This window comes from Orcinus orca, chromosome 6 (assembly GCF_937001465.1).
Source record: "Orcinus orca chromosome 6, mOrcOrc1.1, whole genome shotgun sequence".
In the NCBI taxonomy this organism is placed as follows: Eukaryota; Metazoa; Chordata; class Mammalia; order Artiodactyla; family Delphinidae; genus Orcinus; species Orcinus orca.
Window position 1 is genome coordinate 114,784,638 of NC_064564.1, and position 254,384 is coordinate 115,039,021.

At 54.5% G+C, this 254,384-nt stretch overlaps 2 protein-coding genes across 9 annotated transcripts; both read left to right on the top strand.

Annotated features, from left to right (window-relative positions):
- The first annotated feature begins 12,808 nt into the window (after positions 1-12,808).
- Positions 12,809-164,416, top strand: HMCN2 (hemicentin 2). The gene is made up of 98 exons (XM_012532841.3): positions 12,809-13,181; positions 33,539-33,609; positions 34,815-34,973; positions 35,801-35,923; positions 41,843-42,014; positions 42,670-42,776; positions 43,624-43,744; positions 45,756-46,019; positions 48,461-48,605; positions 49,101-49,222; positions 51,091-51,363; positions 52,468-52,609; positions 53,086-53,213; positions 53,931-54,044; positions 56,269-56,418; positions 63,724-63,912; positions 66,079-66,174; positions 66,481-66,608; positions 68,232-68,376; positions 71,904-72,016; positions 72,141-72,300; positions 73,330-73,495; positions 82,691-82,818; positions 85,249-85,503; positions 86,153-86,239; positions 89,518-89,712; positions 90,610-90,740; positions 91,077-91,224; positions 91,647-91,773; positions 92,600-92,754; positions 93,721-93,999; positions 95,486-95,767; positions 96,127-96,235; positions 96,466-96,635; positions 97,501-97,655; positions 98,096-98,192; positions 98,667-98,762; positions 100,299-100,475; positions 102,088-102,245; positions 103,077-103,200; positions 103,626-103,801; positions 104,837-104,933; positions 105,129-105,248; positions 107,640-107,801; positions 108,637-108,918; positions 109,954-110,121; positions 111,278-111,391; positions 111,824-111,910; positions 112,615-112,806; positions 113,631-113,804; positions 113,929-114,042; positions 114,479-114,621; positions 114,980-115,130; positions 115,943-116,161; positions 117,801-117,914; positions 118,317-118,504; positions 119,133-119,229; positions 119,999-120,160; positions 120,334-120,447; positions 121,421-121,623; positions 122,334-122,415; positions 123,998-124,129; positions 126,842-126,985; positions 127,074-127,233; positions 127,322-127,446; positions 127,906-128,089; positions 130,660-130,757; positions 131,302-131,568; positions 132,304-132,494; positions 132,959-133,040; positions 133,136-133,272; positions 133,893-134,034; positions 134,122-134,266; positions 135,137-135,264; positions 136,121-136,277; positions 137,075-137,196; positions 138,049-138,213; positions 139,483-139,590; positions 139,825-139,959; positions 140,273-140,407; positions 140,953-141,143; positions 142,611-142,824; positions 144,059-144,193; positions 145,203-145,393; positions 146,950-147,031; positions 152,225-152,494; positions 154,835-154,984; positions 156,421-156,558; positions 156,659-156,780; positions 157,111-157,348; positions 157,493-157,555; positions 157,666-157,788; positions 158,495-158,629; positions 159,728-159,856; positions 160,418-160,735; positions 161,486-161,605; positions 162,443-162,569; positions 163,581-164,416. The coding sequence occupies exons 1-98, from the start codon at positions 12,932-12,934 to the stop codon at positions 163,924-163,926; spliced, it is 15,219 nt and encodes a 5,072-aa protein (XP_012388295.2). The 5' UTR covers positions 12,809-12,931; the 3' UTR covers positions 163,927-164,416.
- Positions 164,417-174,336: 9,920 nt separating this feature from the next.
- On the top strand, positions 174,337-225,244 carry ASS1 (argininosuccinate synthase 1). Of its 8 annotated transcripts, XR_007478079.1 has the most exons (16): positions 181,703-181,856; positions 183,770-183,838; positions 185,487-185,675; positions 191,526-191,582; positions 193,551-193,625; positions 196,877-196,947; positions 197,521-197,551; positions 202,637-202,727; positions 205,553-205,637; positions 206,174-206,238; positions 214,330-214,461; positions 219,678-219,834; positions 221,344-221,417; positions 222,060-222,176; positions 223,696-223,761; positions 224,957-225,244. XR_007478079.1 is itself a non-coding variant. In XM_004269092.3 (15 exons), exons 2-15 carry the CDS (start codon positions 181,752-181,754, stop codon positions 225,000-225,002), a joined length of 1,239 nt encoding a protein of 412 aa, XP_004269140.1. In that variant the 5' UTR covers positions 174,337-174,525; positions 181,747-181,751; the 3' UTR covers positions 225,003-225,244. The 8 variants fall into 8 exon arrangements, 6 of the variants coding, with proteins under 6 accessions (XP_004269140.1, XP_033282843.1, XP_033282845.1 ...); XM_004269092.3 differs by lacking the exons at positions 221,344-221,417; positions 222,060-222,176 and adding an exon at positions 174,337-174,525 and having other exon boundaries at positions 181,747-181,856; XM_033426952.2 differs by lacking the exons at positions 221,344-221,417; positions 222,060-222,176 and adding an exon at positions 175,578-175,596 and having other exon boundaries at positions 181,747-181,856.
- The last annotated feature ends 29,140 nt before the right edge of the window (positions 225,245-254,384 follow it).

Here is a 254,384-nt window from a genome sequence, read left to right on the forward strand (position 1 = left end):
GGGGGAGGGTGTTCAGTCTCTCAGCAATAAGTCTGATGTTAGCTGTGTGTTTTAGTTTTTGTTTTGTAGTTGCCATTTATCAGGGTGAGTCAGTTCACTTCTATTCCTGTGGCTGAGAATTTTTTCAAGAATGGATATTGCATTTTGTCAAAGTCTTTCTCTGAATTGATTGATAGGATCATGTGGTTTATCTCCTTTTTTTTAACATCTTTATTGGGGCATAATTGCTTTACAATGGTGTGTTAGTTTCTGCTTTATAACAAAGTGAATCAGCTATACATATACATATATCCCCATAACTCCTCTCTCTTGCGTCTCCCTCCACCCTCCCTATCCCACCCCTCTAGGTGGTCACAAAGCACGGAGCTGAGGGGCTTCCCTGGTGGCGCAGTGGTTAAGAATCCGCCTCCAATGCAAGGGACATGGGTTCGAGCCCTGGCTCAGGAAGATCCCACATGCTGTGGAGCAACTAAGCCCGTGCACCACAACTACTGAGCCTGAACTCAAGAGCCCACAAGCCACAACTATTGAGCCCACATGCCACAACTACTGAAACCTGCATGCCTAGAGCCCGTGCTCCACAACAAGAATTAACCCCCGCTCACCGCAACTAGAGAAAGCCCGTGCACAGCAACAAAGACCCAACACAACCAAAAATAAATAAATAAATAAAACACAAAAAAACAAACAAAGCACAGAGCTGATCTCCCTGTGTTATGCGGCTGCTTCCTACTAGCTATCTATTTTATATTTGGTAGTAAGACAACCCTCAGAATGCGAGAAAATATTTGCAAATGAAGCAACTGACAAAGGATTAATCTCCAAAATTTACAAGCAGCTCATGCAGCTCAATATCAAAGAAACAAACAACCCAATCCAAAAATGGGCAGAACACCTAAATAGACATTTCTCCAAAGAAGATATACAGACTGCCAACAAACACATGAAAGAATGCTCAACATCACTAATCATTAGAGAAATGCAAATCAAAACTACAATGAGGTTTTTCTTCTTTAGGCTGACCATATGGTGGGTTACACTGACTGCTTTTGAACAGTGAACTAGTCTTAAATTCCTGGGATAAACCAACTTGGTCTTGGTGTATTATTCTTCTTATCTATTTCTGAATTTCGTTTGTTGATGGTTTGTTGATGAGTTTTGCATCTTTGCTCATGAGAAATATTGGTCTGTAGTTTTCTTTGATTGTTTGTCTTTATCTGGTTTTGATATCAGGTTGTGTCATAAAATGAGTTACAAAGTGTTTCCTTCCCTTTTATTGGGTAGGATTTTCTCCTCTCTTTAAATATTTGGTACAATTCACCAGTAAGTTATTCAGGCAAGAAATCTTCCTTTTTGGAAGGCTTTTAAACTATAAATTCAATTTCTTTATGAGTTATAGGATGAGTCAGGTTATCTATTTCACCTTGGGTGAGTTTTGGTACTTTGTTGTTTCGGAAGAATTTCGCCATTTCATCTGAATTTTTGAGCTTATGTGCACAGAATTGTTCTATTCCTTGCTATTCTTTTCATGTCTTGTGCCTGTAGTGACCTCTTTTCTTTCATTCCTGATGTTGATAATTTTTTTGTTTTCCTTTGTCAGTTTGTTGGCAGTTTATCCATTTTATTGATCTTTTCAAAGAACAAGCTTTTGGTTTCACTGATTTTCCCTATCATTTTCCTGATTTCAACTTCACTGATTTCAGCTCTTATCTATTTCCTTCCTTATGCTTTGAATTTATTTTAAGCCTCTTTTTCTAGTTTCTTAAAATGGAAGCCTCGATGATTGATTTGAGACCTTTCTTTTCTAATATGAACATTTAATGCTATAAACTTTCCCCTAAACACTGCTTTACCTGCATCCCAAATATTTTGATACATTGTCTTTTTCATTTTTCTTATTGATTTCTAGTTTAATTCCACTATGGTCAGAGAACATACTTTGTATATTTTAATTCTTTTAAATTTGTTAAGTTTGTTATGACCCAGGATCTGGTCTATCTTGGTCTCCTAGTTGCAATCAAAAAGAATGTGAATTCTGAAATTGTTGGGTGAAGTGTTCTATAATATGGCACAAATGAACCTAACTACAAAACAGAAATAGACTCATAGAGAACAGACTTGTGGTTGCCAAGGGCGAGGGAGAGGAAAAGGGATGGACTGGGAGTTTGGGGTTGGTGGATACAAATTCTTACATTTAGAATGGATAAACAACAAGGTCCTAATATATAGCACAGGAAACTATATTCAATACCCTGTGATAAACTGTAATGGAAAAGAATATAAAAAAAGAATGTATATATGTGTATAACTGAGTCACCTTGCTGTACAGCAGAGACTGGCACAACATTGTGAATCAAATATACTTCAATTAAAAAAATGAAACGAACAAAAAAAAGAGTTTGAAATGTCAGTTAGATACAGGTGGTTGATGGTGGTGCTCAGTTATTCTGTATCATTGCTGGTTCTATCAATTACTAAGAGAAGCTGAGTCACCACACGTAGCAGTTGCTCAAGTAGGGGTCAAAATGGCACTTTTGAAGGACAAGATGCCTGAGTCCTCACGGCTGCACTGGGTTGTTCATTGCACCATCTTGGGAGGCAGACACACATGGGTTTGAATCTCCACAGTCCCCCTGCTTCCTAAGGGAGAATTCACGGTTAACAGCTGAGTTTCAGATATCACCTATGTACATCCAAACACACATATGCCTAGAACTAACTTTTCATTTCTTATGACATTGTTGAGGAGGGAAGTTTGATGGAGTCTGGGTATTCACTGCCTTTCCCCCTCCCTGACCTCCTAATAAACGTTTTGTTGTTTTCTCTGAGACTTTGTGGGCTGATAAGGAGTAATGGTTAGAGAAGTTGGGATAAGTCGAAAGGGGCTAAGTTAAGTTGCATTTTAAAAAGAGCTCATTGCTATGAAGGAGAAAATACTTGATTTGGAAGGGAGTGAAGAGGAGAAATTTAGAGGTGCAGCTGTGAGGATGAGAGGGCTTCAGGGGAGACGTGTTGAAGGGGGACTTTTAGGGAGCTGAGCAAAATATCATGAGGTGTAATTCCCCCTCTGCCAATACTCCAAGAGTCTTCGGTAAAGACTGACTTGACTCTTTGATGCCTTTGAGCTGCACTTGTGTTTCTTCGGGCTATGACGTCTTGCCGAGTTGGGCCTGAAGGTCAGACAGAGGCCAAGCTGTCATTCAACGCATTAATTTGTGGGACACCCTAAAGGAGCTTGGGGGAGTAGGGTTTCTTTCTTTCCAGGCACAGGAGGCACGGAACTATGCTCCCTACGCCAGCAGGGGAGAATTGGCCAGAAGTTTACACGTTGGAATTCAGTGAACTCCTTAATTTTGAAAGAACTGTATTTAAAGTGGATCACTTCCTCCAAGAGCAGGTCATCAACTCCCTCTGAGCACAGTGGTCTGGTTACTTCAAAAAATATATTTTTCCCTTTGTCAAGTTCACAGAACTAGGAGGAACTACTTGGTGGTGGTGGTAGTGGTGGTGGGGCTTTAATTAGAAATGTTTGGGGGAAAGAAAGGGGAAACAACCCATCCCAGATGTTGAACCCGCTCCCTCCAGTCACTTGCCCCCAACTCTCTGAGTGTTAAATGGGAAGGAGATAATTAGAACCAATGATAATAATAGCTTGTTGTACCCAGCAATTATTGAGTGCTTGCTGGATGCCAGATCATTTCACATGCTGTGAAAGTGCCTAGGCCAGGACCTGACATTAGGAAGATGCTCAAAAAGTATTTGCTGACTGACTAATATTGGCCTATTCTGCCAATGATGTTTCAGTGCTCAGGGATTTTGTTCCTTTTAACTGTAAGTCAGCCGCTATCTCAAAGAGAAAGACAGGCCCATGAAGCCATCTCCTGAATAAAGCAACACTTCTCCACCTTCAATATTTCAGACTTTTGTTATAAATGGCAGAAACACAACCCAAAAAAGCCTAAACAAAAAAAGGGAACTTATCAATTCATATGATCACACCACAGAAAGTAGGGGGTGGGGAGCAGGGACTTCTCTCTCTTCCTCCTTCTGCTTCTTGTCTGTGCTGACTTCATTCTCTCCTAATGCAGATGGTCTCCCCCCTGGGGGTGGGGAACATGGCTGCTGGCGTCTCCCCAACTCACAGCCTCTGAGTCTTGTTAGCCTGGAAACACGAAAGATTCTTCCCAGTAGAAATATCCCAGGGAAGGATGTTGATTGGCTCCACTTGGGTCATGTGCCCATCTCTAGACCAATCCTAGGGAAGTATTTTGGCTGGCTCTACTTGGGTCACATGCCCATCTCTAGACCAATCACTGTAGCTGGAGAGATGGGACAGTATGATTAGGGTCACGTGACCCTCTTTGCTGGGGGAAGTCTGTTGGTATCCATTACCTGAAGGAACGGAGCAGCGTTCTTAATTGTAGGCAACAGAAGCTAACTTTTGCCAATTTAAGCAGTGCAACTGGGTGCTCACACGTGAGCTAGGGATTCATGCTTGGTGCTAACCAGGTGGAAACCAGCCCCCAAAGCCATCGCAGCCCCAGTCTGATAACTATAGGCTGTGGCTAGCACCACTGCCCCACCACGCCGGGAACGTGATCTTGTTGTCACTGCCACCAAGGGGCCAGCAGCTTCTTTGTCTGGCTCTGGACCCAAAGGCCAGCATGAGTGTATATGATGGGTGCAGCCCATGGCACCCATGCTTCAGCTGCAAGGAGGATAGGAAGTCAAGTAGCTGTATTTTAGTATTGTGGGTGGCCAAAACTCAAAACAAACGCACACCACAGGGTATATATTGTACATTTGTGCGTGGCCGCTAACCACTTTGTTCCGGGGGATTTTGTTCCTCCAATGTAGACCTGTTTCTACTAAATGTCAAATGAGAGGTAACCAGATCTCCTTTTGCAGTGGAGTCCCCACCGCATTAAATCTTGGCACTTGCAAGCGGCTCCTCTTCATGCTAAGAAGGTCACGACTTGATGTCCGGGCTGGCGAGCATCATTTCTCTCTTTCAGATTTTCCAAACGGGCTTTCTTGGGAAGCAGCTCCAGGCATCATTCATTTAAACATCTTTAATCTGATTGCTTTTGCAATTCTCTGCCTTAATCAGAGGTCAGCTGTCACAGCTCAGTTGTTAAGATGGGTCAGTTTCCTTGATGGACATCATTTCCGTGACACCTTGGATCCTCTGCTGGAGGTTTCCTGAGGGCAAACTGAATTGGCAGGAAGTGAAAGGAGACACGGGGGCAGGGGTCCAGGGTGGTGGGAGAACTCATTATCCTCACTGCAGCGGCTGAGCTCAGCTTCACTCAGAGGCAGAGGGAGGCCCTGGCTGCCCTCCCCAGATCTCCTGGTCACTGGGAACGCCTTACTCTGCTTTTCCATCCACCCTCCTCAGGCAGCCAGGCCCTGCCTTAAGAAAAAATCTTTTTATTGTGGTGAAATACACATACCGTAAAGGTCGCCATTTAAATTACTTAAAAACATACAGTTCGGTGACAATTTGTACATTTACAATGTCGTGCAACACCACTACTGTCCAGTTGCAGAACATTTTCATCACCCCAAAAGGAAACCCCATACCCATGAAGCAGGGGCTCCCCCCTCCCCTCCCCCAAGCTCTGGGCAACCACAGATCTGCTTTCTGTCCCCATGGGTTTGCCTATTGTACTTTCTGGATATTTCCAGATTTGATGCATGTGATTCCACATACGTGGACTCACACATACGTGGCCTTTTGTGTCTAGCTTCTTCCGTAATGTTTTTGAGGTTCATTCACATTGTAGCAGGAGTCAGTACTCCATTCCTTCTTCTTATTGAATCATATGACATATTTTGTTTATCCATTTATCTGTGATGGACATTTGGGTTGTTTCCACCTTTTGGCTAGTGCGAATAATGCTGCTGTGTTGGTGTACAAGGTTTTGTTTGAACACCTGTTTTCTATTCTTTGGAGTATACACCTAAGAGTGGAATTGCTGAACCATCTGGGAATTCCGTGTTTAATTTTTTGAGGACCTGCCAAGCTGTTTTCACCGTGGCTGCCCCATCTTACATTCCCATTGCCCTGCTCTTCTTGACCTGGCGTCTTTAGATGCTTTGCAGTGACTTTTCTTGGCTGTCACGCTCCCCTTCCATTACCCTGGAGACAGGCTTTCAGAATCTTCTGGTTGACAAGAGCCAGTCTGCTGAACAGTCCAAGCTAATGTACTGGGAGAGGGTTAGGGATGTCTTGTCTGAGCCAAGTGCTGCATCACGGGGTCTTCTGGAGTGAATCCCTTCATCTGTGCCACTTAACACAGAGGAACTGGAGCTGATAGTGGGCATTTAGTCCTGGTAGGAGGGGAACTGTGGCTGTGACAGGAGTGGGGGGGGGTCCCGATTTGGGGGCAGGTGGGGTTTTATAGAATCGCTGGCTTTAATGACCCTGTCCCCAGTACAAAGACTGTCCAATTCTGACCTTGTTCTACAACCATCTGGGGGAAATTATTCAAATAATGGGAGAGTATAAATTAAGGGGAATTACTAAAGAAACCTGGATACAGCTCATGGTGTTTTAAATGTACTGATTAAGCTCGTGAGTTTATCAAACAATGAATGAAAGGGCTTGGACTCTTCTTGTTCTATCCATCCATTCACACGACACTTATTTATTGAGCTCCTACTATATGCCCGTGTGTGCTAGGGCTTGGGGACATGAGTCAAATGTGGTCCTAGTCCTTTGGGGGACACTTTCTCATGGGTCACTTTCTACAGTGGACAGTCACAGCTCTTTCCTCAGGACGCCTCAGCACCTCCTCCAGGGGCTGGATTCCAAAGGCAAAACGTAAGAAGTCTAGGTATAGAAAAATTGTTTGTTGATTCCTTTAACTACTCATGAAGATCACTGTACATGGGTTTTTTGTGTGCTGCTTGAGTAGAAGTAGTTGGGTAAAGCTGTGCACCATATGAGGGGAAACAGAAGGACAGGCACGTCACAGTGAGAATGCTTTTGGCTGCAAGTAACAGAGAATACAATGCAATTGGCTTAACTCTGAAGGAAAATGCGTCATCACACGTGACAAGAAAGGCATACATAGGGCAGCTCCAAAGTTCTCTTCTCTTTGCTCTTTTCTTCTCCCCAGGCTGGCTTTCCTCATGGTTTCAGGCTGCAAAGTTCCTATGGGGTCCTATGCAGACACGACATCACTGAGTGGAAGAAGAGGTGCTCTTTCTTCCTTGTGCCTCTTTTTCTAGAAGCTTTATAGCTTAGCTTTTACACTTTAGCCTATGAGTCATCTCAACTTAATTTTAGTGTATGGTGTGCGGTTGGGATCCAGGTTCATTTTTTTCCGTACAGATATCCAACACCATTAGCTCAAAACGACTTCCCTTTCCCATTGGCACCTCTGTCAAAACTCAATTGCCCAGGGATGTGCAGATCTATTTCAGGACTCTTCTCTGTTCTATTGGCTGGTTCATCTTTCTTTTTGCCTGTATTGCTCTGTCTTAATTACTGCTGCTTTAGAGGAAGCCTTCAAATCAGGCAGTGTAAGGCCTCTGACTTTGTGCTCTTGCGTCTCTTCTGGAGACATGCTAGCAGGGTTCCTTCATGTCCCGTTGGCCCGGACAGCCTCAAATGCCCATTCCCAGCTCAACCACTGGCCAAGGGACTGGGACCACATGGGTGACCTAGCCCATCAGAATTTCCCTTGGAGAGGGGAAATTCTTCTTCAAATCATGTGGAAGGATAGTAGACACCTGAACCCGAAAGTCAGGGGGGAAAGCCAGGCTTTCCAGGGAGAAGTGGGGAAAACTTTAGGGTAAGAAGCCAACAGTGCCTGCCAAAATGCACAAAGCGGTTCAGTGGAATTTTTAATTATAGGAGAGAGAGAGAGAGAGAGAGAGAGAGAGAGAGAGAGGGAGGGAGGGAGGGAGGGAGGGAGAGAGAGAGGGAGGGAGAGAGAGAGGGAGAGAGAGGGAACAAAAGAATAAAAGGGACATACAGTAAACCTCAACTCAGTCTGGGTGTTCTTCCCAGCCACTGACGACAATGACAAAGGTGACATCATGGCCATAAGTGACAACAAGGCTTAGCATACAGCACAGTGAGCAACGACCCCTGCCAACGAGGCCAACGAGGCGGGCTCCTTCTCCCCCGACGACAGAATCAGGGGCTTGGCGATACGTGAGCTCCATCCCGGGGATGACAGGCCAGGTCTGGGTGGTGGAGAGCGAGTCTTTGAGCTCTTGGCTCTGCCTTAGCTCTTGTCATTGTTCGTTCTTTTTTTTTTTTTTTTTTTTTTTGCGGTACGCGGGCCTCTCAATGCTGTGGCCTCTCCCGTTGCGGAGCACAGGCTCCGGACGCGCAGGCTCAGCGGCCATGGCTCACGGGCCCAGCCGCTCCGCGGCATGTGGGATCTTCCCGGACCGGGACACGAACCTATGTCCCCTGCATCGGCAGGCAGACTCTCGACCACTGCGCCACCAGGGAAGCCCTCATTGTTCGTTCTTGAAGGCATGGGGATGAGTAACAGCTCCTGTGACTCTGGAGCTACTCCAATATCTCTTGGGACCATCTCAAACCATTCCTTATGGTACATGGAGGGTGGTCCCGCGGAGGGATGGCTTCAGCAGTCAGTCACTCAAGTGCCTGCACACAGTTATGCCGAGTCCCCCCTCCTTATCCTCAGTAGCTCCATCTTCCCAACTTATTTGTCAGCTCCTTCGACTCGTCGCTAGTCCTGTCCCCCGGGGCCCTCATTTAATTCTTCAATTCCTTCCAGAAGAGAGAAACAAGGCTTTGAGGCTGTTCCTACTTCTCAGGCCCTGGGCGTGTGACCACAGAAGGACGGGCAGACTTAGCTACACCATTGCTTCTCTCTCTCCTTTCATTTTCCCCAGGCACTTTGGTGAGACATGGTAGGATACGACTTTACGGCATTTCAAAGGAGCTGAGGGTCTGAAACTTGAGTCCAAGTCCAGCCCGAGGAGCTGCCCAGCCAGGTCCACGTTAGCTCTAGAACTGCTGCTTGCTGGGAATCCTGTACAAATCATCCCCCCATGTTTCTGAGGCAGCTGATCATGGGTCCTGTAGAAAGGCAGGCGTGGATGCCAAGTCCAGCCTGGACACAGGACTTCACCTCTCTGAGCCTCAGTTTCCCCACCTGTCCCACGAAGGGTAAATACTGACCTCAGCAGAGATCTAAGGGGGTGTTTGGCAGAGTGTTTGGCGCTCGATAAGCATCTGGCAGCCGCTATCCATCATTAGTCTTCTTACTCTTTCAGAGGAATAAAGCAGTTTCCTTCAGGGAGAGGGCTAGGGTGGGATGAGGTGAGAGGTGGGTGTTAGAATCACAGAGGCTCTGATATGACCGAGAATAGGACGCCTTTAGGGAGTGGGACGTGAGGAAGTGAAAGGCCCGTTGGTTGGGAGGGGCCGCTTTTCTGGGACCAGCCAAGTATCTAGAGCCCTGGGTTCTGATCCAGACGCCCAGCTGGTCTTGGATCCCAGTGTAGACACAGTAGACAGGCCTGGATTTCCAAGCCAAGGCTGAGAGCAGGTGACGGGTGGGGGAAGCCATAACAATGCATGCCTCCTTTAAGCTGATGGGCCAGACCCACGGTGCTCTCCATAGCAAACACGTGGTATGCTAGGAAACAACTCCACTGAGACTACTCCTTCTGGAAACAGGCGGAAAATGTGGATGATCTCGAGTTCAAAAATGTGGGCTCCCAGGAGGTCTGTAAAGTCGAGGTGGTGGGATGGAAGTTGGTCGATGAGGTTCGGTTGTGTTTTCTCTGGCCTCCTGTGCTCAGGCTCGGCACTGTGGGCCTTGTCACTTGGGTGACCATGTTTACGTTCTTGGGAGCATTGAGCGCCGGGAAAGGCTCAGCTAGGCCATCCTGGACGACAGGTGCCTGCCCAAGGCTCCCTTCCACGGCAACTGGGGGAGGCTTTGCTACCATGAGCTCAGACGTTCCCTTGCATCCTTCTTGTGTCTCCAAGGGACCCCGGAGATGGTTCTAGAGTGGGGGAGTTGCAAGAACCACTGGAGGCCATCTTGTCAGCCCCCCTCCATCTCCCAGATTCTACAAATGAGGAACCAAGACAAAGAGGGCGAGGACCTCGCTCAAGGTCACAAGGCTATTTGGGGACACAAATCCATGGTCCAGCTTGTTCTTGTGATCAGCCTGAGGAGAAGCATCTTGCTTTCCCTGGGACCAGTTCTGCCCTCAGCTCCTCAGGAAGAAGGTTTATGGCTTCGTGGCATCTACAGGTTGGACCCTCTGAACTTCGACCTTTTCTGAAATGCAAATTGGGACAGGTTGCTTCCTGAGGGACGGTCTTCAGTAGCTCCGCAGGGCCTCTGCAGAAACCCCAGGCCCTCTGTAAGACCCGCGGGGCCCCTCAAGATCTGGCCTCTGTCCTCTTGTCTGCCGTCAGCCTCCAGTCGCACGGGCTAGCAGTGGGTCTCTCGTGTCCTCCTGCCTTTGCACATCCTGTTCCCTCTCCTCGAATGCCCTTCCCCTCTTGTTCTTGAAGGCTTCTCAGGCTCACTGTGGCCTCTTCTGGCTCCTGGGCTCGGCCACTCCTTCCTCTGAGCTCCCAGAGCTCTTGGTAATTCCTCTATTAGCACTTAGCTCATTGACTTAGAATTATTTGTTTACATGTCTCTTCTCCCCTGGGTAGGAAGCATGTCTTACACATCTGTATGTCCCCCCTCCCCCAGCAGGGCCTAGCAGAGTGCTGGACACCCAGCTTAGGCCCAGCCAATGTATGTATGCAGAGTGAATGACCGAAGGACTCATTTGTCCTCAGAGGTCCCCTGCACGCTGCCTGAAATGTCACCGTCTGTCAGCCCTGCCTGGCTCCTGGCTCCTGTTCGCCTTTGCCTTCTCACAGCTGGGGCCTCTTTTCTGTCTCCAACAGCTGGCCCAGCCCTGCCCAGATTCTGGGGCCAGCTACAGCCTTAGCACAGGAAGATTTAAAGAGCCAGTGTTCAGAAGTGCAGGTGACTCAAACTCCCACGAGCTGCACCGTGAGTTCTACTGTCACCTGGGTCTAGGCACTTGGTTCCTACCATATCCCATGAGACAGGCAGCTCCCCGGAGACCATTTTCCCTGGACCCTAATCCTTCTTATCAAAGGTCCTTGCCCTGGTCTAGAACTGGGTCCCTGAGGATGTGTGTCACTTCTTCCCCATGGCCAGCGCCCAGACATTGGGCCTCTCTGATACCCGCTGACCCATTTAGGTGGCAAACCTTCATTGGGCGCCTACCATGTGCAGGTACTGGGTCTCTGCTGCCCCAGAGCTCAGAGTCAGGGTGGGAGGGGCAGAGAAGACACTGGTGATCAGACAAGGGGCTGTGGGGTCACAGGGCAAGGTGCCAAAGTGACCTCAGAGGCGGGGTCTGAGCTGAGATGGAGGGGGAAGGAGAAGTTATGGGCAGGAGGTGGGTGGGTGGGGGGCGCTTCCTCCTGGTGAGGGCTCTGGAAGGGAGGGGCTGGAGAAATCCACCCGCCCCCGCCCCCCATACAGACCCAGAACTTTCAGCCATGTCCGTGGGGCTGCCTGTCCCTGTCCGGGGAGGATGATCTTCTCGGGGGAGGGACTGAAAAGTGAGAGGACCAAGCTGGGCTCCCTCCCGTGTTCTCAAAACCAGGCAGGCCCGCAAAAGCTGTCTCTTCTTTATTTATTCAGTCAATATTGAGTGAGTCCCCACCACGTGCCAGGGACTGGGCTGGGGAACTGGAGGCTGACTGGGGGAAACAAGATGCAGCCCTGCCCTCAAGGGGCTCCTAGGCTGGTAGGGAGAGAGACGCAGAAATAAGCTATGAGAGCACAGGCTGGGCTGAGCAGTGGTGGGGTGCCCGACCCTCTCCAGGTGGTGGGAGGGAGCAATGTCTGGGAGGGGACGGCTATAGGCACCCAGGCAGCACCACTAGCACCTCACATGTGTCCCAGAACCCTCACATGGGATCCAGGGGACCTAGCGAGGCAGGTGGGCAGAGGGGCATCCCCCATCCTCTGGAGTCATCAGATGACCTTAGACAATGTCTGATAACACTTCGAAGAGGCAGCAGAGCCCAGGGGCTTCGGAAACTTTCTAGAGCTGGCTTCTCATCGACTCTCTACTACTTGAGAGCTGAGTGACTTTGGGCTAATGACAGCTTCAGTCTGCTCATCTGTAAAATGGGTTTAGCGTTAGTGCCTCCCTCTAGGGTTGCAGCGAGCACTCGAGGAAATAATAACTATGTGAAAGCGCTTAGCCCATAGTAGCTGCTCAACTTCCATTGCTTGATTATAATAACAGTAATAGACAATAACCGGGAAGCACAGACTCCTGAGAAAAGAAAGGGAGTTACTGTGTGTGTGTGTGTGTGTGTGTGTGTGTGTGTGTGTGTGTGTGTGTGTGTATTGGGGGGTCGGTTTTTAGGGGGCTGGGTGGAGGGAGCCACAAAAGCCAGGGCCCGTGGGCAGCCCTCCAGGGCAGGGGCAGCGTCTTTCCCCCTCCCTCTCCAGCCCCCGCAGCGAGGCGCGCGGTCGGCGGGAGGCGCAGGTGTCCAGGGCCTCCCGTGCGTCCCCATCCCTTGCGGCTTTGGCCGAGGGCCCAGCTCCCTTCTGCCGTCTGCCTCGCGTCCTCCCCTAACCTCGGGTCTGGACTGGCGAGCAGCGGGGCCGGGAAAGTTTGAGTCACAGTGAGGGGAGCGGAGGAGGCGGGCCCGTGACCCTGAACGGGGTGGGCTCTAAGACCGCCTCGGTCTCCCGGCAGGGGGACCACGCCGCAAACCCACGTCCCGCGCGCACCGGCCGCGGTCCGACGGAGCGAGGCGCCGCGCTGCAGCCGTGCGTCGGGTGGCCGCTGGGTGCACCAGGGCGGTCGCGCTCTCAAGGCCCCGCGAGCCTCCACCGCGGCAGCCGCAGCCCCTCGGCCGCGCTCAGCAAAGATGCCCCGGGCGCCGCTCCTGCGGCTGCTGCTGGCGGTCTCGGCAGCAGCGGCGGTGGCCGGCGAGCCCGGGACGGCGCTGCCCCCTACCACGGGGGATGCCACCCTGGCCATCGTCTTAGACGTTACCGGCTCCATGTGGGACGACCTGATGCAGGTGATGCACGGCGCCTCGCGCATTCTGGAGCACAGCCTGAGCCGTGGCAGCCAGGTCATCGGCAACTACGCGCTGGTGCCCTTCCGTGATCCAGGTAGCGACCCCCCGAGCCCCCGGCGTCCGCCGCGCCCCTGGCCCGGTGCCCTGGCGCGGTGCGCTCACCCGCCCGCATGGCGCCCCGGGCGCACTGCACGCCTGCAGGCTGCACCGCGGCCCGGTGGGGGCGCCTTCTCGACGCCTTCACTCTGCCCGAGGCCGGCACCTGGGGCAGGCCTTGCAGCCGCCGGGTCCTTTCCCTGGGAACCTGCTCTCCCCTTCTCCCGCGTCTCCCAGCTTGCGTCGTCAGGCCAGTGACGGAGAGGCGGGGGCACTGCGTTCAAATGCCCCGCAGCCACCTCCTGGCTCTGCGACTTCAGCAAGTGACCTCACCTTCCGGAGCCGCACCTTCCCCCTTTAGGAAACGGGGCGAGAACTGCCTCCCAAACTTGCTGAGATGTTGAAATGGGTCCTTCGGGTCCAGGGCCTGGCGCGCGTGAGCCTCCGCAAGGTTTGCGGATTTGCCTTTGTTCATTCTTCAAATTCGCTCCCGTCGTGGGCTTCGGGGGCCGGAAGAGCCACCCAGGCGGGAGAGCTTCGCGTCTTGCCCCTCACCTGTTCTCGCGAGAAAAACAGCAGCCGCGTCGCCTCTACCCGCAGTATCCTCACTGCCAGGTCCCCCCACCTAACACCTTCTACCCTGCAGACGGCACCTCCTGGCCTGCAGCCCCCTATCTTTCAGCTAGGTGTTAGGGGCATGTCCTTGAAAAGATCCCTGGGAGACCCCACTGTGGGGAGTTTCAGGGAAAACAGCTGTGGAGCGTGCTTGGACTTCCAACTCTCTGAGTGGCAGGACTGCTTTTTCTCCAACATTTTTAATGAAAAACTTCAGTCTTACAGCAAAATGGGGGTGGGTGGGAAATACATAAACACCTGTCTGCCCACCACCCAGATCCTGTGATTAATTTTACTCTGTTTTATCACGTTTCTATTAGTCACCCATCTAGTAGGATAGCTTTATAAAGCCAAAAAATAAAATAAAAAGGGCAGATTCCTTGCAGAATTGCTCTGCAAAGTGTTCTTGTGCTGAAAAAATACACAATGGCCCAAGGCTGTATGAGCTAGTAAGCCCTTTTAGAAGAATTTTTCTTTATTAATCACAGCATCATTACAGAAATTTGAAAAATGGGCCGCAGTCGGTGTACATAATCCCATGCAGCCCTTAGGCTGAGTGTGGAGTCCCTCTGCTTCCAGGAGTTCTGGGCTCTGTAGGGCTCTGCAGCTCAAAGCACAGAAGTCAGGGGTCTAGAAAAAGTTTCCTGGGAACATCAGAAGGACAGCTCCCATCTGGGGGTCAGGGGGCAGCAAGGCTGGTGGACTTCTGAAGACGTGGGGTGTGAGGTGTGTCCTGGGGGTTTCAGCTCTGACGCAGTTCACCCTCTACCCCCCTAACTTTCTCACTCCCTTTCTGGGTCATTCTTGGGCTTCCAAAGGTACTGCATTGAGAGAGCTTGGGATCATTTAATCCAACGCTTCTCTTACAATTGGAGAAACTGAGGCTCAGGACATGGATGGGACTTATGCAAGGCCACCTGCCAGGCTGATGTAATTTCTGATTCATAACCCATATTTGTCTCTAAAATGCTTGGCTGCAGTTGTAGGGCAGGAGAGCAGCCTGTTGGAACCAGACATAGTGTCCCGGGACCCATAGTGTCCTCACTGCCCCCTCTCTGGCCATCGTCTTCATGAAGCCCTCGTGCCATCCCCAACCTCTCCTCTCTGGGCGCCGAGCGCGTGCATGACTCTCCAGCCTTCACTCCATCTTCTATGAAACAAAAAAATCCCATCCTTCTCCCCGCCCCTGCTCCCCAAACCATACTCCCTACAGACACCCCAGGTCCAGTGGAGGGGGACCTCAGCGTTTATTGAGCCTCTGCTGTGTGCACGATCTTGTGAGGCTTCCAGTGTGAAGGGGGCAGGGTTCACACCCAGGAGCCGGCAGTCTGCTGGCGACAAGCCAGGCAGAGGGTGGAAGGTGTCACTCCTGACGGCTCCTGACTATCGGCTCGCAAGGGAAAGGACCCACCAGAGGCTCTCTGAGGAAGCATCGCTGGAGCAGGACTTGAAGAAGATGAAGGGAAACTTAGCAGCTTTGGACCATTTGTCAATGCCAGGTGCCAGGGATGCAGTGGGACAGAGGTCTCCCTGGGCACATGGAACTCGCTGGGTGGTGGCTGACATGTAGGGGCAGATGTGTGTGAGTGTGGAGCCAGGGCGTAGGAGGGGTGAAATGGGAACGCGGGGAGAGGCGAGATTGGTCCCGGCCGTGACTGTGGAACTGAGAACGGAGCACTTAGATTTCCTTCTATGGGCTGCGAGCAGCCACTGAGGGCTTCTGAGCAGGGATTGGATCTGTGGTTTAGGTTAGGCTATGTCTTTTGAATCAACCCATGGAATTCCCTTTGGTGGAAGAGGAGCTGAGAGTCAGGGGTTTTAGCTGACAGTTCAGGCCCCCCCAGGGCTGCGTCCTGGGAGGGCCTTTTTAAAGGAACCCCCTACCTTCAACCCCAAAGACCACGCTTTGCAGGGCAAGTTTCAGTGGTTCTGGACTGCACATGCTTGGAGATAAACCAGAACCTGTGCTTTGGAAATATTTTTAAAAGTTTTTAAATGAAAAAAAAGTGGGATGGTCCCAAACTGCAAAGTTAGACTTTTGCTAATCGTTTTATTTTGGCTGAAATTTAGGTTGTTTTCAGTTTTTCTCTATTAAAATGTTGCAAAAAGCACTCTGGTGTGTAAATCTTTGTCTGCATCTTTGATTGGTTTTTTCATTGGATTAAGATTTTGGAAGTGGAATTCCTAGGTCATTACAAACACACTGAGTGGGTAGGCAGACCTTCAAATTGTTTTCCAATGTTTTGGGAGTTTAAACTTCTGTCAGAGGCATTTGAGGGGACTGTTTCAGAGCAGCTGCCCCCAACCCTAGGGATTAGGATAACATTATTTTTCCTAATTCAAAAGATGGAAAATGATATCTTCTTATTTTCATTGCTAGTGAGGTTCAGTAAGTTCTCAAGTGTTTACTAGATGTTTCTGTGTGCGAATTTCTTCTTTTGTAAATTGTCAGTTCCTTTACTCATTTTTCCATTCGGGGTTTTTAGTGGTTTTCTTATCAGTCGGTATGGGGACTTTATATTGATGATATTAGTTGTTTTTTGTTATGTGGTTAGCATTTCCTAGTCGTTTGTCTTTTAATATTTGTGATTCGTGATGTTCTGAAGTTTTAAATGTTTATGTAGCAAAATCTATTGCCTTTTTCCCTTTGTAATTTCTTCACTTTCATTCTCAGATTTTTTTCTATCACAAAATCAGTGAGGTACATGTTCTAGGTTTTTTCATTCGTTTTCTTTTTTTTCTCTTCATATTTAATTTTTTAACCTGGAATTAAAAAACAATTGGCACTGGTATTAAAAACAATTTGATGTAGTTCTTCCAGAACAGGATAATTGATGGTACGGTTACATTTTATCAAATAATCCTTTCTTTTTCATTCATTTAGATCCTGCCTTTATCCAAAATTACTTTATATCTATTAATTTACCTGGGCTTTCCATTCTGTCCCATTGTATGACAGTTCTTGTTCCAGCAGCACATTGTTAATTATTAATTAACATTAACATTAATTAACATTAATTAATTAACATTAATTAACATTAATTAATTAACATTAATTATTTGGCTTTATAATAGGGTAAATCCTTCCTCCTGTTCTTAAAAAAATAATTTACCCCCAGCCTTATTGAAATATAATTGACACATAATATTGGGTTAGTTTAAGATGTCCAATGTATTGATATGATACATTTATATATTGCAAAATGATTACCACCATAGCAGTTAGCTAACGCCGCCATCATGTCACATAATTACCATTTCTTTTTTTGTGGTGAGAACATTTAGGATCTACTTTCTTGGCAATATTCAAGTACATAATACAGTATTATTAGTGATAATTACTATGCTGTACATTCGATTCCCAGAACTTAGTCGTCTGATAACTGTAAGTTTGAACCCTGTGACTAACACCTCCCCATGTCTCCCACTCCCTTATTCCTGGAAACCACCACTCTACTCTGTTTCTCTGAGTTTCACTTTTTTTTTTTTTTTTTTTTAGATTCCACATATAAATGAGACCATACAGTATTTGTCTTTCTCTGTCTGACTCATTTCACTTAGCATAATGCCCTCAAGGTCCATCCAAGTTGTCCCAAGCAGCAGGATTTCCTTCTTTCTCGTGGCTGAATAGTATTCCATTGTGTATATAAGCTGTATCTTCTTTATCTTTTCATTGGCTGACAGCTTTAAAATTTTAATAAACTTTTAATGAGAACAGGTTTTTTTTTTATAATATATTTATCTTTGGCTGCGTTGGGTCTTCACTGCTGTGCGCAGGCTTTCTCTAGTTGCAGCGAGCAGGGGCTGCTCTTGTTGCGGAGCACGGGCTCTAGGCACACAGGCTTCAGTAGTTGTGGCACGTGGGCTTCAGTAGCTGTGGCTCGCGGGCTCCAGAGCGCAGGCTCAGTAGTTGTGGCGCGCGGGCTTAGTTGCTCCGCGGCATGTGGGATCTTCTCAGACCAGGGCTCGAACCCGTGTCCCCTGCATTGGCAGGCGGATTCTCAACCACTGCGCCACGAAGGAAGCCCTAAAACAGTTTTAAATTTACAGAATTATTGCAAAGAAGTTCCCGTATACCCAAAACCCAGTTTTCCCTTTTATTAACATCTTATATTACAATGGTACATTTATCACAATTAACAAACCGGTACTGATATGTTGGGGGTTTTTTTAAGATTTTTTTTTGATATGGACCAATTTTAAAGTCTTTATTGAATTTGTTACAATATTGCTTCTGTTTTATGTTTTGGTTTTTTGGCCTCGAGGCATGTGGGATCTTAGGGATCCCGACCAGGGATCGAATCCGCACCCCCGGCATCGGAAGGTGAAGTCTTAACCACTGGACTGCCAGGGAAGTCCCCATGGGTTATTATTAACTAAAGTCCATTACTGTTTTTTTTTTTTTTTTTTTTTGGGTGCATTGGGTCTTCGCTGCTGCGCGTGGGCATTGTCTCTGGTTGTGGCGAGCTGGGTCTACTCTTCGTTGTGGTGCGCGAGCTTCTCATTGCGGTGGCTGCTCTTGTTGCAGAGCACGGGCTCTAGGCGCGCAGGCTCAGTAGTTGTGGCTCACGGGCTCTAGAGTGCAGGCTCAGTAGTTGTGGTAGACGGGCTTAGTTGCTCCGCGGCATGTGGGATCTTCCCAGACAAGGGCTTGAACCCGTGTCCCCTGCATTGGCAGGTGGATTCTTTTTTTTTTTTTCGGTACGCGGGCCTCTCACCGCTGCGGCCTCTCCCGCCGCGGAGCACAGGCTCCGGACGCGCAGGCCCAGCGGCCATGGCCCACGGGCCCAGCCACTCTGTGGCACGTGGGATCCCCCCGGACCGGGGCACGAACCCGCACCCCCCCGCACCGGCAGGCGGACTCCCAACCACTGCGCCACCAGGGAAGCCTGGCAGGTGGATTCTTAACCACTGCGCCACCAGCGAAGTCCTAAAGTCCATGCTTTATTCAGACTTCCTCAATTTTCCCCTAACATTTGTTCCAGGAGCCCATTCAGGATCCCATTTAGTTGTCATGTCCCTTAAGGCTTCTTTTGGTTGTGATGGTTCTTCAGACTTTGTTTTAGATGACCTTGACAGTTCTGACGAGTATTGCCCAGATGTTTTGTCCCTCAGTCATGATTTGCCGGTTGCTTTTCTCCGGTTAGACTGGGTAATGGGAGGAAGACCACAGAGGAACAATGCCATTCTCATCATATCATGTCCAGGGTACATGCCCTCATCATGACTTATCACTGCTGACGCTGACCTTGATCACCTGACTGAGGTTGTCAGGTGTCTTCACTGTAAGCGTCCTCTTTTCTTTCTCCTTTTCTGTACTGTCCTCTTTGGAAGAAAGTCACTTACACGCAGCCCACACTTAAGAAGTAGGGAGTTGTGATCCACCTCCTTGAACATGGGGTATTTACATAAATTGTTTGGAAATCTTCTGCATGAGAGAGTTGATTCTTTTCCATTTATTTGTTTATTCAATCATTTATATATATATCAGCATGGTCTCATAGTTTTATACCTTGGGTTATAATCCAATACTACTTTATTTTGTTGCTCAAAATTTTCCAACTTCAGTCATTGGGAGCTCTTGGGCACACACAGTCTGTGTGCCTTTGACATACCCCTACTGTGAATTTTTTTAAAGCACTTTCTTACTTTCTGGCACTACAGGATATTTCAGACTCATCTTATGTATTTCCTTCCCAGTCCTAGAATTAGTAATTTCTCCAAGGAGCCCTGGTTCCGTTGATTGAAAAATGGTATTAGACACCAGCATCTGAATGCTAGGTGTGCTTGTTGCTACTGGGGTGTCACCGCTTCTGCATCTTTAGCTGACAGAGCAAGGAGATACATGTTGTATATGTAACCTTTGTGTATACCCATATCTATAAATATTTCTCTGTTTAACTGTCTGTATCTGTATTAAGCTGAACATGAGTTCATTCTGATGTCTCCAACTCTCATTGATCCTTCCAGCCTCCTATTCTTGCTTATCTATAACCTCCCACTCTGACAGTGACTAACCTGGCCCTCACCCTTCCCCACTCACTCGTCATTTACTTAATTTTCAGTTCTAGTCCACATTTATAGTGGTTTGAGCATTGCTAACTTGCACCCCGTGGAAAACAACTTTGTTCACTAGAGTACAGTTCTTTTGCCTTTAGTCTTATAGACGCAACTCATTTCCAGAGTTACTTAGCCCTGAAGCTTCTTCATGTTCTTTTTATTCTTCTTCATTTTCAAAATATTCTTGAACATGTTTTCTTTTCAGGTGAAAAGCAGAAAACGTAGTCAACTTCCAAAAAAGAAATTCCTACTGTGAATTTGCTCAGAATTGTGTTAAATCTTGATTTGGGGAAGAATTATCATTTTAAAAAATTTCATTATTTTCCTCTAGGAGACCACTTCCTTTTTTTTTTTTTTTTACATATTTATTTCCTTTTGTAAAAAACTTATAGGTTTTTTTTTTTTCCTTATAGTTTCTACCCATTTCTTTTTAAGAACATTTCTAAATATTTTGGGTTTTGTATGACTATTTTGACCAGGAATTTTTTTCATTACCTTTTTTGCAAAGGAGTATTGCTAGTATGTTGGAAAGTAATTTATTTTCATATATTTATTTTGTTTCCAACTTTCTTCCTGAAGACTTTGTAAAGAAACTAGTTCTAATTTTTTGGGGGGTAATGTCTGGAGTTTTCTAGGTTGACAATCACAGCCTGTCCAAATTGTAATATTGTCTCCTCTTTTCCAATCAATTTTTTTGCTTGTTTGGAATGTTTTGTGGTATTTAGCACAGTGTTAAGTAATGGTGGTAGCTGAAGTCGGTCTTGTCTTGCTTCTGATTGTATATCATTGTATGATACTGGTTCTTGGTTTGAGGTTTTCTTCATCAGGTGAAGGAAGATACTTTCATTCTTAATTTTCTAAAGGTAGAAAAAACCACCCCCAAAACAAAAATCCCAAATGGGAATGGTGCTGAATTTTAGCCAGTGACTTTCTGGCTTTGTTGAGATATTTGTAAGATCTTTCTCCTGTTGACCTCTGGATGTGATTCCTTCATTTTAAACCATTTCCACATTCCTTGCATAAGCCCTACTCAGTCATTGTGGATTATTCTTTTTTTTCTTTGTTTTGCAGTACGCGGGCCTCTCACTGTTGTGGCCTCTCCTGTTGCGGAGCACAGGCTCCGGAAGCGCAGGCTCATCGGCCATGGCTCACGGGCCCAGCCGCTCCGCGGCATGTGGGATCTTCCCGGACCGGGGCACAAACCCGTGTCCCCTGCATCGGCAGGTGGACTCTCAACCACTGCGCCACCAGGGAAGCCCCGGATTATTCTTTAATATACAGCTGGATTCTGTTTGCCAGTGTCTCCTTTAGGAGTTTTCCATTTATTTCAATATGTATGATCAGTAAATGATATTCTTCCTTTGTGCTCTTTGTCAAATTTGGCACCAGGGCTTAGCTCTTTCAGTGAATAACTGAAATTATTAAGTTTCCTCAAAAAATTATAAATTTAATACATGCTTGTTAAATGTTCTAATAACACGACTCTCAAGAGATGCAAACACTTTTAATCATTTTGTGTGCTTCCAGACCGTGTGTGCGTGTCATTCACTTGTATACATATATACACTTAGTTTTTTTATTATATAAAAGACGGGATTATACTATGCAAACTGTTTTGCAACTTGTTTTTTCTCCCCCACATGCTATATCATGGATCTCTTTTTTATGTTAGGAAATATCGATCCCCTGCATTGTTTTAATGACTACAGAAGGTGTTACAGGAGGGATCTTAATTTATCTTACCTCGATTTATCCAGCCACTCCCACATTATGAAAAATAGTTTGCTTTCAGTTTCCTTACAATATACACACACATTTGCAAAAACGTATCTATAGGAACGGGACTTCCCTGGTGTTCCCAGTGGGTAAGACTCTGTGCTCCCAATGCAGGGGGCCCGGGCTCGATCCCTGGTCGAGGAATTAGATCCTGCATGCATGCCGCAACTAAGAGTTCGCATGCCGCAACTAAAGATCCCGCATGCCGCAACAAAGACCCGGTGCAGCCAAAATAAATAAATATTAAAAAACCACAACATAGCTATAGGATAGATTCTCAGAATTGCAACTGGTTCATTGTTAAAGCATATGAACATTTAAAAAATTTTAATTGGTATCAGCAAACCGTCCTCCAGAAATGCTGTACCATCTAACCCTCCTACCAAGAGAGTGTGAGGCTGCTTTTTTCCCAAACACTTGCTGGCATATGGGGACGTCACTCTTCCCTTTTTTGCTAATTTGATAGGTAAGAAATGGTAACCTGTTTTAATTTGCGTATGTCTGATAGAGAGTGAGTTTGAGCATCTTCTCTGGGTCGCCAGGTGTGCTGTCAACTTTCCCCAGGGAAGAGGTGGTTTTAGGGACTTTCCTAGTGGCGCAGTGGTTACGAATCTGCCTGCCAATGCAGGGGACACGGGTTCGAGCCCTGGTCCGGGAAGTTCCCACATGTTGCGGAGCAACTAAACCCATGCTCCACAACTACTGAGCCTGTTCTCTAGAGCCTGCGAGCCACAACTACTGAGCCCGTGCTCTGCAGCAAGAGAAGCCACTGAAGTGAGAAGCCTGCGCACCGCAATGAAGAATAGCCCCCGCTCGCTGCAGCTTGAGAGATAAAGCCCGCGCAGCAACAAAGACCCAAAGCAGCCCAAAATAAAAATAAATAAATAAATTAAAAAAATAATAAAGTATGTTCTGCTGTAAAAAAAAATGTTTATTAAAAAAAAAAAGAAAAGAAACGGGAGGACTGAGTCCCGGAGAGGGGACACAATTTGCCCACAATGGTGGCAGATGGTGAGACCCTGCTTGGGGCCCCTGCAGCGGGAGGAGGGGGTATGTGCACACCCAGAGTGGCCCCAGGGTTCAAGCCCTGCTTTCAAGGAGGTGGGAAAGGCAGGTTCGGGGAAGAGTCCTGGACGTGAGGTCTTTCTGAGACTGGCTCTCTGGCGCCTGGCTGTGACTGTGACCACTGGGACACACAGACTGGGGGACGGAATGGAGGATCACCCACGTGAAGGGCCGGGTGGTTCTTCCTGTGCGTGACCCTCATACGTCCTAGAGGCTCCACCCCCTCGTCTTATCAAGTGGAAAATATTTCCCTATGGAGAGGTGGTTCTGGGCCAGGCTTCTGGGGCTCATATGCTCAAGGGCAGCACAAGTGGAGACAAGGTCATGGGTTTAATCATCCCTGCACCTGGCAAGCCCTGCTCAGAGGGAACCCACGCCGCATCTGTCCAGCTGTTAGGCAGGTGCCCACCTTCAGTCACGAACCTCCCGCCCCCTCCAGGAACAGGGACGAGGGGCTGGGGAACAAGGGCCATATGTCTGCAGCTTCCTGCATGGTTGAGAGCTTGGATCTGGGGTCAGACGGACCCAGGTTTGAATCCTGTCTCTGATGCTTCCTCATTGTAAGACCTTGGGCAGTTTGCTCTACCTCGCTAGCCCTCAAATTCTCACCTATAAAATGGAGATGGTAAATAGGAGACTTCATAGGTTTCTGTAACGTTTTTCTCAGTGAATGTATGTCAAGTGCATAGAACAGAATCTGGTGCTTAATAAATATTAAAACGGGGCTTTCCTGGTGGCACAGTGGTTGAGAGTCCGCCTGCCGATGCAGGGGACACGGGTTCGTGCCCTGGTCCGGGAAGATCCCACATGCCGCGGAGAGGCTGGGCCCGTGAGCCACGGCCGCTGAGCCTGCGCGTCCGGAGCCTGTGCTCCGCAACGGGAGAGGCCACAACAGTGAGAGGCCCGCGTAACGCAAAAAAAAAAAAAAAAAATTAAAACAATGATAGCTGTCATCATCATCATCACCCTCATTTTTGGAGGCAGTATAGCCAGTGGCAAATAGAACAGGCTTTGGAGCCAAATATGTGGACTTGGACATTATTCTAGATTGAACAGTGTCGTCACAGAATTCCTGTCCTTCCGAGAGCTTCAGAATGTGACCCTTTTTGGAAATAGGGTAATTGAAGATGTAATTAGTTAAGATGAGGTCATACTGAAGTGGAGTGAGTCCTTAATCCAATGTGACTGGTGTCCTTATAAGGAGAGAAGAGGCACAGGGAGAAGGATTGGAGTGATGGTGTCTTTACAAGTCAAGGACTGCTAGTATCACGAGAAGTGAAGAGGAAGGAGGCATGGAGCAGATTCTCCCCAAGAGCCTTCAGAGAAAGCATGGGCTGCTGACACCTTGATTTTGGACTTCTAGCCTCCAGGACTCTGAGAGAATGTTTTTCCATTGTTTAAAGCCACGGGGTTTATGATATTTTATTACGGTGACCACAGGAAACTAGTACAGTTATTGACTACCACTTGCTAGCTGTATATGACCTTCAGCAAGGTCTTGGCATCCTCAGTTCTAACAGGGAGCTGTTAATAGGACTGAGCTAAACACTGTAGAATAGTAAGTACTCGATGCATTGAAGCTGCTGTTAGCATCATCACCCACGTCTACCTCCACCGCCACCATCATCATCATCACCATCAGCATCATCATCATCATCACCATCATCAGCATCAGCATCAGCATCACCATCATCAGCATCATCATCACCATCATCAGCATCAGCATCAGCATCAGCATCACCATCACCATCAGCAGCAGCAGCAGCATCACCATCACCATCACCATCACCATCACCATCAGCATCAGCAGCATCGTCACCATCATCATCCACATCAACATCATGCTAAGAAGGGCTTTTTATCCAGATCCAGTCCTTCCTGGACCGGGTGAAGGAGGGAGATGGACAGCGGCTCAAGGAAACCCTCTCAGTGGGCAAACTCACATGGGGACATGTCAGGTGTCCTGCCCTGTCCTGGTACCTCACTCTGTCCTGCCGGAAGACAGGTCTTGAAATGGTTACCCTGCTGAAAACACCCTGTCCTGGGGAGCTTTGGCATGATGAGTGATGATGGTGCGGTAGGTCCCAGGAATGACAAATGAAGCCGTGGACCAGCATTAATTAACGACAAGAAGGCATCTATCTCTGTCTCACTGCCTGGAGCTGTAGATGGATGGGTGGGCAGGTGGACAGTCGGGCAGCAAGGAAGACAGATGGAGAGAAGACCTCCGTGCTCCCAGCCCCGTCTGGGCATCTTGAAAGCTGGTCCAGCCCTGGAATGATGGGACGGGTCAGTAGCAACCAGCACCCAGAGCTGGTTTGGGGATTATCTGTTCAGTAAAAGGAAGAAATCAGACTAGTTTTTGCACATCAGTGCATCTGTGTATGTAAGTGTGCTCTCCCCTGAGAGCCTTCTTTGTTCAGAGCTTGGGGCAGAGCTTTTAAAATGCCCTGCCCTGTAACTCAAGAGGAATCACAAACACTTTTGTCCATCTGGCCAGGTCTCCCTTAATACGGCCAACCCCTCTGCATGCCCCAAATAACCACATTTGGTTTTCTGCCTCATTTTGGATCTGTTTCTCTGAGTGATGGGCAGTAGCGTGCTGTGGTGGGAGCGCCTGGGGATCAGGCAGGCTTGGCATTCAGGAATATTTGCTGGGTGTTGATTGTATGCCTGCCATTGTGCTAGGCACAGGATATAAAGATAAATGCTCCTGGACTTACCTGGTGGCACAGTGGTTAAGAATCCTCCTGCCAATGCAGGGGACACGGGTTCGAGCCCCGGTCCAGGAAGATCCCACGTGCTGCGGAGCAGCTAAGCCTGTGTGCCACAACTAGTGAAGTCCACGCACCTAGAGCCCATGCTCCGCAACAAGAGAAGCCACCGCAATGAGGGGCCCTTGCACCGCAACGAAGAGCAGCCCCGCTCACCACAACTAGAGAAAGCCTGCGTGCAGCAACAAAAGACCCCATGCAGCCAAAAATAAATAAATAAAAATTAAAAAAAAAAAAGATAAAGGGTCCTGACTTGGAGCTGCTCAAACAGTATACTCAAACAGTATTTGTTATGAGTAAATAAATGTTATTCATTTACTCATTTGAACAGTATTTATTAAGCACTTACCATGTGCCAGACGCTGAGGTGGGCAGGAGTTCTGTGACGATGAACAAGAGAAGGGGTCACTGTTGGTGTGATGTAGCCAATCAACTCTACTGCCAGATCTTCCCATCTGACCTTGAAGGACTCTCTTCCCCTCTCTGGCCTCAGTTTCCCCATCTTTTTAAAGGTGGGGCTCTTCGGATCTCTTCATTCTCAACATTGTTATGTTTGGCACATAGGTTTGTAGTCAAATCATTTTTTTCCCCAAGCGCATTGCTTTTTTTTTTTTTTTTACTTTTTATTTTATATTGGAGTACAGTTGATTAACAATGTTGTGTTAGTTTCAGGTGTACAACAAAGTGATTCAGTTATACACATACATGTATCTATTCTTTTTCAAATTCTTTTCCCAATTAGGTTGTTACAGAATATTGAGCAGAGTTTACTGTGCTATAAAGTAGGTCCTTGTTGGTTATCCATTTAAAATATAACAGCGTGTACATGTCAATCCCAATCTCCCTAACTATCCCTACGTCCACCCTTCCCCCCTGGAAACCATAAGTTTGCTCTCTAAGTCTGTGAGTCTGTTTCTGTTTTGTAAATAAGCTCATTTGTATCATTTTTTTTTTGGATTCCGTGTATAAGCGAGATCATACGATATTTCTCTTTCTCTGTCTGACTTACTTCACTTAGTATGACAATGTCTAGGTCCATCCCGGTCAATTAATCTACGACAAAGGAGGCAAGACTATACGATGGGGGAAAGACAGCCTCTTCAATAAATGGTGCTGGGAAAACTGGACAGCTACATGTAAAAAAAAATGAAATTAGAACATTCTTTAACTCCATACACACAAAAAACTCAAAATGGATTAAAGACCTAAATGTGAGACTGGACAGTATAAAACTCTTAGAGGAAAACATAGGCAGAATACTCTCTGATATAATAAATCACAGCAATATCTTTTTTGATCTGTCTCCCAGAGTAATGGAAATAAAAACGAAAATGAACAAATGGGACTTAATTAAACTCAAAAGCTTTTGCACAGTAAAGGAAACCATAAACAAAACAAAAAGACAACCCACAGAATGGGAGAAAATATTTTCAAATGATGTGACTGACAAGGGACTAGTCTCCAAAATTTATAAACAACTCATGCAGCTTAATATCAAAACAAACAACCCAATCACAAAATGGGCAGAAGACGTAAATAGACATTTCTCCAAAGAAGACATACAGGTGGCTAAGAGGCACATGAAAAGATGCCCATTCTTTTTTTAAAAATTTATTTTATTGAAGTATGGTTGATTTATGATGTTGTGTTAATTTCTTTGATACAGCAAGTGATTCGTGTGTGTGTGTGTGTGTGTGTGTGTATAGGACCTTGTGTTTTATCCATTCTGTATATAATAGTTGGCATCTGCTAATCCCAACTCCCAATCCTTCCCTCCCCCTGCCCCCTGCAACCACAAGTCTGTTCTCTATGTCTGTGCATCTGTTTCCGTTTCACGGATAAGTTCATTTGTGTTGTATTTTAGATTTCAGATATAAGTATAGCATATGGTATTTCTCTTTCTGACTTACTTCACTTAGTATGATAATCTCTAGGTCCATCCATGTTACTGCAAATGGCATTATTTCATTCTTTTTTATGGCTGAGTAGTATTCCATTGTATATATGCACCACATCTTTATCCATTCCTCTGTCGATGGACATTTAGGTTGTTTCCATGTCTTGGCTATTGTGAATAGTGCTGCTATGAACATAGGGGTCTAAGCCCATTCTTGAAGGAGACAGGATGGTGGAGGCTATGATAGGCAGGAAAATGCCCCCCTGCCCCCGCAGATGTCCAGAGAACCTGTAAATCTCATACTTGACATGGCAGAAAGGACTTCGCAGAAGTGATTAAGTTAGGAATCTTGAGATGGAGAGATGATCCTGGATTGTCTACTTGGGCCCATTGTGATCACAAGTGTCCTTTTAAGAGGGAGGCAGGAGGGTCAGAATTAGAGAAGGAGATGTGATGACAGAGGCAGAGGGAGAGGGAGATATTTAAAGATGCTACATTACTGGCTTTGAAGATGGAGGAAAAGGACCATGATCGAGGAATGAAGGAAGCTTCCAAAAGCTGGAAAAGACAAAGAAATGGATTCTCCGCTCGAGCCTCTGGAAGGAACACAGCCCTGCCGAGACCTTTATTTTAGGGCTTCTGACCTCCAGAAATGAATGTGTGTTGTTTTAAGACACTGAGTCTGGGGACTTCCCTGGTGGCGCAGTGGTTAAGAATCCGCCTGCCAATGCAGGGGACATGGGTTCAAGCCCTGGTCCGGGAAGATCCCACATGCCGCGGAGCAAATAAGCCCGTGCGCCACAACTACTGAGCCTGTGCTCTAGAGCCTGCGAGCCACAACTACTGAGCCCTCATGCCACAACTACTGAAGCCCGTGCGCCTAGAGCCCGTGCTCCACAACAAGAGAAGCCACTGCAATGAGAAGAACGCACACTGCAACGAAGAGTAGCCTCCGCTTGCCGCAGCTAGAGAAAGCCTGTGTGCAGCAACAAAGACCCAACACAGCCAAAAATAAATAAATTTATTTAAAAAAAAAATGACACTGAGTCTGTAGTAATCTGTCACAGCAGTAATAGGAAACTAAGACAGAGTTCTTAAAGTCCTTTCCAGGGACCTCCAGCCCAGGGGCTTCTCCAGGGCTTCTGGAATTTCCTGCGTCCTGTGTTTGCATACAATCCCTAGTCCTCAGCATGTGCTGACCCAGTGCTTGGGGTCCCAGGAGGTTGCATGAGGCGGTAACTGTTGAGGAGCATTGCTGAGAGGTGTGCGGGAGTTGGAATTGGGCAATTTCCCAGAAGAATCTTCGTCCCTCTCAAAGCACAGAATATGTCAGAACGGCTTTGGCAATGGAAGGTCAGACCTTAGATGCTACGTCTGGCATTCTCCCCACCTTCCACCACAGGGCTGCTCATTTTGGGTTTCTCAACCCAATAGAGTCATTTTTTTTAAAAGCTAAAAGAAAAGAAAAGGAGGGTTGCAAAATGCCCAGAGGGAGCTGACATAGGTGACTGACATTTTAACACCGTACACAAAAATTGTAACACCATACACATAACATTTTAACTTGTGAAGCCCGCTCTTCACAACTAGAGAAAGCCCGTAGAACCATGAAGAGGATCAACTCCCTCTGGCTGTTACTGTTCTGAGTGATCATCAGCTCCCCAAGCAGGAAGCAGATGCACTGAAGAATAAAGGGAGGTCCTTCCAATTGGAGCACATTTAATTTATGATAACCCACTTTACCAACTTAATTTTTCTCATGTTGCTGTGAATGGGAGAGAATGTGGTCAGCCCAGCGCTGGTCCAGCCTTGGGAACGGTTGGGTAGTCTGACACCTGTGATAGATTGTGATGGGAGAGGGCAGGGCCATCCAGATTCAGAACTGGGTACCGCAGAGGCTTCTCTCAGTTTCCAGGCAAGGAGAAGTTGCTGTCGATTTTTGAGCAGGGGTGATGTGGGCAAAACTGGCCCCAAGGGCGGCTTCTCTGGCAACGACAGGTAGATGGGTCAGAGGCAGGAACGTCTGGGGATGAGGACAGTAATGAGGTTACTGAATTTGCATCCAAAGTCTTTACAAATGCCCTTACCTTCGGCCCAGCAATTCTGCTTATGGGCGTGTATCCCAAGGAAACAATGGAACTAGTGCTTGAATGTAGCGGATATAAAGATGTTCTTAATAACGTTGATCATTATAAAAATTGGAAACAAAACACTATGGTCAAGACCACTATTGGACATTTATACAAAGGAAATACTTTGTAGCCATTAAAAATTATTTGAACTGAGTATTTGACCTTCTGGAAGGACGCTTACAATGTGTTGTTCAGTGAAAAGAGTCAAATTAAAAATAGTATGTTATTTATACTTAAATAGAAATTCTGCTTCAAATAGTGTGCACTTATATAAGATTTACAAATATGCATGAAAGTTTTGAAGGTTATATATAAAAATAAGAGTATTTCTGGTTGGTAGAATTCCCTTCTTTTTCTGCATGTGAGGAATTTCTATGTACAGTTCACAGAGAGCAGTTGTCAAGAGCTCAGATTCTGGGACTTCCCTGGTGGCTCAGTGGTTAAGAATCCACCCGCCAGTGCAGGGGACGCAGGTTCAAGCCCTGGTCCGGGAAGATCCCCCATGCCGCGGAACAACTAAGCCCGTGCACCACAACTACTGAGCCTGCGTGCCACAGTTACTGAGGCCTGTGTGCCTAGAGCCCGTGCTCCACAACAAGAGAAGCCACAACAATGAGAAGCCCGCTTTTTGCAACTAGAGAAAGCCCGCGCGCAGCAACAAAGACCCAATGCAGCCAAAATTAATTAATTAAAAAAAGAAAAAGAAGAGCTCAGATTCTGGAGTTGTACAGACCTAAGCTAATATTCTAGCTCTGCTGCTTACTGACTGTGTGTCTTTGGGCAAGTTACCTAGCCTCTCTGGGCTTTCATTTCTCCTCTGTAATATGTGGGTAAGAGTTGGACTTAACAGGTGGGAGGGAGGATTCAGTGAGCTAATACACAGGAAGCATCTCAGCACATAGGCTGGTACATAGTAAGTGCTTAGGAAATGTCAGAATCATTAATGTTATATATTTTTTAATGAATGTATATTATTATGTAATAAAGAAATAACCAATGTTGAGTAAAATTATTACTCTCCTCAGTCAAACTAGAATTTGAGGACCTCATTGGAGCAAAAGACTGTCTTTGCCTGTCTGCCTTGTGTGAGATTGCCCAGCAATTGTGTGTTCAACCGGCCAGAATGGCCATCATTAAAGTCTACAAATAACAAATGCTGGAGGGGGTGTGAAGAAAGGGGAACCCTCCTACACTGTTAGTGGGAATGTAAATTGGTGCAGCCATTATGGAAAACAGTATGGAGGTTCCTCAAAAAACTAAAAATAGAACTACCATATGATCCAGCAATCCCACTCCTGGGCATATACCGGGACAAAACTATAATTCAAAAAGATACACGCACCCCTATGTTCATAGCAGCACTATTCATAATAGCCAAGATATGGAAACAACCTAAATGTCCATCAACAGACGAATGGATAAAGAAGATGTGATATATATTTATATATACAATGGAATACTACTCGGCCATAAAATAGAATGAAATAATACCATGTGTAGCAGCATGATGGACCTAGAGATTATCATACTAAGTGAAGTAAGTCAGAAAGAGAAAGACAAATACCATGTAATACCACTTATATGTGGAATCTAAAATATGACACAAATGAACCTATCTACGAAACAGAAACAGACTCACAGACATAGAGAACAGACTTGTGGTTGCCAAAGGGGAGGAGGGATGAGAGAGGGAAGGACTGGGAGTTTGGGATTAGCCGGTGCAAACTAGTATATATAAGATGGATAAACAAGAAGGACCTACTGTATAGCCCAGGGAACGCTATTCAATATCCTGTGATAAACCATAATGGAAAAGAATATATATATGTTTAACTGAATCACTTTGCTGTAAAGCAGAAATTAATACAACATTGTAAATCAACTATACTTCAATAAAATTTAAAAAAAGAAAAGGAAAAAAAAAAAAAGCATTGTACGTTCAGATCAGCAGGGCCAGCTCCTGCTTGCTGAGCCTTTGCTCTAACCCAAGCGAGGTGTTTCCTTCCCTGAGTTAATGGATTCTCACAATGGTGGTTCTCAGCTAGGAGAAATGCATCATTTTACAGATGGGGAAACTGAGGCTTGGGACGGTGAAGAAAGCTCTGAGAAGCCGCACGACTGGTGGAGGGTGGAGCCAGGATTCCAGTCAGCTCTGCCTGACGTCAAAGGTGAGGGTTTGGCTGAATTAGTCACTGCAGAGTTCAGGAGGAAGCCAGTGGAGAAGGCTTGGTAAAGGCCAGAGCAGGTGCGGAAGGGGCCGTTGGATGTGGGAATAAATACAGAGCAAAGAGTCAGGGTCCTCCAGGTGGTGATTCTGAAAGTATACAGCAGAGGAGCTGGTGTCCAGACCCTCCCTTGGTAATGGTGGATGAATGCCGGATAATTCCATGTGCTTCCTTTTCTAAGAAGGACTAGGTCTGTTGACGAGTTGCCAAGTATGGGAATTTTTCTTAGGGTGACTGGAATATAGAATTTTTGAACTAAAAATAGTCCATTACTAGAGTTCACCAAGGACTCAAATGAAATATTTCCTGAAGAAATCCGATGTCCACATCATCTTGCAAAACCCGCACTGTGCACATGTCCACATGGCGAGTTGGAATTCTGGCTGTGTTCTCAGTGCACTGGTAGCCTTGTCGTATGTTAGCTGTGGCTTTCAATGACACTCTTGAATAAAAAACTATTTATTCGGGAAAATTTCAAGCATATACAAAGTAAGCAGAATAGTATAATGAATTCTTATATCCCCCTCGCCCAGCATCACCAAATCTTCAAAAAAATCTGCCATTCTTGTTTCATCTGTATCTCCTCCCACCCTCCACTCCCCCACTCAACGATGATCATTTTTTACGTTTCTTTTTCTGTGAGGTAAAATTAACATACGTTGAAATGGGCAAATCTTTGCTTTACACTTTTGACAAACGGATACACCCGCGGAACCCACATTCCCATCACAATATAGAGCGTTTCTGCCTTCCCAGACAGTTCCTTGGATCTCCCTATCCCACAGACAACCTCCGTTCTGATTTTTTTCACCTTTGATTAATTCTGCCAGTTCCAGAGCTTTCTGTAAATGGAACCGTATAGTAGGCACCCTTCTGTGTCTGGCTTCTTTCGTGCAGGATGATGTCTGCGAGATTCATCCATCTGGTTGCCTGTATTGGTAGCTCGTTCCGTTTTCTGGCTGAGTGGTATTTGATTATACGAATGTACCTCAGTTTGTTTATTCATTCACCAGTTATGGACATCTGGCTTGTTTCCAGTTCTGGGCTATTGTGAAAACAGCTGCTATGAACATTGGAGTACAAGTCTTGGTGTGGACGTATGTTTTCATTTGTCTTGGGTAAATACCTAGGAGTGGAAAGACTGGATCCTGTGGCAGGTGCACGTTTAACTTTGTAGAAACTTCCGTTTGTTTCCAAAGCGGCTGAACCATTTTTGCATTCCCACCGGCAGTGCATGAAAGTTTCAGTTACTCCACATCCTTGCCAACATTTGGGATCACAGCCCTTGTAATTAATCCCGCTCTTTTCAAGTGAGCTAATATATGGATGCAGTTTCTGGAAGGTTTAGCTTCTGTGGGTCAGTCTGCTGTTGGCCAGTTGCTCTGTGGTCCAAAACTTTATTTTCTCAATTCTCTGTTTCTTTGTCTTCCCAGAATTCCCTTCCCACTGATGCGGGGGCTGGGTGGGCTGGTAGAGGGGAGGTTTCTAGGGGAGTCATAGTCACAAAAGATCGGGAACTGTGGGTCTGGGGGCGGGACTGGAGGTTTGCCCCCTGCTCCATCTCTCTGCTCCCCTGGAGCTCTGGGTCCAGTTTGGAGCGGGCAGAGGGCCAAGTGGCCTGACCTCCCTTCCAGATCTGACCCTGGCAGCCCTGGGAGCTGCTCCCCTACCACTTCCCCATTTGTGGAGGTCTCTGAGGTCCAGGCGTCAGCTCCTCTCCCCTCTGATGGTGACGCAGTTGCTGACCCAGACCACGGGGGCTATGCTTCTGGGGGTCCAAACTCACCTGGTCCTCTCTCTCTTCCCTGCAGATATTGGCCCGGTGACCCTCACGGCCGACCCAGCGGTGTTTCAGAGGGAGCTGAGAGAACTCTACGTGCAGGTAGGCCGCCCCGCCCCTGGCTGCTGGCCCTCTGTGTCCTTCTGCCCCGTCCCTGCCAGAGGCCAAGGTCTTTGCCCCACCTGGGGGCCAAGGTGGTGCTTCCTGCAACCGCTATGACGTGCCTCCCAGCTCTGCCTGGGGCTCCCCCCCCCCAGCTTGGGGGTCCTGCAGATTTTGTACTTTGGGGGGTTCCTTCCTTTATTCAGTGAACCAAGTACCTACAGGAGTCCCTGAGCCTGGCATGTAGAAGGTAGTCATTATTTACTGCATGGATGCAGGCTTGGAAGGAGGGGGTATGTGGCAGCTGAGGGAGGATTCAAGAGGGGTCAATTCAGACCCCCCAAACCTGGCCCGAGACTGGGTCAGATGTCCCGTGGCCCCCTCGGCTTTTGGGCCACACTGAGCACCCTGGTTCCGCATACGTCTCCCCCACCCAGCTTCCTGCAGGCAGGGGTCCCACGGATCGGTCTAGCTCACCGCCAAGTCCCCCAGGGCCCAGAACAGGGCCCGGCACACGGAAGGGATGAGTGAACCAAAGAGAGAAGCGTTTCCTGAAGTTACCACGTGCACACCCTGCTTCCAGTGCTGGGTGTGCGAACCTGGGGGGCAGAGAGCTCCTGGCCGGTGGGCGGGGAGGGGAGGGCTGTGTGTTTATGTGGAATCGGTTCCAGGGCGGGTCACAGCGAGGATCTGAGGAGGCGGCTTTGAATGTTTTCCTCTGCCCACCCCTCACCTCTCCTTCTCCTGGCGACCCCTCTACCCCTGTATCCTCCAAGCCTTGGCTAACATGTGGCTTCTTTGGCGTATCTCTTCGATGTCCTGGTGGCTCCCATCCCTCCTATCGCACTGGTAGCACTCCTCACAATGGTAACTAAATGCTTGTGCTGTGCTTGTTACTGTCAGGTCTGCCTCCCATCCAGACTCTGTGGGAGGGACCGTGTCGCTCGGGCATGGGTGAGTGAATGAGTGAATGAAGGAGTGAATGAAGGAATGAGTGAGTGAATGAAGGAATGAATGAATGAGTGAATGAATGAGAGATGAAGCGGATTGGATGCTACACTGTGTCTCAGGGAAGGGAGTGGCTGGGGCCCTGGCATGACCCTGGATGGGCAGGACAGAGGCCACTGGAGGGGGACCCCCACCTCCCTGGGTGGTGCCCACGGCGAGGAGGTGGGCGGCAGCCGCTGACCCGCCCTGTCCTGCAGGGAGGCGGGGACTGCCCAGAGATGAGCATGGGGGCCATCAAGGCTGCCGTGGAGGTCGCTAACCCCGGCTCCTTCATCTACGTTTTCTCGGACGCCCGCGCCAAGGACTACCACAAGAAGGATGAGGTGCTGCAGCTGCTGCAGCTTAAACAGTCACGGGTGAGCCACCACGAGGGGGTGCTGGGGAAGCTGGGGTCTCCGAGGGCTGCCCCAAGCCCCCCTCCCTCCCTCCACCCCCCACCCCCCCAACCCCCCGCTGGAGAGCTGAGCTGCTGCTTCTCTGTGTCCAGCCTCCGCCAGGAGTGCCGACCAGCCCACTGACTGAGCTGGGCTGTGAAGTCCAAGTGTGTTCTCATGCTCCTGCCCCGTCTGCCAGGCCGCAGGCCTCCCTGGCGAGACCCATTTTTGATAAAGACCACACCGCCCTGCTCCCTTCACACCCCGTCAGAGCCCGGGCAATCCGTCTTCCTCCTGGCGTCGCCTCTGCATTGTCTAAGGGTCTGGAAGACGTGCTGGGGTTTTTGCTTCTTGCTTTCACAGAGAGGGGTTGGGAAGGAGATGTGTGCAGGGAAGGAAGGAGGGCCCGCCCACTGGAATCCTTGGGAAAGACCTCAGGGGCTGGGATGCCTCTCTGCTCTCCCCTCTGGAACAAACTCGGGTTCTCCAAGGTTCTTCTAGCTCTGCGGCCTCCAGGGGCCACTTGGAGCAGAGTCGGTTTCCATTCCCTTCCTCGTAGATTTGATAACGGCTCCCATTTATTGAGCACCTACTGTATTCCTGGCCCTGTGGTGAACACGTGACCTGCATCAGTCCTGACCCCCACGGGGCGGGAACTCCTATCATTCCCATTTTACAGATGCATCGCCTGAGCCCAGAGAGAGGAAGGGGCTTTCTCCAGGTCACTCCTCCCTGGTTCTGGCCTTGCTACTCATACCTGTAGAAGGTGGCAGAGGAGCCATGAGCCAGGCTGCCTGTCTCTCTTCTAGGTGGTCTTTGTGCTGACGGGGGACTGTGGTGACCGTACTCATCCTGGCTACCTGGCCTACGAGGAGATTGCTGCCACCAGCTCCGGGCAGGTGTTCCACCTGGACAGGCAGCAGGTGACCGAGGTGAGCCGGCCCTGACGTGCTGCATCTCTGGGCGGCTCGGCCCATGGGTTGGTTGCCGTCATGGATGAGTGGTGCCGGGCGCTCACACCACAGCAGGAAGCGCAGGAAGCCCGGTGCTCAGGGATTTTGGGCATCATCTGGCCAAACCCTCTCGCTCGCCCCCAAAGCAGGTGCTGCGGGTTTCTCAGTTTTGCCCGTAAAAAGATTGGGGCTTGAAGGAGCACCCCGGGTTTTAGCCCGGGTCCCCCAGGAGGTCCAGGCTGGTAGGATAGATCTAACAAAGGCTGGCAGAGCGGGGGGAGCTTCTCCCCAGAGTCGAGGAGCCCAGGAGTGGGTGGAGGAGCATGGGGGCGGCCATCAGGTTTGGGCTGTGTTGCTGGGACAGGAAGTCGAGCTTGGGGACTTGGCAGGGAGAGGATTGCTCGGCCCTGAAGCCTGATGTGCAGGGCTGCTGACGCCCCAGCGCTGACCAGGTGTCTGCGTCCTCATCTCGGTCTTGGACCAGGTGCCTGCCCTTCTTCCCCTCCAGGCTCCATCAGTTGCTCAGCTCTCTCCCCGCTTTCCCTCTGCCCAGCACATCCATTCCTCCCCAGGAGCCAGAGGGATCCTTCCAGTGGCATGTTGGTAAATGTTTCACAACCATCTCTCTCTGGAAGGAACAAGAATGCCCGCTTCCATGGTGTAAATACTCCTACTTTGGCTGGTTTCAAGCTGCCGTCATGAAGTCACAGAGCATGGGAAGTGATGCTCATAATTGGCCTTCTTGAGCCTGTATGAGCTGGTCCTGCATCCCACTGGACCCTCTAAAACAAATCGGACCAACAGGTCCCGCCCCATTGTCCCCTGGAACAGGTCCAGACCCTTATCTGAGCTCTGCCTCTCGGAGCCTATCGCCTGTGTTCTCCCCCTTGCCCGCTGCTGCCGCCCTGCTGGCCTCTCTGCTCTTTCTTCAGTGCCCCGTGTCTTTCCTCCCCCAGGGCCTTTGCTCGTGTGGCTTGTTTTTCCAGCTTCTCCTCCCCTGGCCCCTCCTCTTCCCAGTCTTAGCTGAAATACACCTTCCTCGATTTCCCATCAAATTAAGTCTCCTATCATACCCTCTCCCAGCTCTCTGTACTGCTTTATAGAATCATAGTTTTGCAGCTGTGCGATTATTTAATGCCATTAGGCTGTGAGCTCCCTGAGGGCAGGGCCCTTAAGTTCCTGTCTGCTACGGTATCTCCAGCACCTGGTACAGCCAGCAGCAGGGAGCAGGTGTTTGGTAAGTAGCTGGTGAATGGATGACATGGAGTCCCTTGTGCGCGAGGAAGAGGAAGATGAGAGGAACAGCGACTCTGAGGCCACCGCGGCCTCGGGCCAGCCCTGCTCTTGCCTCCGGGAGAGGGTATGGTATGTTGTATGTTTATGATCTCCAGGGCCGTGTTTAGGTTAGCGCCTTCGCTCCCTGTTGAAAGATGGCGTTTATGGTTCTCTGCTACACATTAGGATTTATTTCTTTTGGCGTGTCAGCGTGCTCTGGTACTAAGCCACCCAAGCAAGGGTGGGAGGCATTTCAGATTGGAATGACGGCTTGGTCCCTGTTTTGGCGGTGTCCTATCTGGGCAGTTGCTCGGGAACTGGGTTCCTGCTGGGGCAAATCAGACGTCAGGCGTCTGGGTGGGTCGGTGGAGGACCGCTTGCTCAGGTGTGGGGCTGGACTCTCCTAGCCTCTCCCTCGAGCCATGGCACCTGGGGCAAGCCCCTGGCTCCTGGCCGTGGTGCCAGCCTTCTGCCATGGCAGCCTGGCCGGGCAGGACACGTCTGACGTGGTAGGACATCCGATGGCCAGGATTGGCTGCCCCTGGCTGGGGACCTGGATCCCGCTCCTCCCTGAATAGAGCTCTGTCATTCGTTAGCTTCATGCCTTGTACCTGGCCCCTTCCAGATGTCCCCAGACATTTGGCAAGCCTGGGAAGGTAGCCGGGGCAGCCAGGGTCGTGGTCATCCCCCCAGGAGAGGGAACAGTGTCTTTGCCCAAGCCAAGGGGGCTCCGGCTAGAAGAAGTTGCAAAAGTCCCCCAAACCCCGCCTGTGTAGTCAGTTCTTTGACCATTTCAAAGTGTGTCCAGTATGGCAGGAACGACACATAGAGTGCGTTCCCTCTTCCCTTCATTTATCGAGCACGTACTCTGCGCTGGTGCAGCTTTAGGTGCTGGGCGCCGAGAGATTATCCATCAATCTTAGGTCTCTGTGCTTTCTGGCGTTTAGCTTTTTCCACCTTTGAGATTCCAGCGTAACTAAAGGAGGGTGAAGATCCTCTCGCCCTGGGAGGGGTAACCTGTAGCTTTTGCCATCCTTCAGCGGACAGGGGAAGCAGGCAGCGTGACCCCTTGGGCCTGTCCCAGAGGTGTGCATTTTTAATTAGGACTTAGCTAGGTCCAAGAACCTCCTTGCCCCAGCACATCTTTCCCACAGGCTTCCCCCCAGCTCAGACCCAGCTCAACGTCCTGTCCCCAGGTCCAACAGAACGGTCAGAATTTCTGGGAGAGCCCATCATCCTGAAGCCCTCTGGGGTCCTGGGAAGTCCCACTCTGGGGGCTCAGACCCTTTCCCTGTCCAGCACCAGCAGGTACAAATATGACAAATTGCTCAGAATCTGGGCATTAACCAGGGGAAAGGTGAACTGCCTTCTAAGACAGTAAGGGGGAGGGGGAGGGGAGGTCAGATTAACCCGTGGTTTGGATTAACAGATCAGGAGACACAGGCCCTGGAGATGACCTCATCCTGGACCCTTCCCAGAGGAGGTGGGGTGGTAGGGGGTTAAGGTCACATGCTGTCTTCAGACCCCAGCTCTGCCACCTGTCTGCTGTGTGACCTTGAGCACAGCACTTAACGTCTCTGGGCCTTTGTTTCCTCAGCTGCGCCGTTGGGTTATGAGGGCTACTGCCTGGAGAGATGGTGACAAGGGTAGGAGGAAGACCTCTGCATGAGGCCAGGCACCAGGGAGCCCTGGGGGAGGGTTAGTGGTGGCCGTACCTCCAGCGCCTGCGCTTCTGTGTGGAGCGCAGAACACACACACCGCAGCTCTAGCGAAGCCCCCTCAGGGGTAAGAGCTTTCTCTGGAAAAGGTTCTCAGGAAGGTAGAGGCTGGGCCCAGTGCCCCGTGGTGCCCAGTTGTCAAGGGCCCTCAGTTTTCTGATCTGTGGTTCTCGAGGCCCATTTGACGCCCCCGGTCCCAGCTTCCCCGCTCGGTTTCCTCACCCCGACTGTCAGATGCTTTGGGAGGAGACTCAGGGGATGATTTATCTGCTGTGAACCGCTGAGCGGCAACCATCTGGCCAGGGTTGCAGCGCCAGATTCTCTCATTCTTTCCCCATCAGCAACAGAGATGAGCCCCAGTGCATTGCTGGCTCCCAGGCCCCCCTGTCCTGCTAACATCTGGAAGCCATTACCTTCGCAAATAAACATTGCTCGATGAAGGCTGTCTGCTCAGAAGTTTCCCTCGATTCCTCTCTGAGTCCCCGGGCCATCGCCAGGCCCAGAAGCCTTTGCCCCCAGGCCTGGGCCTGCAGCCGCCTGGCCTTGCTGTGGGCAAGAGGGTCAGCTCCCCCAGCTCTGGAGTGGTGATGTGCTTACAGGGCAGCCCTCGTGGGCGGGCTGCCTCCTGATGGGGTCGCTGGCCTCCTGTCCCGTCTCAGCCCTCTCCGTGCAGTAGCCTGAGCTCTTGGGCATCTTCTCTCCATCAAAAAATCCTAGAAAGAGCTTGTAATGACAGTTGCAACACAGTAGCGGGTGTGACCCATCTGGGTAATTGTCAACGAGTGCTGCCACCCCCTCCTGGCAGCTTTGCTCATTTCTGATTTCCTCCTGACCCCTGAGAAGGCCTGGCCCGGGGGGAGAAGGACAGTGGTCACAGAGCTGTTGCTTTGCTGTCCCCCGACAGCCTCACTTACCTCACCAGCTTCTGTCTGCCTTTCTAGCTGGGAGCCTTAGCCGCTGCTTCTGATCGACCTCCACACGGACGAAGAGCCTTGCCTTCATTTCTTAACCAAAATAGGTGGGATCTTTTCAAGAGAAACATCCCTTAGAAAGTTAGGCAGAAACAGAAGAATGGAGTAGCTCCAAATAAAAAAACAGAGGAGTTTTCAGAACACAGAATTCTCGTCCAGTGATAACTGAAATCTAGCTGTAAAATCTAGGCGCACATGTTCCAGCTCAGTCTGACCAAAACATATTCATTTTCCAAATCTCGAGCAATTCTTCCAATTCCCTTCTGTACCCTTTCCCTTCCACGGAAGATCACATGGTAGGCAGAGCTGGAGGACTGTCATTGAGAGCAAGGATGGCCAATGTGTAGCATGCCAGACACCACATTCTAATTCCAGATCCACGGCAGACTTGCTGCTCGATCACAGACCTTTTTCTAATTGCGGCTGAACGTGGCTTCACATTTCTCAAAACAGTATTCCAGGAAGTCACTTCCTGTTGATTAGAACTGGTAAACGACAGGATACCCCTATGGTGGCTCAGGTATATTCTAAAGTCATGCTTGTAAAGACGTACTTGTTCCTTTCAATTGATTTTTGCTTAAACATTTTCTGTGAGAAGTGTCAAAGATATAGAAAAGTAAAAACGGGGACTTCCCTGGTGGCGCAGTGGTTAAGAATCCGCCTGCCGATGCAGGGGACACGGGTTCGGGCCCTGGTCCGGGAAGATCCCACAAGCCGCAGAGCAACTAAGCCCATGGGCCACAACTACTGAGCCTGCGCTCTAGAGCCCGTGAGCCACAACTACTGAACCCAAGTGCCACAACTACCGAAGCCCACTCGCCTAGAGCCCGTGCTCCGCAACAAGAGAAGCCACCGCGATGGGAAGCCCTTATGCTGCAGCGAAGAGTAGCCCCTGCTCGCCGTGACTAGAGACAAAGCCCGCACGCAGCAACGAAGACCCAATGCAGCCAAAAATAAGTTAAAAAAAAAAAAAGACTCCAGCGTAACCCACGACATCACCTGATAAAATGACTAGTACTTTGCTAGTATCAGCTGATGCCAAGCCCATATTCAACTTTCCCTACTTGTCCTCAAAATGTCAAATCAGGATTTAATCAAGGGCTGTGCATTTCATTGGGTTCTTATGTCTGTTAAGTTTCCTTAAATCTGAGGTAGTCCACCATTTTTTCATGCCGCTAACTTGTTGGAGAGGTATTGCTTATACAGTGTCCCGTGCTGCGGATTCATCTGATTGTTTCCTTATTCAGGAAAATAAGTGGGATGGTATTTTGGAGAGAGAGTTACCTGTTACCTGATTTTCAACGGGACCTGTCTGAAAGAGGAAGATTTTAGAATGAATAAAAGCAGTTGTGGAAACAAAGGACATAAGATTTCTCAGTGTTGTGACAAGGGTCAGGAAGGGGCTGTCTTTGCTGTCTGCTTAGAGACATGGTCCTGCTTAGAGAGCATGGTGTCCAGGTGAGGGTGTGGTCTGAGGCCCCTTGGGCAGGGGATGGTGAACCACATGGCTCTGGGAGAGATTCCGGATCTCCAGAGTTCATCAGTGTGTAGGAGGCATCAGGAGGGCTTCCTGGAGGAAGTGATGGGTGTCACAGAAGTTGGCCATGTGAGGAAGGAGGGAAGTCTTCCCAGCAGAGGGCACCCTTTGCTCCTTCTGGCCCAGCTGAGTCCTCTGGATGCCTTCATTCAGGTGTCACAGTTCTGAGCCCACAGGCCAAGAGGGTAGTGATGTGTGAATCGGGCCTAGTATAGGGCAGTGGGGAGTGGGGTGGCCTCAGGTGACCTGGAAAGCCTGTATGCTGCCTAAAAGCCACTGGGGGACCGGATTTTGCACACAACTGGCAGCGTGTTAGGGACCCACCTCCTGTGGGCCAGGCACAAGCAAGACATCACGGGCACCTGCTAAGTGTCAGCTTCTCACACCTGCCTTCCAGGTGCTGAAGTGGGTGGAGTCAGCAATCCAGACCTCCAAGGTGCACCTGCTGTCCACGGACCACGAGGAAGACGGCAAGCACACGTGGAAGATCCCCCTTGACCCCAGCCTGAAGGAGGTCACCATCTCCCTGAGTGGCCCGGGGCCCGAGATAGAAGTCCAAGACCCGCTGGGTACGTGCGCCCCAGGGCTGGCCTCCACCTTGGCCCTGAGACTGAGCTGGGAGTCCAGAATGGGACAGAGAGAGAGGCCCTGGGGTGATAGGGGGTTTGGACATAAGGAGCAAGGAGGGTAGGGGGAATGCCAAGTGAAGGGCAGGGAGGGTACCCGTGGTAGGTGAGGAAGCAGGAAGGCCGTTAGCAGCCCGGCTAAGGGGAATTAAAATGATGACAGTCCCTGGGCTTCAAGGATCACATGGCATGTTCCCCGTGTTCCCTCAGTGGAGCTCTTCGGTGGCCTGGAGAGTCAGTGGGGACAAGAATTAGTGGCACATCGTAGAGATGGGAAGCTGGGGCTCCGGGAGGTGGAGTGACTTGTCGGGTCGCCCAGGGTCAGTGTGATTTGGACCCGGTCTCTGGGCCCCATGGTGCTCTGCAGATGTCCTGAGTATTCAGGTCCAGAGGCCAGGGGTACAGCCGGCACCTGGGGAGGGATGAGGATGGAGATCAGGGTAAGATAGAGGCCCGGGTACCACCGAAGGCCTCTTGTCAGTTCCTCTAGGAAGCCCGAGGCTGGTGTTTGGAGCGCTGTGGGTTCCAGGGGACAGGGTGGGCCGCTGTCACTCCCAGAAAGTGGCTGGGGACTAAGCGGTCCTTGGGGCTTCCACAGGGAGGATCCTGCAGAGGGACGAGGGCCTCGACGTGCTCCTCAACATCCCTGACTCGGCCAAGGTTGTGGCCTTTAAGCCTGAGCATCCTGGGCTGTGGTCCGTCAAGGTAGGGGGCCTGGGGTTCCTGGGGTTGGGGAGACCAGCTTCACCAACCCGAGATACCACCTCCCTCTCGCCGGGCGCTGCGAAGCTGAGAGCTGGAGCGTGGATAGCGATGTGGGCATATCAGTAGAAGTAAAGGGTCAAGAACAGAGGAGGAGTATTCCGCCTTGCATCAGTGAGAGGAAGTGGAGCGCTTTGGGGTTAGTTAGGGAGCTTCTAAGAAAGGCTTACAGAAACCACTTGAGTGTCCAGGTGGGTGACTGAGCTGTCCTGTGAAGAGTGCACAGAAGCAGCAAGGGTGACCTTGGGCTCAGAGGGACAGGACTGGCAGGGGGAGCAGGGTCTGCTGTAATCGGCAAGGTGCTGGGGGCAGGCTGGGCTCCTGACAGAGTGTCCTGGGAGGGGCAGGCTGCTGCTTCAGGAGGATAGGACTCTTGCCAATCAGGCAAATGTACGGAGCCCCTGCTGGGCGCCAGGCACAGTGCTGTGTGCTGCAGGCACCGCTATCCTTCAAACTCTGAGCATCTTTGAGCCAAGAGCTCTCATGCCAAGGCAGGGGTTAGACGTGCAGGGGGACAGACCAGACCCGCAGGAGTTGGGGGCGGTGGTCGTGGGAAAGGCAGGGCAGCTTCGAGAGTGCTACTCAGGACAGTGCCCTAGCTGGGTTTCTTCCACTTCATTTGGGGAGCATCGTGCTGGGCCCCCAGGGAGCGGGTAAGTTGCCCACCTGTATGCAACGGCGGGAGAATTCCAGCTGCCGACTCCAGGCCGGGTCGGGTCGCCCGCCTCCTGCCTGGAGCTGGGGTGCTGGGTTCGGATGCCCCGGTGACGTGGGCCTGGGCCTGTGCTAGGTCTATAGCAGCGGCCGCCATTCAGTCAGGATCACGGGCATCAGCAACGTCGACTTCCGAGCTGGCTTCTCCACTCAGCCCTCCCTGGACCTCAGCCACACCATCGAGTGGCCCCTGCAAGGTACCGTGCTCCTGGCCCCAGGGCGATGCAGGGCTGCCTTCTGCGGAGGTGGGGCTCGCCTTTGGGAAGTGGGGGGAGCTCTGGGGGGAGCCATGACTGTGTGACTATGGAACGGGCCTGCAGAGGCTGGGTCCAGCCTCTCTGTCACATCACCGTGAACTGCGCCCAGGGCCAGCACTCCCTCTGTCGGCTCCAGCCCAGGTGACCCTGGGACCGTTTACCTTTAGAACTTCCTCCCTGCCCCCCAAGGCCTCCAGGACCTCACGCAGTCCCGCTTACTACTCCTTCCCCTTGCTCTTTGTCGAGACCTGTCTGTCCAGAGCCCCACTTCTTCCGGTGAACATCAGGCTAGTCCAATACATTCCAAGGTGCTTCAGTGGACACCTTCCCCGAAAGGGGGACCAGTGTCTCACTCCAAGGGAACGAGCGTCCTGATGGACATTTAGATGCCCCTGGAGGCTGATAGCCTGGGGGGACGTTGGAGGCATAGGATCAGTTGTCCAATGAGAAGCCGCGCACTGGGTTCCGAGGTTGCCTACATACCCCATCATGACTCCACCTGGAGGAAGCTGGGCCCCCGAGCAGGCAGAGACTTCTAGCTCAGGGTGCCAGAGCTTCTTGCCAGAAAATGCCACCTGGTAGCCAGACCAGGGTCCCCATTTATAGTTTGGAAAATATGGTGTCTTGCCACGGGTCCATCCGGAGGATTTTGCGAGGACCAACTGAGCAGAGATGGGGGCGACTAGACCGGGTCAGGCTAACTTTGGACCACAGAATAGCGACCCCTAAATGGTGTGTGCTGGATCCTTAGGGCTTTCTTTCTAGTCTGTATCTCCTCTAATGTCTGTCATTCTTGTCAGCCCTTGTAGGTTTCCCTGCCAGGACCAGCAGTAATATCTTCAAAGTGAAAAAGGGGTCTGCGTGCTCATGTCGTGTTTGTTTCTGCCAGTGGGAGGGAGGGCCCGAGGCAGAGAAACTTAGCTCCTATTCTAAAGCCAAGAGAGAAAAGAAATCCTACATGAAGTGCTACAGTGGGGATTGAAAACTGGCCAGTCTCCAGTGGAAGAGGGTGAAGGGCGTGACCCTCTTTGGTTTCTGCTTCTGATAAAGACGTGGGTCCCAGACATCCAAAAGAGACAGAGAAACAGCAGGGCAATTGCAAATGATAAATAGCGATTGGTCTCAGTGCCAGGGGCACCAGGGAGTGGGCGAGGCTGTGGCTAACTGGACAGTGGGGGTCTGGGCCACAGCTGCTGCACGCCGTTGGCTGCTTCTTGCAATGCGGGAATGGCGCCCAGCGCTGACACATTGATTTTTCAAAGGAATCTGGACTTCTAGATTTGTATGTGCCCCTTCCAGGTTGTTTGATACTTTTTCAAAAATGTGAAGGCACTTCCTGGACCACATCCTCTGGTCCCTGGTTTATGATCAGTGAGAGGAAAAAAACAATGAAAAGCCACCTGCCAAGGGAGCGACCTGACTGTTCCCACATCAGCTTAGGAGACTATAAAACCCAAGTCCAGTTCTGTCTGTCCTGGGATAGCGTGGAAAGTACATTTCAACAAGATAGAAAAGGAAACCAGAGGAAAGATGAGCATGGGGAAAGGATGGGCAGGAGTCAGCCTTCCCAAACCGGGGCGTGTGTCTCACCTCGGCCGGTCCCAGAGCCTGCCTGACGACAGCCAGCAGTTAGTGGTGGGGCAGGGGTGGGGGTACCCCTTCCCAGTTCTGCTCAGTGAGCGCCCCAGTCTGCACAGTAGAGGGGATGTAGCCATGGGAAGCCGTGGGTTGAAGGGACACTGGTGTTTCAGGACCACGGACAGTAGCAAGCCCCCCGCTTCTCTCCTTATCCCACCCAGCATTAGTTAGCCCAGGGAAGAGAAGGTGAGGGAGCGGGTGAAGGTCAGTCAAGCAGGCTGCTCTCTGACTGTGGTCCTAGAGCCCCTGCTTGGGGAGGATCGTGGAGCCCAGCACAGATGGCAGCATCTCCTTCCTCGCCCTTCCTCTGCAGGGGTGCCCATCTCCCTGGTGATCAACTCCACAGGCCTGCAGCCACCCGGCCACCTGGACTCAATGGAACTCTCACACAGCTCAGGGCGGTCCCTCCTGACTTTGCCCATGAGGCTCCTCTCCAACGGATCCACCCATCAGCTGTGGGGTGGGCCGTCCTTCCGCACCCCCCAGGAGCGCTTCTACCTCAAGGTGAAAGGCAAGGACCATGAGGGAAACGCCCTCCTCCGCGTCTCTGGAGTTTCCTACCGTGGGGTGGCCCCAGGTGAGTGATTGGCTCTTACCACCCCCAGCTCCCTGGTTCCCTTGGAGGCTTATTTCTTTCCGGAAGGCTTTTCTGATTAGATTAGATTCAATTAGATTAGATTAGGAAATATTTGTTCATTAAACTTCTCTGGGCAGCAGGCTCTGTAAGGCATTATGCTAAATACTGAGATCTTCAGATGTAGCTTTCAGCTGCAGGATTTGCTGCACAGTCATCCACCCATCCACGCATCCGTCCATGCATCCATCCATCTATCTGTCTATCCATCCACCTGTGCATTCACCATTCGTTTTGTGTCGGTCATGGTACTCGGCACTGTAGACACAGCAGTGGGCAGGACAGTGGGTATGGGTATGCCCTTCCCTAGTCATAATTGCTATCATAGTCAAAATCATGGTAATACTCATCTAGTCACCATTTTGAACACTTTCCGTGGGACAGTCCTGGGCCAAGAGCTTGCCATGCATTAGCTCATTGAATGCTTACACAAGTTCTGAGATGTGTCCCCATTTTATAGCTGGGGAAGCCGAGGTCACCCATTTTATAGGGTTGCTCGAAGGGTTCTGTAAGCTAACGCACATAACAAGACGGCTCTTGGGTATTCAAGAGGCTGCACACAGGACGTGGGAACCGTGGACCGGGACCCTCCACACAGCTGCTGTTACTGTGACGTCATTGTAGGTCACGTTGTGTTGGTTCCCGTGTGTGTGGCTTTTGCTGGTTTCCCGTGTGTCCCTGAGGTCTCACCGTCCGGGCTGGAAGCTCCCAGAGGGCAGGGCAAAGTCTTTGGCTTTCCAGATCTGCCTCTGGTCCTGGGGTGGGGTGGGGTCTGAGTTCACTGGCCATCGGCCTCCTTATTGGGCTTCGTTCCCTCTTCCAGGCCACTCCCCCCTCCCCTGGCAGTGACCGGGGAGGAGTTCAGAGGTGGATGACACTGGCACTCCATCATCAGCTTTGCTGGGGGTCATCCCACTTCATTTAAGGATGCAGGGAGGGTGCCAATGTGCCGGTGGCGACGTGGAGGACCTGGCGGACCCGAGTCGGGCAGGGTGGGGTCGGGGGCTTGGGACCCCTTCTTTCCGTCTCCTGGCCTCCACTCCCCTGCTGTGGCCCCTGGGCTTCTCCTCCCTTGGCCTTTTTTTACAGCTTTGAGGAGGAATTTTCAGGAAGCAATTTCAGCAGCCTCTGTTTCTCTCTCCTGTTCTTTCAGATGGCTCCCAGAGTTTTGAGTTTAGAGCTGGCTTTTGGTCTCCATGTCAGCTGTAGATTAAAGTGTGGAGGCGGGGTTGGGGGCGGGATGTGCCTCCCCTACTTTCCGGGTCTGGGAGGCTGGGAGTTTGACTGAGAGAAGGAGGCTCTGGGTTTGGAGACATGGGGGTGGGGAGGGCGGGACCTCAGGTCCCTGGGCTCTTCGAGCTCAAGGAAGAGGGAGCCGGAGTTGGCCCGGCAGAGGCTTCCAGTGCGTGGGGGTGAGTGGTGGCTGCTGGGCACGCAGCTGAGGACATGGCTGGATGGGCCAACGCCCCTCTCCCCTGGGATGTGGCAGGGAGCCTGTAGCATGATGTCACCAGCCTCCCACCTCCAGCTCTATGCTCAGAGGAGGTCTGGCACATTGCCTCAGCCTCGGAGCATTTCTGGTGGGGATGGGGGAGAGGGCAGCACGAGGGTTCAGCACACGTCCGTGATTGCCCAGTGAGGCACGACAGTCCAAGACTGACCCTGGGGGACAGTTCTCAAGCTTTTCCACTGAAGTAATTCCAAGAGCCAGGGAGAGAATATGTATCACCCCAAGGCCAGGGTCAGGCGAGGGGGGCAGTGGCATCTGATGGGGTTCCCAAGAGGCTCATCCCAAGCTGTGGGATTTCGCGGAAATCTCTTATTTTATCTCAAAAATGCGTGTGAATTTTGTATTCACAGCCACGCTCCAAGTATGCTTACTTTTCAATAAAAAAAGGTTTCCCTCCCACAACTTTGGGTAAAACTGACCCTCCAGGCAGACGAGCAGCCTCACAGCCCTACCCACACCCCCGGGGAGTCCTGTCTGGGGAGCATTTCGTCAGATTTCAGGGCTGGTTTGACTTCTCTGCCCCACAGACTTGCTAAAATGGTGGCACAGGCTGGTCTGTCCTGGCCAGGCTTCTCACAAACCATAAAAACCCCATGAGTTTTCATTGACGGAGCCGGTCCTGCCACATGCATGTGCCAGGTGCTTTCCACGCCCCATCTCTCACCAGCTCCTCACAGCAACACGGTGAGGTCAGTCACCCAATTAACCCCATTTTACAGAGGTGGAAACTGAGGCTTCAGCAGGCGACGTGACCTGCCCTTGGCGACCACTGGCTGGTGGTGCCAGAGATTGTATCCCGGCCTTCTTTCCTCGGCTCATCCCTGTGGGTCTCTGTGTCACTGGAGGGATCCTGAGTGCTGGTCCTTGCCCACAGGTGCCCCCCTGGTCAGCATGCCCCCCAGGATCCATGGCTACCTGCATCAGCCCCTGGTGGTCTCCTGCTCTGTGCACAGCGCCCTCCCCTTCTGGCTACAGCTGCGGCGGGATGGAGCCAGGCTGGGCGAGGAGAGGCACTTTCAGTGAGTGGCTCAGGGCTGTCCGTTGTTCCCAGCCCCAGGGCTCCTGGGGGCCTGATGCCCTGGAGGGATCTAAGGGGAGTGGGTGGCAGGAGTGGGACCTTGGTCTCAGTCATATTGTCCTCCTGGGCACCTCCCAGCTTGGCCAGGGTTGGGGGAGGGTGGTTCCCTGAGGCTCCCACTGCTGCTGGAAGAGCCATGGGCCTTCCTCAGCTTCTGAAAACTCAACCCATGCAGGCCCAGCTCTGTGCTGGTCAGGGCAAGAAGGACCCTCTTGAGAACCTCCCCGCTATGGTTGGAAGTCCAGGGCTCAGAGAGGGGAAGGCACTTAGAGTCACATAGCATAGCATGGGATTTGCATGTCCTTGGCCGTCTGCCTCTTCTTACCGAGTCTCCAGGAGGATTTGCGACCTCCCTTCTGGGCAAGATTCAGGGGACCAAGCCCCCCAGTGTCTGGACGAGGCTGGGGGACCGTCTCCAGCTCTTCTTTGTCCACAGGGGGTCAGGGAACAGCAGCTGGGAGATCCCGCGGGCCTCCAAGGCTGAGGAAGGCACATATGAATGCACGGCGGTCAGCGGGGCTGGGACCGGACGAGCAAAGGCCCAGATTGTCGTCACAGGTGTGTCTCTTTGGGCCTGTCCGCGTATCCCCTCCCCACTCCCTTCCTGATTTTTCCCTCTAGGATTTCCTCCCAGGGTTTCTCCATCTATGGGCAAGCATGCCAGCCAACTGCTGGGGCCTGTCCGTCATCCAGAGTCTGATGCCCACACGGCACCTGCTTGCTGGCTCCCCGCCCCCCCTCCCCGTTTGGGCTGTTTCACCCATGAATGGCCTGTGAGTCTCAGCTGCAGCTTGGACTGTGTCCGCCGCCACCAGCCTCAATCCCACCCCTGACCTCTTGGCCAGGCCCTCACAGGGGCCGCCGTCCATCCCGTCGTTCCCAACCCTTAATGCTTCCAGGTCCCGCCGCCGTGGCACCATTGAGCTCAGGGAGGCTGGCAATGCCACAGACCCTCCTAAAATGAATGGGCTTTATTTTTAAAATAATGAACCTAAGCTGTCTTGAAGAGGAGAAAAGGGGCCCAGGGAGAGATCAGCCGCTCTAAGTGGTCCTAAACTCACACAAAATCACGCATGCTCCCTGTAGGAAGACTGGAAACTATAAACCAGCAGAAAAGATCGGAATGACCTGTGATCGCTCTGTTCTAGAGATGACCTTGATAGCATTTTGATTTACTTTCTTTCAGACCTTTATCTATGTGTGCATTTTAACAAAAATGGGATAATATTACACGTTCTTAAAACAACCTGATTTGTTGTTCATCTAACACTGTAGCGGGTCAGCAAATATTTTACTATAAATGGTAAGTACAGAAAAGTAGAACAGTATAAGGAAATTTGCACGTGCATTTATTAGACTTAATGATTGCTAATCTTTTGCCATACTTGCCTTTTCATTTTATGGCCAAACCATTTTCTTTTAAATTTTAATTTTATTGGAGTGTAGTAGATTTACAACGTTGAGTTAATTTCAGGTGTACGGCAAAGCGATTCAGTTATACATCTAACTGAATACATTCTTTATCTACATATAACTGAATATATGTATATTCAGTTATACATACATTCATTCTTTTTTTAGATTCTTTTCTCTTGTAGGTTATCACAGATATGGCTAAACTCTTTTAAACTAAATTGTAGGCATCCTGACATTTCAGTATGTATCTCTTTTAAAAACATAGATTTTCCCATATAATAGATTCTATGATTACACCTAATACAATGAATAATAAGTAATGCCTTAATACTACTTAATTTTGTCTGGAGTCAAATTTCCCCATTAGTATCCTTGCGCATCATGGTTATTGACATGTGGATGCAGCTTTTTTCCTGCAGGTCCTGCAGACTGTCCCTGGATAGACGGTCTCTGACCTGTCACTTCTTACGACCTTTTCTTGTTGAGAGGGAGGGTTTCTTAGCTCTTTCCTCCTTTGGGGCAGTGGCCTTCCTTAGTTCCACATTTGGCTGCTACTTGTACAGAGAATCGCTCTGTACGTGTTACTCTTTCCCTCTTGAGGGTGATTTCCGAGGCTTTATCCCCCAGGGCAGAATTATTGGTTCAAAGGGTGTGAAGAGTGGTGTAGCTCTTGCTAAATATTGCAGTTGGGTGTTGTGTGGAAGGTAGGCGCGCACACGTGCGTGCACATGTGCGTGCGCGCGTGCGAGCGCACGCACACACGCACGCGCACGCACGATGCACGCACGCACGCACGCACGCACGCATGCACGCAGCCTCTTCGACTGGTGTGTGATGGTCGTGTGGTGGCGCCGTCCGGGCATGGTGAACAGATGCTGGTGAACTGCTCTGCTGGCTGATGTGTCCTCAGGAATGCGGTGGGCTCCGGGGTCTGGACACCACCAAGGCATGCAGGATGGCCCCCTCCCTGTGTCAACCCCTCAGTGCCTCCTGTACTCCTGTTCCTGCAGACCCCCCGCCGCAGGTGGTCCCTGTCCCCAACGTGACCGTGTCCTCTGGAGAGACCGCCATCCTGTCCTGCCGGGTCCTGGGCGAGGCCCCCTACAACCTGACGTGGGTCCGGGACTGGCGAGTCCTGTCGGCCTCGACGGGCAGAGTCACCCAGTTGGCCAACCTGTCCCTGGAGGTCAGGGACATCACCCCCAGTGACGGCGGGCGGTACCAGTGCATGGCCAGCAACTCCAACGGGGTCACGAGGGCGTCCGTCTGGCTCCTGGTGCGAGGTGAGGCTGCTGTCCTCCCAATTCAACACAATACCTAGCATTTCCCTCCAAAGTCCATCAATCCATCCCTCTGCCCAGACATCACCTCTGGCAGGCAATGTCAGCCCTCTCAGTGTTTTCTCAACCTTCAGAGGAAGAGGATTCTGTAGCCTTCCAGCCTAAGTGTAGTGGTTCTCACTGTTGGGAAGTTCATCCTCATATCTGACCTAAATTTCTACTGCTGTCGACCAAGCCAATTTCCTTGAGTCCTGTCCTCTTCGCCTGCCATTGAACACCTCCATTACCTACCCCTCTCAATATGCAGGACAGAGAGATGGAACAGTGGAAACTTCCGAAAGCCCAGAGATCAGACATGCTCAGCAGGGGTTGGGTAGCGCCGCCCAGATGGGGGTGGAGGAGGCAGTGGGAAGAACCCACGTCGGGAGTGCTGGTGCCTGGATTAGATACGAACCTAGGATTTAGGTCCACCCAGGATTTAGACAGATCCTCCTCCCTGGGGTGCTATCTCCCCAAGTGTAAAAGTGAGTGTGTTGGAACAAGTTTTCTCCCTTATGCTAGTGACTTTTGATTGGCTGCCTAGAGTGTGTTGAGAAGGATTCTGAGGCCGTATCTAGGCCACTGGTATGGGAGGGGCGTGTTTGCCATGTCTAGATGAGATGGCCCACGACGTCTGTTTGAGCCTGATGAGTCTGCTGCGCTGTGAGCTTTCCGAGGGCCAGGATAGAACCTACGTTTGCAGCCAATACTTGGGCAGACCTTGAGGTCCACTCAGGTCTCCAGCTCTGGCATCTCGACAACTCCCTAAGCCTCTTCAAAGTGCTCAGCTCACAGCAGAAATCCAGGGAGCTCAGGGCTCCCACTGGGGGGGGTACTGGGAATTCAGGTCCCCGTGTGGCCTGCAGATGTGCCTGGGAGGCTGCCTGGCAACACTCCCCAGTTCCCCAGCAAGCCCCTCCCAAGGATGCAGGCCCCTTGGGACCTCTACTTCCTTTGTCTACACTGGCTGTGGCTGCCGGGAGGGGCCGGGGGCCCAGGGCTGGGTGCCTGGGACAGCACAACTGCTCTGACAAACTCCTCCCCACCTGTCCACTCTCTGAACTGCAGAGGCCCCACAGGTCAGCATCCACGCCAGGTCACAGCGCTTTTCCCAGGGCATGGAGATGAGGGTCCGCTGCTCGGCCTCTGGGTACCCTGCACCCCACATTTCCTGGAGCCATGAGGGTCATGCTCTGCAAGAGGACAGCAGGTGAGGGCTCAGGGCTTGGAGGTCTGGGACTGGGAACAGGTGGACTCCCAGGGGAGCTCTCTGAGCCTCAGTCTTCTTAACTATTAATATAAATGGGGGAGTAGCATTTGCCCTGCATTCTTCCTGGGCTGATTTGAGGCTGAGGAGACACATCACTTGGGAAACGTAACAGTGTGGGCTCAGGGGTCAGGAGCTACAGCTGCAGAATCCAACAGACCTGTACTTGAATTCTGCCTCTGCCATTCAGGCTGTGTGACCTTGGGCAAGTCACCATACTTTTCTGAGCCCCACGAATGAAAAAAGAACATACGTAAAGTGCTGAACACACAGCCTGGCACAGAGCAAGCGGTCAGTGTAGAACGGTGTCACCAGTGATGTCGTTAGTTAATTTGTTATTAATAAGGACTGGGGCAACCCCATGTGACCCGACCTAACCAGCCTCTTGCTGTTGAACACGTTTCATGGCACGACTCCAGAGTCCGCGTGGATGCCCAGGGAACCCTGATCATTCAGGGAGTGGCCCCAGAGGATGCTGGGAATTACAGCTGCCAGGCTGCTAATGACATTGGCACAGACGAGAAGACGGTCACCCTCTACTATGCAGGTACTCAGGTCAAGGGTATCTGCAGGAGAAGGATCTCCAGCCCATCCTCCCTCACTCCCTCCCATCCCCAGATACTTACTGAGCATCTACTTTGTGGCAGGCACTGGGGCTACAGCAGTGAACACAGGGTCTCCATCCAGGTGGAGCTTATATTCTAATGGGGAGGCACAAAGCAAACATGCAAACACGTAAATAAGGTACTTTCAGATGGTGAAGATACTAGAACGAGCGCAGAGCAGGGTGGTGTGATGGAGTGACGTGCCCCTGGGCAGAGAGGGGAACGGCTGGTACACACAGGACCAGACCCTTGCCGCAGATGGGAATGGGAACAGCGTTCCAAGCAGAGGGATCGGGTGGGGCAAAAGCCTGGAGGTGGGAATGAGTCTTGGCTGCCCGAGGGGCTGCAAGGAGGCTGGCTGGAGTGAGGGGGCGGGGGAGGGGCAGGCAGCCCCTGTAGGGCCTTTAAGAACCTTGTAGGATTTCGGCTTTTATCTCAAGATCAATGAGGAACAAAAGGGGGGTTGGTCCCGGTAGTAACTGGCTTTGTAGAAACCAGCGGAGGCTACATCTTTCTGGGGTGACTGTCCTGGTTGGTGGGGGTTGGGGAGGAGGCAGGTGCTCAGCCCCACCTTGTCCCCGCCGCCCCTCCCCCAGCTGCATTCTCTCTCCAGGGAGTCTGTGGGTTGGTCCCCAATTCCCCGTCTGCTCCCCACACAGACCCACCGTCCGTCTCGGCCACGAATGCTGTGGTGCTGGCCGCCGTCGGGGAGGAGGCTGTGCTGGCGTGTGAGGCGTCCGGGGTGCCTCCGCCCCGGGTCATCTGGTATCGAGGTACACTGGGTGGGGCGAGCGGCCTGTGGGCGATCCCACTGGGGCCCTGGAGGGTCAGCTTTCCAGGACGGTCGTGGGGGGCACTCCGAATGGGGTGTCTGGAGAGAGAGGACCGTTTCTGGCAGCCCCACTCCCATCCCCAGGCCAGTGTCCACGCAGCTAATGCAGGTTGGCTCCGTGGTTAGGAGAAGGATCTAGAATAGACCTCGCCTTGAATTCTGGCTCCCCTGGGTGACCTCAGACAAGTGACTTGGTATCTCTGAGCCTGCTTCCTTAGCTGGAAAGTCAAAGATAGGTGGTTGGATGAGGATTAAATGAGTCCACATGTACAAATTGTTTACCAGGAGCCTGGCGCACGGGCGGGGCTCAGTGCTCTTAATGATGGTGAAGATGGCGATGTGGTTATCTGAGAGCTAGCAGTAACGTTAAGAGGGCTGTTCTGAGGCCCTCCTGCGTTAACGAGTGTAGAGGGTTTTGTCTGCGCCAGACGTTGAGCCGGAGTTTGAACAGGAGCTGCTCTTGCGCCCACACCAGTGGACCTGGGTCCTGGGGCTCCTGCCTCAGACTTTCCAGGGGCAGAACACTGGGCTCCTTCTCACGCACAGGCACCTCCCACCTGGATGCACTCCAGCCTTTGCAGCACCTGTCTGTGATCTTGTCAGAGCCTCACCTTGACACTGACAGGCAGAGTTAGCTCAGAGTTTGAGCATTTTGTCCACGGTCACCAGCTAGCGGTGGCAGAGGCCTCAGGACTCCTCACTCTGTGCTCAGGTCACTGCCTGTGGTGGCTGACAGCTCTACCAGCCCAGCCTGGGAGCCCCTTTATAAAGGGGGGATCTCTCAATGGAATGGTGCTCAGCCTTAAAAAGGAATGAAATTCAAGCCGTACAATGATGAGAATACAGTTACCGCTTAAAAATGGTCACGATAATACATTTTATGAGTTTTATTTAAAATTAAATTAAGGTTTTTAATTTGACTCCTATGGCAAAGAAAAAAAAAGAATGAAAAAAAACAAAAACAAAAGGAAAAAAAATCAGGCTCATAGCAGCTGCTATGTAGAAATTTCCCCCTACTTCTAATTTGCTGAATGGAGAAAATAATCTTTTATTTATGATATTTTCAGAGACATTTGCTCTAGTATGGTGTATTTAAGTAGTAAAAAAGTAAAAGAAAAAAATTTTTTCTTAATTTGGAAAAAAGCAATGACGTTTTGACACAACACAGATGAACCTAGAAAACATTATGCTAAGTGAAATAAACCAGACACAGAAGGACAAGTATTAAATGATTCCAGTTATTTGAGTGGAATCTCATCTATGAGATGCCTAGAATATGCAAATTTATAGAGACCGAAAGGAGAATGGTGGTTGCCAGGGGCTGGGGGACGGGGAAATGGGGAGTTAGTGTTTAATAAGTAGGGTTTCAGTTTAAGAAGATGAAAAAGTTTTGTGGATGGGTGGTGGGAATGGTTGCATGACAATGCGAATGTACTTAATGCCACTGAATGGGACACTCAGAATGCTTTAAATGGTAACATTTTGTGTTATGTATATGTATGTAGCACAATTCTAAGTGTAAAATATTAAGTTGTAAAAACAGTTCAGACTCAGCGTGGTCCCTCAGGCCTCAGGAGGGGGAGGCCTGGAGTTGGGGTGGGGGAACAGTGCACGAGGGAAATGAGAATAAGGCCTCAAAGAGGCGGAACTGGGGGGGCGACTGGTCATCTCCGTGACCCTGGGCTCCTCCCAGAGCTGATCCGAGCCTCCGTCTGCACCTGAGCAGAGGGTGGGGATCCAGGAGGGAGGCCAGGCAAGGAGTTCTTGGGTGGTGAGCCTGTCGCATTCAGGGGAACAGGCTGAGACTCACTTGTGGTCAACAAAGGGGCTCAGGGAGCTGGACCCAAGGGTGCTGACTTTAAAATTGTGATAAAATTCGCCTAACGTAACATTTACCGTCTTAGCCACTTTTAGGTCTACAGTTCAGTAGCATTAAGTATATTTACATTGTTGTACAGCCGTCACCACCATCCAAAACTAAAAATCTGTACTCATTAAACAATAGTGGTCCTGATTCTGGGGGGAAATCCTTCCGTCACCCACACCCCTCCGAGGTCCCTGCTTTGTGGAGTTGCAGGAACCCAGGGTCAGGAAGGCAGCCTGATCCCCTGGCCTCCTGTGGTAACCATGGGTACCTGCCTGATGTTTTCTCATCTTTGGTCCAGAGGGTCTTGAAATGATTCTGGCCTCTGAGGCCTCCAGCTCTGGGATGCTGCGAATCCCGGTGGCTCGGGAGAGGGACGCTGGCGTCTATACCTGCCGAGCTGTCAATGAGTTGGGCGATGCCTCTGCAGAAATCCGGCTGGAGGTTGGACGTGAGTGTACACCTTGTCCCCACTTGCCCTGCCCCTCCTGCCTTCCCCCTTCCCCGTCCCCCCCCACCTGCCCTATTTCTGAGCAGGGAGGAGAGGGTGGTACCACGTAGCCTGCCAGTGGGGAGTTTGCATCGTTTGGATCCAGAGCGCGTGGGATGGGGATTTTAGAGGGAGATGGTGTATGTGTTACCTCTTGCTGTGTAACGAATTGCCTTAAAATTTTGTGGCTTAAAACAATCAGCATCTATTGTCTCATGGTTCTGTGATTCTGGGAGTGGCTTTGCTGGGTGGTTCTAGCTCCAGGTCTCTCATGGGATGGCAGGTAATACCTTGGCCGGGGATGTGGTCATCTGAAGGCTTGACTGGGGCTGGAGAATCTACGCTAAGTTCACTCATGTGGCTGTTGGCAGGAGGCCTCTGTTCCTTACCCAGATAGGCTTCTCCAGAAGGCTTCTTGTGACATGCGTTTTCCCAGAGAAAGTGAGTCAAGAGGGATAGAGATAGAGAGAACGTCCAAGGTGGAAGCTGCAGTCTTTATAACCAGTCGCAGTCTTGGAAGTGACATACCATCACTTCTGCTATATTCTGTTGGTCACCCAGACCAACACTGGTATGTGGTGAGTGGGAGGGACCACTCAAGTGTGAGAATCCCAAGAGGCAGGGGTCACTGCCCATCACAGAGATAGTTTGGTTCCAGCATGGGTGTCGTCATCCCTGAGACCTGAGTTCCAGTCTCATCTTCATCACTTACCATCTATGTGCTTTGGTCAAATCATTGACCCTCAGTTTCCCCATCTGTAAAATGGAGCTGACCACACTACTTCCTTTGTTGGGTGGCTGTGAGGCTTCAGTGATGCTTAGCACAGGGTTTGGCCCATTGTGAGTGCTTAATGAAGGGAGAAGCTATTATCCCCTTTTTACAGATGGGAGGTTTGAATCCTTCTGTGGCTGGTACATGGCCTTGGCTGTGATTGTCATGATGTCTAAGTTCCAGGCCTGGATCCTGGGCACTGGGAATTGCTCGGAAGTTGTGGGCACAGCTCCTTGGTGCGCTGAGCTGGGGCGGATTGTACTCTGAGGGTTGACTGTGGCCATGACGGGAAAGACAGGTACTGGGAGTTCTAGGGAAGTGCAGTGAGGCTCAGTCGGGAGGGTCTGGCCCTGGGGGAGATGGTGCCAACTCAGGCTTGGGGATCCTCCCCATCTGTTCCATCATCTGTTCCTCCAACATGTGGTCACCTTGTAGCCAGGCCCTGTGCCCCAGACCCTGTGTTGGGGCTACAATGGCATCTGCCTTTGTGTTGTTCTCGGTGTCCAGAAGAGAGATGGTAAACAGACCATTAGAATACTCAGTGTACTGAGAATTTGGAAGTGGCATCCTTGGGTCCTGTGCCCAGAGAAGGGGGCTAAGCCAACAGTGGAGGCCGGGAAGGCTTCTTGGAGGAGGTGATGTCTAAGCTGAACCCAGAAACAGTCAGGTGACAAGCTGGGGAACAGTGTTCCAGGCAGAGGGAACAGCATGTGCCGATCTCCCCATGGCAAGAGGAGTAAGGCAGCGAGTGAGGCATAGAGAGGGTGGGGAGGGGATGCTGGGGCAGCTGCCCAGTTGTGGGTCACTCCCGGCCTTGGGCTAGGGAGCCTGGTGGAGTCTGGGCTTTGTTCTGTGGAGGCGGTAAGAGGTTTCTAAGGAGGAGACTGATGTGCTGAGACTTCCCCTATCTAGAGTGCACCGTGTGGCTGAGCTCTTGGGTGGGGTGGGTATGGAAAGCCACAGGCCTAGAGCCTGATAATAAAAATAGAATAAGTCTTCCGTGAAATCTGCCACGTGCCGGGCCAGCTCTAAGTACATTTCATGTCTAGCATAGAATCCTCATAACAACCTTTTGAGATGGGCTCTACATTATCCCTTTTATAGATGGAGAAAACGAGGCACAGAGAGGTTAAGTGCCTTGCCCAAAGTCACACAGCTGGTGAGTGGCAGAGCTGAGATCTGAACCCAGGGTCCGGGCCTTTAGCCCCTGCACTTGATCCTGATGCTCCCAGCAAGGAGGGCTTGGATGTTGCTTCCCCACTGTGAGCCTTGGGCTCCTCACCTGCAAGATATTTCTGGATGTTGTGTGAGTGAGAGATAAGAAAGGCCTCGGACACAATGGGCTCTGAAAAATGTCACTGTCACTGTGATTAGTCAGTAGGTTCTGGGTGAGCAGAGAGGGTGCTCCAGGGAGGGCTGCCCTTGGCATTGTTACAAGCAGTCATCCTTTGCTCTGTGTCTAATTTCTGTCCAGCAAAACCTTATGTCTTTGGGGCCCAGGCTGACATGCCTGTTCCTTCACCTGTTAGCCATTGGTCTTGGGGCCATTTCCCCAGGTGAGAGGTGGCGGGGCGGGGGATGGCTGGCATCCCAGAGGCAGGCTTCTGGGGCACGGGGCCACTGGTGGCCTCTGGCCTTGAGGTCAGGGACGGCATGGACAGTGGCCCAACACCTGTGTGTCTGGGGCGAGCTGGCCTGGCAGCAGTGGTGGGAAATTCAATTTCCTGCCCATCTGGGTGGCAGCTGTGTTGCAGCCTTCCTGGCCAGGCTGGCAGAGCCTGCCAGGGCTGAGAACGCGTGGGCGCTGTGCCCACTTCCTGCTGTTCAGCTGGGAACTGGCTTCCTGGTGGTATTTGGGGCACAGGGAGGACGGCAGCCTCCTCCTGTACTGCCAGCAGGTGCCTTATTTGTGGACCGAGCCTGCGAGGTGATTTTGCATCCCCTCTGGACCTGGCATGTGGCTGATAAGAGCCCTGAATCAATGTCCTGGTCTTGCTGCTTGTCTGGCCAAGTTATTTACCTTTCTGAGCCTCACTTTCATCATCTGTAAAATGGGGATGATACTGATAGAGGCTGTTCACAAGGTCCTTGAGAGATTTAATGAGATAATGTGCTTCCCTCAGGGCTTGAATAGAATACCTAATCAATACACGGCCTGTGGGCTGGACCAGGCTGACAAGGGCCTGGCGAGGCAGAGTGAGGCGGAGTGATTATCACACGGCTGGTGACTGGGCTCCACGGTCGGCACCCGCTCCTGGAGCTCAGTGCTCTATTACTTTTTTTTTTTTTTGGCCACGCCACTCGGCGTTCGGGATCTTAGTTCCCTGACCAGGGATCGAACCCATGCCCCCTTCAGTGGAAGTACAGACTGAGTCTTAACCACTGGACTGCCAGGGAAGTCCCACTCTTTCTATTACTTTAAAACTGCCCTGAGCTAAGTTCCCTTTGCCCTGCTGGATTTCTCTCTCAATGGGTGTTCACTCAACCCTCTTTCTATCCTCTCATTTTAGTCTCTGCTTCTTATTCCCAACTCGGAAGCCCCTGATTGCTGGGTGAGTGAGCAGGGGAGCTGGGGGTGTGCTTTTGTGGGAGCAACGACCCTCTGGCTAGCCTGGGGGAGCAGGAGAGAAGCAGAGCTGGGCTCTGTGGCCAGTGCGGTCAGTATCTGGGTGGCTTCTCTATCAGGCACAACAGGCAAGGGCCCAGAGCCCGTGATACTTTTAGGGCTGCTGGGCAGGGCTCTGATTTTATTGCCATCAGAAGAAAAAAGTGAAGAATAATAAATAGATTAAAAACAAATCCGGATTGTGTTTGTCTTTATAAACAGTCATAAAATATCATTTAAGGGCTTCCCTGGTGGCGCAGTGGTTGAGAGTCCGCCTGCCAATGCAGGGGACACGGGTTTGTGCCCCGGTCTGGGAGGATCCCACATGCCGCGGAGCGGCTGGGCCCGTGAGCCATGGCCGCTGAGCCTGCCCGTCCGGAGCCTGTGCTCTGCAACGGGAGAGGCCCGCGTACCGCAAAAAAAAAAAAAATATATCATTTAAAATATTCTTTTGGGGGCTTCCCTGGTGGCGCGGTGGTTGAGAGTCCACCTGTCGATGCAGGGGACGCGGGTTCATGCCCCGGTCCGGGACGATCCCACATGCCGCGGAGCCGCTGAGCCTGCGCGTCTGGAGCCTGTGCTCCGCAACGGGAGAGGCCACAACAGTGAGAGGCCCGCGTACCGCAAAAAAAAAAAAAAAAAAAAAAAAAAAAAAATATATATATATATATATATATATATATATTTTTTTTTTTTTAGGGAGGAAAGTCATCCTGCAGCCCTGGCCAATGGGGCTATGGCTCCAGGCTCGACTGAACGATCTTTCTATGGGGAAAGGAGTCTTCCCGGGAGGTGGATGCGGAGGCCATCCCCAGCATTGTCTCATTCACAGATACCCTGGAATTCCCTCTAAATGCAGGGCAGGGCCTGAGGCCAGCCTCTCCCGTGGCCACCCTGCCCGTCTACACAGACTTTGGGCCTGAGACGCCGTCCCTCTTCTGACCGAACTGAGTCAGGACTGATGGGAGCTCTCCTTCCTGAGCTGGTGCATCCCCTCCAGCTCTGCCCCAGGGCTCTGAGCCACAGGAACTGGGGGGATGGTGGAGGAGGCTGGGGGGCTACAGCGTCTCCAGACAATGATAAAGAGTCCTGGAACTTTAAGATACTGGAATCAGGGTAAAAACGGTTACCTCTTTCTGGATGGGGAACTGAGGCTCAGAATGGTGAAGGGGTTCATCCGCGGGTGTCCAGTGGGGCAGGGGCAGCAGGGGGGCCCTGCCCAGGCTTCAGGCTTTCAGGCTGGCGTCCCTTGCCCTAGGGCCCAAGTAAGAGGAAGGGACGGCCTCACCTCTGTCAATTTCACTTTGCTGGAAATCCCTGGGGTGGAGGGAGTGGCCCAGCAGTGCTGTTAAACGAAGTCTCAGCTTTGGTCACACCCTCCTGTCCTGCCCCATCCCAGCCTGGTGGCTGGCATCCTTGGTGGGGCTTTTCTGTCTTCTGTGGTGTTCCCGGTTCCCCCGCACAGAGCTGCGTCCCCGCAAAAGCGCTGCAGCTATCAGGTGATGAGACCTGTGCCTCTCCAGGGAGCGCGGCAGCTGCTGTGATGTCTGGCTGTCTCTGGGCACTCGCAGCTCCTGACCCGGAAACCTGCCCAAGGTCAAGGCAGAAAGGGCTGTGCACGGGGAAATCCGGTGGCTGTGAGGCCAGCTCACAATCCCTCCCTGCGGAAGGTCACCTGAGTCTGTGAGGAGGGGTCTTCGAGCCTGAAAGCAGAGGCGGCTGAGCCTCGCGATGGGACCCTGGAAAGGGCGTGGGGCTGGGAACCCGTCCCCACAGGATCAGGGTGGGCCCCGCCCCCGCCCCCGCCCCCGCCCCGCCCCGCCCCCGCCCCGCCCTTCCCTCGGGCTTCATTCTCCCAATCTGCACAATGAGGAGACCAGAGGACCTTCAGCTCTGGTGTACAGGGTTCTGAGGTCCCGCCTTATTTGGGGGACTTCAATGAGGAGCAGGGGGATGGCTGCACAGGAGACGGAGTCACAGTTTTCTGGGCAGGATGTGAGTCGGGATTCACCTCTGAAAGAAGATGGAAGAGATGCCAGGTTACCCCTGAGTACTAGGGGGTACGGGGGTGCGGTGGCTGAGAGCCTGGGTCTTAGCAGCAGCCAGACCTGGGCTCTGATCCCAGCTCTGCCACTGACTTTGAGCTGCACCTGGGGCAGGTTCCTTAATCTCTCTGATCCTCAGTTTCCCCATCTGTAAAATGGGGTTGTGAAAATACCCACTTCATGAGTTTATTGAGGCCATGAATGAACTCTAAAAGCACCATCACCATGCCTGTCACTTAGTAGGTTTTCCAAATGCTACCCTTTGTACATGTTATTTGCTTACCATTATAAGTCAGCTGTCCTCTCTCAGGGGAGGAATTCAGGACGAGGCCTGCCTGGAGGAGGGAGGTTTGAGCTGTGCCCTGCCGTGGGCTGGGCAGAGCCGGGGAGGCAGGCTCTGGGGGTACCTGGCCCTGGAGCTGAGCCACGGCTCTGCTCAGGATGGGAAGAGGGGAATAGCAAAGCTCTGCCCCCAGGGCCAAGGCTCTGCAGGACCAGTGACGCCATCTGAGGCACCTGGATGGAAGGCTTTCTTGGATTCTGAGCTGAGGCAGCTGCCAGGCCCCAAATGAGGAAGAAAAGCAACTCGCGGGTGGTGTCTGAGGTTGGGTCCAAGACTGTCTTCCTCCTTGCAGTGATTTTCCAAGTTGTGCTTCTATCTCCCTGGAACTTCCCTACTCCCTGAGGCCAAGAGGGAAATTTGATGTCATGATTTGGACGGATGGGGGAGATTTTTGGGGAGAGACAGCAAGAACAAAAGAGGTGGAGGTTTTTCCACAATGCTGGACGCAATGGGTTCAAAACAGGCCAGGGACCTTCCTGGTTGCAGGTCTGGGGACAGGGACCTGAGGACAGTGCCCAGAAGCCACAGGGAACAGGGCCTGGACCTGTCTGGCATTGGACCTGCTTCTGGCCAGCAGAAAGGTGGAAAGGATCGTGAGCTTCTGTTTTGGGAAATAACCTATTTCCATGCCCGCCCCCCCCATCATAAAAGTAAGAAAACACTTAGAAAAAAAGTTTGGAAGAAACACTACAAACCATTAACAGTGGTTACCTTGTGGAAGGTCACGGGATTTAGAGTGTGTGGAGCAAAAGTTAAGGAAATAAATCCTCGTGTGTTGCTTGGATTTTTTTTTTCTTTTTTTTGCTTGGATGTTTTATAACTCAGGTGAGCAGGGCTGCCCTTGTTTGCATCTGTTATCCTGGTGTAATTATTAATATGGCTCTTTTCACTCTTAAGTGTCCCATTTGGACCATAAAGTATAAGATCAAGTTCTTTATAGGCTTCTTTTGATGTTGTAGTAGAGATTTATGTGCTTCTTACAACACGTTCAACAGCAGAGAAGGATGAAGCATGGTAAAGATGAGCTAGAACCTCCCCACGAAGTTGGCTCTTTGGGAAATGGTTGCCGGAGTCTAGGAGACCCGTGAAAGGAAGCCCCCGTGGCCCAGGAAGAGGGCAAGGGAGGTGACGCGCAGAGCTGGTGGGGCTCCTGTGGCGGAGGGTGACTTGCAGCCCCTCTGAGGTGGGCTTCCCAGGAGGTGCAAAGAGCAGAAGCAGGAATGTTGCTCCCCCGTATGGCTGGGCAAAGTGGGGTCCCTGAGACCCCACGTAGGGTGTGAGGACTTCACCCTGCCAAAGGGCACTTGCTCTCCTCCTCATCCTCAGGAGCTTTCAGGGTGGACCTGCCAAACTTAAGTTGGCCCCGGGAGCCCTGGGTATGAGTCAGGTTCATGAGGGCGCGGCTGGAAGAGGGAAACGCCCCCAGCGACCGGAGGGGAGGCAGAGGCCTCTGAACAGTGCCCTGGGGGCTGGGTGAGGCTGACCGCTCACCTCCCTGCAGATGCGCCCCAGCTGACAGAGCTGCCCCAGGATGTCACCGTGGAACTGGGGAGGAGCGCCCTCCTGGCGTGCCGGGCCACGGGCCGCCCATCCCCTATGGTCACCTGGCGCCGTGGAGATGGCCAGCCACTGGGGCCCGGGCGGGGCAGCACGACTGGGCGGCCCGATTCAGGAGTGCTGTTCTTTGAAAGTAAGAGATTGGGGCTGAGGGAGGGTGGGCTGGGAAGACAGAATGGCTTCCGACACCCTCAGCCCCCAGACTGGGTGGCCGGGAGCAGGGCCCTGACCCCCAGTGCTGACCATAGGTCAGGCTGTTGCAGGGTCATATTTCAGTTGGGTGACTCTGGTCACGTCATCCCACTACTCTGCACTGGTCACAATAGTGATAATGACAATACGTACCACCTGGGTTTAATAACAGGCCACCTTAAGGAGCTATTGCGTGAATAATACACGTAAATCCCTTAGCACAGTTCCTGACACATAGTGTCATATGTGGTAACCATCATCCTCACCATCCTCACCATCACCACCATCCTCATCACCACCATCCTCACCATCACCACCATCACCATCACCATCCTCACCATCCTCACCATCACCACCATCCTCACCATCACCACCATCACCACCATCATCATCACCACCATCCTCACCATCACCATCACCACCATCACCATCACCATCCTCACCATCCTCACCATCACCACCATCCTCACCATCACCACCATCATCACCATCACCATCATCACCATCACCACCACCATCACCATCCTCACCATCACCACCACCATCACCATCATCACCATCATCCTCACTGTCCTCACCACCATCACCATCACCATCCTCACCATCACCACCATCCTCACCATCACCACCATCACCACCATCCTCACCATCCTCACCATCACCACCACCATCACCACCATCACCATCCTCACCATCACCACCATCCTCACCATCCTCACCATCATCCTCACTGTCCTCACCACCATCACCATCACCATCCTCACCATCACCACCATCCTCACCATCACCACCATCACCACCATCCTCACCATCCTCACCATCCTCACCATCACCACCATCCTCACCATCATCACCATCATCCTCACCGTCCTCACCATCCTCACCATCACCATCACCATCCTCACCATCACCACCATCCTCACCATCACCACCATCATCGTCACCACCATCCTCACCATCACCGCCATCACCATCATTACCATCACCACCATCACCACCATCACCACCATCAATCACCACCATCCTCACCATCACCACCATCATCACCATCATCACCATCACCACCACCATCACCATCCTCACCATCACCACCACCATCACCACCATCACCATCACCACCACCATCACCACCATCACCATCCTCACCATCACCACCATCCTCACCATCCTCACCATCATCCTCACTGTCCTCACCACCATCACCATCACCATCCTCACCATCACCATCATCCTCACCATCACCACCATCCTCACCATCCTCACCATCACCCTCACTGTCCTCACCATCCTCACCATCACCATCACCACCACCATCACCATCCTCACCATCACCACCATCCTCACCATCACCACCGTCATCACCACCACCATCCTCACCATCACCACCACCACCACCATCCTCACCATCACCACCATCACCATCCTCACCATCCTCACCATCACCACCGTCATCACCATCACCATCATCACCATCACCACCACCATCACCATCACCATCCTCACCATCACCACCATCACCATCCTCACCATCACCACCATCCTCACCGTCCTCACCATCATCCTCACCGTCCTCACCATCCTCACCATCACCATCACCACCATCCTCACCATCACCATCATTACCATCACCATCCTCACCATCACCACCATCCTCACCATCACCATCATCCTCACCGTCCTCACCATCACCATCATCCTCACCGTCCTCACCATCCTCACCATCACCATCACCACCATCCTCACCATCACCACCATCGTCCTCACCACCGTCATCAGCGTCACTGCTACAGCTCCTACTTACTGTGTGCCAGGCCGGTGCTGAGCACTGTATTTGCATTATCTGTTGACCCCTCCCACTCACACTACAGCGTGCAGTTATTGATAAGTTATCCCCGTGCTACCCATGGACAAGCCGAGGCCTTCTCACCCTTCCAAGGACTGGCTGTATCCCCCAGCCCTCTCCTCCCTGCCATCCCAGCCCTCCTACCTAACCCCCGCAGGGCCAGACTGTGACAAGGGCGAGTCTGCACCTGGGGAGCTGGAGCCTGTGGGGGCTGGAGCCGTGATGTGCTCTGACAGTCAGGCCTGCCTCTTTCCTGCCCCTCAGGTGTGATTCCTGAAGACCAGGCCCCGTATGTCTGTGAAGCTCAAAATGTCTTCGGGAAGGTCCAGGCAGAGGCCCACCTCCTTGTGACTGGCCATGGTTCGCTGGTGGATCTGGAGAGGAGGGTTTGGGGGGGACACCAGGCACCCTCAGAGACACCCCCCCCATGACCGCCCATCCTTTGGGGCAGGTGTGTCCACAGCCAGGTTCTCCAGGAGGAGCATCTGGACCCCTACTTCCTGGGCAGTGTGCCCCAAGAAGTGTGTCCTTTGACCCTTTGGGGTCCCCAATCCTGATGCTTCCACTGGTTCCCTGGGGAGGAGACAGTGGGGAGTGGGGGCCTCTGTCCCCCGGATGCCCACCCACAGGAGTCTCGTGTACCCACACTGTCTCCTCTCCCGATAGCACCTCCACAGATCGCCAGCAGTGCCTCCACCGTCCGGGTGCTGGAGGGGCAGCCCGTGTCCCTGCCCTGCATCATCCTGGCTGGGAGGCCCCGCCCCGAGAGGCGCTGGCTCAAGGCCGGCCAGCCCGTGAGTGCAGGGCCCCTCTGGGTGCAGGGGAGGAGGGCGCTGTCACGTTCACACCTCGGTCTCTGCTTTGCGGTTCCCCTGTTTTGGAATGTCCTCTTCCTTCCTGCTTCTTTCCAGAACCTTCTCTGATAACACACTGATAGCATCCTTCCCCCTCTAGAGTCCTTGGCCAGAGGAGCTTGTGCATCGTTAGTGCTGTGGGCGGGGGCACAGACGCAATGCATTCGTCCCCCCCGTTCGGATGACTCCAGGCAGAGACGTGACCCGAGCGGCTGAGCATCTGCCCGGCTCCCTGGCACACTGCTGGCTGCACAGGGGCTGCTTCGCCCATTCCCATCCGTTTGGTTTTCTTTATTTCCCTCTATTTCCTTTCTGCCATTCACTCCTTCGCCTCTCCCTTTTCCTCCATCCTTCTGGCCTATCCTCAGACATCCCGCGGTCCTTGTGTCCTGGAAGCTATAAAAGAGGTGCCCTTGTCCCAGCAGACGGCAGACGCTGGACACGCAGAGAGGCAGTGACTATGTGACCCGGTGGCTGCCCTGGTCCCGGGCCTGTTGTTCCGGTCCCTGATGCGGTGCAGACAGGGTCCAGCTCCCGGAGCAGGGAGGCTTGGCTGAGCCTTCCGCAGCCTGTGTGATTAGATGTGACCCCGAGGAGGACTGTGCCTGGGCACGTAGGCTGGGGCAGTGAGGAGTCTTCCTCAGTAGACTCCGATGGGCACGTGGGGAGGGGTGGCCCTGGGCCTTGTCCACACCAGGACAGGAAGTGGCTGGAGACGCAGAGCTCGTTTAGTTCAGTGGGGATACCGGGTGGACCTGCGCCTGCCCAGCTGCCGAGTGCGAGGAGCAGAGCCCCCCTCGAGCTCACTCAGCCTGGAAGGGCCTGGTACCGAGACAGCCCAGGAGCCTCTCCCGGAACCAGAGTGCAGAATGTGCGGTTGGGTTCGTGGAACAGGGACAGGGAGGCTTAAAGCGGGCTCAGGCCTGGTGGAAAGGTTTTGGGGCCCCTCACCAAGGATGGACTGGCTGGACATCTTTATAGAGGTTGCCCCAGGCCCCATTCTGGACCAGCGCCACCTGCCCCACCCCGGTCCTGATGGGGACAGATGTGGGCACCCATCAGGAGTGGCTTTCTCTGCTTCTCTCTCTGGGACCACATCCGATGCGGCCACACCCTGCTCCGCTCTGCATGGCTCTGTTCTCTCCCCACAGACGGGTTGTCCTTCCTCTCCGTGGCCTCAGCGTGCAAGGGCCTTGGAGCTTCAGCCCCGACTTAGTAAAGGCTCTGGCTCCAACCCTGCACTCCTGGGAGAGGCTCCCATCAGTCCCCTCGGGTCAGGTGTCTTGCCCTGGCCCAGTTGGCCCTGGGAGAGTGGGGTCAGCGGGGGGCCAGGGGTCGGGCCCACCTGGCCCTGAGGGTCTGTGGGGGGGTGGATGAATATCAGGGAAGGGGTAGGAGCATCACCGCCCCCCCCAGATTCCCCCACCCTCTCCAAACCCCTGGCCTCTTGGTCCAGTCTGCTCCCTGCTGGCCTGGTGGGCGGTGAGGTTTCTGGGGTGCTCTCTCTCAGCTGGCTCTGAGTGGGGCCCTCGGCCCAAGCTGGTGCTTCCTCACCCTCACCAGCTCCCACCGGGCAGCCAGCATTCCGTCCGAGCAGATGGCAGTCTCCACCTTGACCAGGCACTGTTGGAGGATGCAGGGAGGTACACCTGTTTGGTCAGCAACATGGCCGGCTCTCAGCACAGGGACGTGCAACTGGTTGTCCAGGGTGAGTCCCGGGGTGGTGGGGGCAGGATGCGATGGGGGAGGGCACCCAGGGGGAGCTTGACCTTGAACATCTCTGTTTAAACAAATTGCACAAATAATACATATTCACTGTAGGAAATTTAGAGATTGGACAACCCCCCGCCTCCAAAAAAAAAAAAAACCCAAAACAAAACCAACCAAACAAAAAGCAACCTCCCTTAATACCAGCAGCTAAGAAGAACCAGAATAATTTTACGTTTTGGTGTGTATCTTTCATACTTTATACACACATGAGTTTGCACATGTACGTATACACACACTGTATATATTTATATAATATATACATTATATATACTCTTTAGATATGTTGTATATAAATTATTTTTGCATGATATATATTCTTTATATAAATTAGGTATAAATCCTTTGTGTACACATACATAGAAATAGTTAGAAACCAACTGGAACCAGGTAATATTACTGTCTTGCAACCTGAGTGTTTCTTGTGACAATATTTTATGACTCTTTTCTGTCAGTAGTACTCAGAAGCTGTGGTTCAAGGCTGCATGTCCCCTGTTTGGATGAGCCAGGAGTGTCTAACCTGTCCCCTAGTGTCCTGTTTCTCACCAGCATGAACACCCGGGGATAAACATCCTCATGCTTGGGCTTCCCTGGTGGCGCAGTGGTTGAGAGTCCGCCTGCCGATGCAGGGGATGCGGGTTCGTGCCCCGGTCCGGGAAGATCCCACGTGCCGCGGAGCGGCTGGGCCCGTGAGCCATGGCCGCTGAGCCTGCGCGTCCGGCAACAAAAAAATCTTCATGCTCCACCTGTGCCCACGTGACCAATTCTTTCCCTAGGATAAACTATGGTTGTGGAATTGAGTTTTGACTCACAGAGATCGCACATTTTTAGGGCTTTTCGTGTATTTTGTCCAGTTACTTTCCCACCCACAGCGTTGGAGAGTCCCTGTTTCCCTTCACGCACCCAACCAGGTACCACCGTTCTTTTTAACGTAAAACAAGAAGTTTAAACTAAGTCTGGTTATGTTTCGTCATTTGCCGCATATGTTAATATCCTCTTTTTGTTTGTTTGTTTCACTTGTTTTATTAAAACCCCGAGGGATGAGCGGGAAGAACCCATCATTCCCCGTTTTGTAGAGGAAAACTGAGGTGCAGAAGAGGCTGGGTTTAGAACCCAGCTGTCCTGTCTCCTCGTAATTCCAATTAATAAGAGCGATCAAAGGTTGGGCATGTGTCATGTGCCAGACCTCTGAGAGGTTGTGTGCAGGTTTCACTTAATTTCCCTAACTGCTCCAAGAGGTGGGTTTAAAAGACCCCACGCTTCTTTGACGTTAAGGAAGCTGAGGCTCCGGGATGGAGGTAACTCACCAAGTCACGGGATCAGCGGAGGCTGCCTCTGTAGAAAGCCTCACGCCCTAACTTCCCACCCTGCCGCACAGCCTCCTCTGTGCAGTGGCGATCGAGCCCGTCTCTCTTGGCTAATTTCATTTCCGTTCAACAAACGCTAATCGACTTGCTGGCTTTTGCCACCTGGGAAAATCCAGAAGGGCATTTCCCACCCTAAAGGAACTGAGTGTTACCGTCAGAGCCCTTGGCCTCTGGCTTTCCCTCCCGGTTCTGGTTTTTCCATGCCCGTTTCCCCCTCCCCTGCTCCTCTTGGAGACATCCCTCACTCCCGCCCTGTTCTAATGCCTGCAGCTCTGGATGGCGCCCAGGACAGATTTTGCACTTGTTTTCAAGTTCACTGTGTCCTGTGAACACTATTTTCTGCCGTTTCTCATACGTCCATCCCCAGAGAGTGAGCAGGGAATTAGGGTTAATTTAGCTTTTTAGCTGACCAAGGAATACGGGTACCAAAAGATTAAGTGGTTTATCCAAAGTCCCACAGTTAAGAAACGGCACAGCTGGTTCCTAAGCACAGGCTGCCCTATGTCTGGGGCATGAATTTACAGCAGTGGTGGCTGTCTTCTTCTGTTAAAATTGTTTTTTTTTTTTTTTTAAATCATGATAAAATAGGGACTTCCCTGGCAGTCCAGTGGTTAAGACTCTGTGCTTCCACTGCAGGGGGCACGGGTTCGATCCCTGGTCGGGGGACTGAGATCCCACATGCCACATGGCACGGCCAAAAAATAAAAAAATTTTAACAATCATGATAAAATATACATAATATAAAACTTGCCATTTTAACCATTTTAAAGCCTACAGTTTAGTGGCATAAATTAAGTGGCATAAGTGGCATTCACATTGTTGTGCCACCAGGTTCGTTTGCTCAATGCACAGCAAGCCAAAGGGCTGAGACACTGAGGTTTGCAGCGGAGAAAGGATGTGTTCACAAGGCAGCCAAGCGAGGAGACAGGAGAGCAAGCCTCAGGTCCACCTCCCCAAAGGCCGGGGGCTTGGGGTATTTATGGGATAAGGAAGCAGGGTGGTCTTAGGCGTGGGGAAAGGTGATTGCAGGTAGGGCAAAGGTGAGGTAATTAGTGTTCTGTGCAGGCGTATCTGGGTTACTTGCTCCTTCCTGGGATGCATGTTCAAAAATGGAGGCGCCTAGCATGATCTGACGGTGGGGTCTTTGGCCCTCTGATGTCAAAAGGTCATTCACCAGATACCTGTGCAGGCCCAGTTTTAGGGTCTGTGGTCCCAACCAGTCTTAGCTGGCTTGAGCTCGAACTAGACACCAAGTTCCTGGAAAACAACTCAGACAAACATCTTATTATTTAGGCTACATGAAGCTTGGAGGGTCTGCAATTTGCAACAAAACAATTAAGCGAACTTGCTAAGTGAAGGTGGGGCTCAAGCAGAGGGGTTTTTAGCAAGCTGTAAGGCAAGCCAGGAATTTCTGTTAACCCCATGGGGCACAGTTTCAGGATGGGTTTTTTTGTTTGTTTGTTTGTTTTTTTGCGGTACGCGGGCCTCTCACTGCTGTGGCCTCTCCCGTTGCGGAGCACAGGCTCCGGACGCGCAGGCTCAGCGGCCATGGCTCACGGGCCCAGCCGCTCCGCGGCACGTGGGATCTTCCCGGACCGGGGCACGAACCCGCGTCCCCCGCATCGGCAGGCGGACTCTCAACCACGGCGCCACCAGGGAAGCCCCAGGATGGGTTTTTTGAACCCTGTAGGGCACGGTTTCACAACCATCACCACCGTCCATCTCCAGAACTTTTTCACCTTCCCAAACTGAAACTCTGTACCCGCCAATTCCCCATTTCCCCCTCGCCTAGCCACTGGCCGCCACCCCTTTGCTTCCTGGCTCTGTGAACCTGCCTGTTCTAAGCATCCTGTGTAAGTGGAATCACACCGCATTTGTCCTTCTGTGTCTGGCTTATTTCGCTTAGGGTAACATTTTCAAGGTTCCTGCACGTTGTAACGTGTATCAGATGCTTGTTCATTTTTAAGGCTGAATAATATCCCACATGGACACACCACATTCTGTTTATCCATCCCCTCTGTTAGGATTGTTTCCGCCTTTGGGCTGTTGTGAGTAATGCTGCTATGAACTTTGGTTTATGAAATTGGTTTGTTTTTAAAAGTGCCACCTAGAATCCAGCCCACGGCCACCCACCATATCACCAATGAAGGCGTTCCAGCCTCTCTCCCCTGTGTAGCCTCAGGAGTGCCCACCCCTACCGTCACCTGGACCAAGGTAGGTGAAGCCTGTTGCCACAAAGGTAACCAGAGAGGTAGGCCCAGTGCATCATGGGGAGAGGAATGATGCAAATCGCCGTGGGGTGGGGGCTCTGCTGATGTCACCTGTGACTCCACCACAGGAAACCAATGCCCTGGCCTCCAGGGATCCCCACTACAATGTGAGCAAGGACGGTACCCTGGTCATCGCCTGGCCATCTGCCCAGGATGCAGGGGCCTATGTCTGCACAGCCACCAACGCCGTGGGCTTCTCCAGCCAGGAGATGCAGCTTTCTGTCAACAGTGAGTGAGGGCCACCCCTGTCCTGGGAGAGGGGCTTGGCAGGTACTGAGGCAGGGGCATGGACAGTCTGACCTCACCTGCATCCTCCTTGCATCTCGTCAACCCTGCCCCTAAATTCCTCACGTCTGAAGGGCATGTAGACCAAAGCTGTCCTTCAGAGCACTGTCCCCTTTAGTGTGGGCATGCTCTAAGAGTGGTTCCAACTCAGCCCTTTGCCACCGGATGGGGGGAAAGTGTCACATGAACAAGGCTGGAAAGACCCAAGGCCCTACACTGGACCCCCTCCCATCTTGGTAGCCCCCTTCGCCCACCTTTCTCCCCAGCTCTTTGTGCCCAGACCCTTTGGCCTCCTTTCAGTTTCTTAAATGATCCGTCCTGCCTCAGGGCCTTTGCATGTGCAGTTCCTTCTGTTGGAATGCCCTTCCCTTCCCTGGTCCAGCCTACTTCTCCCGTCAGTCAGATCTCAGTTCTCTCTGATCTCTGAGGCTGTGTCAAATCCCCTTGCTGTGAACTCTCTTGAATGTCCCTTTCTTAGTGCCCATCACACCTGTGATTAAATAATTACCTGTGTGTTGAACTGCTTGGAACCAGTGTTTCCCTGGGGCCCTTGGCACAAAGGGAGACTGGGCATCATCTGATGGTTAATCCCGTTTATTCCTGAGAATAAGGGAGAGAGAGGAGAGGGAGGACAGAACCTGCCAGAAGGTCCCCAGGGAAGGGAAGCAGGATGGAGAGAAGCAAGAGGGGGACACTGGGGCAGGAGGGACCATGTCAGGGTCATCAAAGCAAGATGAGCTTCCAGCGGGAGGATGGGGTAGACACGTGGGGTGGGGTATGACTAGGGGAAACCATTGGATCCGAGCCCACCCTGAAACCTACACTCTGCCGTTATAATGGAGCCCACCGCCTTCTGCATCTCTGGGGTGGCAGTGCCACCTCGGCTTCCTGGGGGAGCCGTGCTGGTCCCCTCTGGGCCGCGACCCCTGACTCCCTGCTCCGTTCACACCCGCTGCATGATTCTACCTACAGCCAAGCCCAGGATCCTTGTGAACGGGTCATGTGACGCAGACAAGCTGCTGAGTGTCACAGCCAAGGCCAGTGACGAGGTGACCCTGGACTGCGAAGCCCAGGGCTCTCCACCCCCGCTGGTCACCTGGGCCAAGGACTCCCTCCCTGTGCCACCCGTCACCGACAGGTAACCCCGGTTGCGGGGCCTTGGGTCTGGGGATGGACAGAGCTTGGGGTTTGAGGAAACTGACCTCCAGGGGACCAGTGACCCGGCCAGTGTATGGGACCCCGTGGACACCCCCAGGGGCATGCCATCCGATTACACACACGGCACTTTTGGCCGTTGACCTTTAAGGGAGCACGGGTGCCCTTCAGAGGGGGAAGGCCTCTGAAATAACACGCACGCAGCGCTTCACGCACGGCCGAGGGGCGCACGCGCAGGATCGCCTGCCGTCTGCTCAGCGGAGCAGAACTGAGCGGAACTGAGGCTCAGCGAGGTGGGGTGACCTGCGTGTGGTCACTCAGCTAGGAAAGCGTGACGCCACGGTTGAGACAGCCTCCTGAACGAGACGCGTGCGCCGTCCTTGCCTGCTCCGCGGACCAGGTGTCTGGCAGCGGGGCTTTCAGGGATCCTGAGAGTGGGCAGAAAGGGAGGAGGTGCTTGGGCATCCTTCAAAGCCTGGCTGCACCTCCCCAGGCAGGGGTGTCAGGTGGGGTGGTTCCAGACAGGAAGGCCTCAGACTCCTGGGACCCTTGACCCTCGAGGAGTGGGGCTGTGGCGAGGGGGCAGCTCTGGCCGGTGACCTCAGCCCTGGCGGGGCCTTTGAGAAGTTCCAGATGGAGGAGGTCTCAGAGCAGCCTGCTGTGCAAGACCCACTCCTGACACCCACACGTGGGTCTCTACCTCTCAGAACACCTGTTTGGTGCGCCCTCCCGTCCTCGAAGCCTGCACGCCTGCGCGCGGCTGGGGTCCTGGGGCTGGGCTGGCGCTGTGCTGCCCCCATCCGTGCACCCTTTGGTGTCTCTGCAGCCCAGGTCGTAGGTGTGGGAGGGAGTGGTCGTCTGGGGAGCCTGCATCTCTCCGCAGAAAGCCTGGTCCTGGCTCCTCGGCTGGCAGCCGCCTGGCGGGTGCTTGTTTGTTTATGGTTTGTTCCTGAAATGGCACACCGCATTTCCCATTTGTTCACCCCTCCTTGCTGTGATGCGTTAATAGATCAGCCGGGAGCCGTAAATCTGTGAGAGCTGCTTCTGCCATCCTGAGTTTTGCTCTGTCCCTTCTCCCCTGGCCCCCTCCACTTCGTGCTGGCTTACGGCTTTCTCTTGAGATTTCTGAGATTCCAGGAGTTCACCTACGTGAGGTGGGAAAGTATGCCTGGAGCGTGGGGCTGGGGGGAAGGGCTCAGAGCCTGGAGTTCGTCAGACCCGAGTGTGGATCCCGGCTGGTTCTGTATTAGTCGTGTGGCCTCAGGTGGCCGCTGGTTCCTCTTGGACCGCTTCTCCATCTGTGAAGTGGACAAGGTTGAAACCCTGTTCTCAAGATACAGTGACGGATGTGCGATGCTTAGTACATTGTCAGTGGTGGAAAATCGCTTTGACGGCATTTTCCTGTTGCTGCTATAAACTAAAGCATCATTTCCAGCTTTCAAAAATTATCATCATCCTATGTGTTATTTAATTCCCACCAACTCTTTTCAATGGAAAAGCCTTATTGAGATATAAATGGCATGCTTTCCAATTCTGTGTTTTTAAGTAAACTCTGAGTTGTGCAACCATCACCACGATTAACTTTAGAACATCTCCAGCACCTCCTGCACAAAAGCAATCCCCACACTCATTGGCAGCCGCTTGCCATCCCTGCGCAACCCCAGCCCAGCCCCCGGCAACCACTCATCTGCTCTGTCTTTGGATTGATCCGTTCGGGACGTCTCCCGTAGATGGAATCGTGCGCTCTGGGGCTTTCTGTGTCCGGCTGCTTTCACTTAGCATCGTGTTTTTGAGGCGCCTGCATGTTGGAGCAGGGGTCAGGGCTTTGGTCCTCTTTGTGGCTGAATAGTGTTCCGTTGCCTGGATAGAGCACCTTTTGTCGATGTAGTCACCAGTTGACGGACCCTTGGGCTGTTTCCACTTGCTGGCGATTGTGAATAACCTCACAGACCTTTGATTGTATTGACACTTCATTTGCGGGCTCTGGGTCCCCGCGGTTCCTTGGGCCTCTCCCTGTGGTATCTGATAGCTTCCCCACGCAGAACAAAGCTCCCTTTTCTGCCGGACACACAGTTCCCCTTAGTCCCACAGCCGTTCAGACAGAAGATGCAGGTTTTTAAAAACCCATGGGAAACACACAGGGAGCAGTGGTGGTGCGGGGGTAGCTTTGCTGTCTGTCTGCTCCCCTTCCCCTCTACCTCCTCTGTCTCTTCCTCTTCCTTCTCCGAGGGACCCCCAGGGCTCAGCTTCAAAGCTGCCGTTCTGGAAGCTTGAGAACTTCTTCTGATGAGTCGTGGGTGTTCGTCTACCTCCAGGTTCTGTGCTCCTTCTGCCTGGCTGAGCTGCCCCCTCTTCTGTGGTGGCCCCCTTCTCTGTCCTTGGCTGGGGGAAGGCCTGAACCTATTTGGGGTGCCCGGGACCTCTCTCTCCCGAACCTGTGCCAACCTTGGCCAAGGGCTGCGGTCAGGGTCACCAACAGACCTCCAGTGCTGGTGCTTCTTCAGAGCTCCTCGGTAACTCTGGTGCAGTCAGGGTTGAGAACCACAGCGTGGCCGAGCCTCTGAGGCCTCCTGCATCTCTGTTCGGGTTGGGGGTGGCCCTCTTCTCCTGTTGGCCATCCTGGAGGTGGGTGTGTTGAGCGGCACCATGCCTAGTGCCTTGAGGGGGAAACAGAAGCCATGGGGTGTGGGGAACTGGGATCCTGACCTCGCTTCCCGGGCTGGGCCCTAACGTGCACACCCACACACCCACAGACACACATAGACATGCACAGACATAGACAGACATGCACGGACACATATAGACATGAATACACATGGACAGGCGCACAGACAGACACAGACACACGGCCACGCACACTGACACAAACACAGATACACACACATGTGGACATGCACACAGACACAGCAGAGATGCAGACATGAGAACACGTGGACACACACATATCGGGCTTCTGGGCCAAGGTCGGGCAGGCCACTGCTCTTTCTGGAGATTCTAGAGGATATTCTGAACTCAGGGAGCCTTGACCTCCTGAGTCAGAAAGTCCTAATGCAAAGAAAACATGGTAGGAGCTTGAGTACCCATGAAACTCTAAGCCACCCACCTGTGTCCACGACCCCTTCCAGGGTGTTCTTGTAGATGCTGCTAGAGAATTAAATTGAGTGCCTCTTCCATTCTGCCCTTATCATTGATATTTTTCCACATTTACCCATTTTCTAGATTCATCCTGGCCCACGTCATTGCTTTCCATTTAAAGGGCAAGATAACATTCCAGGGCGTTCAGCCCTCATCGTTGCTAAGCTTTCTCTGTTTGGGGCAGATGCTCCGTTGCCAGTTTTGGGCGGTAATAAATGGGGCTGTTGGAACATTTTTGCACAAATGCTTCTCTTTATCTCCTGGGTCATTTCCTTGGGGTATAGCCCTGAAAGCCAATGGCTGAGTCCAAGACTGGGAACGGTTATCGGGTGCCTCTTACCCTGTGGGACTGCTGTTTGTGAAAGGACCATTTGAGTTGTGAATTCAGAATTGAAGTCCGCAGGATTTATTGAGCATCTCCTGTGCCCAGGACTGTGCCGAAACTGTCTAGGAGACAGAAGACATGGGCTCCGGCTGTGTGTGACATCAGGTAGCAAAAGACCTAGGGTCCCATCCCAGCCTTGCCCCCAACTCTCTGAATGAACCCGAGCAAGACCCTTCCCCTCTCTGGGCCTCAGTCTTCCCGCCTGAGAAGTGAAAGGGTTGGACAGGCGATGGTGGCCAGAGAGTGCCTAGTGGCTCTGGTCCCATGATTCAGCCCAGGGATGCTGGGGCGAGGTGGTGTTGCTAGGCAACAATGTTTGTTTCTGGTTCTGATGTGTATCTGGGACAGCTGCGAGTACTCCTGGCTTCAGCACTGGCTCCCGGGGGCAGCCGGCCAGGGTCCTGCACAGGGCCAAACCAGCCGCATCCGGGGGAGGGGAGGGGACAGGGAGAGGATAGAGCACCCCGAGGATGCTGCAGGGCCGTCGGCACACCCCCTCCCTCTCATGGCCCAGTGGAGAGGTGGGGGGCTGCAGCTGGGTTCTGACGATGCAGGAGAAAAGCTGCTTCCTCCTTAGAAGCGAGAGGCATGGCACGGACTGCCCAGGGGCCCCTCGTGGGGTCTTTACCTTGGGGGATCTTAATAGCTCATCTGATTCCTGGCCTGGTGGCTGGGTGACCATGGACAGCGGGACTTCATCTCTCTGGGTCTCTGCAAAAGGGGTGATGATAGTAGGATCTGCGGTTTGGCTGTTGAGGGTTTCAAGTGACAGTGTGCACGGAAGTGCTTAGCTGTGCGGTGGCGCATAGGAAGCGCTCGAGTGTAGACAGCTGTCACCTGTTAGCACCTCTGGGTTTATGTTGCACGGGCTCAGAGGATGTGTATTCTCCCCCTCGCTCACATATTGTGCTTGGCCCTTTCCTTGATATCGGGCCCCTCTTCCTAAACTGCTCCAGCTTGGGGTTTCCGTTTGGGGCTTCCTTATAAGGGTCTATGGTGTGGGTCAGGGTCAGAGCGGCCACTGGTGGTTGAAGGTGCTGTCCAGGCTGACTGGTGCTGGGGGCAGGGGGGACGGGCAATCCCTGCTGCAGCCTCAGATCCCACCCCGGCCCAGCGGACAAGCGCCCGGCATGTATCTGCACGTGGCGGACGTCTGTTGAGCGCTGTTGCTCTGCCTGCTGTGGTCGAGGATCAGCTTCTGGTGGGCTTGGTTCTGCAGGGGGTGCTGTTCATTCACTTGACAGCCTCCGCCCAGAAGGCTCTGCTCACACAGTGAGGTTGGACGGGCCCTTTAGAAACGGGGGCAGCAGGGGGAGCATGGGACACAGCAAGAGGGCCTGGGCGCAGGCCAACCACTCAGATTCTGAGCAGCCAGAGGACGGGGTGCATTTCTTTCACCCCCGTGGCCCACCTGGAACCCAGTGGCTCTTTGTCATATGAGTGAATGAATGAACGTACAAGAAACTGGCAGAACTCGGCTCCATGGAACTCAAAGCAGGGAAGGGTCACCTGCCTGCACTCGTCAGGGAAGGGTTCGTGGAGGAGCTAGAGGCTGTGCTGCCTTGAACGGGGTCTGGGGGCAGGAGAGCAGCCTTGAGACAGGGTGGGGTGTGGGAAACAGTGTGAGCGAAGGTGGGAAGGGGTGCGTGTGTGGACAGGGACAGCTGGGATTTGCCATCAAATATTTATCAAGGACCTGTTGTGGGCCAGCACCTGTGCTAAGCGCTGGGAACATGGCAGGAACCACCTGGGCAACCTGGCCGCTCCCTTCACGAGCCATCAGACAGCGACAGGTGATTACAGGTGTGTTAAATGCCGTAAAGCCTCCAGGAGTGTGTAAGTGAGAGAAGGGGTCTGGCTGGGGCAGCTTCCCTGAGCCACAGAGGAGCTGGAGAGGGGACCCCAAGCTGGGTTGCAGCGAAGGTGTGGCCTGGGATTTGCACTTTCTATCAGATGCCCTTTGGTCTCTCCAGGCAGATACATCCCCCTTGGAGCTCGTAGGACCAGGGGGACACGGCAGGGAAGGTGGGTCTCCCTCCCCGTCCCGCATCATCTGCGTGGCTGTGTGACACTCACAGCCAACAGTGAAGCCTCCAGTGCAGCGGAGGTCATAAACAGGAAATTCCCCTCGAACCTCTCCATGTTTTCATCTTGGCGCCACACGGAGCCATCTGGCTGCTCTCGCCTCAGCGGGGAGGCTGCTGCTAATTACACCACAGGCACGGGGCACACGGCAGCGCTCTCCCCGCTTCCTCCCCCCTCCCCCCTGCCCCTGACACCCCTCCCGGGGCTGCAGCCCCCCAACCCCAAGGAGCCTTGGGAATGTGGAGAGAGAGCGCCCGGGGCGTGGGGCGGGGGCGGTGCAGAAGGGCTGCCCCGCAACCCCTAGACCTCTAGGTCCTGTTTGGTCTGCCCCAGGCCCCATACCTTTTTCCTATATCTGGTCCGAGTGGGGTTTGCTCTGTGCCAGGTCTGGGCTAGGTTCTGGGGATACAAAGGCAAATAAGATGGCTGGGGATGTGTCCTCTTAGGGCCCGCAGGTGACAGGTGGTCACAGGCTGGTGCGGTGAGGGTTGTGATGGGGAGGGCTCTGCAGGCCTCAGCTTGACCATTTATAAGATGGACTTTCCATTCGTTCCGTTTCCTCCTTTGTGGTATAGCGAGCAGCCTTCCCTCTCTAGGAAATGACCTGGGGGTCATCATGAGAAAGACAAGATGCCTACATCTATTGTTGAGAATTGTTTCCACTTTTGGAAGTTTCTTTCATTATTTTTTTTTAATCCCAGAAGCTCCCACTTCCTATCCTTTTAAGGGCTTGGTGAGGGAGGAAGCAACTTCTCTAAAGTTCTTAGAAGAACTAGAAGGCAACCTCTGAGATAAAGGAATTCCAGAGCAACCTTTTCAAGTATGAAGAAATTGGGGTTCAGAGACGTTGTCTGCCCTGCCTGGGCTGGCTCAGCACGTCTGTAGCAGAATTGGACCTCAGATCCAGAACCCTGGTGCTCAGCCTGGACCTCTTTTTGCTGACCCATGCGTCCCTGCTTGGCTAGTCGAGGTTTGCAGCAAAGTCCCCTGAGGGAACCGTGTCCCTGCACCAAGTGTGACTCAGTGTGTATGTTTCAGCCTCAAACTGATTTGGCTCGTGTTTGGTGGGTGTCAACATTATTTAACTTAAAAAAAAAATTGTGGATGAGAAAAGCCAAGCCAGGGGAGGGGAGCCACACAGGGGAAATGTTTCCTTGTCACTGAGACAAGAAAGCATCTGTGTTGTTTTTTCCTTTTTTCTTCCACTTTGGAAGATTAAGGGACCTACTTAGGGCTGCCCAGCTGATTGGGGGCTGGGGGGCGAAACACAGACATGTTGAGGGGGGCGTGGTTTTTACTAGCAGCAGGGCTGTTTATCGAGCACTTACTATGTCCCAGGGACCATGGGCTTTGTGTGCACCATGTCACTCCATACGTGCCGTCTCCTGTGATCCCAGGTGAGGGCACCGGGGCTCAGGGAGACGGAGTCCTTGGCCCAGGGTCAGCCTTCAAGAGGCCGAATGGCGGTGGATGCGGGGGTCACTTGCTGTCAAAGCCCTGTTCCCATCTGCTCCGCCGGGCTGCTTCTCAGGGCAGGGGCACTTCCCTGTGTCCTGGGGCAGTACTCCCAAGGAGTGGTCCCCCTGAGGACCTTGGTAAGACCCCGATTCCAGCCTCCCCCCACAGATCAGAGTCTCTGGACGGGGCCTGGGAATCTGTATGTTTCACATATAGCTGGAGGATTCTGATAAGAAGCCCTGCTCTACAAGGGGGAATGATGGACTCTACCTGTGAGAGCTGATGGTGTGTGAGCCTGTGGCGCCGGAGTCCTGCTCCTGTGCGTGGGGACACATACATCAGTGTGCAGAGGACTCTGGTGGTGAAAGAAAGAAAGAACGAAGGAAGGAAAGAAGAGAGGGAGGGAGGAAAGGAAAACCTGAATGTTTAAATGCCCACCAAAAGGAGAACAAATTAATCCAATTGTGGTACGATCACACAACAGACTACTATACAGCAGTGAAGAGTGAATGAATTAGACCCACGCACATACATGTGGTACCATTTCTATAAGAGTTTTAAACGATGCAAAACTGCATTGCGTGTCGTTATGGATACACTGTCGTCACCATGATAACAGCTGACCTTTGCTGAGTACGTCTGTTCCAGGCACTGTGCTGTGAATTAGGTCTTTCCGTTCTCCGGACAGCCCTATGAGGGCTAAGTACCACTGTTGTCTCTTTTTTCCAAAAGGAGACAACCGAGGCACAGAAAGGTTAAGTGACTTGCCCAGTGTCACACAGCAAGCACGTGGCAGAACAGGGTCGGACCTAGTTGTCCCAGCCCAGTGCCTGGGCTCTAGAGACGACTGCCTGGTATACCACTCACAACTGTCCTCAGAGAACTTGCCCCAGGTGCCTGCTGGAAGCTCAGGGCAAACTGGACGAAGGGTTTGCTGGGTAGGGGGATTACAAGCCCACTTTACATATGGGGAGACGGAAAACCAGCAGAGCACAGCTAGTCCCCCGTGGTTGTCCAGAGAGTGAATTGCCAGCAATGTTGACCGGTTTAATAAGTGCACGTCCAGCACTTGGCCTGCACCTGCTTGGGAGATGGGGGCTCTTGTCATCCCCGTTTTGCAGAGGAGGAATCTGAGACTAAGCAGAGCGGGGAGTGGAGACCGGGACTGGAGCCCAGCTGTACCCTGATGAGCATAGGCGGGGGAGGGGCTGGCCCTCGGAGGTTACCACCCCCACTCCCCGCCCCCGTGCCAGCTGCTTGCCCTTGGGGCCCTGCTGTGGCCAGTGGCCGCAGCTGCCAACTCAGTTCTACGGGGGCAGGGACTGCACGGAGCCAGCACATGTGGGCCGGTGACATCATATCTGCAGAGGCCCCCTCGGGTCCAGCCCAGCTGCAGGAGCCTGGCTGGGGGTCCCAGATCCCTGTGGGATGGGGGCCGGGTGACTTCAGCAAGGTGGGCCAGGTTGGGGAGCGCAGCGATGGGGGACCTCTACAACTTCCTCCTGAGGGCCCAATACAACGCCGGACAACAGGACACTGAAAAGCCCTGGGTTCAGAGCATGGCCAGACCTGGCACTTAGACGCAGAGGGTCTCTGGGCTGCAGCTTCTCCCTGGAAGCCGTCGAGGGGGCCTCCAAATGAGGCCTCATCCCCACTCTCAGGGCAGGGTCGAGGAACGGTAGGCATGTGCATTAGAGGAGGAAGAGTTACTGGCGACTAGGTACCAGGCCCTGGGCTGAGCCCACGTGGAATCTGTTCACCAGCCTCGGCCACAGAACTTCTTAATACGCCCATTTTACAGATGAGGAAATGGAGGCTCCAAGAGGTGAAGGGACTTGCTTCACCCAGCTGGGAAGGGTTCAAAGTTAAACCCAGCCAGCGGACTCCTAGCCTAGTGCTCTTTGTCTGTTACGCAAGTTGGAGGGGACGTGGCCTTGGCCTGGTGGTTTGGGGGAAGTGGAGGCAGGGCAGGGGGAGGAGTGAAGGGTGGGTGGCGGACACTGCCTCAGTCCTGGCAGGCTGCCTGGAGGAGGCACCTGGTTCAAGTTGGGTCTTGGGCCTTTCCGGCAGAGGTGGGGTCGGTTGGGGTCTTACCAGTGCCCCTCACTCCCACAGGCATTGCCTCCTCCCATCAGGCTCCCTGCATCTGGCCCAGGCCCAGTTGAGTGACAGCGGCCTCTACGAATGCACAGCCAGTAACCCTGCGGGGTCCGCTGCTCGGTACTACATCCTCAGGGTGCAAGGTAAGGTCCTGGCTGGCAGCCTCTGTCTCACACCGTTCCCCCCAACCCCCATCTTCCTTAGGCCTCTCGTGCCCCTCCCCCATCTCCACGCCAGGCTCTGTCACCTCTTCATGGTCCTCCAGTGTTTCTTCCATCAACTCTATTTCCTGTCTTTTTCAAGCCTTCTCTCTCCTCCTCACCCCCCTTCTTCCCCTCTCCTGAACCCCTTGGTTGAGCCCGGAGAGTCTGTTCAGAGGCCCCCTGAGAGCAAAGGGCAGGGCCCCGTGGCGTTGGAGACTTGGGCGTTGGGAGGGGGACCCACGGAGGGGGTTCTGGTTCCTGGCTCAGGTGGGGGCCCAGGAGTGCATGTTCACCTGGGTGTCCAGGTTCCATTCACAGAAGCCACCCAGTGGAGTCACTCCACCAAAGAGGCGGGGACCTTGTCATCTCCAGGAGCACGGGGATGAGTTGTCTGAGACAGGGGTCCTCTGACTGCAGCCCTCAGCCACTACTGACCTACATGCCGTTTTCATGTGGCCCACGAGTGAAGAATGATGTCTACGTTTTTAAACGATTGGGGGAAAAAAGGCAAATAACGTGACATATGAAAATGATATGGAGTTCAGGTTTCAGTGTCCATAAATACAAGCTCTACTGGAGTGCCACCACACACGTTCGGTTACGTAGCGTCCGTGGCTGCTTTCACGCCGTAATGGCAGAGTTGGGTAGTTGAGACAGAGACCATCTGGTCTGCAAAAGCTTTTCAGAAAAAGCCCTTTCCAGAAAAAGCCAACCCCTGATCTAAGCTGACTCCCCATTTTACAGGTGGACAGGCTGAGGTTCAGAGAGGGAGGGGCTCAAAGCTTCTCTATGAGTTTGCGTGAGCATGGGAGAGAAACAGAGAAGCAGGAAGCAGGGTGATGAGCAGGGCCTCAGAGTCGGCAGAGCTGGGTTCGAATGCTGACTCTGTCACGGACTGGCTGTGTGACCTTAGGCCAGCTGCTTGGCTTCTCTGAGCCTTGGATTCTTCTTCTATAAAGTGGAGGTAATAATGCCTGTCCCATAGTTGTCAGAAAGGGTATTGATGACATCAGGCACTCAGCACGGTGGAAACTGCTGTTGTTTTCAGCAAGTGTTTTTAGGGGGGTAGTGGGCAGGGCATGTACACCCTCGTGCTCCTAGACAGTGAGGCTCTGGGCTCCAGGTGGGGGAGCTGATCTCTGCCCAGGGGCCAGCTTCCATAGATGGTCTTATCTTTGGGCTCCTACTCTGAAGCTGGGAAGGGAATGGGTGTCCTCAGCTTCCCCCGAGGGCCCAGGACACTTGTCCTCGTCTTTGATAATTCTCCCAGGCTCATCCAGTCTGGCCCCATGGAAGCCATCTGGATTCCTGGTCACACAGACCCAGCCTTGGGGCCGGTCCAGCTCCTATGAGCCGACGCAGTGGGTGACTCTGGTCGAGTCACACAACCTTTCTGAGCCTCAGTTTCTTCATCTGCAAAATGGACATAGCATCACCCACCCCATAGGAGGGACCAACTGGGATGGAGGATGGGAAAGTTGCTTGAAAAACACAAATGCAGAAGAAACAATACCCACTATCCTCCCCAAGCCAGGCAAGGGGAAGAGCGAGCTGGGAACCCTGAGAGTGAGTCTAGCCGCAGTGTTTTAGGCGCCGCTGTGGAGCAGGCTCCCTGCTGGCTGCTCTAGTCCTGCATCTCATTCCATCCCAGGGCTTCTTTGTGAGGAGGGGAAACCGAGGCTCCAGCCAGTGCGGGGTCCTGTGGCCGAGAGGGACAGGGCTGGGATTTGAGCCTCCCCTTCTGTACATGCTGCCCCCTGGGCTGAGTCAGTCCCGCCGCCCCCTGGGCCTCGATGTCCCCATCCAGCACTGAGCTGGTGTTTCCCAGCTGGTGGTTCTCAAATGGTGCTGGGTGCAAGCCTGGGGGTAGGGATGGGGGTGGGGGCTGGGGGGAGAGTAAGCTGAGCACGGAGGAGCGATTTTTTTTTTTTTTTGCGGTATGTGGGCCTCTCACTGTTGTGGCCTCTCCCGTTGTGGAGCACAGGCTCCGGACGCGCAGGCTCAGTGGCCATAGCTCATGGGCCCAGCCGCTCCGCGGCATGTGGGATCCTCCCGGACCGGGGCACGAACCCGTGTCCCCTGCATCAGCAGGCGGACTCTCAACCACTGCGCCACCAGGGAAGCCCGAGGAGCGATTTTTTGATGGCAACACGTGTGTTCAAGGGAAAGGCTGATTCTACTTTTGCGGGGGTGGTCCACACGGGATGTCCTACTGTCAATCGCCCCCCACAATGACGATTTCTGCTGGTTGGCAATGGCCAGGGGTGTGGGGAGCCCTGCAGCAGGCCGGGCCCTCTCTGTAAGTCTGGGCTCTGTGACTCCCCCCACCCGGGGCCCCTGCCTTGACAGCCCTCCCCGTGGCCCTGTCAGTGCCCCCCCAGGTGCAGCCGGGCCCGCGGCTCCTGAAGGCACTGGTGGGGGAGGCTCTGGACCTGAACTGCGTGGCCGAGGGCAACCCGGAGCCCCAGCTGACCTGGTCCAAGGATGGGGTGGCCCTGCGGGGCGGGGGGCCCAATGGCTCCGTCCACTTCGTGGCCATCCGAACCTCGGATGCTGGGACGTACCGCTGTGAGGCCTCCAGCAGCGCTGGGGTGGATGCCTGGGAGCTGGAGCTCAGGGTGCTGGGTGAGTCTCCCCTGAACCCCAGAGCTTACCTCCCCACTCCTTCCCCAGCAGCAGCTTGGGCTTCTGAGCTGCTGGACCCCTTCCTTCCTCCCAGCCCCCAAAGCCGTGTCAGGCCGCTTTTGCCAGCCCAGGGGGGGCTCCGTCCTCGGGGTGGGGTGCAGGCGCCGTGAGGTGGTGATTGAAGAGCAACGGGCCAGCTCCTCCCACTTTCCCGCTGGACAACCATCGGCCAGTCATTTACACTCTCTGACCCTGTAACATGGGTCCAGTAACATGTGAGGGGTCAGTGAGAGAATGCGTGTGAAGTGCCCGGTGCATAGAAAGTTCTGGATCCCTGGTGCTAGCATTTTCACTATGATGAATTTGAAACACACTCAGAGAAGGCAGGGCAGGACGATCCTGAGCTCAGCCCCCCGAGCCCGCGGGGTCGTGCGTGGCACTGTTCCATGGGCCACCCCGCAGGGGGTGAGCTGGTGCCACGGCCCTGACTCTCCCCGAGGCTGCGGGCTGGAACGCGGGGCTTGTACCCCCTTATTCCAGCTGGGGTTCTGGATGGGAATGCCCCCTCCACCAGCCCTGGGCTCCTGGTCGGGGGAGCACCAGGCCTTGGGTTTGGGTGTGTGACTGTGGCCGCGTTACCTTCCACCAGAGCCGCCGTACTGGGGGGCCGATGAGACCAGTGGCCTGCTGGAGAGGGTAGCAGGAGAGAACGCCAGCTTGCCGTGCCCTGCCAGAGGTGAGGCTGGGCCCTGGGCCCTGGGCTGGGAGGGGGAGAAGACCCACCCATGTTTCAGCGCCCTCGGTCACTGTGGGCAGTGCGCGTGGGTGTGGAGGCTTGTGGGGTCCCCACTCCTGTCCAGGACCATGCCAGGGACTTCATCCCATCAGCAGCCCTATAGGATGGGTATTAGCATTAGCTCTTTTTTTTTTATTAGGGGCAATTTAGGCCCAGAGCGGTTAAGAGGGTTGCCTGAGGTCACAGCCAGAAGGTGACTCAGGGAGTATAATCTGCTTTAACCCCAGCCCCGAGTGCCCGTTAAACCCTGGGCCCCTCTGCGCCTGGGGATTGTAACAGCTGGGGCTGAGGAAGGCCCCAGGGTCCTAGGATCGGTGCTTGGTGGCCCCTGCCTCTCCCCAAGCCCCAGGCTTTCTCACAGGGCATGGATTCACGCAGTCCTGGGCAAACCAGTCCTTTGGGACCCCCTTTGGGCTACAGCACAGTGTGGGATTGAGATAGCCACCCTGGGTCAATTGCCTGGTGCCGGGCAGTTCACACCTCCTTTCTGAGCCTCAGTTTTCTCAGCTGTCCAGTGGGGTCACACCTGTCCCTCCACACAGGCCCAGTGGGCCCAGTGGACGGCAGGAAGTTTAGGTCCCAGCACCGTGCCTGGCACATAGTAGGAGCTTGCGGAAATGTGTTGAATGGATTCTACTGTCCTGTGAAATCTCCCTGCGGCACCCGGTGGATCCCACCGGCTGCCAGAGTCGCTTCTGGCTTTGGGTCAAAATGGCCAAAATGTCTCCCCTGTGCATAGATGATGCTTTCTAGAAGGGCAGGTGTCTGGGTGTCTAAGAAGCAAGTGGTAGCTTACAAAAAGCCTGGCAGGAGCCAGGAGAGCTGGCTGTAGTCTGCACTGCACCTCCTCACGCCACGGGATCCAGGGAAGTCCTTGGAATGGGACAGAGCTAGGGCCAGGTAGGAGGCAGGTGGGAGCAGACCACCTGGAGGGGCCATTGTCCCGCTCTTGACCAGGGCGCCACCTTGTGTCAGTATCTGGTAACAGCAAGGAACCTGTAGGGCCCTCGCGGGACGTGGGAGGTAGGAGGTGGGACCACCAGCCCCGGCCTCCTGCCCTGATACCCCACAGTCACTCACAACCCCAGCATCAACCCTGGTCAGCCAGGGGCCTGTCCTCTGAGCCTGACTTCAGCCAAGTCAGCATAAGCCAGGTCCCCTCCATCAAAACTGCCTGTCCCCGCCCCGCGTCCCACCCCACCCCCCTCGGCCTTCTCTCTTTCAAGCAGGTGGCTGCCCGGTGGGCAGTGTTGGGCGCTGGTATTCACCAGCCATGTGACCTTGGGCTCGGAGGGCTCTGAGGGAGAAAGGAGAAAGCCTGGAGCACAGAGGGCTTGACCCATGGGAGCCCTGGTACCTGCAGTGGGTGGCACTACCCGCCTCCTCCTCGTGGGGTGGGACAGAGGCCAGGATTTTGGACATTGCTTCTCTCTTGGTCTCTGTAAAATGGGAGTGGAGGCAAGATGAGGGGTTTTTCAGCAACAGCCCTGAGTCCCTGGAGTCTTCCCGTCACAGAGCAGTGGTGCAGTTCTGTGTGGTTAGAGCTCATTTAGGGGTTAGATGTTTGCATTAAAAAAAAAAAAAAAAAAAAGCTTCCAGGGTTCAAAACTCAATACCCCTCAGGGCTGGCAGTTCTGAAGTCCTGGTCTCTGGGTGGCGGGAGCACGGGCTGGGGCCTTTGGGAAAAGATGAGGAACTGGGAGGGGCATGTGTGTGTCTGTGGGCTGTATGTGTGTATGTTGTATGTGTTCACACATGTGTCTCCGTGCTGGGGAGCAGCTGGGACACTCCAGCAGGCATCCTGGGCAGACACAGAGGAAACGGCAGAGGGTTCTATGAGAAAACAGACACAGGGGACTAAGTAGCCCAAAGATCGCAGAGCATGGGTGGCCCTCCTTTTCCCTCAGGGCCAGCGGGCAGAGTCCCTCCTTTTCCCTCAGGGCCAGTGGGCAGAGCCCCCGGCACTTAAGCAGGAGCAGTCAGTACAGGGTGGGGGGGGGCAGGGGCCCTCCCGAACGAGACGACACCCAGGATGCCCCGGATGTGCCGCATCTTGATCGCAGCCCCATTCCCCCCAGATGGGGTGTCTCACCCCTCCCACCGAAGGCGAGGATAAAAGAGCAAGTGAGGCAGAGAGAATGTGCTTACAAAGAGCCCCGAGCTGCCAGGGAAGTCAGCAGATCAAGTGGGGGTGTGGTGCGTGATAACTGGTATTTAGCAGCGATTATGACCCCGATGAGGAGGGATGGAAGGGCAGCAGGCTGCCTGCCCTGCAGGCAGGGCAGTGGGTAAGGGCTGCCCTTGTCCTGAGATCACTCAGCAAGTCTGCAGAGTTGGGGCTCACGTGACCCAGGCCCCGCTGCGACCACTGGGCGCCATGCCTCATGGGCACGTGTGCTGCTTGGAATGCTGGGTCATTCCTTCAACACCGATCTGAGGACCTACTGTGTGCCCTGGCCCAGTGGGGCAGCTGTTCATCCCGCACCCACCGTGCGCCGGGCCGTGTGAGCCGACAGCCTGGTGGCAGAGCCAGACGCTGCACAGTCCGACGTGAGGAGTGTCGGAGAAGGGCCTCCAGGGGGACTGCGGTGCTCACGGTGGGGCTAGGGGTGTGTGGCCAGCGGTGTCCGCCTCATGCCTGCGAGGGGAAGCACAGGCCCGGTCCACCTGGGGCCTCCACCGTTTATGCGCGGATCCGATGGGACAATATGGGTACTGAGCACGGCGGGCTCATTCATTCAGGTAGCACCTGCTGTGTGCCAGGCGCTGGGCTTGCAGCTGGGGGTGCAGCAGGGAACAAAGCAAAGACTTTGGACCTTGTGGGGGGAGACAGACAATAGGCCAAAAAAAAAAAAGCCTAAAGAAGTACATCTAAGGTACATTAGAAAGTTGGAGATGGCAGGCAAAAGAGAAAACACAGGGCAGGTGAGGGGGTTGGGAGTGCAGATGAGGTGGGGCCTCTGCGAGGGGAACCAGAAAAGGCTCTGGCCCCTGTGCCTGTGGCCCTCGGGCCGCTGGGAGGCCACGTGGACACACAGCACTGGGTGGGGAGGTGGCAGGTGTGTGAGCACCTGCTGCTCCTCTAGCCTGGGGGGCAAGGAGGTACCTGAGACCTCCCCCCCCTGAGGGTCAGCATCACTTGCACGGGGGTGGGGGCAGTGTGGGTGTGGACAGGGAAGGGGACAGGCTTTCGTGCTGATGACTCTGTGCCCTGCCAGGGACGCCCAAGCCGCAGATCACGTGGCGGAAGGGCCCGTCCTCAGAGCCCCTGCGTGGCCGGCCAGGCCTGGCAGTGCTGGATGAAGGCTCTCTGTTTCTGGCCTCGGTCTCTCCCACCGACGGTGGAGACTACGAGTGTCAGGCCACCAACGAGGCGGGCTCCGCATCCAGGAGAGCCAGGCTGGTCGTCCATGGTGAGCAGGGACCCCAGAGCTGGGGAACGGCTTGTACACACCTCCCAGTGGTACGCATGGATGCCTGGGTGGGGCAGCGCCAGCTCCCCAGCCTGAGAGCTCACCGCAGGGGAGGCCGCAGGTCCCCGCCCTCCTCCCCCACCCCATGCTTGTTGGGGAGGGCTTGAGGGTGTTAGGAAAGTGGCAGGTTGCATGGGCGTCCCCTTCCCCAGAGAGACCCCCACGGATACAGTGTAAGGAGAAGAACCTGGAACTCCATAAATGGCTCTGAAATGGTCTAGTGAATTTATTTTAGAAGGCTCACTGAGGGCAGATGAGAGTCCCAGAGCCCACCTCCCACTGAAGCTGCTGAAACTACCCAAGGTTCCTCTTCTTCCCTGCAGCAGGAAGAGCTCCCCACAGCTCCCGCCCCTGGTGCTGTGTGCAGGGGAGGGGAGCCCTTCTCCTCAACACGGGCTCATGGAGCGGGTGGAAGAAGCAGTTTTATGGTTCCCGGGAAGTTCGTTTCAAAGACATACCTAGGCCCCATCTTCAGAGATTCTGACTCGGGGCGGGGGAGGGTACCCCCCTAGGTGACCATGACAGCAGTTTGGGTGTACAGCCAGATGGATCCCGGGGGTCCCGCATCTTACAAAGCTGGATGTCAGAGCCCGTAGACAGCTCGGGGGCACGACCAGCGCGAGGTCCCAGGGCGAGGCCGCTGTGGCCATTCCCAGGTCCACGTGGCTCCTGATGGCCACATCAGGGGCTGGGGCGGGCATCCTGGAACCCCAGAATCTGGAGAAGGGCGGGAGTTGGGGCTGCCCGTCCAGGTGGGGAAGAATGCCCCAGGAGGGGTCCGGGTGGCCGTGGCTGTCCTGGGAGGGGGCAGCTCCTCTGCTTTTCCTTGCTCCCAAGTGCCCCCCAGCATCCGGGAGAACGGGCACAGGGCCAACGTGTCAGGCATGGCCGGGCAGTCCCTGACGCTGGAGTGTGATGCAAATGGCTTTCCGGCCCCCGAGGTCACGTGGCTCAAGGATGGGCAGCAGGTGGGTGTCCCCTGGGGTGGATGGGCTGTGGGTGGGATTTGGATAGGGTACAGACCTTCTGGATGGGTTCCTGCATGTGCCAGGTGTGGCGGGGAGGTGTGACAAGTGGCAGGTGTCTTTGGGGATGCACTGGGACTCAGGGCCATGGAAGACCGTGGGCCCACGATGAAGCCTGAGGGGCTGCCTGGTGGAGAGGGCACGGCACCGTTATGGGAATCAGAAACCCTGGGTTCCGGTCACCAACCAGCTCCCTGGGCCTCAGGTTCCTCATTGCTGATGGGGGATGCGGGGTGGCCAGACCCCGCTCACGAGCTCCCTCTGCCCTCTTCTGCCCAGATCCCCGAGGTGGGCAGCCACCGCCTCCTGGACGGGGCCCGGGCCCTCTACTTTCCCAGGATCCAGGAGGGCGATTCTGGCCTCTACTCCTGCAGGGCCGAGAACCAGGCTGGGACTGCGCAGAGGGACTTCGATCTCCTTGTGCTCAGTGAGTGAGGCTGAGCCCTCCCAGCTCCCAAGTGTGTCTGGCCCTGCAACCCCTCGCCTTTTAGGTGGGGCGGGGGAGGGAAACTACCGGCTGGGAGCCGGGGGCATAGAGGGGCGCATGGCAGACCTGGTCCCTGTCTTCACATAACTATGGGGGCAGACATTAGACAATCACATCATTAGCCTTGTAATGACATTATGCATCATGTATGTGCATTACGTGCTATGAAAGAGCGGTGCCAGCAGCTGAGGACGCACAGAGCAGGGGCCGATCCAGCCAGGGGTTTGGGGAGCTTCCCATGAGGGCCGGGTAGGAGAAGGGAAGGGTGACCAGGCAGGGGTCCTGCACGTGCAAAGGCCCTGCAGCAGGCGGGGCTTGTAGGGGTTGAGGATTTTTCTCCCCCCACCCTTTCTCGCCCCCAGTCCCACCTTCCGTGCTTGGAGCCGAGGCCCCTCAGGAGGTGCTGGGCCTGGCTGGTGTAGGGGTGGAGCTGGAGTGCCAGACCTCGGGGGTCCCCACGCCCCAGATGGAATGGACCAAGGATGGGCAGTGAGTGACCCCCGACGGGTAGTGTTGGGGTGGAGCCTCGACCTGGGCTGGTGGAGAGGGCCTCTGGGGAGAGGGAACTCTGCAGGGTTAGAGCTCGACAGGCATTGCACGAGCCAGCCAGGGCCCAGGCAGAGGGCGGTGTGGGGCACATCCACCCCCCAGCCTGAGATCGCCCAGGTGAGACCCTGCTTTCAAATGGCAGGGTTTGCTCCTCACTTAGCCAGCCTTCCTTTCATTTCTAAAACTTTTTCAAAGGCGTTTTTTAAGGTATTTTAAATTTTAAGGAATCAATATGATGTTTACCATTCCAAAGTGCACAATTCAGTACGCTGTGTTCAGTACTAAACACGAGTACATGCACAGTGTTGCACATCCGTCGCCTCTATCTGGTTCTAGAACATTTCATCACCGCCACAGGAGGCCCTATACCCATTAGCACTCACTGCTCTGCTCCTCCCCCGCCCCAGCCCCTGGCAACCACCAACCTCCGTCTCTGTGAATTTCCCTGTATTTCATATGGATTTCATGCAGTCATACGTAGGTCGCCTTTCGTGTCTGGCTTCTTTGACCTAGCGCACAGTGTTCAAGGTTTTTTCATGTTGTAGCAGGTTTCAGTACTTCATCCCTTTTCATGGCTGAATAATATTCCATTGTAGGGATGAACCACTTTTTGTTTATCTGTTTATCCATTGATGGGCCCTTGGGTTGTTGGTACCTGTCAGCGACTGTGAATCTTCCAGGCTTCCGTTTCCCAAGCAGCAGGCTCCCCTCTGTGTAGCCTGCCCCTGCCAGCTGGCCTTACTGACAATCTTGACCATCTTTCCAGACCTGTCCTTCCGGGGGACCCTCGAATCCAGCTGCAGGAGGACGGCCAGGTTCTCAGAATCACCACCAGTCACCTGGGGGATGAAGGGTGGTACCAGTGCGTGGCCTTCAGCCCAGCCGGCCAGCAGGCCAAGGACTTTCAGCTCAGAATCCACTGTGAGCCCAGCCCCTTCCCGGCCCCCACCACGGGCTGCCCACTGCATGGAGGGAAGACGAGGGCACAAACGGGGGCCTATGAGGAGCGAGCACTGGGGGGGCGGCGGGGTGGGGTGGACTGGGAAGAACAGAGGGAATCCGGCCCAATGTTTCCCAGATCCCACTGTCCCCATCTGAGCTTCACAAGTTTTCCTATTCCTGATACCACTCAGGATGATTGTTTAAATCAAGTCCCTTTTCTTTACACCGAAACTCATTTATGTAAAAGGATGCGTAACACATCAAAGGGAAGTAGGAACCAGGGCTGCTTGGCCTTCGTGGGAGGAAGCTGTGAAAGCAAATGCAACCAAAGAGGGATTTTGGAAACCCTTAGGCGTGAGCTGCCTGCATGTGGTAAAAAGGGCAGAGTAGAAAGTTCTAGAAAGGTTATGAACATAGTCGCACCAAACGCACCAAACAACCTTTTCGTTTGTCGTAATCAGGCAGGAAGGAGATTTGGGGAGGGTGTAGCTGTTCTGTTACGAGATGCATGCCCACATGCCCTGAGGGTCAGCTTAGGTACCACCCATGGTGTGTGACCTGCCCCGTAGGAACCCCGGATCCAGTTCGGCCCCTCGTGTTACAGATGGGGGCACTGAGCCCCAGCGAGGGGAAGTGACCTATGCGGGTCATACAGCGAGTCAGAGGCCAAGTGGGGTCCGGAGCCTGACCTGTGGCCCCTCCCCCGCTTTCTGCGCCCCTTGTGATGGCCGGGCCTCCCCCCCACGTCAGCGTGTCCCTGGCTGGTATCTCCTGTCTGTCCCCAGAGCCCCCCGCCCCTCCTCCCACCCCTGCAGTAGAAGCCTGTGACATGTGCGGTGCTTGTGGCCCACAGACAGGTGCATGGGGCTGCAAGGGATGGGACACCAGCCACCTCGGTGCTGGGCAGGCTCCCTGTGATTGCCCCCCGCCCCCCATTGTCCTCAGCACCTCCCACCATCTGGGGCTCCAACGAGACAAGTGAGTTGGCCGTCATGGAGGGCCACCCCATGTGGCTCCTGTGTGAAGCCCGAGGAGTGCCCACGCCTGACATCATCTGGTTCAAGGATGGGGACCCCCTGCTTCCAAGTGCCGGGGCCGTCTACACCAGGGGCGGCCGACAGCTGCATCTGGAGAGGACCCAGGGCTCGGACACTGGCATCTACACCTGCAGGGCCAGCAACCCCGTGGGGGTCATGGAGAAGGCCACCCGGCTGGAGGTTTTCGGTGAGCGGCCCGGGGTCACAGCAGGAGCAGTGGTCAGCTGGGGCGAGTGGTGGGAGGGAGTCTGGGCCGGGATGGCCTCCATCTGGCTCTAAAGGTGGGTGAAGGGAGCAGACAGAGGCCCAGGAAAATGCGAATGAGGGGTTACCCAGGGAGAAGGGTCATCTCAGCTCGTCCAGCCTTCCTCAGGCGGGTGAGGAAACCGATGCCAGGGGAAGGGCCTGTCTCGGGGCCCCAGCGGAGCCGAGTGGAGAATCCAGGTCTCCCCCTCGTGGTTTAGGGCTTCTCAGGAAATTGCGCCCACACCCCCACGACCACAGCTAATAACTAACTGCTCTTAATTAGCCAGGCACTGTGGTCCAGACCCCCTGGGGCTCGTCACAGCACTAGCTAATTTAATCACGGCACAGGGACTAGGGCCCTGGTCCCCCCACTCATGGGTGAGCGTGGTGGGCTCTGGGGCTGGCTCAGGTCACCCCGCTGGGAGGTGAGAGGACCCAGTTCCTACCTCGAGGGTCTGACTTGTGCTCTGTTAACCTCAGCGTTGGCCTGCCTGGAGGGGCTTGGCTCTGAGGACATGTGAAGGACTCAGAGGACAGGGTGTGTGTAGGAGGGCAGGGATGGGTCTGAGCAGATGAAGTTTAGAAGGCAGAGTGCAGCCTGGTGGGGTCATTCTGGTCCCTCTCGAGGAATCAGCTCCGGAGCGCTGGTCCCCAAAGATACAAAGGGCTTGGATGCTGGAGTCCTGGGGACCCCAAAGGGAAGTTGAGGTGTGTGGGGTCTACGGGCAGCAGCCAACTCCGGGATTCTTATTCAGGGATCTGAGAACCTCCTGGAAATGGATGGAAAATGCACGTGTGTGTTTTCATTATATTTTCAGTGGGGCTAGTGACCCAGGCAATGTTGAGAAGCCCATCCCGTTCCCTCATCGCCCCATGTCTCCTGGCAATGACTCTGTGGGCTTAGCAACCTGGGGGCCCTCCCCAAGGGGAAGAGAGAAGCCCCCCCTCTGGCTACCCCCTTGGCCATCACTAGCTGAGTTAGGAGCCCCCAGAGGCCGGGCCGTCTGGGCTAGGGTCTGCTCGCCTCCTCAGGCCAGGGAGGGGACCAGTAGTAGGAGTAGAGGCTCTGGTCTTGGGCTCTGGGGAACCCATCCCTTTGGGTTCAGCAGATCTTGAGACCTACCGTGTGCAGATACTGCAGACGCACAGAGACAAGTGTCGTCCTGCTCAGGCTGAGCTCACGGGGGTCGCAGGGTGTGGAGAGATGATGCAGGCAGTGTGTGTGGGGGGATGGGAATGACACCAAGGGGCAGAGGAGGGAGAGAGTGCTTCCAGCCAGGGCGCCGGGGGAGGCGCCCCGGAGGAGGTGATGTCTGAACAGGGGTTCCAGCTAGTGGAGGGGAGGAGAAGGCATTTCACACGGGTTGGGGTCTGTGAGGGACTTAACCAGGCTGCTGGTCCCTGAGCACCCCCTGCCTCTTCCCTAGTCCCGCCCACCATCGAGGGCGCTGGCGGAGGGCCCCGTGTGGTGAAGGCCGTGGCCGGGAGGCCCTTGGCACTGGAGTGTGTGGCCAGAGGCCACCCACCCCCCACCCTCTCCTGGCACCACGAGGGGCTACCCGTGGCGGAGAGCAATGGGACGTGGCTGGAGGCGGGCGGCGGCATGCTGAGCCTGGAGAGCCTGGGGGAGGCGTCTGGAGGCCTGTACAGCTGCGTGGCCAGCAGCCCCGCCGGGGAGGCCGTGCTGCAGTACTCCGTGGAGGTGCAGGGTGAGCCCAGGCCTGCCCCACCCGAGTCACCTGGGCCGTGGACCCCTCCTCCCACGCCTAGCCTGCTTCTTCCATTTCACGGACACTTCACAGCCATTAACCCTGGATAAGGCAGGGAACAGGGAGACGGGACTCCTGAGCCCTGGGTCTGGTGGGAAGACATTGAATAAACAGACCGATCCTGTGGGGAGGCTGAACTTGGGTCGTCCTAGAAGGCCTTCTGGACGAGGGGCTGTTTATGGGAGTGCTTGAAGGGTGAGGGGAAGCTTGGCCCTGGCTCTGGTGGCACTGGGACTTGGGAGGGCTGTAGGCCGGGATTTCCTCAGCTCCAGACACCCAATGGTGGCCCCTGCCCACAGTGCCCCCGCAGCTCCTGTTGGCTGAAGGCTTGGGCCGGGTGACCACCCTCGTAGGACAGCCCCTGGACCTTCCCTGCCAGGCCTCAGGCTCCCCAGTGCCCGCGATCCAGTGCGTATGGGGTGGTGGAGGCCAGAACTGGGGGGCTGGGGGACAGGCAGAGAGCATGCTTTGGGGGTGGGTGGGGACGGGAGATGCTTCCCCTCCCAGGAGCATGAAGGAGGCCATGGAGCCCGGGACGTGAAGACAGGAGAGAGATGCTGCCTGGCCTCTTGGCCTGCCCTGTTGCCCCTACCTTCTCTAGCCTCAGGCTGACCCGTTCCCCTCCCCACACACCTTAGCTGGCTGCAGAATGGCCGCCCAGCCGAGGAGCTGGCCGGGGTGCAGCTGACCTCGCAGGGGACCACACTGCGCATCGACCACGTGGAGCTGGACCATGCGGGCCTCTTCGCCTGCCAGGCCACCAATGAAGCGGGCACTGCAGGGGCTGAAGTGGAGTTGTCTGTGCACGGTGAGGGCGGCCTGGCGTTCTGGGGCAATGACAGCCCGAGATGCCAGGGTGGGTGAAGCCAGCCTGACAGACATGGGAAGGGCATGGAGCTGGTCTTCTCTGGACAGCATTCCTGGTCTGGACTTGCCAGCTCCCCAAAGAGACACAGGTGTGAGAGGGTGGTCTCAGCTGCTCACCACACTTGTCTACAGGCCTTCGATCCCCTCCCTAGCCTCCCCCTGACCCCAGCTCACTCTCTGTGCTGACCACGCTGAACTTCATTCAACTGTTTAAATACGTTGGCTTTCTTACCTCCAGTCCTGCAAATGCTGTTCCCTCTGCCTGGAACATTCTTCCTCTTTGCCTGATTAGCTCCTCCCTATCTTTCAGGTCTGTCCTAAAAAACACCCCTTCCTCCAGGAAGCCCTCCTTGATTCCACCATGGTTATAATCTGCACTGCCCAGCCTCTCGTGGCCATAACCCCCCACCTACTGTATTGGGATTTCTCGTTTGGCTGTTCATCTCCACTGCCCAGCTTGGGAGCTCTGAGGGCAGCACAGAACTTTCTCTGCTGTGTCCCTGTGCATAGTGCAGTGTGGGACACAGAGTAGATGCTCAGTGCACATACGGATGGATAATGGATGGATGGATGATGGATGGATGGATGATGGATGGGAGAATTTGAAAGGGAAAGACTAGCTCTGCCGGCTCTCAGTCTGGTGCTCTTTACCCTAAGGCCAGGTATCTGGAGGGTTGAGTGGAGGGAAGCTAGAGGCCAGCCCTGCAAGGCCACTCCCTCCCTCCCCAGGCATTGAAGAGGTTTCTGGGTGCCCACAGCACCCCTCCTGACCCTGACTGGGCCTCCCTGCCTCTCCCTCTGCCCAGAGCTCCCGTCGGTGGTCATAGTTGGGGGTGAGAACATCACAGCCCCTTTCCTGCAGCCTGTGACCCTCCAATGTGCAGGGACTGGGGTACCTACCCCAAGCCTCCGCTGGTGGAAGGATGGTGTGGCCCTGGCAGCCTCGGGGGGGAACCTGCAGGTACGTGCAAGGGCCCCAGGGCTGGCAGGCCAACCTTGCACAGGGGGAGGGGCTGCTTTTTAGCGGCCCCGGGGAGCCCAAGCGGAGCTCTGGCAGCCTGGGGGCAGGACAAACAGAGTCCACTCATCCTAGAAATGCTCAGTGGACCTTGGGGTGCTGGGTCTGAAAAAGGAAGGGAGCCCTAAGCCTAGTTGAGGTCCCCGGAGTTTGAGCTCCCAGAGGGGGAAAATGGGGGGAGGAGAGTATCCCCAAGACCAGAGGGATCCCCTGGAATCTGAATGTGTGGCTCAGAACTCCAGCCGGAACCACGCTTGTGCCCCTGCCTCACTTCTCCTGCGCTGGGGTCAGCAACAGCCTGGCCACTTGCCACGTCCGTGTTGCTCTGACCCCAGGCCCCACCCACATCCTGGCACACACCTGCCTTTCCTCCTCTCCACCAGATCGAGAAGGTGGACCTGAGGGACGAAGGCATCTACACTTGTGCTGCCACTAACCTGGCTGGGGAGAGCAGGAGAGACGTGGCGCTCAAGGTGTTGGGTGAGGATGTGGGTGGAGGCGGAGCCTGGACCTGGGGTGGTGGGTGATTGAGGGCCCGCAGGGCTGCCGTGGGGGGTTGGGGACGGCTGGGGGGTTCTAAAATTAATGTCACGTACTTAACTTTAGAAGTAGAAAATCATTTGCTCCGTGGTCGCTTTTGGTTGTTTTCTGCCGGATTTTCAGTGGACAGCCTTGTTCTCATTCATATTTATCTTTGCTTGTTCTCTTCATCTGGGGGCTCATTTAGGTCCTTGTGTATATGGGCAAATCCTTGCCCTTGTCGCTCCTCATGACTGTCTGGGGTCCACCTCCCCGGTGTGTCTGATGCTGGCTGTTCCCGGGGGGTCAGGTGCCTGGGTTGTCCTTGTTGCCCAGCCCACCTTGGGAAGGCTGGGGAAGGGCACTGGGGAGGCTGAGATGAGCCACCCAGAGCCTGTACCCCCTCCAAGCCGGGGCTCTCCTCGTCTCCCCTAGTGCCCCCCAATATCGAGCCAGGCCTGGTCAAAAAGGCAGTGCTGGAAAATGCCTCCGTAAACTTGGAGTGTCTGGCTTCAGGCGTACCCCCTCCTGGTAAGTAAGACCCCTCCTGTTGGCTGAAAGCCACCTCCAGCCAACCCCAGTTCCCATCCAAAGAGGCGGGGCAGTGCCACAGGCACCACTCTGGCTGTGGACAAAGCAGGATGAGATCAGCAGGCCTTCCCCTTCCCTCCCCAGCGTTCCCCTCTTCCTTGTCAACAGCTGTTTATGCAATGCCCATTACATGCCAGTCACTGCCAGGGCCCAGAGCCTTTGCACTGGTGTCTGAAACAAACCTGCCGGGTTTCTGCTGAGTTTGTGGCTTCACGGGGCCGCCCCGGGGCTGGCGGTGAGAAACAGGACCTGGAGGGCCTGGGCCTCTTCTCTAGACCAGCAGTTGAGCAAAGGTCTGGGAGCTACGGCTAGGTGTGGGTGCCCGGCAGACAGGATGGGCCCAGGAAGGGGGTCCGTTTCCTGTCCCCCATCTGAGCCAGCTCAACCCTGCTTTGCCTGGGGTGGTGAGCCCTGGAGGTATTTGCCCTCTGCCATGGGGAAACGCTCTTCTGGGCTGGACCCTGGCAGGAGGTAAGGAAGTTGAAGATACAATCGGTCGTTACTAATTTATTTATTATCTCTTTATTAACTTTATTTTTTAAATTTATTTTTAAATTGAAGTATAGTTGGTTTACAATGTTGTGTTAATTTCTGCTGTACAGCAAAGTGATTCAGTTATACATATATATATATACATTCTTTTTTTATATGCTTTTCCATTATGGTTTATCATAGGATATTGAATATAATTCTCTGTGTTATACAGTAGAACTTTGTTGTTTATCCATTCTACATATGATAGCTTATGTATGCTGACCCCAACCTCCCACTCCGTCCCTCCCCAACCCCCTTTCCCGTGGCAACCACCAGTCTGTTCTCTGTGTCCACGAGTCTGTTTTGTAGATAGGTTCATTTGTGTCATATTTTAGATTCCACATATAAGTGATATCATATGGCATTTGTCTTTCTCTTTCTTACCTCACTTAGTATGCTAATCTCTGGTTCCATCCATGTTGCTGCAAATGGCATTCTTTTGTTCTTTTTTATGGCTGAGTAGTATTCCATTGTGAATATGCACCACATCTTCTTTATCCATTCCTCTGTCGATGGACATTTACGTTGTTTCCATGTCTTGGCTATTGTGAATAGTGCTGCTATGGACATGGGGGCGCATGTAGCTGTTTATAATTGGTCCATATTTATGAGGCTGCTGTTTTGGGGTATACCGTGTTCTCCTCTAAAGATCTCCCTCATGGGTGGTCTCCTGGCAGGGGGAGGACGTGAGGGGCTGGGCTGACTTTGACTCTCCTTGCTCCTGGCTGCCCCAGCCTGCATCCCTCTCTGCCTTCGGTTCCATCTCAGACAACGCCGCCCTGTTCTGCCCCGCCCCCCTTCCTGGAGAACACTGGCTTTCTCCAGTGCCTGAAATAAAGGCACACCATGTGGCCACCCAGGAAACCTCTCCTGGATGCCCATGACACAGGGCACAGTCTGAAGGGCTGGCAGGTACCCTTTCATCTCTCTTCTCTTCACCAGATATCTCCTGGTTCAAGGGCCGCCAGCCTGTCTCTGCCCAGAAGGGAGTGACGGTGTCAGCTGATGGGAGAGTTCTCCTCATTGAGCGAGCCCAGTCTTCTGACGCTGGGAGCTACCGCTGTGTGGCATCCAATGTGGCAGGCAGCACAGAGCTGCAGTATGGCCTACGGGTCAATGGTGAGCTGCCCTGAGACTAAAGGGATCCTTGTCCCCAAAGTTGTCTTCCATCCATTTGTCCCTCAGTCTGTTCATCTATCTGTCGTCCATCCATCCATCCTTCCTTTCATTCATCTTTCCTTCCTTCCATCCATTGATAATTTACCCATCCATTCTTCTATCCATGCATGGAAACACTCAACTGTTCTTCCACTGATCCAACCACCCATCCAGTCCTCTGCCTATCCACCCATCCATCCATCTAACCATCCATTTATTCAAACACCAATTCCTCCATCTATTGAGGACAGGCGTACCTCAGAGATACTGCAGGTTCATTCAGTTCCAGGCCACCACAATAAAGCGAATATCAAAATAAAGCAAGTCACATGAATGTTGTGGTTTCCCATTGCATAGAAAAGTTCTGTCTACACTATACTGTAGTAACTGTGCAGTAGCATTATGTCTAAAGAAAGTACAGACTTTAATTAAAAAGTATTTTATTGCTAAAAAAGGCTGACCATCATCTGAGCCTTTGGTGAGTCGTAGTAGCAACCTCAAAGGTCACTATAACAAATAGAACAGTAAGGGAAAAGTTTGAAATATGGCGAGAATTACCAAAATGTGACGCAGAGACCAGAAGTGAGCCAATGCTGTTGGAAAAATAGCACCGATAGACTTGCGCAAGGCAGGGTTGCCACAAACCTTCCGTTTGTAAAAAAACACAACATCTGCAAAGTGCAGTGAGGCGAAGCACAGTAAAACGAGGTGTGCCTGTACGTGCTCTGGGCAGACCCTGGGGCTGCAGCCCTGAACAAGACGGACCCGGGAGCTTTCAGTCTAGTGGAGGATACAGTAACTGGATACTTACCCAGAGTACTGTTTCATGACGATTGTGATAAGAGCTAGAAAAAGTGAGGTACAACTGAATGCCTGGAACTGGGGCGCTGACCTGGCCTGGGGGGTCCCAGGAGGCATCTTGGAGAGCTGGATGCCTAAACGGAGACCATGTGCCACATGCTAAGGCTATAGAGAATTGGAGAAACTGAAAGGAGGCTGGGGGCTTGGAGCTTACAGAACAGTGAGAGGAGGGGCCAGGGTGGTGCTGGGGACCAGATGGAGGCTGGAGAGATTGGGTCTTTATCCTGACAGCAGTGGGTAGGGAGCTGGACAGGAGGCTGGGACCCTGGGTGTCATGGCTCATGCCTCCCAGATACAGCTGAATCTTCTGACCATTTTCTGCCCACGAGGGGCTGTCTGGAGGCTGATACCTCTGAGTTGGAAAGCAAAACCTGCTCAGGGATTCTCAACCCTGGTTACCCCTACACCATCCCCCTGATAATGACCTCGTGCTGACCAGAAGGCCCAAGTTGAGGTGCTGCTTCTGCCAGTTCCTAGCTGGTCAGCCCTGGGCAGGTGACTTCCCTCTCTGAGCCTCAGTTTCCCATCTGTGGAAGCCTCATGATGGAGTTGGAAGGGTGAGATGAGCAACCTCAAGGACTGTGGAGCGCTGCGCCCATGTTGGGAGTGGCTGTCCCTAAGCTTTTGTTTGTGTGGGTACCCAGCCAGGGGCCCTGCCTGCTTCACCCCCAGCGGGGCTCAGCCTGTGCCCTGTGCCGCCCTCACCCTGCAGTGCCTCCGCGCATCACTCTGCCACCCAGCCTGCCGGGCCCCGTGATGCTCCACAGCCCAGTTCGGCTGACCTGTAACGCCACGGGAGCCCCCAGCCCCATGCTGATGTGGCTGAAGGATGGAAACCCTGTGTCCACTGCAGGGACCTCTGGCCTCCAGGTCAGTAGGGGTGGGTGGCCCTGACTCGCCTCCCGGGTGCCTCAGTAGGTGCTGGGAGCAGAGGTCAGGGCCTGGGAGTGCCGCGGGGAGAGGGAAACAGTGATGGCCCAGGATGGTCGACTGGAGGGAGGAAGGGGAGATGCTGAACGGAGTCTAGAGCCAGGTGGTCTCCAGAAACGTAATGCACACCACCAAGGTGAACCGAATATGTAATTTTAAAATGTCTAGTAGCTGCATTAGGAGGAATAAAAAGAAACAGGTGAAACCAATTTTAATAATGCATTTTAAGGAATTCCCTGGTGGTCCAGTGGTTAGGACTCCTTGCTTCCACTGCAGGGGGCACGGGTTCGATCCCTGGTCGGGGAACTAAGATCCCAAAAGCCCCACAGTGTGGCATACATAAATAAATAAATAAAAGTGTCCTTTGGCTACTTTATTTATTTATAAATAAATAAAAAGTGAATATTAAAAAAAAACTGCTGTATAAAAAATACATTTTAGTTCACCCAGTATATCCAAAAAGTATCATTGGATCACGTGATCAGTATAAGAAATCATTAACCAGACATTTTTGTACAAGCTCTTTGAAATCAGTCGTGCATCTTACACTTGGGAACCAGCCCTATCTCAAGGGCTCCCGAGCCATAGCCCCACTCCAGGGGACTCTTTCCCGGGACAGATGTTATTCCCCACCAGCCAGCAGAGGTCCTGGGGTCTGGGTAGAGCTCAGGGTTCCTCTGCATTGTGGCGGGCCCCGGGGGTCTGGGACAAGCTGCCCGCTGTGCCTGCTAGCAGGGCCGGACCTCACGTGGACTTCCTTCTGGGCCACAGGTCTTCCCTGGGGGCCGGGTCCTCACGCTGGCCAGTGCCCGGGCTTCCGACTCCGGCAGCTACTCCTGCGTCGCCGTGAATGCGGTGGGCGAGGACCGCCGGGACATCATCCTACATGTCCACGGTGAGTGTCAGGCCCTGGACTTTGCCGGGTGCAGGCCGGCGGCTCAAGAAGGTGGGGCTGGGGCATCCCCGGGGGTTGGATGTGGGAGGTCTGGCCTGGGACTGTGTCTGCCTTCATGTAGGGGTCAGTTGGACCCCCAGAGCCCCTCCTAGAGTGTGAACTCCCCTGTTGTGGACAGGTGGGCGGGTGGGCCCTTTCCTCAGTGGTAACATCTGGTACAACTAAAGTACAAAATCATATTCAGACTATTGACGTTGTTATAATGCACCATCCTCTTCAGGTTTGGGGGCCTCCTCTGAAGGTCATCAAGGGGAGGACGAGAGGGCTGCAGCTCAGGGGGTGGGCCCTCGTCCTAACGGTGACTTCCCATCCCTGGTGGTTGCTCCCGGCTGCTGAGACAGCCCCTGCCCCTCCCCCTCCCGCAGTGCCCCCAAGCATCCTTGGAGAAGAGCTGAATGTGTCCGTCGTGGCCAACGAGTCAGTGGCCCTGGAGTGCCAGAGCCACGCTGTGCCCCCTCCCGTGCTGAGCTGGCGGAAGGACGGCCGCCCCCTGGAGCCCCGGCCTGGCATCCGCCTCTCCGCAGACAAGGCCTTGCTGGAGGTGTGCGGCCTCCCAGGCCACCAAGGGGGCCCCCACTGTGAGCAGAGCTGAGCCCTGAACAGGGCGGGCTGAGGTGCCCCCGTGAGCATCAGTTCAGCTCACTGTGACCTGCAGGCCCCTCCAGTCCCAGGACCCATCAGAGCTGCTTCCAGCCGAACAGGGATGGAGAGCGAAGCCCCAGGACTGAGCCCTCAGTGGCGGGCGGGGGGGCACTTTCCTCAGGACCCCCACGAGTTTTTCACTCCTTGTTCGAAAGCCTCCTTGCCTTTGGGCATTTAAGGCCCTTCATCTGACCCGGCAAGGCAGGGGTTAACTAGGGTCAGGGCCTCTGGAGTCACAGCCTGGATTTAAAGTTTAGCTCCACGTCTCCGGACTACTGCCCCGTTGGGCGGTCGTGTTCTCACCACCCTGGCCTCTGCTCTCTCACCTGTGAGCACCTGTTGCCTTTCTTCTGGGGTGGCTGGGAGAGTCCTAGAGAACGCCTGTGAGGCCCCACCTGCCCCAGAGCACAGCTCGTCCATGTCAGCGGCGGGAGGGACGTACCTCTCCAAGGCGCGGGGAGAACCCTCCACTCCAGCCTGTTCCTCTTTCTCCCACCCCTCTACATCTTGTGATGTGATCATCCCCAACTCTGAGCCCCTTTCTTTGGTTTCCTCTGCCTGGAATACTGCCCCCTCCTTCCCTTCATTCTGCAAAGCCAAAGCCTAGCTCCCTCACCCCCCTAGGTCAGGATCTGACCCCTGAGGACAGGGTCCCCTCCGCCTCCTCCTTGGAACAGCACTGGGCTGTGGATGTGAAGTGGGGTGAGGCTGGCAGGGCCACCATTTGTGCCCGGTCCATTTCAGGCCACCAAGGCCCTGGCTTCCAGAAACTTCCCGGTACAAGAGGTGCAGCAGGTGCTACCACTGCTCCGTGGTTCCGGGTGGGAGGGGGGACTCAGCAACGTAAAGTGACATGCCCAAGGTCACACAGTCTGTCCGGGCGTAATCCCATCTGTGCCGCCCCCGCTGATGGGTTGTTTTTGCTCTCGGCCAGGTGGACAGAGCCGGGGTGGCGGACGCAGGCCGCTATACCTGCGAGGCGCGGAACCAGGCAGGCTGCTCGGAGAAACACTACAACCTAAATGTCTGGGGTGAGGTTCTCCTGGGCTGGGCTGGGGTCCCTCCCCCTGCCCCTGTGAGGGCTGGCTCTCAAGCCCTGGGGTTGGGGCTGCCTTGAGTGGGCTCTAGGATACAGCCCTCCTCCACCCCACCCTCTCCCCCACGGGGCCCCTTTCTTACCCCAGCCCACAACTTCCTGCCCACCTCACCTCCTCTGTTTCACTCAGTCCCTCCAGTGTTCCCCTCACCAGAGCCTCGCACCCTGACTGTGACCGAGGGGCACCCCGCCAGGCTGTCCTGCGAATGTTGGGGCGCCCCCTTCCCCAAGATCTCCTGGAGGAAGGACGGTAGGATGGCTGACCTCGCCCAGCCCTACCCTCGTTGCCCCACCCAAGGAGGCTGCTCCCTGCCCTCGCTGGGTGCCCCCATTCTAGCTGAGTTGGAGGTGGGTGGGCTTACAGCCCTAGGGGGTGTGGGTGCTGGTGACAGAAGGCCCTGCAGCCCCTCCTCAGCCAATGAGAGCTGGATTGATCCTCAGGCCTCACTTCAGATGTCTCTTCTTCCAGGAAGCCCTCCCTGACCTCCACCCCAGTCTAGGCTTCCTTGACGCCACCCCTGTATGTTAGCTCATCATATTACCCACCTTAGTCCTTCAATGTCTGCTTCTCCGTGAGCCCGTGAGCCCTGGGAGGCACTGTCTGGGAATTCAGCAGTGGCTAAGACAGTGCCCGGTACAAAACAGGTGCTCAATAAATATTTGGAATTCATTTATTTAATCAGTATTTGTTGAGAGCCTCTCGTACCAGGCCCCATTCTAGGTGCTGGACGTATGGCAGTGGATTGAGGCAGTCAGATAATAAATGAGAAGTTAATATAGGCCTACCTCGTTTTATTGTACTTTGCTTTACTGAGTTTCGCAGATGTCATGTTTTTTATAAATTGAAGGTTTATGGCAACCCTGCCTCCAGCAAGTCTATTGGTACTATTTTCCCAACATTTTCCAGCATTTGCTCACTTTGGGTCTCTGTCCCATTTTGATAATTCTCCCAATATTTATAACTTTTTCATTATTATATTTATGTTTGTTATGGTGGTCTGTGATTAGTGATCTTTGATATTACTATTGAAGAAAGATTATGGCTTGCTGAAGGCTCAGATGATGGTTAGCATTTTAAAGTATTTTTCATTAAGTTATGTACGTTGTGTTTTTAAACATAATAGTGCACACTTAATAGACTAAACATAATTTTTGTATGCACTGGGAAACCAAAAAATCACGTGACTCACTTTATTTCGATATATGCTTTTTGCATTTGTCTGGAACTGAACCTATGATATCTCCGAGGTATGCCTGTAAATGACTTAATACCTGACATGATAAGTGCTATGGAGAAAAATAAAAGCCAGGAAAGGGGAGAAGTCGTGAGGGGGGAGGGAGGTGGGATTTGCAATTTTAAGTTGGGTGGCCAGGGACATTTGACCAAGCAGATGTGGAGAAGGTGAGGGATGGGCATGAGGATATTGTAGGGAAAAGCATTCCAGGCAGAGGTGATGGCAGGTGCAAAGGCCCTGGGGCAGGGATGAACCAAGCATGTTTGAAGAACAGCTAAGAGGCCAGTGGGGCTGGAGCAGATTCAGCAAGGGGACGGTACCAGGCGATGGTCACCTGTGCGATGGGGGTGGATCAAAGGCTGTAAGGATCTCAGCTTTTACCTTTAGTGACATGGGGCTTCTGGAGGGGTCTGGTTTGTGCTCTAGATGGTTCCTACCAGCATGATGAGAATAGAGCATTGGGAGCAAGGGTGGGAGCAGAATGGCCAGTAAGGGGGCTCCTGCAGGGACTCTGGGCAAGAGATGCTGGCACGTGGACTAGGTGGGTATCCATGAGGTGTTGGGAGGGGGCCGTAGTCTCGATGCATTTCAAAGGTGGTGCTGGCCGGATTTTCTGACGGCTGGGATAGGGGGCTAAGAAGAAGGAGGGGTCGGGGATGACTTCTGGCCTGGTAGTCAGGAGAGTGATTCTGCCATCACCCAGATGGAGAGGCTGCAAGGGCAGGTCTGGGAAGAGAGGTCTGGACTAAGAATAAATCCCAAAGTGACAAGACAAGTCGAGATCACCAGGGGAGAGAGCGCGGACAGAGAATAGTATGTAAGAGCGAGGAAGGATGTCATGTGGCCACCTAGTCTCCTCCCACTGCAGGGACACATGCTGATGGATGGCCAGAGCCCAGAGGGCCGCTCTGCTGTGAACAGGTGCAGGATGTTGGAAGTTAGTGTTTAATCCAGTGCCCCTTGGTTTACAAAATCCTTCCCTGCATCGGGGTCTCCTTGCTGCCAGGTGTGCCAGCTGCTTGGTCTCCCTCCCCCACCTGTGTAGCTAGATGGATGGGTCATTCATTCGATAGCCTTCACTGAGCGCTATTATATGCCAGGCCCCAGAGAACCTCTAAGGATCCCAGGGGGAAAGTGAGGCAGGGTCTGCCGTCCAGGACAGCCCACGCCAGGGCAGGATTCGGACGTGCCACCTGCAGGCTTATCTGTGTTGGGGAGAGGCTCAGTGTTATGGGAGCTCAGAGTGGGTTCCGGGATCAGATTTGGTGCTCAGGGAAGGCTTCCTGGTGGAGGTGACATCTAAGTGGGCACCTGACGCATGAGCAGGAGCTGGCCAGGATGGATGGGAGGACAAGTACTCGAGATGGAAGGACCAAGGACCAGGGGCTTCTTTCTCATGCATCCAGGTCAGCCTCTGCCCATGGACGGGGCCGGCCTTGGGCAGGTGTCAGCTGTGGGGCGGCTGCTGTATCTAGCACAGGCCCAGCCGGCCCAGGAGGGAACGTACACCTGTGAGTGCAGCAACGTGGCCGGGAATAGCAGCCGGGACCAGCAACTGGAGGTGCTTGGTGAGTCAGGCTGGGACGACCTGAACCAGGCGGAAGGGGCCAGATGGGGCCCAAAGGGCGGGCAGCCAGGTGCCCTGGCAGGGCAGACCTCACCCCAAAACAGGGCTGATGAGAGCACTGTCCTGTTACCCCTTAGCTCTCTGGCCTTTCAACTGCCCCCTACCCCCAGCCAGCTTCTTACAGCTCCTGACCTCAGCGTGAGAGAGGGGGCAGCGTGATCCCAAGAAGCCCCCAATGGTCCAGAGGGGGAAAAAAACACAGCTTGGAACAGTTGGAAACTAAAGAAATGTAAAATTGATATGAAGCTCCTATATGTGATGGAAACGTAAGTCTCCATCTACGTGTCCTGCCGGGATGAAATTACATATCTCAACCTTGTAAAAATCATTCTAGAAAATAAAACCAAAAAAATGCTGTTCAGCATCTTGGGGAGAACCCCACCTGTGGAATAATCCCTCACCCTCGGCCAGTCCTAACAGCTGTTTAAGTTCCGGGAAGCCTCTGGTTTCTAAGGAAGAAAGCCCCTCACAAATCTTCAGGGCTGTTCTGTGAGCTCGTTATCCGAACGGCGGGCCTTCCTGTGATTCACAGGGTGTGGGAGAGGGGGCCATGGGGTACTTTTCTGACCCCATTATACAGATGCAAAGTGGAGGCCCAGAGAGGCGAGGTCACCTGGCTGAGGTCACCTGGCTGAGGTCACCTGGCTAAGGTCACACAGCCAGCGAAGGACATGGAAGAACACAGGCCAAATGGAGGCGAGCCCAGAGCCTGGCATGTGGCGCGTGTTTGGTGCCCGGCGGCCCACTTTCCCTGACGTGCTTTCTCCCCATGCCAGTTCCCCCTCAGATCGCGGGCCCCCGGGAGCCCCACACACAGGTGTCCGTGGTCCAGGACGAGGAGGCCACTCTGGAATGCAACGCCACAGGGAAACCCCCGCCCAGGGTGACATGGGAGCGGGACGGCGAGCCAGTGGGGGCCGAGCCTGGCCTGCGGCTGCAGAGCCAGGGTCAGAGGCTGCACGTGGAGCGGGCTCGGGCTGTCCACGCCGGGCGCTACAGCTGCATGGCTGAGAACGTGGCCGGGAGGGCCGAGAGGAGGTTTTCGCTCTCTGTGCTGGGTGAGGACCTGCGACCTGCTGGAGGAGGGCAGGAAGGGAACCAGACTGGAGAAGGCTGCTTCCGTCCCCAAGCTGTGCTCCTGGGGCCACCCCCTTGTTCTGCCAGGAGTCGGACCCCTCTGGGTAGGGCTCCTGTTGGAAGAAGCTGCAAACACTGCTTTCAAAATCAGGACTGGTTCCAAATGGCCCTCATTTCCCTCCTCCCTGTCTCCCGTGTTTGCTGTTCCCCTCCTCTGTTCCGGGCATTCTTTATCCTGCATGACTCGTATGTGAGGGGGGAATTCAGGGGTCCCCGAGAGATCAGGAAGATCCTGACCACTGTCCTGGGAAGTCAGGGCAGCTTCCTGTAGGAGGTGACCTTTTAGCTGAAATGCAAAGGCTGAGTAGGGGTTCGTCGGGAGCCGGGGTGAGAGGAAGAGTGCCAGGCATAGGGAACAGACTCTGCAGAGGGCTGGGGCACGTTCACGGGGGCTAGAAGAGCCTTGTGCTTCCAATCTCTTACTGAGCTCCTACTGCATGCCTCAGGGTGGAGGCAGGGAGTGGAGAGAGACAAGGAGGGAGAGGTGGGCAGGGGTCCTTTAGGGAGGACCCTCTCATGTCTCCATCATTGCTGGGATCCCCAGCCTCGCCCACCTATCCCTGCCTGATAGGGTGTGGCTTCCTTTCTGAATGGAACTCTGCTCTGTGGATTTAGGGACCCATCTGGTGTTCCCCTTTGCTCTAACTCCCGTCTCGTTTGCTCAGTCTTTGCTCCGTGCCAGGCCGTGTGCTGAGCACTCTACACATGTCCTTGTCGGATTCTCCTGGCATTCCAACGAGGGGTCGGGGAAACTGGGGCCCAAGCCTGTTACCAAAGCCCAGCCCGTGGCCATCACTCACGCCCTTCAGCGGGAGCAGCTCTGATCTTGTCGCTTCTGCTCCTCAGGCTTCCCTGACTGGGGGGCGGGGGTCCTCGGCGAGGGCATTGGTGGGGAGACAAGCAGGAGCGTACAGCCCCCGTCTGCATCCTGAATGTGGCTTCTTCTCTGTGTCTAGTGCCCCCAGAGCTCACTGGGGACTTGGACCCACTGACCAATGTCACGGCTGTGTTGCACAGCCCCTTGACGCTGCTCTGTCAAGCCACAGGCATCCCGCCTCCAGGGGTCCTCTGGTTCCGAGGGGAGGAACCCATCAGCCCTGGGCAGGACACCTACCTCTTGGCAGGTAAGGTGCCGGTCAGGGGAGTATCTGGTTATCGGGTCTGGCCCTCTGCCTCTGTCCATCACATGCCTGTGACCTCTGATCCTGCACTGCCAGGCTTGGTTGGGATAACCGTTTTAGCTGTTGGGCCCCCGAGAGTGCACCCAAAAACACTGGTCAGGTGAGGTGCTCCAGGGAAAAAAAATCAGATTTAAATAAGTTTGGAAAAGGCTTCCTGTTCTGCTCTCCTGGAGACTCACAGTGACCATCTGTATAGTCAAGGTTCTGATAAGTCCTGCGGAAAAAAATTCTCACGGCACCTATGAAACATAGCATGGAACGGTAACAAACTTTGGGAAATGCTGATCTAAGCACTTTCTCCTTTGAATATTCATCTTCCTCACACAGTTGGTTTGTGATGGTTCTTGCTGGAATACAAATGGGGAAACTGAGGCCCAAGAGGCAATATCCCATCAGAATCTTTCAGGGACTTCCAGGCCCCCTGAAGCTCAGCCTCAATGACCCGTCAGTTGTTCCATGCAGCCAAAGCTGGGATGGTATATAAGTTTCCCCTTGTGCCCCACTTCTAAGCACTTGGTGGGGGCCGCCAGATTCAGTGTGATGATATGAATTCAGAGACTGCATCTGGGCCCAGCAGAAAGGAGAGTGGCGATCAATTAGTGATGTCTGCCCTGGGTGCAAGAATAGCAGTGATGATGTGTATCTACCTCCTTGGGCTGGTCTTAGGAGATCCTTGCATTCCTCTGAGAGGAGCTGGTTCACCTCTGAGAGGTCCTTGGGAGAAGGTGGCCTTTTACCAGGTCCATCAGAGTCGAATGAGGATTCTGATCTGAGCCAGGACTACATAAACCATTGCTGTCCTTTTAGCCCCAGCCAACCCACAGAAGAGAGGGTAGCCAGGTGACAGATCCTTCTTACTAGAACAGGGTCCTCAAGTCTACCCTGGTGTAGGTCTAATGTCCAGGGGGCTCCATCTATCTGTTTAACCCTCCTGGGCCTCAGTTTACCCGTCTGAGGAATGGAACATTGTGGGAGGCAGATACCTATACCTCTAAACATAATGCCTGGCGTGCTCCTCTTCCTGGCGGGCAGCCTGGGCTCAGCTTGGGACAGAAGGCTGCTCATAGCTGTGCGTGGAGCCCACTCCCCCCCTCCCCAGGTGGCTGGATGCTGAAGATGACCCGGGCCCAGGAGCGAGACAGAGGCCTCTACTCGTGCCTGGCAAGCAATGAGGCTGGGGAGGTGCGGAGGAACTTCAGCGTGGAGGTCCTGGGTATGTCACCGCCCCATTCTCGTGGGCACCCACCAATCCTTTCCCTCCGGCCTGGGAGCTTCTGGAGGTGGGGTCTGGCACCAGCAGGAGGGAGAAGCCAAGCCTTGTTTTCTTTGCCTCATCAGCAACCTCTTCTCTGAGGCTGCCATAGAACTTTCCAGAAACAGCTGGAACTAACCCCAGATGAAAGGGGGAAAAGATTTTCAATACCACCCAACTGCCTTCCTCTGATCAGGGCCTTCTCCCAGAGGCACTGGTACTTCCCTCAGCCAGCTGCTGAGGGTTAGGGTTGGGGCTTATTAAACTCACAGCCCCATGGAGGCAGGCGTGAGGGGATGGGGAAATGGAAGAGAGGTACCATGGGCTCTTAGATTCCTGCTCCGTGGTTGTTCAGCGTGGTCAGTTAGTGTCTGTCTTCCCTGCTTCTCCCAGTTCCTCCCAGTATCGAGAACGAGGACCTGGAGGAGGCAATCAAGGTTCCCGAGGGGCAGACGGCTCGCCTGACGTGCAATGTCACGGGTAAGGGACACACGCAGTGAACTGGAAGAAGGGTGAGAGGCAGCTCTGAGAAAGAGGGGGACCCCGGAGATCTGGGCTGCCTGCCCCCAGCCCTACTGCTCCCCACGGAGGGTCTCTCACCATCTTGGCCTTTGCACTCTCTGTGCCTCTGCCCCAAACACTCTTCCCTACTCATCTGACTGCAGAGCTCAGCTTCCAGGACCCTCCACAAGGAGTCCTTGGCCGACCCTCTGGGCCCATGGGCTCCTACAAGTCCCAGTACTCCCCTATCCCAGCACTGACCACACTGGACCATAGTGGCCTTGTGATACCTGTGTACCCCAGCCAAGCTCTGAGCTCCCTGAGGACCAAGGGCTGCCTTGTCACCATGGTTCCCCCAGTGCCCAGCAGAGTAGGCTCCCATTAATGCTTGTGGGCTGGGAGAGATGGATGCATGGATGGATGGGTGGATGGATGGAAGGGATAACTTGCCTTTCTGTCCTGCCTGCCTGTACCAAGCCACTCCTGCCCACAACCTGGGTAAGGAAAAGGCAATCAAACCACGTAGGAAAGGGCCCAGGCCAGGCCTGGTGGCTGCTTCTGTGTCTTGCCCTGTTACATGGGCCTCTGGACTAAGGTGGAGAATGGATGTCCCCTAACCCATCTTGGAGCAGCCTCTGACCTCTTGTTTGGAGCATTTCACTTGCCTCTCCCTCTGCATACAGGCCACCCACAGCCCAAGGTCACATGGTTCAAAGATGGCAGGCCCCTGGCTGGCGGAGATGCCCACCGCATCTCTCCAGATGGAGCCCTCCTGCAGGTCCTCCAGGCCAACCTGTCTAGTGCAGGCCACTACTCCTGTATCGCGGCCAACGTCATAGGAGAGAAGACCAAACATTTCCAGCTTAGCGTCCTGGGTAAGTGCTAAGCATCTTCTGGCCGCCATCGGTGCCGGCAGGCTGGTACCAAGGTGACCAGCTCCTTACAGACAGCTTCCCACAAAGCACTTTACTATTTTTTCTTCCACGTCAACAACAACAACAATAATAATAACAGCCCTATAGGCTGAACCTCTGCCATGGGCCAGGCATTTGCACAGGCCTGATTAGCTGAATCTTTTCAACAACCCTGGGAGGTGGGAGATGTGCTTGTCCCCATGTCAACAATGAAGCCCTGAGGCTTAGAGAGGTGACAAGACTCCAGGCCCCAGGGTCGGGGCTCACACCCAGGCAGGCAGTCTCCCAAGGGCCGTCAGCATGAACTGTCTCGTTAGGAGAAACAGGGGTCTAGAAGTTAAGAGGAGCACAGATCTGTTTCTTAAAATGCTGTTGGTAAAAGGGAGGGTCCCCAGCGAGAGCTGAGAGAGAAAATGTGGAGACCAATGAAAGCAGAGCCATCCCTACCTCTGCTCAGAGAGTGGTAACAATTGGAACCACAAACAGAATTGAGAAGGCTCTGGTTAAATGAGTAGATTCTGGACGTTAAGAGACTATTGGGGAAACTGAGGCACAACTGACCAGCTTCCCCTATGGTGTTGCTTAGTGATGGGGAGCCTGGGCTCTGGGTCACCCAGGCCTGAATTCAAGCGTGGCCACACGGTGCGTGGCTCCTCTGAGCCTCAGTTTCCCCTCTGTGCGATGCAAGTAGCAAAAGCCAAGCACCAGGGTCTGAGGCTCTTCTGGGTCCTTGGGCCCAGGGTGGGGGATCTCCGTTCACGAGCACACTCCCTGCCCCACCGCAGTGGTTCCCACCATCCTGGGAGTGAGCGAGGACGGTGCTGACGAGGAGGTGACCGTGACCATCAACAACCCCGTCTCCCTGATCTGCGAGGCGCTGGCCTTTCCCTCCCCCACCATCACCTGGATGAAGGATGGGGCCCCGTTTGAGGGCTTGAACAACGTCCAGCTGCTCCCAGGTGATGCCCTCGGGGTGGAGAGGAGGGAGACAGGGGGCAGGTGACGCGTCATCGGGCTGGGTCAGAGGAAGGGAGCCTAAGTGAATGCCTGGGGGTGGCCCGCTGCCCCCCGCCCCCCAAGCAGGCACCCACGGGCTGCAGATCCTGAACGCCCAGAAGGAAGACGCAGGCCAGTACACCTGCGTGGTCACCAACGAGCTTGGCGAGGCCATGAAGAGCTACCGCGTGGAAGTCCTCAGTGAGTCAGGGACCCTCCAGGGCACCAGTCGGGTGCCCTCTGATGGTCACTGGCCAGCCAGGGCCGGCTCAGTCATTTTAGGGCCGAGGACCTAGGAGGAGGGAACCAGTGAGCTAGGACTTGGGCCACGTGGACGCCCAGAGCCACACCAGTCCTGGCTTCCTTCTGCCACTCACACTGTGGTACAACCAGAGACCCCACAACTTGAGACCTGGTACCCCCAAGAGAGCTCCCAGAGGTCACCCCAGGAATCCCCCCACCTCAGACCTGACCTGTCCTGTAACCATCTCTCCCCAGGAGCGGGTGGGTTTCCAGAGTCCCTCCACTCTCAGAGAGCCAACACCCCGTTTCTGGGACAGACCCGGGGCCAGGGGGAGCGCAGGGTCTCAGCACCTCTTCTGCGGGCCTGCTCCTCAGACTGCTTTGTGGTTTTCAGTTCCCCCTTCCATCTCCAAAGATGACCCCTCCGGGGAGGTCGTCGTGAAGGAAGTGAAGTCCAAGGTCAATAGTACCTTGACCCTGGAGTGCGAGTGCTGGGCCACGCCCCCACCCACCATCAACTGGTACAAAGACGGACGGGTGAGCCCGGGACACCCTGGCGGCCTCAGGCTCTCAGTCTGGTCCCCCTCGTCTGCTTGGAAGCTTCCAGAAAAGGCAGTCAAGGCATCAGGCCCCAGAGCTGGCCTGGGCCCCACCCCACCCTTTGTATTTTAATAAGAAATTCAACTCTTTATAGGAAACAAGTCTCACGAACATTAAACCCTCACTGAATTCTCTTCTAATTTTTAAGTTGTGTGGATTTGGTGTTACAAAATTGTCGGCGTGTTCTTATCACTTTATGTTGTATTCCAAAAATTGTGTGAAAATAGAAGTACACTCGTCTGGGGGCTTTCTGCCCCTCATTTCTGATGTCTGTTTCCCCTCTTTCCACCCTCAGCCCGTGACCCCCAACCAGCGTGTCCACATCCTTGGTGAAGGACAGCTACTCCAGATCCAGCCCACGGAGGTCTCGGATTCTGGGCGATACGTGTGCATGGCCACCAATGTGGTTGGCGAGGATGACCAGGACTTCAACGTGCTCATCCAGGGTGTGTAGGGCCACAGGGAGGGGTGGGGCGTGGGCCAGTAGGACTGGGAGGCCGCATGGCTGGGGGTGGGGAGTGTCAGTGCTGCTGGGGTGGCCTGGTGGGAGGGCTCTGTTCTTACCGCTGTCTGTATGTGTGGCCCCCAAGCCCCTGGCCTGGGCTCTTTCATGAACTGACCTTGTGACAAGGACATTGTTGCCCCCCAGGCCTTGGTTTTACCTTTGTAAAATGTGGGTGATCAAATCAGGTGACCTTGAGGGCTCCCCCAGTTCAAAAAGCCAGTGATGAGGGGCCTCTGTGCTCCAAGGCACACACTCTGGCTAACGCTTAGAATCTGGCATTCTCCTCTGAGAAATACCAGCGTGTCACAAGACTGAGTCCACTAGACACGAGCTCCAGAGAGAGGAAACTTATCCTAGTGCCCAGCATAGTAGTTGCTCAGTAAACACTGGTTGAAGCAGTGAGTGAATTTAAAAACTGCCTTGGGGCTTCCCTGGTGGCACAGTGGTTGAGAGTCTGCCTGCCGATGCAGGGGACACTGGTTCTTGCCCCGGTCCAGGAAGATCCCACTTGCCGCGGAGCGGCTGGGCCTGTGAGCCATGGCCGCTGAGCCTGCGCGTCTGGAGCCCGCGTACCGCAAACAAACAAACAAACAAACAAAACAAACAAACAAACAAAAACTGCCTTGACTGAAGGATTTGGCTCAAAAGGTGGCATTTCTGTGCCTGGGGAGGGGCTGGGACGGGAATCTCTTTGAGCGGTTCATCCCCGTCCCTCAGCTGTGGGTCCTAATGGCTTTGTCCCCCACTCCCCAGTACCCCCCATGTTCCAGAAGGTGGGAGATGCCGGTGCAGCCTTTGAGACCCTGTCCCGAGAGGAAGAGGCCCGGGGTGGGGTGACAGAATACCGGGAGATCGTGGAGAACAACCCCGCCTACCTGTACTGTGACACCAACGCGGTCCCACCCCCGGAGCTCACCTGGTACAGGGAAGACCAGCCCCTCTCGGCCACAGATGGGGTGTCTGTTCTGCAAGGTAGGCCAGGGCTGCAGAGAGAAGCAGGGCATTTGCAGGCAGGCACCAGGGTCACACCCACATCAGAGCTGGTCTCCTCTGCCTTTCTGTAAGTCCTTGAGCTCTCCTGTGTGCTGCTTGCTGTGTGACCCCGGGCAGGGCACGTGACCACTCTGGACCTTAGCTGCCTTTTGTAAACCGGGGCTAGAAGTTCTTTACCAGTTTGAAGGCTAGAATGGGGTCCCTTTCTGCCTCTGGTTTTTAGAACAGAGGTTCTCATCTCGGCCGTGCCCACCTCTGGGCTTCAACATCTGTAATGTCCTGGCCCCTTTCTCTGGAGGTGTGGCCGGTTCCTTTATTAAGACCTTGTGACCCCAAATGCTGAAGACTCTCTCCCTGGGCTCTGATGACCACCCAGAGTCCAAGCTCATGGCTTATGTGACCTTTTAAATTTCTTCTTACAACTTTAAATATTTCTTTAAGGTTATTTAATTTTTGTAAACAACTGCTTTATTTCAGAATAGTTTTTTGTGGATGACTTTGAATTAAAAGGCTCCGGGGATGGGACTTAGAAATGCCTGGCTTCCCTAGGGTGGCCCACAACTGGGAGGTATTCGAGACACAGAGCCCGGATGGGGTCCTGCCGGGTCCTGCCAGGTCCTGCCTGGTCCTGCCAGGCTTGGGCCAGTTGTGGCGCTGTCCAGCAGAGGGGGATGATGTGGGCTGCAGGATGAACAGGGTCATTCCAGGGTTTGTACTTTGGTACTTGCAGAAGAAGGTTGCCCCTTGGAGATCTGGGAGAGGCAATGCTTACGGAAAGCTCGATTGACCTTTAACCTGGCACTGCCCTCTGACCTAGGGATGCAGTGAGCTCAGTCACATGCTGATTGGCCTCTGACCCTGGCCACTGACCCCTAATCCTGAGTACACAGTGGTCACAGTCACAGCTGACTTTAATTCTGGCCCTGATCACAGATTAACCTCATGTATTGAGTGACCCCTCCCCCAGCCGTGGCCGCTGCCTCCCCAAATCCCGGGTACTGTCTCCTGGCTCTGCACATAGTGAGCCCCTGGTTCTAACCCTGCTCACAGCCCACCACATCCTGGGTCAGAGATCCCCCAACCCAGAGTCCTGAGCACACAGCAACCCTAGCCCAGCTTCCACTAGAGACCAGCTCCAGTCCCACAGATGCCAGGCTCTGGCCCTGGCTGGCTCTTGTGCACAGAGGGTCCCAGGGGATGCACCCCAACTGCCCCCACGCCCAACCACTGCCGCCTCCTGAGAGCCTCTGCCGACATTTGCAAGCTCTCTGCCCCTTCCCTCTGCCTTCAGTGAGGAGCTGGGCTCAGCACTGCTGGGCACTCTTTTTGGGGAGCCTCAGTTTTTCCATCTGTAAGATGGGAGTAGTGACAGCACACGGAGTCAGAGGCCAGGGAAATGCTCGGCCCAGGGCCTAGCACAGAGTACGCTGCCACTGCGCTTTATTTGATCCCCTTGGCCCGTGACCTGAGCAGAGCAGGCGATTCTCTGCGTTTCACAGATGAGGTGGGGGAGCGGGAGTGGCCGGGGGGGGGGGAAGTGATGTGTCCCAGGTCCCCTCCAGGGGGAAGAGCGGGTTTCCTCGCCCTGGCTCAGGCCTCTGTCCCCATGTCCCCGCAGGAGGCCGGGTCCTGCAGATCCCCCTGGTACGTGCGGAAGATGCCGGGAGGTACTCTTGCAAGGCCTCCAATGAGGTGGGCGCGGACTGGCTGCACTACCAGCTGCTGGTGCTGAGTGAGTGGCCCGGCCTGGGGGCGGGCGGGCGCGGCGTGCTCTCATGGCTACAGGTCCCATGAGGGGCCCCCTCCCAGAGGGGGTCCAAGTGGAGAGCATGTTCAGTCCTACTGTACTCGGAGGTTGGTAAGGTAGGGGTTACGAGCTTGGGCTCTGAAACCAGACAGGACTGGATTCAAATGTGAGCTGCTTCCTAGCTGTGTGACCTTGAGCAAATCACAGCCCTCTCTGTGCCCCAGATTCCTTAGCTGCGGCAGGGCCTGGGAGCGCTTGGTGGGCAGGGTTCAAGGAGACCCCGCCAGTGCCCGGCACCAAGCAGTGTTCTTGCCTCGACGCCCGCCCCCCCAGGGACCTTTCCCAGGGAGGCTGCCCGCTCTTCACCCTCTTCTCCCCCCGACCCAGCCCCACCTGTGATCCCGGGTGCCACAGAGGAGCTGGTGGAGGAGGTGACTGCCAACGCCAGCAGCACCGTCAGCCTACAGTGCCCGGCCCTGGGCAACCCTGTGCCCACCATCTCGTGGCTCCAGAACGGGCTGCCTTTCTCCCCAAGCCCGTGGCTGCAGGTCCTGGAGGACGGGCAAGTGTTGCAGGTCAGGGCGACCCCCGGCTTGGGCTGAAGGCAGCGGCTGCTGCGACGCAGCGCTGCTTGTCTGAGGACCGATGAGCTGACCCCTCTCTGGGCCAAACGAGGCTCTTTGCCTGAAACCACGTTGGAGCCCCTGGGATTTAATTCAGCCCACCAGATAACCGTATGTGAGCAGCCTTGCTGGGCTACGCATGGCACCTGAAAAGGACGCACAGGCGTGCCACACTTGGAGCCCAGCACGGCACAGGGCAGCCTTCCTCGGGAATGCCATTGGACGCTTACAGAGCTGTGCCCAGCACCTAGGACCTCGGGCAGCTCCTCGGCCACCCAGTGTCCAGACACAGCCCCACGGCACCCCTGGAGTCCAACACAGCACACAGCACCCTCCTCGGGGCTGGGGGAGGGGACTGTTGTCACCATCTAGTTTGCTACGGGGACTCATCCGTCTGCTTCGCATGCCCCCAGGTGTCACAGAAAGCCCTAGATGGCTGTGGGGTGAGCCCCTAAGCATTGCTCCGTGTAGGCAAAGGTGGTCTTCCTGGTCCCTGCCGTGCCTGGAATGGGTGGGAGGAACCCTCACACTAGTTCCCGGTGGGACCCAGAGCCATCCGGCCGGTGGCATGTGCCCACAGGTGTCCACGGCAGAGGTGGCTGACGCTGCCAGCTACATGTGTGTGGCCGAGAACCCGGCGGGCTCCGCGGAGAAGCTCTTCACCCTCAGGGTGCAAGGTGAGCTGGGCTGAGCAGGAAAGCCCCTGGGTTCCCCAGCTGAGGAGGGGCTGGTGCTCTGGGTCTGCCCCACGCGCTCCGAGGACTCACCGTGCGGGCAGACACGGCGCCTCGGTCCTTCCAGTGTCCTGGGCTCTGGGCCAGTGCCAGCCGTACCCCAGGAGCGCATGTGGGGGACCCTGATCGCTAGATAATTTTAAGCAGCTTCGGGGGCTGCCAGAAGAATGGATCTTCTGAGGCCTTAGAGCACCATGATTGCGCATTTGCTGTGTACCTGGCGTGGGGCTGAGTACTTTCCCCGGACTCATAGCTGAGATGTTAGCCCAATCTTAGGGCTGTGGAAACAGACTCAGAGATGTCACCCAGTGGGGGTCTCCCCGCCCTGGAGTCGGTCGGCCCTCTCCACCTCTGCATTCTTATGACGCATATACGTCTCAGTGGCCATGAGCTCTGCCTCCAGACGTGGGGCAGCTGTGGCCTCGGGGCGGAGGGATGATGGTATTACTCAAGGTCTAGGACTCAAACCTGAACTGATATTCTGGCTCTGCCACTGAGCAGCTGAGTGACCTCGGAAAAGTGACTCTTCCTCTCTGATCTCTAAGCCCCCGTGTTCGCATCTGTAAGATGGTTATGACAGATAGGAGCTGCTGCACAGTGAGGTTTGAAGCTCCAGGAGCTAGTGAAGGCCCTGTGTCTCACTCTGGCTGTCCGCTCCCTGCCGGTATGCGTCGTCATGTGTCTTTCTTTATCCTGGTGGCCGCGGGGACAGTCCCACCACGAATCGCGGGTCTGAACTCGGAGCAGGTCACCGCCATCCTCAACAGCAGCGTCTCCTTCCCATGCGAGGTCCACGCTCACCCGAGCCCTGAAGTCACGTGGTACAAGGACAGCCGGGCCCTCTCCATGGGAGAAGAAGTCTTCCTCCTGCCTGGTGAGTAAACTGAGGCTGGGGACCCAGCTCTGAGGCTCTGTGGGAAAGCAGAGCTGCCTCCCCAAACCTGGGACGGGACTGGATGTCGGGGAGGGCTTTAGGACTGTGGGCGTGGGGGCTGGGGGCTGGGGCCTGTTCGCTGGTACCAGGGCTATCTCCCCCACCCCTGGCAGGCACCCACACGCTGCAGCTGGCTCGGGCACAGCCGTCGGACTCCGGAATGTACATGTGTGAGGCCCTCAATGCCGCCGGCCGGGACCAAAAGCTGGTGCAGCTTAGCGTGCTGGGTATGTCCTGTCTGTCCCCCCACCTGCACTGTCCCCCACTCCTTCAATCAGCCCTCACACCCTCAGACAGCACAGCCAGGAGAGGGGCAGCCGGCCCTGGGGGAGCCTGGGATGCCCTGTGCCCTCTGCTGCAGTGGTATCAGGGGGGCGTGGTGGTTAAGATCCTAGTTTTTAGCGTTTGGACATGCTTGGGTTTGAAACTCAGCTGTCCACTTATTTGCTCTGTGACCTTGGGCAAGTCACTTCCCCTCCCTGAGCCTTGGGTCTCTCAGCTGTAAGGTGATGGTTGGTATAAGGGTAAGATGATGGTATGTGAGCCCTTAGCCCAGTGCCTGGTGCCCCGTGAGCTGTGAAGCTGAGGAGGGGACAGCAGGATAACAGCCAGAGCTGGCCCAGGAAGGGCCCTTCCCAAGCCTGATGGATCACGAAGTTCTCCGCATGGAACCTTCTGGGGGGCTTCTGGTCTTCTGAATCCTCTTGGGGAAAAGCTGGCCCAAGATGTCATGAGCCAGCACTCCCTGGAGGGTTCTTTCGAGCCCTGGGGCAGGTTCATTCATTTGTGCCTGTTCACCTACTGTGCGCCCGGCACCGTGCCAGGTCTTGTGGGCTCACAGCTGGGGTGGGAGCTTCTGCACTGGTTTGCTGGAGGGACATGGGCCTGTGGACCCGCATGGAGGGCCCTAACCTAGCTGGGGCCTGCCCTGTGTAGGAAAGAGCCTAGGAGGGTTGTCATAGCATCTCCCCCGACTGGGAGGCTGAACCCAGAGAGGGCAAGAGGCTTTTCCCAGGTCACCCAGCGGGCCCTTGGCATGCTGGCCTGGCTTCTCTTCTTCCAGCTCCCTGGGTCTGTGCCATCCCCTGCGGCGGGGTCCACTGCGTGACCTTGTCTCTCCATAGGCTGTTAGCCTGCGGCTGGGGCCAGGGAGGACACGGGGAAGGCCGCGCCCCTCACTCAGCTCATCTCCTTCCCCAGTTCCCCCAACCTTCAGGCAGGCTTCCAGTGGCCCCCAGGGTGTGGTCCTGGTGAAGGCGGGGGACAAGGCCGTCCTGAGCTGCGAGGCAGACTCACTTCCCGAGCCAACTGTGACCTGGCACAAGGACGGGCAGCCCCTGGTCCTGGCACAGAGGACCCAAGCTCTGCTGGGTGGGCAGAGGCTGGAGATCCAGGACACCCAGGTGAGATGTCTGGTGGTGCGGGCAGCCGCGGGAAGCCCTGGGAATGTCACCTCCTGGTCCTGGGGAGCCGAGGGTGGGCATGGGGAGCAGCTGGATGGCAAAATGGGGGGGCTGCTGCCTCCTTGGCCTGCAGGATCCCAATCCAAGATGATTAGCAGCGTCCGGGGTGGGAGACGTGGGAAGAGCACGGGGCCCCAGATCGGGCTCCACACTGACTTACAGAATCACTTGGAGCAGATCCGCCTGCCTGTTGCCCCAGAATCCAGAAGCCTTTGCAGGCCCCTCTGGTTGTGACTCCCTGGGAGTCTGTTCCACCTGCCCACGCCCCTCCCTGGGATGGATTAGACACTCACAAGTGTTCTTTGGATGAACATTTGCTGCTCCTCTCGGATTGCACCTGGGTTCCGTCTCCTGACTCAGCGCCATCCCCACAGTGAGGGAACCTTCTCCTCCAGGCTCCACAGACAGACGTGCAGCCCCAGGGAAGGGTGGGGTCTGGATCCTGTGCACTCACCTTCCATCGGCCCTCCTGCATCTCAAGGCTCTTGGGAAAGGCCAGAGGGTCCCATCTCCCCTTTGGCTTCCCAGGCAGGACCAGCATATTTGGGTAGTCCCTGCTGTGGAAGGTTCTGGGACCTGGATGTTTTGGGGGAGCCGTAGGTATCCCCACTGCAGCCGCACACTGTCTTCATGTGCTCTCTCTGTCCCAGGTGTCGGATAAAGGTTTATACAGCTGTAGAGTCAACAATACAGCCGGGGAGGCCGTGCGGACCTTCATCCTCACGGTCCAGGGTAAGCCGGGCACCAGGCTGCCAGCGTCGCTGCGGTACCCCTAGCAGCACAGGGAGTTGCCAAGGATGGGAAGGGCCACAGCTGGAAAGGGAAGGTGTGGCTGAGTGTTTAGGGCACAAGATCTGGAATTGAAAAGACCAGGATCCGAATAGGACTCTGCCAATGACTTGCTCTGTGGGACTCAGTAGAGTGACTTTACCCCTTTAAACCTCAGCTTTATCTTCAGTGAAAGGAGCTAAACGTGGTACCTGCCTGTGTGGCACCCAGGAAGTGCTCCATCTGTGGTCTGCCATGACTGTGTCTAGAAAGTGCTGGGCCCGGGGCCCGGCGTGGAAGCACTGGGGCAGGAGCCCTAAGAGATCAGACCCTCGGAGTGCAGGGGCCATGTCACCCCCGCCTGAGCCCTGAGGTGCCTGCCCCGGCAGCCCAAGAATGGAACAGAGATGGCATTTCATTGGGGGTAGCTCAAGCTGGGGATGAGGGAGAGCCTGTTGGAGCTGCCTAGGGAAGCAAGGGATGAAGGCTTGGCCAGATTTCCTCAGGATCAGCTATTGTGTCGGTTAGGGAATAGGCTCAGCTGGGTAACAAAAAGACCCCAAAATACAGTGCATCAGGTAAGAGAGACGTTTACCTCTGTCATCCAGAAGCCCAGAGGTGAGTGTCTAGGCTGGAGGGGAGATCTGTGCCTACCAAGAGGTAATTTAGGGACCAGGATCCTTCCATCCTGTTGATCTCCCATCCCCTGGGGGTTGTCCCTGTCCATGTCGCATCCTGTCCCAGCCCACGAAGCAGAAATGAGCAGACGTAGAGGGCAAGCATTTTTATTTTAAGTGGGTGATGCAGAAGTTGCATCTGTCCCCTGTGCTTGTATCCCATGAGTGAGAACTTTGACAGCTGGCCACAGCAGGCTGCAGGGGAGACTGGGAAATGTAGTTTCTACCTGAGTGACCCCGTGCAAGATGGGATGGACAGCTTGTGGGGACACCAGCTGTCTGCTGCACATGCCAAACCCGGTAGCCTCTCCAAAAGGGGGACAGTGGACGGATTCAACCCTGAGCCATATTGAGTACCAGTGTTGAAAATTATTGACACCAGGTCTGCTGCTCAAAGCTCATAGCTTCTTCTCCTGGTGGCCACCTTAATGAACAGTGGGAAGGGAGGAATGTCTGGTCCTTGAGGGAGAAGATGTTTCATCCCGAGCACAGCTATCTCTTTTCCACTGGTACTGGCTACCTGGGATGCACGACTTCATCCTGGCTGAGCAGGGGAGAGTGTTGGGATCAATTAGTGATGTCTGCCCTGGCATAGTCTAAGGTCTGCAGGTGCAATAGCCATGAAATTTACCATCCTTGGGCTAAGTGGTCCCCGCCTGGGCTCTGCTTTGTAAATGTTTTGAAATAGCCAGCTGCTGGTTGTATTTACATTTGCGAATAAAACAACTCATATCATCACCAATGGCAAGGCATAAAATGTCAACTCCTAACCACAGGGAAGGGCTTCTCGGGCATCCCTGATCTGCCTGAGAGGAGGGAAGCAGGAGGCAGGGTCTTAGGATTCTGGGAATCTGGCTTCTCTCCTGCAGTGCCCCCAACGTTTGAGAACCCCAAGACGGAGACCGTGAGTCAGGTGGCCGGAAGCCCCCTGGTCCTGAGCTGTGACGTGACTGCAGTCCCTGCACCTAGTGTTACTTGGCTGAAAGACAGAATGCCTGTTGGTGAGTGCATTAGTCCTTATCTTGTTGGCGCCAAGTAGTCCTTTATTTAATGAAATGGCAGTGAAAACAGAAGGGGTAGTTGGTTGTTAACGGTTCTTACTTGGCAAAATCAAAAGCTGGCGGTGCCCTGTTGGTCCCATCCCCCCCGATTTGTCTTTCGACCCTGTTGGCCTTGAAATCCCAACACTGAGGACCCTCTGAGTGGGGGCTCAGTGGCTTCTTGTGTTTGTGTCCATAGTCAGCTCCCACGGGACAGAAATGCAGAGTGGGTGCTGCGGGTCTAGCTGGCCCGACCGTGGGCCTGGCGTTGGCCCCGAAGCTGCTCCTTCTCCAGTAACTCAGCTCCATTCGGCCCAGCGGTTGGTCACCCCATCCAGGCCTTCAACCTTGCCCCGCTCTCTTCCTCTCCCCCGACCCACCCACCCATCGGTCAGTAGACACCTCGTCTTGTCAACATAAATGCCTCTGGTGCCAGCACTGCTCTCCATCCATAGCCTTTCCCGTTCCAGCCACCACTGTCCACACCCCTGGGTGAGGGCAGCAGCCCCTACACTGGTCTCTCGGGTCTCCTCCATGCCTCCAATGCAGGCTCCACCGGGGCAGAAGGGATCACAAAGTGCAGCTCTGAGTGGGTCAGTTGTCTGTTGAAACTGAAAATCCTTTCGTGCCTGGAGTCCTCAGAACCACAGCCCAGGAGGCCCTTCGGGGCTGGGGCCAGCCCCCCTCTCCCTGCCCTGCTGCGTGCTCCAGACAGACCCAGCTGCTCTTGACTCCTTGCATATGCCTATGTCTGTCTGTCTGTCTCTGTCTTTCTCTCTCTCAATAACAGCCTTATTGAGATGTAATTCACATACTCTACAATTTACCCAATGAAAGCATCTAGATCAATTCTTTTTTGTATGATCACAGACCATCCCCGCAATCAACTTTGGAACATTTTTTTTCCAACTGTATATTTTCTTTTTTAAAAAATTGAAGTATAGTTGATTTACAGTGTTGTGTAAATTCTGCTGTATAGCAAAGTGATTCAGCTTTACATATATTCGTTCTTTTTATAGTCTTTTCCATAATGGTTTATCATAGGATATTGAATATAGTTCCCTGTGCTATACAGTAGAACCTTGTTGTTTATCATTTTGGAACATCTTTATCACCCCAAGGGAAATCCCTTACCCATCGCCTTCACTCCCAGCCGCCCCGGCCTTAGGCAGCCACTAACCTACTTTCTGTCTCTATAGACTTACCTGTTCTGGACAATTCATATAACACGTGGAATCATACAACACGTGACCTCTTGTGACTGGCTCCTTCCACTTAGCATAGTGTCTTCAAGGTTCATCCGTGTTGTAGTATGTGTCAGTTCTTCATTCCTTTTTTAAGTTAATTTTTTTCTTTCTTTTTTGTGGCTGAATGTTCCACTGTGTAGATATATCATGTTCTGTTTATCCGTCCACCAGCTGATGGACATTTGTGTTGTATCCACCTTTTGGCTATGGTGGATAGAGTGCTGTGAACGTTTGTGTACAAGTGTTTGTGTGGCGTTTGCTGTCCTTCCTCTTTGATATATACCTGGGAGTGGAATTGCTGTGGACCCTGTTCTCTCTCGGCTCCAGCTCTTGGCACGCGCTGTTTCCTCCCTGAAATGCTCATCCCAGGCTCCCCGGACCACCTCCACTTTCACCTGGCTGATTCAGACTCACCTTCAGGTCTCAGCTGAGACTCACCTCCTCCAGAAGCCTGGCCTGGTCTCTCCATGCTCCGTCAGGGTTTCACAGGGCTGGGCACACAGGATTGTACCTGTGTCGCTGTCTCTGATGTATTTTGAACTCCTTGAGGACAGGGACCACGTTTCACTCATCTTTGATTCCCGAGCTCTCTCGCTGTTGGACACGTAGTAGTTGCTCAATACATTTTGTGTTGAAAGACTGGCTGGACAGATGAGGATCTGGGGGAGGGCAGACCAGTCTGGACTGGTGCAGTTAGAGAAGGCTTTGGGGCAGAGGTGCTGCTGGACAACACGAGGGGGAGAGATTCTAGGCTGGGGGAGGGGTGCAGCTTGAGCAGAGGCCCAGGGGAAGCCCCACACTGGACTTACGTTGGAGTCAGTGAGTGGCTGGTTCACCTTGATCAGTGCGGGGAGGGAAAGGTTGGAAGGAGGGTGGGAGATGAGGGCTGGGCCTGAGCGTCCACAGGAAGAGGAGCAAGTCCTGGACTCTAAAGGGGGCGGTGGGGGGGCACTTCCCTGACTGTCCAGTGGTTAAGATGCCGAGCTCCCAATGCAGGAGGCGCGGGTTCGATCCCTGGTCGGGGAACTAGGATCCTGCCTGCCACATGGCATGGCCAGAAAAATAAATAAAAATTAAAAAATAAAGGGAGTGGGGTCCCTTGGGAAGAAATGTGCCCAGTGAGGGAAGTAGGGAGGGGTTGGTTGTAAGGACCAGAGCAATCAAAGGAGTCCAGGCTGGGGAAGGCCGTGACGTAAATGGCTAGAGGCCCTGCCCACATCTGGGCCCACGTCTGGGCCTCAGTTTCCCTATGAGCATAAGAAAGGGGTGGGTGATTCAAGGTTCCCAGGGTCTTTCCAGCCTTGTGAGTGTGGGGGTCAGGCGCCCCCTGAGGGAGTCACGAGACTTCTCTGTCTGGGCCCAGTGGTGGCAGCTGGGGCGGTGGGTCTGAGCAGGTGAGGTCCTGCCACACCCCTCCGTCCCACAGAAAGCAGTGTGGCACGTGGTGTGGTCTCCCGGGGGGGCCGCCTCCAGCTGAGTCACTTGCAGCCAGACCAGGCTGGCACCTACACGTGTGTGGCCGAGAATGCCCTGGCGGAGGCCCGCAAGGACTTCGTGGTGGCCGTGCTGGGTACGTCTGCACCCTGCGCCCCCCGTGTCCCACCCCCATGCCAGCCCCAGCCACTGCCCCGGGCCTCACCACACCCACTCTGCCACAGTGGCCCCCCGGATCCGGAGCTCGGGCGCCACGCAGGAGCACAGCGTCCTGGAGGGGCAGGGGCTGCGGCTGGACTGCGAGGCTGACGGGCAGCCACCACCCGACGTGGCCTGGTTGAAGGACGGTGGCCCGCTGGGCCAGGGCGCCGGCCCCCACCTCCGGTAAGACCCAGCCTGTGACCTCCCCGCCCCGGGAGGCAAGCCTGCAGGCCCTCACGCACCTGCTCCCGGCTCTCCCTCCCCGGGGCAGGTTCTACCTGGAGGGCAGCTCCCTGGTGCTAAAGGGCCTGAAGGCCTCGGACTCGGGGGCCTACACCTGCGTGGCCCACAACGCGGCCGGTGAGGACGCCAGGCTGCACACCATGAACGTGCTGGGTGAGCAGCTGAGGGGCGAGGAGAGCCGGGCCGCCCCACCGTCCCAGGGCGGCAGCAGCCTGGCCGCCGTGGGGCCTCCACTGGGGCACCTGGAGGGCGGTGCCAGGGCCCGGATACGGGAGCCCTGGTGAAGCCCCAGCCGTGCCCACTCTGTGAGCCAGGCCAGCCTGACCTGTCCGGGCCTCTGCCCCATCCTCAGACTAGGGGCACAACTGCGACAGCCCAGGGGCGCAGTGGGGGAGTCGGGATAAAGGAGAGACCCACACCCCCAGGCAGTGGGCTTCATCATCACCTGGGTGGGGCGCGGGCCTGAGACCCACGTGATGATTGCCACACGATGGCTGCACGTGGCAGAAGTCGAGGTATCGGCGCCACCTCCTGGGACTTCCCTGAGAGGAGCCTGCCTCCCCGCCCAGGCCCCCTCACTGCCCCCGTTTTTCCTCTCTGCCCACCCACCAGTGCCTCCCACCATCGAGCAGGGCGCAGAGGGCGCAGGGACCCTGGTGAGCAGGCCTGGGGAGCTGGTGACCATGGCGTGCCCTGTCCGGGGCTCCCCGCGCATCCACGTGAACTGGCTCAAGGATGGCCTGCCCCTCGCGCTCTCCCAGCGCACCCACCTCCACGGCTCGGGCCGCACCCTCAGGTAAGGGAGCGGCTCCCCTGCTCAAGGATGGCCTGCCCCTCGCGCTCTCCCAGCGCACCCACCTCCACGGCTCGGGCCGCACCCTCAGGTAAGGGAGTGGCTCCCCTGCCCGCCAGCCAGCGGACGGCAGGCCCCAGATACACTCTTCAGGCAGCTTGGGCTTAAAAGCACGTCTGAATGGTTTTTAGACTAAAAATAACATAAACATACAGAGGTTTTTGATGGCGAGAGTAGGAGATGAAAGGGGCCTCTGCCCTCAGGCTTTCACAGCCCAGTGGGGGAGGTACAGATCCGGGTGATGACATCTGGTGGCATCTAAGTCAGCCTGGCCCCAGGTAGAAGAAATCTGGGAAGGCTTCCTGGAAGAAAGTGCCTGAGCAACGTCTTCATGCATTCAGCAGCACTTAACGGGGTGCTTGCTGTTCCAGGTGCAGTTCCAGGTACTGGGCTGGAGCAGTGAGCAAGATGGAGCCTTTGCTCCTGCAGCTTTGGGGAGGGAGGGGAATGGAAAAGAAAGAGATATAAAAGTGACATGTCACAAGGGATGTGTGCTCAGAAGAATAAAGTAGGGTGAGGGGATGGGAGGTGGCAGTGGAGGGTGCTATTTTAGGGTGGCCAGCAGTAGGCACTCAGATGAGGTGACACTTGAGCAGAGATGGAAGGCGATGAGAAGGGGAGGTGAGTGGATTCCATGGCAGAAAGAATTCCATTCCTTCCAGGCAGGAAGAGCAGGTTCAAAGGCCCTGCGGTGGGCGTGTGGCTGTGTGTTCTCGAAACAGAGTTGGAGGGTCGGTTATGAAGGGGGATGTCAGGTGACACAGGGCCTCGTAAGTCCTTCAAAAGACTTGGGCTTTCCTAAGGAGAGAAGGGAAGCCCTGAGAGGGTTTTCAACAGAGAAGTCACATCATGACGTGACTTAAATTTTGTGTATGTGGTAAAATACACATAATAGAAAATTTACCATTTTAGCCATTTTTAAGTGTACTGTTCAGGGGCATTAAGTACATTCACATCGTTGTGCAACCTTCACCATCTCCAGACCTTTTCATCTCCCCAAACGGAAACTCTGCCCCATCGAACACTAATTCCCCACCCTGCTCCCCAGCCCCTGGCACCCAGCACTGTACTTTCTGTCTGTGAACCTGCCTTATTCTGAGTACCTCAGGTAAGTGGAATCATGCAATCGTTGTCCTTCTGTGACTGGTTTATTTCACGCAGCATCATGATTTCATCCATGTTGTACCATGTGTCAAATTTTCCGTCCTAATTTTTAAGGCTGAATAATATCGCCTGGTATGTGTAGAACACGTTATCCTTTCACCCATCGAGGACACTTGGTTTGCTTCCACATTTTAGCAGCTGTGAATAATGCTGCTGTGAACATGGGTGTTGGCTTATCTGTTTGAGCTTCTACTTTCATTTCTTTGCGGTTGTGACTTAGGTTTTTAGACGATCCTTCTGGCTGCAGTGTGGACAGCAGACTGTAGGGCCAAGGGCAGAGTGGGAGGGCATTTTAGGGCTGCGGCCACAAGCCAGGTGAGACGTGGTGGGGCCTGGATCAGAGCCACGTGGTGGAAGTGCGGAGAGACGGGGAGGGGTTGAGCAGGGCTCTGGGGTCTCTATCTGGGAACCCGGAAGGCTGAAGTCTGTTTTCTGAGATGGGTCCACAGTGGGAGGGGCAAGTTGAGGGGTGAGACCGGTGTTCTGTTCCAACCTGTTGGTTGGAGAGGTTCTTGGACATACAGGGAAGATGGAAACCAGGCATTTGATACTCCTGTCAGGAGTTTAGGAGGTAGATGTTTGGAGATTGTCAGTGAACAGGTGGTGTTGGAAGCCAGGATGGGCTGCGGGCCCCAGGAAGTGAGTGTGGACTGAGCCTGGGCTGCCAGCATTAGGGTGGTTATAACAGACATTTCAGGGTCACTGGGGACGTTGACAAGGGCGGCTCAGGAGGAGTGGTCGGGGCAAAAGGGGGTTTGAGAGACAGTGAGGGTTCAGGCAGTGGAGACAGTGAGTAGAGACGAGTCTGGCGAGTCCTGAAAACTGAGAGGAATTGTCTAGAAGAAGGGGGTGGGAGTACAGGCTGTCCGGGGGTGGGCCAGTGGAGCTTCCAGAATTTGGGAAGCAGGAAGTCTGGCTGCAGAGTGAGGTGGGCAGAGAAGGCAGCAGGGGTAGGGGGTGAGGTGGGGACTCTCCCTCTCTCCCCTTCTCTCTGCTTCTCTCTCTCTCCCTCTCTCTCCTTCTCTCTCTCTCTCTCTCTCTCTCCCTCTCTCTCCCTCTCTCTCCTTCTCTCTCCCTCTCTCTCCTTCTCTCTCCCTCTCTCCCCTTCTCTCTCCCTCTCTCTCTCTCCCTGTCTCTCTCTCCCTGTCTCTCTCCCTCTCCCCCCCTCCCTCTCCTCCCTCTCCCCCTCTCCCTCTCCCCCCTCTCCCCCCTCCCCCTCTCCCCTCCCCCCTCTCCCCTCCCCCCTCTCCCCCCCTCTTCCCCCCTCTCCCTCCCCTCTCTCTTTCTTCCTGTCTCTCTCTCTCTCACTCTCTCTCTCTCATCCCCCACCCTTTGCTCTCGGGCTTCAGGATTTCCCAGGTGCAGCTGGCAGATTCCGGCATCTTCACCTGTGTGGCTTCGAGCCCAGCGGGCGTGGCTGACAGGAACTTTACCTTGCAGGTGCACGGTAAGGAGCAGGGGAGTGGGTTAGCGGGTCCTTCGGCCTTAGGGGCGAGAATCAAGGCTCTCGTCCCCTCCCCTCTGCCCATCTGGGTGAAACCAAGGGTTGGCCCTCAGGGATGTCAGGGCAGGGCAAATACTCAGTCTCTGATTCATTCGGTCACTCATTCATTGATCTCACAAGTAGTTGTTGGACACTAGTGTGCCAGGGCCTTGCCAGGCACTGGAATATGGCAGTGAGCAGAGGTAGCCCTGACACCAGGAAGTCGGTGAGGGAAACAGCTCTGTAAAATTAAAATTCCACGCAACTAGTGATACCAGGGTAAGGACAGGGTGCCACAGGAGCACAGAGGAGGGCACCTCACCTGGCCTCGGGCATTCAGGGAAGGCTTCCTGGAGGAGGTGAGGTCTAAGCTGAGGACTGAAGATGAGAAGGAATAGTCCAGGAGAAGGGCATTCTGGCCCATAGTTACAGTCTGTGCAAAGTCCAGAGACGAGGGCCACCTGGCATTGGATAAGTTGGCTCGTGCCCACTCTTTTGCCCTGTGCAGTGCCCCCTGTCCTGGAGCCGGTCGAGTTCCAGAATGACGTGGCGGTGGTCCGTGGCTCCCCGGTGGTCCTCCCCTGTGAAGCCCGGGGCAGCCCCCCGCCCCTCGTTTTGTGGATGAAGGATGGGGAACCCTTTTTGCCCCGGAGCCTGGAACAGGGGCCTGGCCTACAGCTGGAGACAGCGGGAGTTGGCGACTCAGGGATCTACTCCTGCGTGGCCGTGAGCGAGGCAGGGGAAGCGAGGAGGCATTTCCGGCTGACGGTGATGGGTGGGTCACCTGCCCCCAGCGCCAGCTTCTCTGGGCCAGGGACGGGACGGGGGCCCTCGGGGGCGATGGAGGCGGTGAGAGAGGTGAGCACCCTGGAGGCTTGGGGCTTAGGGAGCAGGCCTCGCCGACCTGGCTGCAGGGGCTGGGGGCCAGGACGCTTCCTTCTCCTGGGGCTGTGCCCCTCTGTCTTGTCCTTGGAAGCTTGTAAAGCAGGAACAAAGCCATCGAAATCTTGGGGCTCTAAGTCTGAAGCACAAGATTTTGCAAGTGTGCCCTACTGGAAAGATGCGTTTCCCTCCATACTGTATCCTTGTTGTTTTTTTTGTTTTGTTTTTTGTTTTTTGCGGTACGCGGGCCTCTCACTGTTGTGGCCTCTCCCGTTGCGGAGCACAGGCTCCGGATGCACAGGCTCAGCGGCCATGGCTCACGGGCCCAGCCGCTCCGCGGCATGTGGGATCCTTCCGGACCGGGGCATGAACCCGTGTCCCCTGCATCGGCAGGCGACTCTCAACCACTGCACCACCAGGGAAGCCCTCCTTGTTGGTTTTTAAGCGCAAATCATTGTCCCAGGCAGATGGGCCCAACGTGTTTAGGACCCTCCAACACAATCACCAGCCTGCTGTTTGCAGGCCCATGTACTGTCAGCATTTGGATGGTGGGGGAGGGGAATGAACCCCACATCCTAGTGTTCTGGGCATGGCCCCCATGGCTGACCCAGGGCGGGGTGTCTTGCAGATCCCCCCCACATCGAGGACTCAGGCCAGCCTGCAGAGCTGTTGCTGACCCCCGGCACCCCCTTGGAGCTCCTCTGCGATGCCCGGGGCACCCCCCAACCCAGCATCACGTGGCACAAGGATGGGCAGGCCCTGAACAGGCCGAAGGACAGCAAGAGGGCCGGGCGGGGGCTCCGGGTGGAGGGTGTGCAGGTGCTGCTGCCCCGCCTGCTGTGGCATGAAGCTGGGGAGAGGAGGGGAGGGACCCAGTGGCACTTGGCAGGGTTTGCCCAAGCTCCACTTTTATTTGGGGTATGAGGATGTGAAGAGGACCCCCCACCCCGGCCCCGGGCCATGCCCTTGGGAGCTCCCAGTCAGGTCAGACCCAAGGCTGATGCAGAAACCAGATAAATCCCTAACCCCACCAGAAAAGAACTGGTATAGTCAAGGGGGACTCCCTGGAGGAGGCAGACTCTGCCCTAGCCCTAAAGCAAGGGTGAGCCAGTAATAGGGAAGAAACATCCCAGAGAGGAGAAGGGGTTGGTGGGAAAGGCAGGATGGCTGACTCAGCAGGCCTGAGGCTAAATCCTGGGTCCTCAGCTGTGTAGGAGGGAAACCAGATCAGGAGGTGGGCAGGGTGGGGCCGGAGGTAGCTGCTCACCCTGCCCCATCCCCAGGTGGGTGACGCTGGGCTGTACACTTGCCTGGCCCACAGCCCTGCTGGTGAAATCGAGAAGAGCTTCCGGGTCAGAGTTCAAGGTAGGGGGCTACCAGAGTGGGGGCAGGAGAGGGAGGCAGGATGGGACCTGCAGGGGTGGGTCCCTCTCTCATGTCCTCCCTACCCACCTCACCAGCCCCCCCAAATGTCATTGGGCCCCAAGGCCCCCGCGGTGTGGTTGGCCTGGCCCCGGGACAGCTGGTTCTAGAGTGCTCTGTGGAGGCAGATCCCGCACCGGAGATCGAGTGGCACCGTGATGGCATCCTGCTGCAGGTGGGTGCCAGGCTGGGGACCCAGGGGCACCGCTTTCTGTTCCTCTCAGGCCCCAGACCCTGACCAGACTCGATCCCAGGTGCCGAGGGCCTATTCTGGGCCGGCCCTTTGCATACCTGCTCTCCTGACGTTTTCCACCCCTGTTACTATTGTCACCCCCATACTGTGGATGGGGACACCGAGGCAAGGCTAAGATTTGCACCCCAGGGCTTCTGATGCACATCTGTGCTGTACCTTTGAGCTGTGCTTAGTGGCTGTGTGGCTTGGGGCCAGTTACTGCGGTTCTGTGCGCTCACCCCTGAAATGGGGCCAATTTGCTGCTTTGGACCCAAGGATTGTAGATCTGGTGGAAGCTCCAGCTCCTAGTGTGAGCATGGGTCCCCCCTGCAACATGCCCGACAGGCAGAGCTCCAGGGAAGATGCTCTTTCCCTCCCAAAGGAGCCTATTTCCCCAGAAAGTCCTCAGCTGGGCATCAGTTCAGGGGCTGCAGGCCGGCCCAGAATGAATGGGGCAGAGACCACTGTCAAGCCCCGCTGGTTCCTTGGTCTTGGTGCGTGGGGGGCTGGCCTGGCCCAGCCCAGCGCTGATGAGGGTCTCTCCACCCTGGGGGTCTCTACAGGCAGATGCCCACACCCAGTTCCCAGAGCAGGGCAGGTTCCTCCAGCTGCAGGCCCTGAGCACGGCCGACAGTGGCAACTACAGCTGCACAGCCCGCAATGCTGCAGGCAGCACCAGTGTGGCCTTCCACGTGGAGGTCCACAGTGAGTGGCCCCACCCCACCCGCCCTGCCCCCCCTCCCTGAGAGCGACAGGGTCCCAGCACCCGCCCCCTCTGTGCCTCTCCTCCAGCGGTGCCCACCATCCGGCCGGGACCACCTGCAGTGAACGCCTCCGTGAACCAGACGGCTCTGCTGTCCTGCCAGGCAGACGGTGCCCCCCCGCCCCTTGTGAACTGGCGGAAGGACGGCATCCCTCTGGATCCTGAGAGCCCCAGGTGGGAGCTGGTAGGGGAGGGCATCAGGGAGGGGCTCAGGTACCTCTTTATGGGTTGTAAACGGAAGCCCACCTGGGCAGTTGGAGCAGAAAGGACATGGGCCTTCTCAGAACCCAAGGACATACATGCCCATTCGTTAAGGGCGTGAGAACCCCTGGTGGCTGTCTGTCTGTCTGTCTGTCTAGTTTTGACTCTTGGTGGCTAGTCTGTTTCTGTGTGTGAGGGCTTCATGCCTCTCTCTCTCTCAGACCAATTTTCTACACCTTCTTTCTCTAAGAACGTGGCAGAACGGCTCCCCACACACACCTCCCCCCGCCCCCCCCCACCCCCAGCCGAGTTATAGCTGCTGTGTTCACACAACCTGCAGACCCTGGTGAGCTGTCTGTGAATCCCAGTTCCAAATTCCCAGGGCAGAGAATTCCATTGGCTCAGCCTGCATGATGTGTCCATCCCCCGTCCAACCGGCTGTGGCCAGGGGTGGGGTCACACAGTACAGACATGGCCCCTGGGAAAGGGCAGTTTTCCGACCTAATTGAGGGGCTGTTCTCAGAAAGGGTTGGGGTACCACTGCCCTCTGGCGCTTGGGGGGAGGCTGGGCCCAGGTGGGAGCATGGGAGGCCCGAAGCAGCCCCTCTCACCCTTTCTGATGCTGGGTTGTGGCGCAGGTTACTGCCCAAGGCTGTGGCCCCACGCCCCACCCCCCCACCGACCTTGGCTTCACAGATGCAGGACTCCTGAGTCAGCATCCTCTCGCTCAGAAAGCCAGGGACCAAGGGGAGGGTCTCGCTGGAGACACTACTAGGGGTCCAGCTCCTCCCCAGGGACTTGCTGGTCTGCCGGTATCCATGGCAACCCCTCCCTGTGTTCCAGGTTTCAGGTTCTGCCTGAGGGTTCCCTGAGGATCCAGCCAGTCCTCGCCCAGGATGCCGGCCACTACCTCTGCCTGGCGTCCAACGCCGCAGGTTCCGATCGGCAGGGCCGCGACCTCCGGGTCTTCGGTAGGTAGAGGAGGGAAGGTGTGTTTCTTTTGCCTTCAGCATCCACCCCCTGTCTGGACCGGGTCCTGCTTAGTTTCTGGTTCATCTTAGCTGTCAGGAGCCAGGAGCAACGATCTCCAAATATTTTTGACCATGAATCCTATTAATAAAAAGTTTTGAGCGTGTACACTCAAAGATGCATATTGGGGCTTCCCTGGTGGCGCAGTGGTTGAGGGTCCGCCTGCCGATGCAGGGGACACAGGTTCGTGCCCCTGTCTGGGAGGATCCCACATGCCGCGGAGCGGCTGGGCCCGTGAGCCATGGCCGCTGAGCCTGCGCGTCCGGAGCCTGTGCTCCACAACGGGAGAGGCCACAACAGTGAGAGGCCCGCGTACCGCAAAAAAAAAAAAAAAAAAAAAAAAAAAAGATGCATATTTATCTTTATGCATACCTTATATACACTTACTACTATGCTATTCTACTGCATGAGAAAACATGCACGAGCTGTAGAACACTCAGAATCACTGAGCCAGGTGCTCTGATCTGCTCTTCCATCCCATTGATCACCTCGGTGGAGGCTGTGCTGCTGGGCCCTGGCCTCGGGTGGGGCTGCCGGGGAGTTGCGCCCTGGAGGCCCCATTCAAGGAGGTGTAGTTAGGGGGATGCCAGCCTCAGGGGTGGTCAAAGGCCCCATCGCCCCAGCTTTGGGAACCCGTTGGAAGATCCGCTCGGGGAGTTTCTCCTGCCTCCTCGCTCCTGCTTCCTCGGGGATGGGCTGAAGGTGGTTGGAGTATCTCCTGCTCCTGGGCTTTACCTTAGAGACCCCCGCCCTGCCCCCACCCCACACCCCGTCTCCTGATCACTGTTCTCTCCCCAGAGCCTCCAGCCATCACCCCCGGCCCCTCCAACCTGACCCTGACTGCTGACACCGCCGCCTCACTGCCCTGTGAGGCCAGAGGCTCTCCCAAGCCCCTTGTGGTCTGGTGGAAGGATGGACAGAAGCTGGACTTCCGCCTGCAGCAGGGAGCCTACCGGTACTGAGCTGGTCCTTCTGGGAGCGTCATGAGATGCCTGGGGTGGGGAAGGGCGTGCCTGTCTCAGAGAAGGGGAGCCAGGCCAGAACTGAGGCAGGGGCGCTCTCGGGTCTCACCAAAGCCAGCACCAGAACTTGTGTCCTGACTTCAAGGGGCCAGGAGGGTCTTTACACTAAGATACGTGGTCGGAGGTGGGGACATTTGGGACATACAGCGAAATGGAAAATATATGGCCTTTGCAACCACTTTAGTCACTATTTAAGAACCCACGTAGAAGCCCAAGTTCATGCCGGTTGAGCCTGGACCCATGGCTCCTGCAGGAGCCTCGGTCTCCCCGTTTCTCAAATGCAGCTGACCCTGAAATGACCCCTGGGAGTATTAAGAGGTCAGTTCACCAATTAATTCACCAGATATGTGTTGTGTTAGGTGCCAGCTCATCGTGGAGCTTTGTGACTAAGCAGGTGTTCAGTGAACACGAGCAGTTCTGATCAGGGCTTTGGATGTGGTTACTACTGCAGAAGTTATCATAGGTGGTGACTGTAGGACATTTTTAGGATTATGGAGAAACCCAGAGGCAAACATTAAAATTGCCCACAAACTGAACAGGTAGACCTTGGGAGGTAGAAAATTCTAGGAGAAACTTCTAGAGTCGAGGCTGAGGGCCGGTTACAGGAAGGGAAAATAGTCATGAAACACATCCCTCGCCTCCAAATTCCCCGGGTAGGGAGGCCACGCTGGCTGGTTTCAGGTCAGCCTGGCCAGTCACTTAGCAGACAACCGTCCGTCTGTCTGTCCAGGCTCCTGCCCTCCAACGCCTTGCTCCTCACAGCCCCCAGCCCTCAGGATTCAGCCCAGTTTGAGTGTGTGGCGAGCAATGAACTGGGCGAGGCCCACAGGCTCTACTGGGTGACGGTTCACGGTGAGTTCACACTCAGGAGTGACTGTTCACAGCGAGGGCAGATGAGGAGGCCGGGATGGGGACAGTGCCTCCCTCTCCTGGGCGCTCTCTCTGCCTCCAGGGACCTGCACGGCTTCCCTCTGAGCCTTTCTGTGCTTCCCGGGTCACCGCCTCCAGGAAGCCCTCTCTGATCCTGCCCTCCCACACTGACATAACCCAACTCCAGCACAGTTCCTGGCCTGTGGGAGCTCGTAGGCGAGGCCTCTCCCAAGTCCAGAATGTACTGAACCCAAATCTGACCTTGTCATCACCCCAGTTAAAATCCCTCCCACCATGGCTGCCCACCACCCTCAGGATAGAATGCATGGTGTCACCTGGGCCCAGAAGGTCAGCCCTGCTGACCCCCCAGGTTCAGCTCACCCCATGGCCTGCCTCACTCTGGGTTGCATTCATGCCTCTCAACTTTTTGTTCCTTACCTCGGGGCCTTTGCACATGCTGTTCCCTCTGCTGAACACTTTTCCCTTCACCCAAGCAATATCTGCTCTTCCTTCAAATCTCAGGTTAAATGCCGCACACCCCAGAGAACTTCTCTGGCCTCCCTCACTCTGTACCCCCACCAAGCCCACTTGTCTTGTGAAACGCTCCCTGAGATACCTGGCTGGTATCTATAGAAAGCAGTTCATAACTATCCCACACGCCCAGCAGAACACATCCGAGTGAGGAAATGTGGCTGCCGCACCTCCCTCCCCGGAGCTTCGTCACTGATGTCACCTTGTGTCGTAGTCTGTTTATCCTCCTCGTCCACCTGGCCCCGTGGCTGTGTGTTCCCCAGGGGACCTCAGCAGGGCCTCAAGCCTTGCCTTGCGTTTCAGTGCCTCCCACCATTGCCGACGACCAGACAGACTTCACCGTGACCATGATGGCGTCTGTGGTCCTCACGTGCCACAGCACAGGGGTGCCAGCCCCAGTTGTGTCCTGGAGCAAAGCAGGCACCCAGCTGGGGTTGCGGGGGAACGGCTACCGTGTGTCACCTTCGGGTAAGTAAGGGTGAGCCACGTGGACCTGCTGCTGAGGGGACACTAAGGGGCGTCGGGCGGAGGCTGTGAAAGCAGCCCGCTGGGGCCTGGTGGTTGAGAAGATGGAAAGTTCTGGCCTGGCTCTGCCATTCGCTCACTGTGTGACCTGGGAGAACCCCCTCGCGCCCCACCCCCCAGGCCTCAGTGTCCCCGTCCACGCACTAGAGTATTGATATCCATCAGTCAGTCCCTGATGCTAGTTGGTAAGTTGGTGCTCCTTATGGCAGAATGAGAAAAATAATAGCGACGTGAGAGTTTTCATAAAGCTAGTTTTAGCTCATTAGAAGGATTGGCCTTTATTCTGAAATAATGCTTTTCTTAATAATTTGGTGTTGAGAGAGCCTTTCTTTTATGAGATTAAGGTGATAGTACATGGTAATTTTTTAAGTGTCTTTGCTTGTTAAAATAAAAAGCTGGCAACTTTATGGGGATTCTCTAAATTAAATGTATTTTTTAGTTGGTTGGTTAGTGAAATCCTAAAGTCTGTGAACCACTGGCCGGATCTGTGGTTTTCAAACTCTTCCAAAGCAATAGAACACTTCCTCTGACAAGTGGTTATGGGAAAGCCCAACACGTGAGAGAAGCTAGGTTCTGGTTCCATCTGAGGCTGGGATGGGGGCTGTGGGGTGGTCCAGAGTCAGGTGGGCCTCGCTCCCTTTGCCCCCTCAGCAGGCCCTCAGGGGTCCACGGGGGATGGTTTAGAAACCACCTTACCTGACTTGCAGCCTGTGGTCTGGGAAGGTTAAAATGGTATTCATTGAGCAGCCAAGGCTGAGGGAGAGAAGGCAAAGGGAGGACAGAGGAGGCAGCAATCCGGGGAGGCTTCCTGGAAGAGGCAAGTTTTGAGCAGAGTGCAGCAAGGATAGCAGGGTGAGGGCCCGTGGAACCACGCGCGGGCAGTCCAGGGATTCCAGGCCGGGTAGTGGCAGATCCTGGCACATCACAGCCAGAAAGGTCTAGAGAGCATCCTGTCTGATTCCTCATTGTACACCTGGCCCAGAGACTAGAAGTACCAGAGAGCAGAAGGGACTTGCCTACGGTAATGGTCTGAGCAGGGAGCAGAGGCAGGCCCAGGTTCCCCCGTGCTGCTTACAAATGGGCAGGGAGGCAGATTGAGTGGCCTGTAACAGAGACACCAGGGTTGGGTGTGTAAGAGCCCTGCCGGCTCCACCCCTGGGACATCTGTCCCAGGCCCCCTCACCCCTCTCTGTGCCCTGTTCCCGTCCACAGGTGCCCTGGAGATCAGGCAGGCCCTCCCCATCCATGCCAGCAGATACACCTGCACGGCCCGCAGCTCCGCCGGCGTGGCCCACAAGCACGTGGTCCTCACCGTGCAAGGTAAGCGTCCCCGAGGGCAGACAGCCATGGCTCTTGGGGCAGGGAAGCTGGCAGAGGGCTAGAGGATTCTTTGGGAGAAAAGAAATAGCCCACCTGTGCCCTCCTTTCCGACGTTTCTGGAACCCCTTGTTCCCTGTAGCAGCCTCTCTCTCTGGTGCTCAGACGGCCCCTGGTTGGAGAGGCCTGGGTGTTAACGGTGTCCCCAGGGACCTCTGCAGCCCTGTTCCTTTGCAGCCTCCCCCGTGGTAAAGCCACTACCCAGTGTGGTCTGGGCGGTGGCAGAGGAGGAGGTGCTGCTGCCCTGCGAGGCCTCGGGCATCCCCCGGCCGAGCATCACCTGGCAGAAGGAGGGGCTCACCGTCCCTGCAGGTGAGTCTCCTTGGCAGCCAGCGTGGGTGGGAGGATGACGGTATGAACCTGCGGTCCTCCTTCCCGCCCCCGCTTCACCTCCTGCCCTCCCGTCTCCCCTCACCACCCCAGAGCCCTTGATTCTGCCTGAGCACTCGGTGGCTGGGCTGGGAGTTTGGGTCCGGCTCCCGTGCTCGCTCTGCCCCCTCGTCACCCTGTGGCCACAGCAGGTCACTTGGCCGGTCAGACAGGACAGCCCAAGCAGCCTTCCTGCCCTCCTCGGGGGTCCTGTCGCCCCAGCGACCAGCCCCCGATTCCTTCCCGCCAAACCCAGGGGTGAGGACCCAGGTCCTAACCAGTGGACAGCTGCGGATCATCCATGTCAGCCCAGAGGATGCTGGGAACTATTTCTGCGTCGCCCAGAACAGCGCAGGCAGTGCCCTGGGGAAGACTCGGCTGGTGGTGCAAGGTGGGCCCCGGGGGTGTGGGTGGGTCTGAAGTGGACCCCAGCGAGCTAGGGGCTTTGAGGCTCCTGAGAGCCCCTCCCTTCTCTGCCCAGCCCTGGTCCCGGGCGGGGCATGTCCCCACGTCCACCCCTACTCCAGCACGGCTTGTGGTTCTAGAAGGAATTCAAGAAAAAAACGGCTCCCATTTTGCACCCAAGGTCTGGCTTCAGACGGTAACTCCAGGGTCCCCTCTGCCTCCTCTGGCCCCTCCTGGGAAACTAGTCTGGTCATTCTTCGTTCATTTTGGCTTTCCAGTAGCAACAGCCATTTCCGTCCCTTTAGTCACTGTGTGTGCATGTGGGTGAATGGGTCACTCTGTCACAGCTTCTTCACCAAGCTCCAGAGAGTCCCCAGGTTATCCAGACCACGGGGCCGGTGGGGGCAGCAGACAGGGATGGAGGAAGGGGCTGAGGGTGTGTCAAGTGCCAAGGGCACTGGGGCAGGGATGGCCCACCCCAGCCCACCCCAGCCCGGCCCAGTCACCGAGGGGACCTCCCTATCCCCACAGTCCCGCCTGTGATCGAGGCTGGCCTTCCCGACCTGTCCGCCACTGAAGGCTCCCACGCCCTCTTGCCCTGCACGGCCAGCGGCAGTCCTGAGCCCGACATCACCTGGGAAAAGGACGGCCAGCCTGTGTCTGGAGCTGAGGGGAAGTTCACCATCCAGCCTTCCGGGGAGCTGCTGGTGAAGAACTCAGAGGTGAGGGCCTGGCCCCAGGGAGCAGAGGGGAATAATAGTAACAGCAGGAGCGGCAAACACCTGCTGAGCACCCCCTGTGTGCCATGCTCTGTGCTGAGCACCCGCTGTGTGTCATGCTCTGTGCTGAGCACACGCTGTGTGTCATGCTCTGTGCTGAGCACACGCTGTGTGTCATGCTCTGTGCTGAATGCTGTGCAGCTTCTTAACCCTGGAACCTGGGGAAGTAGGTGTTATCACCTTAGCTACAGATGAGGAAACCGAGGTTCAGAGTGTACCCAGGTTTTGAAGACATGCTATTGCCAAGAGGCAGAATCAAGATTTGAATCAGGACCTCTATGGCTAGTCCCTGGGAGAGGGAAGGAGCCCTGGAAGAGAGGGAGGGGGGAGCGTGGCGATGACTTTGTGTCCCCAAACTGCCTCAAATGTTCTTAACCTGAGCTACAGGCATGGGTGGGACCCCGGCTCCCTTCCCCCATCAGTACTCATCATGTTCTGTAATTACAAAAGAAGTCGCTGTCCAGATGGATGGGTGGCTGCTGGGTGGGCACATCTCGAGGGGGCCATGGGGGTGGGGATCCTGCCCCACGGGGAGCCAGATGTGCAGTGGTGAGTGCACCAGCCCTGCTGGGATGCACCACAGAACTTCTCCTCTCGGAGAAGGCACCGAAAGCAGGGCCCCCCTCGGGGATGATGGATGAGGTGAGCACAGGTGAGCGGAGTGCAGGTTCCGCTGAGCACATAGGAGGTGCTTAGTAATTGGTGACTCTTACAAACGTGTGGTCAGGCTTAGATTATGAAGGCTGAAAATTCAATTAACAGTCAAATTAAGAAGGAAAAAAGGAATTTTTTGGAGCCAAGCTGAGGATTATAACCGGGGAGACCTGTTAGAAATAAAGGCATGGTCACATACATTTTCAAGACGAAGAATCATACATCAAAATGACATACTCGTCTTTCACATAAAGTTCACCAAAGACACACAGTCCGGGTAAGCAGGTACAAAGTGAACAGCGAGTCACCATGACCCCATACAGAGCTGGGAAGGAACGCTATTCTTTTAGGAAGTTACATTGCTAGCGTCAGAGGAAAGGAAAGAAAAAAAGATCTTTACAGCTGAGCAGGCACACCGTCCTTGAGGAGCTCTGGTTAATGTGTAATGCAGATACACACCGCACGTTAGGGATGGAAGGAGGAGGCCCAGAAAGACAGAGAATTTCATGTTTAGTTTTTCTTGTCCTGCCTTAAAATATAAATTGTATTTCATCAAAGCGCATAGCCATAGGAAGGCTGCAGGGAGGTGCAGTGGTGAAGCCGAGCTGTTTGCTAGCTGTGTGACCTTGGGCAAGTCACTTTGCCTCTCTGGGCTGGATGGTCCATGGGAACCTGCCAGGGAGCAGGTCCGCGGGGGCATTCTGGCCCATGTTGGGGTGGGGCGGTTATCAGGCTGACCCCTCCCTTTGCCCACAGAGCCAGGACGCTGGCACCTACACCTGCACTGCCGAGAATGCCGTGGGCCGCGCCCGCCGCCGCATGCACCTCGCCATCTTGGCACCGCCTGTCTTCACCAGCCTGCCTGGGGACCGCAGCCTGAACCTCGGGGACAGGCTGTGGCTTCACTGTGCGGCCCGTGGCAGCCCTACGCCCCGAATAGGCTGGACTGTCAACAACCACCCGGTCACAGGTCTGGGCCTGCTGGGGGCGGGTGGGACAGAGACCCAGGACGCTGGGAGGTTGAAGAGGGTGGGCGGGGTGGGGTGACCCAACCCGGTGAAGAGGAAGACGGTACCAGTCAGCCTGTGGGTTCTGGGTCTCCAGACTTGGCCCTGCGTTGGGGCACAGGGCAAACACACATGTGGCCCTATGTGACCAGTCACACGTCAGACCCAGCAAGAAGCCACCTGCGAAAAAGACTCAACCCTGGAGACCTCAGGGCCGGGAGAGGGGCCTGTGCTCCAGCCTAGCGCTGCTGCTCCCATTGTGGGCCCCTCAACACACTCCATTCATGGGGGGCTCTCTCCTCTCACCTGGGTCCCCAGTGACGTTTAGGGAGGTCCAAGGCCTGCACAGGCCCTGTGGTACTCAATAAACGTCTGCCGAATGGATGAGTTGCTAAGTCTCCTCCGCTGCAAAGTGATGTTTTCACATCCTCCTGTACCCAAGTCCAGGTGCTGGGAAACAAGTGCTCCACCTTTGCACACCTGTGCAGAAGGCTTTGCCTCAACCTCACTGCTTCCTGGGCGGAGAGATCAGGAGAGAGATTCAGCCTCTCTGAGCCCAGCTCTTCATCTTGAAATAGAGATAACAGGGGTCCTGAGGGTGGAACGATTTAATGTAGGAGGCTCGCCTGGCAAGGCCTCGCCCAAGTAAATGCCCCGTCGGTGTAGCACGTGTCCTTATTCCTGGTGGAGGGGCACTGTCTAAGGATTACAGGGAAAACAAAGGCTGTTAAGAGCATCTATCTCGGGACTTCCCTGGAGGTCCAGTGGTTAAGAGTCTGCGCTTCCACTGCAGGGGGCACGGGTTCAATTCCTGGTCAGGGAAATAAGATCCCTCATGCAGTGTGGTACAGCCCCCCTAAAAATTAATTAAAAAATATAGCATCCATCTATATGTAACGCATGACAATATCTCTATAAGTGCCACATGTTAATAGGCCCCCGAAGACCTACTCTTGGCCACTCACCATACTCGCGGTGTGGACTTGAAAATGAGAAAAGGCAGGTCTTCAACCTCACCCTCATCACCTGATCCTGTGCCTGCCACGATAGCATCCCACTTGCTTAGGCTTCCAGCAGGGAGGGGACGCTTTGTGCCTTTATGAAGCACCTGCTGGATACCGAGGCCTGAGTTAAGTGTTCAGGGCAGGAGGTCCCTGGCACCCAGAGCCCCCTGGGGCATCTCTTTCTCTGCCACAGAGGGAGTGACCGAGCAGAACGGGGGCAGCACACTGCAGCGGATGGCAGTCACCAGAGAGGACAGCGGGACCTACGTGTGCTGGGCCGAGAACAGAGTGGACCGAGTGCAGGCGGTCAGCTTCGTCCACGTGAAGGGTAGGGAGTGACCCTGTGGTCTTTCTCCAGACCTCTGCTGACCCAACCTAGTGGTTTTTCTAAGAAACTGGCCTCCTAATCTCTGAACTAGTACCTCTCCACCCTGGCTGGGCAGTAGGATCTCCTGGGGGGCTTTATAAAATACCGAGGCCCAGGTTCTACCCCCAACTCAGTAAAGGTGAGGCCTCGACATCAGTATTTTTTACCCTCCCCAGATGACCAGCTGTAGGGAGAACTGAGATCTGACTCATCAGCCTGAAGCACTGCCCTCAGCTGGATGGTGTCCATGTGGGAGGGGGACGGGGGCCAAGGTACCCTGGCACACAATGCGTGAATCTCGCCAGCCTGCCGGTTGCTCCCCACAGCCCTGCCCCCCACAGCCCTGCACAGTAACCCTCATGTCACTGTGACTTGTATGTCCAACTTTAGGATGGGAGGGTGGGACTCGATGGAGGGGAATGAGCTGCCCAAGGCACCAGGATTCAACTGTACTGTTGGTAGATTCAACCTCAGGAAACCGGCAGGGATGAAAACCAGCACAGGGCATCCAAGAGTGGTTTAAGAGTTGCATGAAATGAGAATCAGGGATGTCTTAGTGTTGCTGTGTCCAACAGAGGTGTCCTAATGATCGTGTAGTCCTTGTTTTCCGAAGTACCCTGCCGCTGGGCTAATCCGTCTCTGAGCGCGAGTGTATGACACTCATACACTTTCTCCCTTCCTGTGCCTGTCTCAGGCATCACTAATCAATCATAGCACTATCCCCACTCAACTTCAAATCCTTCTCAGCACAGTGTTCCTGGCAGCCACTGCCAGTCTAGTTCACTTGACCTGCGACATGGAAGCTGTATGCCATCCCAGATGTATTGACTCCACACAGCCGTGCTGAGCCAGCAGGAACCTCCATAGGTTCCTGGGGTCTGTCTGGCAGGCTTTGGGGGATGAATTTATGGGAATTTTAGCCTGAAGGAAACCTCCTTTCTCACTCCTTGTCCACTGTCACCTTGTGCAGAGGCTCCTGTCCTACAAGGGGAGGCTTTTTCCTACCTGGTGGAACCCGTTGGGGGCAGCGTCCGGCTGGACTGTGTGGTCCGTGGAGAGCCAGCACCCGACATCCACTGGATCAAAGATGGCCTTCTGCTGCAGGGAAGCCGGCTCCGGCACAGGCTGCAGAATGGCTCGTTGACCATCCGTAGGACCGAGGCAAGGCGGGGCCTGGGCTGGGGCCACCTGGGACAGCCCTCCACTTTGTCTGATTATCCAAGACGGTTCTTTAGGTTGGCACCAACCTCTACAGTCTACAAAGCATTTTCCTGCCTGTACCCAGAGATCCTCGCCTGACTACCTAGGGTGACCTCCAGCCAGTGGCTTAACTTCTCTGTGCCTCCATTACCTCATCCATTCAATGGGGCTAATAATTGTTCTACCTCATAGATTTATAGTGAGAAATCAGTGAGATGACCCACACCAGGTGCTTAAGAGTGATTGGCCCCTCAGTAAGGCCAATATATGTTACTAATAACAACCCCATGGAGCAGAGTAAGCGGATAAGAGTGCCTCATTTTACAGATGAAGACACTGAGGGTCAGAGAGGCCCACAGCCCGTAAGCACCTGAGGCAGGACCCCAGCCCAGGTCTCCTGATTCCTACTCCACGCCATTTCCAAAGCCTTGAGCTCGGGGGCAGCCCCTGCTTCCCTTCCCTTCTGTGTCCCAAGTCCCAGTGGTCCTGCAGAATTCCACAGTGCGATGATGTCAAGGACTCATCTTAGGGGTCCTTGATCTTGCCCATCTTGGAGCCTGTCTCAGACTGGTAAAGGCAGCAGCAGCAGCAGCAGCAGCAGTAAGGGTTGCCGTGACCTGAGTATTTGCTGTGGACCAGGCACCGTGCCTCACAGTTAGGGAGCATGATTTCATTTGATGCTCACAACAATCTTATCGGTTATTATCCCCATTTTAGAGATGGGGAAACTGAGGCTCCAGAGACATGGTGAACAGTGGAGCCCGGATTCGGTCCCATCTCAGACTGATGCCCAAATCTATACTCTTAATTGCATGCCGTGCTGCCCGCTGACAGTCCCTTGGGCGTGGCCTCCGGGATATTATCTTCTGGGCGTGGACAGTGGCCTCAGGCTGCCCCAGCTCCATCTCATGGTGGTGCTGCCACTGGAAGCGAATCTGAGCCAGCATTCTTCCTGAGTTGCATCACTGCCATGGTCGTGGATATCCTGGGAAGAAACTTCCCTATCACCAAGGCCAGGAAGTGCTGCAAACCCTCCCCCTCTGGAAGACTCAAAGTGTGCACTCGCACAATAAAAGCCCCAGGGAGCCTGCAGTGCTGAAACCTGTTCTTGTCTAACTCAGTGTTTCGCAAACTTGCTCCAACACAAAACCCGTTTTCTAAGGAATTCCTAATAATGTGCCGTGGAGTCATAATACTTTAACGTACACAGTTTGGAAGAGGTGCATCTAAATCATGCTTCTGCAGCGTATAGCTCCCCTTAGAGCAATGAGTTGTCACCACCCCAAGTTCCAGGGGTGAAAGGGGCTGGATTCTCTTTGGATTCTATTGACAGGCAGCCATGGAAGCCCCTCTGGTGGAATCTGCGGGCCCCTGGCTGGTTTATGCTCTAAGCTCCTCCTGGTTAGATGGGTCTTGCTCCAGGTGCCCCTGTCTGTGCCCAGCTGTCCCCAGATGCTCCCCGCCCCCTCGTCCTCCTCTCCTGAATGCCACGCCCCCGCTCCCATGCCCACCCACAGAAGGACGACGCGGGACGATACCAGTGCCTGGCGGAGAATGAGCTGGGCGCGGTGGAGAAAGTGGTGGTCCTTGTGCTGCAGAGTGAGTCTCAGCCCCACCTTTCCTGGGCCCTGGGTGGGGACCAGGTGAGGTGGGCACCCAGTGAGGTGGGCGCCCAGGGGGCAGCTGTGCCGAGGCTGTGGCTGCCGCCGCCCAGGCTGTGTGATGGGAATAGAGGGCCATTCTGAATCTTTGTTCAGAACACACAGTTGAAGTCCCATGAACTGTCTCCCCAATGTGGAATGGAAATTAGGGGCTGGTGAGTACTGGGGACCCAGCAGCCAGGCCTGGGGGGCCTGTTTATTCAGAACTCAAAACTGTCATTGAGATCATAGAGACAACTCCTGTGTTTGCCAAGCAGGTTATAGCTAACAATAAGTTTAAATAGGGATTTTAAAAAAATTTATTGGGGTATCATTGATTTACAATGTTGTTAGTTTCTGCCGTACAGCAAAGTGAATCAGTTATACATATATATATATATATATATACCTCCACTCTTTTTTAGATTCTATTCCCATATAGGTCATTACAGAGTATTGAGTTCCCTGTGCTACACAGTAGGTCCTTATTAGTTATCTATTTTATATATAGTAGTGCGTATTGTATATGTTAGTCCCAGTCTCCCAATTTATCCCTCCCCCACCAGAATGAAATAATGCCATTTGCAGCAACATGGATGAACCCAGAGACTGTCACACTGAGTGAAGTAAGTTAGACAGAGAAAGACAAATATCATATATCGCTTATATGTGGAATCTAAAAAAACGATACAAATGAACTTATTTACAAAACAGGAATAAAGAAGGATTTTTAATGAAACTTTTCATTGAACATTCACACACAGGAGGAGGGTACATGTCACAAGAGTACAGCTCAATGAATTTTCATAACATGAACCCACCCAGGTAACCTGCACCCGGATCCGAAAATAGAACAGTAACAGTTCCCAGACCCGCCCCCCCCATCATGCCGCCTTCCAGTCTCTACCCCCTCTCGAGGGAATCACCGTCCAGAATTTTGCCTTTTTAAAAAATAGCTTTAGGGCTTCCCTGGTGGCGCAGTGGTTGAGAGTCCGCCTGCCGATGCAGGGGACGCGGGTTCGTGCCCCGGTCCGGGAAGATCCCACATACCGCGGAGCGTCTGGGCCCGTGAGCCATGGCCAATGAGCCTGCGCGTCCGGAGCCTGTGCTCCGCAGCGGGGGAGGCCACGACAGTGAGAGGCCCACGTACCGCAAAAAAAATTAAAAAAAAAAATTTTTTTTAAAAAAAGCTTTATTGAGACATAATTTATATACCATAAAATTCACCCATTCGTATTATTCACCCTTAAAAAAGAAGGAAACTCTGTCACATGCTACAACATGGATGAGCCTTGAGGACATCATGTTAAGTGAAATTAGCCGGTCACAAAAAGACAAATACTGTATAATTCTAATTGTATGAGGTCCCTAGAGCAGTCAAGTTCTCAGAGACGGGCAGCAGAATGCTGGTTGCCAGGGGCTGGGGGGAGGGGAATGGGAATTAGTGTTTAATGGATATAGGTTCAGTTTGGCAAGATGAAAAAGTTCTGGGGATGGATGGTGGTATTGGTTGCACAACAATGCGAATACAGTTAACACTGCTGAACTGTACACTTAAAAACGAGGAAGATGGTAAATTTTATATGTTTTTTACCACAATTTTTAAGTGAGAAAATCCACCCATTATAAGTATACAGTTTGGTGATTCTTAGTAAATGTATAGCATTGTACAACCCATTTTTAGAATATTTCCAAGTTCCCTCCGCCCATTCGTAGTCAATCTCCGTTCCCACCTCCAGCCCCAGGCAACTGCTGATCTGCCTTCTGTCCCTATAGATGTACCTTTTCTGGTAATTTCACATACATGGAATCATACGCAGTTTTTGGTTCCAACTTCCTTCACTTACCGATGTTTTGGGGGTTCATCCATGTTATAGCGTATGTCAGTACATCATTCCCTTTTATTGCTCAGTAGTATTCCATTGTCTGGATTGACCACATTATGTTTATCCATTCCCCAGTCACTGTTTCTAGTTTTTGGCTCTTGTGGATAATGCTGCTGTGAACATCTGTGTATACGTCTTTGTGTGGATATATGTTCTTTCTCTTGAGATTCCTGGGAGTCTAATTGCTGGGTGACCTGATCACTGTATAGGTCACTTTTTAAGAAATCACCAAACTAGCTGTACAGTTTTACTTTCCTTCCAGTAGTGTATGAGGTTTTGGTTTCTCCACATCCTTGGCAACACTTGGTAATGTCAGTCTTTTAAATTTTAGCCGTCCTTGTGGTTACAAAGTAGTATCTCACTGTGGTTTTAATTTGCATTTCCCTAATAAGTAATGATATTGAGCATCTTTTCATGTGTTTATTACTCTTTCATATGACTTCTTTGGCTAAGTGCCTATTTAGGTCTTTTGCTCGTTTTTAAATTGGATTGTCTTATTAATATGTTCTAAAAGTCGTTTACATAGTCTGGATACAAGTCCTTTATCAGATAGATGATTTGCAAATATTTTCTCCCAGTCTGTGGCCTGGATTTGCATTTCCTGTATTTTGCCTTTGAAGAGCAAAAGTGTTAAAATTTGGTGAAGTCCAATAGTATTTTATGGATCGTGTTATACTTTTAAAATCGTTGTTTAACCTAAGGTCACATTGTCTTCTGTAATTTTTACAGTTTTTGTTCTTATATTTAGGCCAAATCCATTTGAGTTAATGTTTGTGTGAGATAAGGATCTAAATTCCTCTTTTTTTTTTTTTTGGCATATGGATATCCAGTTGTTCTATACCATTTATTTAGATCTTTTCCATTTCTCTCAGTGATATTTTGTAGTTTTCGGGGTACAAGTCTTGCACTTTTGTTAAATTGATTACTAAGTATTGCCTGATTTTTGACGCTATTGTAAGGGGAATTCTTCTCTTAGTTTGATTTTTTGGGTTTTTCATTGCTAATACATAGAAATACAATTGATTTTTGTTGTCTCGATCTTAAATCCTGCAACCTTGCTAAATTAGTATTTAGTTCTAGTAATTTTTTGGCAGATTCCTTGGGATTTTCCACATGTCTTCTATGAGTAGAGCGGTTTTACCTCTTCCTTTCCCTTCTGGATACCTTTAATTTCTCTATGTTGCCTGTGGCATTGATTAGACCCTCTGACACAAGGTTGAATAGGAGTGGCCAGAGCAGGCAGCCTTGCCTTGTCTCCAGCTTAGGGAGGAGAGCATTCAGTCTTACACTACTGAGTATGATGTCAGCTATGGGTTTTTATGGATGCCCTTTACCAGGTTGAGGAAGTTCCCTTTTATACCTAGTTTGTTGAGAGTTTTTGTCGTGGTTGGGGGTGAGGGAGGGAGGTTTCTGGTTCCAGGCAAGATGGAATTAGAGGCACTTCTGCTTATGTCTCTTGCTAAGGACAGCTTAAAAACTCTAGACTTTATATAGAAAACAAACACTGAAAGACTCTGAAAGGTAGAGAAAAGAAGGGTGGGCCAAGGATCTTGGGACCTATGGGATGACATGGCAGCAAAATCCCTAGTTTTTCCTTTTGCCTCATATATCCTGGGCAGGATGCTTCAGAAGCCAGCAACCTGGAAATACCAATGGGCTCAGACAAAAAAAAAAAAAAAAAAATGAGGCCCCCCCCCCAAAGTCTGCTCTCTCTTGCTAAAGGACCAGAAAAAGGACAGCATATCAAGCTAGAAAACTTAGGTAATGACACCCTGTTCCAGCCAAACACCCATCTACAAAGACCAAGTGGGAAACCTACACTTCTGCCTTTTCCTTGCTGTCCCAAGGCACCCCTCTCCCCACACTGCGGGGTGGGCAGGGGGTCATGGTGTCAGATGAGGCCAAGTGGGGGCAATCACCCTCCCAGCCAGGTCTGATATCTGTGGAGGCCTAGTGTGAACTCTGAACTGTGTGCCTGCCCAGCGATGGTAAAGCACCCCTTCTTGTTCTGGGGTGTCAGTGGAGGCCAGCTGGGGAAGCGGGGTTTCTACCTTCACCTGGAAATAATGAGGCTACACCTCCTTCCCGTGGCAGCGTCAGAGGCAGCCTGTTAAAACAAAAGAACTAGAGTCTTTCAACTCAGACTGTTCAGTATACACTTGAAACTCATTCATCATACCAAGAACAAGGAAAATCTCAACTCAACAAGGACTTGAAAGTGGCCGTGAGCAGGTGTGAACATGCTTAAACGTGAAAAAGTAGAAGAGCTCAGCAAGGAAACTGATATAAAGAAGAACCAAATTAGCACTAAATTTATAATAAACAAAATTAGAAACTCAGTGGATGGGTGTAATTGTACAAAGAGGACAGAGGAAAGAATTAGCAAATTTGAAGATATAACAGTAGAATTTAACTAGTCTGAACAACAGAAAATAGACTGGGGAAAAAAATGAACAGGGCCTCAGTGATCTGTGGGACTACCCCCAAACGATCTCACATTCATTCATTAGAGCCTCAGAAGGAAAGGAGAAAGACAGGTGAGAAGTAATCAAAGAAACAAGAGCTGAAATTCCCCAAAATTTCACCAGATACATAAACCTACAAATTCAAGGAGCTGAGGAAAACTCAAACAGGATAAACCCAAAGATGTCTGCACTGAGACACATTGCTATCAAACTTCTAAAAATTAAAGGCAAACTTCTGAAAATTAAAATAAAACTCCCATCTTCCATCAATGAAGCGGAGCATGGTTGTGGAGTAATTCAAAGTTCAGGCAATTTTGGGGGGTGATCAGGAAAGACGTCTTTTTATTTATTTATTTTTTGCGGTATGCGGGCCTCTCACCGCCGTGGCCCCTCCCGTTGCGGAGCACAGGCTCCGGACGCGCAGGCTCAGCTGCCATGGCTCACGGACCCAGCCGCTCCGCGGCACGTGGGATCCTCCCGGACCGGGGCACGAACCCGCGTCCCCTGCATCGGCAGGCGGACTCCCAACCACTGCGCCACCAGGGAAGCCCCGCAATCAGTTATTTTTAAATTAAGATATATAGGTTGTAGTTTTAGACATAATGCTATTGCACACGTAATAGACTACAGTATAAACATACTTTTTATATGCTCTAGGAAACCAAAAAATTCATGTGATTCACTTTATTGTGATATTTGCTCTATTGCGGAGGTCTGGAACTGAACGCACAGTATCTCCAACGTGTGCCTGTATACAAAAATAATAAGATGTTTCTAAAAGCTGCCCTGGACCTCCCACAGGTGCCCCGGTGTTCCAGGTGAAGCCCCAAGACGTGACAGTGAGATCTGGGGATGCCGTGGCCCTGCGGTGCCAGGCCTCTGGAGAGCCGGTGCCCACGGTGGAGTGGCTGCGAGCGGGCCAGCCCTTGCGGACCAGCCGGCGGCTCAGGACCCTAACGGACGGGAGCCTGTGGCTGGAGCGAGTGGAGGCTGGGGATGCGGGCGCATATGAGTGCGTTGCTCACAACCTCCTGGGCTCTGCCACAGCCCGGGCCTTCCTGGCCGTGAGAGGTATGGAACCTCCCTGCCCAGACCTTTGTGGACGGGGGTGGGATTCCCTGCCCAGCGGGGCCTAAAACAACAGAAGTATAGGATCTTGTAGTTCTGGAGGGTGAAAATCTAAGATCCAGGTGCCAGCAGGGTTGGTTGCTTCTGAGATATATGATAGAGAATCTATTGCAGGCCTCTCCCCTAGCTTCTGGGAGTTTGCTGGAGTTCCTTGATTGAAGAAGCGTCACCCCTCTCTCTGCCTTCATGATCACGTGGCATCCTCCCTGTGCTCGTGTCTGTCTCTAAATTTCCTCTTTATATGAGGACACCAGTCATATTAGGTTAGGGCCCACCCTCACGACCTCATGTTAACATGGGTACCTCTGTACACAGACCCTACATTCAAATAAGGTCACGTGCTCGGGTACCGAGGGTTAGGACTTCAGCACATCCTTTTAGGAGGACACAGTTCAACCCATAACAGCATCCTTACTTTTTTAATGGAAACAACTAATTTGTACCTTGTGTATGTTAATTGTAGAAAGGCCAGATAATGTTTTTAAATGTGTGAAGATAAAAGTAATGATCAGTTAGCTCCCATAATTCATTTAGAAATAGCTCAGGTAATTATCTGGGGTATATATTTCTACACTTTTTCTCTGAATGTAAAGAGATACAATTCTTTCTTTTTACAAATGAGGTCAAGTGTACAAGTTGTGTTTACAACATGCCATATTTTCTTACTCTATCATGGACAGTAGCCTAGTTCACACCTTCTGTAATGATTTCATACCATTCCATAGGAACATGTTTTTTGTTGTTGTTGTTTTGTTTTTTGCGGTACGCGGGCCTCTCACTGTTGTGGCCTCTCCCGTTGCGGAGCACGGGCTCCGGACGCGCAGGCTCAGCGGCCATGGCTCATGGGCCCAGCCGCTCCGCGGCATGTGGGATCTTCCCGGACCGGGGCACGAACCCGTGTCCCCTATATCGGCAGGCGGACTCTCAACCACTGTGCCACCAGGGAAGCCCCATAGGAACATGTTTTAAACTTAATTGCTGTTGGCTTCATTAAATAAACAACAGGTTTGTGGGTTGTTTTTTTTTTCCAGTTTCCCCTCCAAACACCGTCCTGTGGTGCACATCTTTGTGTGCTGGACTGAATATTTCTATAGGATAAATTCCTTCAAGGGACATTGCTATATAAAAGATATTCAAAGGCGTTGAGGCCCCCTAACTCTCTCCCTCCTTTCCCATAAGTCTGGGGAGGGGCATCCTGGCCTTGTGGGGGACAAGAGGCTGCTGAGTCACCTCATGTCTGAGAAGGTTGCCAGTGGCTTGTCATTCCTGGCCTCCAATTTCCTGTCCCCTTCTAAAACTGCCAGGGTCATGCTGCTGCCTTCTTGTCTGCTGCTCCCGACACCTCCTTACCCCGTTATTACAAGGCCAGGGGAAGGTTCATGGCCTTTTCCTGTCCCCCCCATAAATCCCAGAGCTGCAGGTATTGACGAGAGACATCCCAGATGGGCATCAAATCTCATCCAACCCCAGCAAAGGGCTGCAGGAAATGGCGTTGCTTCCTGGAATCCAGAATTAACCAGCCCCCGATCTACCCACTTAGGATCTTGGCAGTGGAGTGTTTTATGTTAGTTTTTTGACAGATCATTGGCAATTCGTTGTCAATTTCCCCTGAGGGCTGGTGAGTGGAGAGTCAGGCTAGCTTCTGTCTCTTGCCGTCTGTCCAAACGAGGCAGCTGGCCCATTAGCCAGAGGAAGCATCCCCCTGTGCCTGTATAATCCATTTGATTAGTGCTGAAGAGCGTCTGCTAGCAGACTGCCTGGCGGCTGCTAGGAATTCAGCCCACCCCAGCTGGGCCAGCTGCAGGGCAGCTGGAGCAAGGGCCACTGATGGAATGGGAAGCGTTCAGGTGGCAGCATTCATTTCCTGGCCCGGTGCCCTGCCTCCTCCAGTGTGCCAGGCCCCCCGCCCCCATCACTTGGCATTTTAGAACCCAACAGGTCTTTGGTGCATCTGTGGTCCCACCTCCTCATTTTATAGATAAGCCAACTGAGGTGTGACTTGGGGGCCAGACGTGCCCAGGTTTTCAAGAAGGTGATGGCACAGCCAGAATTAGAAGCTGGTACCGTCCCTGTGTGGGGCTCCTCTTAAATGTCTCCCTTCTGTCTAGAAGCCAGGATCCCCTGAGTGTTGAGTTCATCGCCCATTAGCTGTGTGTCCTTGGGCAAGTTACTGCCCCTCTCTGAGCCTCCGTTTACTCCTTCATGAAATGGAAAACAGTACCTGCATATCCCTGAGGGCACAGCGGTGGATAGTGTCACTCTTGTTCTCTTCCTTCCTCACAGGGGAGCCCCGGGGGAGCCGGGGCAGCATGGTTGGGGTGATCAATGGGCAGAAATTTGGTACGGCTGTTCTCAACACCAGCGTGCAGCAGGAGGCACATTCTGGGGTCACCACCATCTGCAGCAGCATCAGCCACATCCCTGCGAGTGTGGGTAAGTGGGGGCCAGAGCACCTCCTGCGTCTGGGGACCCTCCGACCTGAGCTGAGTCTGAGTCAAAGTGGATCGAGGTGCAGGCCACCTCCTCTCCACCCCACAGCCCCCAACCAACCAAAATAACTGCATTTAAGATCAGCCCGAGAGTGCGAAATTACCAGTATTATGTGAATGCAGGGTCAGACTGTGACTTTTGAAACCACTGATTGCTATGTGAGGTTTTCTTCCCACTGTTAAGGCAGGAGCTGCTACCGAAGGGAAGGGGTCACTAGCAAGGAGTAAGGGATGTGGGCTGCGGGGGACAGAAAAGGGGAAACGTGGAGAGTAAAATAAGCTAGAAGGCCCAGAGAACCAAGACATGTCCACTTTCAAACAGATTCATAAAATAGTGTGTCCTAAGCAGATGGAATGTTCTGGAGAGACGTTACAGACGCTGCTGTAATGGACTCTGCCGTCTCACCCTGCCCAGGGGGTCCTGCATCCCCTCATGGGGGTCCAGAGCAGGGAGAGGGCTGTGTTGACAGGGGCTTTGCTAAGAGCAGCCCCTCCAGAGCTGCCCTTGACCACAGACTGTGTGAGCAGTGGGGGGTCAGGGGACTCTGGCTTGCGGGTGGGGGGGTCACTCCGGGCTGGCTGTCGGCAGAGAGGGAGTGAAGTGAGACGCTGCCCAGGTGTAGCTGCTTCTTCCAGCTTCAGGAGCAGGAACCACGGAGAAGCATCTGGCTCCAGGCCGGGCGTGCCTGGCTCTGTTTAGTGGAAGCAGAGGCACAGAGAGGCCGAGACGTTTCTGCTCCCGGGCACAGGGGCCCAGCTGGCTCCTGTGAACGTCAGCCCTCTTGTACCTCTTCTGAGCCAGCAGTGTGGCTGAGAAGCTGGACCGTCCCTGGCCCCAAGCAAACAGCCTTGCCCCTTCCCCAGTCCCAGACCCCCCCTGGCCAGAGAGGAGGGCTGGGCATTGCGGGAAAAGGTCTGAGAATCCGTGTCCAGGGCACTTCTGGGCTCTTTCTTCCAAGTCAGTGGTTTAGAACCATCCTCCCTCTTCCAGGCTCTTCTGGAAGGTGTCTGCAAGTTAGGAGACAGTTGATTTTCTGCTTGGTCCAGCGTGTATGTAGTGATGGTCGATGCAGTCCCATGCTCTGTGGGGACCCGGTAGCCCTCAATATTTATTGAATTCAGTTGAATATTAAAGGCACTTTTTTGTATAAATATATTTTGCTAATTTTCACAACTACTCCACGAAGTAGTTTTTGTCTTCACCGCTTCCCACCTTCTGACCTAATTGCCGGCCCAGGCAATCACGGGCTAGGCCTGGGTCGGGAGGCAAAGGGCTGAGCTCTCCTGGGGGCAGTAGGGAGCTGCAGAGAGATCTTGGGCAGGAGAGCGGCTGCCCTCGGGGTCTGGCTCTAACCCAGCCTCTGTGTCCACCCCGTCCAGGGCCTCTGATGCGGGTGCTTGTGGTCGCCATCGCCCCCATCTACTGGGCTCTGGCCAGAGAGAGTGGAGATGCCCTGAACGGCCACTCCCTGACGGGCGGCCGCTTCCAGCAGGAGTCGCATGTGGAGTTTGCCACAGGTGAGCGGGGGTCTCCCCGAGGTGGGCCAGGTGGGGCTGGGGTCTGAGCCCAGGGCCTCTCCCCCGAGGTGACTCCAGGCTGGGTGGGGATGGATTGCAGGGGAGCTGCTCACAATGACCCAGGTGGCCCGGGGCCTGGATCCCGATGGCTTCCTACTCCTCGACGTGGTGGTCAATGGCATCGTCCCCGAGAGCCTGGCGGACGCAGATCTGCAAGTGCAGGTGGGGGGAGAGCCCTGGGGTGTGCAGATGGGGCGCGCGAGAGAGAGTGGCATGTCCTGCCCCAGCCCTCCCCGAACAGCCGGGCCCACTTTCCTTCCTGACTCCCCAGCAGGGTCTGGGGCGTGGCCTGGCTGGGCCCAGGGGAGGAATAACCCCACGGCAGGAGGGCGCTCTGACCCAGCTTCACAGACAGCTCGAGGGTGCCCAGCTGGTTGGAAGAAGAGCTGAAAGGCCCACCAGCCCCACACCCCAGCATCCCCACTGGGGGCGGAGGGTCCCTCGCCCCTTGGAAGTCGACGTCGTGATGTCCTCCCCGCCGGCCTCTTGCAGGACTTCCAGGAGCAGTACGTGCAGACGGGGCCCGGCCGGCTCTTTGTGGGCTCCACGCAGAGCTTCCTGCAGGACGGCCTCCTGTTGTTCCTGCGCGGCAACCACAGCATCCGGTACGACGCGGCCCAGGGCCCCCAGCCCCAGCTGGTGCAGCACCTGCGGGCCTCCGCTGTCAGCTCGGCCTTCGACCCCGAGGCCAAGGCCCTGCGCTTCCAGCTCTCCACGGCCCTGCAAGCTGGTGAGGACCCCGTGCCCTCTCCACCCCCCCACTGCCCCAGCCAGATCCTGCCAGGGCCCCCACAAGGGCCTGGGCTCTCTATCCCCGGGCGCCTTGGGCACTGGGGCCCTCGTGTCCTCAGGGTCTGTCCCCTTTGCCTAGCAGAAGAGAATGAAGTCGGCTGCCCAGAGGGCTTTGAGCTGGACACCCAGGGAGAGTTTTGCGTGGGTGAGCACGCCTCCCCACCCCGGCAGGGACGAGGGAGGCCTCAGCCTGGGAGGGACGGAGGGCTGGAGGGCCCGTGAGCACAGACCACCGGACCACTCCCCACCCCGCAGACAGGGACGAGTGCTCGCGCAGTCCCAGCCCCTGCGCCCACTCCTGCCGCAATGTGCCCGGCCGCTTCTCTTGCTCCTGCCCAGCTGGCTTCACCCTGGCCGGGGACGAAAGGACCTGCAGAGGTGAGTGGGCCCCAGGTGGAGAGGCTCGTCTTGGACCCGGCCCAGGTGTGCTCAGGGAGATTCCGGGGCTGGGACCCTGGCCAGGGCGCACATCCCTCAGGGCACGTGAACCTAGGGGTTCCCATGCCCTGTTCCCACTGAGAACTTCTCATTTTGAGGGCCACAGAGGGGAGAGGCTCAAGTACCGGGGGCGATGGGGATCTCTAAAGACACGCACGTGGCCGCCACGTGCTCGCGGCGCGCACACCCGCTGAGCCTGGACGCGGCCTCAGCAGCTTTCCCAGCCCTCAGCGGGCATTTCCAGTCCACCGGGCTTGGAAGTGAGCTGATACCCGTCTGGCCTGCTTGCCCTGCTTGCCCCCGTAATGAAGCTGCTGGACGATGAATCTGACCCTGGGACGCTGTCTGGACTCTGATCCCACACCTGTGTCCCTCCATCCCACCCGCGGGGCCTGGTGTGGCCAAGTCTCTTCGGGGCACCCAAAGGGCATTATCGCAGCCTCACGTCAGATGCTCCAGGCCAGGGCCTCCGGGCCCCTCAGAGGAGACTCTGTGTGTCTGGGGGTGCCGAGATGATGGACAGAGCTAGCAGGAGGGGTGGGGACCTTCCTGCCAGGGGCTTCTGGGCCTAAGGACCAAGGCTGTGTGGGTAGGCTGGGCCTGGGGACAAGTGTTCCTGCAGCCCCTGCCCCCGTCCCCCCCACAGATGTGGACGAGTGCGCTTGGGAGCCCGACCCTTGCCGAGAGGGACAGCGCTGTGTGAACCTGCTGGGGTCCTACCGCTGCCTCCCTAACTGCGGGCCCGGCTTCCGGGCGGCCACTGATGGAGCCGGCTGTGAAGGTGACAGGGGCAGGGTGCCGGGCTGTCCCGACTCCCGGGGACCCAGTGGTTGCCAGGGTTCAGCAGAGGGCATGCTGTGTGTCACTGGGGCGCTGGGCCTTTAGGGAAACTGGAACTCTCTCGGCAGAAGGAGTCGAGTGAGGCCAGGGAGAAAGCCTGAGCTGGGCTCAGGAGGTCTGAGTCCTGACCCAGCCTGGCTGCTGGTGACTTGAGTCCCTTTGGCAAGTGTCTTTTCCTTTCTGGGTCTCAGGCTTCTCATCTGTCTGATGAAGGGGGATCAGGTCAGGGATGGCACACGTGTGCTACAGCTACTGCCACTTCCCCTCTTTCCCCTCGTGGGTCACGGTCCAGCCCACAGACAGCCTCTGAATCCTTCTTAACACAGCTTCTCCAGCTACAGTGGCTACTAGGAATCAGTGGCAGTGGGCCTTTGAGACAAAACCTAGATGCCACCCCTGGATGGGTGACCTCTAGGGTCCTTCCTGTTCTAGAATTCTAGGCTTTCATGACTGTGGGTCCTCCTGGTTTCCCCAAGAGAGGCCGTCAGTGGAGGGGGAGAGTGAGGTAAACTTGGACTCAGAAGAGGCAGTCATCCCACTATTTCATCCCATTTCATCCCATTTCTAGGGCTGCTCCTGCCTTCCTCCCGCCCTCCCTTCCTTTCTTCTCACCAGTTTTTGAGCCTGGCCCATAGACCAGGGTCCTAAGCCCTTCAGGTGCATATGATCCAGTTTTCTCCCCATGATCCCATGAAGGAGTCCTATCGTGACCCCTTTTTACAGATGCGGAAACTGAGGCTCAGAGAGGGACAGTTACTGGCTCAAGGATCAAGAGACATGGCAGAGCTGAGTCCAAACCCAGGACTCTGCCTCCAAAGCCCACCTTTTAAGCCCCTTCCTTCTTTGGGACCCAGAACCTTCTTACCCTCCAAAGCTGGTATAAGTAGGAAGGGTGGTGGCAAACGCTGGCATTCCTCCTGGTGGCACTGAAGTTGGAGATGGGGACGCAGATGAGGCCCAGATGCGGAGACGCGTGGTATGTCCTAGGGGAAGGGACTGTGGGCTCAGCACCCCCCCGCCCTTGCCCCTGCCTTTCCAGATGTGGACGAGTGTCTGGAGCAGATGGACGAGTGTCACTACAGCCAGATCTGTGAGAACACCCCAGGCGGGCACCGCTGCGGCTGCCCCAGGGGGTACCGGGCCCAGGGCTCCGGCCTGCCCTGCCTAGGTATGGGGAGAGCCACGCCCTCCCTGGGACCCTGGTCAGCACCCACAGCTCACGGGCAGGGATCGGTTATGACGGGTGACACTGAGTCCTGTGAATAGAACAGCAGCCGACACCGACTGTGTGCCCAGCATGTGACTGATCTGTGCTTTGCCTGCTGTTTCCACCAAAACCTCACCCCCTGCCCGGCCAGGTCGCCTTCCCTGGGAGCCCAGGAGGAGGAGGCGGGTGGAGAGAAGCGGGTGGGTCTCAGAGAGGCTTTGCAGGTGGAATGGACCTCACCAGGAGGCTGAAGGGAGGGGTGCTGAGGGACACTGGGGTCCGGAGCCCAGAGCTGGGGGCGGTGGGGGGGTCCCCTCTGAGCAGTAGAGGCTGGAGCGGGAGAGGAGGCTGAGGGTGGTCCAGGAGAGGGAGGGCTTGGGGGCAGGCAGGCCTGTGTGCACGGGTGAGGCAACTGGATTCTGGGGAGGGCCGGAGAGCAGCAGAGGCGGCTGGAGCCCGGTGGAGCGGCTGCCGCGCGCCCTGAGCCACCTTGGCACCCTGCCTGGCTCTGCTCCTCTCCAGATATCAACGAGTGCCGGCAGCTGCCCCGGAGCTGTGCCTACCAGTGCCTCAACCTCCAGGGCAGCTACCGCTGCCTGTGCCCGCCAGGCCAGACCCTCCTCCGAGATGGCAAGACTTGCGCCCCGCTGGAGCGCAGTGGACCAAACGTGACCACCGTCAGCCACTGGGACCCCTTGGTGGCCTGGCTGCGTCCCCGCGCCCCCGTCCCCGCTGGGTCCTACCACGCCTGGGTCTCCCTCCAACCGGGCCCCAGGGCCCTGAGCACGGGCCGGGCCTGGTGCCCTCCTGGCTTCATCCGGCAGAACGGCGTCTGCACGGGTAAGACCGAGCCCCCAGCCGTGCCCACCGGGGACACACCCTGCTATGTTGTCTCAGGCTCCTGGGCTGGGCGTGTGGGTACCACACCCGTGTTCAGAAACCCAGGGTTCACAGGCAAGCGGGGTAGGCGGTGCAGGCAGATGGAAGCCTCCTTGCTACAAGGTTTCTTGGAGTCCTGGCTGTGCTTATCGGCGAGGGGCTTCCACAGTGGATGGAGTCCTTTCCAAACCATTTGACTTCAGAACACTTTACCCAGAGGGAGGGCAGATGTTCCCAGGAACCCACTTTGAGAACATTCCTCTTGGTGTGCAGAGGTGAAGTAGTCAGGCAGGGAAGGAGTATGTTCCAGGTTGACATGAGAACGTGAACAGGGACCGGGGGTTGCTACAGGGGCAGGGGGTGTCGAGGAGAGTCCCTGGGCCCTGCGGAGACTGGCGCCGGGCTGCAGAGGTGCGAAGGGGGAGGGTAGCCTGGAGGGCAGATGTGCTTCAGCGTTGCCACCTGGGCAGAGGGTGTCCTGGAAGCGCTGTCTCCACCCCCCATGCCTTGGTGCGCAGCAAGCCCAGGGAGTCTCCTAACCTCGCAATCCAGGGTTGGGTGGGGCAGGGCAGGGAGAAGGTCGGGTGCCTAAGGCAGGGACTTCCCTGGCTTGTCCCGAGCCCTGCGGTTAGTCGTGTGGCCACCTGGGCGTCTGTGACTCAGTGTTTCTCTGTCCCCATCCCCCCACCCCGCCCCCATGCCCTGGGCCAGACCTGGACGAGTGCCGGGTGAGGAACCTGTGCCAGCACGCCTGCCGCAACACCGAGGGCAGCTACCAGTGCCTCTGCCCCGCTGGCTACCGCCTCCTCCCCAGCGGGAAGAACTGCCAGGGTGAGCAGGAAGGGGCTTCTCTCACCCGGTCTGCTCTCTCCAGCCCCTTCCCAACCATCTCATGTGAGGGAGGGGCAGGGAGGGGGTAAATGCCACCCCCAGGTGGCCAGAGCCAGGCCGGGACCCACACTCCAAGCAGGAGCTAAGAAACTGCATGGGCAGCTCTGACAACAGCCCTGGGGGTCGGCTGCTGCTCTGCTGTGTGTCACTGGGCAACTCACTTCACCTCTCTGTGCCTCAGTCTCCTGGTGAGATGGGGCTAACAGAGCCCTCCCCTAAATGTTGGGGAGAGAAGTGTGGAGGGCGGGCACAGAGCCGGTGCTCGCAGCAAGGCAGCTGCTGCTGGGAGTAGCAGGGAAGTCCTCCAACTCCCAGGCCAGTGCATTTTCCCTAACTAAGGTGCTCTGGGGTCCGGCCAGCCATGCTGCTTCTTCCCTGTAAAGCGGGAATCATGTCTGCCTTGCCAGTCTCCATCCCCCCCTCTCTGTCACGGGGGTCAGTGAATGTCCTCTGAGAGAGTGGGGCTCCTCCGGGGGGCAGAGGAGGATCATGGGCAGTGGTTCCTCTGGGTCCGAGGGCAGCCCTCATCTCCCCCAGCCTCTCCACCCCAGCTGTAGCCTTAGGAGGTCCCCAGAGTGCCCACCTGGGGAAATGGGGAGGTGCTAGGAGACTGCCACCTGGGCTATCATGGGTCAGGCTGGCTGGGGACCGGGGAAGGGGCCGTGCACCTCGCTGCCACTTAACCCTCCCCCCACGCCTTCCCTGGCTCCTTCTTGGGCCCCTCCCCCTTTGCTCCATCTTTTTACCCCACATCTCTTCACCTACTTCCCTGCCCAGACATCGACGAGTGTCAGGAGGACGGCATCGAGTGCGGGCCCAGCCAGATATGCTTCAACACCCGCGGCAGCTACCAGTGTGTGAACACGCCGTGTCCTGCCACCTTCCGGCAGGGCTCCAGCCCTGGGTAAGGGCTGAGTTGGCAAGGGGGTGAATGGGGAGGATTCCCTGCCAGGATCTGGGCAGCCGACACTCTGGCTCCTGTATAGCCAGGAGGAGGAAGGAGGGCCTCCAGGAAGGCCCTGTCTCGGGCAGAGACCCTCTTAGGGTCAGTGGGTCAACCCTGCCAGGACTCCTGGGTGGGGCCCCTGAGCTCACGGGGCAGTGTGCCCTCAAGCACTTTCCTGCAGCCACTTGGGGTGTGAGCTCACCTGGACAGTATCATTCCCTGCACAGTGATGCTTGGGCCATGCATGGAGCACAGGGGGCTGGGAGACGCCAGAGTCGGGAGAGAACTGGAAGGAGGGGTGCTGGGAGATGGACACACAGGGACACATGGGAACACATACATACATTCAGGAAACTCTGGACACAGGAACACACGTGCAGGTGCATAAACCCCACCCAGAATCCCCCACAAAACCCCAGGGCTCAGACATGCGCAGCTACACAAACACAAAACACATTTCTCTCACTATGGCTACAGACACTCCCAAACGCGCACAGACGTGGGGACGGGCCTTGGCTAGCGCCAACGGGCTGCAGCTGTTAGGGGAAGGAACCTGGGGTGGCGACTTGCCCCGGACTCTACTAACCAGGAAGCCTAGGCTGAGGTGGGGGGAAAGAGGGAGTGGGCACCCTTGGCAAGGCTGAGCACGAGTCTTTGAGCACAACCCCACCCCCCCAAATCCAGACCCCGTGACAGCTCTGGGGCTCCGGGGGACATGGAGGGCTGTAAATTTTATCACCGATGGGGGGGACCTGCTCAGATGGGAAAGGGCACGTCTCTGGCTTCCTGGGGCCTCAGTTTGCCGCTCTCTAAAATGGGCTAACAGTGGCGCTTGTAGAGAGGCACAGGGCGCGTGGGGTGGGGGGTCGGCGCATGGTTGAACTGCGGAGGTCGGGGGTGAGATCCGCTTTATGCGACCGGGCACGCTCAGATGGCAACCCAGAGTCCGTCGGTCTGCCCCGCCCGCAGGACGTGCTTCCGGCGCTGCTCGCAGGACTGCAGCGCGGGCGGCCCCTCCACGCTGCAGTACAAGTTGCTGCCGCTGCCCCTGGGCGTGCGCGCCCTCCAAGAAGTGGCCCGCCTGGCCGCCCTCTCCGAGGCCGGCGTCCCCGCCAACAGCACGGAGCTCAGCGTGCTCGAGTCCGACCCGCGCAGCCCCTTCGCCCTGCGTCCGCTGCGCGCCGGCCGCGGCGCGGTCTACACCCGCCGCGCGCTCACCCGCGCGGGCCTCTACCGGCTCACCGTGCGCGCCGCGGCGCCGCGCCACCAAAGCGTCTTCGTCTTGCTCATCGCCGTGTCCCCCTACCCCTACTGAGGGTCGCGGTCGTGGGCAGCGGCTCTGGGGCCAGCGACCTCCGGGGATGGGGTGTGGAGAGGCCCCGGCCGCACCGCCCAGGTGGCCCTTGCCCACGCCACCTGCTGTGGCAAGCGACGTCATCTTCTCCCGTCCCGTGCGTCAGCGAGACCTGCAGCAAACACGACCCTGCGCGCAGCCTTGACCCTGGGACAGCGAGAACCAGAGCTCCCCCTAGTCCCCCGCCCCCCCCCATGGGGGTGGAGCCCGGCAGGCAGGTGACAAAGGCTGCCCTTAGGTGGCAAAGGGCAAAGGGTTGGGGTGAAGCCTGACCAGCTTCTCCAGGCTTGCCCCAAGCCCCAGGGGAACCTGGCCCGGGACACAGGGCACCAAGACACCCGAGGGGAGGGGCAGACTCTACCCTGTGGGGACGGCGGCAGTTGTCACCCGCCCATACCTGGCACTGTCATCCTGACCCGGTGTGTGTATGTATACTATAAAAACGTTTGCTTTTACCAATTCGATTTCTTGATCCAGTTATCTTGCTTTGGTAAGGAGGGGCTTTGGCTGGGAGGGAGACCACACCCTTCTGGTCCAGGAGCACCAGAGGAGGAGTCCAGGAGCCTCTGCTCTTCATTCGTAGGGCGGCTCAGGCACCTTTTTGGGCTCAGTTTACTCATCCAAAAATATGGAAATACGACAGTGTCCCCACCCCCAGGGCTGTGGGGAGAATTAAATGAGAAGGAAATTTATCACACAGACAGCAGCTATCCATGGTGGCAAAAAATAATGCTTAATTAAGAATAATTCCTAATTATATTTAATGAATTAATTAAATTTCATCATTCCGTCATCCACCAAAGATTCATTAGGTCCTGCTTATGTGCCAGGCAGTGAACGTAAAAATCCCTGTGCTTGTGAATTTACGTTCTCCGAGGCGAAGGGTTTATAAACAGCGAGGAAATGAAGAGTGAAATGTGTACTCGTCCGTCAGCGAGGGTGCTGGGGAGAAAACCTAAGTTGGGAAGTGCGGGTTAGGGGGCAGTTTTTAATAGGCCGTCAGCACGGGCCTCACTGAGAAGGCAGCATCGGAGCAGAGACCTGAGGAAGGTGAGGGAGACAGGCGTGCAGACATCTGCGGGAAGGGTGTTTTGGCAGAGGGAACAGCAAATACCAGGGCCTTCTGGCAGGAGGATGCTCTGGGGTGGTGGTCTGGCAAGGAGGTGTTGGGGGGCGGGTAGCTGGAGCTGGGTGTCGGTGGGGGGAAGGAAGAGGGAGGTGTGATTAGAAAGGTAAGTGGGGTGGGGCAGACCCTGGGAGCCTCTGGGCCTGTGTAGGGCTCTTGGCTTTGACAGGGGGAGCTGGGAGGGACACGATTAGAATGTCTATTTATGTATTGACCTGTCTCCAGTGTGCTGGGACAGGACTCCTGAGAAGCCCAGCGCTGCTTTTCCTCCCACTCCCCGCCGACCCTGTCCCTGCCCTCCTGCCTGGGCTGCCTGCAGCCCCTGCCAGCTGTCCCTCAACACAGTCTCTGGCAGAAGGAGGCTGTCTGTCTTGCACGTGGTTCTGGAGAGGAGGGATCCTTTCTTCCGGCTGTCTTTGGTCAGTGTGACTCTGTCACCTACCCCTTAGCATCCCCATCTCTCATCTGGGCAACAAGGAAAGCTGAGTTATTTCCCACTAAGGTATGAATGACCATCAGACTTCATAAACGGAGCCTTCCAGCAATGCTGGGGTGAACAGAGAAGGAATCTCTGTGTGCATTTTACAGATGGAGAAAAGGACGCCCAGAGGGAACATGGCCCAGTCACTTGCTTGATAGGTGACCGGTTAATGGTTAGACGGGAACTCCTGACTCCCACCAACAGCCCCAACTGAATCTTCCCCAGGGCACTCCCACTTTCAAAGTTGGTTTCTTTTGAATCAGAGGTCTGCAAACATCTTCTGTAAAGGGCCAGATAGTGAATCTTTTTGGCTTTGGGGAACGTATTAAACTACTCCCCTGGCCGTTGCAGGGCAAAAGTGGCCGCAGCCAACACACAAAGGCGGAGTGTGGCTGAGTTCCAGTAACACTTTGTTTGCGGGCTCTAACTTCGAATTCATGTCATTTTCATGTATCGTGGAAGTCTTTTTTTGATTTTTTTTCAACCATTTACAAATGCAAAAACCATTCTTAGCTTGCAAGCTTTACAAAACCAGTTAGGGACCATAGTTTGCCAATCCCTGGTTTAAAGCACAGAAGTTACCAATGGTGAAATTTCAGGCTGGGTGGGGAGAGATTCCAGGAAGGAGGGAAGCAGGGAGGGAGGGAGGGGCTTCCCAGTTCCCCCTCATACGCCATTTGTCCAGGGCCCAACCTGTAGAGACTTTACTTGGACTGAACTACCCTCTTTGTGCAGCCCTAGGGGCCATGGGTCACAACTTGACCCCTGCCGTTTGCTGGGCTGTTAATATTTTATGGAGCCAGGGACGTTGCAGCCCATGCAAGTGTCAGCCCTGGGGCCGTGGCATCGAAGCGCTGAGAACTGCTGCTCTCTCCTGCCTCGTGCTCCCCAGACTCACCCTGGCCCTTCATGTTTGTCAAAATACCATTTGTAGACTGTTCAATGCCCTATAGACCTGAGTTTATTTAATTCTCCCAGGAACTCCAGAGGCAAAGAATATTATGTCCATTTCACAGATGAGCGATGGGGGCTCAGAGAAGGTGAGCCACTTGTCCAAACTCACACAGCATGGAGGGGAGGGGAAGAGAAGGACTCGATGCAGGCCCATCTGACTCTGCAGCCCAGGCCTCCAGCCTCCAGGCTCCCCTGCCTCCATTCTCCGAGGAGGGAAGATGGGGAGAGAGGAAGGTCCAGGCGCAGAGGCTGAAAAGGAGGGACATCGGCAACTCAAGCCCGGAGGAGCTGCCCAGGGAGTGTGCGTTCCATCGGCCTCCTTTCTCTCCCACCTTCTCTTAAATTTCCCATTCGAGGCTCTGAAACAGGGGCAAGTGAGAAGGAGCGATTGCTCAAAGTCCTACAGCAAGCCAGGGGCAGAGTTGGCCTGGAATCCAGGCTGTGATTCCGAGTCTCGTGCTCCCCACTCCCCCCACATCCACAGGATGGTTGCCGAGGAGAGGAGGTGCCTCCCAAGGGAGCTGAGCTCCAAAGGGGTGTTTTCCACTCTGCTTTTCCAGCTGCCGCCACCATTGGCCAGGGCCCCATCCAGCTGCCCGGCCTCTGAGGCTTCTCTGAACCATCAGGGCTGGAAAACAGTCCTGCAGGTCACTCATTAAACTCCCTGATGCAGCTTTTCTAAGAACCCACACTGGACTTTATGTTCCCTCTGGGCAGGGACTGGTAACCTGGGGTCCAGCCCAGAGGACACTCTTTGTTTCTGGGGCCAGTGCCCAGGCCTGGACAGCAGCAAAGTGGCTTCTGGTATCAACCATGAGATGGTTGCTGGGCGAGGTGCTTGGGGTCCCTACACACCCTGGGCCCTCCACGACCTGCGAGTGCAGAGCCCTTGAGTGGCAGAGGAGAGACGGAGGATAAGAGGGACCTACTCCACGGTTAGGTCCACAGGCTGCATCTATGTTTTTAGGTTGCCAGGGGACTTAACAAGGTCACATCCATTGAGTGTGCCCTTCAGTTCAGACAAGTTGACCCCACAGTCAGAGCTGACCCTTGGAAAATGCACCCTGGCTGCAGTGTGGAGGGTGCATTAGAGCGGACAGGAAGACAGGTGAGGTGTCTCCTGCAGAGGTACGGGTGAGAGGTGATGGTGATCTAAGACCACAGCAGTGAGGGGAATTCCCTGGTGGTCCAGTGGTTAGGACTTGACACTTTCACTGTCGTAGGCCCAGGTTCCATCCCTGGTTGGGGAACTAGGATCCCGCAGTCTGCATGGCACAGCCAAAAATAAATTAATTAATTAATTAAATAAAAAGGGAAAAAAAAAAGAAAGACCACAGCAGTGGGGAGAGGGGGAGGGGACCAGAGCCCTCATTTTCCTCTCTTTTGTTGCTGGAGATTTCAGGCAACTCTTGTGTGCCAGCATGAGAGACAGCATATGACAAGGGACCAATGTGGTGGGAGGAGGGGAAGGGGTCAGAGAAGCAACCCCAAGGAATAGTATGTGCAAAGACCGTAAGACAAGGAAGAGGTTGGCACATTGAAGAAATTGCAAGCAGGCCAGTGCAGCTGGAGTGCAGTGGGTGAGGGCAGAAGAGGAAGTACAGGGTTCTAGATTTTATCCTAAGAATGATGGGGGACCATCAAAGTCTTCATAGAAATCATTTCAACTCATTAATATTTCAGAATTCATTATCTCTAGACTTTAAAGAATATTTTTAAAAAAGATATCTACAATACCATTATCATACTTTAAAAAATCAACAATAACTCCTTGCTATCAAGCATCCTGTCAGTGTTCAAACTTCCAATTGCTCATAAAGACGGTATTTCTTTTTTGCTTAAAAAAAAAACCCCAGGATCCAAATAAAGGCTACATGTTATGATTGATTACATCCTCTGTGTGTCTTTTAACTCAAAGTTCCCCTGTCTCTCTCTTTTTTTTTTTCTTAAAAACAAACTTTATTGAGATAGAATTAGTCTGGGAATGCAGGGTTGGTTCAACACCTGAAAATCAAGCAATGTAATTTACCACATTTACAGAATAAAGAGAAAATTGTATCGTCTCAATAGATGCAGAAAAAAACATTTGACAAAGTTCAGTCCCTACTCATGACAAAAACATAAAAGTGAACTTTTTCACCTGTGAAAAACATCTAATAAAAACCTACAACTAACATCGTACTTAATGGTGAAAGACTGAATGAATGATCCTCTAAGATCATGAACAAGCCAAGGATATCCACTCCCACCAATTCTATTCAACATTGTACTGGGGTCCTCACCATTGGAATAAGACAAGAAAAAAGGCACAAAGATAATACAGGGAAAGAGGAAAACTGTCTCTACTCACAGTCAACATTATTTTCTGTATAGAAAACCCTAAGGTATTTACAAAACTCTACTAGAATTAATCAGCAAATTTAGCAAGTGCAGAAGACAAGGCCAGTAAACAAAAATCAGTTGTGTTTCTATATATTAACAACAACTGATTGGAAAATAAAATTTTAAATACTATTTACAAGAGTATCAAAAAACTTAAAAGACTTAGAAATAAATTTAATGAAAGATAAGCAAGACCTGTACACCGAAAACTATAAAACATTGCTTAGACACCTGAGTCAAGATGGAGCTTTCGGCACTCCTATTGAAAATGAGGACATTTGTACCACCCATCAGAGGTGCCCCACATGCCAGGTCTTCGTCTTCTCTAAACAAAAGGCTTGGGCATTTGCCTGAGAATAGGCTTCCACCTGGCAAGTCATCCAAGGTGTCCAATAAAATATCCATCTCAAAGCCGGGCTCTGGAGCAGCCATACCTCTGACCCCAAGAAGCCCTATCTCTTCTAGCGCAAGAGGGGACCTGTTCACACTGATGCCACAGATGCCAGCCCTTTCCCATAATAGCCACACGTTCTTTCCCAAATGGAGGATGTCTACTCTCGCCTGGTCCATTTACAACCCCTGATCACCAGCAGGGACCTTTTTTTTTTTTAAATTAATTTTTATTGGAGTATAGTTGCTTTACAATGTTGTGTTAGTTTCTGCTGTGCAGCAAAGTGAATCAGCCATATGTATACATACATCCACTCATTTTTAGATTTCTTTCCCATTTAGGTCACCACAGAGCATTAAGTAGAGTTCCCCATGCCATTCAGTAGGTTTTCATTAGTTATCTATTTTATACATAGTAGTGTATATATGTCAATCCCAATCTCCCAATTCATCCCACCTCTCCTTCCCCCTTTGGTAACCATAAGTTTCTTTCTCTACATCTGTGACTCTATTTCTGCTTTGCAAATAAGTTCATCTGTACCATTTTTCTAGATTCCACTTATAAGCGATATTATATGATATTTGTTTTTCTCTTTCTGTCTTACTTCACTCTGTATGACAATCTCTAGGTCCATCCACGTCTCTACAAATGCCACTATTCCATTCCTTTTTATGGTTGAGTAAGATTCCATTGTATATATGTACCACATCTTTATCCATTCCTCTGTCAATAGACATTTAGGTTGCTTCCATGTCCTGGCTATTGTAAATAGTGCTGCAACGAACATCGGGGTGCATGCATCCTTTCGAATTCTGGTTTTCTCCAGATATATGCCTAGGAGTGGAATTGCTGGGTCATATGGTAGCTCTGTTTTTAGTTTTTTTAAGGACCCTCCATTGTGTTCTCCGTAGTGGCTGTACCAATTTACATTCCCGACAACAGTGTAGGAGGGTTCCCTTTTCTCCACACCTTCTCCAGCATTTATTGTTTGTAGGGTTTTTGATGATGGCCATTCAGACCGGTGTGAGGTGATACTTCATTGTAGTTTTGATTTACAGAAATGTAGATCAATGGAACAGGATAGAAAGTCCAGAGATAAACCCACGCACCTATGGCCAGCTAATCTATGACCAAGGAGGCAAGAATATACAATGGAGAAAAGACAGTCTCTTCAATAAGTGGTGCTGGGAAAACTGGATAGCCACATGTAAAAGAATGAAGTTAGAACACTCCCTGACACCATACACAAAAATAAACTCAAAATGGATTAAAGACCTAAATGTAAGACCAGACACTATAAAACTCTTAGAGGAAAACATAGGAAGAACACTCTTTGACATAAATCACAACAAGATCTTTTTTGATCCACCACTAGAGTAATGAAAATAAAAACAAAAATAAACAAATGGGACCTAATTAAACTTAAAAGCTTTTGCACAGCAAAGGAAACCATAAACAAAAGGAAAAGACAACCCTCAGACCGGGAGAAAATATTTACAAATGAAGCAACTGACAAGGGACTAATTTCCAAAATATACAAACAGCTCATGCAGCTCAATATCAAAACAACAAACAACCTAATCAAAAAAAGGGGTGGAAGACCTAAATAGACATTTTTCCCAAGAAGACATACAGATGGCCAACAAACACATGAAAAGATGATAAGCAGGGACCTTTTGTTTGTTTTTTTTATATATTTATTTTTACTTTTGGCTGCATTGGGTCTTTGTTGCTGCTCACAGGCTCTTCTGTAGTTGCGGTGAGCAGGGCCACTCTTCGTTGCGGTGCACGGGCTTCTCATTGGGTGGCTTCTCTTGTTGCAGAACATGAGCTCTAGGTGCGCGGGCTTCAGTAGTTGTGGCACTTGGGCTCAGTAGTTGTGACTTGCGGGCTCTAGAGCACAGGCTCAGTAGTTGTGGAGCACAGGCTTAGTTGCTCTGCGGCATGTGGGATCTTCTCAGACCAGGGCTCGAACCCGTGTCCCCTGCATTGGCAGGCGGATTCTTAACCACTGTGCCACCAGGGAAGCCCTCAGCAGGGACCTTTGAAACTCTAGCTCTTGTAGCTCTGGGTCCTGCTGGTCTATATCCTTAAAAAAGCCTCACCTGAGATTTCATGTCAAATAAGGAGCTGTTTTGTGACACCTGCTATATTTCAACATTATCTCAGAGATACACTTCTGATCTAAAGCACATATTGAATTCACCACAAATGAAGACCATCTCAAGATGTAGACTGACCTGAGTTTCTTTCTCATTGCTCATATAAACAGCAATTAATCCTTTTGAATAAACAGTTTTAAGTTTTGGTATTTTTTAATGTTGGGAAATTTATGAAGATGTAAATTAATGGAGAGATATACCACGATCATGGATTGAAAAACTCAATATTGTTAAGATGTCCATTCTCCCTTAGCTGATATATAGATTTATTGCAATCCCCAATCAAAATCTCAGCAGGTTTTTTATATAAACAGACAAGCTCTTCCTACTATGTCTATGGAAATGCAAAGGACCTGGAATGGCTAAAATAATTTTGAAACAGAACAAAGTTGGAAGATCTATACTATCTGACTTCGAACCTCACGGTAAAGCTATAGCAATCAAGATGGTGTGGTATTGGCATTAGGATAAATAAATAATGGAACAGAAGAGGGAATCCAGAAATCAACCAACACTTACATGGTCAATTAATTTTCAACAAAGGTGCCAACACAGTTCAATGGGGAGAGAAAAGTCTCCAACTAATGTTGCTAGAACAATGGGGAACCGATATGGGAAAAAAATGAACCATCTGAGTTCAGTCTCTTCTCACCTTGATCTGTGCCCCTGGGCAACTATCCACCCTGGTCCCCAGTGGGCACCTGTTTTCCTCTCAGGAGAGCTGTGACCTCACTGCTCCTCACGTAACCAGTGCCTATGCTTCAGGAAGGGACAGTCCTCTGGGCTGGAGCCATTTCTGCAGCAGGGAGTAAAGGTCCCCACAGCCTGTGGCCCTGGGACTGAGGCTCTGGCTCCTCCACCAATTCAATTTAAGCCTGAGCTAGAGTAGAGGGTTTGGGCTAGAGCTCCAGACCCTGGGTTCTCATCCCGCTCTGCCACTTACATGCTGTGTGGCCTTGGGGAAGATACACCCTCTCTCTGAGCTGCAGGGTCCTGTCGGTAAATTGGGGATGACAATGATAGCGACTTCATACAGGGTAGTCGTGAAAATCAAATGAACGTAAGCATAAAAGAGTGTTCAGTGATAACCATGAGGGTTGTGGTTATTATGGCCCAGATCCAACCAGACATCCTAGGGAATGCTGACTTATCTCTTCTTCCACCCCATGCCCCCCACCCATCCATCCTCGACTGGAGGGGCTCAGCCCTCACCCCACCCTCTTCCTAAGGTCTGGGTAACAGGGATTCTCTCTGGGGCCACCATGACTTTGGGGAGCTTGGGAGAACATTAGGTCTTCCTGCCCCAGGTTCCCTCTCCACTTCCTCTGTAATAAGTCCAAGGAGGTGGCTCCGCTCCATCCATGCCTTCCCCAACTTTCTCGAAGGGCAGTGACATCTTAGAGGAAGAAACAAGGACAGAGCACAAAGCCAGGGGATGAAGGCTTAAAGACAGGGCAGAGGGGATTCCCTGGTGGTCCAGTGGTTAGGACTCTGGGCTTCCACTGCAGGGGGCATGGGTTCGATCCCTGGTCAGGGACCCTTGAGGGAGTGTTGTTTTGTGGCTGCCCCTCACTCGCCCGCTGCTAGTGTGGAAGGCCAGGGGCGGCTCTGCATGGCCCCAAGGTGGCCCAGTGAGTGGGCTAAGGGGGTTCATCCACCATCCCAACCTCCTGCGGAAAGGTGACTCAAGTCACCACAGTCACCCAGCCCCACTGGGCTCACAGGGGCCCCCTTGCCATCACGGCCACTTCTGGGGCTTGGGTGCCAGAGGTTGGGGGGCTCACAAGAAGCTGCGGCTTTGCTTTCAAGTTGGTTTGATGCTTTCCCCCTCCTGAAGGACTCACAGCTACTCATCTGGCCGAGGTGCTTGAGTGACTGGACGGGAGTGTGCGGCAGGGGGACAGGGGACTGGGCAGCAGAAGGACTAAGAGTGACTAGACCAGCAGCCTTCACCCCTCTCTGCAGAGGCTCCCTTTCTCTGGCTGCTTCTTGGTTGCAGGAAGGGGCCTGGGACAGGGCTGCCTCCTTACCATGACCTACACTCCTGCGTCTTTTCCATGATGGCTGGATGGCTAACCTGGCAGGGCTGCCTCAGGGCTCCCACCTCCAGGGCGGGTTCGGGGCTTGGAGGATTTGGGAAGCCGCCCTCTGGGGGTCAGTCCTAACCGAGGTGTTGTCTTGGACAGGTTGGGACCAGCTGTTTTACTGGGTTGCGGTTGCAGTAACTGGTGCTTTGGGGCCTATAAACCAGGCTGGAAAACTTCTGACACAGAACCTTCTGGAGGCCAGACTGGGGACACAACTCCCTGTTTATTTTGTGAACCTCAATTTTCCCTGCTGTTCAACGGGTTAGCAGTGGGCCAGTCTTCTATTCACTATTTACTGGGTGCCCTCGGGAGTTTGGTCAGGTGCCAGGCTCTGGGGAGACAGCCAGGAACCAGCCCTGGACTGAGGGATGAAACCCCGACCTTCTAGGGCCACCTCCACCTCAGTTTTCTCACCAATACAATGGGCTCCGGCTCACGGGGACTGGGGTGGGGGAGGGAGGGGCTTTGAGGTCTGTAGAAAGGCCACCACGACACAAAAATGGGCATGAAACTCACGAGCTTAAGGGGCTTTTATTCCACTCCCACGGCGAAGCGCTTGAGCGTTCCCCACGGGCCAGGCGGCAAGTGTGGCAGGAGGGCTTGTCACCCTGTCAGTCGCGAGGATTCCAGCCACTACCGCGCCCAGGGGAGCCGCCAGCCCGCGGGCCGGGGCCGCCAGAGCCCGCGGCCAGGGCGGGGGCCCGGCCGGGAGGGTGTGTCGGCAGCCGGGTGGGCAGGAGGGAAGGAGGGAAAGGGGAGGGGCGAGGAGGCGGGGCAAGGCCTGGCCCCGACCCCCGCCGGCGGCCGCGAACGCGGAGCCGCTCCGCGAGGGGGCCGGGCCCGGGGGCGGGGTCTGTGGCTCTCTTCCTCCGACTTGTCCCCGGCCCCCGGCCCTGCCCTCTGCCCCGTGCTTATAACCCGGGATGCGCGCCGCAACCAGCCCTGCTCCGCCGCCTGCCGCCTTCGCCTGCGTCCCGGTAAGGAGTCCCCTTCCCACTCCCCAGCCTAGGTCGCCCTCTGCCCGGACCCCACCGAGAACGAGCCGAGGAGGCGGAGGGGACCGCGCGCCCCGGGCTCGGACCTGGACGGGCGGGCAGGGGGCCGACGCCCGGACTCCTGTTGCTCAAACGCTTGGCGGCCGGATTCCTGGCTCCCTTAGGCCGCGGAGACGGGGCCGGGGCGCGAGTCCGGGGGTCTGAGGGGCAGGTCGGGTTACTTGTCGCCTTTGCGGGCCGAGGTCCTTTCTGGATTTTCCTTCTCCGATCCAATTTCCCTTATGCCGCGAGCCCCACAAGTGGAGACCTTGGGAACCCGGAGGGTGTGAGGATTCCCGATTCTCTCGGCCCCTCTCTGGCCCTGGTCTCTTGTCTCCGCCTCTTGTTCTCTGCCCGCAACCAGAGGTCCAGCCTCACCGCTGCGCCTCGCGCGCCCCCGGGGCTTGGGCATCTCGGCCCCTCCCACAGCCCCAGCCTCAGTTTCCCCCGGGCGGGTCGCTCCGGGCTCCGGGTGGCCCACCCCGGTGCCTTGGGTGTGGCTGTGCTCCCTCCCCTGCAGGGGGCGTCAGTCGCGCGGCTCTGCCTTCTGAAAGGGCTCTGCGTTCTCTGGCCGGTGGGGCGGGGGCCTCGCCTCGCCGCGGTGCCCGGTTTCCGGCTGGCACTGGCCTGTGGGAGGGACAGCTCGTCAGGAAATGTCAGCCGTCCTGATGCCTGTTGCCTTTGGCCCCTGGGGCGGCCTCGCCCTCCGGGGAAGGAGAGTCTCTGTGAAATGCAGGAAGCTCCTCTCCCATCCTGCCAGGGCTCTTCCCGAGGAGGCCCCGTGACCTGGCCGCCTCAGTGCTCCTCTCTGCAAAGTGGGGCGTCTCCTCCCGCGAGCAGCGCCGTCTGGCTGCACATCCCGGGCAGGAGCAAACCTGTCCTTTCCCCAGGGATGGATCAAATCGGCCCTGGGCTTTGATCCCTCCCCGCCACACCCAGGCTGGTGACAGAGGAAGGCAGGTTCTGGAGGCCCGCAGACCCCAGCCCGGAAGGCAGGCACAACTCCACAACTGGGTGAGCCTTCGGGTCAGCCTCCCAGAGTCCTAAGCCTCAGTTTCTCCATTCGTCATGGCCGGCACAGGCTCAGGGTTCAGGAAACAGTAAGGGGATGTATACTGTTGAGAAGGGTGCCTGGGTCCGTTCACTCCCTGTGTCTGGGGAGTGACTCACCGGGTGCTACCACGCTGGGCGTTCAGAACAGGAGACAGGGTCCCTGCCCTCCTGTCTTAGGTTCTGGTGGGGGGGGGAGACAGTAGAGGCAGAAACAGCCACAAAGGGCATGGGAACTGGATAGGAACTGGAGGAGCCTCCGTTCCACACTCCCTCCCCCCGCCCATCCCCGTCTCAGAGCCAGGGCAGGGGGTCCCGTCCCGGTGGAGCCACCTGTGCGTTAGGCTGAGAAGTAATTCTGGCTCTGCTGAGCGCTGGTGAATGAGTGGTGAATGCTTCCGGCTGAGCGCCTAGCTCCCAGGCCAGGCACAGGATGGGGTGGAGGGAGGCCCCCACTCAGCACAGTCTGAGCTCCCCTGAGTACCCACAGGTGCCCCCGTCAGGTGCCTGCCTCCCCTGGGCATGTGTGGTCAGTTGGCTCTGATGGTAACCGTTTCCCTGGCCCAGGGCCCCAGGAGCCTGACTTGCGGGGGGGCCAGGCCCAGACTCACCGGCTGGGCAAGCACTTTCCCATGCCCCATCTCGCCCTCGTCCTGTGGGTCCTGGGAGGCAAAAGCCAAGACAGCCAGATGCCTTCATCCAGAAGCTGAGCGCACAGCCTCTGAAGCGAGCGCCTTGCCTGTGGGCATCCGTGCCGAGAGAGATAACCTCTGGAATTCAAGGTCCACGGCTCTGATTTCTGCTGAAACACTTTGGGCAAAGTTGATCTACCAGGCCTTCGCTCCTTCCTGTGGGACAGACGCCCTCCCCAGACTTGGGGTAGGCCAGGCACCCGTAGGCATTTCAATATAGTAAACAGATGAATGAACTCATGCTTTCTTCCATAACCAAATGCTCTGAAAAGGGTTTAAGTGCCTGTCACTGGGGCCTGGTGAGGTCCACTTAGTCTTCCTACCTCCTCCTACCTCAGGACGTTCTCGTCGAAACCGGAGACCCAATCTTCCTAAGGCAGGGCACTCCCAAAGGACCCCCCGCACCGTGGGCAGAGGAGGTTCGCTGGAGCGCTGGTGTCCCGAAGACAGCCTGGCATTCCTGATTTGAATCTCAGGCCCCAGGAACTTGCAGCTGAGAGCCAGCTCAGTACGTAGCCTAGAGCACCCCTACTGCCCTCAGCTTTCTCATCAGACACAGAAATCCTTCCTCTGTGTTTCACCAAATATGCAGATGAAATGAGCTGAGTGTGTCAGGCAAATGTTCAGGCTGAATCCTGACACTTTGACCTGGTCAAAGTGTGGAATTGCCCCCTAGCTCTATCAGACACGAATGAGGGCAGCAAGAGGATGAGAGTTGCAGTCCTAAAATGAGCAAACCCCTAAGTCAGGGAGAATTATATGGCCTTGGTGGAGCTAGGCTTTTTAGAAACTATAATGAACTCAGCTCGACTGAGTTAGAATGGGAGCGGAGGGGTTCCAGGGGAACATTCGTGTTGCCGCAGCACAGAGAAATAGAATACTGACTGGTGATGGTGCGTTGAGGATTTTGTCTTCTGGCAGACAAGTAACGGGAGGGGGAGACAGTCTGTGGTCTCCTAGAGACCAGAGAGTGTAGGGCAGAGAGCAGTAAAGAGCAGGTGGTCTGCAGTCAGCCTGGGTTTCTATCCCAGCACTGCCATCCGCTAGCTTGAGACCTGGGCAAGTCACTAACTTTTCTGAGCCTCGGGTTCATCATCTGTAAATAGGTGGTAATAACAGTCCCCGCCTTGAAATGATGCACGTGTGGCACTACACATAGTAACTGCTCTAGTCATCCTTCTAGCTTTGACGTTTTAGAGCCGCACGAATTTTCTTAGTGCCGAGCAACTGCCCAGGCTGGCCTGGCACATTCACTGGGAGCTGGCGGGGTGTCTGTGGTGAGGGCACTGGAGAATACCCGCTGCCTTGCCAACTAAGGCCAGGCTGGCAGGCATCTTGGCATGAGGCTCTCTTCTTCCCTTCCCAGGTGTCCCTCTTCTGGAGCAGGATGTCTGGGCTGGCCCCGGGAGCTGGGGGCATGAATGTTCTTGGCAGTGGACATGTGCCTGGGAGCTGGGGCACCTGCCCTGCGCCCTTCGTGGAGGGTGGGGTGGCGGCAAAGCTGGGGCCGCGGGAGGCCGAAACTCAGGAGCCCCAGAGCCCCAGGAGTCCAGCCCCCCTGGGCTGGGGGAGGCCGAATCCTCAGGCAGGAAGCCCGGTGTCCTGGGGTGTCAGAACCAGAAGGGCTTTCAGGCTTGCAGGTTGTTGAGCAGGTGGTGATATTGACGCCTAGAGAGTGAGGGGCTTGCCCAAGGTCAGCCAGGACCCAGTGGTAAGGAGAGCTTGGTGGGCACAGGTGTGGTACCCAGCTCTGGGCTCCTCCTGGAATCTCACGGAATCCACGGTCGCCTGTGGAGGGATGGGCTGTTCTTGACCCCGTTTTGCAGGTGAGCAGCTTAAGCTGCTTGAACCCAGGTCTGGAGGACCCAGCCACTGTGCTCTGCCCCTCGTCTCTTCCACTCTCCCTCCCCCACATTGAGGCCTCAGCTTCCTTTAGTTTCTGCCCCACTAGTCTGCCGGGACCTCACTGACTGAGGGAGGCGGGAGCTTCGCCAGGAAGGGCGGAGCAATGCCAGTGTCAGATTATATCATTGTCCCAGCCCACCTGCCCAGCTAATCTCTGGACGTGCACACGCAGACTCAAACGCCACACACACACACACACACACGCGCGCGCGCGCGTGTGTGTGCAGACACAGGTGCATACAGGTGCATGCATGCAGTCTCAGGTACATTCTCTCCAAGAAATTCAGGCACACATATGCACGCGCACACACGCACACACACACACACACACACACACACACACACACACCCCTGCACTCAGGCACACACCCCTGCACGCACCCATTCCATCACTTGTCTCAGACCCAGAGGCTGAGGCCCTCTAGCCGTGCATGCACGTGGCCTGGCAGGCAGGAGGGGCTCACAAGTTTCCGGATGAGAACGTGCATGGAATTCCAAACTTGGAGGGGATTGTAACCCTCTCTTTTTTTTGCGGTACGTGGGCCTCTCACTGCCGTGGCCTCTCCCATTGCGGAGCACAGGCTCTGGACGCGCAGGCTCAGCAGCCGTGGCTCACGGGCCCAGCCGCTCCGCGGCATGTGGGATCTTCCCGGACCGGGGCACGAACCCGCGTCCCCTGCATCGGCAGGCGGACTCTCGACCACTGCACCACCAGGGAAGCCCTAACCCTCTCTTTTTATAGGTGAGGAACTGACCTCCAGGCCGCAGAATCAGCAGCCTTTCTCTGAGTGCCTGCCATGTGCCAGGCGCTGAGAGGTGGTCCCTGTCCGCACAGAGCTCACAGTGGGCAGCGGGGGCAGTGAGAATACACTGTGACTGTGCTGTGATGGGCCATGCATCAGGCACAGGGGCATCGCTGAGGCAGAACAGGACAGGCCCAGGAGGTCTGTTCCATGGAGCTGCCCCTCCCCCGCCCGGTGCCCATCCTCTGGCCCCAGGGCCTTTGGGAGGTGGCACAGCAGGGGTGACTCTCGGGCCCACATCATCCCTCCCTGTCACTCCAGGGTGTCTGAGCCACCTGTGGCTTCCCAGACCACACCTTGTCCCAGGGATCCCCTTCCTTGCACCTCCCAGAGAGGGGACCTTGTACTTATGAGTCTAGCTGATCTGGGTGTGAATCCGGGCTCTACCACTCACCAGCCAAGCAAGGCCTTGAGCAGGTTCCTTAACCTGAGCCTCAGTTTCCCTGTCTCTAAACTGGAGATAACACAAATGGAGGACTCAGCTTATAATGGACACCTTCATTATCTTGACTGTGGTGATGACTTCCTGGCTGTAGATACGTGCCCAAACTCACTAAATTGTACGCTTTAGATATATGCGGTTGATTGCATGTCAATTATATCTCAATAGAGCTTCACAAATACGCAACATTACACCCCCCACCCGACCACACCACCAGCCCCTTCGCACACGAACACAGGGCTGGGAGCACGCACACTGCAGCAGGGCGCTGGACGGGGCTCTGGGGCTCCTGAGTCTCCCCACTCAGCGAGGCTGCCCAAAGGGGAGTCCAGGGGCTGGGTAGGCTGGGTTCATGGCCTCTGGTGTCACCCAGCTGCCTGCATTTGCAGGGTGGTTCGCTGAGCCATCAAGACAGATTCTGGAAGCCCGCAACCCACACCTTCAGCCCCAGGTACTTCCTGCCATGAGTCCTTCCTGCCTCCCTCCCACCTCCTCCCCTCCATCCTGGATGGCCTGTTGCCTGGCTGCGGTTGCCGTGGGCATGTCTGCTGGCCCCAGCTGGCCTGGGACAGCCTGGCAGGTGGCTGAATGCCCACTGAAGGGGGGAATTGTGGACACCCAGCCATCAGAACTGCCCCCAACCTCACTGTTCCATGAAGTGTTTCCCCTTCCAAGTCCAAAAGGCAGTAGAGACATGTGAACCCTGGGACTGGCTGGAAGGTGGCCTGGTGAGATGCCGGGGACAGCACATAGGATGTGTTCTTGTCCCTCGGCTGGGCTGGGTTCTACTGCAAAGGGCTGGGTGACCACTTTGCCGCTAAGCCTCCAGGCACACGAGAAGCCTTCAGTATACAGGAGCCTGCATCCCTGGGGAGAGGCCCTTCTGGATGAGGCCACATGGATCTGTGCAGTGATGTCCACACCTTTCCCAATAGATTCTGTTAAGGACCCTGACTTTGGTCGGTCTCCAGTGCAAATGCTCCCACCAGACACAAGCACACACCCAGGAAATGCAGGATGCTGGGGCCATGTCCATGGAGGCTGGAGACAGATGGACTGGATCCAAATCTGGCCCTGCCCGCTGCTGACCACAGGACCTCAAGCAAGTGACCTCACCTCTGACCCTCGGTCCTCTTCAGCAAAGTGGGCACATAACAGCATCTACTCTCAGGGCCATGTGGAGAGTGGGGGGAAGGCAGGGCCTGATGCAGCCCTAGGGCTCAGGGAGAGCCTTCTGGGTAGAAGGAACAGTGGCTGCAAAGGCAAAAGGAGTGAGGAGGCCCTGGTGCTTTCTGGAAGCTTCAGTGTAGCTGAAGAGAGGGAGGGATAGCGTGGGGCACATCTGTCCTGCTGCAGAAGAACAGATCTACCATCTGTACGTCCTGGTTACCTTCCTCCTCTGGGCCTCAGTTTCCCCCTCTGCACATGGGGAAGTTGGTCTCTGAGCTCCTCCCAACTAATCATTTTGGAGCTGGGTTCATTGAGGTGTTTGGGGTCTCTTGTGTTTCCCCTCTCAGAGGTACTTGCTTTTAAAAAGAGCCTAGAGTCCCATTGTGTGAAGGTTCACCGGGGCCCAGGTGGGAGAGGTCCAGGGGGGCATCCTATTCCCTGTAGAGCTGGGAGGCAGCCCTGCATGCTGGGAAGAACCCAGGTTCTGGAGCCAGACACAGACACGTGCTCTGTGACCTCGAGCTGGCCACTGACCTCTCTGAGCCCCAGTCTCTGCTGCCCCGACATGCATGACAGCTCCTACCTCATGCGGTCATAGTCCGGGTGCAGGGTGATCTATACGAGTCCCCCAGGGCCGTGCCTCACTCGCACTGGCCCAGCCTAGCAAGGAGCAGTTCTGACTAGAGATGTGTGGGCTGCCCGGGCCTCAGGGCCACGGCCTCTCCCAAGTCTCCTGACGCTGTGCACCCCTTTGCGTCTTGACCTTGACCCCGTCGTCTTCTCTAGCTGGTGGGGAACTGGCTCTAAGACATGCCTCCACCTGCCAGGCCCCAGTGTGGTGTGTGTGGGTCCCCTGAGAGGGTGTCGGGGGTGGAAGGCGTGAGGCTGCAGGAAGGAGCAGCTCCTCAGCTGGTCCTGATGTCAGACGAACATCCTGTTTCACACCTAATGGTGGCGGCCTGTCCAGGGGATAAGACTGCCCAAGGCCGAGGTCAGGGCTGGGGGACAGGCCAGAAGGGAGCTGTCGGGAGGGGCTGGCAGACGAGGAGGGGGCGGGGCTGGCTCTGGGTCACTCACATTCTTCCTCATGTCCTCCCTCCAGACGCGATGTCCGGCAAAGGCTCCGTGGTTCTGGCCTACAGCGGGGGCCTGGACACCTCCTGCATCCTCGTGTGGCTGAAGGAGCAGGGCTATGACGTCATCGCCTACCTGGTGAGGGGGCGCCTGGCATGTGTGTCTTTCTACTGTCGGCCCTGCTGTCCATCCAGCTTGCCCACCTGCCCATTGTCACTCATCCAAACCCAGCTCCCCATCTCTAAGCCTGTCCTGAACCGTAGGAAAATGCTTCTCGTTTACTGCCTCTTTCTCTTCATCTATCGAGTGAACACCTTGGAAGTCCCCCAGGTCTGAGATGCCCCCCAGATCACGGAGGAGGCTGAGTCTCCACGCAAGTAACTGGACAGGGGGCACAGGAGTGAGCGTGGCAGAGCTGCTGGGCCCGCCTGCCTGGAGAGGGACCAAGGGCTTGGATCTGGTGAAGGCCCCGAGAAGGCATACAACCTTCCCCTTTCCCAAAGCCCTCAATAATTCAGCAAAGAGTGTAGGATGCTACGCTGGCTAAACTAGACGAGCCCTTGGAGATGATCTAATTCTGGCATAGCGAATAGGTCACGGGCCATAGGTTATGTATGATGCCATCCCCCATCCAGGGTCCATAGCAGACATCCCTAATTAAACCAGCTCAACTTCTGAGAAACCTGGACGTAACCTCTGAATCTTTCTCCATATGACTGTGCAAATTCTAGAAACCCAGCTTAAGCCAAACAAAACCAAAAATAAAAAAGAAAACCAAAATAATACAGTTCTTCATGTAACTGAGAAGGCCAGGGGTAGAATGGCTTCAGGCAAGGCTGGATCCAGGTGCTCATCCAGATCTGCCTCCATCTCTGCTTGGCTTCATTTTTGGCCTCTCCACGGGGCAGGCAAGGCCCACATCATCATACCCAAGTTTTCCCCCGAGCAAGGAGAGCTTCCTGCAGAGGCTCTGACAGAAGGGCCAGGGGGGACTCCCATTGACTGGCCTGAGTCCCTGCCCACCATGCATTCGTCAGTATGGCTGTGTCCCTACAGTGAGCAGGTGACGTGATGTGCTCTCACCCATCCCTGTGGAAAGAGGTCCCAGGAGAGAAGGTTCTCTTTGCAGAGGAAGTGAGGGTGGCACCCTGGACAAGAAAAGTCCAGCTGTTGTCAAGAACCGTTTGTTTGCAGTTGAAGTCAATCTACCATCCGTAACAGTGCTGACCCCGTGTCCCTCAGGTGGGGCAGGGGAAGCGCCTGGCTCGCTGCTGAGAGAGAGCCAGGGCTTTGAGCGGATGCAGAGAGCCTGGGGTGTGCGCACCCTGTCCTCAGCAGCAGTAGTGGGCCGTCCAGATCCCGGGCTCCCCCCCGGGCAGATTTAAAAGCTGAGTGACCTCAGAAAAGTACCTGCAGCTGGACTCTGGGAAGATTCCAGAGTCTGTTGAGCAGAAGCCAGGGCCAGCGTCTAGGCAGGAGGCCAGAGTGCAGCCAGCAAAAAAAAAATGCCCGTGTCTAGATGGGGATGTCGGAACCAGAGGCTGCGCTCCAGCAGGGGGACAGCTGGGTGCCCGTAGCCCAGGCCTCAGCCTCGAGCCGGCTCAGGCGCCCTGGGACAGTCACGTTGCTGCACTTGGCTGGGGAAGTGAGCTGAGTCGGGCAGCTGCTGACTCTCCAACCTTTGTACTGACTTCGGGGGAATTGGGGGAAGAGTTAGACGGGTTCAAGGGAAGCCTTAGACCTTCAAGGCAGTGACAGCAAATGTTGCAACCTAGCAGCCTGGGTGCACGGGGCCAGGCTCGGTCCGTCCTTCAACCAAGTATTAGCTCTGGAGAGTGTTACAGCTTCTCCAGACCCTGGTTTGCGCCCTTTCTCCTTCCTACTTTGACCTCAGCGATCCAGTCGAAACCACCGCCATCTGAGGGCTGTTGTGTGTGAAACACACTTGCCCACGGCTCACCCCAGGGTAGGGGAGGGGCTGGGGGGGACATTCTTCTCAGCTCTTCTTTCTTCCCCTGGGTTAATGGGTCCTCTCTGCTTCTGCTCATCAGGCCAACGTAGGCCAGAAGGAAGACTTTGAGGAAGCCCGGAAGAAGGCGCTGAAGCTTGGGGCTAGAAAGGTACCACGCGGGAGGCAGGGTTTGGGGCTGGAAACGAGATTTGACCTGGTGGGGGCAGCTGTGGGGGGTCCTGTCCCAAAGCTCCTTGTCTCCCTCACGCCTTCCAACTGGTCCTCTTGCTTCCAGGAGTATAAGGTCAATTCCTTCTGCTTTTGGTGTGCAAAGGGCATCATCTTCTGGTCTCCCCCGGCCACTCCTCTACCCAGTCACCTCCCCAGCCCACCTCCCCATCCATCTGTCTTTTCCTCATCCATCCATCCACCTGCCCATCCCTCTTTTATCTTGCTGTCCATTCACACATCCACTCACTCATCCATCTACCTGTCCATCCCTCCTAGCTCTCTGTCCATCCACCCATCCTTCCATCCATTCAACAGAATCAGTGCATTGATTGAGCATCTAATTATGTGGTGAGCAGGCCCATAAGGTGAACGTGGCCAGCGTGGTCCCTGCTCACATAGGCTAACAGTGCAAAAGAAACGCAATATCTGCCAAGCACACTAAAACGCAATAAAACTCACATCAGAAGTATTAGGAAGCTGTCAAGTTCACGGTGTCAGATACAAGTTTTCCATAATTCTAACTCTTACTGGAAAGCTTGGCAACAAATTCAGTTTTCCTTGAAGTGATAGGGTCACTTCATTCTTATGAAAATGTTGGCCAAAAACCCAAGTCTGCACTGACCCTGTTTTGTCCGTCGGTCCTTTGTTCAAGAACGATGTTCTATGAGAGAAGGGGCTACTTGAGCTAACTCGCTTGTGAATGCAGCAGATATGCTTCGTGTATATTTCACATTTTGTACTCGAGTCGAGATATAACAAAAGTTAATCATTGTTTACTGCATTTTCAAGACCACTCTTAAGAGAAATCTGCACTGTGAGAGCAAGGCGTGAGGAGCACCATGTCTGAGGAGTGTGGTGCCTCTGCCCTGATTTGTGCTAAGGTGCCAGCCCCTTCCCCCATCATCACTTCTGCATATTCAATGTGAATGTCAACAGAGTGAAAAATGCAAATATCAACTGAGTATCATAAAAAATGTTTTCAGTCTCCCTGAAAGGGTCTGGGGAACTCTAGGGGGTTTACATTTTGAGAATAATTCCTCTAGATCAGGGTTTCTCAACCTCGACACTATTGACATGTGCCTGGCTGTCCTGTGCATTGTAGGATGTTTAGCAACATCACTGGCCTTTACCCACTAGAGGCCAGAATGACCCCCACAACCCATCAGTTATGACAACCAAAAATATCTCCAGATATTGCCAGCTGCCACCCGTGGGACAAAATAATCCCTGGCTTTTGTGGATTACATCTAGATTTAGATCTTAGATTTAGATCTTGTTTCATCTCAGGCCCAGAATGCTATGTTGGGAGGGATTTAAGGACCACATCCAGTTTTGCCTGGATGGTGTATCAGGATCGATTAGTAATGTCTGCCATGAGTGCAGGAGGGAGAGTATCCACACTGTATGCTGGATTGATTTATGATGTCTACTACAGATGCAGAAGGAAAAGTGGAGGTACAGCTTGCCCGGGGATCCATTAACAGCGTCTGCCTTAGATGCAGGCCACTTGAGGCCCCTGGGACTCTGCTTTCTGACTGCATCCTGTCCCTGCCAAGGCTCGCTCTCATGGGCTCCTCTCCCCATAGGTGTTCATCGAGGACGTCAGCAAGGAGTTTGTGGAGGAGTTCGTCTGGCCCGCCATCCAGTCCAGCGCGCTGTATGAGGACCGCTACCTCCTGGGTACCTCTCTTGCCAGGCCCTGCATTGCCCGCAAACAGGTGGAGATCGCCCAGAAGGAGGGAGCCAAGTACGTGTCACACGGCGCCACAGGAAAGGTGAGACCAGGATGGACGGCTGGGGACGGAGAAGGAGGCAGGGGGCCTGCGAGGGGCACACAGGCAGCCAGGCAACGGACAGTCCTCAAGCAGTTGTAGGTTCTCCCCCAGCACAGTCAGGTATGCAGAGGACAGACTGGCCCATCCAGTCTGAATAAGAGGAATGTTTTTAGTAGCGAGTTAGGGACGGCTCTGCCCTGTACCCCGAGTGTGTGAGTCCCGTGTGCCTGTTCCACATGTGGTTTGAGCAGTGTCACCCCGTTTTGCAAATTTGCTGCTGAGGTTCAGGGACCAAGGTCACTGTGGGAGTCTCCGTTTAACGCAGTGGGCAGGGTCAGAGACCACGAGGTAGCAAAGGGCTTGAATCCCAGCTGTGTGGCCTTGGGCGAGGCCCTTGCCCTTCCTGAGCCTCAGCTTCTTCACTTGCAGTATGGGGATGAGGCCTTGTCTTAGTTTCCCGGGGCAACAGCACCACAGACTGGGCGGCGTAAACACCAGGAACGGATCCTCTCACGGTTCTGGAGGTTTCAGAAGTCCAAAATCAAGGTGTTGGCTGCCATGCTCCCCCAGAGGTGCTAGGGAAGGGCCGCTTCCGGGCTCTCCCCTGGCTTCGGGTAGCTCAGGTGTCCTTGGCTTGTGGGTGCCTCACTCCAGGCCTACATCTTCATGTGGCCGTCTCCTCGGGGCATCTTCACATCGCCTGCCCTCAGCACGTGTCTGGTTGTATGTCCAAATTTCTCCTTTTTATCAGGACACTGGTCATACTGGATTAGGGCCTGCCCTAATGACCTCATCTTAACTTGATTACTTCCGTAAAGGCTCTATCTCCAAATAAGGTCACATTCTGAAGTATTGCAGGGGTTAGAGCTTCAACTTATCTTTTGTGGGAGACACAGTTCAACTGATAACACACCCGCTACTTCTGGCCCTTGTGTGCAGGAGTGCAGACTGAAGGACGACCCTGGGAATAGAAGGCAGGAAAGCCCTCAGCCCCTGTCCCGCAGGTGGCAGGACTCAAGAAACAAGATTCCTAACGATGTAGGTGACTGTAGGCAGTGTTACTCTGGAGTCATGAGCTTGCAGTTAGCGGACACGCCGCCAACAGCTTGCTCCAGGTTGGGGGGCAGGGGGCCTACCTCTCAGCACGCATGTACTGACCTGACCCAGGCCCGCCCCCCGCAAGGCTGGTGGAGGCAGTCGGGAGTGGGGGAGCAGGCCCTGGCTCAGTGTGATGTAGGGACGCTCACGGCTCAGACTGTGACGGAGGAGGTGTGATTTGGGGGTGGCCTTGCAAACAGTCGCCCCACCAGGCGGTAGTGGTGTCTTTGGAAGCTCACTCATTTGCTTGGCGCTCGGTCAGCCAGCTTGTACTGGCGTCTGTACAGTGCTGAGTGCGTGCTGGACACCGGAACAGTGTTGAACTTCGCGGGCCCTTTTTCCTGCCCTCAGGGGACCTGTGTCCTAGCGAGGGAGAGAATAGATGCAGGAGAGGGTGGCGGTAGGGTCAGTGCCAGGGGAGCCAAGGGGAGCCGAGGGGGCAGCAGGCAGAGGCCGAGGGAAGGCTGTCGTGCAGAGCACGGCCCTGAGGGAGGAGGAATGGGTACAGGAAGAGAGTGCCAGGCGGAGGGAACAGCCTGAGGAAAAGCCTGGAGACGAGGGTCCTGAACACGTGGTGGGAGCTGTAGCCTTGGGGGAAGCAGCAGGGCCAGGGCTGGGCCGGGGCCACGCTGCGGGGTTTGGCTTCAAACCCCCAGGTTGGACAGGGGTGGCCAGTGGCCCTCCCCCCCCCCCATGGTATGTAAGGGAGTGTTCTGGACGGAAACTATGGGCTCCTGTAAAAGGAGCGGACTGGTGAGCGTGGCCCTAGTTTTCACTAACACCCTAGTCGTGAGCACATTTTGAGCAGGGTGGTGGGAATCATAGGCGGAGCAGTGGGTGGACCGGGCCTTTTGGGCAGAGACCTGCATACCGCCTTCCACTCAGGCGGTAGGAGAGAGTACAGAGGAACCCAGAGGTTCAGGACTTGGGACTCTGGGGCCAGTACAGCTGGGTTCAGATCCTGGCTCCCCTGCTTTCACACTGTGTGACTTCACCCCATTAGTCTCAGTTTCCTTATCTATAAAATGGGGATAAAATAGAACCCGCTCATGGGGCAGTGGGGAGCTGTGAGTAGGAAGTAGGATCGTGCCAATAAAGCACTCAGCAGAGACCTGACACATCGTAAACACTCAGAGAGGGAAGTGCTCTGCTCGCACCATCATCAGACCTGTGCTGGGGCTTTGAGAACAAGCATCAGTGCAGAATGAACCTCTGAGACATCTCACCTGTCTGTGCTGAAATCAGCCGGGCAGTGAGCTCCCTGTTCCAGGAGGTATTCAAGCTGAGGCCAGGAAGTGAGGATTATGGAAGGGCTCCTGCCTGGAGAAGTTCCCCCCAGAAGTACCATCAGAGGAGGGGTGGCTTTCAGGGCTAGTGGAGTGAATGTGTGTGTGGTGGGTCTGCCCCTGGCCTGGGAGGCTCTTGGGGTCCAGGGAGAGACCGCCCCCCCACCCCCCCGCACCCCCCGCCACCCCTCCGCACCCCCACCCCCCCCACCTCGCACTAGACTAGCTCACATGCAGCTGGGAATAGCTGCCAGCGGCTGTGTGCGCTGCTCCGTTTGGCCACAAGAGGGCACCAGAGGTTTGGGTTTGAGGCCTCCCGAGGCTGACCCCGCAGGGAAACGGCTGGAGGAGGCCCTGGCCACCCAGGGTCCCATTTCCCACTCTGGTTCTGTGGGGCTTCGGTTCTAAGAAGAACACCCTCTGCGGCAGTTCCGTAGCCTCTTGAGATTCGGGGACGTCCCTGCAGTTCATGCTCAGTGTCCGCAAGAGGGACAGTCCGACTTGAAACAGCACTGGGGGGCCTCCAAGACCAGCAGCGGGAAGGCCACAGGGGATGGTGGGGCCCAGTGCCCCCCACCCCGAAATCTCCCATCTCTTCTGTGGGTCGATGGGCAAGGCGTACTCCTGTGCCTCAGTTTCCCCTTATTTAATAGGACCTGGGGAAGCCCCCAACAGCCTCTGCAGACAGTTTCCTAGAAGAGGCGGGTGTGAGTGAGGAGAAACTAGAGGGCCTGGACTGGGGTCCGGAGGGATGCCAGGCTCGAGGCAGGGGGTGGTGGGGAGGGAGGCGCCAGCTACCTGCAGGGGCCGGTGGTCTGCTTGGCTCGGGGGGAGGGGGCTGGGGGGGCGCATCAGTGACTTTACACGTCAGGAGATGGGTGTCCAGAGTGAGTGAGTGTGGCCTGCAGGAGGCTGGCACCCAGAGGCAGATCTGGGTAGGACACTCGGCCAAACTTTCTGCAAGGGGTTCGCAGTGAAGAGAAAGAGCTGGGTGTAAGCAGACTGCAGGGGGGCTTCCCCAGATGGGGAGATTCTAGCAGGGACCGTCCTGAGCCCCCGGCCTCTCCCAGCTTCTGGCTCCCGAGTCGGGCGATGGAGAGACCCAGGGCCTCCAGGGCCTTGTTCCAGCCCCACCGATGTCGCCTTCATGCGTTGGCTCACTGAACGCCCCACTGAATACCTACCCATCCCTGGCTGTCCTCCACACACTGGGACACCCATACAGGGGACTTGGGAGCCCTGAGCCAGCAGGGGGTGACGGTGATGCTGAGACAGGAGGAAGGGCATCCCAGGCCGCAGGAGCAGCTTGTGCAAAGGCCTGGAGGCCAGAGGCAGCTTCTCACCCAGGGCCCAGCCCAGGCGGCACCTGGTGCAGAGAGAGTGGGGGTCCACCCCTTCACACCCCTCGGGGACCCTGAATCCTCCCCACCAGAGAGCTGCCCAGAAGCTGGGATGGTCCTTCGAGGGCCCCCTTCCTCCCCCCAGTTTTGGAAGACGGGCCTGGAAACAGGAGCCTGAGGCTCGGGAAGGGGTGTGGCGGCAGGGGTTTGGAAATGACGCCATCTGTATGGTGAGGCCAGGAGCAGATGGGAGCCCCGTGCAGTCCCCAAGGGCGCGGCACCCGCACTCACACGTGTATATCAGCACGTGGGACCTGCTGCACCTCCTCCCCGGCCCCCGGGGAGCCTGCCAGGGCCACCCTGGAGCTGGGGCTCCTGGGGTCAGGGAGGGAAGGACTGGACAGGCCTCGGCTCTTGTCTGGGACAGAGTTTGAACCTGGGGAGCCTGTTTGGCTTCTGCGAGGGTCTCTGGCTCGGGAACAGATGGGTGTCCCCATGGCGATCCTGATGGGCAGACCCCAGCCCGGCATGCCCGTCCAAGGAGGCACAGGCTGCCATTGTGCTAGGGGAAACTTGAAGCCCTGGAGAAAAAAAATCACCAGGATATGCAACACTAGACCATATGCTTTACGAATCTAAAATAAGTCTGCTTTGTATTGTAGACACCATTGCTCCAGGAACTGTGCTGGTCACTGGCCCTCGGGCAAGTCTTACAGCCTGTGCCTCGGTTTCACCATCCGTGAGATGGGGATAATAATAGAACCCACCTCAGGGGCTGCCGTAAGGGTTCAATGAGTTATGCGTGGAGCTCAGACCCGTTACCTGACTGTGAGCTATAGGATGGGAGTGGTGCCTGCTGGCTGTGTTTCCCTGGGCAAGTGACTCCACCTCTCTGAGGCTGAATTGCCTCATCTGTAAAATAGGGTTAAAAATCCCGCTGGTGCCAGGTGGCTCTCCCGTGTGGCAGCCAGGGCATGGTAGGCGCTCACTGAAGGGATGGGATGGAGGGTGAGTGGGGTGGCTCGTCCCGCACAGCCTGTGGCCCCGGGAGATACCAAGAGAGGAGCGGCCTTGGCCCCTTAGCCCCTGGCTCCGAGCAGAGGGGCTGAAACCTGTATTTCCGCGTCGCCTGACAAGGCTCTGGAAAATAACATGTTATTCCCGCCGCTGCCTCGCTGCGCCCGTGCAGTTTTCACAGTAGGCGAGAGGTCCCTCTGATATTTCCACAGTGCTTAAGCCTCCCTCCAGGCTGCCGAGCTGATGGGAAGCGGGCGGGCGGCTGGCAGCCATTGTCTCTGAGGACAGGACGCGGGCACAGGGAGGCAGGGCCGCCTGCCCAAGGCTGGTGGGGGCCGTGGGGGCCCAGTGCCCGGGCTTGGGGCAGGCTCTGTGCCCTTGGACTTGTCCCTTCCACCTCTGGGCCTGTTTCCCTCTCTGTGCAGAGGAGCCCTTGGTGGTCACCTGGATCTACCCCTACCCCAGCCAGACACTGTGTAGACAGGGAAACTGAGGCTCCCAGAGGAGACAGGACTCCCGGTTTTCTGGACAAAGCACCGTGGAACCGTGGGAGTGGGGCAGGCGGGGCCAGGCAGGTGGGAGGCCCTTGGGAAGAGGCTGCCGTGTGGGCAGCTCGGGGGCTGCCTGGAGTCTCGGCGGGGACAGGCCTCCAGCCCTGCATGTGTGTGCATCCCCTGAAGTGCAGACACACGTGATGACCCTTGTGCACGCCCCCTCACACACCAGTGCACACAAGGTCACGACCATCACAGCTCAGCACACAACGGGCACGTGGGCATCTTGCGGACACATAGACACACGTCCTGCACACCTGAGTGCCCGCACAGCTCAGCTCTGTACTTGGGGAACCCTGGGTTCAAGTCCAGAGCAGAAAGCCCTCTCCAGGAAAGCCCAGTCTTCATCTTTCAAACAGGCTCGTAGGACCCACCTCAGAAGGTTGTGAGGTTGGAGGTGAGCACATGCGGAGAAGGGAGCCACCCAGGGGGTCCGCCCTGAGTGGCTCTCGGGTGCATCGTTGAAGGTCATGCGGCATTGCCCCCGCCCCCGGCCCCGCCCCCCGCAACTGGTCCCTGTTCTGTGGCTCCTGACCGTCCCGTTCCACGTTTCAGGGGAACGACCAGATCCGGTTTGAGCTCACCTGCTACTCACTGGCCCCCGAGATTAAGGTAAGATGTTGCTCCTCCCCCTAGAGGGTGGGCGCTGGGGGCTGAGGCCCCTGGGGGTGTGGAGCATGGGGTTCTGGGAGGTTCTCCAGACAGGGACCTTGTGGTGGGTGGCGCCCTTCTTTCCCATGGAGAGCTCCCTTCACTCACGCCAACTGCAGGGTGACAACACTCTGTCCCTGACCATTTGTCCTTCCCGAGACACTGCCCAGGTGCCTGGGCGGGTCAGGCACTGGAGGGAAAGATGAGGCTGCCCGTCCGCCAGGGTCCTCGCCAAGCAGGGTCTGGCTTCCTGAGTGCAGAGCGGAACCATTCTGAGACACAATTGGCCAATATCTGGGCTTATCACAGCCCTCTCAGCCCCAGTGGGGGCCACCCAGCTAAGGCCCTCCCCGTCCCGGCTGCCTGAGCCGTGACCCCCGGGGTCTTGGATTCTCTCCTGGGATGGGAGTCAGTAGGATCAGGCCCCTGGGCATCCAGGGCGCGAGGCCGAGCCATGGAAACACACTAAATGCCACAAACACAAGGCCCAAGGGCGACCGCGGTTTTTCTAGTGGCCACGTAAATAAAAAGAAAAAAATCAAGATAAAAAGCAACAGGTGACATCATTTTACTATGGTTTATTGAACCCTGTGTATCCAAAGTGGTACCATTCAGCATGTTATCGATGTAAAAAAATTACTGAGATGTTTTACATTCTTTTGGTACTAACCCTTTGAGACCCACTGTGTGCTCTGCACTTAGATGGGACCGGCCACGATTCGGGCCATGGTGGTCACACGTGGCGCCCGGGTACCATCTTGGACGGCACAGGCGGGCGTGTGTCCAGCTCCTTTGAGCCCACTTCGGGCGAAAGCTACAGAAAACGGGCCCCTCCCAAGCCCACAAGGGTCCCTAAGGGGTTTCATTTTTTTTCTTTTAAGTGGAACATCTTTCTCTGTCCCTTTAACCAGCCAGCAGCTGCTTGGGGGGTGAGAGTGGCCTGGAGGTGAGCGGTAATGAACTCTAATGATCTGTTTTGACCCCAAACACCAGGCGGCAGAGAAGCCCCCCGGAAGGTAGCTGCCTGTTGATGCTGTAGGCGGGTGGGCGTGAGGCCCTTCCCCGACCCCCATTCTCTGTTCCCCCAGCAGCTTGGGGGGCCAGGGTGTCCGGTTTCTGGGTCTTTGTCTGCAGAGGCCAAGGCCATTGGTGGGATGGGGCTGGGGACAGGGCCCCGGGCTGGTCTCCGGGAGCTAGGATGAGGCCAGAGGGAGCTCCGCGCCCAGGCACTGCTCATTCCAGGCCTGGGGGACCCCACGCACGCCACTCTCATCAGCTTCCCAGCCCGGAAATCACACCGGCTTGTCCGTCTAGGTGACACCCCCACCCCAATTAGGCTGCTGTTGGCAGAGGCAGGGGCCTGGCTGGCTCCACGGCTGAGCGGGAGATTTTGTTGGGGACTTGTCCCCAACCCCCCAGGCTGGTGGGATGAACTCGGTCCAGCTCCCCTCCTTTCCCCAGCCAGAGCAGCCCCGGGGGAGGGGGAAGGGAGGGGAGTAAGAGGGGTGGGCCAGGGGACGTTGCAGGTCGCATGGGCCTCACTGCCCCGCAGCAGGGCCAGGCGGTGTAGCTGCAGCAACGTGAACCCCTCCTTAGTCACCAGGGGTGCGGGCTCCTGGCCCTCTGGACAGGGGTGCCATTAGGAAACTTGAGGCCTATCTAGTTCAAAGTCTCAGCTGGAGAGACTGAAGCCCAGAGGGGCAGGGACCCGCCTGGGGACGCACGGCCATTCTGCCACAGAGCTCGGGCCTCTCCAAAGCCACCCTCTAGGACGGCAGGCCGTGTCATTCCCCTGCCCACACCCCGTGGGGTACACAGAGCCCCCACCCAGGTGCCCAGTGGAGCCTCAGGCCCCTTACCAGAGCGGCCAGCTCTGCAGCTTAAAGCCAGGAGAGGCTGCCCGGGCCTGACTCCTTGCCCCATGTCCAGGTCATCGCTCCCTGGAGGATGCCCGAGTTCTACAACCGGTTCCAGGGCCGCAACGATCTGATGGAGTACGCGAAGGTATGGCCAGACCCCACCATCACCCCGGCCCTGGCCCAGTGCCCTCCAGGCACAGCCCCCCAAGGGGGTTGTCTGGGCCAGAGGCACGGGGCTGGGACTGATACCCACGCCTGGAGACTGAACCTCTGCCCTGGCTGCTACCCTCTGCCCCGTTACACCTGTTCCCTGGGCCAGCTCCGCTGAGGTGTGGTCACTGCCAGGGGCATCTCCCAAGGGAGCCCCCAGTCCGCCGAGCAGGAGGGCGACGGGCCCCCTCTGCTTCCTGTTCCAACTGCCACCTCTGCGGTGTGTGTCACTCAGGGGATGGGTGGATGGGGGGTGTGGGCCCGGCTGTTGTGTGCCCCTCCGTTACCTAATTGTCCCCAGTGCTTTCCCAGGGACAGGTAGGCGCTCCGAGGGGCAGAGGCGGACAAAGACTTCTGTCGCGCCAGCCCTTTTGAAGTACAAGTTGCAGTAAACCATGTTAGAAGTTTTGCATCAGGATCCGTAGCCACTCCCCAGGGTACCTTTCTTTTTAGCGACTCAATGGCAGCCCCTGACAAACAGCCTCAATCAGTCAGACAGGGGAAAGCAACCCCGTGCACACACCAGAAAATTGCTCGGGGTTTTAAACAGCAGTCACCAGGGCTGGCTGTGAGCTCCTGCCGCAGCCAAGGGGCCGCGTGGTAGGGGACGCGGCGGGGACGCAGCCCTGCCCCTACCGCCAGCATCCCATTAAGACCTGGAGAGCTCGGAGGAAAGATCTCCTCTACCATCTGTTGTTTTATTATTAAAAGGGGAGTTTACAAGTGCAAGCCCATATGTTGCCAAACAAATTTTCAAATAGCAGAGCTATTAAGAGAACAAGGTTACAGGCTTTTTTCCCCTCCTTGGTCTCCTTGATACAGAACACGAAGCACGTTTTATCTTTAAGAGCAATGAATGGAGACCCCTGCCCATCTACATTCTTACGCCTGCAGTTCTGGTTCGAGAGAGGCCTGACCCACACGCTGCCCTTCACTTCCGTAGCTCCCAGACAAAAGCGGCCCCTGGTTTTTCCAGAAAAGATGAATTTCGGCGGTATTGTTGTCCCTCCTTCCCAGATTTTGGGGAGAAGCCCCTTGGCCCAGCTACTGTCTCAAATAAGCTTTTAAACAGGAAAGTTTGCCCCGGAGAGATGAGTCCGTGTCTCCGGCCACCGACCCTCCCTTGGAGTCTGGGATCAGAATTGAGCTCTCGGCAATCTGACCACATTCCAGGACGGAGGCAGTGTCCCTGCACCCGGGGAGTGACCAGAATGACAGAGCAGCAAGCAGACTCTGTCCAAAATTCAGAGCCAGGCAGCTGCTTCAGCTGAGACAGAAATCAATGGGGCTTTGAAAAGCCCTGCTTTCAGGATTCCTAAGTCGTCAAGGCCACAAGGTGCTGTTAGGAGACTCATCGGAAACAAGCATTAGCATCGCTTTCCACCTCCCCGCAAAACCGTCGTCCAAGGGAAAAACACTTAGAATCACCCCATCCCTATCACTGTCACCATAATTCTTTTAGAGCCAGTGTGCAGGGTCGGGGGCTGGAAAGCAGGGCAGTCTCCTGTGTACATGCTGAAGATGGTTTTGTTTTCTGTTCTCAACTGCATCCAGAATTTTCAGTGTGTGTGTGTTGGCGGGGAGCTCAGGATGGAGAGGGGAGGGGAAACAAATCTCTCTGGTTGAGGGACTATGTCTGGCATTTGTATATATCTCACTGCTCCCTCCTCCGTTCCTCCCTCCTCCGCCCCTTACCTCCCGTTCGCTCGGATGGAGCCCCAGTGGGAAAGAGGAAAGGCAAGAGTGTTTCCAAACCACCCCCCAGAAGAAAGGCTCCAGGGAACCCGCCTGCTGGTTTTCTCAGCCCCCAGCCCGGGGAGTCCTCTCTGAGGGGATTTCAGCCCATCTGGCACAGGGTCCTGGTCCCCGCACCTGGCCACTCTACCTGGAGACGGCACAGGGCGAGCGTGTGGATTTGACTCTGGGCAGCTTCGTCTGCCGTTGATCGGCCTCTAAGTGAGGTGCTCCACTTGCCCACGTGGTTTGCATTGAAGAGTAGCAGATTTTAGAGTGGGTGTGGGCTGTTTCTTTTAAAAGGAGCCTCTGGGTAAAGCTTGACAAAAATCAAGAGGGAATAACCTAATTTATTTTGAAATTTTAAGGTGCTGATGACGGAAACAGTGGCTCCCTGGAGGAAGCCTCTAGAATCTTAGTTGTGGGCATGAGCTGAGCCTGGGCAGAGCCCCATTAGGGGAGACCGGGTGATGCTGGTGGAGGCTGTGGGACCCTGAGCTGGCCAGGTTGGGGGACCCACCCAGGGGGCGAGGTGCTGAAAGGGGGCCTGGGAGGCGGAGCGGACGATCTCGCTGACTTAAAGGGGGCCCGGCTGGGCCACTCCGCGTTTGTGCCCGGTAAGCCCAGGAGAGGAAAGCAGGATGTAATGCAGGTGCTGGATCCAACCAGGTGTCAGCCAGGGCGGCACGGGGCAGCTCAGGAAGCCAGCCGCATCTTTAACCCAAAAGACCTTCCAAGTGTCACCAACAGCCTTTCAGGCCCAGGGTCTCCGGAGGGATAACTTTTCTCCTTGGACCAAGGCACGGATCACCTGGGAAGCAAAACATAATCAGAACCAACAGGGAGGAGGGGGGTCTTCCTTTTCAGGGCTGCAGAGTGATGTGTGTGGTGACTGCTGGGCAGTGGGGAGAAGTGGCCCCGGGAAGCGCCCGGCCATGCCCCGTAAACAAGTGTCCTGAGCGAGCAGCTCTCGTGGGCGCCTCTCGCTTCCTTGGGTGAATGTTAAGCACCTCTGGGTGCAGATGAGATCCACATTGGAAGTTGGGTCCATTCCAGCTCCCGGCTCACAGGGCCACGGTGGGGCTCAGCCGGTGGTGCTGGGAGACCCTCGGCACACTGCCTGGCACACTCTTAAGTGCTTCGGGGGGCACTTGAAGTATAGACTCAGAATCTTCTGGAAGAAACCTCCAAGGCCAGCATCCACTCCACAGCATCTCAGACACAGGGTCTTATAGTTTCTGCCTGGGCATGTCTGGAAATGGGCCCTCACTCCCTCCCTGAGCAGCCTGGGGAAGGGGAAGGAAACCAGGGGTGCGTCCAGGGCCTTGCCTGCATGGGAGCCAGAGGTTGGGGATGTCTCTGACCTTGAAAGAAAACCAAGGCAGCTGGGCCTGACCCTTGTGTCTACTTCAAGCTGCCTCACGCCAACGCGGTGTTGCCTCTTACCTGCAGCGACATGGAATTCCCGTCCCAGTCACCCCCAAGAACCCGTGGAGCATGGACGAGAATCTGATGCACATCAGGTAAGACGTTGCCCACCTGTCCACTGCTCTGCTTAGCGTCAGTGGGCACCTGTCTGCGTCGGGCCGGGATGTAGTGGTGGCCCACACGACACGTGGTCCCTGCCCTTACGGAGCCCGGGGGCCTCGAGGAGGACAGGCCACCTCATTCCCAGCTCTCGCTGCAGCTCTGCTGAGTGCCAGCCGTAGATAAGGGCACCTGGCCTCGGCTGGGGTGTCAGGGAGGGCTTCTCTGAGCAAGTGGCATTTGAGGTTAAAACCTTAAGGATGAGGAGGGACCGGCCGGGGCTCCGGGAAGGGCATCGAAAGCAGAGGGAACAGCATCTGGGAACAGCCCTCTGAGAAGGCCCCCTGGATCTGGCGCCCTGAAGACTGAGGGAAGTGTCCCAGGCCCTCGCTTGTAGCCTGCAGCTCCCACGGCCAACTGCGGTGGCCCAGAAAGTTCCAGGCGGGCTTGGTAGCGGTTGCTTTGGCAGAGATAAAAGGACAGACCGGACTTACGTTGGGGGTAGGGGTGTCAAGGCTGTGTCCCTCTGCCCCCCCTCCACTGACCCCCATCTTTCTTCTCCCCTACAGCTACGAGGCTGGAATCCTGGAGAACCCCAAGGTAATTCCCCATTTCCCCAAGCCGGCTGTCTAGCGGAGACTGCTCTGTGCCGACACTGTCTGGTGTGTTTGTAGCCTAATTTGAAATTTCACGGGGGGCCGGGCGTGGGGCTGGGGCCGAGTCCGGCCTGTGTTCCCCGACCCTCCCCACCGGGCGCCCTGCCGCCTGGCCACTCCACACTGCGTTTTAAGATCCACCCCCTTCTCTGGTGCTCTTTTCCTAATTGCTGTTGGGATGAATAGGAGAAGGAAATATTTCAGGGCAGCATAGAGCCAGAGCGTGATTGTGAGACAATAAAGAAGCAATTAGGCAGATGAGACACTTGTGGGAGGGCCCAGCCTGTGCCCTCTCAGGCTGCTGCTGCCATCGGGGGAGGTGGCACAGATCAGAGCCTCAGGACCCATTCGTCTGGGCCTGTGCCCGCCTGCGTCAGGCCGCCCTGATGCCCCTGTCCCCAGCCTCCCAGGCTGGGCCTCGGCCGTGTTTGAAGTTTAGGATTTCTCTCCCTGGGGGGTTTTCCTTTGTATCTCCCCCCGCCCGCCGTGGGAGATGGAGGAGATCTACCCTGGGAAGAGAAAAGTCTCTTTGTCCCTGAAGGACTGTGTCTGCATTGCCCGGCTCAGCCCCCCTGCACCACCCCCCACCACCCCCCACACCACCCCCCACACCACCCCCCGCGGGCGGCTGCTTTGGGGGTGGGGTGCTCGTCTGATGTTAGGGGAGAAGTGTGCTGGGAGGCCGGGCCTGGGGGGTCCAGGAAGACCAGCTGGAGTGGAGGAGGCTGGGTGCTTTGGGGAAGGTGGGGTGAGCTGGAGCCCTGCCTGGCCCCGGGTGGCTCCCCACAGGCACCAGGCCTCTTGGTTGGAGTTGGCAATAATATAACGCGTACCAGTGACCGTTTCTGGAGCCAGGCCTGGCATTGGCATTTTCCCCACTCACTTTCCTCCGCTGCTGCCTCTGAGCCTCCTGGTTTCATGGGTGAGGAAACTTGAGGCCCAGGGAAGTGACTCGCCCCGGGGCACCAGCTGCTCAGCAAGGGAGCAGGCCTGGTGGCCGTGTCGCCCCATCGCAGGAGTGGCCCTCCGGCCTCTGTGGTTCCCCAGCGACCCGCACCTCCCTTCCGCACCCAGCTCAGCACAGCCGCGTCGCTCAGGAGAGCCTGCGCCTTCGTCCCCTGGGGGCTGCCTGCCGGCCCCGGGCTTTTCCAGTTCGTGCTCTGCCGACCCCAGGGCACTCGGGCCAGCCACCCCTAATTAGGCAGTCAGCCAGTGCCGTGGAGGTGGGGGGGCAGAGTGGGCTGAGCGCGGCAGGCAGCCAGCTTGCAGGTGGGTGTCCCCCAGGCTCCAGGCCCGCTGGGCAACCATCCTACCGCTTCTGTAGCGGCCTGTGGCGCTCTCACCTCAGGACTGGGGGAGCAGAGCCAAGGCCAGAGGGGAAATCGCCTCTCAGGCAGTGCCGGGCAGTGCAGGTCCCCTCCCCTCATTAGAAATGAGGGTAGTGGATGGGTAAGTAAGTGATAAAGAGTGCATTTTTCAGGATTCTACCACCCAGTCAAGGTGGGAAAGTTAGTGCTTGGCTCCCAGAGATCTGAAACCTGGGTCTGAATCCTGACTCTGCTTCTATTGCTGTGCAACCTTGGGCAAGTTACCCAACCTCTCTGAACCTCTGACTCTTTATGCAAACAGTGGTCAATCACAACACCTCTCTCCTGGGGCATCGAAAGCACTTGGCCTGTTCCTAGCACAGGGCAAGGCCTCAATCATGGAGCCAGGGGTCCTGCCCTCCCTCCTCAAGCCGGCTAAGATTATTTGGGGAGGAAGGAGCCAAGGTTCCCTAAGGACCCCTCTCATCAGGCAGGAAAGGCTGGGCTGCGTGTGAGTCGAGGGGGAGGCAACATTCCCGCTGAGAAGTGTAGGGCCAGGCAGAGGGACCCAGGGTCTGGCCCCTGTGGCCCTGCTTTCCCAGGCGGCTCCGCTGCAGGGTGCGGGCCAGGGGAGCCTGTTGTCCTCCCATTGCCACCAGTAGATCCCAGGAATGAGGGGGAAGCCGCTAGGGGCCCGGGGGCACTACTCTCCACGGTGGAGGAACGCTGTACCCCGGGCAGCCCCGGGCCCCTTGGAAGGTGCTGGGGAGACAGAGCTTCAGGGAACCGGTGCCCCCTCCCCCTCTCCAGAAAAAGCCCGAGACCTGCTGAGGGGAGGGTTCGAAGGCAGATGGCGGAGCCATTTTCTGCCTCCATGAGGGCTGATTGAAGGGCAATGAGGCAGCTAATGCGAAGAAAGATAGAAATTTACTTGCTTTAACTTCATACAGCCCACAGTGAAAGAGTGCATTCAGTTGCCGGCCCGCCATATCTGATGGATGAATAAACCATTTGCAGCATCGATCATGCCTGTACATCATGGTTTAGTTCATGGGCCATTTGCTTTCAATTTCTCCTTCTCGGCCCTGTTTCATGCTTTCTTTCGCCCTCTCCCCATCCCCCCTCCCACTCTCTCTCTCTCTTTTTTTTCTTCACTCTCTTCCCTCCCCCAACACATCCCCCCCCAAGATGACATTGGAAGTGAGCCCTCCCGCTGGGATGGATAAATAGATGTTATTGATACTCAGCAACAAACTATTTGTCATTTGAACTGGGCTTTTAGGAGGGAGAGTAAAAAGGAGGCAGGCATGCGCCACCTTGGAATGCAAAGCCAATGTCTCTTTATTTCTATTTAGTTATTTTATTTAATCAGTGCCGTCAGGGTGTCAGAAGCTCCTACTTCCCACTGCAGAGAGCTGGGATGCTGGTCCCTCGAGGGCTTCCCACCTCCTCTCTCCTCCCAGTGCAGACATTCTCATCCTGTTTGTGGCTCCGTCAAGTGTTTGGGAACTGATGGGCCGGCAGGCGCAGAACAGGTCGGGGGGGCGGGGAGGCGGCCTCAGGTGGAGGCGCCCGGGCTCTCAGTGCTGGTACCTGCTTTGAGTTCAGGCTGGGCTGGACAGCCAGTGAGGAGCCCCGGGCAGGTGGGAAAGGAGCTCTGGAGTCCTGTTGGTCACTCGGAGGTCCCAAGCCCTGTTTCACTTTGCCTTATGGCCAAGGATGGCCCTCGGGCCCGTCTGTTCCCAACGAATGTGGAGGTCGGCAGGACCCGGTAGGGCCTGGGGAGCCGGGCATTTCTCTGAAACCAGCCTGATGCCCGAGCTGTCTCTGGCCACATCCCTGGTGCTGTTTCTTGGCGGAGCGGCTGGGAAACAGCATGGGGTGATGGAAAGAGCACAGGATAGGGATTCTGGGGTCCTCGGGGCTGAGTCCCATGCCGATGGGGTGGGGTGGTGTGATCTGGACAAGCGGCTTCTTGGCTTTAGTTTTCCAACTGGTCCATGGAGGCATCAGGCTGGAGGTCCTTAAGGACCCTCCTTCTCCTTGGGTCTGTCTTGGAGGTCCGTTCTGGGTTCTTGTTCCTGCCCCACAAATGGAAACAGATGAAGGGATGCAGCTGGCCTCAAGCCACACAGCCCTTTGGAGGTGTGAGGGCTTCATCACCAGGCCCATCTGGGCTCAGAAGTAAAGCTAGAAGGATCACCTGTCCCTGTTCGCCCAGGACTGGGGGGTTTCTCAGGGTATGGGAAGCGGGATTGTTGATCACACCCTGACATAGAACCAGCAGGCAAAGTGACCGCAGATGAGGGATCTGAGGAACTCCTGGCGGCCCCACCTCTCCTGGAGCAGCTCTTCTCGGAGGGTGGCATCACCAGGAGGCTGTCCCAGCAGTCCTGTCGCCTGCAGGGCAGGTTACAGCGCACCAGGCCCTCTCTGGCATCTTCTTGGGTGATTTTCATGTCCAGTAAAAAAATATAAAAGTTGTCTATACATTTAAATTGTAAGGCAGTCAAAGGCAGGTATCATTTCCCCCCATTTTACAGATGAGAAAACCGAGGCTCGAACGGGTGAAGCAACTTGCCCAAGACCCCATAGCCTGAGGTCTCGACTCCTGGCTTTGGGGGTATTTGCCACCACTCTGAAATCCAACACATCATTATTGAGGGCCTCGTGGGCTTCCTGCCCTGGGCCATGTGGCCCCCCACCTCCACACAGCATACAGGGTTGCACCTACAGTCCCCCTCCGCCTCTAGTTCTTCCTCCATAGGTGGGGTAACAGTACTTGACCTTCTTACCAAACGGGGCTGCAGAGAACACAAAGGAAGCTGCAGTTGCAAAGTGGCATGGGAACGTTTGCAGGGTTTTGAAAGGCAAGATTTAAGGGACTGCACTTCCCAGGATGTCCGCAGGTGGATAACAGTGCTGGGCCCTGGCCTGCCCCCTGGGACGGACTTGAGCAGTCAGGCCCTAAGGGCCCCGGCCCCCACCGTGGCAAGTGTCCAAGCCACAGCCTGGGGGCGGGGGTGGGGGGTGGGGGGCCGGTCAGGGCCTTGGGAGTGGGAGGCAGGAGGGACTTGGAGAGTTCCAGGCAGCCCGTGGCCCCTCCGCTGCTTCATCAAGACGAGGGAGAGGCCCGTTTTCCAACATGCCCAAGAAAAAAATATACATAAAGGTTGATGTGTTTTCAAATGGGTTTTTGCTTTGCTCTTCTCTTTTCTCCCTGTGAGTATTAACCTCGGGGACCCCGGGGACGGCTCTGCTCGCCAGAGCACCTGCTGGGGTCACGCGCAGTCATTAGCTTTGCGGTCACTGCAGAATAAACCCCAATTCCCGGTGCCGGGGAGAGCGTGTGCGCCTGAGCCGCTCCCGGGAAGCCCGCCTAGCGCCTCGCTCCCCCGAAGTCACGCTTTTCCTGCCTGACTGGCTCCTCCCGCTCTATTCTACCTCCAGCTGCGGGGGCGTCAAAGAAAAAGATGAGATCAAGTTGAGGGGAAAAATTGTCTGATTTCTTGAGCCCTTTGTTTCCCAGGCCCCTGGCAAGCGGGGCTGGCTCCGGGTGGGGGGCTGGGAGGCCCGCCGGACTGGCCAGCCGATGGCAAGCGCCAGCAGCGCCCTGGCTCTGGAGAGGGGCACAGGGGGCTGCAGGCAGCGTGTCCAGGGGCCGGCATGGCACGGTTTGGCTCTGGTACACCGCCCTCCAACCTCTTTCTGTCTTTTGTCAGAACCAAGCGCCTCCAGGCCTCTACACAAAGACCCAGGACCCGGCCAAAGCCCCCAACAGCCCAGACATCCTTGAGATTGAGTTCAAGAAAGGTAGGTGCCCGCCTGTCGGGACTCCAAGGCGTGGACTCCTGGGGCCCTGGCTCTTTTCCCCTCTTTGCCCGGGAGCCTGGGCACGAGTCCTCTGCATCCCTCCTGTGTTCCTGGAAGCCAGGGTCCAGGCTGGGGCTTCAAATGTTCCCCACTGCCGCCTCCCCAGATGGCGTGATCTGTGGAAGCCTCCAGGCTTGGGAAGAAGCACCCTCTGCTGGTGTCCATCAGTTCGTGGGCACCAGGTCTGGAGGGAGCATTCTAGCCCCTGAGCAACCACTTGCCGACTGCTTTGGCCCTTTGGGGAAGTCACTCCACTTTCCTGGCCTCAGTTTCCTCATCTGTAAACTGGGGATAAAAGAGTATCCACTGCCTCGTGTTTTCATGGTATAGAATAAGATCTGGACGAGGTGTATCCAGCGCAGGGCCCTGCACCACAGAGGTGCTCAGCCAGTTATGAGTCTTACAGAGCCAGCCTCGGGGGCCCCCCTGACCCCATAGCTAGTCCTGAGTTAGCTGCTTGATGCGTCTCCCTACCCCCCATCCTGGGTTCAAAGCTGCTGCCACTCTTGCTTGTGTCCTGATCTCCTCATCTTGTCTGCTACCATCAAGAAGTGTTTGCTGGCCTGAACTGAGTGCCTAGCCTTGAGCCTGGCACCAGGGACAACCCCCTTGCCCTGAAAGATGGAGGGAAAGAAAGGCATGCTGGGTAATGGAAGGAGCAGGACCAGGTTCAAGGTGAGGGCTCAGAGTGTCCAAGGAGAGGACTTTTCCAGGAGGCTGCAGAAATCGGAGAGGCAGAGACGGAGGAACCAAGAGGGGGCGTGAGGGCATCCCAAGCCCAGGCAGGGAGGCTGGCCCTTCTGTGCACCAGGTAGCTTCAGGGAGGGAGCAGAGGGAGGGGGCTCTGCAGAGAGGCCTTTCCCAAGGCACCTCGGAGACGGAGGATGGGGAGGGGCAAGCAGGGGCCCGGATAGATCCCCTGCTCTCACCTGCCAGTGTGACCTTGACAACCAGCTTCACCTTTCTGGGCGTCAGGCTCACTCGCCTGTAAAATGGGCCACAGAAAGGATGCTCGCAGGTGCCGAGCACGGGGTATGGAGTGAGGCGCTGGGAAAAAAGCCTGTTGGCACTTTAGTAAACTGCCTCCTCCCGGCCTTTCCCAAGAGCCTGACCAAGTCATAGGGCATTTTCATCGCTCCCCCCGCACCCCGCCCTGCCGCTGTCAGTTCAAACCCTTGAATTTCATGCCCCCTGGGGACCAAAAGGCCCTTAGTCTAAGGTCCCTAAAGGTAGCTGGAGCACTAAGTCCAGCTTAGGCCCACTCTCTCTGCCCCAGGGCTGTGCTGGCGTGGGGCCTCTTCGGGCATCATCTCTGAGAAGACGGTGAGATGAACCCAGGCTGCACGCCCCACCCCAGGTCCCCCGGAAAACTGGGAGGGCGGTGAGGGTGGGCAGGAGGCAGCATAGGGTCCTGAACACAGGCGCTGAGCCCGAGAAGAAACGTGATCCATTTTAATGATCTGGGGACTGTCTGGAAAAAAAAGAAAAAAGTAGACGGGAGGAACCCTCCTCGGCTACTCCCCATTCACTCTCTAGTTAATTTATTTGAAGTTTTAATCTAATTATTAACTATTTTAAAGGCTAAGAGGCTTTCTCCGGCAGCAGCACCAACAATGTCCGCTCCTCTCTGGGGCAGGCCCCATCCAAGGCCCTGCGAGGGCCATAATAGGACCCGGAGGGAGAGAAAGGGAGAGGGGAGAGGCGGGGGGTGGCGAGAGGGGCTTAAGGTTCATTATTGGGCAGACTTACATTTAATAGCAATTTACAACCAAGTTATAAAACCCCTGGAAATGGGGGTTAAGAATGGTGAGGCTGACAGCCCCTGAGCGCAGCCCCTCCAGGCGGCGCCCGGCTAATAAAGACTCGAAAGCCGCTATTGAGGCCTGATTGGCACCCGATGGCCGGCCACATGGTAATGAGCTGGGCAGATGGGTGGGGGATTAGCCGCCAACTTTGAACAGCTTTTCTTTGTCACTGTTACAGCTCTCTTGTTAGTCCTCTAATACATTTATTGCTCATTTCACACCGCTCGAGAAAGCGCCCCTTGCTATTCAGAGTCAACCCTGAACCCACACACTGCCCCCCTCCAGCCACCCCCCCTGACTCGGCCCTTCCCTCCCCGAGCGGCTGCCTCCCTGCTGCCCTCCTGCCACCCCAGACCCAACTTCTCAGAATGCAGACGCCTCCAGCACCTTGCCTGCTGGTGCGGGCAGCATTTCACCCCCATCAATCAGATGGCTGTGTGCGGGTCTGGGGTACAGGGTTGGGGCTTGGGGGTCCGCCTGACAGACGTGGCCGGGGGCCGTGTGTGTGCGTGCGTGCGTGTTTGTGTGCGTGTGTGCGTGTGTGTGTGCGTGTGTGAGCTCAGCCGCACCTCAGCCAGGCGCTCCCCCCGCCCCGTAACTGGTGGGACAGAAGGTACTCCCGGTTACTGCCTCCTAAGACAATGGTGGAGCGTGAAATTCAATTAGTTCAGGGCCTGGTTCCAATTTCACAGCCCCTAAATGCAAAAGGAGCAAAGAGAATGGGAAGGGTGGGGGAGAGGTTTTTATTGCATTTTCCCTTTCATTCTGGGGGGCTTTCTCTCCCCTTCTCTCTCCCCAGCAGGCCTCAACCTGCACAGGGCTTTTCAAGGAGTCATTTGGAGTCCATATCTGTCACATCCATTTAAGGCGTTTCAGGTGGAGGGAAGGGGCGGGGTAGCAGGCACAGGCTCGTCCGCTGAGCTCCAGCCATGGGCCCACTGCCCTCTCCTCCTGCCCTAGGGGTCCCTGTGAAGGTGACCAACGTCAGGGACGGCACCACCCACAGCACGGCCTTGGAGCTCTTCCTGTACCTGAATGAAGTCGCGTGAGTGCCCGCAGCCCTGCCCGGCCTCCTGGGAAGCCACCATGTTGGGCAAGCACCAGCCCGGACCACTGTGGGGGGGCTGATGGTCCCAGCCTGAGGCCGAGGGGCCAGGGAGGACAGGCCAGTGTCCCGCAGTCAGCCTCGGCACGGCCCCAGAGCCATGGGGTCCTCTGGTTCCGTGGGAGAATCCTGGTGGCCCTCAGCCTTGGAAGGTAACAACCCCAGGGGTCTACTGCCCCCTAGGGACGGTCCAGAACTTCCGAGCTCTCTACTGGATCTGAGACCAGGGTAGAAGGAAAGATGAGCAGTGGATAGGGCTGGGTGCCACGTGAGGCCCAGGACAGAGATAAAGGAAGTTGCACGTTGAACTCGCTGTGTGTCCTAGGATAGCCCTTCCCTCCTTGGGCCTCAGTTTCCCCATCTGTCCAATGGGTGGTTGGACCAGGGGGCCTGGCTCACATGTCCTCTGAGTCTTGGATCCCGAGCTGGTGCCTGACGCCCTGCCTGTGACCCCGAGTGGCTGGTTCTCCCCACAGGGGCAAGCACGGTGTGGGCCGCATCGACATCGTGGAGAACCGCTTCATCGGCATGAAGTCGCGGGGTAAGTCGCTCGCCAGCCTCAGGCGCAGGCCTCGGCTCCCGGCGGCCCCTGGCACCCCAGTCACATGTGGTGTTGCTCCTCCCAGGCTGACTTTGGGCGAGTCCTTTCACCCCGCCAGACTGTTTCCCTCCTGGGACTGATGTCTGAAGGCATCACGAGAAGAGCAGTCCCAGGAGCAGGGAGAGGCTCAGAGGAGAGAGGAGACGGGCGTCAGGCCTGGAGGTCGTGCTCTCCTGTGGCCCTGGGGCGGGGCGGCCAGGCTTAGAAGCAGACCGTGCAGGGCTGATTTCGTGGTCATTAAGGCTGCGTTGACGAGGCCAGCTGGCCTGGTGGGGTGGGAATCCCGCCAGGGGTGGGCGCTGTGAGCCAGCCAGGGCCTGAGGGCCTGTTCCAGGGTCTGGCAGGGCGTGGGGACGGGGCTCTGCCTTGGTGCTGAGTGGCTGCCACCTTGGCTAAGCTGCCCGGCCCATATCCACCTCTGGCTGGGCCTGGAGGGAGGATAGGCTGGTCCCCAAGCAGGGGCTCTGTCTCCTCTTAGTAAGCAGAGCCCCATGGGTCCCTATCGGTCACTCATGGTGTTGTCTGGACCACACCCTCCCCCCATCCATATGAGGGGATCTCCTGTTCCCCAGTGGTAAAGCAACGCCGCGTGCTTCCGGACTTCAAGATGGAGGGGCAAGCTTTCAGCAGTCAGAGTCCCTGGGTTGGGCACTCGAGTCTCTAAGCACCGGGGGTGGGGTTGAGGCCTCTTGTGTGGGCAGGTGTTTAACTCGCTTTGCTTAGGGTCAACTTAGAAGGATGACACAGCCAAATAAAGCCAGGCCAGGGTATAGCCATGGCCCTTTGTCTTTCAGGGTGTTTTTACTAAGATTCTAAACTCCAAAGAGAGCCGATGGCTGGATTTCAGCGGTTAGAAAGGGCACTGGTCGGGAGGCAGGATGCTGGGGCTTTCATGCCAGCTTTGCTGTGTCTTGCTAGATGACCTTGGACTTGTTACCTCTGGGCCTCAGTTTCCCCAGGTGTAATGCGGTAGGCATGGGGATGGGAGCGGGATCATTCTGGCTCTGACCTGTTTGAATTTATCTCAAAAGGGGAGGAAGGAAGGAAAGTGGCTTTCCCTCTTTGGTGTGTTTTTTCCTCTTCAACACACATATACTCTGTGAGAAACAACCTAATTGAAACTCTCTCGGGAAGGCCTTGTGGAGAACAATATTACTAATTAGCTGCTCCCTTTTATCCTCACTTACCTTTGTATCTTATCTATATTAACATCTGATTAAATGTCGCTTTGTCTCAGTCTGCCCTTGGGAGCCAGCACAATGCAAACTATGCAAGGCAGACCCTGGAGGGACCTTGGGGAGCCAGAGACCAGCACCCTCATTTTACAGGCAGGGAAACCAAGGTTCGAAGTCACAGGCACCAGGACCAGGACCGATGTCCAGACACAGAGAGGCATGGAGTGGAGGGCTGAGAGCTTGAACTCTGCTAGATCGGGGTTCTAGCCCATGTGTAATAGCAGGAATTGGCCTAGGGGAGGAACTTCATAGATGGCAGCAGCCCCACAGGGATGCTGAAAGGGCAAAGGCAGCCTATGCCCTCTGGGTACCGTCCGAGTGGCTCAGAGATGTCCACTCTGCGCCTAGTGTCACGTCCCTCCCACGCCCAAGGCAGGCATCACTAATTGATTGTGGATGTAGATCAGTGCTGCTGACCATGGAAAGATAAGGGCTGGCCTGAGGTCGCTCTGTGAAATGGCACGCAAGTGAACTTGAACGGAAGGAGGTAGTCATAAAGGCGCGAACTGGGCTGATCTGGGAAGACATCCTGAAAGAGGTGGCAGGAGAATAGGCTTCAACTGGTAGAACGTGGAACAGAGTGGAGTGGGAGCCTTCCAGCAGGAGTGGTAGAGAAGGTAGGAGGAGCCCCAAGTGGCCAGCTGGGTGGTGGGTTGGGTCTGAGGCTGACTGACCCCCTGGAGACCTTGGGAAGGCACAGTGAAGGGCTGGTGTCAGAGGCGAGGCCCTGTTTACCACCCTTGACTCCCCATCTTGGCTCCATCACCGTTGGGAAAGCAACATAGCCTCTCTGAGCCTCAACTTCTTCATCTGTGAAATGGGTTGTGGTGCAGATCAGAGACCTGTTGACCCATAGCAGGAGCTGTGCCTGGATGGTAGACTTCCTGCCTTTTCCCCAGAACTGGGGGCGTCATCACCACTGAAGGTGGGAGTCACGAGATTAGCACTCGGTTCCAACTCCCTTGGCTTCTGACCACCCACCTGAGGAAAAGATTCCTGGAGCACAGCCCTCACTCTACCCAGGTACTGTGTGTGTACCTGTGGGGGGCTGTCCCTAAAAGCCTAGACTTTAGCCTGAGCATGGTACAGTCTTTGGGGAAGACAACCAGGGTTCTAAGTCCGAAGAACTTGCTGTGTGACCTTAGGCAAGTTGCTTTCCCTCTCTACGACTCTCACCAACAAAGATGGGCACGCTAGGTGATCTCCCCATCTCCCTCTGGAAGTTCTAATTTGCCTATTTTCTGACTTGGGTTGGGGGGTGAGAAAAGGAAGTTGCTTCATAATTTTAGGGGGAGGTCTTGTTTTTTATTTCTCCCCATAATTCACTGTGAGAAAGAAAGGCAGGGGGTTGGGGCAATAAACGAAGACGAAGTGGATTCACCCACAGGTCTACGGTCACGGTCATGGGAGAAGCCGTTAATTGTCAATTATATTGAGGGCGCAGCAGGAAAATGCTATTGTCTGTACCTTGGTATACAAGGGGAAAATGTCATTTGTATTGATTTTACAAAGCTCGCCATTGAAATTCGTTAAGGGCTTGGGGGTTTTGGGGTGGGAGTGGGTGGCGGTGGATGGGTAGGAAGTTGGGCAGTGCTAGTGGCCTGGGTCTGGGGTGGCCGGGTCGGCAGCACTCGGGGCCATGGGGTCAGCGGGCCGGGGGCTGGGGAAGCTGCAGATGGAATAGCTTTCGCTGTATTGTGGCTGTTCACATCGTCATTATCACATTATCTTTTTAACTCTGGAGGGGGGCTAGTTAAGTGAAGTAAATGTAATCAGTGGGGAGGAGAAGGGGGGCAAGGAAGGCAGGAGGGAAGCAGGGAAGGAGGCAGCACGGGCCCTTCCCTCGCCTTCTCTCCGGCTGGTTCCTCTCCTCCCGGCCCTGCCCTGTGGGGCTCACCCCCGCCTGCCGCCGACCCCCTCCGCCCCCTCCTCACTGCCTGCTTTCTGTTCTCCCCTCCACTCCCCCCTTTCCTCCACCCTTCCCATCTCTCTCCCACTCTCTCGTCCTCCCTCACTTCCTCCTTACTCCTACACTTTCTGGCTAAGAAGGAAAAAGGGTTGCCGCCCACCTGTCCAGGCCTCCCAGAGGCTCCACTCAGACGGAATGTTCCAGAGTGGAGGGAGACCTGTGAAGCAAAGGTGTTTGCATTCCCAGAAGCCTGGAATGGCCGGACTCAGAGGCCTACCCTGGTTCCCAGGATGGGGCCTGTGGGCTTCCAGGAGCATAGAGGATGGCTAGAGCCCCACCGGGACTTGCCTCCCCCTCACCATGGCAACCGCCTCTATCCTTGGCCCTGGTACCTAAGCGGGGAGCCCTTGGGCTCCAGCCAAGCTCCCTTCCCCTGGCCTTTCCAAATCCGTCCCTCTGGATACTGCTTTCCCAAAGGATCAGAGGCTCTGGTCCAGGTGCCCTAGCCCCCAGCTCCGCCCCCCGACCCCCAGCCGAGTTGGCGGGTCCCACTCAATTCTGCCAAATTGCTCAATCTGGGCTAACCTGGCAGCCTCAGGAACAGGTGAGAAGGATTTAAGCGGTGGCAGCTGTTTTGGTCCCCACCTCTTCCTCCTTGGTCCACTCTCCCCCAACCTCGGCCACCCCCCAGCTCCTCGCCCTTCTTCCCCACCCGCTCCTTGGCAGTAATTACGGTGTGATTGAAGCTGCTCCACGGAGAACCGCTGACACCTCTGTCTTTTTCCTGTAAACACGGAGAGATGAAAATAGACACTTGAATCCGCTGTGCGTGTCACTCCGAAGATGTCTGCTGTCTCTTCCACAGCGACACCGAGACTCACCTGTCATTTCCTCCTTTTTGCGCAGTGGTTTGTATGCCGGCTGTCAAAAGCCCCAAAGCCATCGTCTTTTAGCATCAGGATTCTGTCACTGGTTTTTTTAAAGTTATTTCCTTTTCCAGAAGAAATACACAGAAATCATCTGTACCCCCTACCCCTGTGGAGAGGAGAGGGAAGATCTTTAAGATACACACACACACACACACACACACACACACACACCCCACAGCAGCAACCTGAAAAAACAGGCTTTTTGATCAGTCACAATTAACTTTAACACCTTCTAAGAAAAGGAACAGGAATATTAACTGTGCTGGTGTGTTTCATGGCTGCGGCATTTCTTCTTGCCTATGATTCTTCCTGCGGCAGCCTTGGAGGGTTGACAGCTGTGAGGGTGGTTCTAAGGGCTCAAGAATGGGTGACTCTGCCTGCCAGGCACTCTCTGCTCTTTTTCTGGGGAGCCTCTAAGGTGGGGCAGTAGCGGGGGCCCTAGGGCAAGCATAGCTCTTCCTCCGTGGAAAGTATGGATGTCCTCTCGCCCTGCAAACCACCGGTGCTCTTCCCTCTCTGGACTGCGGGGAAGTGGTGCTAGCGAGCTGGCTGCAGTGTTCCAGAGACAAAACCACCAGTACGCACTGGGGGACAGTGTCTGGGTGCCCACCTTCAGGCAGGTCTCGGTGGAAGTTAGAAGGAAAAGCAGCAGACACTTGCAACCTTCTCCTTTTCCGGACAGGTGGCCGGGGCCTCAGAGGGGAGTGAGGTGGGCCAAGGTCACACAGCAGAGCTGAGCTGAGCACTCTCCGTAAAAGTATAAGTTGCGAGGGGCTTCTGGTCTACAGCTCCGGCCCTACAAATACTCCTTGCACCCTGCCCACAGCTGGCCAGATGAAGACAGGAGAGCAGGAGGCAGCTAGGTTCTCCAGGAGCTGAAAATGAGGAGGGCCCCTGCTACTGGCCTGCTGTTGTGTGTGTGCCAGCGTAAGGAAGGCTTTGAAAGTTTCTGAGTTTTTACAAAATGTGGCAAAAGTAATGAGGGGGAAGCAGAAGGCCCATTTCTAGTCCGATCTGTATTGAGTCCTTAGTATATACTAGGATGAGAAGACAAATAGGGCTTTGTTCCTGTCTTGCTTCTGGTGGCTCTTGGTGACAAAGTTTATGGGGTAATTGAAAACTGGCTCCTTTCGCATTGCGGTCATTTCTGCCATTTGTGGGGAGGCAGATATTTTCAAAAGTTCTGCACATCTCTGTCTTTGGAAACACACTGCTGAAGCATCAGGCCTTTCTCCGTGACCTGGGGCCATTGGGAGCCACTTGTTGGTGGCACCATACTGTCCCCACAAGGAGCAGCCCCAAATCCTGTGCTGAATTCTTGTCTGCTTTTCATAGTTTCTTTTGTGTCTCCGCACCCCCCCTCTCATGCTGTCATTTTCTCGGCCACCCATCTGACTCCAACCCCATCAACCTTTCTAAGCCCTTTCTGGGTTGTGTCTCTGAGCCGTTTTGCAGAAGTGGATGACGGAGCCTGTCTGAATCATGTTTATAAGGGTAACGATGAGGCCTAGTGAGGGCCTGAGGAACCCCCCAGAGAATCGAGGGCTTGGGCCTGGTGCATAACTTGGGGATGTGGGTGTTTTCCTACCGGGGAGGCATTTACTCCCACAACTGATTCAGGACAGCAGAGGTGGCCCAAGAGCTGCGGCCACACGAGTGAAACAGGACAGGCACATTGTAATCACATCAGCTCCTGGTCTCTTTGATGTGCATGTCCCCCGAGACCAGGATATCAGGGGTTTGCAGAAGAGAGACTCACCCCCCGCCCCTGCCAAGAGGCTCTTTTCCACTAGGGGACACCTCGGAGCCTTGGGAACAGCCCAGGGTCTTCCTCGGCCACAGCGCCTCAGACCTGGGTGTCCTTTTCATGCCTGGTGAGCACTGGATCACTTGGCAAAGGCCCTAAGAGGCAACCTGGAGCAGAGATGGAAAACCTAGATGCAGGTTCCACTCCCCCTGGGCAAGTCACGTCCCTCCCCCGGGCCTCTGTCTTCCCATCTGTGCAATTGGTATGTTGGGCCAGATTAGCATTTTAAGGACTGCTTGGTGGAGCCCAGGGTTTGCAGCGGGGCCTCTGCTCCCCACAGTGGGTCATTGTTTTCGATTGTACATGCCGAGCTTCCACCTAAGACTGTTCGAATACAGCATTTGCAGCTAAGTTAGGGGAACGCAGGTGATCCTCAAGGGCCCTGACATTCCTGTGGTTCCCAGACTTAAAGATTAAAGACCAGAGAAGTTCTCTAGGGCGAAAGTTTCTGGCTACTCACATCAGACGCAGTCTTGCCCATGTCCCCTTTGGACTTCAGAGTGGAAACAATCTCCTTTCTGGTTTTGGGGTTTTTTGAAAGCATTTTTCTAAATTGTAAAATATAGAAAACATAAAGCTTACCATTTTAACTGTTTTGAGTGTACAGTTCAGTGGCCTTAAGCACAACATTCGCGTTGCTGTGTAACCATCACCGTCCCCCATCTCCAGAGCTTCTTCATCTTCCCAAAGTGAAGCCCCGTTAAACACTAACTCCCCATTTCCCCTCCTCAGCCCCTGGCACCCAGCATCCTACTTAGTTCCTACGAATCGGACTCTTCTAGGAGCCTCACGTAAGTGGGACCACACAGTATTTGTCTTTTGGTGACTGGTTTATTTCACTGAGCGTCCTGTCCTCAGGGTTCACCCATGGTGTAGCGTGTGTCTGAACGTCCTTCCTTTTTAAGGCTGAACGTTTCATTGTATGTCGTTATCGCACTTTGTTTCTCCACTCGTCTGTTGATGGGCATTTTGGTTGCTTCCACCTTTTGGCCCTTGTGAATAATGCTGCCATGAACCTGGGTGTACAGATCCTTTCTGTGGAAAGACGATGGTGGTAAATTTTGAGGATAACTGAAAGCTTGCCCCTTTAACGCTGTTAGTGTTATGTGGTGGGAAGAAAGGGACTTGGGGGGGTGGCATTTGTGGGGATGGGGCAGTTATTAGCCCTCCATCAGGACAGCAGACATGGGGCAGGTTTATCCAAGGTGCTCACCTGAACTTGATTCACGAGGCTGCACTGCTGGGAAGAGGGAGCCCGGCCATGTGCCCGGGGGCCATCCTGCCTCTTGGAATCTTAGTGCCCCCGAATCTGGGGTGGTGCTACTTACAAGACCTTCCTCTCAGGGCTACACTCAGCCAGGGCCAGGCGCCCCTTGTCACTTGGAGACCATGCAGTTCAAGCAGATTGTTTAGCAAATGGAGGATTTGGGCCTGAGATCGTGGGGAAGGGACCTAGCAAGACCGTCTTCCCATGACCTTTTGGGTTTGGCCCCCATCACCTGCTGGTCCACAGGGCAGCAGACAGCGCTGCTCGGGGACTCGGGGGCCTAGATTCGGTTCCCAGCTCCACTTCAGCCAAGTCCCTTCTCCTCCAGGGCTCAGTTTTCCCGGCTGTACAGTGGGGTCAGCACAGGTGACCAAGGCAGTCAGGATTTCTCTGCAGAGACACAGCTGCAGGGGAGCCGCCGGCTGAAGGTGGCATGTGTGTGCACACGTCCACGTGCGTGCATGCGTGTGCACAGCCGTCCCCTCCCCTGGCTCCCTGGTGGAAGGCAGGAAGGGACATCCGGGACCCCGGGCTCCACCAGACTCGGTTTAATTACAGGTTTTCAGCTGCGGGCCGGTGGGCACGAGTTGGGAAGGAGGGGGGAGCAGCTCTGAAACCCTGTGATTTTCCAACGTCTGAGGGCCTCTTCAAAGGGGGGCATCTAGACATTTTCTCCACAAGCTGCAGAGTGGACTGTCGTGGCCCCAGCATGAATATAATGACGGATGCATTTTGCGGCAAGCTGGGAGTGAACGGGTCCGACCGGCTTGTCTCCTGTCAGACGAGTCATTATTATTTTTTTCTTTTTGCCATTTGCTGACACTTTGGGTTTCACGCGCTTCTCTCTTTTTTCTTCTTCTCCCCCTGCCTGGAAAAATGGCTAGGTATCTACGAGACCCCAGCGGGGACGGTCCTTTACCACGCTCATTTAGACATCGAGGCCTTCACCATGGATCGGGAAGTGCGGAAAATCAAACAAGGCCTGGGCTTGAAATTCGCCGAGCTGGTGTACGCGGGTGCGTTGGCCCTGCAGCTGCTCCCCTCCCCTCCCTCACCCAGGGGCACCCTCCTCCAGTCCCGCCTTGCCCACTGCCACTTGCTGAAGAGCCCCCGGAAGATGCGGGCTGAAGGGGGGGGTGGAGAGAGGGCAGGGGACGAGGAAACGAGGAGGGGACGTCGGGACCTGCCTTGTTCACAAGGTGTGGAGGGGAATGCACCAGTCCCCCGGGCTGTCCAGCTGCCTCCCGCTGCCTCCGCCGCCTGCGACCCGCATGACGGCTGCAGGGCCAGGGAAGCATCTTGTGTCATGCCTATGGCTGCCAAGTGTTATCCAGCACGTGCCGGGTACCTGGCACTGTGTGGGAACACAAGTCATCCTAGGGGGCTTCCCAAGTTTCCTAAGAGAGCTGCGGCCAGAAACTGAGTCTCCGAGCAAAAGGAGCTTATATAAAGTTACACAACTGGATGTAGCCTAGCTGGGTTGGAGCCCAGGTCAGCCTGTTTCCAGGCAGAACCCGGAGCCGCTACAAGAACCGCCGCGAGCAAGGGAAAGCCTACCTGGACCGAGAGCGGGGCCCCGGGCCTGGGCATTGCCTGGGCCAGATCCCTACTGGGAAGCCACCGGGACGGCCAAATGCCCAGCCCATGTGTGGAGTGTGGGCTGGGCTCCAGACTGAGTTTCCGTGCCTTACCTGCTGCCACAGAGTAGAAATCCAGTCCTCCCGACTCCAGATCCATCCCCCGCGTTATACCAGGGGTGACCAAATGCAGCCCGTTGCCTGTTTTTGTTCAGCCCATGAGCTAAGACTGGTTTTTACATTCTTCAATGGTTGGGGAAATTTTTTTAAAAATAATACTGTTTCATGGCACGTGAAAATTACAGGAAATTCAGATTTCAGTGTCCACAAGTCGTTTTTGGGTACCACCTTGCTCATTCGTGTCCATGTTGCCTGTGGCTACTTCAGAGCTACACTGGCAGAGCAGAGTAGTTGCTAGAGGCCACGTGGCCTGCAGAGCCTAACATATTTACTATCTGGCCCTTTCCAGAAAGGGCTGACTCTATTCTATGACATTAACCTCTCCCTAATTTGAGAAATCACATCGAACAGCCCCTCTGAGCTGTTGGGGGGGACAGGCTGCCGTCTATGGGGACCTGGATGTCAAAGGGACCCCAGGAAAGTTAATAGTAACAGTAACTGCCTGGTGGAAGCCTCCACCGCCCTCACCTCTTCCCCTCGTCCCCCACTCGGAGGTTTTGTTTCCTCTGAAACCTCCTAATCGCTGGAACTCATCTCGGGATTTCAAGGGGACATGGTGGTTATTGGCTGGCATTATTTTTCCCTCCCATTGTTCCCAGGAGCTTTGAAGCCCAGTCCCCCCCCTTCCCAGGTACAGACAGGTGTTTAAATAACATTGTCTCCTGTGGGCTCTCTTGCTCAGCGGGGTTTCCACACTGAAAGGTGGATTTTGGTTACAAAGTGGCGAGAGTCGTTACGACGCGGCAGGCTGTGATGGGGGGACGGCACCTGGCCGGGGCTGCTTCTGCTCAGGGGGCATCCGTGGAGGCCGAGAGGGGGCCAGGCCGCCAGCCTCCCTCCCCACGCTAGATCGGCTGCCACCTCTCTTTTTTTTTTTTTTTAATTAATTAATTTATTTATTTTTAGCTGTGTTGGGTCTTCGTTTCTGTGCGAGGGCTTTCTCTAGTTGCGGCGAGCGGGGGCCACTCTTCATTGTGGTGCGCGGGCCTCTCACTATCGTGGCCTCTCTTGTTGGGAGCACAGGCTCCAGACGCGCAGGCTCAGTAGTTGTGGCTCACAGGCTCAGTAGTCGTGGCTCGTGGGCTCTAGAGCGCAGGCTCAGTAGTTGTGGCACATGGGCCCAGTTGCTCCGCGGCATGTGGGATCTTCCCAGACCGGGGCTCGAACCCGTGTCCCCTGCATTGGCAGGCAGATTCTCAACCACTGCGCCACCAGGGAAGCCCGGCTGCCACCTCTCTTGCTGCCCAGCCCTGAGCTGGGCACTGACGGGTATTATCTAATCTTAGCTGCACAGAGGTGAGATGAAGACGCTTGCCCAAGGTTTCACAGCTGCTGAGAAGTGGCTTGGAGCCCAGGACAGGCCAGCTTCAGAGGCCAAGTTCTCGGCCACTCCAGCAGATCCGAGGTGGGTAGGAAGCTGGGCCGGGGCCATGAGCAAGGGGTGATCAAGGGGCGCAGTGGTGTGCACAGGGCAGCCCTGGGTGTCAAGAACACAGCGTGGCCCTTGGTGTGGGGCCAGGCTGCCTGGGTTGAGTCCTTGCTCTCACCCACCGAGCCCTCTAATTCCCCAAGTGTTACAGTGATTAGGTTTAAAAGGAAATAAAATCTCAGAGTGGAGGCTCCTCCCAGGTAGTTGTTATTAACATTAACTTCGCCCAGGTGCCTCTGACGACCAGGCTCCCACAGATGTCAGGGTCGGCCTCTGGCAGCAGCCCGTCCCCACCCCCCAACAGCTCAGAGGGTCGGTCTGTTTGATGGGATTTCTCGCATTTGGGATGCATAAAGGCTAGAGAGCAGGGATTAGCTTGAGCAGTTTACTTGACCTCCCTGTGCCTTGGTTTCCACATCTGAAGAATGGGGATAATTCTGCCTGTCTTATAGTGAGGCCTCAATGCATGGATATTTGCAAAGCCTCCAGGACACTGCCTGGCATGGTCTCTGAGCATGGACGCAGGAGAATGGGGCCTTGCCTCTGGCTGGCTTTAGGATCTTGAGTAGGTCTGTCTCCTCCCAGAGCCTCAGTTTCCCCTCCTGTAAAATAAAGGGCACAGGTCCAGGTCCCTTCTCCATTCTGTCTAGCTCCCCAGTTATAGAGCCACCACTCTGCTATGGCACTCAGCTTCCTCGGAGCCCCTGTGGTCTCGGGGCCCAGGGAGACAGAGGCCCGGGGAAGCCCTTCTGCCTCGGTCCCACTCCTAGCTGCCCTGACTACTGTGAGTACTGTCTCCCCCTCCTCTCACCCCATCCCCAAATTTCCTGATCTGCCTTTATGAGGTTTATACAGACCCCCTCCCTCCAGGAGCACACTGGCCTCACCCCACAGGGTCATTCTGGCATGACCCCAGCTTCAAGACCCATCTCATTTAGGGGGTATAGCTCACCTCTCCCCTCACCTCAGTTTCTTCAGCAGTAAAATGGGTATAATGCACAGAGGGTTGTTGTCCTGATTGGTACAGAATTTGGCCCAGCTCCAGGCCCCACCCACCGTGCATCCCCCAGCCTGGGACACGCAGGCTCTCCCCAGTGCGGCACTCAGGACTCACTGCCCTCCATCCCAGATTGGGTCTGCTGGGAAGAGAAATCTGACCACAAGGCCCCCATGGCGGGAGGGAGAGATCCTGAGATAAAGCCCAGGCCAGGCACTCCCACAGGGGTCTCTGCCCCCATATCTCTGGCTCCATCTCCCACCTCTCTTCCTGCCTGGGAACCTAATGGTCTAATTATCCCGACTTAGAAAGATGGTCGAGCCACTGGGGCATGGTTGGGGGGTGGCCATCAGTGTGCCCTCCCACGGGGCTCTGGGCTAGAATCAGTGAGAGCACTCTGGATCTCGCTGTGTGGCTTTGGAAAGGTTCTTTCCCTCTCTGGGTGTCTGTCTCCCTGTATACAGTGAGGGCCGGCAGAGGCCATGTTCAAATCTTGAAAGCAAAAACTCTCACTGAATCCACACAACCCCCCAGAGAATGGTTAGTGTTACCTCCTTGTGCAAATGAGGAAACTGAGGCACAAAGAGATCACGTGGCTTGTCAAGGTGGAACCAGAGGTGAACTCAAAAGGCAGGACATCGGAGAGTGAGGACGCAACCCCTTCTCTCCCTGCCCGCCCCTCCCCCACGTCTGGAAGCCACCGGACCCGTCGTGGAGAAGGCCTGCTCCCCTTTCCCACGGAGGGCCTCAGCAGGTGCCCCTGGAGGCCAGGGCTTCCAACAATAGCCGCAGAGCCGGGGCTGACCCAGCCCTTTATCAGGGCAGGAGATCGCGCACCATCTGGCCCCACAGCTGCCCAGGTGGGCTCACCTTCCCGGCTCCGTTTCAGAGAAACCCTACCCCTCTCGCTGTCCCTCCCCCAACCCTGGCCACGGCCCCCCTACCCTCGGCAGAAACTGAGAGGAGCCACTGTCCAGACCCTGGGCAGACGGGGGACTGAGCATGCGGCCCTCTGTGGCCTGAGGGATCTGGGGGACAGATATGGGTAACGGGGGATGGGGGCAGCACATTTCTCAGGCAGCTCGGGGATGTCGCAGATGTAGACAGGGAAGCTCCAAAATGATCACATGAAGCACAGTTGTTAGAACTGGGGCCGACTGAGGTCAGGTCCAGGCCCCCCGCTACAGCCCGTGTGATCGCGGAAGAGTCTCTCAAATTCCCTGAGCCTAACTTCCTCACGCAGAAAAGCAAGAGGCTGAGAGAGGTTTTTCTCCTGCGGCTGGGAGGGTCCAAAGAGCCGGCCCAGTAAGGAACTTAGCATGGCGCCTGTGCTTCATCTGTAGGAATCTTTGCGTGTGAAAATATTAGCAGTATTTTAAAGACAGGTCACTTATTTCCAAGGGGTCTGCCTATCCTGAGGGGTGGGGCTCTTCCCAGCAGCGTTCACAGCAGCCCCTGAGCCCAGGGCCTCCATGTACAATAAGCCTGCTAGTCCTGGGAGGGCGAGGCAGTGTCATCCGCACTCAGCAGATGGGGAAACAGAGGCACAGAGAGGTGAAGGCCCCACACACCTGGTCTTTCTGACCCCAAACCCACCACTCAGCTGGGCACCCCCATCGCTCGGCCCTGGTAACATATGTCTGAGTCTTGCTTGAGGTCTCCTGCCCAACTGTCTGCTGCCCCGATAAAACAGCCCCCTGTGGGCAAAGGACGGGGCCCCTTCACCACTGAATGTCTGTGGTGTGAAGCAGCAGGTTAGATCCCCTGCCCCTGACCCTTAGGGGATGACTGCATTGCAGGGTGTAGAGGGTGCCTCCGTACCCCCAGGAGCCCTACAAGGTCACAGGACAGGGGCAGGCGGGCTTGGTCCTCACTGTTGTCATTTACAAGTGCACGTCATGCCAGAACTCCACAGTGAACAAGGCAGATGCGGGACTGCCCTCCCAGGCTCACGTCTGCCATGACCTGGACCCCAGTCCTCCCCACGTCCTGGCCCGAGGCAGGCACACGGTGGGCCTCCCCGGCACACTCACTTCTTCCTCCCTGCAGGCTTCTGGCACAGCCCTGAGTGTGAATTTGTCCGCCACTGCATCGCCGAGTCCCAGGAGCACGTGGAAGGGAAAGTGCGGGTATCCGTCTTCAAGGGCCAGGTGTACATCCTCAGCCGGGAGTCCCCACTGTCCCTCTACAACGAGGAGCTGGTGAGGTAGGCGCCCCACCCCTGCCCCCAGCTGGGCACAGACCCTCATGTCCAGTATCTCCTCCGACTGGCTTTCTCAGCAAAGATATGCCCAGGCACGTGTAGGGTATGGGGGAGACAGTCCTGAAGATTATCCACACCACCTCTGCCCTCATGGAATGTACAGGCTAGATGGAGAGAAAGGCCCCAATCAAAGGATCACCCGAGTGCAGGATTAGGGAAGGAGGTGCTGGGCTGTGGGGAGATACAGGATATTTGGGCTGGGTATAATAACGGGGGTGTGGGGAAGTTTCCCCATGGAAGTCGTTTCTGAGCTGGTCTCCAAAAGAAAGGAGTGAACCAGGTGGAGAGGGGGCAGGAGAGTTTCCAGAGAGACTGTCCTGTGCAGAGGTTCAGAGCCTTGGAAGAACCCAGAACATCCCAGGCACTACAAGAACCTGGCAAGGGTGGACACAAGGGCTCCCCGTGGGGCATGCTGGTGGCTTGGGCCAGGCTGCTGGTCCTGGGAATAGACAGCAGCAGATGGAGTTGGCAAATATTTAGGAGGTGGGATTGAAAGGGCTTGGATGGGGAGGGAGATGGAAAGGTTCAGAACCACCCTGGGTTTTCTGGCATGAGCCGCTGGGTACACTTTGGTGGCGATGACTGAGTTGAGGGAATGGGGGGTGGAAATCATGCATTTGGATTTGGACAACTGCAGGATGAGTTTTCTTTGAGATAGGCCAGGAGAACTACAGTCGGCCACTGGACACACAGGGCTAGAGTTGAGGAGAAACGCGGTCTGAGGACACTGGATGATGGGGCCAAGAGGAGACAGCCCAGGGGAGCGGCAGAGCCAGGAGGGAACCTTGAGGAGCTGCCTCCCGACGGGCCAGGCTGAGAGTGCTGAAAGGACGTGGGAGAGGCTGGGGAGCCCTGGCGGGCTGGGTCCAAGGTAGCAGTTGCCTATTAGCTGCACCTGTGTTTGCATCCTGAATGACAGACTGGCCTTGACCGAGGAGCAAGGTGTTCCCTCTGGAGTTCACTTGGCCAAACAAGAGGTGGGGACAGGCAGCCCAACCTGATAAAGTCCCAGGTCCAGCTTGGCTCACGCTGAGGCCAGCTCTCCCCTCCCGGAAGCCGGTCAGGAATTACAGTACGAGTTTTGTTTAGCGGTCAATATTATTTTTCTCTCTCCCTTCTCTTTGCCGTGTTGCGTTTCTCTCCCCCCTTCAATCTTCCTAAACACTTTAGAAGCCATAAATATAGCCGAATCAGTTTAGATCAGTCGGGGTAAATGTCAAATTATCTTCTCTCTTTCTCTCTCTGGCTCTTTCTTCCCTCCCCCTCCAAATCAACAGCCTCTAATAATCTGTCCAACCCTTCATTAAGCCTTACAGTCTCACTCAGGGAGATTAAATGAATAAAGTAAAAAGGGAACGGGGAAAAAAAGAGAGAAAAGCAGGAGCATTTATTCTCACTGTGTCTCCGACCATTTTCCTTTTCTTTCTGATTTCTACATCGCTGACTTGAAAGCCCTTGAGTGACAGCGTCACAGGGACCAGCGAGGAAACCGCGAGAGGTAGCAGAACTGGAAATGCCGCGGCACAGTAGGTAGAAAGTACCGTAATTATAGAGCAGGTCAGAGCCACTCGAATGAACAAAAATAAAAGCACAGAGGTTTTCTGTAGACCGTCAGGGGAGGTAAAAAAAAAAAAAAAATCATTGTAAACTTTTTCCACCGGTACCCCCTACCCCCCGAAACCACAAATTTTAAAAGAGGTTTCTCGGTTCCCGAGAAGCACCTCTGGGAGTACTTCAGCAGTCCCGTGGGACAAGTTTGTCCCTGGATGTGGGCCTCTCTTTGCAGGGGCTGCTGGGGTGGTCTGAAGGGCCTGTTTGGGGGCAAGGGGGTAGCAGAGTTTGTTTCGACTCGTGAGAGACGGTGGCGAAAGGACGGATGCACGCGGGGAGCAGGAAGGGGGTCCAAGCCCTGCTTTCTCCCTGGGCTGAGCGCAGGGGCCCTTCCAAAGGGGACGAGCGCCTCAGACAGCGGGAGCAAGGCCAGGAGTCCGAAGCCGTGTGGTGGTTCGGGATGGGGGTGTGGAGGCGCAGGGCGGGGTCATGATAAGCTTCGTTTATCACCCCAGCAAGGTCTGCAAAAGCGCTTTCGGTGGGTCCAGCCTTTCCCCTGCCTGGTGAGGGGTGCCAAGCTCAGCCCCTCGGATGTCTGACATCTTCTCCCTTTACAGGGAGCTCGCTAGTCGATTCCTGGTGGCTTCAGCCACCTGAGCCCTGGAGGGGCGGATGGAGGTGAAAAGGAGGGAGCATTGAGAGCGTGGGAGTTCCAGCTTCAAGGTCCCCTGGAGGTCAGGGCGAGGGCGTGGCAGGGGGAGGCACAGAGCCCAAGTCCTGACAAGCTGCGGGGCAGCCGGGCGTAGAGACCCCGTTTGTTGTACAAAGCCCACAGTCCACAAAGAGCCGGTCAGAGGCACAGCCTCAGGGTCTCAGAAAAACGGCAGAACCCCTCTGCCCTCCTCCCCGATCTCACCTCTCTGGAGAAGGCTCCTGAGGGGACAGGCCACCCCCTTGTCCTCGAACCTTGAGACTGCTTTGTCCTGAGGCTGGAGTTCTGCAGACATGAAGACAAGGGGCTGATTCAGAGCAGGACGCAACAAGGGGCCCGTGAGAAACGGGAGGGACCCCGTTCCCCCAGGGGGCTCAGAGGGTGGCCTCGTGGAGTCAGATCTGAGACCACAGCGCCCTGAACTTGTCCTCAAAGAGCCTATCACAGTTGTAATTATCGAAGGCAGATGGATGATTGATGGCTTATGTCTGCACTCGCCACCCCACCACCCCCCGCCCCCCACGTGGGTGTTGCTCCCGTCTGGTTCTTATTTCCTCAGCACCTGGCACAGCGCCTGGCAGGTAGTAGGTGCTTAATAAATCCCTGAGTAAATGAATGACTGAATGATGTTAGTAAAGCTGAGTGCTTACCTGGTGCCAGGTGGCAGCTACATCATTTCACGTGGAGCCAGTGATGAGGCTGAGAGCCCCACCTCACAAGTGAAAGACTGAAGCTCAAAGCACGAGAATATTTGCCCTGAGGTCTGTGGCAGGGGTGGAGCCAGGATGCTCACCCAGGTGGCTGGACCTGACTGACTGTGGTTGGGGAGGGTTCCAAAGCGCAGCTAAGTGAGAACACCCAAAAGATGAAGGCTGTCGAATCTGGAAGATGGAAACTGCAGATGGGGGGCAAAATCTGTTCCATTGAGTATAGCAGGGGTTGACTGGGCACTTTTCAAAACCAGCTGGCATTGGGTGGGTGCCCATGTTTGAGGATGGATTAGAGTGATGGGTGCCCATCACTCAATGGGCAAACAAGGTGAAGAAGACTTTGTGGACAGATCTTAACTGCTGGGGCCTCTCTGCAGCTTGAGGGATGCCATCATGCGTATCTGAGGCTGTTTGGTGTGTAACTCCTGGCCTCCCAGGCCTTCAGGCCACTGGACACCACCAGCTGTTCCTGGTTACTCGTCGAAGCCCTCCACAGCCCGAGGGCAGAGCTGGCTCCAGTGCATGTCCTGAGGTTACAGATGCAGTGCCCTGGTTCGTGGGAGCAGTTCACTGGGCTGGCGCTGGCTGGACCAGGACCCAACCTGCCCATGTGCGTAGCAGGGATACGGCTCCCTGCTCTGCAGCCCCGGCATGATCCCCGGCCCCGGGTAGGGCTCCCTGAATTGGAAGGAATGGAATGAAAAGCCAAAGTGCAGGGAGTGTTGGATCAACACTGAGGAAATGCCTGGGGGTCTGTGAGGCTGAGGTCCCTTGGATGCCAAGGCCAAGGCCAAGGCCGGGGGATGCTGACGAGCTCCTACTCTTTTGCAGCATGAATGTGCAGGGACAGTACGAGCCAGTTGACGCCACTGGTTTCATCAACATCAACTCCCTCAGGTGAGAAGCTCTGGGCCCTGATGGGTCCTCAGACCCTCCAGGTGCGGGGAGCAGGCTCTGATGGGACCTCAGTGCTCTGACCACTGCTCTGCCCTAGACAAGCACCACCTTCCTGTCCCTCCACCCGCCACATCCTCAGCGCCTGCTCTGGACCCAGCCTGCTCCCATCCTCTGCAGGGCCACAAGGCACCCTTGTGACAGCCAAGAGCAACAGAGGGTCCTGGGCACTTGAGTTCCCGGTTTCTGGGTTCGGCTCTTTGCCTCTGACACTCACTCCCACCCTCTCCAGCCACTAGGAGCCCCTTTCCTGGGCAGGTTAGCAAGGGGAATGGCCGAGGGGTAGAAAGAAGCCACAGAAGGTCACCTGGCTGGCTCCTGCCTTCACGTCCACATACAGGAGCTTCAGGTCTCACTGGAACCATGGATCTCCATGGCCCAGTGGGGTGATACACACCGTCTGAAGCCACTCAGACCTGGCTTCGAATCCTGCCTCTGCAGTTGGGTCTCGGAACCCTTCTGAACTTCTGGAAATCATAGGATGTTAACCATACCTGCCTCACAGGTGCAGTGAAAGTTTGATCTGAGTCCGTGGAAATCAAGCACTCTGCCCAGACCCTGGCACCCAGGAAGGGCACAGTGCCTAGCAGCAGGGGCTCAGTGGGGCTGAGTTGTCCACCTCTGGGTTCTTAATCCCCATCTTCCTTCTCCTGGGGCTTGAGTTTCTCTCCTCTCGCTGATAACACGCCCCCAGCACGAAACCATTTTCTCTCAGAGCCAGCCTCCTGTCCCTGGAGCCGAGACTGGGAGAGACATGGATTCCAGCCCGACAGTCACCTCCATCTCCCCGCCTCCTTCACCCCTTTTGTGTTTTATGACTCTATAAACCCTTTTAAATGGCTCCGAACACACGGGGTTTTCATAATGGCCTCTTCATTTCTCCCATTGCCAGTTTAACGCTTTGTCCTGAACAATGACAAGCAATGTTTTCCCCCTAAGATAAATTAATTACATTATCCTGATTGGAGGGCAGGAGGGGCCAGGGCAGGAGAGGGAGAGAGGGAGAAAAAAAGACAACTCCACACACGTCTTAGCAAACAGCTGTCCCTGCCACCCCACCTCTGCCTGAATTAATTGAACTGAGTGCATGTTGTTATTGTTAATTTACATTTTTCTTTGTTTTGAATCTGGTTTACAGGCTGAAGGAGTATCATCGCCTCCAGAGCAAGGTCACCGGCAAATAAACCGGCTGATAGTGGGGAGCTGGGCCTCCTCGCTTTGCCCATCTCCCAAGTGCAGCCGCTAATTGTTGTGATAATTTGTAGTTGTGACTTGTCCTCCAGGGCTGGCAGTGCAGTGCGGGTGCCAGGCCCCGGCTTTGTTCCCTGGTCCCCTGGAGCCTGCAGAAGTGGTCAGCAAACGGACGGGGTGGGGGCCGGCTGCAGGCAGGAGCTGTAATATGACGATTAAAAAAAATGATACATTGGTCTTTTGTTTATTTCTGCAGAAAGAGGAGTAAGAGTGTGTGTGTGTGTGTGTGTGTGTGTGTGTGTGTGTGTGTGTGTGTTGGTGAATCATGCTTTTCTTAGACCAACCTTTGTGTTTTCTGACTAAAGCACTGCCGAAGGCCACCTTTTGCCAGAGAACCTGTTTATCTGGAAGAATCGACCCCTCTCTCCAGCAAAAAGCATGGAATCCGAAAGCACCCACCCGCGTCATCCCCTAGCCCAGAAGCCTGGCATTTTGTTACCAGCTGTGCCCCTGTGGTACGTGCCAGGGAAACCAAGGCGAGTTTAGGTGACAAACTTGGGGGCAGTCGTGCCCGCAGCCCGCAGTGAACTCCCGGGAATGGTGGCCACGACTGGCCACACCAGGCTTCCCCACCGTGGCTGGGTGGCCTTAAGCGTCCCACATCAAGGAGGAGAAAGAACCCAAGTAAGAGCAGCCTGAGCACAGAGGACAAAAACACAGACATACCTTGGTGGTGGTGGTGGGGCGTGTTTACCTGGCTTACACGGTTCCCTCCACCCTTCCTCCACAAACCACGGCCCAAAGCCGCCATGTTTGTACTTGACTCCACCCCTTTGGTCATATCTGATTGGACCATGGCTGGGCACCTGACTAGAGCTGGGCCAATCAGAATCTCAGCCCCAGTAATGGGGCCGAGGGAACCGGCCGGAAGCGAGGACAAGGGAATTTAGGCGTGGTGGGCTGCCCTGTGGCTGGAAAAGCAGAGAGGGAAAAGGGAGTGATGGGAAGAGTGGGCGTCCGGTTTAGAATCCCGGTTCCCATCCTGGTAGGCCTCATGGAAGCTGGCGGCATTTCTTAACTTGGATTCTCTGAGACACTGGTGTTCTCATAACCAATTACCATTTAGAGCTTAATTAAGCTGGTGAGAGAGTTTGTGGTATTTGCAGACAGAAGCACTGTTACCGGGAAGCCTTGAGTGCTGGTTGCTCTGGTTCTGACCTCCACTCCATTGCCTTCGTGAATGAGGGTTTCTTTCAAAAGAAATTTTGTTTTTAAAACTTGTTTTCCTCTTATTGTGAAGGTTACAAATGAATTATTCAATGAATCTTAACTTTGTGCCAGACACTTTGCTACACACTTTATTCACATTATCTCTTTGAATCTTCACAATGACACTGAGGTAGATGCTTTTATCTCTGTTTGGTGGAGGAGGCAACTGAGGTGCGGAGGAATTGCTTTGCCAGCTTTCAGTCAGCTAGCAAGTGACAGAGGCAAGAACCAAACTCTGGCCTGGCTGAGCCCCCAAATCTTGTGTGTTTATGTCCTTAACCGTCATTGGCTGCATCTTATTAAAAAAACAAAACAAAACACAATCTTATAGAAATAACTATCACCCATCATCTCACCACCCAATTATAAACGCTGCTTATACTTAGTGAATTTCTTCTCAGTCAAATTTTTCTACGCTTATAAATATTTTTACAGAGTTATTTAGGATAAAGTATTCTTTTTTCTTTTTGGCTGTGCCATGTAGCATGCAGGATCTTAATTCCCCCACCAGGAATTGAACCCATGCCCTCTGCAGTGGAAGTGGGGAGCCTTAACCACTGGACGGCCAGGGAAGTCCCTAAAGTATTTTAAAAGCAAGTGTTTTGCTGTGCTTTTAAGTTAACATTACATCATAAACAGTTTTCGTCGTCAAAAACTCTTAAACACTTTCAACAACTATGTAATATTCTATTATATTGATAGCTGTTAACTTAACCTTTCCCCATTTATAGATTTCGTTTTTCACTCTAAACTATTTTCCTGCCTTTCGTTGGATTTAATTGGGTATTCTTAGTAGCTGGTTTATTAGCTATGCTTTTTGTCTTTTCAGTGGTTTCTATAGGGTCTACAGTATCCATATATCCTTAGTTTACAACGGGCTACGTTCATTAATGTTGTACCGTCTCATGTGTAATATAAGAATCTTACAACAATACAATCTTAGAACATTTCAGTTTGTACTTTTGTTGTCATATATATTGCTTCTATAATTGCCCCACAATATGTTGCTATTTTTTTTTTAGGTAGTCAAATATCGTTTTTAAAAGATTAAAATAAGAACGGTATGTGTTTTATATTTATCCTGTGTAGGATTGGCAATGTTTCTTTCATAAATATCTGATAGAATTCACTAGTGAAACCATCTGGGCCTAGAGATTTCTTGGCAGTGCTCTTAAGGTATAAATTCAGTTTCTTTTAGTTATATTGGGTTATTCATGTTGTCCATTTCCTCTTGGGTCAACTTTGGGTACTTTGTGTCTTTTGAGGAATTTGCCCATTCCATTTAGATTGTCAGTTTTATTGGCATAAAGCTTTTCATAATATTTTCTTATTATCCTTAACTGTTTGCAGGATTGATAGCAATGTCCCTGTTTCATTACTTACCTTGGTGATTTGTGTCCTCCCGTATTCTTTTTTTTTCCCCCCAGGGATTGCTGAGACATGCAGAGACTTTTTTTTTTTTTTGGCCATGCCACGTGGTTTGTGGGATCTTAGTTCCCCAACCAGGGATCGAACCTGGGCCCTAGGCAGTGAGAGCACAGAGTCCTAACCACTGGACTGCCAGGGAATTCTGAGAATTTTTATTTATCACATATGTTACTACTTATTTTTACTTGTAGAACAGAGTCACAGAAGAGCAGGCTGTTAGTAGGTGTTAGTAGAGCTCAGGGGTCTAGCATAACATCTAGTACATAGTAGGTTGTCCTCCCTTCTTTTTTTTTTTTTTTAAACATCTTTATTGGAGTATAGTTGCTTTACAATGGTGTGTTAGTTTCTGCTTTATAACAAAGTGAATCAGCTGTACATACACATATATCCCCATATCTCTTCCCTCTTGCCTCTCCCTCCCTCCCACCCTCCCTATCCCACCCCTCTAGGTGGTCACAAAGCACCGAGCTGATCTCCCTGTGCTATGCAGCTGCTTCCCACTAGCTATCTATTTTACATTTGGAAGTGTATATATGTCCATGCCACTCTCTCACTTTGTCCCAGCTTACCCTTCCCCCTCCCCGTGTCCTCAAGTCCATTCTCTAGTAGGTCTGCATCTTTATTCCCGTCCTGCCCCTAGGTTCCTCATGACCTTTTTTTTTTTTTTTTAGATTCCATATATACGTGTTAGTACACGGTATTTGTTTTTCTCTTTCTGACTTACTTCACTCTGTATGACAGACTGTAGGTCCATCCACCTTGCTACAAATAACTCAATTTCGTTTCTTTTTATGGCTGAGTAATATTCCATTGTATGTATGTGCCACATCTTCTTTATCCATTCATCTGTTGATGGACACTTAGGTTGCTACCACGTCCTGGCTATTGTAAATAGAGCTGCCGTGAACATTGTGGTACATGACTCTTTGAATTATGGTTTTCTCAGGGTATATGCCCAGGAGTGGGATTGCTGGGTTGTATGGTAGTTCTATTTTTAATTTTTTAAGGAACCTCCATACTGTTCTCCATAGTGGCTGTATCAATCTCCCTTATTCTTTTTTTTTTTTTTTTTTTTTTGCGGTATGCAGGCCTCTCACTGTTGTGGCCTCTCCCGTTGCGGGGCACAGGCTCCGGACACGCAGGCTCAGCGGCCATGGCTCACGGGCCCAGCCGCTCTGTGGCACGTGGGATCTTCCCGGACCGTGGCACGAACCCGTGTCCCCTGCATCGGCAGGCGGACTCTCAACCACTGCGCCACCAGGGAAGCCCGAGCTTCATTTTTTTAATAGTTGTCTGGTATCTTTTTTTTTTTTAATTAATTAATTTATTTAATTTCAATTGCGGTGCTCGGACTTAGTTGCCCAGAGGCATGTGGGATCTTAGTTCCCCAACCAGGGATCGAACCCTAGTCCCCTGCATTAGAAGGCAGATTCTTAACCACTGGAGCACCAAGGAAGTTCCTGAGCTTCATTTTGTACAGTATCTGTTGCTATGTGTTCAACTTCATTGACCTTCGACACTATCAAATCTGCTATTAATCTCATCAAGTGTATTTTTGTCGTCACTATGTGAGTCATTTTTGTATATCCAATTTCATGGTCATGTTTTCCTTTACATCCTTGAGCACATGGAACATATTCATAATGGCTGCTTTAATGTCCTTTTCTGTTAATCCTATCATCCCCGTTACTGCTTGGTCTGCCCCTATTGACTGATTTTTCTCTTAACTATGGGATTTTTTTCCTACTTCTTTGTATAGCTCATAATTTAAAAACTTTGACCCTGGGCATTGTAACGATGCATGGTTAGGTTTTCTTGTATTTCCTTAAAGAGTATTGGACTTCTTTAGAGAAGGCAGTTTAGTTACTTATAGATTAGTTTGATCCTTTCAAGATTTGTTTTTAAGCTCTTTTAGAGCAGCTCTAGTTTTTATTCTAGGGAGAATTTAGCTCTACTTCTAAGGTGTGGCCTTTCTAGTGTTCTTACTTGATGACTTGTAGTCAATGAGGTCTCTCTCCTCTAGCCGGAGGACTCTTAAACAATTCCCAGTCCTGTATGAGATTCCTAGTAATTTTTCTTTCCTTGAAAATTGTTCTTGTGTATGCTCGTGGGATTTTGCTTGAAGAGAGTGGCACCTGCCAAAGTCTCAGCTGGACACTATGCAGATGACTGGAGCTCTTTCTCTTAGTAACTCCCTCCTCTCTGGTCATCAGTCCCATCAATTCCAGCCGCCTTGGTCTCCCCAGATCCCGTCTGTCTCCTTAGCTCAGTAAGATCACTGGACTTTTTTGTCTTGCCTTCTCCATTCTGCATTTCGGGAATTATCTCCAGGCAGGAAGCTAGACAATAGTAGGATTCATCTTGTTTTTCTTTTTTTTGTTTGTTTGTTTGTTTGTTTTTGTTTTTTCACAGTCCTGTGCTGCCTGTGGTTGAATGTCTGAAAATAGTTGTTCCTTGTGTTTTGTCCAGTTTCTATTGTTTACGATGGGAGTATAATTCTAGACCACCTTACTGCTTCACGGACAGAAGTGGAAGTTGATTTTTTTTTTCAGTTTAACAATAATACAATCCAAATACCCATAGGCCACCCTGGCCTGGGGTCCCGTTTACTATCTTATTAACATAAGTCACATAATTTCTCATCCTTGTTGAACCAACACCCACCCACCATGGCTTCTGTCTCACTCAGCATAAAATCTAAAGTCCTTACTGTAGCCAGCACCAACTCCCTGATATGGAAGTGCATGGGAACCTCCAGGCCCAGGCAAGCCATAAGATGACAGTAGCTGCTTAAATGATCCCACATGAGACCAGCAGAAGAACCACCAGACTGACAACCTATAGGTACATGAGAATGAATAAATAAAGTTCTGTTCTATTGCACTAAGTTTTCATTACTTATTTTGCTGCAACAGATAACTGACACACTTACTATGACCTTCAAATTCCTTCATGATCTGGCTCGCTACCTCCTCTCTTTCTCACCTCCCTTCACTCTCCCTCTCACTCTGCTCCAGCCCACTGTGTTACTTGCTGTTCCTCAAACAGGCCAAGCTCTGCCTGGAGCCTCCTCCTCCCTCCCCCAGATATAGCCACGAGGCTCACTTGTTATAGAGCCTAAACCTGGCATATACCCTTTACCCTGCCTTTCTCTTCTCCATAGCACATATCAGCACCTAACATTATGCACTGATTTGCTCTGTGTGTCTAATAATTTTTTATTGGGTGCTGGGCATTGTTGAATGTCTCTCCCACTAGACAGGAAACTCCACGTGGGAAGAGACTGGCTCTGTCTGGTTCACAGCTGTGTCTCAGGTGCCAACACCATGTCTGGTCCATAACATTTACTCAATAAATATTTCTTGAATGAATGACTATCAATCCAACCTTTGCTAGCTCAGAAGCCACGTCCAAAGAACTTCAGGAACACACACTCCCTCCCCCCACTTCAGGGCTTTCTCTGCTCTAGAAGCCCAAGGAGCGGTGCATAGGTGTTCAGGGGCCATTCCAATCCAGTCCTCATGCCACAGCCCAGGACCTGCCTTCACCCACCTCCCTGTCCCTCCTGTCACTCCACTTCAGCCCCTGCCCATGCACTGGCTGCTGCTCCAGCTCTCAAGACCATTAACCCCAACTCCACGGAGAAGTGGGTAGGAATCCACCACTTAGGGGATCTGGAGTAGGGTTGTTTGGACACCGAGATGTTAGAACTCTTACTTTTTCGTGTACACAGCCGCTCTCCACCTGAGCGTGCAGGTGTCACCAAATCGTCTGGATTGGCAGTAGTTTCAATCAACACCCCCCAGCTGCCGCTAGAACCACCTCGTCCCCCAGCTAGCAGATCCTATCGCAGGGGTTAGCTGGTCTGGACTGATTCTGCCTTCTCAGGGTAGATTCTGTCCTTGGGAGACCCTAGATCTCCCCACCCCTGGCTATAAGGCTTTTATGGAGTTGCCCCCAGACCATTACAGAAGGCTGAGTATGTCTGAATCAGGTCACTCCCAACACTGGAGATCTTTTTCTGGGCATGTTCTTAGCTCGACTCAATCAGGAAATGCAAATAGATATTGGGGTATAGATGGGGGTGTTGGAATCTCACACCATTTTTTTTTTTTTTTTTTGCGGTACGCGGGCCTCTCACTGCTGTGGCCTCTCCCGTTGCGGAGCACAGGCTCCGGCCGCTCCGCGGCATGTGGGATCTTCCCGGACCGCGGCACGAACCCGTGTCCCCTGCATCGGCAGGCGGACTCTCAACCACTGCGCCACCAGGGAAGCCCTCTCACACCATTTTTTACCAGGGCTCAGCCAGACTGTCCTAGTAGAATAATATCGAAAATTACAGAAACTTTGGAAAATCATTAGGAAAAAATTTCATTTCTGAATCCAACATGTTAACCAAAACATTTTGGTTAATATTTTTATGAGTTTCCTGCTAGCCATTTTGCATGTGCAACATGTTTTCACGCAGGTAACGTAATTTGTTTACGTTGTGTACCTGCACATTTGCTTCTTTTTCTCCCTTTTTACCATAATAGTGCAATTAATTCTCCACATTGTTAATAGGCTTCTTAACAAACTTAAATTGTATACTTAAAATGGGTGAATCTTGTATGAGATATAAATTGCATCTCAATAAAGCTGTTAAAAATAAATAAATTTTTAAAGATAAGGGGTAGGGGGAAGATGGCCAGTGTTAAAGAAAGGAATGGAAAAGAGCGTGGGCCAGGAAAGCGCTGGGCTACAGCAAGCCTCTGACATGTACAGAGAAGATGTTCGGCCAGAGTGAAGCAGCGGATCCTCGAAAGGCAACTGTGGGCAAGCAGGTAGGGTGGCAGGGCAGTGCGGGGGATGGATCCCCAGCTCGGGGAGCAGACTGAGGCTAGACTCATGCTAAATCCTGGCTACACCCCCTCCATTGTGAGAACTTGGGCAAGAACTTCACTCCCCCTGAGCCTCAGTTTCTCCGTTTGTAGGATGGGACCTTAAGGGGCCCTTCCTCCTGGGATATTGAAGGCCCCACTGAGGCACCCAGCAGGACATCAGAGACAGAGCCTGGTCTCAGTCACCACTCCACATACAGGCACGGAAGCACCACAAAAATCTCGTCAAGGCAAATAAAAGCTGTCCTTCATGTGTGCCCTCGGTGGACAGTTCAGAAGACCCTTTCTTTTTCTCCTTTATGCCATGGAAAACCATCGTGGTGAGGGAATCGGGGAGGGGAATCCCCATTTTACAGGCGAGGCTGCGCAGACCTGAGTTCAAATCTTGCCTCTGCCACTTCCTAACTGGGGACCTGGGTTGACTTCTTCAGTACTTCTGATGGCCCTCAGTGTCCTTGGCTATAAAAACAGGATAACAATAGTGCCCACCCTGCAGGAGCACTTTTTTATTCAGCAACTGTTGGTCTCAGGGCTCCTGGCTCCTCACCACAGTGTGACAGCCCGTGCAGCACGCTTATAGGGAGCGGCTGCTATCGATGCGAGTTTGGCCTGTGTGACAGTTCAATTTTTTGTTACAAAGTCACAACGTGGCAGTTGGGTGCACTTTGTTTATGGGTAGCTGCTGCCTCTGAGCTGGTGAGCCTGGGCCCTGACAAGGGTGACCTTCTTGGCCTTTGAGGTTAGAAACCACACCCTCCAGCTTTCCTTAAATGCCCAGCCCTGGACCTGCCTGGGATGGATTCCACTTCCTTGCAGGCTGCAGGCAACCCTGGGAGCAGTGACCATGTCTGCTGTGCCCACCACTGTATCACCTGGCACTCAGCACAGGGCTTAGCAGGTAAGAGGCTCTCAATGGAACTGTATTGAATGAATGATGGGATTCTCCCATCCCCTCTTGGTTATCATTTTATTATTTTCTTTACTGTTTGTAAATCCCCCCCTCCTTCCTCTAGCTCCTGGCTGGGCAATGGGGGGTTTCTCATGTCTGGGGGAATCCTGAGAAGTCAGGTGCTGGGAGGTTGGGCTTCAGCAGGGTGGGTCAAGCCAGGACGCCAGGACCCCTCACCTTCGGTGGCTGGGGAGCCGAGGTGGGGTCCAGGCCACCGGCCAGCCAAACCCACCTTCCAGACCCCTCCTGCTTCCCTGGAAGAAGCAAAACATTCCTGTTCAAAGGCGGAAGATAGAATTGGCTTTTGTTGAGGTAAAATATACATACACAGACACGTGCATATAAACACGTACACATACGCACGTACACGTGTACACGTACACATGCACACACTCGCATAGACACGTACACACACAGAAAAGTGCATACGTCTGAGGTGGACAGCGTGATAAATTTTCCCTGTGTATCCACCTGTGTAACCACCACCCAGGTGAAGCTAGGGAAACTTTCCAGTGCCTAGAAGGCTCCTTGGTGCCGTGGTGAGACTGGTGGAAATCACAGGGTTAAAAAAGGAAAAGGAGAATGCCTTTCTTCTTTTAAAAAATGTACGGGGGTGTGCTGGGCAAATAAGAACGCTTCAAGCCATCTGGGCTGCGGCCGTCACAGTGCCCGTGGATGGCCTGGGCCAGCGAGAGCATCTTGCTTGTGAGAGGAGAGCTCTGAGCTCTGATTGGTTACTGCCCTGCAGGATTCCACAAATGAGTGAATGCGTGAAGGAGGCTGCACCTGCCTCTGACGCTCAGCTGATTTCTACTAAGGCATTCCACCTCTCACGTGGGCAATGCGCCCAGCCCTGTGCCATGGTGGGGGCGGTGTGGCGGGGTCGGCAGGGAGGGGCAGACACAGCCTCTGCCGTCAGGGAGCCTACCTCCAGGACCCAGGCCCGTGGGCATCCCCTTTCCATTTCCGGTGCTCCAGCGCCTGAACCGAGGGAGAAGAGACAGACCTTAGGAGCTGCCAGCAGGCCAGGCTGCCTGGAGACGAGGCTGGATTCTCAAGGGGCAAAGGTGGAGTTGAGGTCGTGTCACCTCCTGTCCCAAAGTTTGCACTGCCCACCCAAATGCTGGCATCAGGCCGTCCTCCCCCGCCTGCAGCCTGGCCTCCTGCTTCTCCCTCTCCCGGGCGCCCAGCCAGACCTCACTCTCGAGGTTGCCCCCTCCCCATCTCCCTCTTGAAAGCAAAGAACCTGTAGAGCTCAGGCCTTGGCCAACTCAGATCAGCGCACCTGGCGGAGCTGCTGTCAGCTTCCCCTGGATCCTGAGCACACGGTGTGTGTGGTGGGGGGGGCTGCAGATAGGAGGCGGCAGGGCCCCGGCAGCCGCCCGGCAGTGTGCAGAGCTGATCTGCACGCCTCTCAGGCTGGGGAAAGGGCTCACCTGGGGTCAGTGCAATCGATATCTCATCTGCAGCTCTCCTAGCGGAAGTGATGGCTATTGGAACATGGTAATGGGTGTTGTCTAGTGGAAGAGACTAATCTTCCCAGCTGTGGCGGGCTCCGCAGGTGGCCCGCACCGCTAGCTGCTGCCACTGGGGCTGTCCAGGCACTTTTAAAGCCACAGCAGCCTCGCTGCATGCTGGTGTCCGTCCTGGTTTCCTGGCAGCTTCCTGGCGCAAAGCCTCAGAGGTGACCCTGACCCAGTCCTCCTGGGCGTGGTTGAGGAGACTGAAGCCAGTGAGTCACCCAATGTCACCTCAGTCAGCCAAGGACCAGAAATAAATTCTGGTCTTCAGACTCCTGATCCAGTACTACACAGCATGCTGGCCATGGCAAACCCATGGCCATGGGCCACACTTGGCCTTTAGGTATGTCGGTGCTTTCCATTGTCTGGCTCGATGCTTCCTGAAAAAACTAGGATTCAAAGGCCATCACTGTTGGCCACAGTCCCTACCTCTCCCTAATGTCTCACACTCCACCCGCTTCATACATGTAGTTCCCTGTCCGACCTGGGATCAGTGAAACTGAGGTCTTGGCATAGAGAGGTGAGGAAAAGGAAGAGAATCAGCCTGCTCCCCTGGAAAAGAGGAGCCACTGCCTAATCTTCCTTACCCTGGCTCACAGGCCACGGAGGCCTGACGGGCTGTGAGCCCCGTAACAGCAAGGGCTGCGTCTGTTTTGCCCACTGCTGTAGATGATGTTCAGTGCATAGTTCTAAAATATTAACTGAGCAATTTCTATATTCCAGGCCCCGTGCCAGGCTGGAACACATCAGCCCAGCTAACACAAAGCCCTTTATTGTAATGACTTCATGTGCGCCTGAGAGAACTTGGCAGTAAGTACTAGCCCTCCAGGGATGGAACCCCAGACACCTGTTGCCCCAAGCAGCTTGACATCATGGAAAATTGTTGAAGTGACTCTACCACTAACGTGCTGTGTGGCCTTAGGTAGGTCCCTTAACTTCAGGGACCTTAGTTTCCCCAAATGTAAAACAAAGGGCTTAGATTGCACGACCTCTAGGTTCCCTTTCTTTTCAAATGTTCTTTTTACAGCTTGTGAGGCTGTGAGAGCCACTCCAGCATCCTCCCCGTGAATCTCCAGGGTCCCAGCTGGTGACAGCCTGGAGAGCTCAGTGAAAACAAGTCAGAATTTTAGATGTGGTTCCAGCCCACTTGTCTGCATTCTGGACGAGCTCAGGGAGGCCGATGAGACAGCGCTCTGGGCTCATTTCCTGTGTGACTCCTGAAATGGTAGAGCTGTGTTTTGCCACTGGTGGTGCGATGTTTCTTGGTAAACAGGCAGATTCCTGAGTCGGGCGCTTCTTGTCTGTTTAACAAGCTGCCTGTGTGATTCACTGAAACTTGAAAACCATAGGCCTGGAGAGATGGTGGCTGATTGCATCCACCAAGGGGGAGGCCTGATGAATGTGTTCTGTGGTGATTCCTCTTTACCCGTCTCGCCTCCGTAGGATCTAGGTGGGACCAAGTACCTGTGTGTTTAACCAGGACTGTGCAGCTCAGCCGGCACTGGCCGTGTTCACCAGCCTCCCTGGGGAAGAGGGCCAGAGCTGCCAGGGCCTCTGAGGGCTCCCTGCAGAGCCACAGTAACAGTGGAGAGCACGGTGGCTGCAAACTCCAGTTAGAGCTCAGGTGGACCTGGATTTGGAGTCGATCACTTCATCTCTCTGAGTCTCAGTTTCCTCATTTGTGAAATGGGTCCATTTTGAGGCTGGCCTGAGGAATAAATAACACACTTAAAGAGCTTAAACCAGGCCAGGCCCCCTGGTAACTGTCCAAGAAACGAGAACTGTTGTTCTATTATTATTAATGATCACAACTCCACCAGCACCCCACACACTTGCTTCCGCCCCCCTCCCCCTCCCCCACACCCTGACCCTGAGGGTGGGCACAGGCACCAATTGTGACTAATCACGACGTTAGTCACCTCCACTGGGGCTCCTAGGGACCCAGCCGGCCACTCAGTTAAGACGGTAATGAAGCGGCTATGACACAGGATGCCGTCCCATCTGGGACCCCGGCTGACCCGACTCCTGCCTGAGGTTTGAGAAATCACTTTGTGGACTCCAAACGCCCCAGGCCGGCCGTTTATGCCTGGTGTGATCATTTATTTACGTCCGTGTTACACAGGCACGGGCCCGGTTCCCACCTCCCATTTGTCTTTGCTGGTCTTCCCCTGGGCTTCGCCCTGCCCCTGCCAGGCCCCGATCATGAAGACAGATGTCCCGGCCATGGCTGTGGAGAGGCCCCAGCCCTTCAGCACCACTCAGAGGACAGGGTGGGTGATGAGACAGAGGTAGGGGCACAGGGACCTCTCCCCTTTCCTGCGGTGGGAGTGGCCCAAGGGCGACACTCTACAGCTGTGGGTGGGCGATTGTGAGGCCCTAGAAAAGCTTTGGGATAAACACGGGCAGGGTCCAGGCCCTGGCCTCTGCTTCCACTCGCTGGGTGACACCCCCTCGGGGAAGAGGACTGCTTCTTCTTTTCTTTTTTCATTTTTTTATTGAAGTATAGTTGATTTACAATGCTGCGTTAGTTTCTGCTGCACAGCAAAGTGACTCAGTTATACACATATATACATTCTTTTTTATATTCTTTTTCATTATGGTTTATCCCAGGGTATTAAATATAGTTTCCTGTGCTCTATAGCAGGACCCTGCCGTTTATCCCTTCTATACGTAATAGTTTGCATCTACTAAACCCAAACTCTCAGTCCAGCCCTCCCCCTTGGCAACCACAAGTGTTTTCTCCATGTCTGTGAGTCTGTTTCTGTTTCGTACATGGGTTCATTTGGGCCATATTTTAGATTCCACATGTACGTGATGTCACATGGTAAGTGAAGTAAGTCAGAAACAGGGCTGCTTCTTTTATTCGACAATTACTTACTGCCCATGTCCTAGGTGCTTGGCTGTTCTAGATTCTTCACTGTTTTAGGTGAGGAAAACAAGCTCCCCCACCTCCACTGTGTCCTGGAGGGACGTTGAGAGGGGGAATAGGCTTCCCTGGTGGCGCAGTGGTTGGGAGTCCGCCTGCCGATGCGGGGGACGCGGGTTCGTGCCCCGGTCCGGGAAGATCCCACATGCCGCGGAGCGGCTGGGCCCGCGAGCCATGGCCGCTGAGCCTGCGCGTCCGGAGCCCGTGCTCCGCAACGGGAGAGGCCACAGCAGTGAGAGGCCTGCGTACCGCAAAAAAAAAAAAAAAAAAAAAAGAGAGGGGGAGTAAATGGGATTTGAGGTGGGAGCGGGGTTGGACAGGGGAGCCAAGGATGCCTCCGAGGTTGGCAAGCAGGGGGCAGCCATGTGAGAAGTGCTGGGAAGGGCATTCCAGGCAGAGGGAACCACACGTTCCAAGACCTGAGGTTCAAGCATCCGAAAGGGCTGAGTGGGTTCAGGAGAGAGAGAGAATGAGGGCCTGAGGAGGCAGGCTCAGCCAGGTCACCCACAGCCTCATGGGCCTTGGGTTTGCTCTAAGACCATCCAGGGTAACGGGTGGCTTATGTGGTTGAGAAGAGCACCCCCAAATCCAGGAGCCCTGCTCTCAGGGATCCAGGCCACGTAGTCCCACCCTCTCTGCCCTCCTGCGCCCAGGACTCAGTGAGGCTGATGCCCTGCCCCTGGGAGCAGCTGGCCCCACGCACCCGGGAGAGACCCTAAGGGGAAGGGTCTCACCGGAGCGGTTGGCGGGGGGGGGGGGGTCCCTGCTCTCTCTGAACCCTCCCAACAAGGCGGCTTTGTCTGCCAGCTCCAAGGACCCCAGGACTCCTCCCCGGCCCCCTACAGCGGCCTGAACGAAGCTCTGAAAGGCAGCTTTATGTGTGTCTCGGGGCAGATCGCTGGGAAGCGGACGGCCGGGGCTGGTACGTGGGCCAGGCGGCAGCCTCAGCCTTGACTCCTGAGGCCGCAGATGCAGAAAGAGGCCGGGGACAAACGAATGCCCTGGGGGGGCAGCCTGTCAAAGCTATCCCCCACCTCGGAGGGGGACAAGAGAACTACACAGGCACCCTCTTGCAATCTGGTCACTCCATCGCACTGGTCAGTGACACGGCCCTTTGTGCAGCCCTGCCCTTTGGGAGAAGGGAGACAGGTGAGGCTGAGCTGCCTGTAACCAGATCTCCTGGGCCCGCTCCCCACTCCCTTTCTCTGGTCCTGGGAAGCGTCAGGGTGGGAACAAGCGTCAAGGAGGGTAGTCTTCCAAATGAAAAGGAGCCTCTAGAAAGACCTGTGCCCTAAGCCACCATGGGGCAGTCTGGAGATTAGGATGGGAACCAGAAAGAGATGCCTTCCAGCTGCATCTGTCACCCCTGCTTAGCCCTGGTTAATGTTGACCATGGCAGCCGTGGTGTCCATGACGTGCCTCCTCGGAGATTACCTCCACAAGACCCTCTGTGGCAGAGGCAGCCCTGTTTCACAGGTGTGGACACGGCAGCCGAGAGGTTAGACTCTCTGCCTAAAGCCACCCAGCTGGTGAGAAGCAGAGTCAGGATTCGAACCCGGGACTGTCACAGGCTAGAGCCCAGGCCCTGAACGCCAGGCCTCCCGGCTGAGCTGGGTCTGCCCACCAGCCAACGTACTTCACTCCATACGACAACCTCTAGGTCCATCCGTGTTGCTGTAAATGGCATTATTTCATTCTTTTTAATGGCTGAGTAGTATTCCATTGTCTATATGTTTAGTGCCTTCTGCAGGTGTGTGCAGAAGCCCCACATCAGCTCCATCTGTGGACACAGCAGGTGTAAGAATTGGGAGGACACCTGGTCATCCTCCTGCAGGGGACCAACTTAACTGCTATTATCTACTTACTTGCCCTTATTTCTTTTTTCTTTTTTTTTTAATGACCCAATTTCTTTTTTAATTTTTATTTAAAGGAACTCCTTTATTTATTTATTTATTTATTTATTTATTTTTGACTGTGTTGGGTCTTCGTTTCTGTGCGTGGGCTTTCTCTAGTTGTGGCGAGCGGGGGCCACTCTTCATCGTGGTGCACGGGCCTCTCACTATCGCGGCCTCTCCTGTTGCAGAGCACAGGCTCCAGACACGCAGGCTCAGTAGTTGTGGCTCACGGGCCTAGTTGCTCCAGCGGCATGTGGGATCTTCCCAGACCAGGGCTCGAACCTGTGTCCCCTGCATTGGCAGGCAGATTCTCAACCACTGCGCCACCAGGGAAGCCCTGCTCTTATTTCTTTAAGGGACTCTGCTCTCTCTGATAAAAAGGGAGATTATTAGCCCTACAGAACTGTACACTTAATGGTTAAATGGTAAATTTTATGTTATGTGTATTTTACCACATTTTTTAAAACAATTTTTAATGTTCAAACATGTTTTTAATTTTAAAAAAATTATTATTTATTTTATTTATTTATTTTTGGCTGTGTTGGGCCTTTGTTGCTGTGTGTGGGCTTTCTCTACTTGCGGCGAGCGGGGGCTACTCTTTGTTGCGGTGCGCGGGCTTCTCATTGCGGTGGCTTCTCTTGTTGCAGAGCACGGGCTCTAGGCGCCTGGGCTTCAGGTGTTGTGGGTCGTGGGCTCTGGAGCATAGGCTCAGTAGTTGTGGCACATGGGCTTAGTTGTTCCATGGCATGTGGGATCTTCCTGCACCAGGGCTTGAACCCATGTCCCCTCCATTGGCAGGCGGATTCTTAACCACTGCGCCACCAGGGAAGCCCCAAACATTTTTTAAAAGTGAGTTTAGCAAGGATTAAAAAGGGACTAAACATATATACAATGGAATATCACTCAGCCATTAAAAAGAATGAAATAATGCCATTTGCAGCAACATGGATAGACCTAGAGGTTGTCATATGGAGTGAAGTAAGTCAGACAGAGAAAGAGAAATATGACCTCGCTTATATGTGGAATCTAAAAGGAAATGATGCAAATGAACTTATTTACAGAACAGAAACAGACTCACAGACTTAGAGAACGAACTTATGGTTACCAGGGGTGGAGGGTAGGGGGAAGGGATGGTTGGGGGTTTGAGATTTCCATGTACACACTGCTCTATTTAAAATGGATTACCAACAAGGACCTACTATATAGCACAGGAAACCCTGCTCAATATTATGTAACAACTAAAATGGGAAAAGAATTTGAAAAAGAATAGATACATGTATAACTGAATCACTTTGTTGCATAACTGAATCACTTTGCTGTACACCTGAAACTATCACAACATTGTTAATCAACTACACTCCAATATAAAATAAAAAGTTTTGGGCTTCCCTAGTGGTGCAGTGGTTGAGAGTCCGCCTGCCAATGCAGGGGACACGGGTTCGTGCCCCGGTCCGGGAAGATCCCACATGCCGCGGAGCAGCTGGGCCCGTGAGCTGAGCCTGCGCGTCCGGAGCCTGTGCTCCGCAACGGGAGAGGCCACAACAGTGAGAGGCCCGCATACCACACACACTAAATAAATAAATAAATAAATAAAAATTTTTTTAAAAAGCCACTAAAGACAAGTCAACACCAACCCAAGTCTCCCTGACATAATGAAAAGGGTTGGAAGAGAATTGAAAGGACAGTGTATTTATCACAACAGGGTCTGATGTTATTACATGCAAAATCCTAACAGCTTGTGGGCCTCCAGCTGTGCCTGTTGTTTTGGGGAAACACCAGTCATACAAATGGGGAGACTGAGGCCCAAAGAGAAGATGCAGTGCAGGGCCAGTTGTAGCAAAGCCTAGGCTGGAACCTGGGCCCACTGGCGTCTGGATGAACCTCACCCGGAGGGCTGGAGGGCCCAGCAAGGACAGTTAGTGTCGCTAGGAGGCAGATGCCCCAGTCTTCTGCATTGCATCTGTGCCCTCAGCCCACCGTGTTGGGCACCAGGGACCTGCAGGTGAGATGTCTACCTCCGGAGGCCCCCTTGGAGGGCAGCTAGAGCAGTCCAAGGCCAGGAGCACGGAGTCATCGGGGGGGAGGGATGCTGAGGTCGATGAAACGGGAAATGGGGTAAAGACAGCAGCCATACTCACTTCTCCACCCCAGGCGCTGCTAAACCTTTCACACTCGTAGAGGTAAGTCTGGGGAAATGGAGGCTCAGGAAGGCGAAGTCCCTTGCCCACATCCACGCAACAAGTCGTGGGCAGAGATGGAACTCAGGTCTGTCCGGGAACTGTGAGGTGATTGTCTGGGAAGATGGTGGGGGCCAGGAGTGGTGCTGGGAGGGAAGTTTAAACCCCATCATCCATCAGCAGCCCCCAGATGCCCATGCGTGAGCCTTCGCCACACCCACGCCCCATGAGCATTCCGGAGCAGTAATCGCATCAGGCCGTGCCCCTCCCCACCCTGAGCTGACATCCCCCTGCGGCTCCTTAAAGAGTGAAGCTGGTCTCTGGCCACCTCTGGGGCCTCACCCCCACTTGTCTGGACCTCTTTGTTTTTTGTCCCCCAGCCAAAGTGGCCCTTTTGCAGATCCTCAAAAGCTCTGCCACCAGCGAGCTGAGCCAAGTCTGAGCCCGGTTTCCCCGCTGTCAGAGGAGGCCAGGAACCCCACCCCCTCGGAGTCTGCTGCAACAAGGACAGGGCGTGGAGAGTTCAATGCAAACTGTAAGATGCTGTGACCCCATTCTATGATGACAGAGGAGAGCAGACAAACCCAGGCTGCCCAGGGACGCTGGGCATCTAGCCACTTGGGCCATCGTCTGTCACTTCCCTGGCATCTCCTGCCTCACCTCCCCCTTGCCCCTGTCCACACAGTCCCCACTGTCCCCAAGGGAGGTAGATCCCCTCCCAGATTTACTCGGGCATGTTAAAAACATGGTTTGAAGCCATCTCTGAGGTCATGAGGTCATGGCAGTGTCGCATTGATCTATTTGTCCCTCCCTTGGCTGGAGCCCTCTGCCCCTGCCAGCCCCCAGGGCCATATCAAACTTCAGCAGCCTCCCCCCAGCCTCGCTGCTCCCAAGCTAGGCCCCAAGGAGGCAAAACACAGGGCAGGGCTTTAAAACACTGCCCCTGGGCGATCTACCAGCTGGGCTGCCCAACCCCTGACCTCGGTGGCGGGGTGGGGGGGGGGGGGGGGGGGAGATGTAATGCATCTCCAGGATCAGCGGTGCTGTGAAAAACAGCCCCGAGTGGGCCAGTTAGGACAGCAGAGAAGGACTCCTTCCCCCCAGAAACCCCACCGTGGCAGCCACTGAGCTGAGGTCTGCGTGCACACGTGGGCGCAGGACACTCCAGGCTTGTCCACCAAAGTGTCTCAGGCACGAGCCCGCAAGAGCTGGACATTGCTGAACCCAGCCACCTAGGTTTCAGATGGGGAAACTGAGGCTGAGGGAGCTCCTCAAGGTCACAGAGCAAGTTCAAGGAGGTCTCTGGTTTTTCCTCTCCCTGCTCAGCACTTCTGCCTTTTCCTGTGGGCAAGGGTGGCAGTCCTGGTATTTGGGGTGTCACTGGCACCTTGGAAGGCCAAGCTTGTCTCTCCCACAGCCTTCAGATCGGACCTCAGTGGATCCAACGTGCCACCAGGTTGGAGCTCCCTGCCCTTGACTCCACGTGTAGAAACCAGACCTCAGGACAGTCTTCTGTCTCCGTTGAAACCATCCCACCAAGGGCAGAGGCCAGAGGCAACGAGTCACCCTGCGTTCAGACCCTCTCACTCCCCAGACAGAACAGTGACCTTTATTTAGGGAGGAAATTTACCAAAAGCTGGAGGGCCTTGAGTCCAAATTTTCCTCAGTCATTGTGAGAATTGCCACCCTCACCAGTGGGGCCAGCAGGAAGACGGGGTGTTTCTCCAGTCTCCTACACCAAGCAGGGTCCATGGACCAAAGGGGTCACCTGGAAACTTACTAGAAAAGCAGAATCAGGGGCCCATTTCCCTAGGATGTACTGATCAGAATCTGTATTTCAGCAAGACTCTCAGCTGATTCACATACATGTTAAGGAAAGAGAGGTGCTGGTCTCATAAAGTTAAATAAGTAGGCGTGTGTGTGGAGGGGGATGGTGTACATATTAAGATCTTTACCCTAAAGAAAGAGCCTAAAGATGAAGAAAGAAAGAAGGCAGGGAAGAAGGGGGCTGGGTTGAGGATACTCTTTTGTGTCGAAAAGTATTTGATGTAACTTCAGAACAGCACATGGCAACTCACTTGAAGAAAAATGAAATAAGGAATTCCCTGGCTGCCCAGTGGTTAGGACTCGGTGCTTTCACTGCTGGGGCCCCAGGTTTGATCCCTGGTCGGGGAGCTAAGATCCCATAAGCCGTGCTGTGTGACCAAACAAACAAAAAAGAAAAACAAAACAGATCCCACCCAAACAAAGCAGAGAGAGGTGGGGTGGCTGAGACACGGGTGGTCCCAGATGGGTGGTAGTTTGGGCAGGACCCTAATCGCTTAGAGTCTTGGGCCACTGGAGGATTTTGGAAAGGGGTGACATGTTTTGATTTAAATTTTTGGAAAGATGGTCACCTGAAAAGGGCTACCTCCTCTGCTCTCTAAATGCTGCCCAAGTAAGTGAGATTTTCTGCAAGTGATGACTAATAGGGAAAGAGGAGAGAGGATGTCTGACACTTGGAGGGAGGCCTTGGTGGTCCTGAGTGCCTGGATAGATAAGAGAAGATGGTGGGTGGGAGAGGAAGGGAGGGATAGAAAACCAGGGCTGGCCATCCACTGTGCGCGCCAATGGAAAAAAATTTTTTTTTAATTTAGGTATAAGTTACATACGATAAATTCCACAAATCTTAAGTGTACTTGATGAATTTTTACTACTTAATACACCTACATAACCACCACCCAGAACCAGAAATGAACATTTCCAGCATCCTGGAAGCCCCCTTATACCCTCTCCCAGTCACTCTCCTTCCAAGGGTGTTAGGTACCTATCACAGCACAACAGATGATCGCACACTTAGCAGCTTGAAACAGCATCCACTTATGGTCTCACAGTCTCCGTGGGTCAGGGGTCTGGGCACAGCTCTGTGACCCTCTGCTCAGGATCTCCCACGGCTGCCGTCTAGGCGTCGGCCAGGCCGTGTCCCTTTCTGGGGCCCAGAACTGTCTTCTGAGACCTCATGGTTGTTGGCAGCATCCAGGTCCTTGCAGCAGTAGGACCGAGGTCTCTGTTTTCCTGCTGGCTGTCAGCTGTGGCTGCTTTTGCCATGGGGCCCTCATACAGGCAGTTCACAACACAGAAGCTTGCTTAAAAAGGAGAATCTCTCTTTTGAAGGCTTTTGCCTGATGAAGTCCGGCCCACCCTTTGGGTGAACTCAAAATCCAACTGATTTGGGACCTTAATTACATCCACAAAACTCCTTCCCCTTCGTCACAGTCTATCGGCCAAAAGTAAATCACTGGTCCCACCCACAGTTAAGAGAAGAGGATTATACAGGATGTAGACACCAGGAATTGTGGGGCTCATCCTAGCATCTGTCTCCCAAATGGTAATGACTATCCTGACCTCTATCGTCATCAATTTGAACTTTACATTAAAGGAATCAGTGTCTCTTGGTGTAAGGCTCCTTTCACTCAACATTGTGTCTATGATATCTATCCATGTTGTTGCCTATATAGCAAGTTGTTTCTTTTCACTGTTACATAGTATTTCATTCCATGAATGTACCATGATTTATTCACCCGTCCTCTGTTAATGGATATTTCAGTTCCTGGTTTCTGGCTAGTCAAATCGAGCTGCTAGCACCTGGGATTCTGGTTTGGATTCTAGAACAGTAAAAGGACATTAATGGAAAAACTGGTAAAATCAGGTCTAAGTCTGATTTAATAATATTGGACCAATGTTCATTTCTGAGTTTTGACAAATGTGCCGTGGTTCCATGTGAGATGTTAACTGCAGGGTGGGAAACTGGGTGAAGCATATGGAGGAACTCTCTGTACTATCTTGGAAAGTTTTCTACAGAGCTAAAATTATCCCAAAATAAACATGTTACTTAAGAAGCAAATGAATAACGCTGCTAGCAACCATCTGCTACTGGCCATGGCGGAGTAATAGGTACCAACTAACCCTCCCACTATAAACAGCCATAAAACTGGATCAAATATATGAGGCAGTTATTTTCAGGAAGGTCAAGACTACAATCCCTGGGAGAAGGGGAATCTGCGAGGTGAGCTCCGCACTCACCTGGCCCTCTGCCTGGGGCCAGTGCCCCAACCACAGACCGGAGAGCTGGGGTCCAAGCTGAATACAGTCATCCCACTGAGCTGGGGAGGCAGAGGTCAGAGTTTGGAGCTGCTAAAGCAGCTGGAACCTATGGGGCTGGAGAAGAAGTTGCTGCACAGCGATGGGTTTCTCAGCAAGTCCTTGGTCCAGATCTGAGCTGTATGTGCTCAGGACAAGACCCCTTGGGTCTGCCCAGAGAGCAGCTGCTATAGGGTGGGGAGTGGGACGGAGATACTGAAATCAAGCAATGCGGGGGGGATGTTGGCATTCTGGTCCAGCCAGAGAGGAGAGACCTCATTAACATCGTGGGCCTCCAGCTCTGACACCTGAAGAGTCTCCCCTTAGGAATGAGGACTGTGTCCTACAGTAAGGTCTACATGTCCTAGTACCAAAAAAACAAACCCTGACAAGATCCACAGGGGAAGCAAAATTAAGAGTTTCACACCTGCCAAGTTAGAGGGATTTGAGAAACACCTTGGGCTCTCTATAGATCTGCTCTAACAAGGTACGAAACCAAGCATGCCTGAGCCCAAGGTGATCAGCTAGCAATGAAGCTGCCTGTTCCAATAAGAACCAATAGTCTTCCTAAGAAGATAACAGAATCCAGAGTCTCTACAATGCATCATTACAATGTTCAGTATATAATCAAAAATTACTAGAGGCACAGGTGTAAAGCTCCTTTGAACATTCTTGTACATTAGTTTCACAGGCACTCATCTATTATTACTCAGGAGTGGAATTGCTGGGTCTCACTGGTTTTATTTAAAATTATTCATTCAGCTGCTTGAGAAGTTAAGAGGAAGGAGCCCCAGACCCAGCCTGTCCCCTAGTCTTCAGACTATTTTAATGTGTCTACGAGGGGCCATCAGCACCCAACTCTGGGGTCCATAGCCTGTGAGTTTTTACCAGGAGAATGCTGGGCAGGGCCCTTGAGGGCCTCCATCTCCCTGACGTCTCTTGTCTCTCCCTCAGTGTGGGCTGGAGTCGGTTCCCTCAGATGAAACCCAACATTTTTGTCATTGTTGTTCTAAATCTCTCCTGCATCACCAGAGTCAGGCCAAGGAGAAGGAAAATAAAATCACACCTGATTCATTTGGACAAACTATCCTAAGAAAAACAAAACCTGTGTTCCCTGACCCGCAAGCTCTGCAAGTGTCCATCTCCCTCTACCCACCGCCTGGCTTCCTTATCTCACTCACACGGGATGATAGCAAGGAACTCGTCACAGCCAGGCTCATCTCAGAAGCCAGGGTGACAGAGACCAACGGGAGGGAGTTCAGTTGTGGCACAAGGCACTGCACACAGTGGGCACTGATGGGCTGTGCGCCAGCTGTTGGGCTAACCCTGGGGGGAACCAGAAGGGACAGAAAGGAATAAGATCTTGTCCTGATCCTAAAGGGGAGGACAACTGGGGCAGAGCAGGAGTTAACAAACATGCACTGAATAAATGAATGAAAGAACGAACGAACGAGGCTGGAGAAGCCACCCCCTTTCCTGCTCTGATGACCAGAATGGAGAAGGAGGGAAAGGAAGGCGGTGGAAGGTCAGCGTTTGGTCCAGCCACAGTCATTCTGTGAACTTCCACTCCACCAGGCGTTGAGGATGCCCTGGTTGGCAAGCCAAGTTTTTATGCCTATGGGGGCCACACTCAAGGCGCAGGGGAGCAGATCACAGACTTGGAAACAAATAGCATAAAACGTCACGTGATGATGAGGGCTAGTAAGATACATGAAGCAGAGCAAAGAGGTGGAGAGTGATGGTAAGGGACTATTTTTTTTTTCTTTCATTGGGACTTGCTTTATTAGAATTAGCTCCATGGCAGTGAATGCTGGCATTGCCCTCTCCCCTAGAGCCATGACATTACTAGGTAATTGAAAATAGCATTTAAACCATCCACTTGTTTCCACATTAGAGTCTCAAAGAATGAAAATATCTGCTCATAGGTTAGAGGCTGCATTTCAAGTATTTACACCTCCTATGAGTTCTACCCATGGGAGTACCATCTGCTGTATTTGCATACCTGATTGAATTTTTATTTTTAATTGTGGTAAATACATATAATGAAAAATTTAGCATCTTCAAGTGTACAGTTCAGTGGCATTAAATACACTCACGTTGTCATGCAACCATCACCACCATCATCTCCAGAACACTTTTCACCTTGTTAAACTGAAACTCTGTGCCCATTAAACAGTAACTCCCCATTTCCCTCTCCCCTCAAGCCCGGGAAGGGGTTATTTGAAACAAGGCAGTGAGGGAAGCCTTTCTGAAGTGGTGACATTTGGGGAGCAACCTGAGCTAGCCCTCCAGATGGGGGGTGGGGGAGGGATGTTCAAAGTAGCAGGTGCAAAGGCCCTGAGGCGAGAGTGAGGTCATGGGTTTAAAGGGCAGCAAGGAAGCTGCTAGTGGGGAAGGGGGTGGGTAGAGGACAGAAGGGGAGAAAGCCTAGGGAGGAAGGCAGGGAGAGAAGAGGGGAGAGACGGAGGGCAGATCATATAGTGTCTTGTGGGTAGAGAAGAGGACTTTGACTTTTTTTTTTTTTTTTTTGGCTACGTTGGGTCTTCGTTGCTGCACACGGGCTTTCTCTAGCTGGGGCGAGCGGGGTCTACTCTTCGTCGCGGTGCGCGGGCTTCTCACTGCGGTGACTTCTCTTGTTGCAGAGCATGGGCTCCAGGTGCGCAGGCTTCAGTAGTTGTGACTCGCGGGCTCTAGAGCGCAGGCTCAGTAGTTGTGGCGCACGGGCTTAGTTGCTCCGTGGCATGTGGGATCTTCCCAGACCAGGGCTCGAACCCGTGTCCCCTGCCTTGACAGGCAGATTCTTAACCACTGCGCCACCAGGGAAGCCCCAGGACTTTGACTTTTGCTCTGAGTGAGACAAAAGGCACCAGAGGCTCTTAGGCAGAGATGTGTCACGGTCCCTCGCAGTTCCCCCGCCGCAATGGCATGGTCCCCACTGGCTGCTGAGAGAAGAGCCTGAGGCAGGAGCTCAGTCTGGAGACCATCAGGAAGCTACTGCCAGGTCTAGAAGATGCATGATGGGGGCTTGGGCCAGGCGATAGAGCGGCAGTGGTATAGCCAGGGTTGGAGTCAGGATTGATTCTGAAAGTGGAGCCAATAGGATTAGCTGATGGACTGGACCTGGGGGTGGGAGGAAAGGGGGCCCCAAGGTTCTGGTCTGTTGAGTTCTGTGACTTTTGACCTTTTCTTTCAGCAAATACCTGTTACTATTGTAATGAGAAAGAAAAAAGAAAGTACATCTTTTACTGAAGGGAGAAAAAGGCATCCTCTTTGTTGAAAGCGACCCAGGGGGCGCCATCTTTCCCCAGGTGCCCCTTGACGATGGTTTATCCAACTTAGGGAACTTTAAGCAGGGCGGGTCCGAGCCTGCCAGTTACACACGTCGGTCTCTTATTCTCCTTGTTCGTTCTATGCCCTTCCTGTCCTCCAGCCTCTGACCGAGGCCCGCAGGGATGCACAGAGCAGATGAAGGCCCAGAACAGAGGCCTGGGGGGCGGGGCGAGGAACAGGGGCCGCAAGAAGGTTTTGGTGAGTTGAATGAAATTCTTGCTTTTGATAAAAAGAGCGTCCTTCTCCTCCATCAACTAGATTCCCAGCCCAGACTGTGTTCCCCTCCAAGGCCAGTTCCTCCTCGGCAAGGACTGTCCTCGGCATCTCCCTTCATCCGCCCCTCTGTCACTGCCAGTGTTTACAATTGAAACGTGGGGAACAGAGACCCATCCTGGTCTCACCCCTGTGCCCAGGCTCACATGGGCTCACTGGCCTTCCGTGTGTCCCCTCCCACTCCTCAGGCCTCTGTCCGTCCTCAGAGCCTTCTCACTACCCTTCTGCTGCCCAGATGTCTCCTTTCCTTCCCTCTCTGCCCATCTGAGGCTCTCAGTGTCCCCCATCCCCCTCCTCCTGCCCCACTTCCCAGCACTACCCCCCCCAAGGCCTCTTCCTCCAGGCAGTCTTCCCGACCCTCCACCAAGGTGCCCTACAGGTCTGTGCAGCTTCTCCACGGAGTACACGTCACGACTATAATTAAGGATTATCTCTGGGATTTTTCATTATCATCTGTCCGTCTGCTAGCCTGTGAGCTTCTCGTTCACTCTGTATTCCCAGTCCCTAGCAGAATGCCTGGCCCATAATCCGGGCTCAAAAAATACTTATTAAATGATCTATAACTCAAATAAAGGTGAATGGATCTGAAAAAGAGCCACCCAGGAGCTAGCATGCAAAATGGACTTTGAAAGTAGATAAAATGTCAATCAACAAAGGTGGAAAGATGGGGGTTTCCAGGGAGAGAGCTCACTATGAAAAAGGAATGATAGTAGGAAAGTGTATGTCAACCTCAGTACTCAAAGCTGTATGTACAGCAAAATAAAATATTTTTAACCTTTATTGAACAACAGTGCTTGTCAAATGAATGACTGTCCATCTGGATGGATGAATAATTGAGTGGATGGATGGATGGACAATGGGTTAAATCAAATCCTCTCCTTTTAAGAAACAAGACCTGGGAGAAAAGAGGATTAATAAAGATGGCTGGGGCTTCCCTGGTGGCGCAGTGGTTGAGAGTCCACCTGCCAATGCAGGGGACACGGGTTCGTGCCCCGGTCCGGGAGGATCCCACATGCCGCAGAGCGGCTGGGCCTGTGAGCCATGGCCGCTGGGCCTGCGCGTCCGGAGCCTGTGCTCCGCAACGGGAGAGGCCACAACAGTGAGAGGCCCGCGTACTGCAAAAAATAATAATAATAATAAATAAAGATGGCTGCATTGAATTGAGGTTAAGGAAAACTTCTTTAACTCCAGACCATATCCCACTGTCTACGTACCCTTGTGTCAACTGCCTGTCTGCCACACTCCTTCCTGCTCCCAGGACCCCTGCCCCCGACTCCAGCATCCCCTCACAAGCAGCTACTTCCTTGCTCACTACTTCTTACCAAGCCTAGAGCAGAAGCCCTGGGCATGAGGGTGGCCAGGAGATGGACCCTTTGTCCAAGCCTCAACCCAGGTAGGGGGCTCCCTTCTCCCCCCTCCCTCTGCCATCTCTCGGTGACTTCTGTCCTTGGATCGTCTGCGCGATCAGAAGAGGTTTCATTCTCTGGCAACTGGGCGGCCATTAGGAGGAGGCGGACGCACTACCCTCTCACCGCACAATGGTTGGCTAATTCAGTTATTCTGTTTCACCTGAAGACTGTCTTTGCTGCCTGAGCCTCTCCTTCGGAGCAGGGCAGGCCCCATCTGTTGGACAGTTCGTTCCAATGTCTCTGGCCATTATGCCTCCACTCGGAGGACGGGTGCGTGTGCAAGCGAGCGAGCGTGCCTGCCCGTCTGCACTCTCTTGCTCTCGTCTCTTTATCATTCTCCCAGGGCTAAAGAGAACTTGTTTCAAAGAGCGCTGTCAGATGTATGCCAAACAGACCGATAAAACCTAATGCATTTTCTCCCCTTAGTCTGCCTGTCTCTCCTACTGAGCATTTCCCACTCAGAAAGCCACTTAGAACACATCAGCAGTTACTCCACAAAACAGCCACTTGTTGGCTAATTGTGCTAAGCAGCTGCTGGCAGGGCTGGGGGAGGGGTGAGGAGGGGACCTCTGTGAGCAGCCCCTTTGCTCCCAGCCCAGCTCCTAGGGAAGTGTCCTAGCCCAGGCATCGCCTCCCTCTCCTGCCTCTGCACCGGGAGGCTCTCGCTAGGAGAGGAGAGACAGGGCTCACTGGGTGGGGGGCAGAGAAGAATACAGGCCTGGGTCGGGGGACAGGATTCTCTCCCGGCACCCCACCAACTTGCGACGGGGCCCTGGGAGGGGGAGGGGTCACTGCCCAACTCTAGGACTCAGTTTCCGCTTATGTCCCTGGAGGGTTTTGGACCGTGGCGGCTAAGGTCTCTCCCAGCTCCCAAAGCCTGCCTGGTGTAGTGCTCCAGAGCCTGGGACAGACCCGGGTTCAAATCCTCACTCTGCTCCGGACAGGCCATGTGACGCGTAGCCCCAGCCTCTCAGAGCATCACTTTCCTGGTGGGGAAAGCAGGATAGCTGCAATGTCAGCCCTCACGGATGCTACGAGGATTCACTGAGGTGGTGCCTGTTTGGATCTTGGAGTCGTGAGCACAGGCCCTCCCCAGCCCTCAGAGAATCACAGTCTGAAGGACGGGGGCTGCTGGGGACCATTACAGGGCACCCTGACCCAATCTCAGAAATCAGGCAGGTTAAGCTGAGACCTGATGGTTAAGAGCTGAGCCTGCACACTGTGTGGGCAGAGGTGAGGTGGGGCGGGACCGCAGTTGGAAGGAACGGTATATGCAAAGGTCCTGAGGCAGGGCTGAACTGGAGGACCGGAAAGGAGCCCAGGGGAAAGGCTAGCGAAGTGACAAGAACCAGGCCAGAAGGACCCTGCGGGACACAGTAAGGAGCTTGGCTTTATCTTGAGGGCAATAAGGAGCCACGGAAGGGATGAGAACAGCAAGGTGTTCTCATGAAATTTCTCTTTTTCAAAGACCCCTACTGGCTTCCAGGTGGAGAAGGAGTTGGGAGGCAGGGATTGAGAGCAGAGGTAGGGAGCTCTCCCTCCGCTGCTCCAACAGCCCAAGCAGGCGCTGGCTGGGTGGCAGAAGTGAAAGGTCCTCCCTGGGATGGGAAGAGGGAGGAGCCAGTGTCCCCTGCTCTGGATCCTCAGGACCCCCAGCTCGCTGGCCCTGCTGGTGTGGCCGCTGCCCAGTCTGGAGAGGCAGGGGTTAAGCGCCACAGCCTTGCAGAAATCAGAGGATTACAGGGTTGCGGGTGACCTGTCCATTCTGTCAGACAGGTGCGACGCACCCTGCTGTCTCTGGGCTCAACTGTCACCGCTGTGCACTGTATCAGGACTCCATTAAGGGGCCCAGGCACTGGCTGGCAGCTGTCAGGCCAGGGGTCTTGAGGATGGCAAGTCCTTACCCCTCTGCACCTGCATGTGAAGATAGCCCTGTCCGCTGGGCCACGCTGTAGCCTCCACCTGCCGCCTCCCCAGAGGCAGGAGAGCCATGGGTGCAGGCAGCACGTGTGGGCTTGGGTCTGAGCAGCCCCAGTCTGAAGCCTGCCTCTGCAGCTCCTGGACCTCCGATATGCTGCTCAGTCCTCTGAGCTTCAGCTCTCTCATCTGCACGGTGAAAATGGTGATGGCAGCCTCCGCAGGAGGCCACGGAGAGGTCTCGACGAGGCCCTAGGCTTCAGGGAAGTGCCCAGCACGCCGGAGCTGCTATCATATTCTCTACTTCTTTTGCCTGCCTTGCTACATTGTGAGATGCTGGTTATTATTATCACCTGGTCTTTCGCTTCTGCCGGTTTCCCTTTTGGCCATGTCTTTGGAAGCTCAAAGTCAAAGTGAACCGTTGGTCAAAATAACTCACTCTTCCCAGGTTCCTGGTATAATTACCACCGTCTTCATCATTGCTTCTGATGCCTCCTTTAGTTTTGCTTTGCAAACTTTAACCGTCCTTGGTGCGTGTGATTTCGGAGGCACCACAAAAAAAAAAATCTTGCAAATGAAAGTAACTTAATTGCCTCCCTGCCCTTGACTGTGGGTGGTCACTTCCAATCCTGGGATGTGGGCCCTGGAGGCTGCCCAGGATGCCTGTGCTGGGGGCAGCATTAGGGGTCCTTCCTCTTGGCCTCCTGCTCTGCCTCTGGGGGTCCACCTTCTCTCACAGCAACTACAAGAGGAGCCCCAGTTCCATCCTCATCTCCCGCTGTAGAGTCGCTCACACCGGCATCTATGGATTTTGTGGCCTTTCCTGGAGATGCTTGGGCTAGGGGGTCCCAGAGAGGCCCGTGCTCCCCCTACACCTCTGCTCATCACCCCCAGCCCCAAAGACCCCCCAATTCTTCTCCCTGTGCTCTGCAGGGCACCTGCTGACACCCCTGATGTCTTGGGTCCCTCCTGGAACTCTCATCCGGCCCCATCTCGAGAAAGCTGCCGCATGGTTTGGCTCGGAGTTCCAGTAAGTCTGCCCCTGCGACACATTGCTTTGCAACACTGATGCTGGATTAAGCTGCGCAGTAACCCACATGGGGTACCACGACTGGGGAGCGTGCTTCCCTCTGGAGGAGCCGCTCTGCTTCTCAGCACTGCCCTCTCTACAAAGTATGTCGTCATGGGCGCTTTTATGGCATAGTCTCTCCGCACAGGGAGCTCATTGATCTTTCCCAGGTTGTTCACATCTTTCTTTTTAAGGGGAAAATAATTCTTTAAAT

Coding starts and splice junctions, on each gene's coding strand:
- ASS1 (XM_004269092.3), top strand. CDS start 181,752: ATGTCCGGCAAAGGCTCCGTGGTTCTGGCCTACAGCGGGGGCCTGGAC. Junction 193,626..196,876: donor ATCTGATGGAGTACGCGAAG/GTATGGCCAGAC, acceptor TCTTACCTGCAG/CGACATGGAATTCCCGTCCC. Junction 202,728..205,552: donor TGAGATTGAGTTCAAGAAAG/GTAGGTGCCCGC, acceptor CTCCTGCCCTAG/GGGTCCCTGTGAAGGTGACC.
- HMCN2 (XM_012532841.3), top strand. CDS start 12,932: ATGCCCCGGGCGCCGCTCCTGCGGCTGCTGCTGGCGGTCTCGGCAGCA. Junction 86,240..89,517: donor CTTGCCGTGCCCTGCCAGAG/GTGAGGCTGGGC, acceptor GTGCCCTGCCAG/GGACGCCCAAGCCGCAGATC. Junction 94,000..95,485: donor CACCCGGCTGGAGGTTTTCG/GTGAGCGGCCCG, acceptor CCTCTTCCCTAG/TCCCGCCCACCATCGAGGGC.